This window comes from Ranitomeya imitator, chromosome 4, assembly GCF_032444005.1.
Source record: "Ranitomeya imitator isolate aRanImi1 chromosome 4, aRanImi1.pri, whole genome shotgun sequence".
NCBI classification, from domain to species: Eukaryota; Metazoa; Chordata; class Amphibia; order Anura; family Dendrobatidae; genus Ranitomeya; species Ranitomeya imitator.
The window spans coordinates 359,682,730-359,971,087 of record NC_091285.1 but is presented as its reverse complement, the minus strand read 5'-3'; the positions used below and the strand labels follow the sequence as shown (position 1 = coordinate 359,971,087).

Below are 288,358 nucleotides of genomic sequence, written 5' to 3'. Positions count from 1 at the left end.
CAGGTCGAGGTTGATGTTTCTGAGATTGGAGCAGGGGCTGTTTTGTCGCAAAGAAGTTCTGATGGCTCGGTGATTAAACCATGTGCCTTCTTTTCTAGAAAATTCTCGCCTGCTGAGCGCAATTATGATGTTGGCAATCGAGAGTTGTTGGCCATGAAATGGGCATTCGAGGAGTGGCGACATTGGCTTGAAGGAGCTAAACATCGCGTGGTGGTCTTGACGGATCACAAGAATTTGACTTATCTCGAGTCTGCCAAACGGTTGAATCCTAGACAGGCTCGATGGTCGCTCTTTTTCTCCCGTTTTGATTTTGTGGTTTCATACCTTCCGGGATCTAAGAATGTGAAGGCTGATGCCCTGTCAAGGAGTTTTGTGCCTGACTCTCCGGGTGTTCCGGAGCCGGCGGGTATTCTTAAAGAGGGGGTAATTTTGTCTGCCATCTCCCCTGATTTGCGGCGCGTGCTGCAGAAGTTTCAGGCTGATAGACCTGACCATTGTCCTATGGAGAAATTGTTTGTCCCTGATAGATGGACTAGTAGAGTTATCTCTGAGGTTCATTGTTCGGTGTTGGCTGGTCATCCTGGAATCTTTGGTACCAGAAATTTGGTGGCGAGATCCTTTTGGTGGCCTTCTTTGTCACGGGATGTGCATTCTTTTGTGCAGTCCTGTGGGACATGTGCTCGGGCTAAGCCCTGCTGTTCTCGTGCCAGTGGGTTGCTTTTGCCCTTGCCAGTCCCGAAGAGGCCCTGGATGCATATTTCCATGGATTCTATTTCTGATCTCGCTGTTTCTCAAAGGATGTCGGTCATTTGGGTGGTTTATGATCGCTTCTCTAAGATGGTCCATTTGGTACCCTTGTCTAAATTGCCTTCCTCCTCTGATTTGGTGCCATTGTTTTTCCAGCATGTGGTTCGTTTGCATGGCATTCCGGAGAACATCGTCTCGGACAGGGGTTCCCAGTTTGTTTCAAGGTTTTGGCGGTCCTTTTGTGCTAAGATGGGCATTGATTTGTCTTTTTCTTCGGCTTTCCATCCTCAGACTAATGGCCAAACCGAACAAAACTAATCAGACTTTGGAGACATATCTGAGATGCTTTGTTTCTGCTGATCAGGATGATTGGGTGTCCTTTTTGCCTTTGGCTGAGTTCGCCCTTAATAATCGGGCCAGCTCGGCTACTTTGGTATCTCCTTTTTTCTGCAATTCTGGTTTCCATCCTCGTTTCTCTTCAGGGCAGGTTGAGCCTTCGGACTGTCCTGGTGTGGATACTGTGGTGGACAGGTTGCAGCAGATTTGGACTCATGTGGTGGACAATTTGACATTGTCCCAGGAGAAGGCTCAACGTTTCGCTAACCGCCGGCGCTATGTTGGTCCCCGACTTCGGGTTGGGGATTTGGTTTGGTTGTCATCTCGTCATGTTCCTATGAAGATTTCCTCTCCTAAGTTTAATCCTCGTTTCATTGGGCCATATAAGATTTCTGAAATTCTTAATCCTGTGTCATTTCGTTTGGACCTTCCAGCTTCTTTTACCATCCATAATGTGTTCCATAGGTCGTTGTTGCGGAGATACATGGCGCCTGTTGTGAATTCCGTGGCCAAGCTCCCTCCTGTGGTCGAGAGTGGTACTTCGGCTGGTTCTGTCTATGAGCTTCCTTTGGTGGATGAGAGTGGTACTGCGGCTTCTGAGTTTCCTTCCTCAGGTGATGAGGTTAAGTCGTTAGGTGCTGCTCTGTTTAACTCCACCTGGTGCTTTGATCCTGGCTTCCAGTCAATGTTCTAGTATTGGTCTTGCTTCCTCCTGGATCGTTCCTGTGGCCTGTCTATCCTGCATAAGCTAAGTTTTGCTTGTGTTATTTTTGCTTGCTATTTTTTCTGTCCAGCTTGCTTTATTGGTTTTTCTTGCTTGCTGGAAGCTCTGAGACGCAGAGGGAGCACCTCCGTACCGTTAGTCGGTGCGGAGGGTCTTTTTGCCCCTCTGCATGGTTGTTTGTAGGTTTTGTGTTGACCGCAAAGCTATCTTTCCTATCCTCGGTCTATTCAGTAAGTCGGGCCTCACTTTGCTAAATCTATTTCATCTCTGTGTTTGTATTTTCATCTTACTCACAGTCATTATATGTGGGGGGCTGCCTTTTCCTTTGGGGAATTTCTCTGAGGCAAGGTAGGCTTATTTTTCTATCTTCAGGGCTAGTTAGTTTCTCAGGCTGTGCCGAGTTGCATAGGGAGCGTTAGGCGCAATCCACGGCTACCTCTAGTGTGGTGTGTTAGGATTAGGGATTGCGGTCAGCAGAGTTCCCACGTCTCAGAGCTCGTCCTTTGTTTTTGGTAATTGTCAGGTCACTTTGTGTGCTCTGAACTTCAATGTCCATTGTGGTTCTGAATTACCTGTTCACAACAGTACTGGAGGCCCAAAGTACTAATGCTTCTCAATAGAGGGAAAAGAGAAGTTCTGAGACCATTTTTTTTTCTTTGCACTGTGTTCTGTCTTTCTTTTCCCCTATACATCAGAGTGGTTCAGAACACAGGTGTGGACATGGACATTCAAGGTCTGTTCTCTTTGATGGATAATCTCACTATAAATGTACAGAATATTCAAGATTTAGTGGTTCAGAATCCTATGTTAGAACCTAAGATTCCTATTCCTGAGTTATTTTCTGGAGATAGAGCAAAGTTTTTGAATTTTAAAAATAATTGTAAACTATTTCTGGCTTTGAAACCCCGCTCCTCTGGTGACCCAGTACAACAAGTTAAGATCATTATTTCTTTATTACGTGGCGACCCTCAAGACTGGGCATTTTCCCTTGCGCCAGGAGATCCTGCATTATGTAATATTGATGCGTTTTTTCTGGCGCTCGGATTGCTGTACGACGAACCTAATTCAGTGGATCAGGCAGAGAAAAATTTGCTGGCTCTGTGTCAGGGTCAGGATGAGATAGACATTTATTGTCAGAAGTTTAGAAAGTGGTCCGTGCTCACTCAATGGAATGAATGTGCGCTGGCAGCTATTTTCAGAAAGGGTCTCTCTGAAGCCCTTAAGGATGTCATGGTGGGATTTCCTATGCCTGCTGGTCTGAATGAGTCTATGTCTTTGGCCATTCAGATCGGTCGACGCTTGCGCGAGCGTAAATCTGTGCACTATTTGGCGGTATTATCTGAGCATGAACCTGAGCCTATGCAGTGCGATAGGACTTTGACCAGAGCTGAAAGGCAAGAACACAGACGTCAGAATGGGCTGTGTTTCTACTGTGGTGATTCCACTCATGCTATCTCCGATTGTCCTAAGCGCACTAAGCGGTTCGCTAGGTCTGCCACCATTGGTATGGTACAGTCGAAATTTCTTTTGTCCGTTACTTTGATCTGCTCTTTGTCTTCCTATTCTGTCATGGCATTTGTGGATTCAGGCGCTGAATTTGATGGACTTGGAGTTTGCTAGGCGCTGTGGGTTTGTCTTGGAGCCCTTGCAGTGTCCTATTCCATTGAGAGGAATTGATGCTACGCCTTTGGCCAAGAATAAGCCTCAGTATTGGACCCAGCTGACCATGTGCATGGCTCCTGCGCACCAGGAGGATATTCGCTTTCTGGTGTTGCATAATCTGCATGATGTGGTCGTGTTGGGGTTGCCATGGCTACAAGTCCATAACCCAGTATTAGATTGGAAATCAATGTCTGTGTCCAGCTGGGGTTGTCAGGGGGTACATGGTGATGTTCCATCTCTGTCTATCTCATCATCCACCCCTTCTGAGGTCCCAGAGTTCTTGTCTGATTACCGGGATGTATTCGATGAGCCCAAGTCCAACGCCCTACCTCCGCATAGGGATTGTGATTGTGCTATCGATTTGATTCCTGGTAGTAAGTATCCTAAGGGTCGACTGTTTAATTTATCTGTACCTGAGCACGCCGCTATGCGGAGTTACGTGAAGGAGTCTTTGGAGAAGGGTCATATTCGCCCGTCATCGTCGCCATTGGGAGCAGGGTTCTTTTTTGTGGCCAAGAAGGATGGTTCGCTGAGACCTTGTATTGATTACCGCCTTCTAAATAAAATTACGGTCAAATTTCAGTACCCCTTGCCGCTGCTGTCTGATTTGTTTGCTCGGATTAAGGGGGCTAGTTGGTTCACCAAGATAGATCTTCGTGGTGCGTATAATCTTGTGCGTATTAAACGGGGCGATGAATGGAAAACAGCATTTAATACGCCCGAAGGCCATTTTGAGTACCTGGTTATGCCATTCGGACTTTCTAATGCCCCATCAGTGTTTCAGTCCTTTATGCATGACATCTTCCGAGAGTACCTGGATAAATTCCTGATTGTATACTTGGATGATATTTTGGTCTTCTCGGATGATTGGGAGTCTCATGTGAAGCAGGTCAGAATGGTGTTCCAGGTCCTGCGTGCTAATTCTTTGTTTGTGAAGGGGTCAAAGTGTCTCTTTGGTGTTCAGAAGATTTCATTTTTGGGGTTCATGTTTTCTCCTTCTACTATCGAGATGGACCCTGTTAAAGTTCAGGCCATTTATGATTGGACTCAGCCAACATCTCTGAAGAGTCTGCAGAAGTTCCTGGGCTTTGCTAATTTTTATCGTCGCTTCATCGCTAATTTTTCTAGCATTGCTAAAACGTTGACTGATTTAACCAAGAAGGGTGCTGATGTGGTCAATTGGTCTTCTGCTGCTGTGGAAGCTTTTCAGGAGTTGAAGCGTTGTTTTTCTTCTGCCCCTGTGTTGTGCCAACCAGATGTTTCGCTTCCGTTCCAGGTCGAGGTTGATGCTTCCGAAATTGGAACAGGGGCTGTTTTGTCGCAGAGAAGTTCTGATTGCTCGGTGATGAAACCATGCGCCTTCTTTTCCAGGAAATTTTCGCCTGCTGAGCGAAATTATGATGTTGGCAATCGAGAGTTGCTAGCCATGAAGTGGGCATTCGAGGAGTGGCGTCATTGGCTTGAAGGAGCTAAGCATCGCGTGGTGGTCTTGACTGATCACAAAAACTTGACTTATCTCGAGTCTGCCAAACGGTTGAATCCTAGACAGGCTCGTTGGTTGCTGTTTTTCTCCCATTTTGACTTTGTGGTTTCGTACCTTCCGGGCTCTAAAAATGTGAAGGCGGATGCCCTGTCTAGGAGTTTTGTGCCCGATTCTCCGGGTTTGTCTGAGCCGGCGGGTATTCTCAAAGAGGGGGTAATTTTGTCTGCCATCTCCCCTGATTTGCGGCGGGTGCTGCAAAAATTTCAGGCTAATAGACCTGACCGTTGCCCAGCGGAGAAACTGTTTGTCCCTGATAGGTGGACGAATAAAGTTATCTCTGAGGTTCATTGTTCGGTGTTGGCTGGTCATCCTGGAATCTTTAGTACTAGAGATTTGGTGGCTAGATCCTTTTGGTGGCCGTCTCTGTCGCGGGATATGCGTTCTTTTGTGCAGTCCTGTGGGATTTGTGCTCGGGCTAAGCCCTGCTGTTCTCGTGCCAGTGGGTTGCTTTTGCTCTTGCCGGTCCCGAAGAGGCCTTGGACACATATCTCTATGGATTTTATTTTGGATCTCCCCGTCTCTCAAAGAATGTCGGTCATTTGGGTGGTTTGTGATCGCTTCTCTAAGATGGTCCATTTGGTGCCCTTGTCTAAATTGCCTTCCTCCTCTGATTTGGTGCCGTTGTTTTTCCAGCATGTGGTTCGTTTACATGGCATTCCAGAGAACATCGTTTCTGACAGAGGTTCCCAGTTTGTTTCGAGGTTTTGGCGAGCCTTTTGTGCTAGGATGGGCATTGATTTGTCTTTTTCCTCGGCTTTCCATCCTCAGACAAATGGCCAGACTGAACGAACCAATCAGACCTTGGAAACATATCTGAGATGTTTTGTTTCTGCTGATCAGGATGATTGGGTGTCCTTTTTACCTTTGGCTGAGTTCACCCTTAATAATCGGGCCAGCTCGGCTACTTTGGTTTAGCTGTTTTTCTGCAATTCTGGGTTCCACCCTCGTTTCTCTTCAGGGCAGGTTGAGTCTTCGGACTGTCCTGGTGTGGATACTGTGGTGGATAGGTTGCAGCAGATTTGGACTCATGTAGTGGACAATCTGACTTTGTCCCAGGAGAAGGCTCAACGTTTCGCTAACCGCAGGCGCTGTGTGGGTCCCCGACTTCGTGTTGGGGATTTGGTTTGGTTGTCATCTCGTTATATTCCTATGAAGGTTTCCTCTCCTAAATTTAAGCCTCGTTTCATTGGTCCATATAGGATTTCTGAGGTTCTTAATCCTGTGTCTTTTCGTTTGACTCTTCCAGCTTCTTTTTCCATCCATAACGTGTTCCATAGGTCATTGTTGCGGAGATACGTGGAACCTGTGGTTCCATCTATTGATCCTCCTGCTCCGGTTTTGGTTGAAGGGGAATTGGAGTATATAGTGGAGAAGATTTTGGATTCTCATGTTTCGAGACAGAAACTCCAGTATCTGGTTAAGTGGAAAGGTTATGGTCAGGAAGATAATTCCTGGGTCTTTGCCTCTGATGTCCATGCTGCCGATCTGGTTCGTGCCTTTCATGTGGCTCATCCTGGTCGGCCTGGGGGCTCTGGTGAGGGTTCGGTGACCCCTCCTCAAGGGGGGGGTACTGTTGTGAATTCTGTGGCCAAGCTCCCTCCTGTGGTCGAGAGTGGTACTTCGGCTGGTTCTGTCTATGAGCTTCCTTTGGTGGATGAGAGTGGTACTGCGGCTTCTGAGTTTCCTTCCTCAGGTGATGAGGTTAAGTCGTTAGGTGCTGCTCTATTTAACTCCACCTGGTGCTTTGATCCTGGCCTCCAGTCAATGTTCTAGTATTGGTCTTGCTTCCTCCTGGATCGTTCCTGTGGCCTGTCTATCCTGCATAAGCTAAGTTTTGCTTGTGTTATTTTTGCTTGCTATTTTTTCTGTCCAGCTTGCTTTATTGGTTTTTCTTGCTTGCTGGAAGCTCTGAGACGCAGAGGGAGCACCTCCGTACCGTTAGTCAGTGCGGAGGGTCTTTTTGCCCCTCTGCGTGGTTGTTTGTAGGTTTTTGTGTTGACCGCAAAGCTATCTTTCCTATCCTCGGTCTATTCAGTAAGTCAGGCCTCACTTTGCTAAATCTATTTCATCTCTGTGTTTGTATTTTCATCTTACTCACAGTCATATGTGGGGGGCTGCCTTTTCCTTTGGGGAATTTCTATGAGGCAAGGTAGGCTTATTTTTCTATCTTCAGGGCTAGTTAGTTTCTCAGGCTGTGCCGAGTTGCATAGGGAGTGTTAGGCGCAATCCACGGCTACCTCTAGTGTGGTGTGTTAGGATTAGGGATTGCGGTCAGCAGAGTTCCCACGTCTCAGAGCTCGTCCTTTGTTTTTGGTAATTGTCAGGTCACTTTGTGTGCTCTGAACTTCAATGTCCATTGTGGTTCTGAATTACCTGTTCACAACAGGCGCCTATGGTTCCCTCCGTTGATCCTCCTGCCCCTGTGTTGGTCGAGGGGGAGTTGGAGTATGTGGTGGAAAAGATCTTGGATTCTCATGTTTCGAGACGGAAACTCCAGTACCTGGTCAAGTGGAAGGGTTATGGTCAGGAGGATAGTTCCTGGGTTTTTGCCTCTGATGTTCATGCTGCCGATCTAGATCGTGCCTTTCATTTGGCTCATCCTGATCGGCCTGGGGGCTCTGGTGAGGGTTCTGTGACCCCTCCTCAAGGGGGGGTACTGTTGTGAATTCTGTTGTCGAGCTCCCTCCTGTGGTCATGAATGGTACTTCGGTGAGTTCGGTCCGTGGGCTCCCTCTGGTGGCTGTGAGTGGAGCTGCTGCTTCTGAGGTTCCTTACACAGGTGACGTGGTTTATCCTTTGGTTGGCTTCTCTATTTAACTCCACTCAGATCGTTTCTCCATGCCAGCTGTCAATGTTTTAGCATTGGTTCAGTTCGCTCCTGGATCTGTCTGGTGTCCTGTCTTCTCCTGCAGAAGCTAAGTTCCTGATTGTTATTGTTGTTCTTGTTTCTTTGTCCAGCTGGTTATCTTGATTTTGTCTTGCTAGCTGGAAGCTCTGGGATGCAGGGTGGCACCCCCGCACCGTGAGTCGGTGCGGAGGACCCTTTTGCACACTCTGCGTGGTCTTTTGTAGGTTTTTGTGCAAAGATTCCTTTCCTATCCTCTGTCTATTTAGTAAGTCGTACCTCCCTTTGCTGAAACCTATCTCATTTCTGCGTTTGTGACTTTCATCTTTACTCACAGTCATTACATGTGGGGGGCTGCCTATTCCTTTGGGGAATTTCTCTGAGGCAAGGTAGGCTTTATTTTCTTCTCTAGGGCTAGCTAGCTCTTAGGCTGTGACGAGGCGCCTAGGGAGTGTCAGGAGCGCTCCACGGCTATTTCTAATGTGTGCGATAGGATTAGGGCTTGCGGTCAGCAGAGCTCCCACATCCCAGAGCTCGTCCTGTAGAGTTTAACTATCAGGTCGGGTGCTCCTAACCACCAGGTCACAACAGACATCACACAATGTCACTGGTCTATAGGGGAGATTGTCGTGAGACACTTGTAATTAATTGGACTATGCTGGAAAGAGAGTATATGGTTGGTTTATTATTTTTAATTTTTTGCAGGCGATCGAGCATGGTAAATATGGTGAAATTAAGAATATTAAAATACTTTTTTTCTGGCTGTTTTTTTTTTATCCCTTTCACTACTATAGGATTAGTAATGGATAGGCATCTTATTAACGCTTCTCCATTATTAACCGGGCTTAATGTCACCTTACATTAGCAAGGTGACATTAACCCCTTATTACTCCATATCCCACCGCTACAGCGGAGTGGGAAGAGAGGGGCTAAGTGCCAGAATTGGCGCCCCATTTCTGGGGCGGCTGCAGGCTGGTATTTGTAGCCGGGGAGCAAATATCCATGGCCCCTCTCTAGGCTATGAATATCAGCCCGCAGTCTGCGTAGCCATTCTGGCTATAAAATATAGGGGGACCCCACGTAATTTTTTTGGGGGGTCCCCTTATTTTAATAGCCAGTAAAGGCTACGTAGACAGCTGCCGGCTGATATTCATAGCCTGGGAAGAAGCCATGGGTATTACCCACTTCCCAGGCTACAAATATTGGCCCCCAGCCGTCAGCTTTCCCCCTCTGGCGCAGAAAATTGGGCGGGAGCCCATGCCATTTTTTTCCTTTTTTTTAATTAAACATGTTCATTAATAAACATCGACCTTGCTATCAGGGCCGTATTTGCCACTAGGCACTTGAGGGCACGTGCCTAGGGTGAGACGATGCGGGGGGCGGCACCTCAGCAAGTTTTTTTTTTTTTTTTTTAAGTACTGGGTCACCTTCCGTCCGAGCCCCCCCACCCCAGCCCCCCACCTCGGCCGCCCGCTTGCCTCCCTGCCTGCCTCCCTCCCTCCTGAGTCCCACCCTCCTTGAAGACATCATACTCACCCTGCTGCTCCAGCGATGACTGGTCTCAGCGCCTGCAGCTCATCCTGAGTGAGCTGTCACGTGGTATCGCTCATTAAAGTCATGAATATGGGCATATTCTTGACCTTAATGAGCGGTACCACATGACCGTTCACGCAGGAAGAAGGTGCTGCGCCGGGAGTCAGGACAGAGCTAGAGGGATGTTCGGCGCTGCCGCGCGGTGTGGGAAAGGTGAGTATGAGGGACAGGGGGATGAAGGAGGACGGGGAGCCGAGCCATGCAAGATGGGAATGGGAGCGGGAGCGGGGGGTTGAGAGATGAGCCATGCATACAGGAGGGGGGGATATGAGCCATGCATATGGGATGGGAGGGAGATGAGCCATGCATACAGGAGAGGATATGAGCCATGCATATGGGATGGGAGGGAGATGAGCCATGCATACAGGGGGGATATGAGCCATGCATATGGGATGGGAGGGAGATGAGCCATGCATACAGGGGGGATATGAGCCATGCATACAGGGGGGGGATATGAGCCATTCATATGGGATGGGAGGGAGATGAGCCATGCATACAGGAGGGGGGATATGAGCCATGCATACAGGGGGGATATGAGCCATGCATACAGGGAGGGATATGAGTCATGCATATGGGATGGGAGGGAGATGAGCCATGCATACAGGAGGGGGGGAATATGAGCCATGCATATGGGATGGGAGGGAGATGAGCCATGCATACGGGGGGGATATGAGCCATGCATATAGGGGAGGGATATGAGCCATGCATATGGGATGGGAGGGAGATGAGCCATGCATACAGGAGGGGGGATATGAGCCATGCATACAGGGAGGGATATGAGCCATGCATATGGGATGGGAGGGAGATGAGCCATGCATACGGGGGGATATGAGCCATGCATATAGGGGGGATATGAGTCATGCATATGGGATGGGAGGGAGATGAGCCATGCATACAGGAGGGGGGGAATATGAGCCATGCATATGGGATGGGGAGGAGATGAGCCATGCATACAGGAGGGGGGGAATATGAGCCATGCATATGGGATGGGAGGGAGATGAGCCATGCATACAGGAGAGGATATGAGCCATGCATATGGGATGGGAGGGAGATGAGCCATGCATACAGGAGGGGGGGAATATGAGCCATGCATATGGGATGGGAGGGAGATGAGCCATGCATACAGGAGAGGATATGAGCCATGCATATGGGATGGGAGGGAGATGAGCCATGCATACAGGGGGGATATGAGCCATGCATATGGGATGGGAGGGAGATGAGCCATGCATACAGGGGGATATGAGCCATGCAAACAGGGGGGATATGAGCCATGCATATGGGATTGGAGGGATATGAGCCATGCATACAGGAGGGGGGATATGAGACATGCATACAGGGGGGATATGAGCCATGCATATGGGATGGGAGGGAGATGAGCCATGCATACAGGAGGGGGGATATGAGCCATGCATACAGGGGGATATGAGCCATGCATATGGGATGGGAGGGAGATGAGCCATGCATACAGGAGGGGGGAATATGAGCCATGCATATGGGATGGGAGGGAGATGAGCCATGCATATGGGATGGGAGGGAGATGAGCCATGCATACAGGAGGGGGATATGAGCCATGCATACAGGGGGGATATGAGCCATGCATATGGGATGGGAGGGAGATGAGCCATGCATACGGGGTGGGGATATGAGCCATGCATATAGGGGGGATATGAGCCATGCATATGGGATGGGAGGGAGATGAGCCATGCATACTGGAGGGGGGAATATGAGCCATGCATATGGGATGGGAGGGAGATGAGCCATGCATACAGGGGGGGAATATGAGCCATGCATATGGGATGGGAGGGAGATGAGTCATGCATACAGGAGGGGGGATATGAGCCATGCATATGGGATGGGAGGGAGATGAGCCATGCATACAGGAGGGGGGATATGAGCCATGCATACAGGGGGGATATGAGCCATGCATATGGGATGGGAGGGAGATGAGCCATGTATACAGGGGGGGATATGAGCCATGCATATGGGATGGGAGGTAAATGAGCCATGCATACAGGATGGAAGGGAGATGAGCCATGCATACAGGAGGGGGATATGAGCCATGCATACAGGATGGGGGAGATGAGCCATGCATACAAGATGGGAGGGGGGCATTATACAGTATTGAGCATCATGTGGGGTTATTATACAGTATGGAGCATCATGGGTGGCCAATATACAGTATGGAGCATCATGTGTGGCCATTATACAGTATTGCGCATCATGTGTGGCCATTATACAGTATTGAGCAACATGTGGGGTCATTATACAGTATGGAATATCATATGTGGCCATTATACAGTATGGAGCATCATGTGTGGCCATTATACAGTATTGAGCATCATGTGTAGCCACTGGCCATTATATAGTATGGAGCATCATGTGTGGCCATTATACAGTATTGAGCATCATGTGTGCCCATTATACAGTATGGAGCATCATGTGTGGCCATTATACAGTATGGAGCATCATATGGACCCATTATACAGTATTGAGCATCATGTGGGGTCATTATACAGTATGGAGCATCATATGTGGCCATTATACAGTATTGAGCATCATGTGGGGTCATTATACAGTATGGAGAACTGTGTGCAGCCGTTATACAGTATTGAGCATCATGTTTGGCCATTATACAGTGTGGAGAACTATGTGTGGCCATTATACAGTATGGAGCATCATGTGTGGCCATCATACAGTATTGAGCATCATGTGTGGCCATTATACAGTATTGAGCACTGTGTGGCTATTTTTTTTGCTTATAATTATTGTTTATGAAACAGTGTGATCAGCAGTGCTGAATGGGTGTGGTTGGGACGTGGATATGGGTGTGACCAGTTGTGAAATGGGTGTGGTCAGAGGCGTGGCCTAAAATTTAACATAGTAACATAGTAACATAGTTAGTAAGGCCGAAAAAATACATTGTCCATTCAGTCCAGCCTATATTCCATCATAATAAAACCCCAGATCTACGTCCTTCTACAGAACCTAATAATTGTATAATACAATATTGTCCTGCTCCAGGAAGACATCCAGGCCTCTCTTGAACCCCTCGACTGAGTTCGCCACCACCACCTCCTCAGGCAAGCAATTCCAGATTCTCACTGCCCTAACAGTAAAGAATCCTCTTCTATGTTGGTGGAAAAACCTTCTCTCCTCCAGACGCAAAGAATGCCCCCTTGTGCCCGTCACCTTCCTTGGTATAAACAGATCCTTAGCGAGATATCTGTATTGTCCCCTTATATACTTATACATGGTTATTAGATCGCCCCTCAGTCGTCTTTTTTCTAGACTAAATAATCCTAATTTCGCTAATCTATCTGGGTATTGTAGTTCTCCCATCCCCTTTATTAATTTTGTTGCCCTCCTTTGTACTCTCTCTAGTTCCATTATATCCTTCCTGAGCACCGGTGCCCAAAACTGGACACAGTACTCCATGTGCGGTCCAACTAGGGATTTGTACAGAGGCAGTATAATGCTCTCATCATGTGTATCCAGACCTCTTTTAATGCACCCCATGATCCTGTTTGCCTTGGCAGCTGCTGTCTGGCACTGGCTGCTCCAGGTAAGTTTATCATTAGCTAGGATCCCCAAATCCTTCTCCCTGTCAGATTTACACAGTGGTTCCCCGTTCAGTGTGTAATGGTGATATTGATTCCTTCTTCCCATGTGTATAACCTTACATTTATCATTGTTAAACCTCATCTGCCACCTTTCAGCCCAAGTTTCCAACTTATCAAGATCCATCTGTAGCAGAATACTATCTTCTCTTGTATTAACTGCTTTACATAGTTTTGTATCATCTGCAAATATCGATATTTTACTGTGTAAACCTTCTACCAGATCATTAATGAATATGTTGAAGAGAACAGGTCCCAATATCGACCCCTGCGGTACCCCACTGGTCACAGCGACCCAGTTAGAGACTATACCATTTATAACCACCCTCTGCTTTCTATCACTAAGCAAGTTACTAACCCATTTACACACATCTTCCCCCAGACCAAGCATTCTCATTTTGTGTACCAACCTCTTGTGCGGCACGGTATCAAACGCTTTGGAAAAATCGAGATATACCACGTCCAATGACTCACCGTGGTCCAGCCTATAGCTTACCTCTTCATAAAAACTGATTAGATTGGTTTGACGGGAGCGATTTCTCATAAACCCATGCTGATATGGAGTTAAACAGTTATTCTCATTGAGATAATCCAGAATAACATCCCTCAGAAACCCTTCAAATATTTTACCAACAATAGAGGTTAGACTTACTGGCCTATAATTTCCAGGTTCACTTTTAGAGCCCTTTTTGAATATTAGCACCACATTTGCTATGCGCCAGTCCTGCGGAACAGACCCCGTCGCTATAGAGTCCCTAAAAATAAGAAACAATGGTTTATCTATTACATTACTTAGTTCTCTTATTACTCGTGGGTGTATGCCATCCGGACCCGGAGATTTATCTATTTTAATCTTATTTAGCCGGTTTCGCACCTCTTCTTGGGTTAGATTGGTGACCCTTAATATAGGGTTTTCATTGTTTCTTGGGATTTCACCTAGCATTTCATTTTCCACCGTGAATACCGTGGAGAAGAAGGTGTTTAATATGTTAGCTTTTTCCTCGTCATCTACAACCATTCTTTCCTCACTATTTTTTAAGGGGCCTACATTTTCAGTTTTTATTCTTTTACTATTGATATAGTTGAAGAACAGTTTGGGACTAGTTTTACTCTCCTTAGCAATGTGCTTCTCTGTTTCCTTTTTGGCAGCTTTAATTAGTTTTTTAGATAAAGTATTTTTCTCCCTATAGTTTTTTAGAGCTTCAACTGTGCCATCCTGCTTTAGTAGTGCAAATGCTTTCTTTTTACTGTTAATTGCATGTCTTACTTATTTGTTTACATTTCAAAAACCTGACCTGCACATCCAAACATAAACTAAGTGTGAACAGGTGCTGAACCTAGAGTCGCCAACTCGTATATAGTTAAATAAATTAGGCAGCACACTGCAGCGCTAGAACATACAAACTTGAAATACGAAATTTGAACTGCATTACTGCACTAGAAATATGAAAAATGAGAGCGTTTAGCGCATAAAAATGGCCAATTCTATGTGTACCTGGTAGCCACTTTACGGCATCCCTCTTATACCAGGTCCTACGCTTGCCCTACCTCGCTGAGAATAAACGTCTCCTTCTGAATGGGTACATGTGAAACCTCTTCCTAGACTAAAATTCTCTCTCTCTATGGAGGGGTATTGGACCTGCTGTAATTAAAACACCTGTGGCTAGAAGGCGGAGTGCACGATCAGAAGGCTAGAGAATACATTTCAAAAACCTGACCTGCACATCCAAACATAGACTAAGTGTGAACAGGTGCTGAACCTAGAGTCGCCAACTCGTATATAGTTAAATAAGGCAGCACACTGCAGCGCTAGAACATACAAACTTGAAATACGAAATTTGAACTGCATTACTGCACTAGAAATATGAAAAATGAGAGCGTTTAGCGCATAAAAATGGCCAATTTTATGTGTACCTGGTAGCCACTTTACGGCATCTCTCTTATACCAGGTCCTATGCTTGCCCTACCTCGCTGAGAATAAACGTCTCCTTCTGAATGGGTACATGTGAAACCTCTTCCTAGACTAAAATTCTCTCTCTCTATGGAGGGGTATTGGACCTTCTGTAATTAAAACACCTGTGGCTAGAAGGTGGCTCAGAAGGCTAGAGAATACATTTCAAAAACCTGACTTGCACATCCAAACATAGACTAAGTGTGAACAGGTGCTGAACCTAGAGTCGCCAACTCATATATAGTTAAATAAATAAGGCAGCACACTGCAGCGCTAGAACATACAAACTTGAAATACGAAATTTGAACTGCATTACTGCACTAGAAATATGACAAATGAGAGCATTTAGCGCCTAAAAATGGCCAATTTTATGTGTACCTGGTAGCCACTTTACGGCATCTCTCTTATACCAGGTCCTACGCTTGCCCTACCTACCTCGTTGAGAATAAACGTCTCCTTCTGAATGGGTACATGTGAAACCTCTTCCTAGACTAAAATTCTCTCTCTCTATGGAGGGGTATTGGACCTGCTGTAATTAAAACACCTGTGGCTAGAAGGCGGAGTGCACGATCAGAAGGCTAGAGAATACATTTCAAAAACCTGACCTGCACATCCAAACATAGACTAAGTGTGAACAGGTGCTGAACCTAGAGTCGCCAACTCGTATATAGTTAAATAAATAAGGCAGCACACTGCAGCGCTAGAACATACAAACTTGAAATACGAAATTTGAACTGCATTACTGCACTAGAAATATGAAGGCAAGCGTAGGACCTGGTATGAGAGAGATGCCGTAAAGGGGCTACCAGGTACACATAAAATTGGCCATTTTTATGCGCTAAACGCTCTCATTTTTCATATTTCTAGTGCAGTAATGCAGTTCAAATTTCGTATTTCAAGTTTGTATGTTCTAGCGCTGCAGTGTGCTGCCTTATTTATTTAACTATATACGAGTTGGCGACTCTAGGTTCAGCACCTGTTCACACTTAGTCTATGTTTGGATGTGCAGGTCAGGTTTTTGAAATGTATTCTCTAGCCTTCTGATCGTGCACTCCGCCTTCTAGCCACAGGTGTTTTAATTACAGCAGGTCCAATACCCCTCCATAGAGAGAGAGAATTTTAGTCTAGGAAGAGGTTTCACATGTACCCATTCAGAAGGAGACGTTTATTCTCAGCGAGGTAGGGCAAGCGTAGGACTTGGTATAAGAGAGATGCCGTAAAGTGGCTACCAGGTACACATAGAATTGGCCATTTTTATGCGCTAAACGCTCTCATTTTTCATATTTCTAGTGCAGTAATGCAGTTCAAATTTCGTATTTAAAGTTTGTATGTTCTAGCGCTGCAGTGTGCTGCCTTATTTATTTAACTATATACGAGTTGGCGACTCTAGGTTCAGCATCTGTTCACACTTAGTCTATGTTTGGATGTGCAGGTCAGGTTTTTGAAATGTATTCTCTAGCCTTCTGATCGTGCACTCCGCCTTCTAGCCACAGGTGTTTTAATTACAGCAGGTCCAATACCCCTCCATAGAGAGAGAGAATTTTAGTCTAGGAAGAGGTTTCACATGTACCCATTCAGAAGGACACGTTTATTCTCAGCGAGGTAGGGCAAGCATAGGACCTGGTATAAGAGAGATGCCGTAAAGTGGCTACCAGGTACACATAAAATTGGCCATTTTTATGCGCTAAACGCTCTCATTTTTCATATTTCTAGTGCAGTAATGCAGTTCAAATTTCGTATTTCAAGTTTGTATGTTCTAGCGCTGCAGTGTGCTGCCTTATTTATTTAACTATATACGAGTTGGCGACTCTAGGTTCAGCACCTGTTCACACTTAGTCTATGTTTGGATGTGCAGGTCAGGTTTTTGAAATGTATTCTCTAGCCTTCTGATCGTGCACTCCGCCTTCTAGCCACAGGTGTTTTAATTACAGCAGGTCCAATACCCCTCCATAGAGAGAGAGAATTTTAGTCTAGGAAGTGGTTTCACATGTACCCATTCAGAAGGAGACGTTTATTCTCAGCGAGGTAGGGCAAGCGTAGGACCTGGTATAAGAGAGATGCCGTAAAGTGGCTACCAGGTACACATAAAATTGGCCATTTTTATGCGCTAAACGCTCTCATTTTTCATATTTCTAGTGCAGTAATGCAGTTCAAATTTCGTATTTCAAGTTTGTATGTTCTAGCGCTGCAGTGTGCTGCCTTATTTATTTACTTATTTGTTTAGCCACATTGGGTTTTTCCTATTTCTAGTCCTTTTATTCCCACAAGGTATAAACTGCTTATAGTGCCTATTTAGGATTTTCTTAAACATTTTCCATTTATTATCTGTATTCTTATTTCTGAGGATATTGTTCCAGTCTACCAGATTAAGGGCATCTCTAAGCTGGTCAAACTTTGCCTTCCTAAAGTTCAGTGTTTTTGTGACTCCCTGACAAGTGCCCCTAGTGAAAGACAGGTGAAACTGAACAATATTGTGGTCGCTATTTCCTAGATGCCCGACCACCTGCAGATTTGTTATTCTGTCAGGTCTATTAGATAGTATTAGGTCTAAAAGTGCTGCTCCTCTGGTTGGATTCTGCACCGATTGTGAAAGATAATTTTTCTTGGTTATTAGCAGAAACCTGTTGCCTTTATGGGTTTCACAGGTTTCTGTTTCCCAGTTAATATCCGGGTAGTTAAAGTCCCCCATAACCAGGACCTCATTATGGGTTGCAGCTTCATCTATCTGCTTTAGAAGTAGACTTTCCATGATTTCTGTTATATTTGGGGGTTTGTAACAGACCCCAATGAGAATTTTGTTACCATTTTTCCCTCCATGAATTTCGACCCATATGGACTCGACATCCTCATTCCCTTCGCTAATATCCTCCCTTAAAGTGGACTTTAGATAAGACTTTACATAGAGACAAACCCCTCCTCCTCTCCGATTTTTACGATCCTTTCTAAACAGACTGTAACCCTGTAAGTTAACTGCCCAGTCATAGCTTTCATCTAACCATGTCTCGGTTATTCCCACTATGTCAAAGTTACCTGTAGATATTTCTGCTTCTAGTTCTTTCATCTTGTTTGTCAGGCTACTGGCGTTTGCGAGCATGCAGTTTAGAGGATTTTGTTTTGTTCCAATCTCCTTGCTGTGGATTGTTTTAGAAATGTTCTTACCTCCCTTCTGAGTATTTTTTCCTGGGTCTTCTTTGTTCGAGTCTAATGTTTTTCTTCCTGTCCCTTCTTCTAGTTTAACGCCCTCCTGATGAGTGTAGCGAGTCTTCTCGCGAATGTGTGTTTCCCAGGTTTGTTGAGGTGTAGTCCGTCTCTGGCGAGGAGTCCATCGTACAAGTAATTCACACCGTGGTCCAGGAATCCGAATCCTTGTTGTCTGCGGCGCACAACGCGCTCCGCAAACTTTATACCTCTTTCCCTTCAAAAGTTTGGCGGTATGGTACCACATTTGCCAGATCACGGCAAGTGCCGCAAATCCCATAGGGAATAAATGAGGCCAAACGCAGTGTTTCTGTAAGTGATCCGTTACGCGGCAGATGCAGAAAAACTGCCCGATCTGCTGCAAAAGGCTACTTTCACATCAGCGATTCTTGCCAAAGTCACTGCCGATAGTGTCATACTCACCAAAGGGGGAGGCAGCACTAAAAGTGCCTAGGGCAGCATAAACTCTAAATACGGCCTTGCTTGCTATTATATATCTAGGATAATCTATGGATATAACTATGGATATATCTATCTATAGATATATTTATAGATAGATATATCTATAGATACATAGATATATCTATCCATATATATATCTGGCTACTTTCACACATCAGGTTTTTGCCGTCAGGCACAATCTGGCAAGTTTTGAAAAAAACGGATCCGTTTTTTTTCCGCCGGATCTGTTTTTTAGCGCCAGTTTTGTATTAGCACCAGTTTGCGCTTGATGGCCACATGTTTCTTCCGTTGATTGCCGTATGTGGAGTCGGGAAGGAATTTTTTTCCCCAAAGTAGAGCTTATTATTTGCCACATGGGTTTGTTTTGCCTTTCTCCGGATCAACATGTTAGGGCATGTTAGGTTAGGCTATGGGTTGAACTAGATGGCCTTAAAGGGGCTCTGTCACCTGAATTTGGAGGGAACAATCTTCAGCCATAGAGGCGGGGTTTTCGGGTGTTTGATTCACCCTTTCCTTACCCGCTGGCTGCATGCTGGCTGCAATATTGGATTGAAGTTCATTCTCTGTCCTCCGTAGTACATGCCTGCACAAAGCAAAGGAGGTCTTGGGAGGACCGGAGATTACGTGAGGGAAGATTTTTGGAGATTAGTGTGGAAATATATGGAGGAGAAAGGTTATGGATGGCTTTGAAGGTCAGTGTTAGTCATTTAAACTGGATACACTGGGAAATTGGGAGCCAGTGAAGGGATTTGCAAAGAGGTGAAGCAGGAGTGTAGCGAGGAGATTAATTAGTCAGGCAGCAGAGTTAAGGATGGACTGGAGGGGTGCGAGAGTGTTAGAAGGTAGGCCAGAGAGGAGTATGTTGCAGTAGTCGAGGCGGGAGATGATTAGGGCATGCACGAGCATTTTGGTAGAGTGTGGGTTCAGGAAAGGACGAATTCTGGAAATATTTTTGAGCTGGAGGCGACAGAAGGTGGCGAGAGCTTGGATGTGCGGTTTGAAGGACAGGGCAGAGTCAAGGGTTACTCCGAGGCAGCGGATTTTGGGGACAGGGGAAAGTGTGATTTCATTTATTTTGATAGATAGATCAGGTAGGGAAGATATGCGTGATGGAGGAAAGATAATGAGTTCAGATTTGTCCACATTGAGCTTGAGGAAGCGAGAGGAGAAGAAGGAGGATATGGCTGATAGACACTCTGGGATTCTGGAGAGCAGAGAGGTGACATTTGGGCCAGAGAGGTAGATCTGAGTGTCATCGGCATATAGATGGTACTGGAAGCCATAGGACCTTATGAGTTGTCCCAGGCCGAGTGTATAGATTGAGAAGAGCCACATGTATGCAATCCTTGAGCAGCCGATCGAGGGTGCATACTGCTGTGCGAGATGTGAGCACGTTGTGCATTTGGAAACCCAGATTCTGAATCTAAATGTGCAGCTGGCAACACTAAGAACCATAGACAATATGGAGAGGAGTCTTCTGCTCACTGAGCAGACGCTCAATGGGATAGATGGGGGGGATGGTAGGATGGAGCTGCAGGACGATGAAGTAGCAAGCTGAGTGACAGTTGGGAAGCGGGGTAGAGGGAAGAGTGCCAGGGAGGCTTGTCCTGATCTGGCACACCCCAATAAGTTTGCTAAGTTGGCAGATGAGGGGGTGCCAGTACAGGGGTAGCACTGCTGCAGCCAGGCATGTCCTCTGAAAGCCGGAGGAGTGACTGCTCCAGTAAGGAGGGAAATAGGAGAGCAGGGCACGCCAGACAGGTGCTGGTAGTAGGGGACTCAATTATTAGGGGAACAGATAGGGCAATCTGTCACAAAGACAGGGATCGTCGAACGGTGTGCTGCCTACCTGGCGCTCGAGTCCGACACATCGCTGATCGGCTGGACAGATTACTGGGAGGGGCTGGTGAGGACCCAGCGGTCATGGTGCACATTGGCACAAATGACAAAGTTAGAGGTAGGTGGAAGGTCCTTAAAGATTATTTCAGGGAATCAGGCTGCAAGCTGAAAGCAAGGACCTCCAACGTGGTATTTTTCGAAATTCTGCCTGTACCACGTGCCATGCCAGAGAGGCAGTGGGAGATTAGGGAGGTTAATAAGTGGCTCAAGAATTGGTGTAGGAAGGAGGGGTTTGGGTTCCTGCAGAACTGGGCCGACTTCTCAGTTGGCTACAGGCTCTATGCTAGGGACGGGCTGCATCTCAATGGGGAAGGTGCAGCTGTGCTGGGGGAGAAAATGGCTGGAAGGTTGGAGGAGTGTTTAAACTAGGAATTGGGGGGAGGGTATTCATTTTATAGGAGGGGAAGATAGTGCAGATAGAGACCTGGGCACAAATAAGGAAGTTGGGGGTGGCGGTGGCATGGGGGGTGGGGTTAGAACAGTTAATAATTTAAGAAATAGAGGTACAGAGAGGAACATCAAGTGCATGTATACTAATGCCAGAAGCTTCGCCAACAAAATGGACGAATTAGAACTAATATTTTTGGAGGATAATTATGACATCGTGGGGATAACTGAAACATGGCTGGATGAGAGCCATGACTGGGCTGTTAACTTGCAGGGCTATAGCCTGTTCAGTAATGACCATACAGATAAGCGAGGGGGTGGGGTGTGTCTATATGTAAAATTGTCCTTAAAAGCCATCCTGTGTGATAATATAGGTGAATTTAATGAAAATGTAGAATCCCTGTGGGTGGAGATAAGGGGAGGGGGAAAAATAATAAATTACTGATAGGGGTTTGTTATAAATCTCCAAAAATAATGGAAGCAATGGAGAATATCCTCGTAAAGCAAATAGATGAAGCTGCGACTCAAGGAGAAGTCATTATTATGGGGGACTTCAACTACCCTGAAATAGATTGGGGAACAGAAACCTGCAGTTCCAGCAAAGGTAATCGGTTTTTGACAACTATGAAAGACAATTAACTTTCCCAACTGGTTCAGGACCCAACAAGAAGGGGGGCACTGCTAGACCTAATATTAACCAACAGACCAGACCGCATAGCAAATATAAGGGTTGGGGGTCACTTGGGAAATAGCGATCACAAAATAATAAGTTTTCATGTATCCTTTAAAAAGATGTGTAATAGAGGGGTTACAAGGACACTAAACGTCAGGAGGGCAAATTTCCAACGGATGAGAGAGGATCTTGGTGCACCCATTTCTTCTGATACATGTTGGCACCAATGACACGGCAAGGAAGGACCTACCGACAATCTGCAAGGACTTTGAAGAGTTGGGGAAGAAAGTAAAGGAACTGGATGCGCAGGTAGTTTTTTCTTCTATCCTTCCAGTAGATGGGCATGGCACCAGGAGATGGAACAGGATCCTTGATGCAAACAACTGGCTAAGACGATGGTGCAGACAACAAGGATTCGGATTCCTGGACCACGGTGTGAATTACTTGTACGATGGACTCCTCGCCAGAGACGGACTACACCTCAACAAACCTGGGAAACACACATTCGCCAGAAGACTCGCTACACTCATCAGGAGGGCGTTAAACTAGAAGAAGAGGGGACGGGAAGAAAAACATTAGACTCGAACAAAGACGACCCAGGAAAACATACTCAGAAGGGAGGTAAGAACATTTCTAAAACAATCCACAGTGAGGAGATTGGAACAAAACAAAATCCTCTAAACTGCATGCTCGCAAACGCCAGAAGCCTGACAAACAAGATGGAAGAACTAGAAGCAGAAATATCTACAGGTAACTTTGACATAGTGGGAATAACCGAGACATGGTTAGATGAAAGCTATGACTGGGCAGTTAACTTACAGGGTTACAGTCTGTTTAGAAAGGATCGTAAAAATCGGAGAGGAGGAGGGGTTTGTCTCTATGTAAAGTCTTGTCTAAAGTCCACTTTAAGGGAGGATATTAGCGAAGGGAATGAGGATGTCGAGTCCATATGGGTTGAAATTCATGGAGGGAAAAATGGTAACAAAATTCTCATTGGGGTCTGTTACAAACCCCCAAATATAACAGAAAGCATGGAAAGTCTACTTCTAAAGCAGATAGATGAAGCTGCAACCCATAATGAGGTCCTGGTTATGGGGGACTTTAACTACCCGGATATTAACTGGGAAACAGAAACCTGTGAAACCCATAAAGGCAACAGGTTTCTGCTAATAACCAAGAAAAATTATCTTTCACAATTGGTGCAGAATCCAACCAGAGGAGCAGCACTTTTAGACCTAATACTATCTAATAGACCTGACAGAATAACAAATCTGCAGGTGGTTGGGCATTTAGGAAATAGCGACCACAATATTGTGCAGTTTCACCTGTCTTTCACTAGGGGGACTTGTCAGGGAGTCACAAAAACATTGAACTTTAGGAAGGCAAAGTTTGAACAGCTTAGAGATGCCCTTAATCTGGTAGACTGGGACAATATCCTCAGAAATGAGAATACAGATAATAAATGGGAAATGTTTAAGAACATCCTAAATAGGCAGTGTAAGCGGTTTATACCTTGTGGGAATAAAAGGACTAGAAATAGGAAAAACCCAATGTGGCTAAACAAAGAAGTAAGGCAGGCAATTAACAGTAAAAAGAAAGCATTTGCACTACTAAAGCAGGATGGCACCATTGAAGCTCTAAAAAACTATAGGGAGAAAAATACTTTATCTAAAAAACTAATTAAAGCTGCCAAAAAGGAAACAGAGAAGCACATTGCTAAGGAGAGTAAAACTAATCCCAAACTGTTCTTCAACTATATCAATAGTAAAAGAATAAAAACTGAAAATGTAGGCCCCTTAAAAAATAGTGAGGAAAGAATGGTTGTAGATGACGAGGAAAAAGCTAACATATTAAGCACCTTCTTCTCCACGGTATTCACGGTGGAAAATGAAATGCTAGGTGAAATCCCAAGAAACAATGAAAACCCTATATTAAGGGTCACCAATCTAACCCAAGAAGAGGTGCGAAACCGGCTAAATAAGATTAAAATAGATAAATCTCCGGGTCCGGATGGCATACACCCACGAGTACTAAGAGAACTAAGTAATGTAATAGATAAACCATTATTTCTTATTTTTAGGGACTCTATAGCGACAGGGTCTGTTCCGCAGGATTGGCGCATAGCAAATGTGGTGCCAATATTCAAAAAGGGCTCTAAAAGTGAACCTGGAAATTATAGGCCAGTAAGTCTAACCTCTATTGTTGGTAAAATATTTGAAGGGTTTCTGAGGGATGTTATTCTGGATTATCTCAATGAGAATAACTGTTTAACTCCATATCAGCATGGGTTTATGAGAAATCGCTCCTGTCAAACCAATCTAATCAGTTTTTATGAAGAGGTAAGCTATAGACTGGACCACGGTGAGTCATTGGACGTGGTATATCTCGATTTTTCCAAAGCGTTTGATACCGTGCCGCACAAGAGGTTGGTACACAAAATGAGAATGCTTGGTTTGGGGGAAAATGTGTGTAAATGGGTTAGTAACTGGCTTAGTGATAGAAAGCAGAGGGTGGTTATAAATGGTATAGTCTCTAACTGGGTCGCTGTGACCAGTGGGGTACCGCAGGGGTCGGTATTGGGACCTGTTCTCTTCAACATATTCATTAATGATCTGGTAGAAGGTTTACACAGTAAAATATCGATATTTGCAGATGATACAAAACTATGTAAAGCAGTTAATACAAGAGAAGATAGTATTCTGCTACAGATGGATCTGGATAAGTTGGAAACTTGGGCTGAAAGGTGGCAGATGAGGTTTAACAATGATAAATGTAAGGTTATACACATGGGAAGAGGGAATCAATATCACCATTACACACTGAACGGGAAACCACTGGGTAAATCTGACAGGGAGAAGGACTTGGGGATCCTAGTTAATGATAAACTTACCTGGAGCAGCCAGTGCCAGGCAGCAGCTGCCAAGGCAAACAGGATCATGGGGTGCATTAAAAGAGGTCTGGATACACATGATGAGAGCATTATACTGCCTCTGTACAAATCCCTAGTTAGACCGCACATGGAGTACTGTGTCCAGTTTTGGGCACCGGTGCTCAGGAAGGATATAATGGAACTAGAGAGAGTACAAAGGAGGGCAACAAAATTAATAAAGGGGATGGGAGAACTACAATACCCAGATAGATTAGCGAAATTAGGATTATTTAGTCTAGAAAAAAGACGACTGAGGGGCGATCTAATAACCATGTATAAGTATATAAGGGGACAATACAAATATCTCGCTGAGGATCTGTTTATACCAAGGAAGGTGACGGGCACAAGGGGGCATTCTTTGCGTCTGGAGGAGAGAAGGTTTTTCCACCAACATAGAAGAGGATTCTTTACTGTTAGGGCAGTGAGAATCTGGAATTGCTTGCCTGAGGAGGTGGTGATGGCGAACTCAGTCGAGGGGTTCAAGAGAGGCCTGGATGTCTTCCTGGAGCAGAACAATATTGTATCATACAATTATTAGGTTCTGTAGAAGGACGTAGATCTGGGGATTTATTATGATGGAATATAGGCTGAACTGGATGGACAAATGTCTTTTTTCGGCCTTACTAACTATGTTACTATGTTACTATGTAATTAACTGGGACGATATCCTGAGACACAAAAATACACAAAGAAAATGGGAGATGTTTATTAGCATCCTGGATAGGACCTGTGCACAGTATATACCGTATGGGAATAAACATACTAGAAACAGGAGGAATCCAATATGGCTAAATAGAGCTGTAAGGGGCGCAATAAGTGACAAAAAGAAAGCATTTAGAGAATTAAAGGAAGTAGGTAGTGATGAGGCATTAAATAAATACAAAAAATTAAATAAATTCTGTAAAAAGCAAATCAAGGCAGCAAAGATTGAGACAGAGAGACTCATTGCCAGAGAGAGTAAAAATAATCCCAAAATATTCTTTAACTTCGTAAATAGTAGGAAACTAAAAAATGATAGTGTTGGCCCCCTTAAAAATAGTCTGGGTGAAATGGTGGAAGAGGATGAGCAAAAAGCCAATATGCTAAATCACTTTTTTTCATCAGTATTTACAAAAGAAAATCCCATGGCAGACAAAATGACTAGTGATAAAAATTCCCAATTAAATGTCACCTTCTTAACCCAGCAGGAAGTGCGGCGGCGTCTAAAAATCACTAAAATTGACAAATCTCCGGGCCCGGATGGGCTACATCCTCGAGTACTGCAGGAATTAAGTACAGTCATTGATAGACCATTATTTTTAATCTTTAAAGACTCCATAATAACAGGGTATGTACCACAGGACTGGCATATAGCAAATGTGGTGCCAATATTCAAAAAGGGGACAAAAACTGAACTCGGAAATTATAGGCCAGAAAGCTTAACCTCTACTGTGGGTAACATCCTGGAGGGCATTCTAAGGGATGCTATACTGGAGTATCTGAAGAGGAATAACCTCATGACCCAGTATCAGCACGGGTTTACTAGGGACCGTTCACGTCAGACTAATTTGATCAGTTTCTATGAAGAGGTAACTTCCGGACTGGACCAAGGGAACCCAGTGGATGTAGTGTATATGGACTTTTCAAAAGCTTTTGATACGGTGCCACACAAAAGGTTGATACATAAAATGAGAATAATGGGGATAGGGGAAAATATGTGTAAGTGGGTTGAGAGCTGGCTCAGGGATAGGAAACAAAGGGTGGTTATTAATGGAGCACACTCGGACTGGGTAGCGGTTAGCAGTGGGGTACCACAGGGGTCAGTATTGGGCCTTCTTTTTATCATATTTATTAACCCCTTCATGACCTTGGGATTTTTCGTTTTTCCGTGTTCGTTTTTCACTCCCCTCCTTCCCAGAGCCATAACTTTTTTATTTTTCTGTCAATTTGGCCATGTGAGGGCTTATTTTTTGCGGGACGAGCTGTACTTTTGAACGACATCATTGATTTTAGCATGTCGTGTACTAGAAAACGGGAAAAAAATTCCAAGTGCGGTGAATTGCAAAAAAAGTGCAATCCCACACTTGTTTTTTGTTTGGCTTTTTTGCTAGGTTCACTAAATGCTAAAACTGACCTGATATTATGATTCTCCAGGTCAGTATGAGTTCATAGACACCTAACATGACTAGGTTATTTTTTATCTAAGTGGTGAAAAGAAATTCCAAACTTTGCTAAAAAAATAAAAAATTGTGCCATTTTCCGATACTCGTAGCGTCTCCATTTTTCATGATCTGGGGTCAGTTGAGGGCTTATTTTTTGCGTGCCGAGGTGACGTTTTTAATGATAGCATTTTGGTGCAGATACGTTCTTTTGATCGCCTGTTATTGCATTTTAATGCAATGTTGCGGCGACCAAATAAACATAATTCTGGCGTTTCCAATTTTTTTCTCGCTATGCTGTTTAGCGATCAGGTTACTGCTTTTTTTTAATTGATAGATCGGGCGATTCTGAGCGTGACAATACCAAATATGTGTAGATTTGATTTTTTTTTATTGATTTATTTTGATTGGAGCGAAATGGGGGTGATTTAAACTTTTATATTTTTTTTATTTTTTTCACATTTTTTTTAACTTTTTTTTAACTTTTGCCATGCTTCAATAGCCTCCATGGGAGGCTAGAAGCAGGCACAGCACGATCGCCTCTGCTACATAGCAGCGATCTGCTGTTCGCTGCTATGTAGCAGAATTGCAGGTGTGCTATGAGCGCCGACCACAGGGTGGCGCTCACAGCTACCGGCGATCAGTAACCATAGAGGTCTCAAGGACCTCTATGGTTACTATTCAGAAGCATCGCCGACCTCCGATCATGTGACGGGGGTCGGCGATGACGTCATTTCCGGCCGCCCGGCCGGATGCGGTAGTTAAATGCCGCTGTCTGCATTTGACAGCGGCATTTATCTAGTTAATAGGCGCGGGCAGATCGCGATTCTGCTCGCGCCTATTACGGGCACATGTCAGCTGTTCAAAACAGCTGAGATGTCCCGGCTTTGGTGCGGGCTCACCGCCGGAGCCCGCATCAAAGCAGGGGATCTGACCTCGGACGTACTATCCCGTCCGAGGTCAGAAAGGGGTTAATGACCTGGTGGGGGCATTCAGAGTAGAATTTCAATATTTGCAGATGACACTAAACTCTACAGGGTAATCAATACAGGCGAGGACAATTTTATATTACAGGATGATTTATGTAAACTAGAAGCTTGGGCTGATAAATGGCAAATGAGCTTTAATAAATGTAAGGTTATGCACTTGGGTAGAAGTAATAAGGTGTATAATTATGTGCTTAATTCTAAAACTCTGGGCAAAACCGTCAATGAAAAAGACCTGGGAGTATGGGTGGATGAGAAACTCATATTCAGTGGCCAGTGTCAGGCAGCTGCTACAAAGGCAAATAAAATAATGGGATGCATTAAAAGAGGCATAGATGCTCATGAGGATAACATAATTTTACCTCTATACAAGTCACTAGTTCGACCACACTTAGAATACAGTGCACAGTTCTGGTCTCCAGTGTATAAGAAAGACATAGCTGAACTGGAGTGGGTGCAGAGAAGAGCGACCAAGGTTATTAGAGGACTGGGGGGTCTGCAATACCAAGATAGGTTATTACACTTGGGGCTATTTAGTTTGGAAAAACGAAGACTAAGGGGTGATCTTATTTTAATGTATAAATATATGAGGGGACAGTACAAAGACCTTTCTGATGATCTTTTTAATCATAGACCTGAAACCGGGACAAGGGGGCATCCTCTGCGTTTGGAGGAAAAAAGGTTTAAGCATAATAACAGACGCGGATTCTTTACTGTAAGAGCAGTGAGACTATGGAACTCTCTGCCATGAGTGTAATGAGTTGTAATGAGTGATTCATTACTTAAATTTAAGAGGGGACTGGATACCTTTCTGGAAAAGTATAATGTTACAGGGTATATACACTAGATTCCTTGATAGGGCGTTGATCCAGGGAACTAGTCTGATTGCCGTATGTGGAGTCAGGAAGGAATTTTTTTCCCCAAGGTGGAGCTTACTCTTTGCCACATGTTTTTTTTTTGCCTTCCTCTGGATCAACATGTTAAGGCATGTTAGGTTAGGCTATGGGTTGAACTAGATGGACTTATAGTCTTCCTTCAACCTTAATAACTATGTAACTATGTAAGAGTAAGGGTCCTAGGACAGAGCCTTGGGGAACTCCAACAAAGAGGGGGCGAGATGAAGAGGTAGTATGGGAGTAGGAAACGCTAAATGTGCGGTTGGCAAGGTATGAGGAGATCTAAGATAGGGCAAGGTCTTTGACCCCAAAGGAAGAGAGGATCTGAAGTAGGAGGCAGTGGTCAACTGTGTCGAAGGCAGAGGACAGGTCTAGGAGGGAGGAGTATAGAGAATTGTCTGTTAGCTTTGGCTGTAAGTCATTAGTAATTTTGGTCAGGGCAGTCTCAGTGGAATGGTGGGGACGGAAGCCAGATTGTAGGTTGTCGAAGACAGAGTTAGATACAAAGTGAGAGGAATGTTCAGCATGGACGTGCTGCTCAAGGAGTTTGGAAGCAAATGGGAGCAAAAATATGGGGCGATAGCTGGACATAGCGCTTGGGTCAAGGGATGGCTTCTTGAGGATAGGTGTGATTGTGGCATGTTTGAAGGCAGAGGGGAAGGTACCAGAAGTTAGTGAAAGGTTGAAGAGATGGGTTAGGGATGGGATTAGTGTGGTGGTGAGGTTGGGGAGGAGGTGGGATGGGGTCAAGTGGTGAGGTGTGATTTGGAGAGAAGATGAGCAAGCTTCCCTTCAGAGATATTGGAGAGTGAAGTTATGGGGTTTGGGCATTGGTCTCTCATACGAAGAGGTTGTGGTGGTTGGACAACAAAGACTTGCCTTGTTTGATCTATCTTATTTTTGAAGTGCGTGGCAAAGTCCTCGGCAACGATTACGGAACTTGGAGGGACAGTGGTGGGCGGAGGAGGGAGTTAAAAGTATTGAACAACTCTTTGGGGTTGTGGGATAAGGAAGATACGAGGGTTGTGAAGTAGGCCTGTTTAGCAGAGGTGAGAGCTGATTTGAATGCCAGTGTTGCTTATTTGAGTGCAGTGAAATCATCTTGCGAATGCGTTTTCTTCCATCGCCGTTCTGCAATTCTGGATACTTGCCGAAGCTTTTTATTGATGTTATTGTCCCAGAGTTGTCTATTGGTTTGTCGCACTCTGCTATGCATGACAGGGGCAACCGTGTCAATAGCTGATGCAAGAGTGGCATTGTAGAAAGCAGTGGCAGTGTCTGTGTCATGGAGTGAGGATATAGAGGACAGGGGTAGGATAGAGTCAGAGAGTGTGTGGGTGTCTAGGTGTGCGATGTTCCTGCGTGGGTGCGCATGGTGCTGGAAATGGGTGACAGGTGAGGAGGACAGGGATGAGAAAGTGAGTAGATGGTGGTCAGATAGAGGGAGAGGGGAGGTTGTGAAGTTAGATAGAGAGCATAAACGGGTGAAGACCAGGTCTAATGTGATGAAGTAAGGGACAGGAGTTTGGAGGCTGCTGACTGGTGGGTGTCAATGGGGATGTTGAAGTCACCCATGATGATGGTAGGAATGTCAGCAGACAGAAAGTGAAGGAGCGATGTGGAGAACTGCTCAATAAAGACGGTGGTCGGGCCCGGAGGTCGGTATATGATGGCCAATTGGAGGTTGTAGGGGGAGTAGATGCGGACAGAGTGGACTTCAAAAGAGGGAGGGTAGAGGTGGGATTGGGTTAAAGGTACAGTTGGAAGAAAGGAGAATGCCCACTCCTCCACCGTGTTTGTTGCCAGGGCGAGGAGTGTAGTTGAAGTGGAGGCCACCGTAACATAGTGCAGCAGGGGAGGCTGTGTCAGAGGGTGTCAGCCATGTTTTGGTGATGCCCAGAAAGAAAAGATTACGAGAGGTAAAGAGGTCATGATTTACGTAGAGTTTATTGCAGATGGAGCGGGCATTCCATAGTGATCCAGAGAGAGGGTGCAGGGGGGGTGGGCGTCATGGGCACGGATTTGAGGTGGGCAAGATTTCGGGTGTTTATATTGGGTTGGGAATGATAGGAGGGGGTAGTAATAGGAGGTATGAGCTGTGGGGGCCCAGGGTTGGGAGATATGTGTCCAGCAGTGAGGAGAAGCAGAGAGAGACAGAGCAGGTGGGAGAAGGAGAGTGGGCGGCTTGTTTTGTGTTTTATTAGGAGAGATCTGAGGTTGAGATGCAGGTCAGCAGAGGAGGTCAGGTGGGGAGGCTAGAGGGAAGGAGAGATTATTACTTGGTTAGGGGGTGCTGGAGTTTGAGGATAGCGAAGGAGAGTGAGGAGTAAGGGAGCCAAAACTGTTAGAGCGTATGTCAGCATGATGAGAATAAGTGTTGCAGAAAGGGAATGAAATTTAGTAGTTATTAACCCCTTTCTGACATGACGTACTATCCCGTCGAGGTGGGGTGGGCCCGTATGACCACCGACGGGATAGTACGTCATATGCGATCGGCTGCGCTCACGGGGGCAGCACGGCCGATCGCGGCCGGGTGTCAGCTGCCTATCGTAGCTGACATCCAGCACTATGTGCCAGGAGCGGTCACGGACCACCCCCGGCACATTAACCCCCGGCACACCGCGATCAAACATGATCGCGGTGTGCCGGCGGTATAGGGAAGCATCGCACAGGGAGAGGGCTCCCTGCAGGCTTCCCTCAGACCCCCGCAGCAACGCGATGTGATCGCGTTGCTCCGAGGGTTTCCTACCTCCTTCCTCGCTGCAGGCCCGGATCCAAAATGGCCGCGGCATCCAGGTCCTGCAGGGAGGGAGGTGGCTTACCAAGTGCCTGCTCAGAGCAGGCGCTTGGTAAGCCTGCAGCGCTGTAAATCAGATCGCTGATCTGACAGAGTGCTGTGCATTATTCCCATAAATACATTTCTTTATCGAAATAAAAAAAAACAAACAATAAAAGTACACATATTTAGTATCGCCGCGTTCGTAACGACCCAACCTATAAAACTGCCCCACTAGTTAACCCCTTCAGTAAACACCGTAAGAAAAAAAAAACGAAGCAAAAAACAACGCTTTATTATCATACCGCCGAATAAAAAGTGGAATAACACGCGATCAAAAAGACAGATATAAATAACCATGGTACCGATGAAAAGTCATCTTGTCCCACAAAAAAACGAGCCACCATACAGCATCATCAGCAAAAAAATAAAAAAGTTATAGTCCTGAGAATAAAACGATGCCAAAATAATTATTTTTTCTATAAAATAGTTTTTATCGTATAAAAGCGCCAAAACATAAAAAATGATATAAATGAGGTATCGCTGTAATCGTACTGACCCGAAGAATAAAACTGCTTTATCAATTTTACCAAATGCGGAACGGTATAAACGCCTCCCCCAAAAGAAATTCATGAATAGCTGGTTTTTGATCATTCTGCCTCACAAAAATCGGAATAAAAAGCGATCAAAAAATGTCACATGCCCGAAAATGTTACCAATAAAACGTCAACTCATCCCGCAAAAAACAAGACCTCATATGACTCTGTGGACTCAAATATGGAAAAATTATAGCTCTCACAATGTGGTAACGCAAAAAATATTTTTTGCAATAAAAAGCGTCTTTCAGTGTGTGACGGCTGCCAATCATAACAATCCGCTAAATAACCTGCTATAAAATTAAATCAAACCCCTCTTCATCACTCCCTTAGTTAGGGAAAAATTAAAAAAATGTATTTATTTCCATTTTCCCATTAGGGTTAGGGCTAGGGTTAGGGTTAGGGCTAGGGTTAGGGCTAGGGTTGGGTCTAGGGTTAAGGCTACAGTTAGGGTTGGGGCTAAAGTTAGGGTTTGGATTACATTTACGGTTGGGAATAGGGTTGGGATTAGGGTTAGGGGTGTGTCTGGGTTAGAGGTGTGGTTAGGGTTACCGTTGGGATTAGAGTTAGGGGTGTGTTTGGATTAGGGTTTCAGTTATAATTGGGGAGTTTCCACTGTTTAGGCACATCAGGGGCTCTGCAAACGCGACATGGCGTCCGATCTCAATTCCAGCCAATTCTGCGTTTGAAAAAGTAAAACGGTGCTCCTTCCCTTCCGAGCTCTCCCGTGTGCCCAAACAGGGGTTTACCCCAACATATGGGGTATCAGCGTACTCAGGACAAATTGGACAACAACTTTTGGGGTCCAATTTCTCCTGTTACCCTTGGGAAAAAACAAAACTGGGGGCTAAAGAATAATTTTTGTGGGAAAAAAATATTTTTTATTTTCACGGCTCTGCATTATAAACTTCTGTGAAGCCCTTGGTGGGTCAAAGTGCTCACCATACCTCTAGATAAGTCCCTTAGGGGGTCTACTTTCTAAAATGGTGTCACTTGTAGGGGGTTTCAATGTTTAGGCACATCAGTGGCTTTCCAAATGCAAAATGGCATCCCATCTCAATTCCTGTCAATTTTGCATTGAAAAGTCAAACGGCGCTCCTTCCCTTCCGAGCTCTCCCATGCGCCCAAACAGTGGTTTACCCCCACATATGGGGTATCAGCGTACTCAGGACAAATTGGACAACAACTTTTGGGGTCCATTTTCTCCTGTTACCCTTGGTAAAATAAAACAAATTGGAGCTGAAGTAATTTTTTTGTGAAAAAAGGTTAAATGTTCATTTTTATTTAATCATTCCAAAAATTCCTGTGAAACACCTGAAAGGTTAATAAACTTCTTGAATGTGGTTTTGAGCACCTTGAGGGGTGCAGTTTTTAGAATGGTGTCACACTTGGGTATTTTCTATCATATAGACCCATCAAAATGACTTCAAATGAGATGTGGTCCCTAAAAAAAATTGGTGTTGTAAAAATGAGAAATTGCTGGTCAACTTTTAACCCTTATGACTCCCTAACAAAAAAAAAATTTTGGTTACAAAATTGTGCTGATGTAAAGTAGACATGTGAGAAATGTTACTTATGAAGTATTTTGTGTGACATATCTATGTGATTTAATTGCATAATAACTCAAAGAAGGAAAGTTGCGAAATTATCAAAATTTTCGCCAAATTTCCAATTTTTTCACAAATAAACACAGGTAGTATCAAAGAAATTTTACCACTATCATGAAGTACAATATGTCACGAGAAAACAATGACAGAATCACCAGGATCTGTTGAAGCGTTCCAGAGTTATAACCTCATAAATGGACAGTGGTCAGAATTGTAAAAATTGGCCTGGTCATTAACGTGCAAACCACCCTTGGGGGTAAAGGGGTTAACAGTGGTTAGTCTTACCTTCTGTTCATTTCTGGCATATTTCTGCTATCATATTTGCTGTTATCCTTTTGGAGACATCCTTCTAGAGACAGACCAAGGTCCAAACAGACCTGTGTCTCTGAATTTATAACAGGCTAAGTGCTCATGAATTAGGCCAGGTGTGATCAGGAGGGAGGGGCAGCAGGAAGACTGGTCACAGACACAGGAGGGGATTAATTAGAAGTCAGAAGGGAAAATGCAAGGGGAAATAGATCCAAATGGAAAGATAAAGCCAAACTGTGTATTGGCATCAAGGAATTAAAATGAGAAAACATGCAGGGGAAAAAAAAAATCATAGCAGCAAGCAGACATACCAGGAAGGAATAGCAGGGTAAGGAAGATCAGGAAAGTTGGGTGATGATGATGGGATTGGGGTGGCAGCCAGCGGACATTCCAGGAAGGAATAGCAGGTGAAATATATAAACCACTTTGTATTTCAAACAAACTACACCTATAAATGTATAGATAGTCTCAAAATAATACCATTAAGGGTTTGTGAAGATGAATAGAAGAATACTATACGTGGATTAATGGTTCAAAGTATCATAACAAATCTGTATATATCATCAGCTGCTAGAAATATATATAAAAAGTGCCAACAGTGCAAAGAATGTAAACTCCAAATAAATGCTACCATCTACTATATAATTGTCTAAGGGTCACTTTCGTCTTTCTGTCCTTCTGTCTGTCTGTCACGGATATTCATTGGTCGCGGCCTCTGTATGTCAAGGAAATCCAAGTCGCTGATTGGTCGCGGCAAAACAACCACGACCAATCAGCGACGGGCACAGTCCGGAAGAAAATGGCCGCTCCTTACTCCCCGCAGTCACTGCCCGGCGCCTGCATACTCCCCTCCAGCCACCGCTAACACAGGGTTAATGCCGGCGGTAACGGACCGCGTTATGCCACGGGTAACGCACTCCGTTACCGCCGCTATTAACCCTGTGTGTCCCCAACTTTTTACTACTGATGCTGCCTATGCGGCATCAATAGTAAAAAATTTAATGTTAAAAATAATAAAAAAACAAAAAATCTCCTATACGTTGTCCGCAGAGCCGGCCGCCATCTTCCGTTCCCGGCAATGCATTGCGAAATTACCCAGAAGACTTAGCGGCCTCGCGAGACGGCTAAGTCATCTGGGTAATTTCGCAATGCATCCTGGGAACAGAAGATGGCGGCAGCCGCGTGCTGCAAGGGGCCCTCGGATCCGAAGGTGAGTATGTTACAACTACAAGGGGCCCTCGGATCCGAAGGTGAGTATGTTAGAACTACAAGGGGCCCTCAGATCGGAAGGTATGTTTATTTTTTAACCTATGGCATACATGGCTGGGCAATATACTACGTAGCTGGGCAATATACTACGTGACTGGGCAATATACTATATACTACGTCACTGGGCAATATACTACGTGGCTGGGCAATATACTACGTGGCTCTGTGCTGTATACTACATCGCTGTGCAATATACTATGTCACTGGGCAGTATACTACGTAGCTGGGCAATATACTACGTGCAGGGCCGCCATCAGGGCATTACAGGCATCACTGCCGTATGGGGCCCGGTGATGAGGAGCAAAAAGGGGGGCCCGAGTGAGCACGCTGGCAGCCGGTCCGGTCCGCGCTCTGTTCGGGCCCCCCCTGACATTTTTATTGCGGCTGCCAGTGCCACTGTGCTGTGCCTGCTGTCCCTAAATGTGCCTTGTACCTTTAAGGCGGCAGGGCCCGCGGTGCATCATGGGCCCGCCCGCCGCAAGTTAGTGACGTCACACGCTGCCCTGCTCCACTTCCGGGACCAGAGCAGAGCAGCGTGCGGCGGTGTGACACCACGTGGACGGCGGAGGGAGCAGAGAAGAGGCAGCGGGGGACCACCGGACGGCGAGGGACCCGGCGGAGGAGAAGAGGCAGGCGGCTGCAGCGGGGGACCGGCAGAGGAGAGGGCAGAGGCAAGCGCCGGCCCGGCGGCAGCGGGGCCCGGGGCCAGAAGAGGCAAGCACCGGCGGGCGGCGGCAGCGGGGGACCAGTCAGACGGCGGAGGAGAAGAGGCAGGCGGGGGAGGAGACCACCGGACGACGAGGGACCCGGCGGAGGAGCAGACGGCAGGGGGGGACTAGAATGCTGGCCACACAGGGGCAGAAATGCTGGACACAGTGAGGCAGAATGGTGGACACAGTGGGGCAGAATGCTGGACACAGTGGGGCAGAAATGCTGGACACAGTGGGGCAGAATGCTGGACACAGTGGGGCAGAATGCTGGACACACAGGGGCAGAAATGCTGGACACAGTGGGGCAGAATGCTGGACACACAGGGGCAGAAATGCTGGACACAGTGGGGCAGAAATGCTGGACACAGTGGGGCAGAATGGTGGACACAGGGGCAGAAATGCTGGACACAGTGGGACAGAATGGTAGACACACAGGGGCAGAAATGCTGGACACAGTGGGGCAGAATGCTGGACACAGTGGGGCAGAATGCTGGACACACAGGGGCAGAAATGCTGGACACAGTGGGGCAGAATGCTGGACACACAGGGGCAGAAATGCTGGACACAGTGGGGCAGAAATGCTGGACACAGTGGGGCAGAATGGTGGACACACAGGGGCAGAAATGCTGGACACAGTGGGGCAGAATGCTGGACACACACAGGGGCAGAAATGCTGGACACAGTGGGACAGAATGGTGGACACACAGTGGGGCAGAATGCTGGACACAGTGGGGCAGAATGCTGGACACAGTGGGGCAGAAATGCTGGACACAGTGGGACAGAATGCTGGACACACAGGGGCAGAAATGCTGGACACAGTGGGACAGAATGGTGGACACAGTGGGGCAGAAATGCTGGACACAGTGGGGCAGAATGGTGGACACACAGGGGCAGAAATGCTGGACTCAGTGGGACAGAATGGTGGACACACAGGGGCAGAAATGCTGGACACAGTGGGGCAGAATGCTAGACACAGTGGGGCAGAAAGCTGGACACAGTGGGGCAGAATGGTGGACACACAGGGGCAGAAATGCTGGACACAGTGGGGCAGAATGGTGGACACAGTGGGGCAGAATGGTGGACACAGTGGGGTAGAAATGCTGGACACAGTGGGGCAGAATGCTGGACACAGTGGGGCAGAATGCTGGACACACAGGGGCAGAAATGCTGGACACAGTGGGGCAGAATGCTGGACACACAGGAGCAGAAATGCTGGACACAGTGGGGCAGAATGGTGGACACAGTGGGGCAGAATGCTGGACACAGTGGGGCAGAATGCTGGACACAGTGGGGCAGAATGGTGGACACACAGGGGCAGAAATGCTGGACACAGTGGGGCAGAATGATGGACACAGTGGGGCAGAATGGTGGACACACAGGGCCAGAAATGCTGGACACAGTGGGGCAGAATGATGGACACAGTGGGGCAGAATGGTGGACACACAGGGGCAGAAATGCTGGACACAGTGGGGCAGAATGCTGGACACAGTGGGGCAGAATGCTGGACACACAGGGGCAGAAATGCTGGACACAGTGGGGCAGAATGCTGGACACACAGGGGCAGAAATGCTGGACACAGTGGGGCAGAAATGCTGGACACAGTGGGGCAGAATGCTGGACACACAGGGGCAGAAATGCTGGACACAGTGGGGCAGAAATGCTGGACACAGTGGGGCAGAATGGTGGACACACAGGGGCAGAAATGCTGGACACAGTGGGACAGAATGGTGGACACAGTGGGGCAGAATGCTGGACACAGTGGGGCAGAAATGCTGGACACAGTGGGGCAGAATGGTGGACACACAGGGGCAGAAATGCTGGACACAGTGGGACAGAATGGTGGACACAGTGGGGCAGAATGCTGGACACAGAGGGGCAGAAATGCTGGACACAGTGGGGCAGAATGGTGGACACACAGGGGCAGAAATGCTGGACACAGTGGGACAGAATGGTGGTCACACAGGGGCAGAAATGCTGGACACAGTGGGGCAGAATGCTGGACACAGTGGGGCAGAATGCTGGACACAGTGGGGCAGAATGCTGGACACAGTGGGGCAGAATGTTGGACACAGTGGGGCAGAATGTTGGAGACAGTGGGGCAGAATGCTGGAGACAGTGGGGCAGAATGCTGGACACAGTGGGGCAGAAATGCTGGACACAGTGGGACAGAATGCTGAACACACAGGGGCAGAAATGCTGGACACAGTGGGACAGAATGGTGGACACAGTGGGGCAGAAATGCTGGACACAGTGGGGCAGAATGGTGGACACACAGGGGCAGAAATGCTGGACTCAGTGGGACAGAATGGTGGACACACAGGGGCAGAAATGCTGGACACAGTGGGGCAGAATGCTGGACACAGTGGGGCAGAATGCTGGACACAGTGGGGCAGAATGGTGGACACACAGGGGCAGAAATGCTGGACACACTGGGGCAGAATGGTGGACACAGTGGGGCAGAATGGTGGACACAGTGGGGTAGAAATGCTGGACACAGTGGGGCAGAATGCTGGACACAGTGGGGCATAATGCTGGACACACAGGGGCAGAAATGCTGGACACAGTGGGGCAGAATGCTGGACACACAGGGGCAGAAATGCTGGACACAGTGGGGCAGAATGCTGGACACAGTGGGGCAGAATGCTGGACACAGTGGGGCAGAATGGTGGACACACAGGGGCAGAAATGCTGGACACAGTGGGGCAGAATGATGGACACAGTGGGGCAGAATGGTGGACACACAGGGGCAGAAATGCTGGACACAGTGGGGCAGAATGATGGACACAGTGGGGCAGAATGGTGGACACACAGGGGCAGAAATGCTGGACACAGTGGGGCAGAATGCTGGACACAGTGGGGCAGAATGCTGGACACAGTGGGGCAGAATGCTGGACACACAGGGGCAGAAATGCTGGACACAGTGGGGCAGAATGCTGGACACACAGGGGCAGAAATGCTGGACACAGTGGGGCAGAAATGCTGGACACAGTGGGGCAGAATGCTGGACACACAGGGGCAGAAATGCTGGACACAGTGGGACAGAATGGTGGACACAGTGGGGCAGAATGCTGGACACAGTGGGGCAGAAATGCTGGACACAGTGGGGCAGAATGGTGGACACACAGGGGCAGAAATGCTGGACACAGTGGGGCAGAATGGTGGACACACAGGGGCAGAAATGCTGGACACAGTGGGACAGAATGGTGGTCACACAGGGGCAAAAATGCTGGACACAGTGGGGCAGAATGCTGGACACAGTGGGGCAGAATGCTGGACACAGTGGGGCAGAATGCTGGACACAGTGGGGCAGAATGTTGGAGACAGTGGGGCAGAATGCTGGAGACAGTGGGGCAGAATGCTGGACACAGTGGGGCAGAAATGCTGGACACAGTGACAGGGGCAGAAATGCTGGACACAGTGACAGGGGCAGAATGCTGGACACAGTGACAGGGGCAGAATGCTGGACACAGGGGCAGACTGTGAGACCCAGGGGCAGAATGCTGGACATTGGGGCAGAATGGAGATACGGGGCATGATTGGAGACACGGGGCAGGATGAAAGACATGGGGGCATGACTGGAGACAGATGGGGCAGGATTGGAGACAGATGGGGCAGAATGGAGACACAGGGGGCATGATTGGAGACAAGTGTCAGGATTGCAGACATGGGGGCATGGTTGGAGACATAGGGGGCAGAATGGAGACATGGGGCATGATTAAAGACACTGGGGGCAGAATTGGAGACAGATCGTGCAGGATCATGGGGCAGGATGGATATGATGGAGACAGATGGGGCAGGATGGAGAGATCACATGGGGCGATCATATGGGGCAGGATGGGGAGATCATATGGGGCAGAATGGATACTCATGAGGGCAGGATGGGAGAACATCTGGCTGACGCCAGGAATGAGACACACGGGGCCAGGCTGGGGGATATTATTAATACCATAGGGGCTAATTTAGGGATATTATTACTGCAGTGATGTATTTATTTTATTTTTTGAGTATACTGTTTTAAATGGGGGGCGGTCCTGTTACTGTATAGAGTGATACTATGTCGCCTTCTTCATGTGGTGTAATGTAGAAGTTGTGAAAACTTAAGTAATGTGTTCTGCAAGCGGAGCTCGAGATAACTGTGTTATTTCCTGCAGAGAGAAGTCCTGGCTGGATGAAATGATGGCGGTCTGTGCTGGATGAAAGATGAAGGACTTCACCTAGAGACATCACTGGTGAGTCAGTGTGTTACCTATACACTGACACTATACACTGTATACAGAGCTCCTGTGTATAATTTCACTAGTGATCACTATATTATCTGTACACAGACACTGCATACTAAGTACAGATCTCCTGTGTATAATGGCACTTATGGTGATAGTATGGTGCTTTTTTTTAAATTACTGATCAGAATTGTAGTATTCAGTCACTATGTGGTGGTAGTATGTGATCTGGTCATGGTGTTGTGGTATTTGTTCCTTCTATGTGATATTATTGGGCATTTTAAAAATTGAAAAATAAATAAAAATATACCTAAATTGTATTGCATATTTTAACAAATATTTAATAGGTTACAGTAGAGTAGGGCCCGGCCAAAAGTGTCTACCGTGTTATGGTGGTGGCTTAAAAAATCTTTTGGCCAAAACAGAAGCTGCCTGCTATGTATGTGATCTGGTGATGGGAACTGTCAATGTGTGATTGGTGAGAAGTGGAGTTTTTCCAAGAGAGAGCGGTGGGACTGTGGACAGTTCGAGGGGTGGAGCCCGGAGGCGGGGCTGGGGTGGAGCCTGGGCGGAGTCTCAAGGGGGCCCCGAAAATTTTGCCAGTATGGGGCCCCGAAATTTCTAGTGGCAGCCCTGACTACGTGGCTGGGCAATATACGTCACTGGGTAATATACTACGTCACTGGGCAATATACTACGTGGCTGGGCAATATACTACGTGGCTCTGTGCTGTATACTACGTCGCTGTGCAATATACTACGTCACTGGGCAATATACTACGTGGCTGGGCAATATACTACGTGGCTCTGTGCTGTATACTACGTCGCTGTGCAATATACTACGTCACTGGGCAATATACTACGTCACTGGGCAATATACTATGTGGCTGGGCAATATACTACGTCACTGGGCAATATACTACGTGACTGGGCAATATACTACGTGGCTGGGTAATATACTACGTGGCTGGGCAATCTCACTACGTCACTAGGCAATATACTACGTGACTGGGCAATATACTACGTCACTGGGCAATATACTACGTGGCTGGGCAATATACTACGTGGCTCTGTGCTGTATACTACGTCGCTGTGCAATATACTACGTCACTGGGCAATATACTACGTCACTGGGCAATATACTACGTGGCTGGGCAATATACTACGTGGCTGGGCAATATACTACGTGACTGGGCAATATACTACATGGCTGGGCAATATACTACGTGTCTGGGCAATATATTACGTGGCTGGGCAATATACTACGTGTCTGGGCAATATACTACGTGTCTGGGCAATATACTACGTGGCTGGGCAATATACTACGTGGCTGGGCAATATACTACGTGACTGGGCAATATACTACGTGACTGGGCAATATACTACGTGACTGGACAATATACTACGTGGCTGGGCAATATACTACGTGGCTGGGCAATATACTACGTGACTGGGCAATATACTACGTGGCTGGGCAATATACTACGTGGACATGCATATTCTTGAATACCCGATGCGTTAGAATCGGGCCACCATCTAGTATACAATATCAATGTCAATATCTCACTAGAGGCACACAATGCAGAATTAAATATATAAAGGCTCACAGATATCCAGAGGTCAAAAAATTATTTACCAAGTCATATTAATAGTATATATACTGGTTGAACAGTATACCTCTAAAAGGTTATAGCTAAATAACAGATCCTTAGTGTACAAAGTGCCAGTAGTGCAATGTACACAGTCCAGATAAACGCTACAATGGCGATTGCACTCTATCAACACCTCATTAGGGGCGCATAATGTAAAATACCGTTACCATATATTAGGAGCATGTAATAACTCTAATCAACATATCAAATGTGCCATGTGGCAGAGGCGTAGCTAGGGGTTCAGCTCTTGGACATCTGAGTGGGCCTCTAACCCCTGATTACAACTACGGTGTGGCACTGTAATTGTGTGTATAAGAACCTCAGCCAATGATCCTCCTGTAACTAAATAAAATGTCCGCAAAGACCAAGACTAATATTACCGCCATATTGTGACCATACAGTGGTAGATACCAGTCCTACAGAACATAGATCACTGCACAATTACAGATAATGACTTACCACTGACGTTCTTTCTGATGGAGTCGTCACTTTTACCGTCTTTTCCATCTGGCCCAGACCGACATGACAACTTCTTCCAGCAACGACTTGGCTGCAGAGAATACAACAAAGACACATTTCACTTCTAATATTCCAGCCCCATCACCATTTATTCCCAACCTGCACAAACTCCTCATCCTGCTGATACCACAATACCGAGCCTCAGCTGCCGTATGTGTCCCTATTACTGCACTTGATACCCCAAAACTGAGCCGCTGCTGCCGTATGTGTCCCTATTACTGCACCTGATACCCCAATAATGAACCGCTGCTGCCATATGTGTCCCTATTACTGCACCTGATACCCCAATACTGAGCCGCTGCTGCCATATGTGTCCCTATTACTGCACCTGATACCCCAATACTGAGCCGCTGCTGCCATATGTGTCCCTATTACTGCACCTGATACCCCAATACTGAGCCGCCGCTGCCATATGTGTCCCTATTACTGCACCTGATACCCCAATACTGAGCCGCTGCTGCCGTATGTGTCCCTATTACTGCACCTGATACCCCAATACCAAGCCGCTGCTGCCATGTGTCCCTATTACTGCCCCTGATACCCCAATACTGAGCCGCTGCTGCCGTATGTGTCCCTATTACTGCCCCTGATACCCCAATACTGAGCCGCTGCTGCCATATGTGTCCCTATTACTGCCCCTGATACCCCAATACTGAGCCGCTGCTGCCATGTGTCCCTATTACTGCACCTGCTGTGTGGTACAAAAGCATTGTTCCTCATACTGCTTCACATAGTAATGCCACCATTTTGCCCTTACATAGTAAAATGTCTATATGCCTTCACAGTAGCCCCAAACTCTTTACAGCCCCCACAGTGGTCCCAACACTGTATAATGACCCCCACAGTAGCTCCCACACTGTATATACGCCCCTACACTGTATGATCGCCCGACAGCAGCCTCCAAACTGTATAACGGCCCTTGCATTATCTCTCACACAGTATAATGACCGCCGCGGTAGCTCCCATGCTGTATAATGGAACTTGCAATAGCTCCCACTCCTTAGAATCTGGTCACTGTCTGTCCCTGTCTGTGGGCTGCTACTTGTACAGCCCTGATATACTTAATGCAGCGCCCCAGAGACCTGGTCGTTGCAGTATGGCGCTCTGCCGCTAAGGGGAGCAGCGGTACGTCTGATGGCACTAAGGAGTTCTCCTGACCAGGTATCACCAGAACACATTACACTTCACACTCCGGCCACTAGGGGGAGAAAAAGGCTTTATTTATTGGGCCACTCCTTACACTGGTAAAACTAGGGGCTGGGGAGAAAGTTAGTCAGAAGCTGACTGGGTTGGAACCAGGCAACATCCCGTGGCAGGGGGTGTTGCAGGGAGAAGGCACAGGGGGGCCCCTGTCGGGCGTGGGAACTTGGCAGGTGCCTAGCGAACAGAACAGAACGTAACAGAACCGCGCCTGCACACCCTGCGGCGGTATGCTAAGAAAGAGACATGAAGGGAAGGATATTGTGGAACCGTGTAAACGAGATCAAGCACAAAGGAGAGCCAGTAAGAGTCGTGCTGAGAGAGAGGCAACATCTTACTGAGGCGCGTAGTCGGTGGCCGGAACACCGTAGGAGTAACTGACTTCAGGCCTTACTTCAAACTCCGCTGGACAGTTAATCATAGGTTGGCTGTCTACCTTTCTACACCTACGAAGACATAGGGGGCAACATTGGGAGAGGGGCGTCTCTAGGGTCCCGGAAGACCTCCAAGCCTTCCCGTCATACGGGTGGCATCCTAGCCATAACATACCTGGGGGACGTTAGAAACTAACATCTGGAACCAAAGAACGAGAGAGAGCTGTAGAGAACGAACGAACGAGAACAGAAGTTGTGAGGACTATTCCGAATGCTCAGCAGAGTAGGACTACAACACACAGGCGCTAGTGGTAGGCAACGATTTCCATCTGCGAAGGAAACTCTGGATGTGCCCATCGGTCCGGCCGGTCTCTGAGAGCCCTGTTAAACGTACTCTGGATTGAGGATCCTGAAGCCTTCAGTAAAGAGGTAAAGAGAGTGCAACCTTGTGTCCTCAATATTGTCTGCACCTCTCATCATCACCCTCCACCTAACTGGGAAGCCCTGGGGACATACTTCACCTGTGGGAAGGTATACCATCCAGCTGCCATTCCATCACCCCAGTGGACCCAATAGCAGCGTCGGTCACCCTGACCGAACACCACAGGTGGCGTCACGAACTCCTGACAGACTGTACCACCATCTTCATTGGACGCCCCTTAGCAGGGTCGCGGACCGGGTCTAGCCACCGTGACAACCTCAGAACCGAACCAGAGAGGCCCGGTACCGAAACGCGTGGCCCTGTGTCTGGGGGAGATCCATTAACAAAGAGCTAAATAGAAGAAAATAGAAACAGCCAGTGGGTACGTATAGAGGCCAGTGTATGGTATAGCTCCCTGAATGTATCCAGGTAACCCTAAAAAAAACTCTTGTCTGGACAAGACCCCAAAGAAGGAAAAGGAAAGGAGGCGACCAGAAGAAAGAGGGGGAGGTAGAATATTACCAATCTAAAGAAGAAAGTACACCCCCTGACTCGTCGGCTGCTCTCTTTTTCCCTTCTCCCCCTTTGGGGTCTTGTTGTCTAAACTGAGTATATGTTCAGGGGCCCGCAACCATATGTGATTTTCTATACACACTTACTTATGATGCTTTTTTCGACTGGATATTTATCATACTGTATAAACTCACCCATAACTTTTTTTTTAATAAAAGGTTTTATAATGGGGGTTTTGTGTTTATGGATCGCCCCCAGTAGGGCTGTCAAGGTGAAAGTATATTTTCTTTATACTCTTTTGTACTTTTATGTATTCTTATGCTGTGAAACAATAAGTTTTTCCCTTTATGCTTGCTAATGCAAATTTAACTGTATTTAATATGGCTGCCAGTATTCACCTTTGCCCTAGTTTTTGTTCTTGCCAAAAAGCTACTTTCGTTTCTGAAGCTAAAGTATCGTTTCTGGTGAAATGGAAACTTAAAGTGACGTGGAGGAAGGAGGATCCATCAGATGACGTCAGACCAACCAGAAAGACTGAATACTAGATACATTGCTTAAACCCCGCCTAACCCCGCCCTCTGCACACCTTCCCCCAATAGATCATATAATGTTGTGTATTAGGAAATAAAGTCAGTTGCTGTGACGTTGCTACATTTTGTAGACATACGAGCAGGCACTGAGTTTGAACCAGCCTTTGTCTGACTCATTCTTCACTCCGGTACCACTGCTCTTATTCTGATTTGGAATGACTGGTGAAGGAAGGATATTGTCGTGACGACCCCGACAGGGCTATGGGGTACTCGGTATCGGGTCCTTCGGTTCTCAGTGGGGATGTCACGGTGGCTGACCCGGTGTTGTGAATTCCGCTCTTGGGCTCCCTCCGGTGGTTGTAAGTGGCACTTTTGTGAGTTCTGCTCTTGGGCTCCCTCTTGTGGTTTCAAGTGGTATGGCTGCTCCTTGGAGTTAGCTGTCATCAGCTGCCTCCACTTATCGTCTCTTCTGCTCGGCTATTTAGGCCTGGCTGTTCCTTCAGCCAGTGCCACTTGTAAATGGTTCCTGGTTGGATTCACATCTCTTTGGATTTCCCTGTTATCCTGACCAGTTCAGCAAAGCTAAGTTTTTGCTTGCGCTTTTCTGTTCACAGATTGTGCACTTATCCGTTCAGTGCTTTTTATGTTTGTCCAGCATTATCAGTATGAATTAATTCTGTCTTGCTGGAAGCTCTGGGAAGCAGATTTACCCTCCACACCTTTAGTCAGGTGTGGAGATTTTTTGTAATCTCTGCGTGGATTTGTGTAGTGTTTTATACTGACCGCACAGTATTCCATCCTGTCCTATCAAGCTAGACTGGCCTCCTGTGCTCATCCTGGTTCATTCTGTGTATGTCTTTTTCCTCTCCACTCACAGTCATTATTTGTGGGGGGCTAATCTATCCTTTGGGGATTTTCTCTGAGGCAAGATAGTTTTCCTGCTTCTGTCTTTAGGGGTAGTTAGCTCTTAGGCTGTGACGAGATGCCTAGGGAGAGTTAGGAGCATTCCACGGCTACTTCTAGTGTTGTGTTGAGCTTAGGGACTGCGGTCAGTACAGTTACCAATTCCTTCAGAGCTCGTTCCATGTTGCTCCTAGACCACCGCATCATAACAGTACAAGTGGCCAAAAATGAATTAAATGCATCTCAAAAGAAGGAAAAGAAAGTTCTGAACCATTTTTTTTCTGTGCTCTGGTTTGTCTTTATTTTCCTCTTGATATCTGGGTGGTTCAGGATATATGCTTTGGCATGGATGTTCAGGGTTTGTTTTCTCGTGTGGATCAACTTGCTGCAAGAGTACAGAGTATCCAGGACTATGTTGTCCAGACTCTGGCTTTAGAGCCTAGAATTCCTACTCCTGATTTGTTTTTTGGGGACAGATCCAAGTTTTTGAACTTTAAAAATAACTGCAGATTGTTTTTTGCTTTGAAACCCCGTTCTTCTGGTGATCCCATTCAGCAAGTAAAAATCATCATATCCTTGCTGCGTGGTGACCCTCAAGACTGGGCTTTTTCTCTTGAAACAGGGGATCCGGCATTATTGAATGTTGATGCATTTTTTCAAGCGCTCGGATTATTGTATGATGAACCAAATTCTGTGGATCATACAGAAAAAACCCTGTTGGCCTTGTGTCAAGGTCAGGATGCGGCAGAGTTATACTGCCAGAAATTTAGAAAATGGTCTGTGCTCACTAAATGGAATGAAGAGGCTCTGGCTGCTATTTTCAGAAAAGGTCTTTCTGAAGCCCTTAAAGATGTAATGGTGGGCTTTCCTACGCCTGCTGGTTTGACCAAATCTATGTCTCTAGCCATTCAGATCGATCGGCGTCTGCGCGAGCGCAAAGCTATGCACCATATGGCAGTATCCTCTGAGCAGAGTCCAGAACCTATGCAATGTGATAGGATTTTGACTAGAACAGAACGGCAGGAATTCAGACGTCAGAATAGGCTGTGTTTTTACTGTGGTGATTCTGCTCATGTTATCTCTGATTGCCCTAAGCGTACTAAGAGAGTCGCTAGGTCTGTTACCATTAGTACTATACAGCCTAAATTTCTCTTATCTGTGACCCTGATTTGCTCATTGTCGTCCTTTTCTGTCATGGCACTTGTGGATTCAGGCGCTGCCCTGAACTTAATGGACTTAGAATTTGCCAGACGCTGTGGTTTTTCCTTGCAGCCTTTGCAGAGCCCTATTCCTTTGAGGGGAATTGATGCTACAGTACTGGACACAGATGACTATGTACATGGCTCCAGCACATCAGGAAGATTGCCGTTTTCTGGTGTTGCATAACCTGCATGATGTTGTTGTACTGGGTTTTCCATGGTTACAGGAACATAATCCGGTGCTGGATTGGAAAACTATGTCGGTGACTAGTTGGGGTTGTCAAGGGGTACATATGACGTTCCTTTGATGTCAATTTCCTCTTCCCCCTCTTCTGAGGTCCCTGAGTTTTTGTCGGATTTCCAGGATGTATTTGATGAGCCCAAGTCCAGTTCCCTTCCTCCGCACAGGGACTGAGATTGTGCTATTAACTTGATTCCTGGTTGCAAGTTCCCTAAGGGCCGACTTTTCAATCTGTCTGTGCCAGAGCATGCCGCCATGCGGAGTTATGTTAAGGAGTCTTTGGAGAAGGGGCATATTCGGCCCTCTTCGTCACCATTGGGAGCGGGTTTCTTTTTTGTTGCTAAGAAGGATGGCTCCTTGAGACCCTGTATTGATTATCGTCTTCTTAATAAGATCACGGTCAAATTCCAATACCCCTTGCCTTTGCTTACTGATTTGTTTGCTCAGATTAAGGGGGCTAGTTGGTTTACTAAGATTGACCTCCGAGGGGCATATAATCTTGTTCGTATTAAACAGGGTGGCGAATAGAAAACTGCATTTAATACGCCCGAAGGCCATTTTGAATATCTTGTGATGCCATTTGGGCTCTCTAATGCTCCATCTGTGTTCCAGTCTTTCATGCATGATATTTTCCGCAATTATCTTGATAAATTCATGGTCGTATATTTGGATGATATTTTGATTTTTTCCGATGATTGGGAGTCTCATGTGAAGCAGGTCAGGATGGTGTTCCAGATCCTTCGTGATAATGCTTTGTTTGTGAAGGGGTCTAAGTGCCTATTCGGAGTTCAGAAGGTCTCTTTTTTGGGTTTTATTTTTTCTCCCTCGTCTATAGAAATGGATCCTGTTAAGGTCCAAGCTATTCATGACTGGATCCAACCCACATCTGTGAAGGGCCTTCAAAAATTTTTGGGCTTTGCTAATTTCTATCGCCGTTTCATTGCCAACTTTTCCAGTGTGGTTAAGCCCCTTACTGATTTGACGAAGAAAGGCGCTGATGTGACGAATTGGTCCTCTGAAGCTGTTGAGGCCTTTCAGGAGCTTAAACGCCGATTTACTTCTGCCCCTGTGTTGCATCAGCCAGATGTTTCTCTTCCTTTTCAGGTTGAGGTCGACGCTTCTGAGATTGGGGCAGGGGCCGTTTTGTCTCAGAGGGAGTCTGATGGTTCTTTGATGAAACCGTGTGCTTTTTTTCCCAGAAAGTTTTCGCCTGTGGAACGCAATTATGATGTTGGCAATCGGGAGTTGTTGGCTATGAAGTGGGCGTTTGAGGAGTGGCGACATTGGCTTGAGGGAGCTAAACACCGCGTTGTGGTCCTGATCGATCATAAGAATCTGATTTACCTCGAGTCGGCCAAGCGGCTGAATCCTAGACAGGCTCGATGGTCCCTGTTTTTCTCCCGTTTTGATTTTGTGGTCTCGTATCTTCCGGGATCTAAGAATGTTAAGGCTGATGCCCTCTCTAGGAGTTTTTCGCCTGATTCTCCTGGAGTCCTTGAGCCGGTTGGCATTCTTAAGGAGGGGGTGATTCCTTCTGCTATCTCCCCTGATTTGCGGCGGGTGCTTCAGGAATTTCAGGCTGATAGGCCTGACCGCTGTCCAGTGGGGTAGCTGTTTGTTCCTGATAGATGGACAAGTAAGGTTATTTCTGAGGTTCATTGCTCAGTGTTGGCTGGTCATCCTGGGATTTTTGGTACCAGAGATTTGGTTGCTAGGTCCTTTTGGTGGCCTTCCTTGTCGCGCGATGTGCGTGCTTTTGTGCAGTCCTGTGGGACTTGCGCCCGGGCCAAGCCTTGCTGTTCCCGCGCTAGTGGGTTGCTTTTGCCCTTGCCGGTCCCTGAGAGGCCCTGGACGCATATTTCCATGGATTTTATTTCAGATCTTCCTGTTTCCCAGAAGATGTCTGTTATCTGGGTTGCTTGTGACCGGTTCTCTAAAATGGTCCATCTGGTACCTTTGCCTAAGTTGCCTTCCTCCTCAGATCTGGTTCCATTATTTTTTCAGCATGTGGTTCGTTTGCATGGCATTCTGGAGAATATTGTCTCTGACAGAGGTTCTCAGTTTGTCTCTAGATTTTGGCGGGCCTTTTGTGCTAGGATGGGCATTGATTTGTCGTTTTCTTCGGCGTTTCATCCTCAGACTAATGGCCAAACTGAGCGAACTAATCAGACCTTGGAGACCTATTTGAGATGCTTTGTGTCTGCTGATCAGGATGATTGGGTGTCTTTCTTGCCGTTGCTCGTTGGCCGAGTTTGCCCTTAATAATCGGGCTAGTTCGGCTACTTTGGTTTCACCAAAGGGGATTTGGTTTGGTTGTCTTCTCGTCATGTTCCTATGAAGGTTTCTTCCCCTAAGTTTAAGCCTCGGTTTATTGGTCCTTATAAAATTTCTGAAATTATTAATCCGGTGTCTTTTCGTTTGGCTCTTCCAGCCTCTTTTGCCATTCATAATGCTTTCCATAGATCTTTGTTGCGGAGATATGTGGTGCCCGTTGTTCCCTCGGTTGACCCTCCTGCCCCGGTGTTGGTTGAGGGAGAGTTGGAATATGAGGTTGAGAAGATTTTGGATTCTCGTTTTTCGAGGCGGAGGCTTCAGTATCTTGTCAAGTGGAAGGGTTATGGCCAGGAGGATAATTCTTGGGTTGTTGCCTCCGATGTCCATGCCACCGATTTGGTTCGTGCTTTTCATTTGGCTCGTCCTGATCGGCCTGGGGGCTCTGGTGAGGGTTCGGTGACCCCTCCTCAAGGGGGGGGTACTGTTGTGAATTCCGCTCTTGGGCTCTCTCCGGTGGTTGTAAGTGGCACTTTTGTGAGTTCTGCTCTTGGGCTCCCTCTTGTGGTTTCAAGTGGTATGGCTGCTCCTTGGAGTTAGCTGTCATCAGCTGCCTCCACTTATCGTCTCTTCTGCTCGGCTATTTAGGCCTGGCTGTTCCTTCAGCCAGTGCCACTTGTAAATGATTCCTGGTTGGATTCACATCTCTTTGGATTTCCCTGTTATCCTGACCAGTTCAGCAAAGCTAAGTTTTTGCTTGCGCTTTTCTGTTCACAGATTGTGGACTTATCCGTTCAGTGCTTTCTATGTTTTAGTGTTTTATACTGACCGCACAGTATTCCATCCTGTCCTATCTATCAAGCTAGACTGGCCTCCTGTGCTCATCCTGGTTTCATTCTGTGTATGTCTTTTTCCTCTCCACTCACAGTCATTATTTGTGGGGGGCTCATCTATCCTTTGGGGATTTTCTCTGAGGCAAGATAGTTTTCCTGCTTCTGTCTTTAGGGGTAGTTAGCTCTTAGGCTGTGACGAGATGCCTAGGGAGAGTTAGGAGCATTCTAAGGCTACTTCTAGTGTTGTGTTGAGCTTAGGGACTGCGGTCAGTACAGTTACCACTTCCTTCAGAGCTTGTTCCATGTTGCTCCTAGACCACCGCATCATAACACCCGGTCCGTGGCCCTAGGGGAACATCCGTTGTAAATTGGGGGAAAGGTCTTTAAAGGGATAGTGTTCGTGACGCCACCTGTGGTGTTATGACCTGGTGGTTAGGAGCACCCGACCTGATAGTTAAACTCACACAGGACGAGCTCTGGGATGTGGGATCTCTGCTGACTGCAAGCCCTAATCCTATCGCACACACTAGAAATAGCCGTGGAGCGCTCCTGACGCTCCCTAGGCGCCTCGACACAGCCTAAGAGCTAGCTAGCCCTAGAGAAGAAAATAAAGCCTACCTTGCCTCAGAGAAATTCCCCAAAGGAATAGGCAGCCCCCCACATGTAATGACTGTGAGTAAAGATGAAAGTCACAAACGCAGAAATGAAATAGGTTTCAGCAAAGGGAGGCACGACTTACTAAATAGACAGAGGATAGGAAAGGAATCTTTGCGGTCAGCACAAAAACCTACAAAAGACCACGCAGAGTGTGCAAAAGGGTCCTCCGCACCGACTCACGGTGCGGGGGTGCCACCCTGCATCCCAGAGCTTCCAGCTAGCAAGACAAAATCAAGATAACCAGCTGGACAAAGAAACAAGAACAATGATAACAATCAGGAACTTAGCTTCTGCAGGAGAAGACAGGACACCAGACAGATCCAGGAGCGAACTGAACCAATGCTAAAACATTGACAGCTGGCATGGAGAAACGATCTGAGTGGAGTTAAATAGAGAAGCCAACCAAAGGATAAACCACGTCACCTGTGTAAGGAACCTCAGAAGCAGCAGCTCCACTCACAGCCACCAGAGGGAGCCCACGGACCGAACTCACCGAAGTACCATTCACGACCACAGGAGGGAGCTCGACAACAGAATTCACAACACTGTGGTATCCGGTCAGGGTGACCAAAGCTGCTTAGGGGTCCGCTGGGGTGATGTTATGGCAGCTAGATGGTATACCTTCCCACAGGTGAAGTGTTTCCCCAGGGCTTCCCAGAGTGTAGATAGAGAATGGCGGATGATGTAAGGCGCAGTGAATAACGAGGACATAAGGTTGCAGTCTCTTTACCTTTACTGAAGGCTTCAGCTTCCACAGTCCAGGGTAGGGACCACAGGGTAGGCAGAGTCTGGACGGTCTGAAGGCAAATCCAGAGTCCCCTTATCCAGGTGGAATTCAATAGCCTTCCTCTAGCGCCTGAGTGTTGTAGTACCTCCCTGCTGAGCTTCCCGGTGAGGTCCTCACAACTATCGTAGGTGTTAAGTCTCTTTCTCTCTGTCCCCCTGACGGATAGGACAAACCAATATGACTGATGGCCTGAGGCTTTTTATAGGGACCCTAGAGACGTCCCGGCCCCCACAAGTTGCCACCGTGCCTCCTGGGTTTATGGTCGGGCAGCCAACGTGGAATCAACTGTCCTGCTAGTCTCTGAAGTAAAGCATAGAGATCCTTACTCCCTCGGTGTTATGGCTACCGGTTACTGCGCTTCAGAAGGAGGCAGCCTGCTTCTAGCTGGTCTCCCCCTGATGATCCTCTCCTTTTGCTATGACTTCGTTTCTCACTCACTGCAACACAATTCTTTTCAATGTCTCTTTCTTTGGATGCTGCCGCATGTGGGGCAGGTGCAGCTCCGTGAACCCTCGTTCTCCCACAGACCTCCGTCTGCTCTCCTCTCCTCCTTCTAACTTTCTGCCCAGACTACCAGTTTTACCTAATTGAGAGGAGTGCCCTAATAGATAGAAGCATGGCTCCCCCTGGCGGCTTGGAGTGTGAAGTGTGTATTGTGGTTGTGATACCTGGACAGAAGAACTCCTTCATTGCCCTCAGATGTAACATCACTCCCCTTGGTGGAAGAATAACATTACTGCAACGACTTACGGATTTACTAATATGAGATCATACAGACATTGGACTAATAGGATCCTGACCCCGGCTATAGGACTGCATCACATTATAAATATATATCCTATAGCTGGGGTCAGGATCCTACCAGTCCAATGTCTGTATGATCTCATATCAGTAAATCCAAGGTATATATACTGACAAGGCTGGTCAGTAATGTGCACTGATAGACGTGACCCCGGCTGCAGGACCCCACAGATGAGGATATATGTTTCTTTCCTATATATAAAAAGGAAACGTATATCCTCATCTGTGGGGTCCTGCAGCCAGGGTCACGTCTATCAGTGCACGTTACTGACCAGCCTTGTCAGTATATATACCTTGGATTTACTGATATGAGATCATACAGATATTGGACTGGTAGGATCCTGACCCCAGCTACAGGACTGCATCACATTATAAATATATATCCTATAGCCGGGGTCAGGATCCTACCAGTCCCCTGTCCTGCTCCTCTCTGGAGGGAAGACCCAGCGCCATGGTCCTGACTTCTCTGCCGCAGACACGTTTACTAAGCGTGCAATGTGGGCGTGTCTACTGGATACATTTACAGTGTCAGCACTGGGGGGGGAGGGGGCATAGCTTCACTGCCTCTCTCCAGCCCCTGCCTGAGGTAGAGCAGGGAGATCGTATCTCCCTGCTCTACCACAGAGCTAATTGTAGTGTAGCTCCGGGTGGGCCCCTGTGAGCTGTGGGCCTGGGGCGGCCGCACCCTCTGCCCCCCGGGTAGCTACGCTACTGCCATATGGGCTAGCAGATGTGGCATATTGGAATCATTCAACAAAACGGCAAAAAAAAGAGAAAAAGTCCCATAGTCAAAAAGAGGAAAAAGTGACCGATACGATAATTGAACCAACCTGCTTCTGAACCTGGAATGAAAAAACCCCAACGCACGTTTCGCACTTCTAGCTTCCTCGGGGGGTGTCCGAGCACACACAGTGACCTCGAGCGTAGTGACCTCCTGAGCACACACAGTGACCTCCTGAGTGCAGTGACCTCCTGAGCGCAAGGTGACCTCCTGAGTACAGTGACCTCCTGAGCACAGTGACTTACTGAGCCCGCAGTAACCTCCTGACGGCAGTGACCTCCTGAGTGCAGTGACCTCCTGAGCACAGCGACCTCCTAAACGCAGTGACCTCCTGAGTGCACAGTGACCGCCTGAGCGCAGTGACCTCCTGAATGCAGTGACCTCACGAGTGCAGTGACCTCCTGAGCGCACAGTGACCTCCTGAGCGCACGGTGACCTCCTCAGCGCACAGTGACCTCCTGAGTGCACACAGTGACTTCCTGAGCGCAGTGATCTCCTGAGCGGTGACTTCCTTGAGCACAGTGACCTCCTGAACGCAGTGACCTCCTGAATGCACAGTGACCTCCTGGGCGCAGTGACTGCCTGAGCGCACAGTGACCTCCTGAGCGAAGTGGCCTCCTGAGCAGTGACCTCCAGAACGCACAGTGACTTCCTGAGCACACAATGACCTCCTGAGCGCAGTGACCTCCTGAGCACACACAGTGTCCTCCGAGTGCAGTGACCTCCCGAGCGCAGTGACCTGAGTGCAGTGACCTCCTGAGCACACAGTGGCCTCCTGAGTGCAGTGACCTCCTGAGTACACATAGTGACCTCCTGAGTGCAGTGACCTCCTGAGCGCAGTGACTTACTGAGCACGCATTGACCCCCTGAGCGCAAAGTGACCTCCTGAGCATAGTGACCTCCTGAGCGCAGTGACCTCCTGAGTACAGTGACCTCCTGAGCGCAGTGACCTCCTGAACGCACACAGTGACCTCCTGAGCACACACAGTGACCTCCTGAGTGCAGTGACCTCCTGAGCGCAAGGTGACCTCCTGAGCACAGTGACCTCCTGAGTGCAGTGACCTCCTGACCAGTGACCTCCTGAACGCACACAGTGACCTCATGAGAGCACAGTGACCTCCAAAGCGCAAGGTGACCTCCTGAGCACACAGTGACCTCCTGAGTGCACAGTGACCTCCAGAGCGCAGTGACTTCCTTGAGCACACAGTGACCTCCTGAACGCACACAATGATCTCCTGAACGTAGTGACCTCCTGAGCGCACAGTAACCTCCTGAGCGCACAGTGACCTCCTGAGCGCACAGTGACCTCCTGAGCGCACAGTGACCTCCTGAGCGCACAGTGACCTCCTGAGCGCAGTGACCTCCTGAGCGCACAGTGACCTCCTGAGCACAGTCACCTCCTGAGCACAGTCACCTCCTGAGCACAGTGACCTCCTGAGTGCACAGTGAGCTCCTGAGTGTGCCGTGCAGTGACCTCCTGAGTGCACGGTGACCTCCTGAGCGCACACAGTGGTCCCTGGCTCTCGAGATAGTAAAACAGCAAGATGGCAACTACCCCTCTGCGACTGTATTGTATCAATGAGTGGCGGGCAGGTCTGTGACGGTGCCAATATGCCATCCTGACTGGCTGCATGTTTTGCCACAGACAATAACTGTGTGGCACACTGCTATATTTAGCGGCAGCCCCTGTTTTCACCTCACACTTCCCGCGCCCCCTCGTCACCAGCACGTGCCTTGGACTCGCTCACGCGCGGCACCGATGAGGGGGGATGCGGAGGGATGTCATGTGCACACCGTGATTGGTACCCTCCTGTCATCTCTGCCCAGACATCCAGCATACGTTACTGCGTTGGCCGCTCCCCTCCCAGCTCCTGTGGTACCGTCTGCTCCTGACACATTGGGATGCAGCTCTGCAGCAGGTCGCAGTGACCGTGCCCGGTGTGTGCAGGAGAGGACCCTCCATGACGCGCTGTGTCGCGGAGCAGCAGCCTCCCTCCATGCCGCCGCTGACGCTGCTGTGATTTGTCTCCTCGGTTGCAGCGTCCCCTTCCCTGGGAGTCCAGGATGCCAGACCCAAGCTTAGCGATGCTGTCCCCGCAGGAGGCGGCCAAGATCTACCATGCCAATTACATCCGCAACTCGCGGGCCATCGGGGTGCTGTGGGCGATCTTCACCATCTGCTTCGCCATCGTCAACATCGTGTGCTTCATCCAGCCCTACTGGATAGGAGACGGCGTGGACACCCCCCAGGCCGGCTATTTCGGACTGTTCCACTATTGTATCGGTAGCGGCTTCTCCAAAGAGCTCACATGCACCGGCAGCTTCACCGATTTCTCCTCCATTCCCTCCGGAGCCTTTAAAGCCGCCTCCTTCTTCATCGGCCTGTCCATGACGCTCATCATCGGCTGCATCGTGTCCTTCGTCCTGTTCTTCTTCTGTAACACAGCCACGGTGTACAAGATCTGCGCCTGGATGCAGCTGTCATCAGGTGAGTGCGACCTGTGCCCACATGGGGGGCTCTGCCCACATGGGGGGCTCTGCCTGTTCTCCTTACCCTCAGGAGGCTAGAGGACTTTTACAGGTGTAGTCTCAAGCTCATGAATGGGTAAACATTGAAATGGGCTTGCAAAACAAGCAATCTGTGATTTACACCATATTAAAAATCTGCTCTGTTATGAAGAACCAAGAGATTTTTCATTTGATAGTGTACAGCTCGTTACCTAGGTTACCGGCCACCCTGCAGTCTCAGAGTGTCAGGTTACCTAGGTACAGAGTATGCAGGGCAGGCCGACTCTATGCCTTAGGGCCTGTACACTCCACTCTGAAGCTAGCGGATCATTCCATATAGCTTCTGTCCTGTACTTCTCTGGTGCTGCAGGGGCCAAGCTGTTACCTAGGTTACCGACCACCCTGCAGTCTCAGAGTGTCAGATTACATAGGTGCAGAGTGTGCAGGGCAGGCCGACTCTGTGCCTTAGAGCCTGTACACTCCACTCTGAAGCTAGCGGATCCTTCGATCTAGCCTCTGTCCTGTACTTCTCTGGTGCTGCAGGGGGCCAAGCTGTTACCTAGGTTACCGACCACCCTGCGGTCTCAGAGTGTCAGGTTACCTAGGTATAGAGTGTGAAGGGCAGGCCGACTCTGTGCCTTAGAGCCTGTACACTCCACTCTGAAGCTAGCGGATCCTTCGATCTAGCCTCTGTCCTGTACTTCTCTGGTGCTGCAGGGGGCCAAGCTGTTACCTAGGTTACCGACCACCCTGCAGTCTCAGAGTGGCAGATTACCTAGGTACAGAGTGTGCAGGGCAGGCCGACTCTGTGCCTTAGAGCCTGTACACTCCACTCTGAAGCTAGCGGATCCTTCGATCTAGCCTCTGTCCTGTACTTCTCTGGTGCTGCAGGGGGCCAAGCTGTTACCTAGGTTACCGACCACCCTGCAGTCTCAGAGTGTCAGGTTACCTAGGTATAGAGTGTGCAGGGCAGGCCGACTCTGTGCCTTAGGGCCTGTACACTCCACTCTGAAGCTAGCGGATCCTTTGATCTAGCCTCTGTCCTGTACTTCTCTGGTGCTGCAAGGGGCCAAGCTGTTACCTAGGTTACCGACCACCCTGCAGTCTCAGAGTGTCAGGTTACCTAGGTATAGAGTGTGCAGGGCAGGCCAACTCTGTGCCTTAGGGCCTGTACACTCCACTCTGAAGCTAGCGGATCCTTCGATCTAGCCTCTGTCCTGTACTTCTCTGGTGCTGCAGGGGGCCAAGCTGTTACCTAGGTTACCGACCACCCTGCAGTCTCAGAGTGTCAGGTTACCTAGGTACAGAGTGTGCAGGGCAGCTCGACTCTGTGCCTTAGGGCCTGTACACTCCACTCTGAAGCTAGCGGATCCTTCGATCTAGCCTCTGTCCTGTACTTCTCTGGTGCTGCAGGGGGCCAAGCTGTTACCTAGGTTACCGACCACCCTGCAGTCTCAGAGTGGCAGATTACCTAGGTACAGAGTGTGCAGGGCAGGCCGACACTGTGCCTTAGGGCCTGTACACCCCACTCTGAAGCTAGCGGATCCTTCGATCTAGCCTCTGTCCTGTACTTCTCTGGTGCTGCAGGGGGCCAAGCTGTTACCTAGGTTACCGACCACCCTGCAGTCTCAGAGTGGCAGATTACCTAGGTACAGAGTGTGCAGGGCAGCCCAACTCTATGCCTTAGGGCCTGTTCACTCCACTCTGAAGCTAGCGGATCATTCCATATAGCTTCTGTCCTGTACTTCTCTGGTGCTGCAGGGCCAAACTGTTACCTAGGTTACCGGCCACCCTGCAGTCTCAGAGTGGCAGATTACATAGGTGCAGAGTGTGCAGGGCAGCCCGACTCTATGCCTTAGAGCCTGTACACTCCACTCTGAAGCTAGCGGATCATTCCATATAGCTTCTGTCCTTTACTTCTCTGGTGCTGCAGGGGCCAAGCTGTTACCTAGGTTACCGGCCACCCTGCAGTCTCAGAGTGGCAGATTACATAGGTGCAGAGTGTGCAGGGCAGCCCGACTCTATGCCTTAGAGCCTGTACACTCCACTCTGAAGCTAGCGGATCATTCCATATAGCTTCTGTCCTGTACTTCTCTGGTGCTGCAGGGGCCAAGCTGTTACCTAGGTTACCGGCCACCCTGCAGTTTCAGAGTGGCAGATTACATAGGTACAGAGTGTGCAGGGCAGCCCGACTCTATGCCTTAGAGCCTGTACACTCCACTCTGAAGCTAGCGGATCATTCCATATAGCTTCTGTCCTGTACTTCTCTGGTGCTGCAGGGGCCAAGCTGTTACCTAGGTTACCGGCCACCCTGCAGTCTCAGAGTGGCAGATTACCTAGTTACAGAGTGTGCAGGGCAGGCCGACTCTATGCCTTAGCGCCTGTACACTCCACTCTGAAGCTAGCGGATCCTTCGATCTAGCCTCTGTCCTGTACTTCTCTGGTGCTGCAGGGGGCCAAGCTGTTACCTAGGTTACCGGCCACCCTGCAGTCCCAGAGTGGCAGGTTACCTAGGTACAGAGTGTGCAGGGCAGGCCGATTCTGTGCCTTAGGGCCTGTTCACTCCACTCTGAAGCTAGCGGATCATTCGATCTAGCCTCTGTCCTGCACTTCTCTGGTGCTGCAGGGGCCAAGCTGTTACCTAGGTTACCGACCACCCTGCAGTCTCAGAGTGGCAGATTACCTAGTTACAGAGTGTGCAGGGCAGGCCGACTCTATGCCTTAGCGCCTGTACACTCCACTCTGAAGCTAGCGGATCCTTCGATCTAGCCTCTGTCCTGTACTTCTCTGGTGCTGCAGGGGGCCAAGCTGTTACCTAGGTTACCGGCCACCCTGCAGTCCCAGAGTGGCAGGTTACCTAGGTACAGAGTGTGCAGGGCAGGCCGATTCTGTGCCTTAGGGCCTGTTCACTCCACTCTGAAGCTAGCGGATCATTCGATCTAGCCTCTGTCCTGCACTTCTCTGGTGCTGCAGGGGCCAAGCTGTTACCTAGGTTACCGGCCACCCTGCAGTCTCAGAGTGGCAGATTACCCAGGCACAGAGTGTGCAGGGCAGGCCGACACTGTGCCTTAGAGCCTGTACACTCCACTCTGAAGCTAACGGATCCTTCGATCTAGCCTCTGTCCTGTACTTCTCTGGTGCTGCAGGGGGCCAAGCTGTTACCTAGGTTACCGACCACCCTGCAGTCTCAGAGTGTCAGGTTACCTAGGTATAGAGTGTGCAGGGCAGGCCGACTCTGTGCCTTAGGGCCTGTACACTCCACTCTGAAGCTAGCGGATCCTTCGATCTAGCCTCTGTCCTGTACTTCTCTGGTGCTGCAGGGGGCCAAGCTGTTACCTAGGTTACCGACCACCCTGCAGTCTCAGAGTGTCAGGTTACCTAGGTACAGAGTGTGCAGGGCAGGCCGACTCTGTGTCTTAGGGCCTGTACACTCCACTCTGAAGCTAGCGAATCCTTCGATCTAGCCTCTGTCCTGTACTTCTCTGGTGCTGCAGGGGGCCAAGCTGTTACCTAGGTTACCGACCACCCTGCAGTCTCAGAGTGGCAGATTACCTAGGTACAGAGTGTGCAGGGCAGGCCGACACTGTGCCTTAGGGCCTGTACACCCCACTCTGAAGCTAGCGGATCCTTCGATCTAGCCTCTGTCCTGTACTTCTCTGGTGCTGCAGGGGGCCAAGCTGTTACCTAGGTTACCGACCACCCTGCAGTCTCAGAGTGGCATATTACCTACGTACAGAGTGTGCAGGGCAGCCCGACTCTGTGCCTTAGAGCCTGTACACCCCACTCTGAAGCTAGCGGATCATTCCATATAGCTTCTGTCCTGTACTTCTCTGGTGCTGCAGGGCCAAACTGTTACCTAGGTTACCGACCACCCTGCAGTCTCAGAGTGGCAGATTACATAGGTGCAGAGTGTGCAGGGCAGCCCGACTCTATGCCTTAGAGCCTGTACACTCCACTCTGAAGCTAGCGGATCATTCCATATAGCTTCTGTCCTGTACTTCTCTGGTGCTGCAGGGGCCAAGCTGTTACTTAGGTTACCGGCCACCCTGCAGTCTCAGAGTGGCAGATTACATAGGTACAGAGTGTGCAGGGCAGCCCGACTCTATGCCTTAGAGCCTGTACACTCCACTCTGAAGCTAGCGGATCATTCCATATAGCTTCTGTCCTGTACTTCTCTGGTGCTGCAGGGGCCAAGCTGTTACCTAGGTTACCGGCCACCCTGCAGTCTCAGAGTGGCAGATTACCTAGTTACAGAGTGTGCAGGACAGGCCGACTCTATGCCTTAGCGCCTGTACACTCCACTCTGAAGCTAGCGGATCCTTCGATCTAGCCTCTGTCCTGTACTTCTCTGGTGCTGCAGGGGGCCAAGCTGTTACCTAGGTTACCGGCTACCCTGCAGTCCCAGAGTGGCAGGTTACCTAGGTACAGAGTGTGCAGGGCAGGCCGATTCTGTGCCTTAGGGCCTGTTCACTCCACTCTGAAGCTAGCGGATCATTCGATCTAGCCTCTGTCCTGCACTTCTCTGGTGCTGCAGGGGCCAAGCTGTTACCTAGGTTACCGGCCACCCTGCAGTCTCAGAGTGCCAGATTACCCAGGCACAGAGTGTGCAGGGCAGGCCGACACTGTGCCTTAGGGCCTGTACACTCCACTCTGAAGCTAGCGGATCATTCGATCTAGCCTCAGTCCCCGCACTGCTCTGGTGCAGTAGAGGCCAAGCTCTCTGCTCGCAGCCTAAGAGAGGACAGTAATGACCAGCAGTGCGACCATGCACTAGCCTGAATTGTCAGTCTTCAGGAGTGCACCACCCCCAGCAAAGCAGGAATACTGTGGCAACTAGACATCCCGTTGATCTTGACCCAGGGCTGTGGAGTTGGTAATCCTAACCACCAACTTATCAATTCCCTGACCCCACAGCCCTGGTCACTACTGAGCATGTGCATAAAGTGCAGCACAGATTCACTTCCACTACTGAGCATGTACATAAAGTGCCGCATAGATTCATCTCAGCTAACAGCCCAGATCCTTAGATCAGGAACAGAACAGACGTTTATAGGACATTTCATAACTTTCCCAAATTCTTATGAAAACATCTACAGCACATACTGTACTACTGTACCCAATTCATTATATATTCTAGGAGTCTGAGTCTGTCCATTTTATACCGACTCCACAGTCCTGCTTGACACAACCCTTTAATTAACATAATCCATAATTATAAGGATGTAGCCATTGTTTATTTTTACATTTTGTTTTTCGTTTCCTCTTCCAGGAGCCATAAATTTTCTTTTATATGAAATGGCTGTATGAGAGTTTTTTCAATGGGAAGAGTTGTAGTTTTGAAAGACACCATTCACTTCACCATATAATGTACTGAAAAGCATAAAGCAAAATTCAAAGTGAGATTAAATCGGCAGGGAAAAAACACAATTCCACCATCGTTTTTTGGGGTGTAGTTTTTCGGATTTTATTGAATGGCGAAAAAGACCTGGCAACACGATTCTTCAGGCCAGTACGATTACAGCTATATCAACCCTGTATATGTATATATATATATATATATATATATATATATATATATATATATACAGTACAGACCAAAAGTTTGGACACACCTTCTCATTTAAAGATTTTTCTGTATTTTCATGACTATGAAAATTGTACATTCATACTGAAGAAATCAAAATTATGAATTAACACATGTGGAATTATATACTTAACAAAAAAGTGTGAAACAACTGAAATTATGTTACTTTATATTTTGATTGGAATTTTAATAACACAGCGATATTAATTATGTGTGTTTAAAATAAATATGTAATTGTTTTATTTTTAATGGGCAAAAAGGGGTTGATTTGAACTTTTATGCTTTTTTATTTTTTTCAGATTTTTAAAACTTTTTTTTTTGTTTAATTTTTACTGTATTTATTAGTCACCTTAGGGGATTTGAAGCTGCGATCATCCAGTCGCTTGTGTTATACATAGTAACATATCATGACTATCACAGGAGTATCGTAATGACAGGTACTTGGTCTTCAGCAGACTCCCGGTTGCCATGGCAACCCATCGGTACCCCGTGATCACGTCACGGGCGCACCGATGGGAGCATGGAACGACGCATGCCTCATGGCGCGTGTAAAATGTTGCTGTCCGAGATTGTTACTATGTAACAGCTGCGGTTGGCGCTTCAATCCACCCGTGGTTGTTGGCGTCACATGATTACTCATTAAATCAGCCATCATGTAAAAGGAAACAGCCCTCTTCAAAGTCAGGGAGCCGGCATATGACGTACCAATATGTCAAATATTGCTAAGGGGTTAAAAAAAAATTGAAATTTTCTAGAAAAATTTTTTTTTAGTTTGTGTTAATATGTTCCGAGACCCATATTTTTTTATTTTATCGATGGAGAGAGTGAAGAATTGTTTGAGTACCGAGCGGTCAGTTTTAATAGTTAAATTTGGGGGTATATACGACACTTTAATCGCTTTTAATTGAGTTTTGGGGGGAAGGTGCAGAAACAAAAAAACAAAGCAATTTTGTAGTTTTGATTGTTTTTTTCTTAAAAACGTTTACTGTATGGTTTAAATTATATTTTATTTTCATAGATCAGACTTTAATGTGGCACTATCTATTTTGCGTATTTTATATTTTTAATTTTAGCTGGGAAAGTGCGGTCATTAGGATTGTTATTTATTATTTTTTTTTTTTTATTTCACTCCATTTTTTAGTCTACATAGGGGACTTAAACCCACGATCCTTAGGTCACTTGTTCTATTTACTGTAATACTTCGGCACTAAAGCATGTAGGAATGTCAATCTTTTATGAAGCCCAGCCTGTATCATGGCTTCAAGGGAGTGCCAACATGGGAACGACAGAAACCTTCAATAATAAATCAGCACCTTACTAATCATGTTGCAGAGAGTGTGAGGGGAGGGCGATGGGTGCCCAAACAGGTACAACACCTGGATGAAGTGACTTAATCTGTTACCCCCCTGGACACTTTTAAGCTATTACTATGGGCATACAGGTAATAGAAGTGTTAAAATAGTCCTACCTGTATGCGTCATAGCTGCGTCTAGTTGTGGAGAAATAAAGTTTTAATGTTTTATGTTAATGATTTTTTCTAGGCTATGGGGCAAGCGGTGTCTGGAAAAAATCTCGGCCTATTGACTTCATTATAATACCACCCCCCATCCAGAACTGCACGAGTGCAGGGAGCAGGTGCGAGATTACGGCGCTACAACTGCACATCACAGGACAATGTGACACGCATGGGAGGAGGGTAGTATTATAGTGAAATCAAGAGGCTGAGATTTCTTACAGACACCGCACACCCCGGAACCTAGAAGAAATTATTAACATAAAACATTAAAACTCTGTTTCTCCACAACTACACTGCAGCTATGAGGCATACAGGTAAGACTATTTTAACCAGTCTAGTAACTGTATGCCCATAGTAATAGCTTAAAATTGTCCAGGGGGGTGACAGATTCCCTTTAAATGCGGCTGTTTGATTGACACCAACATCTAAGGGGGGAAAACGTATGCTATAGGAACTAACTCTGCTTACTGCTTGGAAGCAGATGCTGGCTCTTTAACACAGCCGACACCTACTCTGTGTGTGCGTCATTGGACGATAAGGGGTTAAGCGGATAATAATTCTTAATGACATTGGCTGTATGTTTGGGGTCATTGTTCTGTTGCAGAATAAATATGGAGCCAATCTGATGGTATTGCACAATGGATATGTATTTGCCTGTATTTCTCATAATTGAGGATAACATTAATTGTGACAAAATCCCCAAATCAAATTGAAGAAATTCGCCTCTAAACTTGCAAGGAGCCTCCGTCATGCTTCACTGTTGCCTGCAGATGCTCATTATTGTAGCGCTCTCCAGCAAAGAACCTGCTTTTTCTTTAGTAGCAGCTTATTCCCCTCCTCACATAAATGCTTGATTTTTGGATTTGTTCTACCTACCTATCTAGTGTTTTGGAAACCCCTTTCCAGGGACAGAGAATTTGGGGTGAGATTCAAGGGATCTCCAGATCTGAGGTCGCTGGTCAAATTAAGGAGCAAAGTATCAGCAACTAGAGCATACACAGAAGTCTCAGTCAGTCTACAAAGCCCTTCTATTCTGTACACAAAAGCAAGGTTTTTTATTTTACTCAAACAAAAAGGGAAGTTTCAGTACCTTACCAAAAAAGGACTTGTAAGTTCACAGTATAAAAGGGAATCGGTCTGCAGGTTTTTGCTATGTAACCTGAAGACAGCATGCAGTAGGGGTTAAAACACAGATTTCAGCTATGCCTTTTATCAATCTCTGTGGTTTTGTTTGCCTGCAATTATTGTTTTAGCGACAGTAGATTATCATTGCTGTGGCTCAGTAGTGCGAGCCTCCTGGCACGACTCCGCCCCTCCTATCATCAGCAGCTCACTGTCTATGGACATTAACACAAGAAGACGGAGTAGAAACGTCCACAACAACATAATTGAATAAAAATATGTCGAATTTTATTAAATATATCTATATAACAAATATCAATACAAAAATATCACAAATCTGCATAGAAGTGCTGTATGCACTATGCACTCATCAGAGAAAAATAAGGAGGAGACATGACGGAAACCAGATTGAGGGGGGAACATAACAGTACATCCTTATGGCATAAGCATGAGCCAATATCACATCAGTAGGAAAACCCATAGATTCTCAGTACAGTGAGTTAGTAATCCGGCATAGCCATATATATAGGATATCACAGTTCCACAGGCACATGCTTACCCATTTGAGATCGTCAAGGGATCGCCCCCACCTCTCACGGCACCCCCAGACGCGCGTTTCGCGTTCTAGCTTTTTCAACAGGAGGGTGAGTATATGATGATGTTTTATTTTTTTTATTATTTTTAACATTAAAATATACCAATAACACACCTGCGCTTATGGAGTAGTACTGAATAGTGCATGCAACGCCTACTACAAAGAAAACAGAGTCGAGTGCACTCTGTTTAGTGTAATGGGTTCAATAAACAGGCTGTGCCTAAGAACTGTATATATGCTGGCACACTCCTGATTCCAGCGGGATGGCGGTCTATCCGCTAAGAGCTGATAAGCGGATAGACCGCCATCCCGCTGGAATCAGGAGTGTGTCAGCGTATATACACACATACCGTATTTTTTTATGTTAAATGGGGGTCTGTTTTATAATGCCAGTGTCTTACATATCATATATATGTCTCTCATACTGGTATCTATATAACCCCCATCCTGGCACATGTGCCAGGTACATTGCCCCCCTGTACTGGCACATTGCCCCCTGTGCTGCTGGCACATTGCCCACCTGTGCTGCTGGCAGACTGCCCCCTTGTGCTGGCACATTGCCCCCTCTGACACATGGCCCCCTTGTGCTGGTACATTGCCCTCCTGTGCTGGTACATTGCCCCCCTGTGCTGCTGGTACATTGGCACATGCCCACTTGTGCTGGCACATAGCCCCCCATCCCATCCTGGATATGCCCCTCCCCCGGCCACTATATGACCCCCTTCTGGCATGCACATGGCCCCCGGTCACGATATGGCCCCCCCTCTCTCTATATGCCCCCTGCTGGCATGCACATGATAAAATAACAAACCCTTAACTCACCTTCCGATGATTGCTCCGTGATCCCAGCTCCTCAGTTGTGATGCCTGGTTCCTGGGCATCTGATCATGTGACCTGGGCACACAGTGATGACGTCACTGTACTGTGCCGATCGGGTGTTGGCACATACAGGAAGAGCCATGGGGGAGCGGGGAGCATGGAGCCATCATCGGAATGTGAGTACTTCATATTAAACGGTGCAGATTCAGTTGAGAGGAGAGCTCTTGGAAGCTTCCCAGATTTCTGCACAACACAACTGATGGTCTCAACCCCATTTATAAGGCAAGAAATCCCACTTATTAACCCCTTCATGACCCAGCCTATTTTGACCTTAAAGACCTTGCCGTTTTTTGCAATTCTGACCAGTGTCCCTTTATGAGGTAATAACTCAGGAACACTTCAACGGATCCTAGCGGTTCTGAGATTGTTTTTTTGTGAGATATTGGGCTTCATGTTAGTGGTAAATTTAGGTCAATAAATTCTGCGTTTATTTGTGATAAAAACAGAAATTTGGCGAAAATTTTGAAAATTTTGCAATTTTCACATTTTGAATTTTTATTCTGTTAAACCAGAGAGTTATGTGACACAAAATAGTTAATAAATAACATTACCCACATGTCTACTTTACATCAGCACAATTTTGGAAACAAAATTTTTTTTTGCTAGGAAGTTGTAAGGGTTAAAATTTGACCAGCGATTTCTCATTTTTACAACGAAATTTACAAAACCATTTTTTTTAGGGACCACCTCACATTTGAAGTCAGTTTGAAGGGTCTATATGGCTGAAAATACCCAAAAGTGACACCATTCTAAAAAATGCACCCCTCAAGGTACTCAAAACCACATTCAAGAAGTTTATTAACCCTTCAGGTACTTCACAGCAGCAGAAGCAACATGGAAGGAAAAAATGAACATTTAACTTTTTAGTCACAAAAATTATCTTTTAGCAACACTTTTTTTATTTTCCCAATGGTAAAAGGAGAAACTGAAACACGAAAGTTGTTGTCCAATTTGTCCTGAGTACGCTGATACCTCATATGTGGGGGTAAACCACTGTTTGGGCGCACGGCAGGGCTTGGAAAGGAAGGAGCGCCATTTGACTTTTTGAATGAAAAATTGGCTCCACTCTTTAGCGGACACCATGTCACGTTTGGAGAGCCCCCGTGTGCCTAAAAATTGGAGCTCCCCCACAAGTGGCCCCATTTTGGAAACTAGACGCCACAAGGAACTTATCTAGATGCATAGTGAGCACTTTGAACCCCCAGGTGCTTCACAAATTGATCCGTAAAAATGAAAAAGTACTTTTTTTTTTCACAAAAAAATTCTTTTAGCCTCAATATTTTCATTTTCACATGGGCAACAGGATAAAATGGATCCTAAAATTTGTTGGGCAATTTCTCCTGAGTACACCGATACCTCACATGTGGGGGTAAACCACTGTTTGGGCACATGGTAAGGCTCGGAAGGGAAGGAGCGCCATTTGACTTTTTGAATGGAAAATTAGCTCCAATTGTTAGCGGACACCATGTCGCGTTTGGAGAGCCCCTGTGTGCCTAAACATTGGAGCTCCCCCACAAGTGACCCCATTTTGGAAACTAGACCCCCCAAGGAACTTATCTAGATGCATATTGAGCACTTTAAACCCCCAGGTGCTTCACAGAAGTTTATAACGCAGAGCCATGAAAATAAAAAATAATTTTTCTTTCCTCAAAAATGATTTTTTAGCCTGGAATTTCCTATTTTGCCAAGGGTAATAGGAGAAATTGGACCCCAAATGTTGTTGTCCAGTTTGTCCTGAGTACGCTGATACCCCATATGTGGGGGTAAACCACTGTTTGGGCGCACGGCAGGGCTCGGAAGGGAAGGCACAGCATTTGGCTTTTTAAATGGAAAATTAGCTCCAATCATTAGCGGACACCATGTCACGTTTGGAGAGCCCCTGTGTGCCTAAACATTGGAGATCCCCCACAAATGACCCAATTTTGGAAACTAGACCCCACAAGGAACTAATCTAGATGTGTGGTGAGGACTTTGAACCCCCAAGTGCTTCACAGAAGTTTATAACGCAGAGCCATGAAAATAAAATAAAAAATTTATTTTCTCAAAAATGATCTTTTAGCCTGCAATTTTTTATTTTCCCAAGGGTAACAGGAGAAATTTGACCCCAAAAGTTGTTTTCCAGTTTCTCCTGAGTACGCTGATACCCCATATGTGGGGGTAAACCACTGTTTGGGCACATGCTGGGGCTCGGAAGTGAAGTAGTGACGTTTTGAAATGCAGACTTTGATGGAATGCTCTGCGGGCGTCACGTTGCGTTTGCAGAGCCCCTGATGTGGCTAAAGAGAAACCCCCCACAAGTGACCCCATTTTAGAAACTAGACCCCCCAAGGAACTTATCTAGATATGTGGTGAGCACTTTGAACCCCCAAGTGCTTCACAGACGTTTACAACGCAGAGCCGTGAAAATAAAAAATCATTTTTCTTTCCTCAAAAATGATGTTTTAGCAAGCATTTTTTTATTTTCACAAGGGTAAGAGGAGAAATTGGACCCCAGTAATTGTTGCGCAGTTTGTCCTGAGTACACTGATACCCCATATGAGGGGGTAAACCACTGTTTGGGCGCACGTCGGGGCTCGGAAGTGAGGGAGCACCATTTGATGTTTTGAATACAAGATTGGCTGGAATCAATGGTGGCGCCATGTTGTGTTTGGAGACCCCTGATGTGCCTAAACAGTGGAAACCCCTCAATTCTACCTCCAACACTAACCCCAGCACACCCCTAACCCTAATCCCAACTGTAGCCGTAACCCTAATCACAACCCTAACCACAACCCTAACTCCAACCCTAACCCTAAGGCTATGTGCCCACGTTGCGTATTTGTGTGAGATTTTTCAGCACCATTTTTGAAAAATCCGCGGGTAAAAGGCACTGCGTTTTACCTGCGGATTTACCGCGGATTTCCAGCGTTTTTTGTGCGGATTTCACCTGTGGATTCCTATTGAGTAACAGGTGTAAAACGCTGCGGAATCCGCACAAAGAATTGACATGCTGCGGCAAATACAACGCAGCGTTTCCGCGCTGTATTTTCTTCACCATGGGCACAGCGGATTTAGTTTTCCATAGGTTTACATGGTACTGTAAACCTGATGGAACACTGCTGCGAATCCGCAGCGGCCAATCCGCTGCGGATCCGCAGCCAAATCCGCACCGTGTGCACATAGCCTAATTCTAAAGGTATGTGCACACACTGCGGAAAACGCTGCGGATCCGCAGCAGTTTCCCATGACTTTACAGTTCAATGTAAACCTATGGGAACCAATAATCGCTGTACACATGCTGCAGAAAAACTGCACGGAAACGCAGCGGTTTACATTCTGCAGCATGTCACTTGTTTCTGCGGATTCCGCAGCAGTTTTACAACTGCTCCAATAGTAAATCGCAGATGTAAAACCGCAGTGAAATGCGCAGAAAAACCGCGGTAAATCCGCCATAAATCCGCAGCGGTTTAGCACTGCGGATTTATCAAATCCGCAGCGGAAAAATCCGCAGAGGAACAGAGTACGTGTGCACATACCCAAACCCTAACCCTAACCCTATTCTAACCTTAGTGGAAAAAAAAAAATTCTTTATTTTTTTATTGTCCCTACCTATGGGGGTGACAAAGGTGGGGGGGGTCATTTATTATTTTTTTTATTTTGATCACTGTGATAGATTATATCTCAGTGATCAAAATGCACTTTGGAACGAATCTGCCGGCCGGCAGATTCGGCGGGCGCACTGCGCATGCGCCCGCCATTTTGGAAGATGGCGGCGCCCAGGGAAAAGACGGACGGACCCCGGCAGGATCGGTAAGTATGATGGGGTGGGGGGGAGCATGGGGGGGCGGATCGGAGCATGGGGGGGCGATCGGAGCGTGGGGGGGTGGAACGGATCACGGGGGGGGTGGATCGGAGCACGGGGGGGTGGATGATGCACGGGGGGGTGGATCGGAGTGCAGGGGGGTTGGATCGGAGCACGGGGGGGTGATTGGAGCACGGGGGGAGCGGACAAGAGCACGGGGGGAGCGGAGCACAGGACGGAGGGAAGCCGGAGCAGTGTACCGGACAGATCGGTGGCTTGGGGGGGCGATCGGTGGGGTGGGGACACATTAGTGTTTCCAGTCATGGCCGATGATATTGCAGCATCGGCCATGGATTGTAATATTTCACCAGTTTTAATAGGTGAAATATTACAAATCGCTCTGATTGGCAGTTTCACTTTCAACAGCCAATCAGAGCGATCGTAGCCACAGGGGGGGTGAAGCCACCCCCCCTGGGCTAAACTACCACTCCCCCTGTCCCTGCAGATCGGGTGAAATGGGAGTTAACCCTTTCACCCGATCTGCAGGGACGCGATCTTTCCATGACGCCACATAGGCGTCATGGGTCGGATTGGCACCGACTTTCATGACGCCTACGTGGCGTCATGGGTCGGGAAGGGGTTAAACCTGACAGGGCACACCTGTGAAGTGAAAACCATTCCCGGTGACTACCTCTTCAAACTCATCAAGAGAATGCCAAGAGTGTGAAATGCAGTCCTCAAAGCAAAAAGTGGCTACTTTGAAGAACCTAGAATATAAGACATAATTTCAGTTGTTTCACACTTTTTTGTTAAGTATATAATTCCACATGTGTTAATTCATAGTTTTGATGCCTTCAGTGTGAATGTACAATTTTCATAGTCATGAAAATACAGAAAAATCTTTAAATGAGAAGGTGTGTCGAAACTTTTGGTCTATACTGTGTGTGTGTATATATATATATATATATATACAGTATATATATACACACATATACAGGGTTGATATAGCTGTAATCGTACTGGCCTGAAGAATTGTGTTGCCAGGTCTTTTTTGCCATTCAATAAAATCCGAAAAACTACACCCCAAAAAATGATGGTGGAATTGTGTTTTTTCCCTGCCGATTTAATCTCACTTTGAATTTTGCTTTATGCTTTTCAGTACATTATATTGTGAAGTGAATGGTGTCTTTCAAAACTACAACTCTTCCCATTGAAAAAACTCTCATACAGCTATTTCATATAAAAGAAAAGTTATGGTTCCTGGAAGAGGAAACGAAAAACAAAATATAAAAATAAACAATGGCTACATCCATCCACACACACACACACACACACACACACACACACACACACACACACACACACACACACACACACACACACACACACATAATTTTCTTGGAAAAATATGAATAAATGACAGAGAATTGCTCTATGTAAAACCTCATGTTAAAATTGCATTGCAATCGCATAGCATTCGGATGTCATTCGGATGCCAAGTGTAAAAAATTGGATTATATTCACATGAAAATCACGTGGCACTTGCATGACACTAGTCCTAGTTTTCTGGACTAAAATCAGAATGTCTTTTTTGACAGTGATGGGTACGAGCCAATAAAGTGACATTGGTCAGAATTGTAAAATTTCCATGGTCATGAAGGTGCAAACAGGCTTGTGGGCTAAAGGGGTTAATTTAGGTATAATTATGTAGTAGCATTTGCTTGTGTTTCATCCTGTCTTGAAATGGTGATAGTAAAGAACATAAGGAGATATGGAATCTTTAAAATACATAATATTTGTTTTACTTATTGTATCTTGCTACCCGCTAAATTATTGATTTTAATTGGAGAGGGGTTAACCTTTAAGTTAATTATTCTTAAATTGATCAGCATGTTAAAAAAGCAAGACATCTGTTACAAGGGAACTAGCAGCCTATTTACAAGCATGAACATTTGAGATCTATTCATTTTTATTAGTTTTATATTTTCTCTTGGCCTTCATCTTTGTGAACAGATTGTCATCATTCAGAATGTTTTTTCCAGATTCATGGATGCTAGCCTTTATTAGTGGGCTGTGCTTTAAATTTACACAAGAGGTTTGTGACTGAAATAAGACAAAAAGTATTATTCTACAATTTTTTAAAATAAATGTATATAGTCTAGAAAACAAGGGAAAGTCCCAGTAAGCAATTGAAAAAATCCCCACTGTGTTTTTGAGTCAACGTGCTGACAAAACAATAATGTGCTATCATTGTCTGAGAGGCTCATTAAATGGTTGGGAAAAATGTCCCACTAAAAACTGACAGTATCCCTTCTTTGCTGACCTCATCCCCCAAAACCATTTAAAACTGCCTTTGGCGCACACCCCCTAATATGTCCAGGACTGCTTCAGTTTTCATGTTCTGTTACTTATTTCATTCTGCCATTGCTAATGGTGTCACAGTTTGACAGTAGACAGGAGAGCAGGAGCAGAGAGACACAGTCCTGTCCCTGCTTCCTGTAATCTATCTAGGTTTTTGTGCTGCTAGAGACGTATTACACTTGACTAGAGTGACAGCCTGCTACTCCAGGCTGAGATTTAGTTACTCATGTTATAATAGAATTTCTTTCTTTCATCTTGTGAGAAATAGAACACATTCACTATAAGTTCCTTTGGGTTTCTACAAGGGTGTCCACCGTTTTACAGGACAAAATAGCACAGTATGCATAACTGTTTCATGGAGCACGCCGGAGGTCACTTTACAATACATTTCTGTCACGACTCCCGGGTATTACTGCTGCGGGGAGAACTGTGCGCCGCAGCAAGGGAGCTGAGAGCAGAGCGGTGAGGAGTTCACCGAGTAGCAAACAGGAGCTGAGCCACGTGACAGGGTAGGAGGTGGTCGAGGGTGGCGCCAGACGCTGGGGTGTAACGAGGTAACAGAGGGGTGAGGTGGAGACATAACCAGAAAGGGAGCCAAAGGTCAGAAAACCAACAGAACAAACAATCAGAGTAAAGCACGGAGAGCAAAACAAGCAAATGCAAACCGAGCGCACACTCAAGGGGTCAGACACACAGACTAAACGAAAGTATAGCTGACAGGTAATCCTAGTCTGGAGTATGTATAAATACCCCTCCCAGATCCAAAGAGAGGCGAGCAATATTAACCCTGAGAGAGCAGGACATGAACCATGTCCTATACCATGACAATCTCTTTGAGAGCCTCGTTCTAGCTCTCATAGAGTTGCATTGAGCTCTTGTGACGTAACTTCTGACCTCTAGCCAGTCAGGAGTTACGGGCACAAGATAGTGCCGTGGGACAGGAATGGCACCTGTAATAGCTGAGTATAAGAACTGAGGCAGAGGGTTTATATTTAAAGTGCTGAAGTAAAAAGAAAAGCACTAGAATGGTGCTTTAAGTATAAACTTATCTATCAGCAGGGAAGCTGGTACAGATTACAGGAGGCAACGAGGGAGGGTGAAGCTATGGTTACCCATGCATTAGGAGGAGCACTTAGATCTTGTAAAACAAAAAGGAAGGGAAAACTTTTCATCAGCACATGAGGGATTCCAAAATATTCAGGATGCTCTGCATGGATGAACACCAAGCCGATTTGTGGGCAATTAGAAAGGCAGTAGAGAGACGGTAATACAGTATTCTCAATAATAGTGGATCTTGTACTTCTCTTTTTTTAATGCCCCGTAGAGTTCCTGTTAATTAAGTCGTTTCTTCTATGTTTTAGACAATAAGATAAGTTAGTATAAGCAAGGAGGCGATGTAGCTTTTGTCGTAGAGCAGGGGTGGAGGCCCTCGGAAGAAGCTGTCTGCGAAACGCGCGTTGGGGTGAGGTGGGACGCTGTGCTGCAGGTAGATATAAATATAAGTTCTGGTTGTATGTACACTTGTATTCCCTGTATTATAGGCATGCTTAGGCAGCCAGTAGGGCGCCGGACAATACAGTATAGGATTATGAAGTTACTACTCTGCATTTGACACTATTTCGTTATGTATATTACTGAGCCTCCCATCCCTTGTTAGGGTGCTCGGGCATTTATGCATTTTTATATATTTTCCAATAAAAGCTTTAGTTCACTTTATTCTGGATCTCCTTGTTTCGGCTGCTTTTGAGTTCAGACCGTTTTTGTGTATATTTGGTCAAACATGTAATTACATCACACCTATTGTGATGGTTGGAGCTGCTTCTCTTTGGTGAGGCTATGATGTTAGGTGGTATTGATTATGTTGATACACGCAACTGCTTTTCCAGATTTGCGTCGGTTTGGAGCGCAGTTGACTCTTTGCGATTACAGTATATGTTTTGTAAAGAATGGCTTGCAGCAGTAAGTTACCGTATTCTGAAAACACAGATGCATATTACACTGCATGTCTCCTCAAAGAATGAAATTCGTCACTGCTTACTCAAGCAGTGGAAGGTCTAAAGTCTACATCACATAGGATACACTCACCCTGCTGTATATAGATCACATACGAGACACTGAGATTGCTGTGTTTATATCATATAGGAGACATTTAGGCTGATGTATATACATCACTAACTCACATGGTATGAGTATTGATAGTGACTAGTATATGAAATATGTAGGCATTCACAGAAAATATTAAACCATTAAAAACTGATTATTTGTTTAGATATGCAGTAAAAGTATTATTGTTAAAGTTTCATAGTTATAAGGTTGAAGGTAGACCTAAGCCTGACATAGAAAACTTATAAAGATATAGGAGCACTGGCCAAGGGTAATTAAAAGTTTTTCTGTATTACACAAATATCAAGACAAGAAATCTAAAATATTTAAAAGAAGAATGTCAGACATAAGCAATAACCATACACGAAGCTTCCAAATATAGAGCTAAAAATGGGGCACACAAGAATGTATCCCGAAATTAAGTTAATAATCTAATAAGTGATTCATATCAGATCAAAATGATGAGTATATATTGTAACGTGGCTAAAGGTTGGATAGTTGACGGGAGGTATGTATCACAGAGAAGGCTTGTCGCTGTGATGTGACCCGGAGTGTTTTCTGTAATGCACATAAAGCAATAAGAAATTGTTTAGGATATTTGGGTCCAGGTTACGGGTAGCTATGAGAGATGGGAGGGTCTGGCTACCCATATACCTCACCCCTGGGTAAGGGGCATAACCGTGCCTATCTATGTTTGTTTCAGGACCTGTGGTGATGTCAGAACCACATGTCTAATCATGTGATGGGTTCCTGGGTGTGGTTACACCTATGTAAAGAGGTGTGTGTAGCCCATGTGGTGAGTGTGTCCTGGCTGGACACTGCAGAGTGGCCTGTGTGTTGGACGGTTCCAAGTGGGGACAGATGTCCTGAACAGCACACAGAGACCATATTTAGGCAGGAGAGCCTACGTGCTGGACATGGCACAGCCTGTATGCCTACAGGTCTGAGAGAGAGCGGAGCTCTAATATGGACATTGAGGATTCAACTGTCTCAAGTAAGACTGTTTACCTGTTGTTCATGTTGCTATGTGGTTTATGGAGCAATAAACCTGTGAACTTTTAATGAAACGTGCCTCCAGAGTGTCATCCGCTGCACCTGAGCGAGTACAATCCCTACAATTGGTGTTTCGAATACGGGCAGCGATCCAAGGAGCACATGTTGCAGCGATGGCTGGTCTGAGCCAGAAGAGTGGACGGTCTTGACAACCGTTAGTAAATACTGATCGGGATCAGTGAGAACTGCTGTTTTGGGATACCTCTGTGGAGAAGAGGGATCCGGGAACCTGTGTGGCAGCCATCAACAGGTAACGGATGGAGATCCGTGTTATGCTGATTGGGATCAGTGAGAAAATGTGTTTGGGCTGTAAAGCTGAGAACGGATGGAGATCCGTGTTGTGCTGACCGGGGTCAGTGTGAAACAAAGAAAGAGACATTGTGTCTGGGGCACCTCTGAGGCCAAGAGGTGTCCAGGAACCCGTGCAGGTTGCCAGCGGGTAACGGTCTGAAAACCGTGTATTGTGCTGATTGGGATCAGTGATTTTTTTGTAACAGACCGTAGTCTGTGCTATGCTGACCAGAGGTCACTGAGAGACTGTTTTTTTTTTTTTTCTATAAGCACATGTGCAAGTGCTTGCTGTGGACCGGCGAGTCCATGTATTTCTTTTTTTCTTCTGTGATTGACTTGCTGTGGCTCGGCGGGGCCACGAAGACTGAAGGCGTCTGGCGGTCAGGCTACTTTCACACTAGCGTTTTTTTAAATCCGTCACAATGCGTCGTTTTGCAGAAAAAACGCATCCTGCAAAAGTGCTTGCAGGATGCGTTTTTTCCCCATACACTTCTATTGACGACGCATTTGCGACGGATTTGCACACTTCGCATCCGTCTTGCGACAAATGCGTCGTGCTTTGGCGGACCGTCGGGAGAAAAAAACCCTACATGTAACGTTTTTTTCTCCCGACGGACCGCTTTTTCCGACCGCGCATGCGCGGCCGGAACTCCGCCCCCACCTCCCCGCACCTTACAATGGGGCAGCGGATGCGCCGGAAAAATGCATCCGCTGCCTCCATTGTGCAATGCAGCAAACGCTAGCGTCGGAATCTCCCCGTCGCAATGCGTCGGGGAGATTCCGACGCTAGTGTGAAAGAAGCCTTACTCGGCGGGGTTACGAAGTTTTGCTGTGGATCGGCGGGTCCACGAAGTCCACGGTGCAGAGCCTTGTGAAGTGCAGTTGCAGCAAAAGAAAAAAAAAAAAGACATTGCTGGTTTAGAGTGTGCAGACTCTTAAAGGGCCCGAGTCACATTGGTGTGCTGTGCGAACTGGGGCCTGAGAGTACTGTGGGAAGTCCACAGGGTGTACGCCAGAGTGGGGTGGTGTCCCTAAAAAGTGGGTGGAGTCCCAAAAACGGAGCGGTGCCCAAATAATTATGGTTGGCCAAAAAGGGGCTGCGTCTCAAAAGGGGGTAGTTGCCCAAAAGGGGGTGGAGTCCCTAAAAGGGGTGGTGGCCCTAAAGGAGAAAATGGTCCACAAGGGGGCGGTAACCCAAAAGGGGGTGGAGTCCCTAAAAGGGGCGATGGCCCTAAAGGAGAAAATGGTCCACAAGGGGGCGGTAACCCAAAAGGGGGTGGAGTCCAAAAAGGGGGCGGCGACCCAAATAGGGGTGGTGGCCCAAAAAGGGGTGGCGGTGAATGCACTGATGGACTGTTGCCGGGTTCAGTGTTCGAACAGCACATGTTCAGAATATTGTACTGACTTTTCATCTGGCAAGATGACACAGAGCTGTTCTGTAGAAGTCAATGGAGTGTGCGTGACTGGATCTCTGGACTCGGGGAGCCTGGTGACGCTGGTGAGCGCCACACTCCCTGTCTATCTGATTCCCGGAAGGAAGATGGAAGTCCACTGCGTTCATGGGGTCGCTAGGGATTATCCGGTGTCCAGGGTAATCATTGAAACGCCCACGGTTATTGCCAGCCATGATGTACCTGTAGTCCTAGACTTGCCATTCCCTGTTGTAATAGGCCAGGACTTTGAAAGGTTTTGGGACTTGTGGGAGGTAAGGGGAGTGTCTGATTGCTCAGAACGGAGTCGGAATGACTCTAAGGGAGCCCCACCACAACAAGCGGCTGTAGTGATTCTGGATTGTGTGATGTGTGAGAAGGAGATAGCGACATCTAAGGTTAATAGTCCAGAGTTACGGGTGACTGGAAGAAAGTGTGGGTCTGACACCTGTTTAAGTGGGGACTTGCTGTTCCAGGATGACAGAGGGAGAGGGGGTGACTCCTATTCAGACTGTGACTCGAGCGCAAAGGGAAAAGAGTGCAGTAAGGAGGAGCCGAGTAAAAATCACAGATCTTCATCTCGTCGCGGGGGACGCAAAAAGGCGGGACAAGTTACACCCTCTGAGAAGAAAGATGATGAGGAAGAGACAGGGTCAGGTGCAGATAACATTATTGTCCTTGATGAGGAGGTCACTTTATCTCTGACAAACCCTAGCACTGAGGTAGTTAGTGTCGGGCTGGGGTTAGAACAGATCTGTAGTAGACCCACGTCTGCAATGCCCGGAAAGACTGAACTGGCTCCGTATGATGAAGTACCTGATGCTGAAGAGATGGAGAACTCTGAAATTACCAAGAGTCCTGTTATGTTTGCTAATGACAGGTGTTATGAAGGCAATCCAGAAACACAGTGTGCTTAGCGATCAGAGCGCACACAGTGATCTGACAAATACCCAAAAATACAAGAACGAGCTCTGAGACGTGGAAACTCTGTAGACTGCACACCTGATCCTATCCTAAACACAACTAAAAGCGGCTGTGGATTGCGCCTAACAACTACCTAGGCAACTCGGCACAGCCTAAGAAACTAGCTAGCCTGAAGATAGAAAAATAGGCCTGACTTGCCCCAGAGAAATTCCCCAAAGGAAAAGGCAGCCCCCCACATATAATGACTGTGAGTAAGATGAAAAGACAAAACGTAGGGATGAAATAGATTCAGCAAAGTGGGGCCCGATATTCTAGGACAGAGCGAGGACAGTAAAGCGAACTTTGCAGTCTACAAAAAACCCTAAAGCAAAACCACGCAAAGGGGGCAAAAAAAACCCACCGTGCCGAACTAACGGCACGGCGGTACACCCTTTGCGTCTCAGAGCTTCCAGCAAAACAAAAGACAAGCTGGACAGAAAAAAAAGCAACAAAAAAAACAAAAAGCACTTAGCTATACAGAGCAGCAGGTCACAGGAACAATCAGGAGAAGCTCAGATCCAACACTGAAACATTGACAAGGAGCAAGGATAGCAGCATCAGGCGGAGTTAAGTAATGAAGCAGTTAACGAGCTCACCAGAACACCTGAGGGAGGAAGCTCAGAAGCTGCAGTACCACTTGTGACCACAGGAGTGAATTCAGCCACAGAATTCACAACAGTACCCCCCCCTTGAGGAGGGGTCACCGAACCCTCACCAGAGCCCCCAGGCCGACCAGGATGAGCCGCATGAAAGGCACGAACAAGATCGGAAGCATGAACATCAGAGGCATAACCCTTCCATTTAACCAGATACTGGAGTTTCCGTCTAGAAACACGAGCCTATGATGGAATATAGGCTGAACTGGATGGACAAATGTCTTTTTTCGGCCTTACTAACTATGTTACTATGTTACTATGAGAATCCAAAATCTTCTCCACAATATACTCCAATTCCCCCTCCACCAAAACCGGGGCAGGAGGCTCAACAGATGGAACCATAGGTGCCACGTATCTCCGCAACAACGACCTATGGAATACATTATGTATGGAAAAGGAGTCTGGGAGGGTCAAACGAAAAGACACAGGATTGAGAACCTCAGAAATCCTATACGGACCAATAAAACGAGGTTTAAATTTAGGAGAGGAAACCTTCATAGGAATATGACGAGAAGATAACCAAACCAGATCCCCAACACGAAGTCGGGGACCCACACGGCGTCTGCGATTAGCGAAAAGTTGAGCTTTCTCCTGGGACAAGATCAAATTGTCCACTACCTGAGTCCAGATCTGCTGCAACCTATCCACCACAGAATCCACACCAGGACAGTCCGAAGACTCAACCTGTCCTGAAGAGAAACGAGGATGGAACCCAGAATTGCAAAAAAATGGAGAAACCAAGGTAGCCGAGCTGGCCCGATTATTAAGGGCGAACTCAGCCAACGGCAAAAAGGACACCCAATCATCCTGGTCTGCAGAAACAAAACATCTCAGATATGTTTCCAAGGTCTGATTGGTTCGTTCGGTCTGGCCATTAGTCTGAGGATGGAAAGCCGAGGAAAAGGATAGGTCAATGCCCATCCTACCACAAAAGGCTCGCCAAAACCTTGAAACAAACTGGGAACCTCTGTCAGAAACAATATTCTCAGGAATGCCATGCAACCGAACCACATGCTGAAAGAACAAAGGTACCAAATCAGAGGAGGAAGGCAATTTAGCCAAGGGCACCAGATGGACCATTTTAGAAAAGCGATCACAGACCACCCAAATGACTGACATCTTTTGAGAAACGGGAAGGTCAGAAATGAAATCCATCGAAATATGTGTCCAAGGCCTCTTTGGGACCGGCAAGGGCAAAAGCAACCCACTGGCACGAGAACAGCAGGGCTTAGCCCTAGCACAAATCCCACAGGACTGCACAAAAGTACGTACATCCCGTGACAGAGATGGCCACCAGAAGGATCTAGCCACTAACTCTCTGGTACCAAAGATTCCAGGATGACCAGCCAACACCGAACAATGAAGTTCAGAGATAAGTTTATTAGTCCACCTATCAGGGACGAACAGTTTCTCTGCTGGACAACGATCAGGTTTATTCGCCTGAAATTTTTGCAGCACCCGCCGCAAATCAGGGGAGATGGCAGACACAATGACTCCTTCCTTGAGGATACCCGCTGGCTCAGATAAACCCGGAGAGTCGGGCACAAAACTCCTAGACAGAGCATCCGCCTTCACATTTTTAGAGCCCGGAAGGTACGAAATCACAAAGTCGAAGCGGGCAAAAAATAACGACCAACGGGCCTGTCTAGGATTCAAGCGCTTGGCAGACTCGAGATAAGTCAAGTTCTTATGATCAGTCAATACCACCACGCGATGCTTAGCTCCTTCAAGCCAATGACGCCACTCCTCGAATGCCCACTTCATGGCCAGCAACTCTCGATTGCCCACATCATAATTACGCTCAGCGGGCGAAAACTTCCTGGAAAAGAAAGCACATGGTTTCATCACTGAGCAATCAGAACCTCTCTGTGACAAAACCGCCCCTGCTCCAATCTCAGAAGCATCAACCTCGACCTGGAACGGAAGAGAAACATCTGGCTGACACAACACAGGGGCAGAACAAAAACGACGCTTCAACTCCTGAAAAGCTTCCACAGCAGCAGAAGACCAATTAACCAAATCAGCACCCTTCTTGGTCAAATCGGTCAATGGTTTGGCAATGCTAGAAAAATTACAGATGAAGCGACGATAAAAATTAGCAAAGCCCAGGAACTTTTGCAGACTTTTCAGAGATGTCGGCTGAATCCAATCCTGGATGGCTTGGACCTTAACTGGATCCATCTCGATAGTAGAAGGGGTAAAGATGAACCCCAAAAATGAAACTTTCTGCACACCGAAGAGACACTTTGATCCCTTCACAAACAAAGAGTTAGCACGCAGGACCTGAAAAACCATTCTGACCTGCTTCACATGAGACTCCCAATCATCTGAGAAGATCAAAATGTCATCCAAGTAAACAATCAGGAATTTATCCAGATACTCACGGAAGATGTCATGCATAAAAGACTGAAACACAGATGGAGCATTGGCAAGTCCGAACGGCATCACTAGATACTCAAAATGACCCTCGGGCGTATTGAATGCAGTTTTCCATTCATCTCCTTGCCTAATTCTCACCAGATTATACGCACCACGAAGATCTATCTTAGTGAACCAACTAGCCCCCTTAATCCGAGCAAACAAGTCAGATAACAATGGCAAGGGATACTGAAATTTAACAGTGATCTTATTAAGAAGGCGGTAATCAATACACGGTCTCAGCGAACCATCCTTCTTGGCTACAAAGAAGAACCCTGCTCCCAGTGGTGATGACGATGGGCGAATATGTCCCTTCTCCAGGGATTCCTTCACATAACTGCGCATAGGGGCGTGTTCGGGCACGGATAAATTAAATAATCGACCTTTAGGGAATTTACTACCAGGAATCAAATTGATAGCACAATCACAATCCCTATGCGGAGGTAGAGCATCGGACTTGGGCTCTTCAAATACATCCTGATAATCAGACAAGAACTCTGGGACCTCAGAAGGGGTGGATGACGAAATCGACAAAAATGGAACATCACCATGTACCCCCTGACAACCCCAGCTGGATACCGACATGGAATTCCAATCCAATACTGGATTATGGGTTTGTAGCCATGGCAACCCCAACACGACCACATCATGCAGATTATGCAACACCAGAAAGCGAATAACTTCCTGATGTGCAGGAGCCATGCACATGGTCAGCTGGGCCCAGTATTGAGGTTTATTCTTGGCCAAAGGTGTAGCATCAATTCCTCTCAATGGAATAGGACACCGCAAAGGCTCCAAGAAAAACCCACAACGTTTAGCATAATCCAAATCCATCAGATTCAGGGCAGCGCCCGAATCCACAAACGCCATGACAGAAAACGACGACAAAGAGCATATCAAGGTAATGGACAGAAGGAATTTGGACTGTACAGTACCAATGACGGCAGACCTAGCGGACCGCTTAGTGCGCTTAGGACAATCAGAAATAGCATGAGTGGAATCACCACAGTAGAAACACAGACCATTCAGACGTCTGTATTCCTGCCGTTCAACTCTAGTCATAGTCCTATCGCACTGCATAGGCTCAGGTTTAACCTCAGGCAGTACCGCCAAATGGTGCACAGATTTACGCTCGCGCAAGCGTCGACCGATCTGAATGGCCAAAGACAAAGACTCATTCAAACCAGCAGGCATAGGAAATCCCACCATGACATCCTTAAGAGCCTCAGAGAGACCCTTTCTGAACAAAGCTGCCAGCGCAGATTCATTCCACTGAGTGAGTACTGACCATTTCCTAAATTTCTGACAATATACTTCTATATCATCCTGACCCTGGCACAAAGCCAGCAAATTTTTCTCAGCATGATCCACTGAATTAGGCTCATCGTACAGCAATCCGAGCGCCAGGAAAAACGCATCGACACTACTCAATGCAGGGTCTCCTGGCGCAAGAGAAAATGCCCAGTCTTGAGGGTCGCCGCGCAAAAAAGAAATAATAATCAAAACCTGTTGAATAGGATTACCAGAAGAATGAGGTTTCAAGGCCAGAAATAGCTTACAATTATTTTTGAAACTTAGAAACTTAGTTCTATCTCCAAAAAACAAATCAGGAATAGGAATTCTTGGTTCTAACATAGATTTCTGATCAATAGTATCTTGAATTTTTTGTACATTTATAACGAGATTATCCATTGAAGAGCACAGACCCTGAATATCCATGTCCACACCTGTGTCTAGAATCACCCAAATGTCTAGGGGAAAAAAAAAAGTGAACACAGAGCTGAGAAAAAAAAAAAAAAAATGATGTCAGAACTTTTTCTTTCCCTCAATTGAGAATCATTAGTTGGCTCCTTGTACTGTTATGTTTGCTAATGACAGGTGTTATGAAGGCAATCCAGAAACACAGTGTGCTTAGCGATCAGAGCGCACACAGTGATCTGACAAATACCCAAAAATACAAGAACGAGCTCTGAGACGTGGAAACTCTGTAGACTGCACACCTGATCCTATCCTAAACACAACTAAAAGCGGCTGTGGATTGCGCCTAACAACTACCTAGGCAACTCGGCACAGCCTAAGAAACTAGCTAGCCTGAAGATAGAAAAATAGGCCTGACTTGCCCCAGAGAAATTCCCCAAAGGAAAAGGCAGCCCCCCACATATAATGACTGTGAGTAAGATGAAAAGACAAAACGTAGGGATGAAATAGATTCAGCAAAGTGGGGCCCGATATTCTAGGACAGAGCGAGGACAGTAAAGCGAACTTTGCAGTCTACAAAAAACCCTAAAGCAAAACCACGCAAAGGGGGCAAAAAAAACCCACCGTGCCGAACTAACGGCACGGCGGTACACCCTTTGCGTCTCAGAGCTTCCAGCAAAACAAAAGACAAGCTGGACAGAAAAAAAAGCAACAAAAAAAACAAAAAGCACTTAGCTATACAGAGCAGCAGGTCACAGGAACAATCAGGAGAAGCTCAGATCCAACACTGAAACATTGACAAGGAGCAAGGATAGCAGCATGAGGCGGAGTTAAGTAATGAAGCAGTTAACGAGCTCACCAGAACACCTGAGGGAGGAAGCTCAGAAGCTGCAGTACCACTTGTGACCACAGGAGTGAATTCAGCCACAGAATTCACAACAGAGTCCAGAGGTACCTAAGAGTAAACAGACAGAGAGCCCAGGAGAGACCATAGAGGTGGATGCAAAAACAGGTGGAACTCTGAAGAGGCAGAGTGTGGGTGGACAAGAGCCCCCGTTTGAAAGTTTAATTAAAGAACTGGTGGTGCGACATGTGCTGGCCAAAAGAGAGCAGGACCATAACATAGAGCTGCTTAAAGAAACTTGAACAAGAAAGGGTCCTGAGGCAAGCAATTGAGCACAAAGTGGGTGACCTAGAGAAGGAGGTCGTTGAACTCAGAGGTCACCTATCAGCGTGTCAGGCCATGAATAGGGCCATATTAAAAGATATGGAGGTGCTCAGAGAGGCCCAAGAGAAGAATCAGCAGGAGCTTCTCCAGAGAGAGGATGAGCATCGCTGCTTGGTAGAAGAGCAAGATAAAGTTCTCCAAGAGCTCAAGACAAAGGAGACTAATCAACAGCTCCAGAAATCCACAGATGACCGGAAAATCGGACTGTTGCGCTCTCCCGATTTGATCGCGGTGAATGAGAATAAGCTGGAGAGGCTGACCAAAGAAGGGGCCTCCATGGAGGAAGAAATCCAGCAAGTGAAGTGCCCCGCAGATGGCCGAACAAAGGACATCGAGGTCTTGAAAAACTGCGCTGATGCTGTGGACGATTAGGTCCAATGATATGACCAAGAAGGTGAGACTTCGATCTTCAAGTGCGTAATAGACGTACCCAAAGACATGCAAGAAGCGTGTGCCAGTGAGGAGGTGCATGAAGTGTTTAAAAAGGCGGTCGACGCGTGTAGGGTGCACTGGGCACCTGAGACCCATCAACTGGTCATACTGTCAACTAAGGAAGTCACAGTGAAGCGGGTGGCTGTCCTGAGAGAGATGCATCTACAATGCCTCCGCACAAAACAAATGATCATGTTGAAGAATAAGGAAGCCACTCGACGTCTGGAGCTAGCAAGAGAAGCTCAAAATCGGTTGGGTATTGTAGAAGATGTTGTGCAAGTGCCCAGAGGTCTGGTGGGGAAAGTCATCGGAAGATTTGGCAAGGTGATGCAAGAGATGGTGAATAGGTCCGGTGTTATGAGAGTGAGCATTCCGGCTGATGATGAAGCCCAGGTTGTGGGTGAAGATGGGATGGTTCCATTCCTTGTCGTTGGATCCATGGAGAGCCTTGGGAATATCCAAATGCTCCTGGGGTATCGTGTGGCATACCTGAAACAGAGCAGCTAAGACGTGAGAGGGAGCAGATCAATATAGAGCTGCAAGGATTGGCAAACAGGTTGCCACCACCTTCAACTCATGGTCTAGAGAGGCGAAGAGGTTCTCTAAAGACTGCAAGTCCTCAAGCTGAAGTTAACAGAGGATATAGAGGTAAAGGGAAGAGCTGCTCTCCGAAGAAAGACAATAGGAGAGATCAAGAACCGAGAGAGAACCGAAGGTGGTCAGATGGAAGAGTTACAAGTAGTGACTCCTCAGTTAGTTCAGGGCTCAGAGGCCTAAGCGGGAGATCCTGTAGCAGACGAGATGACAAGGGGTCATCATTATCAAAGGATGTGACGGAAAGGGATGACGAATGCCGACGAAAGGGTTCAATAACAGGCTCTGACTTAAAGAGACGGTTTGACTGTCAGGGACGACTGAGAGGGGTCTCTTGTCGGTTTAGGACAAGTGCCAAGCCCCACGGCTTTAGGCAGAGGGGGGAGGTATGTAACGTGGCTAAAGGTTGGATAGTTGACGGGAGGTATGTATCACAGAGAAGGCTTGTCGCTGTGATGTGACCCGGAGTGTTTTCTGTAATGCACATAAAGCAATAAGAAATTGTTTAGGATATTTGGGTCCAGGTTACGGGTAGCTATGAGAGATGGGAGGGTCTGGCTATCCATATATCTCACCCCTGGGTAAGGGGCATAACCGTGCCTATCTATGTTTGTTTCAGGACCTGTGGTGATGTCAGAACCACATGTCTAATCATGTGATGGGTTCCTGGGTGTGGTTACACCTATGTAAAGAGGTGTGTGTAGCCCATGTGGTGAGTGTGTTTGGGAGTCTGCAAGAGTGGACAGACTTCCATGTGTCCTGGCTAGACACTGCAGAGTGGCCTGTGTGTTGGACGGTTCCAAGTGGGGACAGACGTCCTGAACAGCACAGAGAGACCATATTTAGGCTGGAGAGCCTACGTGCTGGACATGGCGCAGCCTGTATGCCTACAGGTCTGAGAGAGAGCGGAGCTCTAATATGGACATTGAGGATTCAACTGTCTCAAGTAAGACTGTTTACCTGTTGTTCCTGTTGCTATGTGGTTTATGGAGCAATAAACCTGTGAACTTTTAATGAAACGTGCCTCCAGAGTGTCATCCGCTGCACCTGAGCGAGTACAATCCCTACAATATATATATTGTGGAATAAAAGTCCTACATATAAACTATAAACCTCTTGATAATTATCAAAGCATATATAGACAGGTATCAATCAATAGAAAAATGTGTGCAGCATACTCCAGGGAAGTGGATAAAAAGATGTGTAATTCAGTAAACAAGTGTACAGTCATTGTCCCAGAAAGACGGTGGGGTCGGGGGAGCTGGGGAGCAGCGGGACACAGAGGCAGGAGCTGCGGCTCAGGCCTGTGCCAGCTGCTAAAGAAAAATGAATATTCACTGCGCTGGCCGCTACGGGTTGGATGCTGTGGATGTACCTAGCATCCAACCCGCAGCGTTTGCTGACTGTGGGAACATACCCTCAGAAATCTGCGTGATATGCAATATCTGTATATTTTTCAAAAAACATTTTTTTTTTGAATTGTGTGGGATCCCTTATAATTTTAATAACCAGCAGAGAGAAAGCGATGGCTGAGAGCTGATGTTAATATTCTGGGAAGGAGGCAATAGCCATAAAGGTTCCCAGGCTATTAATATCAGCTCACAGCTGTTTGATTAGCCTTTACTGGCTAGTTTACAGGGGAACCCACCAAAAAATTGACATGGGGTTCCCGTATAAAATCAAACCAGCAAAGGCTAGGCAAACAGCTGCGGGCTGATATTAATAGCCTGGGAAGGGGCCATGGATATTGGCACCCACCTAGGCTAAAAACATCAGCCCCTCAGCCGCCCCAGAAAAGGCACATCTCTAAGCTGAACCAATTCTGCCACAAAGCCTCACTCTTCCCACTTGCCCTGTAGTGGTGACAAGTGGGGTGATAATTGGATAATGGATAATGGAGAAGCGTCTATAAGATACCTATCCATTACTAATCCTATAGTTACATGGTAAATAAAGACACAGCCAGAATAAGTCCTTTATTTGAAATAATCATACAGACCTTTTTTGAATTTTAATTAACCATACTTACTGAATGCCTAATCCCCGACACCCTCATCTCCTGCAAGAAAAATAAAATAATAAACCAACATATAATACTCCCTCTCTGCCGTAGTCCAGACGGGAGATGTGACCACTCTGCCCGGCCTCCGGCGATACACTGACAGGAGGTAATCCCTCACGCAGTGTATCACTGAGCCGCAGTGAGAGTTCACTGGAGTTCATCAGCTGATCAGCTCCGTTGCTCTCACTTACGGTACCGCTGCGTGGGAAAGTTCTAACACAGCGATAGTGGCGTAAGTGACAGCGGAGCTTAATGACTAATACACTGCGGGAGATATATATTGTCAATGTATCACCGGAGGCCGGGTAGAGCGGTCACATCTCCCGATGTGACTGTTCTAATCTTGAGATCGCCGTGGGACACTCGGATTACCTGGACTACGGCGGACAGGGAGTATATGTTGGTTTATTATTTTACATTATTTCTAGGAGACGAGGGTGTCGGGGATTTGGTGTGAGGTGAGTATAATGGGTTTTTATTTTTATGTGAATATGTATATAATTTTACTCTTTTGTTTTAACTGTGAGCACAGGCGCTGGCAGATGATACTACTTTCCCATCAGCTGCACATCAGACATAGCCGGATGGGAGCAGTAGTCTCATCTTCCCACGCCTGTTTTTTTACTGCAGGTCACCGCTGCAGGTCATAGTCAGCTGCGGAATCACGCTGACATCTGCCAGCATGATCCCGCAGCGCTGTGACCGATGGTACCGGCGGTAGCGTTATCGCACACATCTGCACACGCACGCAGATATCTGCACACACACACAGACACCCGCACACACACAGACAGACACGCACATATTTTCCGCCCACACACATATTCTCCACCCACACGCTCTTCCTCCTTTTGACATCATATCCTTTTCTGCAGCGTTTTTGCCAGCACATCTGCAGCAAATTCGCGGATTTGACTGACTCAATGGAAGTCAATGGGTACAGAAACGCTGCAGATCTGCTAGAAGAATTTACATGCTGTGGAAAATAAAATGCTGTGAATAAGGTCGGAAATTTCCGCAGCATGTGCACAACAATTCAGGAATGCCATTGATTAACATTGCTTTAATAATGCTGATTTATAGCATTTCCGCGCAGAAAAAACGCTGCAGAAACACAACAAATCCGCAATGTGTGCACATAGCCTAAACACTCCTCCAACCTTCTAGCCATTTTTTTCCCCAGCACAGCTTCACCCTCCCCATTCCATTGCAGTACATCCCTAGCATGGAGAAGATAGCCAAGAAGTCAGCCCAGTTCTTCAGAAACCCCAAACGCTTCTTCTTGCACCAATTCCTGAGCCATTAAAGGGAGTCTGTCACCCCAAAAATCATACTTGAGCTAAGGCCACCAGCATCAGGGGCTTATCTACAGTATTCTGTAATGCTGTAGATAAGCCCCCGATGTATCCTGAAAGGAAAGAAAAACGGGGTATATTATACTCGCCCAGGGTCGGTCCCGCTGCGTTTCGGTCCACAGCATGCTGTAGATAAGCCCCTGATGCCGGTGGCCTTAGCTCATATATGATTTTTTGGGGTGACAGATTCCCTTTAATCAAACAACATAAAAGTGTACTGGAGGCTGAGCAGCCAGTCTTAAATAGAAAAACTTAACACACCAAAAGAACAAAAAATCTAGGGTTCAAAAGAATACCCCTGTTAGATTCCCTAGCTGTCAGCAGAGTTTGGCACCCTAGAAGACACAATGACGTCCGTGCTGAACGAGAACTGTCCCTGGCAATCCCTAATGGACCAATCATCTAAACAAAAGGGCAGGTGAACAAGATTGTTATAACAACCATATAATAAAAGTAACAATATGTAGCTGTATTATGACGACAACCATATGAAGTCTTGTACAGTTCAAAGGTAGCTTACTTGTAGTGCGCAAATCCTAGTGCCTACGAAAGCAAAATTCCATGTGGCATTTAGACCCTTACCTGTGCACACACACCGCAGGCCTTGATACGGCTGGACACTGGATGTCCCGGCTTGGGGAAAGCCCACCTTACACCGTGGTTCTCTTTCATCTTTATGCAGTGAACATAGCCCTACATCTGATGAAGGGTTTTCACTGTAATCATTGTGTAATACTGTACTTACCACGGTATAACCATTGGATATGAAATACTGACAATAAATCCTGTGTGAAGCATCTTCAAGTGGCTTTTAGGCTTCTTCACTCTTTCTACAGCTAGATTTTATTAATATGACTTATTTTTGGTACCTACAAAATTTTGACTGCTTGTTGTATTTTTTTGCGTAGAAGTGCGATGACCAAAAATGGCAATTCTGGAATTTAGATTTAATTTATTTTTTAATTGAAAAAGGGTAGTGATTTACACTTTCATTTTCTTTTCTATTTTTGAAAATATTTTTTCCCTCTAATGTCTATCTTTTTGTGTTCTCCAAAGGGTACTTGACCATTTGATCATCTGTACTTTATACTGCAATGCTACAGTATTGCAATATATAGTGAATTTGACCTTCTCCTATAAAGGCCAGCTTTAGACTGGGATTCATAGGAGGGCCAAGATGTCAGCAGCAGGATCCTTCAATATGTCACTGTCTGCTGTGGCAACTGAACGGCACCCCACAAACACTTCAAGGTGGAACTGGGTATTGGTGCACTTGTGCGTCGGTCCACACATGACTTAGCAACTAGATCATTTAAATACCTGTCAATTATTGAAACTGGCATCTAAATAGTTAAGCAACAGCAATCGTTGCTTGCTGTTGTCACCATTATTAGATGTGGAGTGTGCTCAGTGCCTGAATGTGACATACAGTTGTGCAAAGGTCTTAAAAATTTCTTTTTTATGGGTCTTATGTATCTTTATGGTAATAGATATTAAACAAAACCCTGCTTGTCTGTCCATGAATCCATGAGGGCTGTGAAGTCTGTAAGCCAAACCTCCGACTCCTCCATTTCCCTGACTCCTGACTCCACAGCCCTGGTCACTACTGAGCATGTCCATAAAGTGCAGCACAGATTCATCCCAGCTAAAAGCCCAAATCCTTAGATCAGGAACAGAACAGACATTTATAGGACATTTCATAACTTTCCCAAATTCTTATGAACACATTTACAGCCCATCCTCCATTGTACTACTGTGCCCAATTTATTGTATATTTTAGGAGTTGGAGTCGTTCCATTTTATACCGACTCAGACGCCACCAAAATGGACACCGACTTCACTACTCCACAGCCCTGAAATCCATACCCTTTTCCTCCTGTTCTCTTCTATCATAAAGAAGGGGTTAAAACTACACTGGAAGCAAACATTAAATGGTGCAGCATAAGAATTGAAAGATGAGCTTTAACTGGTTGTAATGGGCAGCAAAGCCAGTTTTACAATTAGACTAGGTTTAAAACACATTTTTGGCATACTTTGTAACAAAAAACGAGGTGTGAATGTTGACAGGTTATCAGTCTTCTGATCCCAAAAAATTTTCTTAATAAATCCGTTTTTAGCATAGTCTGCCTTTTATTGTCCTCCTTATGGAGGTGAAGATTGCAGATCTGGGGGCTTTTCTAAGGCCAACCCATAGGTATCCCACATGTATTGTGGGTCTCCGTTGGTCCTCTGGCAAACAACTTAGTGATCACATCGGATAGGTTAAACTGGGTGGCTTGGAGCAGGAACTTAGCCGTGCACTACCTGCCGAGTGCGGGCTTATTGGCAGTGAACAGGCGATCAGAGCCCCACAACAGTATGGCACGCGTCCTCTGACTCCTCCCTGTATCGTACTATGAGGCATGGGTTATCAAGGGGTGAATAACTGAAAATAGACTTTCTCTTATTAATTCACCTGTTGCTGTTGAAGGCTTGCCCTGCTTCAGTTTATCGGACAGGAGGTATCTTTCTTTTAACGCTGTCGGTCATGTTTATTTTTCTATCTAATAATTTTTTTGTGTCACAGAGACATGGGATAAGCGGATACAGATCGGTAAGGCTATGTGCCCACATTGCAGATTTTTAAGCGTTTTTGCAGCGGTTTTCCGCTACGGAAATGCTTAAAAAACGCTTACATAAAGCATCCCATTCTTTTAATGCATTCCGCAGTTTTTGTGCCCATGCTGCGTTTTTTTCCGCAGCGGAAAAGCATTGCGGAAAAAAACGCAGCATGTTCGTTAATTTTGTAGAAAATCGACGGTTTCGCCGCTATAGAATTGTATTTGGACCATTGGGAAAAAAAAACTAAAAATCTGCAAAAAAAAATTTGAAAAAAACATGTCAAATACGCAATAAAAACGCAAAAAAACGCAAGCGGATTTCCTGCCAAGGGAGTCCGGATTTGATCAGAAAAATCCTGCAATCTTTCTGCAACGTGGCCACATAGCCTAAGGGTATGTGCACACGTTGCAGATTTGCCTGCGGATTTTTCTGCACTAAATCCGCAGCTCTTGGCAGAAAACGCAGATGCATTTTTTGCACCGTTTTGATGCGTTTTTTGCGCGGTTTTGATGCATTTTTTGATGCGGTTTTGTATGCGTTTTTGAAAGCTAAATAAAGATGTATTATTGAACAAACAAAAAAGATTTGTGATGTCATGTCTTGTCCAACCTCCTCTTTTACATTTGTCCAACCCACACTCCATTACATAGATAGATAGATAGATAGATAGATAGATAGATAGATGGAATGAGATAGATAGATGTAGGTAGATATATGGATAGTTAGGCTACTTTCACACATCAGGTTTTTGCCGTCGAGCATAATCTGTCGAGTTTCGCCGGATCCGTTTTTTTCTCATAGAGTTGTATTAGCGCTGGATTGAGCCTGATGGCCTCAGGTTTCATCCGTTTTTTGCCAGATCCGTCAAAAGAAACTGTTTCCAGCGGACGGAGAAAGCGTAAAGAGGAAAGTTTTTTCTGTCCGGTGAAAAAACGCACAGCGACCGATCCGGCGAAAAACGTATGAAACTGAGATGTGAAATGATGAATCCGGTTTTTCATGCATTTTTTCCATTGTAATCATGCACATCTTCCGTTCCGTTTTTCTGTACGTTTTCTCCGTCCGCTGGAAACAGCTGTTCTGACAGATCCGGAAAAAAACGGATGAGTCGCAATCCGGTGCTAATACAACTCTATGAGAAAAAAACTGATCCGGCGGAAAAAAATCACGGATCCGTTTTTTCAAAACTCGTCGGATTGTGCCTGATGGCAAAAACCTGATGTGTGAAAGTAACCAGATAAATATATGGATAGATATATCTATGTATCTATAGATATATCTATCTATAAATATATCTATAGATCGATATAGCCATAGATATATCTATAGATATATCTATACATATATCCATAGATATCCATGTATAGATATATAGATTTATCTATGGATATAGCTATAGATATATCCATAGATGTATAATAGCAAGGCCTATGTTTCTTACTGAACGTTTAATTTAAAAAAAAAAAAAATGACGTGGGCTCCCGCGCAATTTTCTGCGCCAGAGGGGGAAAGCCGACGGCCGGGGGCCAATATTTGTTGCCTCGTAAGGGGGTAATACCCATGGCTCCTCCCAGGCAATGAATATCAGCCCGCAGCTATCTGCGTAGCCTTTACTGGCTATTAACCCCTTCCCGACCCATGACGCCACGTAGGCGTCATGAAAGTCGGTGCCAATCCGACCCATGATGCCTATGTGGCGTCATGGAAAGATCGCGTCCCTGCAGGCCGGGTGAAAGGGTTAACTCCCATTTCACCCGATCTGCAGGGACAGGGGGAGTGGTAGTTTAGCCCAGGGGGGGTGGCTTCACCCCCTCGTGGCTACGATCGCTCTGATTGGCTGTTGAAAGTGAAACTGCCAATCAGAGCGATTTGTAATATTTCACCTATTATAACTGGTGAAATATTACAATCCAGCCATGGCCGATGCTGCAATATCATCGGCCATGGCTGGAAATACTAATGTGCCCCCACCCCACCCCTCCGATCGCCCCCCCAGCCCCCCGATCTGGCCGGTACACTGCTCCGGCTCCCCTCCGTCCAGTGCTCCGCTCCCCCCGTGCTCTTGTCCGCTCCCCCCGTGCTCCAATCACCCCCCCGTGCTCCAATCACCCCCCCTGCACTCCGATCCACCCCCCGTGCTCCGTTCCAGCCCCCCCCGTGCTCCGTTCCAGCCCCCCGTGCTCCGTTCCATGCCCCCCGTGCTCCGTTCCACGCCTGCCGCGCTCCGATTCCCCCCCCCCCCGTGCTCCGATCCCCCCCCTGTGGTCCCCCCCCCACCCCATCATACTTATCGATCCTGCCGGGGTCCCGTCCGTCTTCTCCCTGGGCGCCGCCATCTTCCAAAATGGCGGGCGCATGCGCAGTGCGCCCGCCGAATCTGCCGGCCGGCAGATTCGTTCCAAAGTGCATTTTGATCACTGAGATAGATTATATCTCAGTGATCAAAATAAAAAAAATAATAAATGACCCCCCCCCCCCCTTTGTCACCCCCATAGGTAGGGACAATAAAAAAATAAAGAAAAATTTTTTTTTTCCACTAATGTTAGAATAGGGGTAGGGTTAGGGGTAGGGTTAGGGTTAGGGGTAGGGTTAGGGGTAGGGTTAGGGGTAGGGTTAGGGGTAGGGTTAGGGTTTCGGTATGTGCACACGTATTCTGTTCCTCTGCGGATTTTTACTTTGCGGATTTGATAAATCCGCAGTGCTAAACCGCTGGGGATTTATGGCAGATTTACCGCGTTTTTTTTCTGCGCATTTCACTGCGGTTTTACAATTGCGATTTTCTATTGGAGCAGTTGTAAAACCGCTGCGGAATCCGCAGAAAGAAGTGACATGCTGCGGAATGTAAACCGCTGCGTTTCCGTGCAGTTTTTCCGCAGCATGTGTACAGCGATTTTTGTTTCCCGTAGGTTTACATTGAACTGTAAACTCATGGGAAACTGCTGCGGATCCGCAGCGTTTTCTGCAGCGTGTGCACATACCTTTAGAGTTAGGCTATGTGCACACGGTGCAGATTTGGCTGCGGATTGGCCGCTGCGGATTCGCAGCAGTGTTCCATCAGGTTTACAGTACCATGTAAACATATGAAAAACCAAATCCGCTGTGCCCATGGTGCGGAAAATACCGCGCGGAAACGCTGCGTTGTATTTTCCGCAGCATGTCAATTCTTTGTGCGGATTCCGCAGCATTTTACACCTGTTCCTCAATAGGAATCCGCAGGTGAAATCCGCACAAAAAATGCTGTAAATCCGCAGGTAAAACGCAGTGTCTTTTACCCGCGGATTTTTCAAAAATGGTGCGGAAATATCTCACACGAATCCGCAACGTGGGCACATAGCCTTAGGGTTAGGGTTGGAATTAGGGTTGTGGTTAGGGTTGTGATTAGGGTTATGGCTACAGTTGGGATTAGGGTTAGGGGTGTGTTGGGGTTAGTGTTGGAGGTAGAATTGAGGGGTTACCACTGTTTGGGCACATCAGGGGTCTCCAAACGCAACATGGCACCACCATTGATTCCAGCCAATCTCGTATTCAAAAAGTCAAATGGTGCTCCCTCACTTCCGAGCCCTGACGTGTGCCCAAACAGTGGTTTACCCCCACATATGGGGTACCAGCATACTCAGGATAAACTGCGCAACAATTACTGGGGTCCAATTTCTCCTGTTACCCTTGTGAATCTAAAAAAATGCTTGCTAAAACATCATTTTTGAGGAAAGAAAAATGATTTCTTATTTTCACGGCTCTGCGTTGTAAACGTCTGTGAAGCACTTGGGGGTTCAAAGTGCTCACCTTACATCTAGATAAGTTCCTTGGGGGGTCTAGCTTCCAAAATGGGGTCACTTGTGGGGGGTTTCTACTGTTTAGGCACACCAGGGGCTCTGCAAACGCAATGTGACGCCCGCAGACCATTCCATCAAAGTCTGCATTTCAAAAGTCACTACTTCCCTTCTGAGCCCCGACGTGTGCCCAAACAGTGGTTTACCCCCACACATGGGGTATCAGAGTACTCAGGAGAAACTGGACAACAACTCTTGGGGTCCAATTTCTCCCGTAACCCTTGGGAAAATAAAATATTCTGGGCTAAATAATTATTTTTGAGGAAAGAAAACATATTTATTATTTTCACGGCTCTGCATTATAAACTTCTATGAAGCACTTGGGGGTTCAAAGTGCTCACCACACATCTAGATAAGTTCCTTTCGGGGTCTAGTTTCCAAAATGGGGTCACTTGTGGGGGGTTTCTACTGTTTAGGCACATCAGGGGCTCTGCAAACGCAACGTGACGCCCGCAGAGCATTCCATCAAAGTCTGCATTTCAAAACGTCACTACTTCAATTCCGAGCCCCAGCATGTGCCCAAACAGTAGTTTACCCCCACATATGGGGTATCACCGTACTCAGGAGAAACTGGACAACAAATATTGGGGTCAAATTTCTCCTGTTACCCTTGGGAAAATTAAAAAATTCTGGGCTAAATAATTATTTTTGAGGAACGAAAACGTATTTATTATTTTCACGGCTCTGCATTATAAACTTCTATGAAGCACTTGGGGGTTCAAAGTGCTCACCACACATCTAGATAAGTTCCTTTCGGGGTCTAGTTTCCAAAATGGGGTCACTTGTGGGGGGTTTCTACTGTTAAGCCACATCAGGGGCTCTGCAAACGCAACGTGACGCCCACAAAGCATTCCATCAAAGTCTGCATTTCAAAACGTCACTACTTCACTTCCGAGCCTCGGCATGTGCCCAAACAGTGGTTTACCCCCACATATGGGGTATCAGCGTACTCAGGAGAAACTGGACAACAACTTTTGGGGTCAAATTTCTCCTTTTACCCTTGGGAAAATAAAAAATTGCAGGCTAAAAGATCATTTTTGAGAAAATAATTTTTTTTTTTTATTTTCATGGCTCTGCGTTATAAACTTCTGTGAAGCACTTGGGGGTTCAAAGTCCTCACCACACATCTAGATTAGTTCCTTTGGGGGTCTAGTTTCCAAAATGGGGTCATTTCTGGGGGATCTCCAATGTTTAGGCACACAGGGGCTCTCCAAACGTGACATGGTGTCCGCTAATGATTGGAGCTAATTTTCCATTTAAAAAGCCAAATGGCGTGCCATCCCTTCCGAGCCCTGCCGTGCGCCCAAACAGTGGTTTACCCCCACATATGGGGTATCAGCGTACTCAGGACAAACTGGACAACAATATTTGGGGTCCAATTTCTCCTATTATCCCTGGCAAAATAGGAAATTCCAGGCTAAAAAATCATTTTTGAGGAAAGACAAATTATTTTTTATTTTCCTGGCTCTGCGTTATAAACTTCTGTGAAGCACCTGGGGGTTTAAAGTGCTCAATATGCATCTAGATAAGTTCCTTGGGGGGTCTAGTTTCCAAAATGGGGTCACTTGTGGGGGAGCTCCAATGTTTAGGCACACAGGGGCTCTCCAAACGCGACATGGTGTCCGCTAACAATTGGAGCTAATTTTCCATTCAAAAAGTCAAATGGCGCGCCTTCCCTTCCGAGCCCTGCCGAGTGCCAAACAGTGGTTTACCCCCACATATGAGGTATCGGCCTACTCAGGAGAAATTGCCCAACAAATTTTATGATCCATTTTATCCTACTGCTCATGTGAAAATGAAAAAATTGAGGCGAAAAGAATTGTTTTGTGAAAAAAAAGTACTTTTTCATTTTTACAGATCAATTTGTGAAGCACCTGAGGGTTTAAAGTGCTCACTAGGCATCTAAATAAGTTCCTTGGGGGTCTAGTTTCCAAAATGGGGTCATTTGTGGGGGAGCGCCAATGTTTAGGCACACAGGAGCTATCCAAACGCGACATGGTGTCCGCTAACGATGGAAATAATTTTTCATTCAAAAAGTCAAATGGCGCTCCTTCCCTTCCGAGCCTTACCATGTGCCCAAACAGTGGTTTACCCCCACATGTGAGGTATTGGTGTACTCAGGAGAAATTGCCCAACACATTTTAGGATCCATTTTATCCTGTTGCCCATGTGAAAATGAAAAAATTGAGGCTAAAATAATTTTTTTGTGAAAAAAAAAGTACTTTTTCATTTTTACGGAACAATTTGTGAAGCACCTGGGGGTTCAAAGTGCTCACTATGCATCTAGATAAGTTCCTTGGGGCGTCTAGTTTCCAAAATGGGGTCACTTGTGGGGGAGCTCCAATTTTTAGGCACACGGGGGCTCTCCAAACGTGACATGGTTTCCGCTAATGAGTGGAGCCAATTTTTGATTCAAAAAGTCAAATGGCGCTCCTTCCCTTCCAAGCCCTGCCGTGCACCCAAACAGTGGTTTACCCCCACATATGAGGTATCAGCGTACTCAGGACAAATTGGACAACAACTTTCGTGGTTCAGTTTCTCCTTTTACCATTGGGAAAATAAAAAAATTGTTGCTAAAATATAATTTTTGTGACTAAAAAGTTAAATGTTCATTTTTTCCTTCCATGTTGTTTCTGCTGCTGTGAAGCACCTGAAGGGTTAATAAACTTCTTGAATGTGGTTTTGAGTACCTTGAGGGGTGCAGTTTTTAGAATGGTGTCACTTTTGGGTATTTTCAGCCATATAGACCCCTCAAACTGACTTCAAATGTGAGGTGGTCCCTAAAAAAATGGTTTTGTAAATTTCGTTGTAAAAATGAGAAATCGCTGGTCAAATTTTAACCCTTATTATAACTTCCTAACAAAAAAAAATTTTGTTTCCAAAATTGTGCTGATGTAAAGTAAACATGTGGGAAATGTTATTTATTAACTATTTTGTGTCACATATCTCTCTGGTTTAACAGAATAAAAATTCAATATGTGAAAATTGCGAAATTTTCAAAATTTTCGCCAAATTTCCGTTTTTATCACAAATAAACGCAGAATTTATTGACCTAAATTTACCACTAACATGAAGCCCAATATGTCACGAAAATACAATCTCAGAACCGCTAGGATCCGTTGAAGCTTTCCTGAGTTATTACCTCATAAAGGGACACTGGTCAGAATTGCAAAAAACGGCAAGGTCTTTAAGGTCAAAACAGGCTGGGTCATGAAGGGGTTAAAATAGGGGGAACTCCAAAAAAATGACGTGGGGTCTCCCTATATTTTATAGCCAGAAAGGCTACGCAGACAGCTGTGGGCTAATATTCATAGCCTAGAGAGGGGCCATGGATATTGCCCACCCCCCCACCCCCCCCCAGCTACAAATACCAGCCCCCAGCAACCCCAGAAATGGTGCATCTGTAAGATGAGCCAATTCCAGCACTTAGCCCCTCTCTTCCCACTCCTGAGTAGCTGTGGGATATGGGGTAATAAGCGGTTAATGTCACCTTGATATTGTAAGGTGACATTAAGCCGGGTTAATAATGGAGAGGTGTCAATAAGACGCCTATCCATTATTAATCCTAGAGTAGTGATAGAGTAAACAAAAATAAAGACACAGCCAGAAAAAAGTATTTTAATATTCTTAATTGAACCATACTTACCATACTCGATCGCCTGTAAAAAATTAAAAATAATAAACCAACAGTATACTACCTGTCCGACGCAGTCCAATTAATAACGAGTGTCCCACAACGATCTCCCCTATAGAACAGTGACATCGGGTGATGTCACTGCTCTATAGACCTTCAGTGACACACTGACAGGAGACAATGGCTCCTACAGTGCATCACTGAAGAGGTTGCCTTAGTTCAGGGTCTCACTTTATGGCATTGCTGCATGGGAACTTTCTCACACACCAGTGCCACAAGTAAGACTAGGGACTATTTTTTACAGTGGCGGAGGAATACAGTGCGGAAGGATACCTTCCGTCATTGTATTCCTGGAGCCCCTGGAGAGCGGGCGCATCATCTGATGCTGCTGCTCTCCACGGGAGATCGTCGTGGGACACTCGTTTTAATTGGATTTCTGCAGATCAGGGAGTATAGTGTTTGTTTATTATTTTAATATTTTTTACAGGTGACACTGGTTTCGGGGATCAAAGTGACAAGTGATGGTGAGTATGTACTCTATGTTGTATGTACTGTATGTCTATATGTTGTATGTAATATGTTGTATGTATGTAGTATGTTGTATGTATGTAGTATGTTGAATGTATGTTGTATGTAGTATGTTGTATGTATGTAGTATGTTGTATGTATGTAGTATGTTGTTTGTATGTTGTATGTATGTTGCATGTTGTATGTATGTTGCATGTTGTATGTATGTAGTATGTTGCATGTTGTATGTATGTTGCATGTTATATTTATGTAGTATGTTGTATGTATGTAGTATGTTGTATGTATGTAGTATGTATGTATGTTGTATGTTGGATGTATGTAGTATGTTGGATGTATGTAATATGTTGGATGTATGTAGTATGTTGGATGTATGTAGTATGCACGTTGGATGTATGTAGTATGCATGTTGGATGTATGTAGTATGCATGTTGGATGTATGTAGTATGCATGTTGGATGTAATATGTATGTTTGTGTTTTTTTTATACATTCAACACATTAGCCGGATGATGGGACTACTACTGTCCCATCATTGGCTAATGTGTCACTCACTGTCACTGTAGCAGGCATAGCCCGATGGGACTTGTAGTCCCATTGGACGATGCCTGCACACACACACACATGCACACACACACACACACACACAGTGCCACACACACCCGAACAGCCAGCAGACCCCCCGGACAGACCACCCGGACAGCCCGCAGACCCAGCACGGAGAGACGGCAGACCCCCGGACAGCCCGCAGACCACCCGGACAGCCTGCAGCCCCGGAACGGAGAGCTCGCAGACCCCGCCCGCACACACACACGCACACAGTCACCGCCCACACTCCGCCCACACTCTTCCCCCCTCCCAAACTGCAGCGTTTCCTCCTCAGCTAAACCGCAGATCTTTTTTACATCTGCGGTTTTGCTGCGGATGTGCCCGACTCAATGCAAGTCAATGGTTGCAGAAAGGCTGCAGTTCCGCACAAGGAGTTCCGCGCGTTTTTTTCCGCAGCATGTGCACAGCCGGTTTGGTTTTCCATAGGTTTACATGGTACTGTAGACCGCATGGAAAACTGCTGCAGATCCGCAGCGTCAAAAAGTCTGCGGATCTGCGGTAAAAACTGCAACGTGTGAACATGGCCTAAGAGTTACACAATTTTTAGCAGATAAAAATGTAATCTGTCCTTCCTTTGCTGCCAGGAGAACACTGGACAGACAGTAGAGACAATACATTTTTGGTAGGTCTTTGTAGAAATATGTCTAAAAATGAACCATACGGCGCTGCTTAGTTGCTCCAGGTGAATAAGCAGCAAATATATGGACGAAATCACTCCCAATCGTCCCAGAAGTGGTTAATCAAAGAAAACTGTATGTGATATTTGCGCTAAGTTCACCTATATGAAGCCATAAATAGTTAAAATACTGGGAAATGTCATAAACAAGGTTCTCCATACAGGACTGTGATTAACAGTCAGCTGGTCACGTGTACACATCACGTGACTGTGACGTCACACAAGGTCCTGCACCTTGTCGGCTTCAGCTCTATACACGCGGCCGCCACTGCCTGTGCACGGCAGTTACCAAGCTCTGGGGGAGCACGCTAGTCACCGGCTGGGACAGCGTCTCCTATACTACTATTTGCTCTGCAACATATTGGATATTTTTGGAACAGAGATTCAGAGAAGGCTTCAGATACCAACCTTTCAGCGCATGAGTGAAGGACCTTTCCGCATGTCAGATTTCCTTTTCTTTGATATTAAGGTAAACACATCTTGTTAATCACAGTCCTGTATGGAGAACCTTGTTTATGACATTTCCCAGTATTTTAACTATTTATGGCTTCATATAAGTGAACTTAGCGCAAATATCACATACAATTTTCTTTGTAGAAATATGCTTGGGTTTAAATAGAAATTAATTTAGCTGTTGGGCTGGGACATATCTAGAGGAAAAATGAATCGTCAAATGTAGGTGTTTCATTAGGTAACGTTCACACTAGCGTTATGCTAGTTTGCGTCGGGTGACGCAGCGGCGACGCGTGCGTCATGCGCCCCTATATTTAACATGGGGGACGCATGCGTTTTTTTTTGTTGCGTTGTGCGACGCATGCGTCTTTTTTGCCGCTAGCGTTGGACCAAGAAAACGCAACAAGTTGCATTTTTCTTGCGTCCAAATTTCGGCAAAACCCGACGCATGTGTCGCAAAACGCAGCGTTTTTGCGTGCGTTTTGCTGCGTTTTTGCGTGCGTTGTGCGTTGCGTCGCCGACGCAGCGGTGCACAACGCTAGTGTGAACGTAGCCTTATACATCATAAGACATGTAACTTGAGCAGATTTTTTTCAAACTTTTTTTTTTTACATAGCCGGAAAAAGACTTGACCGTCTGTGTCTTTGAGCTGATGAAAGAATTTATAAATGTTTTATATTTGTACATTAATGCAGTATAACGGGAGGTTTAATCAGTGCTCATGAGCTTATTCTTTGAGGCATTTTCACGAACAGCACATTTGTCCCGTTTGCTAGGTCCCCATTTCTTCTGTTTATCATTCCAATCGAGTTTGCTGTAAAATGCTGATAATACACACATTCCATGAGGCGGTAAATCTCAATCTTTCAGTGGCTTGCAGAATGAATCCAATTACCTTTTTAAAGTTAAGCTGTTGGTTTAAAATGCAATCAAATTCAAACCATGAATGATAATTTGAGAGCAAGGACTTTGTTAGATGAGGATTGTTGAAAAATAGTCCAATAAATTTTAACTGTATCCAGATCATATTACTTCATGATCATCCTACATCTAATTTTTCAATCCAGAAAAGGCTGACTCTTAGCAAACAAGTAGGGCTACGTTCACACTATGGTTTGGAGTTCCATTTTAACAGAAAAACAGCTAATGAAAGAAAATGTTTATGTCCCATGATGGAAATAAGAGGCTCTAGTCTAAATGGTCTCCATTGACTATAATGGGGTCCGTATTGTTCCCATTAATGTGCCCTTCACTTAAACAGCATGCAGTGTTTTTTTTTCTTCCAGTAAAAATGGCAGAACTAATTAAGGCCAGCTCAAGTGTGAACCTAACTTAAATTGTAAAGTAAATAGTGGAAAATCACAAATTTACTCCTCATTAAGACTTCAGAGATTTTCTGCAGTGCAAAAAATGTTTTGTATTTCATTAGTATTTTTGATCCAATTTTCATCACTGTTTTGTCAGTTTTTCATTTTTTAGCTTAAGCGATTTTCTAATATGAAAAAAAGAAATCAATTGCAATGGTTCTCCTATGCATTACAATGTTTAAAACAGAAAAAAAAAAATTGAGCTTAACTTGAGTTAGTACACATGCAGAAGTCAAACGCATTTTAACATTGGCCACAAAACACATAAAACCTACAAGAGAAAAAGTGAGCAAAAAAACCTTGCTGTAACAAAGTAAAAAAGCAAAAGTGCATTTAAATAACACAGGGGTTTTAGTAATACTGTTTTTTGATCAAAAAATAGCTCAAAAGCCATTCCACCACGTCAAGGTAACTCTGATCGGGATAGTCCTACACTGTCTAATATTAAAACCTTACCATGTGTCAATGTTGACCTCAGTGTGAATAAGGGCAGACAAAAGGACTGGGACTATAATGCTGTAGATAAGCCCCCGATCTGACCTGAAAGATAAGAAAAATAAGTTTCATTATACTCACCCAGGGGGCGCGGTCCGGTCCGATGGGTTCGGGTCCGGCGCCACCCATCTTCTTATGATCTCTGCCCTCCTGTTGCTTCATCACTCCCTGACATCGCGCTCCTGCGCAGGCGTACTTATCTACCCTGATGAGGGCAGAGCAAAGTATGCTGTGCGCAGGCGCTGGGCCTCTCTGACCTTTCCCGACCCCTGGGCACTGCAGTACTTTGCCCTTCCCTCAACAGGATAGATAAGTACGCCTGTGCAGGAGCGCGATGTCAGGGAGCCATAAGCAAGCAGGTGGGCGGCATCGCAAGAAGATGGTAGGCGCCGGACCCGGACCTGCAACACCTATTGGACTGGACCGCCCCCTGGTGAGTAAAATAAAACTTATTTTTCTTATCTTTCATGTTGGATCGGGGGCTTATCTACAGAATTATAGAATGCTGTAGATAAGCCCTTAAAGGCAGTGGCCGTATCTTAATGCGGCCAAGCCTGGTGACGGGATCGCTTTAATAAGTTTCATTAACACTTTTCTTTTGGTTAAAGCTCATTGCCAAGGAGATAGAAGATGGCCAAGATTTAGGCTGGGGTCACACTTGCGTGTGCAATGCGGGACACTCGCATTAATACCCTGGACTGCCGCAGACACTCGGGACCGGAGCGTGCGGCTGCATGTATTTCTAAGCAGCTGAATTCTCCGGTCCGAACTGCAGGCAGCAGTGCCAGGAATTGATGCTAGAGACTCAAGCGAGTTTCTCACATTGTACACGCAAGTGTGACCCCGGCCTTAGTGCTTCAGTGATTCCGGACAGCTTCAAAGCAGTGCTTACAGGATCAATAGAAAAGAGTATGAAGATGGGAAAAACTCTTTAAATGTTAAAATTGTAAAATTTTAACGACATGAGTATTTTTTCTCGTGTTGCAATGCCTTAATAATGTCATTATTTCTTTTGTTTCCAGCTGCTTGCCTTGTACTTGGTTGTATGATATTTCCTGATGGTTGGGATGCAGATGAAGTCAGGCGTATGTGTGGTGAAAAGACCGATAAGTACTCCCTTGGTGCATGTTCAGTGCGCTGGGCATACATTTTGGCTATCATTGGAATTTTGGACGCTCTCATCTTATCATTTCTGGCCTTTGTGCTCGGTAACAGATTAGACACCTTAATGGCTGAGCAGCTTAAACTTGAAACAAAAGGTAAGTGTCATTTCATTATACAAAATAGGAACATCTAACATGTACCAAGAGACAATGCAACACAGTGCAGTTGGTTATTTTCCACACCAGAATATATTTTTTTCAATTGTGAATGAAATTCTATGATAGCCTTACAGTTATTTCGCGAAGTACAGCTCAGCTGAACTAAATTGCATAAGTGATGTATTTTTGGAATCAATAATGCAACAGAGTATATTGTAAAAGTGCATGAAAGATTTTCTGTGACTGCTCTAGGTATTAGATGAGTTTATTTGCTTTGGACAAAATCTAAGGTATCAAAAAGGACGTCACCACCAGGTGAAAAGTGGCCAGCTTTAGCTTTAAGGCTACTTTCACACTAGCGTTATTTGCTGTACGTCGCAATGCGTCGTTTTGGAGAAAAAACGCATCCTGCAAATGTGCTTGCAGGATGCGTTTTTTCTCCATAGACTTGCATTAGCTACGCATTGCGACGTATGGCCACATGTCGCATCCGTCGTGCGATGGATGCGTCGTGTTTTGGCGGACCGTCGGCACAAAAAAAGTTACATGTAATGTTTTTTTTGTGCGTCGAGTCCGCCATTTCCGACCGCGCATGTTCGGCCGGAACGCCGCCCCCTCCTCTCCGGACCTTACAATGGGGCAGCGGATGCGTTGTAAAACTGCATCCGCTTCCCCCGTTGTTCATTATTTTCGCAGTTTGCGTCGGTACGTCGGGCCGACGCATGGCGACGGCCCCGTACCGACGCTAGTGTGAAAATAGCCTTACTAATTTCCACAGCTCCCCTGACTGTACTAATTTTTGTTTGTTTTTATGTTTGTTTTTAAATCCATCATAGAGTTCCAGAGATGCGGCCCTTTTTATTTAGTTACATTTGGGTGCTACTGATGAGATTCTTTTAGGTTGTGTTATTAGGCTGCTTTTTACTATTATCCTGTGAGTAACGCCCCCCCTAGTAAAGTCCGTATAAATTAGCACTAAGTAAAAAGGCCTATATCTCTGAAACTGTATGACAGATTTAAAAAAACAAAAAACAAAACCTAACATTTGTCCGAGTAATATTTAATCCATAGTATTAAAATTCAACAATAAAAAAAAACAATAACAAAAACATGTTTGGAGTCCGTTTCCAACCCTAGCTCCTGGGTTATTATTATTATTTATTTATATAGCACCATTAATTCCATGGTGCTGTACATGAGGAAGGGGTTACCTACAGGGTTATAGATATCGTTTACAGTAAACAGGTTTACAGTGACAGACTGGTACAGAGGGGAGAGGACCCTGTCCTTGCGGACTTACATTCTATGGGTTCTTAGTCATAACTCATTATTACTAATAAGTGTAATATCTGCATTGGCATTACCCAAATTATAGCTGCATTGGCACTACCCAAATTTAGAGCTGCTCCCTATAGGTACTTTATACTCTAGGAAATAAAATGGGAAAAGACAACATTTCTCATAAAAATGAATGGAACAAAAATTGAATGGAAGTTACTTAAAATATACATTTTTTTATTAATTTTTTTTTTAGATTATATCAAGTGCAAGTGTGTTGTTACATTGTGATGATTTGCAGTTCAAAGAAAGAAAACTACTGAACTCCCAAATCCTGCTCATGTGGGGTGTGCATATTAAAGTGCAACCGTCTTTATAATTATTATTTCATAAATCAGTAGTATTTGCAGCAAAAGTATTAGTAACAAAAATTTCTGAAGCAAAAACACATGGCAGGAAAATGCTATGTAAAATGCGCACTTATTTGACACTTTTTTGTGCATGCAATTTTTAGTAGTTTTTTCCCCTCTTTATTTGAATGAGTGAAAATCACTGCAAAAACCCTGAAAGAATTGACATGAGGCAAATTTGAAACTGCTTCCAATCTGCAAGGAAAAAATAAGCAGCATGTGCATGAGATTTCAGAAATCTTATTCTTTTTGCTGCTACTTTAAAGTTCAGCTTGGTGCAGCAGTTTTGGTGCAGAAATCTCTGCTGCAAATACTTCACATGTGCACATTCCCTATTTGTAGGGCACAAAAAAGAGAGAAAAAGCAAAATACATCTTCCTTCAACAAGGTTAATTTGACCCTTTATCCATCTGTTCCATAACTTGTGAAATTTCCATAAGCTGTGAAAACTCTCCTTTTTTTTATAAACTCAGTCGACAAACAAAACCTTAGCTAAAGTACAGGGGATACTACTGTAGATAACCAATGCTCTTGCTATGGCCACTTATTATCTCTTTTTAAATAAGAAAAAGTTCCCACTACACTCATCGTGAGGGTATGTGCACACGTTCCGGATTTTGCTGTGGATCCGCAGCGGTTTTGACGCTGCGGATTCACAGCTGTTTTCCATGCGTTTACAGTACCATGTAAACCTATGGAAAACAAAATCCACAGTGCACATGCTGCAGAAAATACAGCGCGGAAACGCTGCGTAGTTTATTCCGCAGCATGTTCATTATTTGTGTGGATTCCGCAGTGGTTTACACCTGCTCCATAATAGGAATCCACAGGTGTAAAACCGCAGGTGGAATCCGCACAAAAAATGCATAAAATCCGCAGTAAATCCGCAGGTAAAACGCAGTGCTTTTTACCTGCGGATTTCTCAAAACAGGTGCAGAAAAATCCGCAGAGGTTACTTCTACGTGTGCACATACCCTAAGAGCTCATACAGATGACCGCTTTCTCAGTCCAAGTGTCATCTTACAAAACATCGGATCACACTTGGACCAATTTTATTTTATGAGGCTGTGCACATGTCCGTTTTTTTTCCTTGGACCGAGTCTATACGAAGAACAAATTGCAGCATGCACGATTTACATCCATAAATCAGATCACACTCGGCCATGATGCAAACCAATGGACCCATCAAACAAATCAGAACGCACTTTGATGAAATCTGAATGCTATCTGATTTTCACGGACTGACAGAGTGTAGAAGATGGAGACTTTTTTTCCATCTCTGCATCCGAGAAAATCGGATCACGCTATGTTCAAATTCTGATCAGAGTTCGATCAAAGTGTAATTATCATAATCAGCCTGATTATCTTGGATGAGAAAATTTGTAGTTGTGTTACCCTTTCCTAATGCTGAATCTAAGGCTTTTATGACAATGTTGTAAGAACAATTTGACACTTAAATAAGAAGCTTTTACACAATTTGCAAAATAAAACTGAGGCACTATTTATGAAGGATCAGGCAAAATATGTGATATTAATCCGAAAATGTCCTTAGTGATAGCTCCTACATCTTCATTTCATCTGTTGTTACATTTACATTTATTTTTTTTCTGACCATTTAACCATTATTCATTTGTGAGCAAATTATTTTGATTTACTAGGAAGATTCCGTTTGCAATTAATAAGTAAAACTAGTTTGCACTTTCCAGTCTATTGACTATTCTAGCACATGTATGTATTTTATATAGCTATTTATTTACATAAATGCACAATTTCTGCAGAAACAAATTAGATTCATGAACTAAGCAACGGTTCTTCCATAAGTATAAAACTACTCGACCTCATGGAAATAGTATACATCTAGGTGGAATTGTTTTTGTTATACAGTGAAAATGTATCAGTTAAAAGGTTATTTGACTTGTGAACTTTTACGTGTTTCTAAACTTCGTAGCTGCCAATTAGGGATGAGCGAATTTGCTCGGGTTCCCTCTTATTCGGCAAGCTGCAGAGGGAACCCGGCTTCCTGGATCGTGCTGGCCAGTCAGCTGATCGGCGCCGCAGCTGCATGTGTCGCGGCTGTGTCAGTCACAACACATGCATGGATAGCCTGTTTGTTGGGCTCTCCATGCAATGGTATAAAATTCTGTGAGACACCTGTGGTGTTAGTATGATCACTGCACCCCTAGATGAATTCATTGGGGGAGTATAGTTTGTAAAATGGGGTCACTTAGGGGGGCTTCTGCTGTTCTGGCTCCTCAGGGGCTCTCCCAATGTGTCATGGCACCCTCAAACCAGTGCAGCAAAATCTGCACTATAATACGGCGCTCCTTTCTTTCTGAGCTTTGCACTGTGCCTCAAAAGTAGTTTTCAACCACATATGGGGTATCGGTGAACTCAGAAGAAATTTCAGAACAAATTTTGAGGTCCTTTTTCTCCTGTTACCCTTATGAAAATGCAAAATTTGTAGCTAAAAAACATTTTTGTGGGAAAAATGTGTTTGTTTTTTTTTTTTTATTTTCAAGGCTCATCGTTATAAACTTGTTTATCACCTGGCGTTCAAGGTGCTTGTAAACATCTAGATAAGTTCTGCTAGGGGTCTTGTTTCCAAAATGGTATCACTTGTGGTGGGCTTCCACTGTTTAGGCACATCATGGGCTCTCGACATGGCGTCCGCTAATTATTCCAGCAAATTTTACATTAAAAAGGCAAATGGCGCGCCTTCAATTCCGAGCTCTGTCATGCTCCTAAACAGTGGTTTTCCTCCACTTATGGTATATTGGCATGGTCAGGAGAAATTGCACAACAAATTGTGTGATCCATTTTCTCCTGTTACCATTGTGAAAGTGGAAAAATTTTGAGAAAAAAAGTTAAATGTTTATTTTTTCCTTCCACATTCCATTAATTGCTGTGAAGCACCTGAAGGGAATGTGATTTTCAGTATCTTGAGGGGTGCAGTTTTTAGAATGGTGTCACTTTTGAGTATTTTCTTTCATATAGATCCCTCAAAGACACTTCAGATGTGATGTGGTCCCTAAAAAAATGGTTTTGTACATTTTGAATAAATGAGAAATATCTAGTCAACTTTTAACCCTTATACAGGTGCTTCTCGCAAAATTAGAATATCATCAAGATGTTAATTTATTTCATTTCTTCAATACAAAAAGTGAAACTCGTATATTACACTAGTGGCCAAAATTGTGGCTGCACTTCAAATTTTTGTCATTTTTGAAAGTTTTAAGCATGCAATCATGCAAAGTGTTTATAGCAGTAATGCCGCAAGTAGTCTAAGGTAGATTAGAACACCTCTACATAGAAAAAAGGTTACCATAACACAAAATATCTCATTACTTCTGTAAGAATGGTGGAATGGCCGAAACAAAATATCACGTCCTAATATGTTAATTTCATTCTATCCCTATTTGTTTTTTGTTTAGTAGCGTGTAGGGCAGAGGTCTGAAACTGCATTCCCCAAGGGCCGCAAACAGGTCATGTTTTCAGGATTTCCTTGTACTGCACAGGTGATAATTTAATCACCTGCACAGAATGATTCCAGCACCTTGTGCAATGCGAAGGAAATATTGAAAACACGCATGGTCTGCGGCCCTCGAGGAATGCAGTTTGAGGCCCCTGGTGTAGGGTATCCTTTAGCATTGGTAACAGCTTTGCATCTCCTTGGCATTGATTCAACAAGACCTCTCAGGTTCTCTGTGGTTATAACATGGTACCAGGAACTGATAACAGCTGCAATCAATGCCTGTTTGTTGCTCGGTTGCTTACTAGAAACCAATGACAAAACTGCCTGGCCCATCCAGACTAGTATGAATAGGTGCATAGGTGCATACCAGGAGGCACTACCTCCATATACAATATATTAAAAAGGTTGCACTCTATTTTGTAGTCAAGATTAAAGCGATTGGTTTCTAGTAAGTTATATACAAAAAAAGGTTGCACGCTATCATGATAAAGCATGTCAATGTGAAATACATGAAATATGAATAGCAATACGGCTTTTGACTATTAGGAAGAAAAAATGGAACGCTTAGCATAGAATTTGGCCATATTATATCTGCCCATCAACCGTCGTCAAGGTGGTCTCAAAGACTAATGGGTCCCTATGTGTGTGAATACCTCTCTTATGCTATTCATATTTCATATATTTCACATTGACATGCTTTGGCACGATAGAGTGCAACCTTTTTTTGTATATTCTATATGGAGGTAGCTCCTCCTGGTATGCACCTATTCACACTAGTCTGGATGGGCCAGTCATTTTTTTTTTAGCTTACTGACCGAGCACTCCGCCCTTCAACATGTGGTGATTTTAATTATAGTAGGTTCCTACTTACCAATAAATGCAGGCATTGCTGACAGAGGTGTCCACATTCACCCAGGAATTCAGACATCAGCCTAAGAGAGGTATTAACAAATGTAGTGACTAGTGATGAGCGAGTATACTCATTGCTCGGGTTTTCCTGAGCACTCTTGAGTGGTCTCCGAGTATTTGTGAGTGCTCGGAGATTTAGTTTTTGTTGACGCAGCTGCATGATTTGCAGCTTTTAGACAGCTTGAATACATGTGGCGATTCCCTAGCAACCACGCAACCCTCACATGTACTAAGGCTGGGTAGCAGCCGTAAAACATGCAGCTACGTGGACAAAAACTAAATCTCCGAGCACTCACATATACTCGGAGACCACCCGAGCAACGAGTATACTCGCTCCTCACTAGTAGGGACCCATCAGTCTTTGAGACCACCTTGAAGGTGGTTGATGGGCAGATATAATTTGGCCAAATTCTATCCTAAGCGTCCCATTTTTTTCCTAATTTTCAAATCTGTATTGCTATTCATATTTCATATATTTCACATTGACATGCTTTAACATGATTAGTGAAAGCTTTTTTGTATATAGCTTACTAGAAACCAATCGATTTAATGTTGACCACAGATTTTCGATAGGGTTCAGATCAGAACTGTTTCCTGGCCATGAAAGCACAGAAAGTTGTTTGCTTTCAAACTATTTTAGACATTGCCTTGCAGTGTGACATGGTGCTCCATCCTGTTGAAAAATAATTTCGATCTGTTCCTTGCCAAGGTCACGAATGAATGGGATGGGTTTTGGTTCAAGGACATCATGAATATATTTCAAAGCATTTACAGTTCCCTCAAGGACCTGTATTCTCCCAATTCCAATTCCATGCCAGGACATACAGCCCCATATCATAACACTCTCAGGATGTTTCTTGTAGCTGTCATACACTCTGAAAGACAGTCTTCCTTTGACTTTCTCTGAACATAACGCACTCCGTCACTACCAAAAATTGATATTCTTGTTTTATCGCTCCAGATTACTTTCTTCCAATCTTCAGTTGTCCAGCTAAGATGTTCTTTGGCCCAGTAAATTCTCTTACTTCCCTGTTTAAGATTTAGGAATGGCTTTTTCCTTGGTGTTTGTGCTTTCAGGCCGGCATTAAGTAATCGGCGTCGTACTGTTCAATCCGACACCGAAACTCCTCCATCGTGAAAGAACTGGTTGAGTTCCTTGGCTAATGCTCTTCTGTTTTGCAAGGCTAACCTACAATTCTTCTGTCTGTTTTTGGAGTTATTGCCTTTTTCCTTCCTCTTCCACTCTTAGTTTTGATGCTGCAACTATCAGCAAAACGTGAACACAGCTTTTGCACTCCAGAAGCAGTGACTCCACCACCCATCTTCCTAGCAATTTATCTGAATCTCTATCCCTCAGGCTTCCTCAAAACAGTAGCCGTAGCTCTCTTTTTGGGAGACCAATCAGACCTCTTTGTGGCTGGCATGATTCAAATCTAAAAAGAACATTCATTCAGGAGTTTGTGAGCTCAAAATAGACATTTATGATTATTCAGTTAAAAAATTAAATTTAAATATTAATAAAATACAAGAAACAAAAATTCTCAATAGTTTGTAAAGAAATTAAATCCTGTAGGACCTATACTGAAAGGATTTTTAATTTAATGCGGACATAAAGAAAAGTTAACATACAGTTATATGAAAAAGTTTGGGCATCCCTATTAATCTTAAGCTTAATGTTTTATAAAAATTGTTTTTTTTGCAACAGCTATTTCAGTTTCATATACAGTATCTAATAACTGTTGGACACAGTAATGTTTCTGCCTTGAAATGAGGTTTATTGTACTAACAGAAAATGTGCAATCTGCATTCAAACAAAATTTGACAGGTGCATAAGTATGGGCACCCCACCAGAAAAGTGACATTAATATTTAGTAGATCCTCCTTTTGCAAAAGTAACAGCCTCTAGTTGCTTCCTGTAGCTTTTAATGAGTTCCTGGATGAAGGTATTTTTGACCATTCCTCTTTACAAAACAATTCCAGTTCAGTTAAGTTTGATGGTCGCCGAGCATGGAAAGCCCTCTTCAAATGATCCCACAGATGTTCAATGATATTCAGGTCTGGGGACTGGGATAGCCATTCCAGAACAGTGTAATTGTTCCTCTGCATGAATGGCTGAGTAGATTTGGAGCGGTGTTTTGGATCATTGTCTTGCTGAAAGATCCATCAACTGCGTAACTTCAACTTTGTCACTGATTCATGAACATTATTGTCAAGAATCTGCTGATACTGAGAGGAATCCATGCGTCCCTCAACTTTAACAAGATTCCCGATGCCGGCATTGGCCACACAGCCCCAAAGCATGATGGAACCTCCACCAAATTTTACTGTGGGTAGCAAGTGTTTTTCTTGGAATGCTGTGTTTTTTGGCCGCCATGCATAACACCTTTTTGTATGACCAAACAACTCAATCTTGGTTTCATCAGTCCACAGGACCTTTTTTCAAAAAGAAATTAGCTGCTCCAAATGTGCTTTTGCATACCTCAGCCGACTGTTTGTGGCGTGCTTGCAGAAACTGCTTCTTTCGCATCACTCTCCCATACAGCTTCTCCTTGTGCAAAGTGCGTTGTATATTTGACCGATGCACAGTGACACCATCTGCAGCAAGTTGATGCTGCAGCTCTCTGGAGGTGGTCTGAGGATTGTCCTTGACTGATCTCACCATTCTTCTTCTCTGCCTTTCTGATGTTTTTCTTGGCCTGCCACTTCTGGCCTTAACAAGATCTGTACCTGTGTTCTTCCATTTCCTTACTATGTTCCTCACAGTGGAAATTGACAGGTTAAATCTCTGTGACAGCATTTTGTATCCTTCTCCTGAACAACTATGTTGAATAATCTTTGTTTTCAGATCATTAGACAGTTGTTTTGAGGAGCCCATGATGCCACTCTTCAGAGGAGATTCAAACAGGAGAACATCTTGCAAGTGGCCACTTTAAGTAGCTTTTCTCATGATTGCATACACCTGCCTATGAAGTTCAAAGCTCAATAAGGTTAGAAAACCAAAAAAGTGCTTTAGTAAGTCAGTAAAAAGTAGGTAGGAGTATTTAAAACAAGAAAATGATAAGGGTGTCCATACTTATGCACCTGTCAAATTTTGTTTGAATGCAAATTGCACATTTTCTGTTAGTACAATAAACCTAATTTCAAGGCAGAAACATTACTGTGTCCAACAGTTATTAGATATATGAAACTGAAATAGCTGTTGCAAAAAAAAAAAACAATTTTTATAAACATTAAGCTTAAGATTAATAGGGGTGCCCAAACTTTTTCATATAACTGTATAACTAAAAATGTATGAATTTTACTCACAGAGAACGAAGTCCAGTATTTCTTGTCAAAATTATAAAAACTACAGACAAAATATCAAAAACAAGTCAGATTGCATGCCTGGGCTATAAATATAATTATGTAATCAGCAAGTAAGATCGTTGATAGTTCAGGAGCCTCGAAAATTATTAAAAACTTCAAGTGTATCCACAATTTTGGTCACTAGTGTATATAGAGTCATTATAGAGTGATCTATTTCAAGTGTGTATTTCTGTTAATGTTGATGATTATGGCTTACAGCCAATGAAAACCCCAAAGTCATTATTTCAGTACGGTAAATTAGAATACTTTATAACACCAGCTTGAAAAATTATTTTAAAATCCGAAATGTTGTCCTACTAAAATGTATGTTCAGTAAATGCACTCAATACTTGGTCGGGGCTCTTTTTGCATCAATTACTGCTTCAATGCGGCGTGGCATTAAGGTGATCAGCCTGTGGCACTGCTGAGGTGTTATGGAAGCCCAGGTTGCTTTGATAGCAGCCTTCAGCTCGTCTGCATTGTTGGGTCTGGTGTCTCTCATTTTCCTCTTGACAATACCCCATAGATTCTCTATGGGGTTAAGGTTAGGCACGTTTGCTGGCCAATCAAGCACAGTGATACTGTTGTTTTTAAACCGTGTATTGGTACTTTTGGCAGTGTGGACAGGTGCCAAGTCCTGCTGGAGAATGAAATTTCCATCTCCAAAAAGCTTGTCAGCAGAGGGAAGCATGAAGTGCTCTAAAATTTCCTGGTAGACAGCTGCTCTGAGTTTGGTCTTGATAAAACATAGTGGACCTACACCAGCAGATGACATGGCTCCCCAAATCATCACTAATTATGAAAACCTCATGCAGCTTGGATTGTGGCCTCTTCGCTCTTCTTCCAGACTCTGGGACCTTGATTTCCAAATTAAATGCAACATTTATTTTCATCTGAAACAACACCTTGAACCAATGAGCAACAGTCCAGTTCTTTTTCTCCTTGGCCCAGGTAAGATGCTTCTGGCGTTGTCTATTGGTCATGAGTGGCTTGACACAAGAAATGCGACACTTGTAGCCCATGTCCTAGATACCTCTCTCTGTGTGTGGTGGCTCTTGAAGCAATGACTCCAGTGGACTGCTGTCCACTCCTTGTGATTCTCCCCCAAATTTTTGAATGGCCTTTTCTTAACAATCTTTTCAAGGCTGTGGTTATCCCGATTGCAAGGCTGCGGTTATCCCGATTGTTTATGCACCTTTGTCTACCACACTTTTCCTTCCACTCAACTTTCCATTAATATGCTTGGATACATCACTTTGTGAACAGACAGCTTCTTTAACAATGACCTTTTGTGGGTTACCCTCCTTGTGCAGTGTGTCAATGACTGCCTTCTGGACATCAGTCAAGTCAGCAGTCTTCCCCATGATTGTGGAGCATACTAAAACAGACTATGAGACCTTTTTAAACGCTTAGGAAGCCTTTGCAGGTGTTTTTTTGTTAATTATTCTAATTTACTGAGATAAAGACTTTTGGATTATCATTTGCTGTAAACCATAATCAATAACATTAACAGAAATAAACACTTGAAGTAGATCACTCTGTTTGTAATGCCTCTATGTAATATATGAGTTTCACTTTTTGTGTTGAAGAACTGAAATAAATTAACTTTTTGATAATATTCTAATTTTTGTGAGAAGCACCTGTAAGATCGTAATAAAAAAATTGTTATAAAAATTGTGCTGATGTAAAGTAGGCATGTGGGAAATGTTATTTTTAAACAATTTTGTGTGACATGGCTCTCTGATTTAAGGGCATAACAAATTAAATTTTTGAAAATTGTTGCCAAATTTCCAATTTTTTCACAAATAAACGTGAATAATAGCAAAGAAATTATACCATTATCATGAAGTATATGTTGCAAAAACAATCTCAAAATCAGTGGGATCCATTTAAGCATTCCAGAGTTATGACCTCCAATATAAAGATTTAGATAATTTATACAGGGTTTCCAAAAGCAAAAATCATGTAAATAACCGCATATTCTTTATTATTAAAATCAAAGGCAAATCATGCCACCAACCGTGACCAACCAAAAAAACAAGTGTTCAACCCAATTAAAAACTATGGGTGATACTAGTAATCCCTGGATAGGAGCCTAGATACGCCCTACCTGCCAGCGGAGGTTGGCACCCTAGGGGGGAACGTTTTGGCGCCCCCGCTCCACGATGACTAGCCCTAGGGGCCCTGATAAACCCTGCAGGCACTAATGAGACCCTCTACCCACAGACTATAGGACCTCTACCGCTAGACAAGAGAATACTAACCTAGGGAACAACTAGCACCCAGAATAAACATAAAAACAATATGAACACATAACGGGCAATATCCGGTGTCGTGGATGGTAGCTCTCAGCAGAACATGGTAACCACTCAAGTAGCTGGTATCAAATATAAATTCTCACTATGTACGGGGTTAAATACATCCCCAAAGATTTTATCTCTTGTGCCTTGGACCCTTACAATCAGGGGTCTATTTGGACTTTCAAGAAGACACACTTCATAATTCAGACACTGGGTATACGGAGCATTACAGGTAGTGATACCAGGGTGGAGACCATACCCGTATAACACGAGTTTGATATATAGGTCAAACACCTACCACAGTTTGTTTCACTGCAAGTACACCCGATACTCCATCTGTCTATACACACCGGTGATAATACCTCATATCCTTAAAGCATAAATCGTGGAAACCATTGATACTCATCTGCATTTCAAGGAGTACTTCACACCATCTGCCCTTCTACTGTTAGCGCCTCAACGCGTTTCGCCTACTCAGGCTCATCAGGAGGCCTGATGTAATGATAATTTGTGACACAAATATTGTGACACAAATTATCATTACATCAGGCCTCCTGATGAGCCTGAGTAGGCGAAACGCGTTGAGGCGCTAACAGTAGAAGGGCAGATGGTGTGAAGTACTCCTTGAAATGCAGATGAGTATCAATGGTTTCCACGATTTATGCTTTAAGGATATGAGGTATTATCACCGATGTGTATAGACAGATGGAGTATCGGGTGTACTTGCAGTGAAACAAACTGTGGTAGGTGTTTGACCTATATATCAAACTCGTGTTATACGGGTATGGTCTCTACCCTGGTATCACTACCTGTAATGCTCCGTATACCCGGTGTCTGAATTATGAAGTGTGTCTTCTTGAAAGTCCAAATAGACCCCTGATTGTAAGGGTCCAAGGCACAAGAGATAAAATCCTTGGGGATGTATTTAACCCCGTACATAGCGAGAATTTATATTTGATACCAGCTACTTGAGTGGTTACCATGTTCTGCTGAGAGCTACCATCCACAACACCGGATATTGCCCGTTATGTGTTCATATTGTTTTTATGTTTATTCTGGGTGCTAGTTGTTCCCTAGGTTAGTATTCTCTTGTCTAGCGGTAGAGGTCCTATAGTCTGTGGGTAGAGGGTCTCATTAGTGCCTGCAGGGTTTATCAGGGCCCCTAGGGCTAGTCATCGTGGAGCGGGGGCGCCAAAACGTTCCCCCCTAGGGTGCCAACCTCCGCTGGCAGGTAGGGCGTATCTAGGCTCCTATCCAGGGATTACTAGTATCACCCATAGTTTTTAATTGGGTTGAACACTTGTTTTTGTTTTTTTGGTTGGTCACGGTTGGTGGCATGATTTGCCTCCAGAGTTATGACCTCATACAATGACAGTGGTCAGAATTTAAAAAATTGTCCTGGTCAGGAAAGTGAAAACATACTTTGCGGTGAAAATTTCTGTTTCATATAGTATTTATGTATTATGTTCATGACCAGCAATAAAATGTCCACTCATCCAAATAATCCAAATCCCAATTTTAATTAAAGCTATAACTATGTAACAAAGGGTGAAAAGGGAGAGGAAGAAAGAAAGGTTTGAACCAGTGGCAATCCCTCCACCCCTAAAAATTCAGGGACCAAGATGCACCTCCAATCACAGAATTGAGAAGTGTAGAGAAAGAAAGAAAAAAGGAGCGGGAGGGAAAAAGGGTATAGCTATATTCTACACTTGATCTGCAGTGTGTAAATCACATAGAAGGAGGCAGGCTTTATATAGAGGACTGACCCCCCCCCCTCCAGACCAACAGCCAATCCCTAGCCTTAATTTAAGATAAAGAAAAAAACACATTTGAGTATATTATCTATATGAGTTTACTAACAGCAGTATTGTAACCAGAACTTCCACTGATGTACAACTCTAGGGTGACAGTAAGTCAGCATCCCTAAATAAATTAATCAGTTTTACAGACTGATAAAATGAACAGTGAGGAAAAAAAGGGAGAAAAAAGTTCAGCCCTGGGGAGGAGGAGCAGAATCTCTGTCACTCCATCTTCTGAATTCTCCTCTGGATTTACACCTTGTTCTCCTTGTGGTTCCTGGGTGTTATCTAATTTAGGACCTGCAGGAAGGTCTAACCAGTCAATTGATTAGATGAAAATAGGAGGGATCCCTATTTCCGAGGTGAAGGCTGCTATGTCTCTAGAGTAACGAAAGACATGCAATGATCCAGAGTGACGAACTTGGACACAAAACAGAAATATCCAGGAGTATAGGATGTTGCATTGTCTTATCACCTCTAGAAGTGGTCTCAGAACCTTCTGTTATTATAGCATGTGACACGTTAGAGCTGGCATAAACTGGACATGAGACTCCTGGTAGAGTATAGTGTTTGGCTATGTGCCCACGTTGCAGAAATGCTGCAGAAATGTCCGCAGCATTTCCACAACTCCTTGCCATGGGTAAAACGCATGCCAAATTCGCATGTGTTTTCCCGCAAAACACAAGCCTTTTGCAACCGTTTTTAGCTTGCAGAATGCTTGCGTTTTCCCAGCGATTTGAAGCATCGCTTGGAAAAGTGATTGACAGGTTGGTCACACTTGTCAAGCAGAGTGCTTGACAAGTGTGACCAACTTTTTACTATTGATGCTGCCTATGCACCATCAATGGTAAAACATAGAATGTTCAAAATAATAACAAAATAAAAAATATGGTTCTTCTCACTTTCTGACGGCCCCCGATCTCCACAGTGGTGTTCCCACTGCGTTCCGTTCCCAGGGATGCTTTGCGCAAAGGACCTTTGTGACTTCACGGTCGCGTGACCCCGACGTCATCCTAGGTCCTTCGCGCAATGCATCCCTGGGAATGGAAGCCGCCGCGTGCACCGCTGAGAGGAGGAAGGACTCCAGGGGCCATCAGAAGGTAAGTATATCCATATTTTTTAGTTTAATTATTTTTTTTACAGAAATATGGTTCCCAAGGACCTGGAGGAGAGTCTACTCTCCTCCAAACCCTGGGTACCATCCGCACATGAAGCGCTCACTTTACGTATGGTGGGCATAGCCACATCTCTAAAGTGAGTGTTTCAGTACAATCCTATGGCTGCGGAATCACTGCGATTCCACAGAAATAATGATACAGGAAAGATATATATCTTGGTACCGTGTTAGCCAGTAGATAGAAAAATATTTAGAATTGAGAGTCCTCAGTGGTTGATACCTTTTAATGGCTAACTGAAAAGATGGTAACAAATTGCAAGCTTTCGAGACTACACAGGTCTCTTCATCAGGCAAAGACTAAAACAAATTCTGAAGAATCACATATTTATGCACAACATAGCACAGAGAAAAAAAAAGGGGGGAAAACCATGGATAAGACAGGTGACATGAAGCAGAATTACCATGAGTGATAAACAGTTATGTCCATAAATATTGGGCCACCTCTTAGATAAGAAATGTTTTATTGTCCTCTGATTAGGGTCTCTGTTGTGATGACCCCTCATAGTCTGAGGGGCAAGTTCCTTAGTTGATGTAAAAAGACATAAATCCATGTGACACATTCATTCCTCCACTAAGACTGTCAAAGGTCGTCATCAGTTTATATTCCCAGACTCTTCTGTCTTTCTGAGATTTGAAGCTACCTTTTAAAATAATGAAATTAAAGAAATAATGAACATGCTGCAGATTTTACCGCTATGCGATTCCGCAGCGGAAAAATCTGCAGCATGGGCACAGCAACTGCGGAATCCCATAGGATTGCATGGGAATGCGGTTTTTATGCGTTTCCACTGCAGCAGAAACACATAAAAAACGCAACGTGGGCACACAGCCTTCATGTTTGTATCTGTGAACTGGCATATTACGGTATGTCATGAACAAACATGAGCATGCAATTGTTGGGCTGTAGCAGCTGTGTGAGTTTCAGTAGAAGTTACCCTCTGTTAATTGTTGCATCTCCACTCTTATGGAAGCAGATTTAGCCTTATATGAGAATTCAGGAGACATAGTTCTCCATGTCTTCCCTGGATGGGATAGCTTGTATGCGGTCTCTGAGATCCACCTACACTTTCTTACACTCTAGGGTCTCTTCTTGTAAACTCCCCTCTGAGTGCCCAGGGGAAGAAGGGCGCAGTACTGCAGAGAAAGATCCCCTTTCTGGAGAGCTGAGAGTGTCTGCAGGTGGCTCAAACGCCAGCTTATGCAGGGAAAGGGGAGTGATACCTGAGCCGGATCAACAGAGCACTGGGACCCGTCCTAATCACAGGAGACACATCTCGGGGATGTGTGTTTTATGTCCGCCATCTTAGGAGGAGGAAGACTGTCCTGTGCAGCCAGTGAGGTACCTGGGGTATCGGGAGCCCCAACATCTAGGCGTTTGTTCTTCCCCAGAGGAGACAGTACCTGACCTGCAGGATGTAAAGGAAAAAAGTGATGCTCCCATCGTTGGTCGTCCGGATGAGCGAGTCCTGGATAGGAAGAGCAAAGGCCATTTTGGATCTCTCTGGAGTAGGAGGCGAAGCAGCTGAACCACTGAAAAAGCTGGTAATACTCACTGTAGAGGGGCAGAAATTAGTTTGCAATGAATCTTTCCTCTGCAGGCATTGGCAATGATTTGGCCAGTTTTGATGAGCCATACAGGATTTGGAGCCTGTCCAGAGATGGGAACAGAGAGACGTGTGACTCTACTCCTCCATATCCAGGCTATGCCCCCCCCCTTCCCAAACTTTTCTTTTATTACCAATTTATGTATTATTCTTCACATGTGTCCCTTTAGTCCAGCAATATGTCTCACATTGCCCGCATCCTTTATGGTCTTATCTGTGTTTAGTATATATGGACAGCATGGTAGCTCAGTGGTTATAACTGTTGCCTTAGGTTCAAATCCCATGAAGGACAACATCTGCAAGGAGTTTGTATGTTCGCCCCATGTTTGCGTGGGTTAAAAAAGGTGCAGATTCTGACCTGCGTTTTCTGCCAAGAAATTCAGAATCTGCACAGGAAATTCCACAGGCAAATCTGCAACGTGCGCTCATACGTACACAATGTACTCCGGCTTCTTGCCACACGCCATAGACATACTGATAGGGAATTTAGATTGTAAGCTCCAATAGAGACAGCAATGATAATGTATGTAAAGTGCTGTGGAATATGATGGATATAAGCAAAGCATAATAATATAAAAAAAAATTATTGTGTTTTTGTCTGTACTTGAACCCCTTGAATTATTAAGTGCTATGGAGTATGTTGCGCAATATGATGGTTATCATTGTCACAGAAAGTGAAATAAACAGGGCAGGAGAGATAAGTAGCATTTATCCTGTTTTTACCTGCAATAGCAATTCAATTTTTCATGTATTTGATTTTTGGTTTTAATAATTAGAAGTAAAGCTGTAGAATAGAAATAATGTGTTAATTCTCTTTTCGTTTATGCTGTTCTGAGGGCAGCCATTTTCGAGATAGATACATACTTTTTTCCTGTGCAGACAATACAGCAGAGTGTGTACATTTTATGGCAGCTGAAATGAATAGAAGTCATATGATAGAGAAATGTGTGTATATATATATATATATATATATATATATATATATATATATATATATATTATTTCAGTCTCCAGGAATAGATTGCATAATAGAGTATAGCCGCCTCCACCAGATGCTAAGGGTACCGTCACACTATACGATTTACCTACGATCACGACCAGCGATATGACCTGGCCGTGATCGTAGGTAAATCGTAGTGTGGTCGCTGGGGAGCTGTCACACAGACAGCTCTCCAGCGACCAACGATGCCGAGGTCCCCGGGTAACCAGGGTAAACATCGGGTAACTAAGCACAGGACCGCGCTTAGTTACCCAATGTTTACCCTGGTTACAAGTGTAAAACTAAAAAAAAACAAACAGCACATACTTACATCTGGTGTCCGTCACGTCCCTTGCAGTCTCTGCTTCCCGCACTGTGACTGCCGGCCGTAAAGTGAAAGTGAAAGCACAGCCGCTGTGCTCTGCTTTCACTTTACGGCCGGCAGTCACAGTGCTGGAAGCAGAGACGGCAAGGGACCTGACGGACACCAGAATGTAAGTATGTGCTGTTTGTTTTTTTTTAGTTTAACGCTTGTAACCAGGGTAAACATCGGGCAACTAAGCGCGGTCCTGCGCTTAGTTACCCGATGTTTACCCTGGTTACAAGCGAACGCATCGCTGGATCGCATCGCTAGATCGCTAGATCGGTGTCACACACACCGATCTAGCGATGACAGCGGGAGATCCAGCGATGAAAGAAAGTTCTAAACGATCTGCTACGACGTACGATTCTCAGCAGGATCCCTGATCGCTGCTGCGTGTCAGACACAGCGATATCGTAACGATATCGCTGGAACGTCACGAATCGTACCGTCGTAGCGATCGAAATGTTATAGTGTGACGGTACCCTAAGAAGTGACAGGGGACATGCACGCATGGCCTTATCTATGTGCAGGGTTGACATTCTGCTTTATCTAGGCTTCCAGCAGTACAGGTCCTTCTCAAAAAATTAGCATATAGTGTTAAATTTCATTATTTACCATAATGTAATGATTACAATTAAACTTTCATATATTATAGATTCATTATCCACCAACTGAAATTTGTCAGGTCTTTTATTGTTTTAATACTGATGATTTTGGCATACAACTCCTGATAACCCAAAAAACCTGTCTCAATAAATTAGCATATCAAGAAAAGGTTCTCTAAACGACCTATTACCCTAATCTTCTGAATCAACTAATTAACTCTAAACACATGCAAAAGATACCTGAGGCTTTTATAAACTCCCTGCCTGGTTCATTACTCAAAACCCCCATCATGGGTAAGACTAGCGACCTGACAGATGTCAAGAAGGCCATCATTGACACCCTCAAGCAAGAGGGTAAGACCCAGAAAGAAATTTCTCAACAAATAGGCTGTTCCCAGAGTGCTGTATCAAGGCACCTCAATGGTAAGTCTGTTGGAAGGAAACAATGTGGCAGAAAACGCTGTACAACGAGAAGAGGAGACCGGACCCTGAGGAAGATTGTGGAGAAGGACCGATTCCAGACCTTGGGGAACCTGAGGAAGCAGTGGACTGAGTCTGGTGTGGAAACATCCAGAGCCACCGTGCACAGGCGTGTGCAGGAAATGGGCTACAGGTGCCGCATTCCCCAGGTAAAGCCACTTTTGAACCATAAACAGCGGCAGAGGCGCCTGACCTGGGCTACAGAGAAGCAGCACTGGACTGTTGCTAAGTGGTCCCAAGTACTTTTTTCTGATGAAAGCAAATTTTGCATGTCATTCGGAAATCAAGGTGCCAGAGTCTGGAGGAAGACTGGGGAGAAGGAAATGCCAAAATGCCTGAAGTCCAGTGTCAAGTACCAACAGTCAGTGATGGTGTGGGGTGCCATGTCAGCTGCTGGTGTTGGTCCACTGTGTTTCATCAAGGGCAGGGTCAATGCAGCTAGCTATTAGGAGATTTTGGAGCACTTCATGCTTCCATCGGCTGAAATGCTTTATGGAGATGAAGATTTCATTTTTCAGCACGACCTGGCACCTGCTCACAGTGCCAAAACCACTGGTAAATGGTTTACTGACCATGGTATTACTGTGCTCAATTGGCCTGCCAACTCTCCTGACCTGAACCCCATAGAGAATCTGTGGGATATTGTGAAGAGAAAGTTGAGAGACGCAAGACCCAACGCTCTGGATGAGCTTAAGGCCGCTATTGAAGCATCCTGGGCCTCCATAACATCTCAGCAGTGTCACAGACTGATTGCCTCCATGCCACGCCGCATTGAAGCAGTCATTTCTGCCAAAGGATTCCCGACCAAGTATTGAGTGCATACCTGAACATTATTATTTGATGGTTTTTTTGTTTGTTATTAAAAAACACTTTTATTTGATTGGATGGGTGAAATATGCTAATTTATTGAGACAGGTTTTTTGGGTTATCAGGAGTTGTATGCCAAAATCATCAGTATTAAAACAATAAAAGACCTGACAAATTTCAGTTGGTAGATAATGAATCTATAATATATGAAAGTTTAATTGTAATCATTACATTATGGTAAATAATGAAATTTAACACTATATGCTAATTTTTTGAGAAGGACCTGTATAACAGAGCTGTTGAAAAATGATTTTAGTTGTGAATTCACTTGGGAAATTCTCAAGAGAATCTTAAAATATTGGTAGGTGTTCTTTATTTAATAGAAAAGTTCACATTTTCATATCTAGATATCTTTGTTACTTATACATGTTCTGTGGAATCAAATACTGTACATAATTGCACAGTAACTATACATACAAAATCTCTACTTTCACAAAATCCATTTTCCAATCATTTGGTTTGCTAACAGAGTTACTCCCTAACAAGCATATTTTCCCTTCTTCACAGATGATGGAAATGCCTAAAATTTCTGAGGTATGTACAACATGCGGATATTTAATGTCCAAGCATGGCACATGCTGTGAAATGTTTCTATGTGCTTCTGCTTCTATATTTGCATGGCTTGCTGTTGAAATCCTGTGGTTTGACAGTGTTAGCTAATTTGTACATTTTAGGTGTCACAGCTTTTATAAACTCCTGGCCCTAATAGAAAGTATTAATATATCGTTATAAAGGAAATTACTTTAAAGCTTTCTGATGAACCCTTTTCAATATGCCCTTTGAAGAAATGGGGTTGAAGGCTTGGAACTCCCGTTCCCGTCCAATAAGCCACAGTAAAAAGGTCTTGGAAAGAGTAGCTCTAGGATGCTCATTTAACTACACTCCTAAACATTGAAATTGCAATTCCAAACGGAAAATTCATGGAATAATGAATATCACAGAATCGATAAAGATGTTAATGATCCACAATTGATGAAAAGATGGAAACAGAATTTTTAAAACATCTCGATATATTCAGTGTAGAATACAAGCACCATGCACAGAAATACAGGCACTTACAAGCCATGGCATGCTATTTATTAGTGAGGTTGTTAATTGTTGTCTGAGGAATGTTTTACCAAGATCAATGCACTTGAGCACACAAATGATCAAGGTTTGCTGGCAGTTCATTCATTTTGCCATCGCTGACCAATAACAACCCAGATGTGCTCGATGGGAGACAAGTCCGGAAATGCTGCAGGCCATGGCAGCAAGGTTAGGCCACGCAGGCTGTTCACAGTAGCATGAACAATATGCAGCTTGGTGTTGTGTTGAAAAATGGCTCCTGAGACGCTTTAAAGAAATGGCCATACCACTGTAACTTCAAGCTATTAGTGTACCTGAAATGAAGACTATAGGAGACCAGCTATCATGCAGTATGCCCCTCATCAGTTATTCCAGCAGATTGAACGATGTTGCGTTCTCTTGTGAAGGCCTCTTCATTGAAGTGCCCAAATGGTCCTATCAAATTCAAAGAATGGCCCGTGGTGATCCATTCTGTACCTAAAGTGAAATTAGATGTCACATACCGAGCTTAATGAGTCAAACAATGTGTACAGAAACCATCAGAAGGCATTTGCACAACATCTTGAGATAGACATCCAGCTACAGGTGTACCATTGACTTCACACCATACCTTTAAGGCTATATGCACACGTTGCGGTTTTTACCGCGGAACCGCGGCGATTTTGATGCTGCGGGTCCGCAGTAGTTTGCATTGCGTTTACAGTAAACATGTAAACCAATGGCAAACCGCTGTGCACATGCTGCGGGAAAAAACGCGCAGAAACGCAGCGGTTTACAACCCGCAGCATGTCACTTCTTTGTGCAGAATCGCAGCGATTCTGCACACATAGAAATGCATTGATCCGCTTACTTCCCGCATGGGGCTGTGCCCACCATGCGGGAAGTAAGGGGATAATGTGCGGTTGCTACCCGGGGTGGAGGAGAGGAGACTCTCCTCCAGGCCCCGAGAACCATATTTGTGGTAAAAAAAAAAAAAAGAATTAAAAAAAAAAATAATGATATACTCACCTCTCAGCGCTGCACGCGGCTGTTCGGTCTCAGGTTTGCTATGCGAGCAGGACCTGCGGTGACGTCGCGGTCACATGACCGTGACGTCACGAAGGTCCTTCTCGCACAGCATCTTTGGAACCGGACCGCTGCCTGCAGCACCGAGGAGATCGGGACGTCAGAGGGTGAGTATAACAAATTTTTTTTGTATTTTTAACATTACTATTGATGCTGCATATGCAGGATCAATATTAAAACCAGTGCAGGAGTAAATCCCTCAGTGGAAACCGCAAGACAAAACGTGATAAATCTGCAGGGATAACCGCAGCGGTTTTGCCCTGCAGATTTATCAAATCCGCTGCGGGAGAACCCGCAGGGACCCGAACCCACGTGTGCACATAGCCTAAAGGACTATCATGGTGCAGAGCAGAACAGCATTAAAGGCTGAAATGGAGAGCTATCGTCTTCAGCGATGAGTCATGCGTTTGTCTTCAATGTATTGATAGCCAGACGTTGCTCTGCAGACCACGGGAGAAATGCCATTAAGAGGCCACATATTGTTGTTGTTTCTGTGAGCATCCTGCTTGGCCTAAATGTTCTACCATGACCTACAACATCTCTAGACTTGTCTTCCATCTAGCACATCTGGAAAATCACTGGTCAACGATTGCAAAGAGAGCTGCAAGCGGCAGATCTTGATGATTTGTGTGCCCAAGTTTATTCTGCTTCGCAAAACATTCCACAGAAAACCATTAATAACCTCATTGATAGTATATGCCAAGGCGTGTAAGTGCATGTATTTTTGCTTATGGCACTCATACAGAATAATGAATAAATTGAGAAGTTTTGAAATAATGTTTTATTCATTTGGATACCATTAACATGTCTATTAATCCTTTGATTTCCATATTTCTAAGACTTTTCTTTCTTGGTGTTGCAGTTTCAATGTTGAGGAGTGTATTTAATACATGCATTGCTCAGTAGTGCTGCATTTCCACTGCACCAGATTGGCTGTTAAACACTGTGGGGTCGTTTAGCATCAATGTTTGATGTCATAAATGCATTGGCACCAATTCACACAGGCACATTACAAAATATGGGTTCCCATCTCCGTATTACAATTATCATTATTAAATGATGGTCAGGAATGTGGAGGTTGATAAGAAGTGGTCCACAATGTTTTGGTCCTGCAGTCACAGACTGCTGACTTGACAGCATCACTAGGGTCCTGTGAATCTTTGTGCTCGACTTTAGCTTCCATGCACTTTTCGCGACATACAGGTCCTTCTCAAAAAATTAGCATATAGTGTTAAATTTCATTATTTACCATAATGTAATGATTACAATTAAACTTTCATATATTATAGATTCATTATCCACCAACTGAAATTTGTCAGGTCTTTTATTGTTTTAATACTAATGATTTTGGCATACAACTCCTGATAACCCAAAAAACCTGTCTCAATAAATTAGCATATTTCACCCATCCAATCAAATAAAAGTGTTTTTTAATAACAAACAAAAAAACCAACAAATAATAATGTTCAGTTATGCACTCAATACTTGGTCGGGAATCCTTTGGCAGAAATGACTGCTTCAATGCGGCGTGGCATGGAGGCAATCAGCCTGTGACACTGCTGAGATGTTATGGAGGCCCAGGATGCTTCAATAGCGGCCTTAAGCTCATCCAGAGTGTTGGGTCTTGCGTCTCTCAACTTTCTCTTCACAATATCCCACAGATTCTCTATGGGGTTCAGGTCAGGAGAGTTGGCAGGCCAATTGAGCACAGTAATACCATGGTCAGTAAACCATTTACCAGTGGTTTTGGCACTGTGAGCAGGTGCCAGGTCGTGCTGAAAAATGAAATCTTCATCTCCATAAAGCATTTCAGCCGATGGAAGCATGAAGTGCTCCAAAATCTCCTGATAGCTAGCTGCATTGACCCTGCCCTTGATGAAACACAGTGGACCAACACCAGCAGCTGACATGGCACCCCACACCATCACTGACTGTGGGTACTTGACACTGGACTTCAGGCATTTTGGCATTTCCTTCTCCCCAGTCTTCCTCCAGACTCTGGCACCTTGATTTCCGAATGACATGCAAAATTTGCTTTCATCAGAAAAAAGTACTTGGGACCACTTAGCAACAGTCCAGTTTATGGTTCAAAAGTGGCTTTACCTGGGGAATGCGGCACCTGTAGCCCATTTCCTGCACACGCCTGTGCACGGTGGCTCTGGATGTTTCCACACCAGACTCAGTCCACTGCTTCCTCAGGTTCCCCAAGGTCTGGAATCGGTCCTTCTCCACAATCTTCCTCAGGGTCCGGTCTCCTCTTCTCGTTGTACAGCGTTTTCTGCCACATTGTTTCCTTCCAACAGACTTACCATTGAGGTGCCTTGATAAAGCACTCTGGGAACAGCCTATTTGTTGAGAAATTTCTTTCTGGGTCTTACCCTCTTGCTTGAGGGTGTCAATGATGGCCTTCTTGACATCTGTCAGGTCGCTAGTCTTACCCATGATGGGGGTTTTGAGTAATGAACCAGGCAGGGAGTTTATAAAAGCCTCAGGTATCTTTTGCATGTGTTTAGAGTTAATTAGTTGATTCAGAAGATTAGGGTAATAGGTCGTTTAGAGAACCTTTTCTTGATATGCTAATTTATTGAGACAGGTTTTTTGGGTTATCAGGAGTTGTATGCCAAAATCATCAGTATTAAAACAATAAAAGACCTGACAAATTTCAGTTGGTGGATAATGAATCTATAATATATGAAAGTTTAATTGTAATCATTACATTATGGTAAATAATGAAATTTAACACTATATGCTAATTTTTTGAGAAGGACCTGTAGTGTATTAAGTATTGAAAAATGATATTGAAGATGTGAATACCCCATTATATTTTGCTAAAATAAAAAAAAATATTACACTGGCAAAATTACACTGCTCAAAAAAATAAAGTGAACAGGTAACTTCAAGTCAATCACACTACTGTGAAATAAACCTGTCCAGTTATGATGCAACACTGATTGTGAATCAATTTCTGCTGTTGTGCAATTCTAACAGAAAACAGGTAGAAATTATAGGCAATTAGCAAGACAACCCCTATTGCAGCGTTGGTTCTGCTGGTGGTGACGATAGACCATTTCTCTGTTCTCATCCTTTTTGGTTGCTGTTTTGGTCTCTTTTGCATTTTTTTTATCACGGCGACCAACAGCTGATTATCGGGAGCTCTGCAGGTACCCAGGTTACCAATGCAGCTATTCGGTAAGTACTATAGCTATTCGGATAAGCACTTATCCGAAGCTATTTGAGCGACCCTATTTTTACCCCCTTAATGACCGCCGATACGCCTTTTAACGGTGGCAGTTAAGGGTACTTATTCCTCAGCGCAGGCTTTTTAACGTCGCTGAGAAATAAGGGTATAGTCCCCCCCCCCAGTGTCGGAAAATCTCTGGGGTCTCGGCTACCTGGGGAGCTGAGACTCTGGAGAATGGGACCGATTTGTACGGTCCCCTGTCACGTGATCACCGTTATTCACCGTGTAACGGCGATCACAAAAAAGTCCGATTTACAATTCATTTCTCCTGTGATATGATCTAGCATATCATAGAAGAGCAACTTTGTCCCTTGATCACCCCCGGCAACCTCTACCATCCCCGGGCCCTCCTGCTCCGTCCCCCGGCCCTCCACATCATCTTCCTGCAAAAAAATGACAAGCGCATGTTTAGTGCGCTTACCGAGATCTGCCTGCCGGTACCCGGCAACAATAGGACATTTTTCCTATTGGTTAATTTTGGTCACTGTGATAGACCTTATCGCAGTGATCAAAATAAAAAAAAAAATAGTATAACAAACCCCTCTTTGTCATCCCCTTAGTTACGAGGGGCGTTCATTAAATATTTCTCCTGACCCACTTCCTGTGGACTGAGAGCAATGAAACTTGGCACAGTTATATGTCCTTTCTCTACATAGGAGCCACCTAGGGACACACACTTCTCACATCTCTTTAAGCAACTGTAAACACCTCGCTTGTAGAAGTCGACAGGTTGCTCTACAAGCCACATTGCGACTTCAGAAATCAAAGTCTCATCATCTGGAAAATGCTTGCCCTTCAAAAATAACGTCATTGTTGGAAAGAGGTAGAAGTCCGATGGTGCAAGGTCGGGTGAATAATGGGGATGCTTTAGAATTTCAAAGCCACAGGAGCATGCTTCCATTTGGCCAACATATGAGTTGTGAACTGGTGCATTGTCTTGCAAAAGGTGGACACCTTTGGTGAGCATGCCATGTCTCTTGGTTTTGGTGGCCTCCGGTAATTTCCACAGCAGTGAAGCATAGTATGCTCCAGTGATCTTGGTACCCTTTGCTAGGAAATCCATCAAAACTACTCTGTGCTAGGGTTGAGCGAAACGGGTCGTTCATTTTCAAAAGTCGCCGACTTTTGTCAAAGTCGGGTTTCATGAAACCCGATCCGACCCCTGTGCGGGGTCGGCCATGCGGTACGCGACTTTCGCGCCAAAGTCGCGTTTCAATGACGCGAAAAGCGCCATTTCTCAGCCAATGAAGGTAAACGCAGAGTGTGGGCAGCGTGATGACATAGGTCCTGGTCCCCACCATCTTAGAGAAGGGCATTGCAGTGATTGGCTTGCTGTCTGCGGCGTCACAGGGGCTATAAAGGGGCGTTCCCGCCGACCGCCATGTTACTGCTGCTGATCTGAGCTTAGGGAGAGGTTGCTGCCGCTTCGTCAGAAGCAGGGATAGCGTTAGGCAGGGTCCATTAACCACCAAACCGCTTGTGCTGTAGCGATTTCCACTGCCCAACACCACCTTCGGTGTGCAGGGACAGTGGAAGCTACATTTTTTTTTTTTTTTCCCTCAGCGCTGTAGCTCATTGGGCTGCCCTAGAAGGCTCCCTGATAGCTGCATTGCTGTGTGTACGCCGCTGTGCAAACCAACTGCTTTTTTCAAAGCACAAATCCTCTTGTTCCTTCCTTTCTGCACAGCTATCTTTTTTGTTTGTCCACACTTTTTATTTAATTTGTGCATCAGTCCACTCCTTATTGCTGCCTGCCATACCTGGCTGAGATTACTGCAGGGAGATAGTAATTGTTGGACACTCCCTGTTTTTTTTTTTTTTTTTTTGTGGGAGATTAAGATTGACATTTCTGCTAGAGTGCCATCCCTGTGTGTGCCATCTCTCACTCAGTGGGCCATAGAAAGCCTATTTATTTTTTTGCTTGATTTGGGTTATAAAATCTACCTGAAAAAATTACTACATCAATCAGTGGGAGAAAAATATTGGCCTCAGGGCTTGTGTGCCACTCTTGACTCCTGTGTGTGCCATCTCTCAGTCAGTGGGCCATAGAAAGCCTATTTATTTTTTTGCTTGATTTGGGTTCTAAAATCTACCTGAAAAAATCACTACATCAATCAGTGGGAGAAAAATATTGGCCTCAGGGCTTGTGTGCCACTCCTGACTCCTGTGTGCATCATCACTCACTCAGTGGGCCATAGAAAGCCCTTTTTTTTTTTTTTTGCTTTATTTGGGTTCTAAATTCAACCTGAAAAAATCAATAAATCAATCAGTGCGAGATTAATATTGGCCTTTGGGCTTGTGTGCCAGTCCTAAGCGTGCCATCTCTCTCTCTCAGATAGTGGGCCATAGAAAGCCTATTTATTATTTTTTTTATTGGGTTTATAAATTTTCCCTGGAACAAAAAAAAAAAAAGTGGGAGATTAATATTGGCCTCTGGGCTTGTGTGCCAGTCCTGAGCGTGCCATCTCTCTCACAAATAGTGGGCCATAGAAAGCCTATTTATTTATTTTTTTTTGGTTTTATAAATTCTCCCTGAAAAAAAAAAGGGAGATTAATATTGGCCTTTGGGCTTGTGTGCCAGTCCTAAGCGTGCCATCTCTCTCTCTCAGATAGTGGGCCATAGAAAGCCTATTTATTTTTTTTTTTATTGGGTTTATAAATTTTCCCTGAAAAAAAATAAAAAGTGGGAGATTAATATTGGCCTCTGGGCTTGTGTGCCAGTCCTGAGAGTGCCATCTCTCTCACAAATAGTGGGCCATAGAAAGCCTATTTATGTTTTTGGTTGATTTGGGTTCTAAATTCTACCTGAAAAAATCAATAAATCAATCAGTGGGAGATAAATATTGGCCTCTGGGCTTGTGTGCCACTCCTGACTCCTGTGTGCGTCATCTCTCACTCAGTGGGCCATAGAAAGCCTTTTTTTGTTTTATTTGTTTTCTAAATTCTCCCTGAAAAAATCATTTTATTTTATTTGGTTTCTAAATTCTTCCTGAAAAAATCATTTTATTCTATTATTTTTTTTCCTAAAGTCTCCCTGAAAAAAAAAAAAAAAAAAAAATCAGTGGGAGATTAATATTGCCCTTTCTGCTTGTGTGCCAGTCTTGACTCCTGGGTGTGCCATCTCTCTCTCTCTCTCTCTCCAATTGTGGGCCATAGAAAGCCTATTATTTTTTTAGCTTGATTTGGGTTCCAAAATCTACCTGAAAAAATCACTACATCAATCAGTGGGAGATAAATATTGGCCTCTGGGCTTGTGTGCCACTCCTGACTCCTGTGTGCGTCATCTCTCACTCAGTGGGCCATAGAAAGCCTTTTTTTGTTTTATTTGTTTTCTAAATTCTCCCTGAAAAAATCATTTTATTTTATTTGGTTTCTAAATTCTTCCTGAAAAAATCATTTTATTCTATTATTTTTTTTTCCTAACGTCTCCCTGAAAAAAAAAAAAAATCAAATCAGTGGGAGATTAATATTTACATTTGTGCTTCAGTGACAGTCCTGCGTGTGTGGCATCTCTCTCATTTGTTGCCACCAACAACAGAGTGTGTAACATTGTGCCTGATTTTCGTTGTGGTCTCACTCACCTGTAAAGGGGTAGCTAAATCATACTGAAGTTATAGCTCACTGTGTAAGTTGTGTGACAGCAACAAATACCGTTAGTTTGTTTACGTTTTTAAAACAATGAGGAAGTCTGGTGGAAGAGGTCGTGGCCGGGGGCGTTCATTGTCAGCTGGTAATGAGGGTAGTGGTAGTGGTGGAGCATCAGCTGGTCGTGGGAAAAAAAATATTGCACCTAAGTCTGGAGCTGTGGAGCCAGGTTCGTCGTCTGGCTACAAAAGGCCTCAAACGCTCCCTTTTCTGGGAGTAGGAAAACCGCTTTTAAAGCCGGAGCAGCAAGAGCAAGTTTTGGCTTATCTTGCTGACTCAGCCTCTAGCTCTTTTGCCTCCTCTCGTGAAACTGGTAAATGTCAAAGCAGCGCGTCGTTAGTGGATGTTCACGGTCAGGGACAAGTCGCTTCCTTGTTCTCTTCAGCAAAAACAACAACAGAGAAGAATGCAGCAGGCGACACAACGGGTTACTCCATGGAGCTCTTTACACATACCGTCCCTGGCTTAGAAAGTGAAGAAGTTAACAGTCCATGCCCATTACAAGTTGAATCTGACATGGAGTGCACTGATGCACAGCCACAGCCAGACTACTATGCTGGTCCTTTGACTCAGACCACAACATTGCCCTCGCAGGGTAATGATCAAGAATCAGACCCTGATGAGACTATGTTGCCCCATCACGAACGCTATACCACCGACCGACACGGTGACACAGACGAAGTTGCACACGAGCTACAAGAAGAGGTAATAGATGACCCAGTTCTTGACCCCGATTGGCAGCCATTGGGGGAACAGGGTGCAGGCGGCAGCAGTTCTGAAGCGGAGGAGGAGGGGCCGCAGCAGGCATCAACATCGCAACAGGTTCCATCTGCCGGGCCCGTATCTTGCCCAAAACGCGTGGCAAAGCCAAAACCTGTTGGAGGACAGCGTGGCCATCCGGTTAAAGCTCAGTCTGCAATGCCTGAAAAGGTATCCGATGCTAGAAAGAGTGCAGTCTGGCATTTTTTTAAACAACATCCAATTGATTAGCGCAAAGTCATCTGTCAAAAATGTTCAACTACCTTAACCCCTTTACCCCCAAGGGTGGTTTGCACGTTAATGACCGGGCCAATTTTTACAATTCTGACCACTGTCCCTTTATGAGGTTATAACTCTGGAACGCTTCAATGGATCCTGGTGATTCTGACGTTGTTTTCTCGTGACATATTGTACTTCATGACAATGGTAAAAATTATTTGATAGTACCTGCGTTTATTTGTGAAAAAAACGGAAATTTGGCGAAAATTATGAAAGTTTCGCAATTTTCCAACTTTGAATTTTTATGCAATTAAATCACAGAGATATGTCACACAAAATACTTAATAAGCAACATTTCCCACATGTCTACTTTACATCAGCACAATTTTGGAACCAAAATTTTTTTTTGTTAGGGAGTTATAAGGGTTAAAAGTTGACCAGCAATTTCTCATTTCTACAACACCATTTTATTTTAGGGACCACATCTCATTTGAAGTCATTTTGAGGGGTCTATATGATAGAAAATACCCAAGTGTGACACCATTCTAAAAACTACACCCCTCAAGGTGCTCAAAACCATATTCAAGAAGTTTATTAAACCTTCTGGTGCTTCACAGGAATTTTTTGAATGTTTAAATAAAAATGAACATTTAACTTTTTTTTCACAAAAAATTTAATTCAGCTCCAATTTGTTTTATTTTACCAAGGGTAATAGGAGAAAATGGACCCCAAACATTGTTGTACAATTTGTCCTGAGTATGCCAATAACCCACATGTGGGGGTAAACCACTGTTTGGGCGCATGGCAGAGCTCGGAAGCGAAGGAGTGCCATTTGACTTTTCAATGCAAAATTGACTGGAATTGAGATGGGACGCCATGTTTCGTTTGGAGAGCCCCTGATGTGGCTAAACATTGAAATCCCCCACAAGTGACACCATTTTGGAAAGTAGACCCCCTAAGGAACTTATCTAGAGGTGTGGTGAGCACTTTGACCCAACAAGTGCTTCACAGAAGTTTATAATGTAGAACCGTAAAAATAAAAAATCATATTTTTTCACAAAAATTATCTTTTTGCCCCCAATTTTTTATTTTCCCAAGGGTAAGAGAAGAAATTGGACCCCAAAATTTGTTGTACAATTTGTCCTGAGTACGCTGATACCCCATATGTGGGGGTAAACCACTGTTTGGGTGCATGGGAGAGCTCGGAAGGGAAGGAGCGCCATTTGACTTTTCAAAGCAAAATTGACAGGAATTGAGATGGGACGCCATGTTGCGTTTGAAGAGCCACTGATGTGCCTAAACATTGAAACCCCCCACAAATGACACCATTTTGGAAAGTAGACCCCCTAAGGAACTTATCTAGAGGTGTGGTGAGCACTTTGACCCACCAAGTGCTTCACAGAAGTTTATAATGCAGAGCCGTAAAAATAAAACAACATTTTTTTCCCACAAAAATTATTTTTTTAGCCCCCAGTTTTGTATTTTCCTGAGGGTAACAGGAGAAATTGGACCCCAAAATTTGTTGCCCAATTTGTCCTGAGTGCGATGATACACCATATGTGGGGGAAACCACTGTTTGGGCACATGGGAGGGCTCAGAAGGGAAGGAGTGCCATTTGAATGCAGACTTAGATGGAACGGTCTGCAGGTGTCACATTGCGTTTGCAGAGCCCCTAATGTACCTAAACAGTAGAAACCCCCCACAAGTGACACCATTTTGGAAAGTAGACCCCCTTAGGAACTTATCTAGATGTGTGCTGAGCGCTTTGACCCACCAAGGGCTTCACAGAAGTTTATAATGGAGAGCCGTAAAAATAAAACAAAAATTTTTTCCCACAAATTATTTTTTAGCCCCCAGTTTTGTATTTTCCCGAGGGTAACAGGAGAAATTCGACCCCACAATTTGTTGTCCAATTTGTCCTGAGTGCGCTGATACCCCATATGTGGGGGGCAACCACTGTTTGGGCGCATGGGAGGGCTCGGAAGGGAAGGAGCTCCATTTGGAATGAGGACTTAGATGGAATGGTCTGCAGGTGTCACATTGCATTTGCAGAGCCCCTAATGTACCTAAACAGTAGAAACCGCCCACAAGTGACACCATTTTGGAAACTAGACCCCCTAAGGAACTCATCTAGATGTGTTGTGATAGCTTTGAACCCCCAAGTGTTTCACTACAGTTTGTAACGCAGAGCTGTGAAAATTAAAAAAAAAAATCTTTCCCCCCAAAATTATTTTTTAGCCCCCAGTTTTGTATTTTCCCGAGGGTAAGAGGAGAAATTCGACCCCAAAAGTTGTTGTCCAATTTGTCCTGAGTACGCTGATACCCCGTATGTTGGGGGAAACCACCGTTTGAGCGCATGGCAGAGCTCGGAAGGGAAGGAGCGCCATTTGGAATGCAGACTTAGATGGAATGGTCTGCAGACGTCACATTGCGTTTGCAGAACCCCTAATGTACCTAAACAGTAGAAACCCCCCACAAGTGACCCCATATTGGAAACTAGACCCCCCAGGGAACTAATCTAGATGTGTTGTGAGAACTTTGAACCCCCAAGTGTTTCACTACAGTTTATAACGCAGAGCCATGAAAATAAAAAATCTTTTTTTTTCCCACAAAAAATATGTTTTAGCCCCGAGTTTTGTATTTTCCCAAGGGTAGCAGGAGAAATTGGACCCCAAAAGTTGTTGTCCTATTTGTCCTGAGTACGCTGATACCCCATATGTTGGGGTAAACCCCTGTTTGGGCACACGGGAGAGCTCGGAAGGGAAGAAGCACTGTTTTACATTTTCAACGCAGAATTGGCTGGAATTGAGATCGGACGCCATGTCGCGTTTGGAGAGCCCCTGATGTGCCTAAACAGTGGAAACCCCCCAATTGTAACTGAAACCCTAATCCTAATCCCAACAGTAACCCTAACCACACCTCTAACCCTAATCCCAACCCTATTCCCAACCGTAAATGTAATCTAAACCCTAACTGTAACTTTAGCCCCAACCCAAACTGTAACCCTAGCCCTAACCCTAATCCTAACCCTAACCCTAGCCCTAACCCTAACCCTAGCCCTAACCCTAGCCCTAACCCTAACCCTAACCCTAGCCCTAACCCTAGCCCTAACCCTAGCCCTAACTCTAACCCTAGCCCTAATGGGAAAATGGAAATAAATACATTTTTTTAATTTTTCCCTAACTAAGGGGGTGATGAAGGGGGGTTTGATTTACTTTTATAGCGGGTTTTTTAGCGGATTTTTATGATTGGCAGCCGTCACACACTGAAAGACGCTTTTTATTGCAAAAAATATTTTTTGCGTTACCACATTTTGAGAGCTATAATTTTTCTATATTTTGGTCCACAGAGTCATGTGAGGTCTTGTTTTTTGCGGGACGAGTTGATGTTTTTATTGGTAACATTTTCGGGCACGTGACATTTTTTGATCGCTTTTTATTCCGATTTTTGTGAGGCAGAATGACCAAAAACCAGCTATTCATGAATTTCTTTTGGGGGAGGCGTTTATACCGTTCCGCGTTTGGTAAAATTGATGAAGCAGTTTTATTCTTCGGGTCAGTACAATTACAGCGACACCTCATTTATATCATTTTTTTATGTTTTGGCGCTTTTATACGATAAAAACTATTTTATAGAAAAAATAATTATTTTTGCATCGCTTTATTCTCAGGACTATAACTTTTTTATTTTTTTAATGATGGTGCTGTATGGCGGCTCGTTTTTTGCGGGATAAGATGACGTTTTCAGCGGTACCATGGTTAGTTATATCTGTCTTTTTGATCGCGTGTTATTCCACTTTTTGTTCGGCGGTATGATAATAAAGCGTTGTTTTTTGCCTCGTTTTTTTTTTTTTTTTCTTACGGTGTTTACTGAAGGGGTTAACTAGTGGGCCAGTTTTATAGGTCGGGCCGTTACGGACGCGGCGATACTAAATATGTGTACTTTTATTGTTTTTTTTTTTATTTAGATAAAGAAATGTATTTATCCATGCACTCAGGCAATCTGTGAGCACAAAGGTGCACCTGACAACAGATGCATGGACCAGTAGGCATGGCCAGGGACGTTACGTGTCCATCACGGCACACTGGGTGAATGTTGTGGATGCAGGGTCCACAGGGGACAGCAAGTTTGGGACAGTTCTGCCTAGCCCACGGTCTAGGAAACAGTTGGCTGTAGCCGTTCGCACCCCCTCCTCCTCCTCTTCGTCCTCCTGCAGAAGCGAGAGCTCGTCCACAGACCGCAGTCGCACAACCACTCCATCCGCAGCTGGCACTGTTGCACACCAGGTCTCCCATTATGGGGCAGCTACTGGCAACCGTCAGCAGGCTGTATTGGCTATGAAGTGTTTGGGTGACAACAGACACACCGCGGAAGTTCTGTCCGAGTTCTTGCAGAAAGAAACGCAGTCGTGGCTGGGCACTGTAGATCTTGAGGCAGGCAAGGTAGTGAGTGATAACGGAAGGAATTTCATGGCTGCCATCTCCCTTTCCCAACTGAAACACATTCCTTGCCTGGCTCACACCTTAAACCTGGTGGTGCAGTGCTTCCTGAAAAGTTATCCGGGGTTATCCGACCTGCTCCTCAAAGTGCGTGGACTTTGCTCACATATCCGCCGTTCGCCCGTACACTCCAGCCGTATGCAGACCTATCAGCGTTCTTTGAACCTTCCCCAGCATCGCCTAATCATAGACGTTGCAACAAGGTGGAACTCAACACTGCACATGCTTCAGAGACTGTGTGAACAGAGGCGGGCTGTTATGTTTTTGTGGGAGGATACACATACACGGGCAGGCAGTAGGATGGCAGACATGGAGTTGTCAGGTGTGCAGTGGTCGAAGATTCAAGACATGTGTCAAGTCCTTCAGTGTTTTGAGGAATGCACACGGCTGGTTAGTACAGACAACGCCATAATAAGCATGAGCATCTCCCTAATGCGTCTGCTGATGCAAAGTTTGACGCACATAAAGGATCAGGCGTCTGCAGCTGAGGAAGAGGAAAGCCTTGATGACAGTCAGCCATTGTCTGGCCAGGGCAGTGTACAGGACGAGTTAGCGGGCGAAGAGGAGGAGGAGGACGAGGAGGATGATGGGGATGATTATATTTTTAATGAGGAAGCTTTTCCGGGGCCACTGGAAATTGGTGGCGCGGCAAGGCCGGGTTCTGGTTTTTGGAGGGACACAAGTGACGTGGATTTGCCTGAAACTGCCCCTCAACCAAGCACAACCGCAGATTTGAGAACTGGAACTTTGGCCCACATGGCGGATTATGCCTTACGTATCCTCAAAAGGGACACACGCATAACTAAAATGATGAACGATGACGATTACTGGTTGGCCTGCCTCCTTGATCCTCGCTATAAAGGCAAATTGCAAAATATAATGCCACATGAGAACTTGGAACTAATATTAGCAACCAAACAATCAACTCTTGTTGACCGTTTGCTTCTGGCATTCCCTGCACACAGCGCCCGTGATCGTTCTCACACGAGCTGCAGGGGCCAGCAGACCAGAGGAGTTAGAGGGGCAGAAATCAGAAGTGGCGTTGGCCAGAGGGGTTTTCTGACCAGGTTGTGGAGTGATTTTGCTATGACCGCAGACAGGACAGGTACTGCAGCATCAATTCAAAGTGACAGGAGACAACATTTGTCCAGTATGGTTACAAACTATTTTTCATCCCTTATCGATGTTCTCCCTCAACCGTCATTCCCATTTGATTACTGGGCATCAAAATTAGACACCTGGCCAGAATTGGCAGAATATGCATTGCAGGAGCTTGCTTGCCCGGCAGCTAGTGTCCTATCAGAAAGAGTATTCAGTGCTGCAGGTTCAATACTAACAGAAAAAAGGACTCGTCTGGCTACCCAAAATGTAGATGATCTAACCTTCATTAAAATGAATCACAACTGGATTTCGAAATCTTTTGCCCCACCTTGCCCGGCTGACACCTAGCTTTCCTATGAAAAGGTCTTGCCTGTGGACTATTCTGAATGCCTTTTTCCAATCTCGTAATTTTCTGCACCTGATTGTCCAGCATACGACATGTTTACACCTCACTAAATGGCCAAACTCCCCACACGGGGCCGTGGTATCGACACTTGGCGACAGCACCCGTGAGAGTGCTGTTTGTCTGAAGAGGTGGGTGTGCCCGCTTTTGGTCGACGGCACTGCCACTGGGTCCCTCCTAGTACAATAAAGTGTCTCTGGCGGTGGTGGTGCGCACCCAACGTCAGACACACCGTTGTAATATGAGGGGCCCTGGGCCTGTACCGCCGGCCACAAGACAGTTCCCCCCCCCCCAGCTCAAACAGTGCTCTACCACTTGCAAAATTATCTCACAGCTCCACCAATGTTTAGTCTATGCGCTGACATCCTTCAATGCCTGCCACTGACAATACCATTGTATTGACATTTTTGTTATGTTAGGCCTTCGAAGCCTGTCAGCGGTCACTCCTTCCACTATGCCTCCACTGACCACACCACTGCTGCCCGTGTACCCCTGGAACCAATTTAAAATTGCCTATAGCCAGCCCAATTTTTTTATTTTAGGCCTTCGATGCCTGTCTGCGGTCACTCCTTCCACTAGGCCTCCACTGACCACACCACTGCTGCCCGTGTACCCCTGGAACCAATTTAAAATTGCCTACAGCCAGCCCAATTTTTTTATTTTAGGCCTTCGATGCCTGTCTGCGGTCACTCCTTCCACTAGGCCTCCACTGACCACACCACTGCTGCCCGTGTACCCCTGGAACCAATTTAAAATTGCCTACAGCCATGTGTTATTATTTTAGGCCTTCGATGCCTGTCTGCGGTCACTCCTTCCACTAGGCCTCCACTGACCACACCACTGCTGCCCGTGTACCCCTGGAACCAATTTAAAATTGCCTACAGCCATGTGTTATTATTTTAGGCCTTCGATGCCTGTCTGCGGTCACTCCTTCCACTAGGCCTCCACTGACCACACCACTGCTGCCCGTGTACCCCTGGAACCAATTTAAAATTGCCTACAGCCATGTGTTATTATTTTAGGCCTTCGATGCCTGTCTGCGATCACTCCTTACAATATGCCTCCACTGACCACACCACTGCTGCCCGTGTACCCCTGGAACCAATTTAAAATTGCCTACAGCCAGCCCAATTTTTTTATTTTAGGCCTTCGATGCCTGTCTGCGGTCACTCCTTCCACTAGGCCTCCACTGACCACACCACTGCTGCCCGTGTACCCCTGGAACCAATTTTACAGTGTCTACAGCCTAATTTTGTTATGTTAGGCCTACTACGCCTGTCTGCGGTCCCTCCTTCCAATACTCGTCCACTGACCACACCACTGCTGCCCGTGGACCCCTGGAACCTATTTTTAATTGCATAGAGCATCCTTTTTTTAATAGTAGGCGTACAAAGTCTGTCTGCGGTCCACTATTGAAATTGTCCTCCACTGCCCAGAGCACTGCTACTTGTGTACCCCTGTAACTTTTTTAAGCTGCAGTGAGCCACATTTTTGGGTTAAGTCCTACTACCTGTGTCTGTCTGCGCCACTCAATTCAGCTGTGTTCCTTTGAAAAAAGCTGAGCGTCAATAGTCTTGTTTTCAGCCTCTAGGAATTTTAAAACTGCATTGGGGGTACAACTTTGGTAGGGCCTACTAACGGTGTCTGCCTCCCCAAGGTGTGCCCCAGGTTTCCTCGCCATTGCTTCGATCTTAATGCTCTCGTTTAGTAGTTGTTGGAAACTACACTGCATTAGGCCTACAAATTGGGTATGGGGTGTAGAGAGATGGTGTGTTCCACTCCAAGGTGTTCTCCAGGTTGCCTTTCCTGAGCTTCGATCTTCCGGCTCTCGTTTAGTAGTTGTTTGGAAACTACGCTGCATTAGGCCTACAAATTGGGTATGGGGTGTAGAGAGATGGTGTGTTCCACTCCAAGGTGTTCTCCAGGTTGCCTTTCCTGAGCTTCGATCTTCCGGCTCTCGTTTAGTAGTTGTTGGAAACTACGCTGCATTAGGCCAACAAATTGGGTATGGGGTGTAGAGAGATGGTGTGTTCCACTCCAAGGTGTTCCCCAGGTTTCCTCGCCAATGCTTCGATCTTCATGCTCTCGTTTAGTAGTTGTTGGAAACTACACTGCATTAGGCCTACAAATTGGGTATGGGGTGTAGAGAGATGGTGTGTTCCACTCCAAGGTGTTCTCCAGGTTGCCTTTCCTGAGCTTCGATCTTCCGGCTCTCGTTTAGTAGTTGTTGGAAACTACGCTGCATTAGGCCTACAAATTGGGTATGGGGTGTAGAGAGATGGTGTGTTCCACTCCAAGGTGTTCCCCAGGTTTCCTCGCCAATGCTTCGATCTTCATGCTCTCGTTTAGTAGTTGTTGGAAACTACACTGCATTAGGCCTACAAATTGGGTATGGGGTGTAGAGAGATGGTGTGTTCCACTCCAAGGTGTTCTCCAGGTTGCCTTTCCTGAGCTTCGATCTTCCGGCTCTCGTTTAGTAGTTGTTGGAAACTACACTGCATTAGGCCTACAAATTGGGTATGGGGTGTAGAGAGATGGTGTGTTCCACTCCAAGGTATTCTCCAGGTTGCCTTTCCTGAGCTTCGATCTTCCGGCTCTCGTTTAGTAGTTGTTGGAAACTACGCTGCATTAGGCCTACAAATTGGGTATGGGGTGTAGAGAGATGGTGTGTTACACTCCAAGGTGTTCTCCAGGTTGCCTTTCCTGAACTTCTATCTTCAGGCTCTCATTAAATTGTGGTTAAACGGAACAACTGCATTTGGCGTACTAGTTGGTTTGGGGCCTACTATCGGTGTCTGCCACTCCTTGCTGTTCTCCTGGTTTCCTGTCCTGAAATTCCATTTTCAGGCTCTCGTTAAGTAGTTGTTAATGTTAGACTGCATTTGGCCTACTAGTTGGGTTGGGGCCTACTATCGGTGTCTGCCACTCCTTGCTGTTCTCCTCCACTGAACAAAGCTGTGCCGCCTGTTTACTACGGTTGCCAATTTTGAACTGCATTTCGACTACTTACTGATTTGGGCCTACTCTCTGTGTCAGCCTCTCATTCCAGTTGTCCTCCACTGCAATGCCCCCTGGTTAGTCCTGTGTTACCAATTTTGAACTGCATTTAGCCAACTTTATTCTTTGGGCCTATATCTGTGTTTCCTCCTCATCCTGCCCATTGCCCAGCCAGTGATAGATGAGTCTGCTGGTACATTGACCCATAACGCAAAATTCCCCGTGCACGCTACACAGCAAGATTGTGACCCTGCTGAAAGTCAGGTTCTTCTTCCCGCATACCATACCACCTTACACGGGGACAAAGAGGAAGGTGCAGATGAAAGTGCAGGTTCCTCTCCTAGTGTTTCATCACCCATCCCCTGCAGACTGTGAGCCCTCGCGGGCAGGGTCCTCCCTCCTTATGTACTCGTGTGCCTTGTTATCTGCTCATGTTTAATGTATTTGTCTATATTTGCCCCGTATTCACATGTAAAGCGCCATGGAATAAATGGCGCTATAAAAATGTATAATAATAATAATAATAATCAGGTGGGGGGAGGAATACTAGTTGGCGACGTCACTGGCACAGGGCCTCTCATAGTACGCAAAAGTGTTGCTGCCGGTGGGAGGCGCCCCCGCCATGCAAACACACCGCTGTACTTTGAGGGGCCCTGTGCCAGTGCCAATGCCAACGAGTGGGCCCCCCCTGCTTGCTCAGGATCACAGCACTTGCAAAGTTGAAATACTTACCTCTCCCTGCTCCACTGCCGTGACGTGGTCCAGATTTACTGGGCCCACTAATTACTTGAACCAGCCCTACCCCCCACAACTTTAGCCAAATGACCCCCAATTTCAAATGCCTTCCAATTATTATAAGATAAATTACGATTGACAAGCTTCTTTAACAAGAATGGATGTTTTTGCCATTAAAATGGGCAGTGTAGGTGTTTTCCTGGCCTCCACTCACTGCCGACTATGCTCCCCCATTGACTTGCATTGGGTTTCGTGTTTCGGGCGATACCCGACTTTTCGCGATAATCGGCCGATTCCACTCGACTCGACTTCTAAGATAGTCGGGTTTCGCGAAACACGGCTCGACTCTAAAAAGGTCAAGGTCGCTCAACCCTACTCTGTGCTGGTCCCAAAATACTGTGAGTATGACCTTGCCTGCTGAGTGTTGGGCACGTGCCTTCTTTGGAGAAGGTGAGTCATGATGCTTCCGTCGCATCGACTGGACTTAAGTCTCAGGATCATAGTGATGGACCCAGCTTTCAACCTGTGTGATCAGTCTGTTGAAAAATTCCTCCTGGTTTCCATGGCACATTGTCAATAGAGCCTCAGAGCATTCGACTCATTCCTGCTTCTGGAAAGGTGTGAGCAGCCAGAGAACCCATCAAGCAGATACCTTATGCGTGTGAAGATGGTCTTGGGTGATTTTTTCCATGGACTCCACACTAATCTTGACATTTTTGGCTAGGTGGTGAATGGTTACGTGGCGATTTTCCAAAAAGGTGACCTCCAGTTGCTGGATGGTGTGTTCATCAATAGCACAGTGGGGTCGGCCCAGAATTGGAGCTGTTTGTACCGAAGTCTGACCACATTTAAATTGAAAATGCCAGTTCTTAACTACATCATATGATGGGGAATCGTCACCATTAACCTCTTTCATCGAAGGTCTCCTTTGGTGTGTGGCCTTTTGAGTAAAGGAGCTTGGAACACTTTGCCATTATCAAACCTCACACCACTTCAACACCTGTAAAATTAAGACCGTTATCAGTTCTGAGTTGCAAATTGGCATGTAACCTATAGAGACTTATATCATTACACATGTGCAGTTTCAGCGTCCTGTGATAAATAGAAGTGGGTCAGGAGAAATCTTTAATGAACGTACCTCAAACATAAAAATGATAAAATAAAAAAACTGAAATTTTTTCCGTTCTTTGCGGTTGGGGTTAGGGCAGTGGTTAGGGTTGTGTTAGGGTTTGAGTTTGAATTGGGTTTTTTTCAAAAGTAAAGACAAATAAGTGATGACGATATGATGTCTAGTGTTGAGTGCAAGTGTTTGCTACTAGAGTTTGCATCAGGTGCTCTGGTATGCACCGAGTATTGCAAATCCCCGCATGGGGCAGGGACTCGAGCATGTCACTCGAGCACCCACGATATTTGATGCATACCTAAGTGTAGCGAGGACTCGCGCTCAACACTAATGACAACATATTCAATATGATGAACCTAATGTTATCAAATTCTGTGACGTACCTGTGGGTTCAAAATACTCATTATGCCCCTGGATAAAAATGGGGTCACTTGTGGAGGGGTTTCCACTGTTTAGGCATATCAGGGGCTCTCCAAATGAAACATGGTGCCAGCTATCAATTCTACGTAATTTTGCTTTCAAAAAGTCAAACAGTGCTCCTTCCCTTTCGAGCTCCCGTGTGCACAAATAGTAGTATTCCCCCACATATGGGGTAATAATAAATAATAATAATAATAATTTTATTTATATAGCGCCAACATATTCCGCAGCGCTTTACAAATTATAGAGGGGACTTGTACAGACAATAGACATTACAGCATAACAGAAATACAGTTCAAAACAGATACCAGGAGGAGTGAGGGCCCTGCTCGCAAGCTTACAAACTATGGGGAAAAGGGGTATTGGCGTAATCAGGAGAAATTGCACAACAAATTTTGTGGTCAATTTTCTTCTGTTACCCTTGTGAAAATAAAAATAGTTTGGGTCTAAAATAATTTTTTTGTGAAAAAAGTTAAATGATGTTTTTTTTTAGAATGTTGTCACTTTTGGGTATTTTCTGTCATATAGACCCCTCAAAGTCACTTCAAATGTGATGCAGTCAATAAAAATATGTAAATTTTGTTGCCCGATTCCAGACTTCCTGAAGCATCCCCAGATCAACACCGATCCTCCACCAAATTTCACAGTGGGTGCAAAACACTGTGGCGTGTACACCTCTCCAGGTCTCTGTCTAACCATTAGACGATCAGGTGTTGATCTGGGGATGCTTCAGCAAGGCTCACATTGGACAGGTTAATCTTTGCGAAGGACATATGAATCAAGCCGCATGCAAGGTTATCCTGGAAAAACAGTTGATTACTTCTGCTCAGGCAATGTTCCCCAACTCTGATGACTGGTTTTTCCAGCAGGACAATGCGCCATACTGCACAGCTAGGTCAATCAGGGTTTGGATGAAGGTCCACCACATCAAATTCCTGTCATGGCCAGCCCAATCTCCAGACCTGAACCCCATTGAAAACCTTTGGAATATAATCAAGAGGAAGATGGATAGTCACAAGCCATCAGGCAAGAAGAACTGCTTAAAGTTTTGTACCAGGAGTGACATAAGGTCACCCAAAAGCAGTGTCAAAGACTGGTGGAAAGCATGCCAAGACGCATGAAAGCTGTGATTAAAAATCATGGTTATTCCACAAAATATTGATTTCTGAACTCTTCCTGAGTTAAAACATTAGTATTGTTGTTTCTAAATGATTATGAACTTGATTTTTTTTTTTGCATTATTTGAGGTCTGCAAGCACTGCATTTTTTTGTTATTTTGGCCATTTCTCATTTTCAGAAAATAAATACTAAAATGTATTGCTTGGAACTTTGGAGACATGTTGTCAGTAGTTTATAGCATAAAAGGGCAATTTACATTTTACTCAAAAATATACTTATAAAGAGAAAAATCAGACAAACTGAAAATTTTGCAGTGGTCTCTTAATTTTTGCCAGAGCTGTGTATATGTCAGCCAGCTACCATGTTCAAATATAATGTTTACACACACAAAACAAATGTAAGTGAATATTATATACTAGATTGTGGCCCGATTCTAACGCATCAGGTATTCTAGAATATGCATGTCCCCGTAGTATATGGACAATGATGATTCCAGAATTCGCGGCAGACTGTGCCCGTCGCTGATTGGTCGAGGCAACCTTTATGACATCATCGTCGCCATGGCAACCATTATGACATCTACGTCGATACTGTGCCCGTCGCTGAATCAGAGACGCGGGATATCTACGTCCTTTATGACATCATCGTCAAGTGTCAGGAGAACTGATCAATATAGAAGTGTCAGGAGGACTGATCAATATAGAAGTGTCAGGAGGACTGATCAATATAGAAGTGTCAGGAGGACTGATCAATATAGAAGTGTCAGGAGGACTGATCAATATAGAAGTGTCAGGAGGACTGATCAATATAGAAGTGTCAATCAGACTGGCGGCCTCGACCAATCAGAGACGCGGGATTTCTACGTCGATGCTGTGCCGGTCTCTGATTGGTCGAGGCCTGGCGGCCTCGACCAATCAGAGAGCCGGGATTTCCAGGACAGACAGACAGACAGACGGAAAAACCCTTAGACAATTATATATATAGATATATATATATATATATATACTAGATTGTGGCCCGATTCTAACGCATCGGGTATTCTAGAATATGCATGTCCCCGTAGTATATGGACAATGATGATTCCAGAATTCGCGGCACACTGTGCCCGTCGCTTATTGGTCGAGGCAACCTTTATGACATCATCGTCGCCATGGCAACCTTTATGACATCATCGTCGCTGTGCCCGTTGCTGATTGGTCAAGGCCTGGCGGCCTCGACCAATCAGACGCGGGATTTCTACGTCCTTTATGACATCATCGTTACTGTGCCCGTTGCTGATTGGTCGAGGCCTGGCGGCCTCGACCAATCAGAGACGCGGGATTTCTACGTCGATGCTGTGCCGGTCTCTGATTGGTCGAGGCCTGACGGCCTCGACCAATCAGAGAGCCGGGATTTCCAGGACAGACAGACAGACAGACAGACGGAAAAACCCTTAGACAATTATATATATAGATATATATATATATATACAAATATATATATTTATATATACTGTATATATGTATGTATGTGTCAGCCAAATACCCTCATCAATAAAATGGTACATAAAAAGTTAAATGAAAGACCCACACACGAAATTGGCGTGAAATGCAATATCTGTTTAGTTTTCAAAAAAAATTTAAAAAAATATTGTGTAGGCTCCCTCGTAATTTCCATAACCAGCAGAGGGAAAGCCGATGGCTGAGAGCTGATGTTAATATTCTGGGTAGGAGCCAATATACAAGGCCCCTTCCCAGGTTATTAATGTAAGCTCACAGATGTTGGCTTAGCCTTTACTGGCTAGTTTACAGTGGAACCCAAAAAAAATTGACATGGGTCCCCCAATAAAATTGAACCATAAAAATTTTCTTGGTCCAATATGGACCCCATTGCTGCTTTAGCTGGACAATTGCAGCAACTCAGTCTAGAGGCGGCTGATCTCCACTTGGCGGTTGTATAGTGCACTCCAGTGGCCACTGCAGGAGTTGCTACACCTCCACAAGCTTCGCTGGAGCCTAAAATTGCATTACCTGACAGGTTCTCTGGGGGGCGCGACAAATTTTTTACATTCAGGGAGGCCTGTAAATTATACTTTAGGTTGCGTCCTCACACTTCAGGTTCAGAGGAGCAGAGGGTTGGAATTGTAGTATCGCTCCTACAGGGTGATCCCCAGGCCTGGGCTTTTTCACTTTCCGCTGGCGCTTTGCCGTTACGGACTGTGGAGGAGTTTTTTCAAGCCTTAGGTCAAGTGTATGATGATCCTGACTGTGTCTACCTCGCTGAGTCAACAATACGCCACCTTATACAGAGAGACCGGCCAGTAGAGGAGTACTGATCTGAGTTTCGGAGATTGGCTACTGACACAAAGTGGAATGACCCTGCACTCCGCAGTCAATTTTATCAGGGACTATCTGATAAGATAAAAGATGCCTTCGCCCTACAGGAGACACCAACCACACTGGAGGCAGCTATGTCTCTTGCGATCCGTGTGGACCGCCGCCTGCGCCAGAGACTTAATGAATTACCGCTATTCAAGGGTAACTCAGATTTGGGCTCACCAGAACCTTAGTCTCTAGGAGAACCTATGCAGTTGGGTGGCACTTCTCGTTCTATGGGGGCTGCAGTAGTACGGCGTAAGGGAGGTGCATGTTTTTTTGTGGCAGAAGGGGTCATTTTGTGAATGTGTGTCTTGCTAGAAAACAACCGCTGGAAAACTATTGAGCCCGGGTTGGGGGGAGGTTGGCAACTCGGGTGTACTAGTTTCCTCCATAGGTAAACCACAATTTTTCTTACCAGCTGAGATTCGTCTTGGTGAAAGTAGGCTCAATATCTCTGCCTTCCTGGACTCTGGGGCAGGGTTTAATTAAATTGATGCTGGGTTTGTTCAGGCACAGGGGTTTAAAACTCAAGAGTAGTCTAGACCCATACCTATAATTGCTATTTATTCTGCACCTTTGAGCCAGGGGACTTTCACTCAGATCGTCTGTGGGGTGAGCCTACAAATAGGGGCGTTGCACTCCGAGTCAATAGATTGTTATGTGTTGGGGGGTTTGCCGTCGCCTGTAGTTCTCGGTTTACCATGGCTCACGTTACACAACCCGGTGTTAGACTGGCAGACTCGGGAGGTTACTAGATGGAGTGAGTTTTGTCAGGAACATTGCCTGGGTACTCGGCTGGCCGGGTTGAGTTCTCAGGTTCTGCCAGAGTTCATCTCAGATTTTGAGGATGTATTCTCTGAGGAGGGGAGTCAAGAGCTACCTCCACACCATCCTTATGATTGCGCCATACGTCTCATTCCTGGTGCTAAACTGCCTAAGAGTAGGTTATACAACATCTCTGCCCCAGAGAGACAGGCCATGAAGGACTATATCACGGAGAGTCTGGCCAAGGGTCATATTAGACCTTCGTCATCACCCATTGCTGCTGGGTTCTTCTTTGTAAAGAAGAAGGACGGGGGTTTACGCCCATGCTTAGACTTCCGTGAATTAACCCAAATTACAGTCTGGGATTCTTTCCCGCTCCCTCTTATTCCGGACCTCTTTAATCAAATTGTGGGGGCTAAATGGTTCTCCAAATTAGATCTCAGGGGGGCATACAGTATAATCTCATGCGGATGAAGGAGGGGGATGAATGGAAGATGGCGTTTAATACTCCAGAGGGACATTACGAGAACATGGTTATGCCTTTTGGGTTATGTAATGCTCCTGCTGTGTTTCAACATTTTGTCAATGATATACTTAGTCACCTGATAGGTAGGTTTGTGGTGGTATATCTCGATGACATCTTAATTTATTCCCCTGACCTCGAGTCCCATCAGGTTCATGTCCGGCAGGTCCTTCAGGTACTCAGGGACAATAAACTATTTGCCAAACTTGAGAAATGCATGTTCGCGGTCAAAGAGATTCCGTTCTTGGGTAATTTCTTATCCTACACAGGATTTCGTATGGATCCGGCTAAGGTCAAGGCGGTCTTGGAGTGGGAGCGTCCTGAGGACCTTAAGCCTTACAGAGGTTTTTAGGTTTTGCAAACTACTATCGCTAATTTATTAAAGACTTTTCAGTAGAAGCCAAACCTTTAACAGACATGACCAAGAGAGGCACGGACTTCTCCGTCTGGTCCAGTACGGCCTGCCAGGCTTTCGAGACTTTGAAGAAGTGTTTTTCCACTGCACCCATACTAATACAGCCTGACATCACGCAGCCATTTGTGGTAGAGGTGGATGCCTGTGAGGTGGGGGTGGGAGCTGTATTGTCACAGGGGATTTCTCAGAGTAAGTGGCATCCATGTGCTTTTTTCTCGAAAAAATTATCTCCTACTGAGAGGAATTATGATATTGGTAACAGGGAGCTCTTGGCAATTAAATGGGCATTTGAAGAATGGCGCCATTTTTTGGAGGGAGCACTTCACCCAGTCATGGTGATCACAGATCACAAAAATCTGTTGTATTTAGAATCTGCGAAGCGTCTCACACCTAGGCAAGCTAGGTGGTCTGTTTTTCGCCAGGCTCAATTTCTACATTACGTATAGACCAGGAAGCAAGAATGTCAAGGCTGATGCGTTATCCCGTTGTTTTCCAGGGGGTGGGGATAATTGTGAGCCAGGTCCTATACTTCAGAAGGGTGTAATTGTCACTGCAATTAATTTGGATCTTGAGAGAGAGGTGCTAGAGGCGCAGGGGGATGCCCCAGCAGCCTGTCCTTTAGGTAAACTTTATGTTCCTGCTAATCTTCGTCTTAGGGTCATTAATGAACATCATGATTCGGTTCTGGCTGGACACCCTGGAAGTAAAGTTACCACGGACCTTCTCACTCAGCATTTTTGGTGGTCTGGGGTAAATCATGATGTACAGGAATATGTCGCTGTCTGCTGTGTGTGTGCGCGTTCCAAGACCCCTCGTACTCGTCCGTCTGGGTCTCTCCAACCTCTGGAGATTCCCAATAGACCTTGGACCCATTTGTCAATAGACTTCATTGCCGACTTACCGGTTTCTGAGGGTAATACAGTTATTTTAGTCGTAGTTGGCAGATTTAGCAAGATGTCACATTTTATTGCCCTTCCCGCGTTACCTAATGCCAAGACTCTGACACAGATCTTTATCAAGGAGGTTGTGAGATTACATGGTGTTCCTTCAGATATTGTGTCAGACCGTGGGGTGCAGTTTATTTCTAAGTTTTGGAGGGCTTTTTGCAGCCGGCTGGGGATTCATGTGTCGTTTTCTTCAGCTTTTCATCCTCAATCCAATGGTCAAACAGAACGTGTAAATCAAAATCTTGAAACTTATCTCAGGTGTTTCATTTCAGAAAATCAGGAGGACTGGTTTAAGTACTTACCGTTGGCAGAGTTTGCAATAAACAACCGTACTCGTGAGTCCACTGGTAAGGCCCCGTTTTTCAGGGCATATGGTTTTCATCCTCAATTCAGTTCTTTTAATAGGAAGGATTCCTCAGGGGTGCCTGAAGAGGAGAGGTTTTCTTCGTCCATCACGTCCGTGTGGCAAGGGGTTCTTGATAAGTTAAAGAGGATGAGTTCCAGATATAAGAATGTGGCTGATCGGAGACATATGAAAGGTCCGGACCTATGTGTGGGTGATTGGGTTTGGTTATCCTCAAAGAATATTAAAATGAGAGTTCCGTCGTGGAAATTGGGCCCTAGGTTTATTGGTCCTTATAGGATTGTGGCCATTGTCAATCCTGTTGCATTTCGGCTGGCTTTACCTCAGTCGTTTAGGATCCATAATGTTTTTCATTGCTCCTTACTCAAGAGGTTTGTGGCGTCACCTAATCCATCACCTTTACCTCCCTCTCCGGTCCTTGTGGATGGAAATCTCGAGTTCCAGATAGCCAGGGTCATGGATTCTCGATTTGTTCGCCGGTCTCTACAGTATCTAATACATTGGAAAGGGTACGGTCCTGAGGAGAGGATGTGGATACCTGCAGCCGATGTCCATGCAGTTAGGTTAGTCCAGGCATTTCGGCATTTCATACAGCTCATCCTGAGAAACCTGGTCCTGAGGTTCTGGAGGTCCCTCGTAGAAGGGGGGTACTGTCACAGGGCTACCGCGACAGAGAGGTTCCAGAGAACCGCAGCGCTCTGGGCCTCGTTCACACACGATGAACAGAAGCTCTTCTCCTGAATTCTGACCTGGCTGTCTTGTGCTAGCAGGGCAGGAGTTAAACCTTATTACTGAAGTTACTGAGAGCTTGGTCTCTCAGCTGATTTGGTTTTTGTAATCTCTGCTCCTATATAGACTCAGCTTTGACTACAACTGTTGTCAGTGATCAGTTCTGCTGCCTGGCTTGAAGTAGGAAGGAGCATGGTATTAGGAGCTTGGAGGTTTATTTACAGAGATTGGTGTCTGCTGTTTTGGTTGCATGTTAAACCTGTTTTCCTTCTTAGTTTTTTCCTTCTCTTCCCTTCTTTGTGTTTCCTCTGTGGTTGTGTGAGCATTTGGTGAGTTTGAGATTTTAGTTACCTTGTCTGCATACCCTGTTTAATTGTCGTATTTATACACTGGTGCAGTCCACCTCCCTTGGGGGGGGAGAGGGGGCCACTGACAGGGCCTGCACAGGAGACAGGGATACGCTGGCGTCTCAGGCCTCCTAACCATTATAGGTACCCCTGAGATAAGGGAAAGTCAGGGCCCCATTATAGTGGCAGTGACAGGTGCGGGTCCCAGTACGCTGTCCTGCCCCTTTATCGCCGTTAACTGCGTGACACCGTAATTTACTCATTGACCAGGCCTCGCTGGTCCCTGCATGTTGCATGCCGTGATGTCATGGACGTGCAATGCGCAATAACCTCTGAGGCCTGTTCTCGACTGGAAGTCCCAACATAAATTTAACAGGCCACAGCTATGATGGCAAAAAAAGAGACCTGAAGACCAAACAGCGCTGCTTATAAAAATAATAATCTTTATATAGCGCCAATATATTCCACAGCGCTTTACACTTTTGCACACATTATCATCGTTGTCCCCAATGGGGCTCACAATTACCTATCAGTATGTCTTTGCAATGTGGGAGGAAACCCACGCAACCACGGGGAGAACATACAAACTCCTTGCAGATGTTGTCCTTGGTGGGATTTGAACCCAGGACTCCAGCGCTGTAAGGCTGCAGTGCTAACCGCTGAGTCACCGTGCTGCCCTGCTTGCCATCCGGTTCTCTTCTTTCCGCTATTGCATCTTTGATCGTTTCACTTTAGGTCAGGGCTTATGGCTGTGACCAGCCCTCAGAAGTCACTGCACTGCCCATTGAACATTTGTGTCATTGTATCATCCAAGTGTGTGACAAACTGTGACCTCCTAGGCCTAGTCATGGACGGAAGTAACAGCCTAGCGGGAACAGGCCGGGAAATGTACCTGACTCTGGAGAAAAGAAGAGGCAGCTCTGAGGATTGGACACTACCGCTCAGTGTATAGAGAGTGGCGGATGTAACTTCACCCCTTACATGGACTGACAACTGGCTCATCGTTAGGGCCAGCTGTGAATCAGTGAAGGGGGCACGGTTACAGCTGTCACTCTATACACTGAGCGGTGACTGAAACTGTGCGGGTGCCTCGTACATGACAGAAAATAAAGAATAAATGGGTTAAAAAAGAATAAATAGAATAAAGTTAATTTCCTCCTGGCTCTAAGTGCGGGCGCCAGGCAGGTTCAGAATGCTATTACCCTGCAGATTAACCACATATCTGCAGATTAATAGCGTTTTTTTCATGTGACAGGTTCCCTTTAAAATAATGATGAATTGTTGTTTCTCTTAGATGGTTATTGCCTTATTTTGGCTTTGAACAGTTGTAAACTAGTGCTCAGCATTGTATGGAACTGTGTTCCAACACCGCCTCTGCAAAACACAGCTGATGGCCACAAACACTTTCTGAAGGCAGGCGATTCCACAAATTAACTATTGACCGGCATTAGTAGTGATGAGCGCGTGTACTCGTTGCTCGGGTTTTCGCGAGCACACTCTGGTGATATCCGAGTATTTGTTAGTGTTCGGCGATTACGTTTTCATAACCGCAGCTGAATGCTTTACAACTATTAGCCAGGCTGAGTACATGTGGGGGTTCCCTAGCAACCAGGCAACCCCCACATGTACTCAGGCTGGGTAGTAGCTGTAAATCATTCAGCTGAGGCGATGAAAATTTAATCTCCGAACACTGACAAATACTCGGAGATCACCTGAGCAGCGAGTACACTCGCTCATCACTAACCGGCATACCTGTGTATTGAAAGCCATTCCAGGTGACTTATTGAAGCAGCTGCTTGATAGAATATCACGGAGATGTAAAGTAGTCATCAGAGTAGATCAGCCACTGAAGAGGCTATAACGTTTGGGCTTGTAAATCAGTGTTGATGCTTATGAGTTATGGAAAGAGTTCAACAAGCAGCGCTGTAGAAATGCTATATCTGTTAATGATGGCATTACTCTTTTATGACTTTATGCCAAAAGCCGCTAGTAAGTATCTTGTTGAAAACCGTGCTCAGCTTATTATATTGTCATATAGTGACTTTTATACAGCTATTGTGTTTTCCATTTTTGTTTTGTGTGATCATTTATGCTGATTATTAAACAGGAAAGAAATATGTATTAGAGATGGTGGCTGCAGCGGCTTAACTCCCTAGAGAACAAAGGATTAGTCTTGATAAAATCCTACATACTCGATCCTGTGTTCCCCAGACATCTGCCATCCAGGGGAAATGTGAGGACATAGATGTATAGACTTTGTAAGAATCCGCTGACAAAACTTCTGACAATTTACAAAGTTGCATACAGTAGAATGACTCTTTTCTTCTCTATGTTAGGGCTTATTCAGCAAATAAAATCATATGTTCTAACTGAAGTACAACTCCTCAAGTTGCATACTTTTCCCTAGTTGAGTCACAGTACACAAGAAGTCATACTATAGGGGTGTCTCAATTGCTATTGTCCGACTGTTGTTTAATGCTGTAGTCTCCTGAGTTGCACCATTATTCATTTATGTTTACCACTATTTATTTGTCTCATAAAGGGGTTTTCCCATGAACTGAAGTTCATTTTAATCAATAGATCTTGGAATGATAATAATTTCCACAATTGGATATGTTTAACCCCTTAACCCCCAAGGGTGGTTTGCACGTTAATGACCGGGCCAATTTTTACAATTCTGACCACTGTCCCTTTATGAGGTTATAACTCTGGAACGCTTCAACGGATCTTGGCGATTCTGACATTGTTTTCTCGTGACATATTGTACTTCATGATAGTGGTAAAATGTCTTTATTACCTGCGTTTATTTGTGAAAAAAGCGAAAATTTGGAACATTTTGCAATTTTCCAACTTTAATTTTTATGCCCTTAAATCACAGAGATATGTCATACAAAATACTTAATAAGTAACATTTCCCATATGTCTACTTTACATCAGCACAATTTTGTATCCAAATTTTTTTTTTTTTGTTAGGGAGTTATAAGGGTTAAAAGTTGACCAGCAATTTCTCATTTTTACAACACCATTTTTGTTTTTAGGGACTACATCACATTAGAAGTCACTTTGAGGGGTCTATATGATAGAAAATACCGAAGTGTGATACCATTATAAACACTGCACCCCTCAAGGTGCTCAAAACCACATTCAAGAAGTTTATTAACCCTTCAGGTATTTCACAGGAATTTTTGAAATGTTTAAAAAAAAATGAACATTTAACTTTTTTTCACAAAAAATTTACTTCAGCTCCAATTTCTTTTATTTTACCAAGGGTAACAGGAGAAATTGGACCCCAAAAGTTGGTGTCCAATTTGTCCTGAGTACGCTGATACCCCATATGTGGGGGGAACCACCGTTTGGGCGCATGGCAGAGCTCGGAAGCGAAGGAGCGCCATTTGGAATGTAGACTTAGATGGAATGGTCTGCAGGCGTCACATTTCGTTTGCAGAGCCCCTGATGTACCTAAACAGTAGAAACCCCCCACAAGTGACCCCATATTGGAAACTAGACCCCCCAAGGAACTTATCTAGATGTATTGTGAGAACCTTGAACCTCCAAGTGTTTCACTACAGTTTATAACGCAGAGCAGTGAAAATAAAAATTCTTTTTTTCCACAAAAATTATTTTTTAGCCCCCAGTTTTGTATTTTCCCAAGGATAACAGGAGAAATTGGACCTCAAAGGTTGTTGTCCAATTTGTCCTGAGTACGCTGATACCCCATATGTGGGGGGAACCACTGTTTGGGCGCATGGCAGAGCTCGGAAGGGAAGGAGCACAGTTTTACTTTTTCAACGCAGAATTGGCTGGAATTGAGATCGGACGCCATGTCGCGTTTGGAGAGCCCCTGATGTGCCTAAACAGTGGAAACCCCCCAATTGTAAATGAAACCCTAACCCAAACACACCCCTAACCCTAATCCCAACCATAACCCAAACATGCCCCTAACCCTAATCCCAACCACACCTCTAACACCAACACTCTTCTAACCCTAATTCCAACCATAACCCTAACCACACCCCTAATCCAACAGTAAATGTAATCCTAACCCTAACTTTAGCCCCAACCCTAACCCTAACTTTAGCCCCAACCATAACGGTAAGCCCCAACCATAACTGTAACCCTAACTTTAGCCCCAACCCTAACCCTAACTTTATCCCCAACCCTAACTTTAGCCCCAACCCTAACCCTAACTTTAGCCCAACCCTAACTTTAGCTCCAACCCTAACCCTAACTTTAGCCCCAACCCCAGCCCTAACTGTAGCCCCAGCCCTAACTGTAGCCCTAACCCTAACTTTAGCCCCAACCCTAACTTCAGCCCTAACCCTAACTTTAGCCCCAGTCCTAACCCTACCCCTAATGGGAAAATAGAAATAAATACATTTTTTAAATTTTATTATTTTTCCCTAACTAAAGGGGCGATGAAGGGGGGTTTGATTTACTTTTATAGCGGGTTTTTAGCGGATTTTTATGATTGGCAGCTGTCACACACTAAAAGACGCTTTTTATTGCAAAAAATAGTTTTTTTGAGAGCTATAATTTTTCTATATTTTGGTCCACAGAGTCATGTGAGGTCTTGTTTTTTGCTGGACGAGTTGACGTTTTTATTGGTACCATTTTCGGGCACGTGACATTTTTTGATCACTTTTTATTCTGATTTTTGTGAGGCAGAATGATCAAAAACCAGCTATTCATGAATTTCTTTGGGGGGGGGGGTTATACCGTTACACGTTTGATAAAATTGATAAAGCAGTTTTATTCTTCGGGTCAGTACGACTACAGCGATAGCTCATTTATATCAATTTTTTTAAGTTTTGGCATTTTATATGATAAAAAGGTATTTTAGATAAAAAATAATTATTTTTGCATCGCTTTATTCTGAGGACTATAACTTTTTTTATTTTTTCCCTGATGATTCTGTATGGCGGCTCGTTTTTTGCGGGACAAGATGACGTTTTCAGCGGTACCATGGTTATTTATATCCGTCTTTTTGATCGTGTGTTATTTTACTTTTTGTTCGGCGGTTGTCATGCCGTTCTGTCTGTTTCTGGTTTTCGGCATGACAATGCATATGTTTGCTTTAACCCTTTACTCTTTTCCCCCTAAATCGAGCTAGGATACTGTTGGCTGTTACCTTAATGGAGCCTTCTCAGTTCCCTGCTCTGCTGCGCAGTCGTACCTGGGCATTTAGGTATTTGACCTGCTGCATACCTTCCTCATATGCGGTCCCTGGTTGCTGCTGTGAAGCTGTCCGCGGGTTGTGAGGTCATTTGCAGCTGGTGCATGACTTTCCACGTGGCTCAGTGCATGCAGTTTCAGTCAGGTGCCCTGAGCCTCAGAACCTGCACTGTTGGTGCTGTAATGGTTTCTGTGTGTGCTTAGGGCGTGCGCGGCCACACCTCCCCTGCTTTTATCAGGGTAAGGGTGTGTACTTCAAATGCTGTCCCCAGCCAATTGCTGAGGGGCAACTCGTATATAAAGCTCCCCTGCCCTATGGGCAGGGCCTGAGCTACACTCACAAAGCTCTTGAACTTTGCTATGTGTGTTTGTGTTCCTGCACCTCTCCTGTCTATGTTTTGGTACCAAAGTCTTTGCCTTGATTCCTGTTTTATCCTGTTCTGGCGCCTGTCCTGGAGGAGGTATATCCAGGCCCGAATCCTTGATCCTGTACCTGTCCTGTACCTGAACCTGTCTGAACTGTGTCTTGATGACCTCATGGACCCTGATGTCCTGTCTGTACCCTGATGCCCTGCCTGTGTCCTGATGTCCTGAGGTCTTTCCTGAGTCCAGATGTCCTGATGTCCTGTTTGTATGCTGATGTCTTGGCTGTACCCTGATGTCCTCATGTACCCTGATGTCCTGCCTGGTCCTGATGTCCCGCCTATCTGTGCCTCGGTGATCCGTTGGTGCCTTGGGGTCCACTGGATGGTACCGTTCTGAGATGTGGAATCGGGAGCTTGACATCGTCATGTTTTGTTTATGTACTGTGTGACTTTACTTTAGTAAACTTTACTTTCTCTATATCTTAAGTATCGGTGTAATCCAGTCCTACATGTCTCTTTCCTTGTCCACATGCTCAGCTGCCACAGAACCCCGGTCACTGCCCTCCCCTAGTTCGGGTAGGCCCGGGTCCCCCTCTGCCGTTTAAAGGGTCCGTATTGCATCCCCGGGGGATGCGCGCCCCATGCCATCTAAGGTTGGTCGGCTTGGGGGCGTCTATGAGCTGGGCTGCATCTGCGGCTGCAGCTGATCGTGACAGCGGTATGATAATAAAGCGCTGTTTTTTGCCTCTTTTTTTTTTACGGTGTTCACTGAAGGGGTTAACTAGTGGGACAGTTTTATAGGTCGGTCTGTTACGGACGCGGCGATACTAAATATGTGTACATTTATTGTTTTTTCTATTTAGATAAAGAAATGTATTTATTGGAACAATATTTTTTTTTATTATTTAGGAATTTTTTTTTTTTGCACCTGTAAAAAAATTTTTTTTTTCAACATTTTTACTTTGTCCCAGTGTGGGACATCACAGTATAGTGTCAGATCTCTGATCTGACACTTTGCAAAGCACTGTGTCAGATCAGCGATCTGACAGGCAGTGCTCCAGGCTTGCCGGCGCCTGCTCTGAGCAGGTGCTTGCAAGCCACCTCCCTGCAGGACCCAGAAGGAGCCCCGCGGCCATTTTGGATCCGGGGCCTGCAGGGAGGAGGACGTAGGAGACCCTCTGAACAACGCGATCACATCGCCTTGTTCCAAGGGTCTCAGGGAAGCATGCAGGGAGCCCCCTCCCTGCGCGATGCTTCCCTATGCCGCCGTAACGCTGCGATCATGCTTGATTGCAGTGTTTCGGGGGTTAATGTGCCGGGAGGGGTCCGTGACTGTAATAATCAGCTGACACCTGGCGCCGATTGGCTGCGCTCCCCCCGTGAGCGCGGCCGACCGCCTATGATGTACTATCCCGTCCCTGGGAATTAAGTCCCAGGTCACCTCGGCGGGATAGTACGTCATATGGGATTAAGGGGTTAAATAAAATGTTCCTGTGCTGAGATAATCTTATAAATGTGCCCCTGCTGTGTACTGTGTAATGGCTGTGTCTGACCGTATAATTATATAGGTCAGAGCAACAAAATTATTCAAAATCAAATATAAACCATGACAGAAACTCCCAACATCATGTAGAATTAGAACAATGGAGTCAAAACTACTGTCTTTTTGATGATAAAAATGTAATATTTATTCAATAACAAAATGAAATATTAAAGTCACCATGTACAACAATGTAAAAAGCGTATAATTATTTCAGGGTAACTACAAAAACAAAGGACACAGGTAGCACTCCACACTAATATCAGAAAATCCGACCCGAGGTACCAGGTTCTTAAAGTGTATAGGCCGTATAGTAACAGGCACTATAAGTCCCAACAGACATCTAATCACACACATACGTATAAGACTGATCCTCACCCGTCGTGGTCATAGTGTGGAAGTGAAATACCAGCCCTACGCGCGTTTCGCGTAGGCTTCTTCGGGGGGCCGCCCCGAATTTTAAAGATAAAATTTTGTTTGGATACTTAATACAAGACATCACAGCGTTACATTCTATCCATTATGTTGCATTAACTATTGATTTTTAATATATTACGCCTTGATGTGTAACCATCTCAGTATTCATCATAGATATTCATTTAGGTTTACATTTGTTGAATATGAGAACACCATTGGAAATCAAAAGCAGGAAATCGCGAACAAGATGTACCCTATTCTGTAAACAATTAGGCAGTAAATGCCAAATTTACGTGACTCAGTCAAATACAAGCTTGTTTTTTTATTCAAATTGTGGACTCAGAAAATAAAATTTAAGGTCACATTTAGACAGATATGTTGCAATTTTTTTGTTTTTGTGCATTGAGCATGTGAGGTTTTACAAAGTTATTGGCATGTCTTTTATGTGCATTGATTTATAAAACTCTGCAACATAATCCTCATGGAACACATGCAAAACATTTGCAGTAAAAATTTTTGCAGTCAAATGTTGCTATGTGTGACAGCAGCCTAAGACTATACACATGCTCATGAGTTGGACCATCATCACCAAACCTATTGTATATTTGCTTCTAGAGACGGGAATAGATTCGCATGACTCTGTTCCATATGTCAGGTCAGTAATCTGTGACCGCTGGATGGGAACTGGCTCTTCATTTGATTAGCTGGGCTGGTTAGACGTCATCATCATGACGTGACGCACTCGACATTGTGCCAGTTGGGCTAATCCAAAGAAGAGCCAGGAATGTTGGGAGGTAATCAGATTTGCAGGCCTCCTGTCCAGCAGTCACGGGTTACTTACCTGGCTGATGGACTGGAGTCTTGCAAATTGATTCTCCCATCTCTATTTGCTTCTATTCTTATTGAGTAAAAAGTAAACATAGAGGGGAAGATTTGCTGTCTAATATTTAAGAAAGGGTGGTATCCTTTATACAGTGCCTTGCGAAAGTATTCGGCCCCCTGGAACTTTTCAACCTTTTCCCACATATCATGCTTCAAACATAAAGATACCAAATGTACATTTTTGGTGAAGAATCAACAACAAGTGGAACACAATTGTGACGTTGAACGAAATTTATTGGTTAGTTTAAATTTTTGTGGAAATTCAAAAACTGAAAAGTGGGGTGTGCAATATTATTCGGCCAAGAGAATAAGAATGCCAAGAGTGTGCAAAGCAGTCATCAAAGCAAAAGGTGGCTACTTTGAAGAACCTAGAATATAAGATATATTTTCTGTTGTTTCACACTTTTTTGTTAAGTATATAATTCCACATGTGTTAATTAATAGTTTTGATGCCTTCAGTGTAAATTTACAATTTTCATAGTTATGAAAATATAGAAAAATCTTTTAATGAGAAGGTGTGTCCAAACTTTTGGTCTGTACTGTATGTCGGGCTGTATAACAGAGCATTGCACCCAGTGTTTTGTGCTCTTGGAGAAATGTCTTCTTGTCATCCTCCTTCCTGCTTCCCTCACTTTGCTCATTATGATACTGAGTTCTCTCTATATAAGCAAAACAAAAAGCCCTATGATCAGTAGAACTGCACTGAATCATGCTGCCCATAGTGAAAGTAGTTTTTTTTTTAAAGTACAGCCTACAATCTGAAAGATATACTAAGGCTAATTTGAATTTAAAGGGAATTTGTCACCAGGTTTTTTTTTCACTCTACAGCAGAATTATGTAGGGGCACAGGCCCTGAATCCAGCATTGTATCACTTTACTGGGTGCTGGAGTTTTGATTAAAAACTGTTTTTTCTATTACAGATCAACAGTTCTATGAATGCTCTGTATTAGGCCGGAGTCACACATGCGAGAAACATGTCCGTATCTCGCATGTGAAAACCAAGCTCTGGCGCCGGCACTTGGGAGCGGAGCGTGCAGCTCCATGTGTTGCTATGCAGCCGCACGCTCCGCTCTGGAGTTGCTGGCGCCAGAGCTTGGTTTTCACATGCGAGACACAGACGTGATTCTCGCATGTGTGACTCCGGCCTTACTCTGCTCATACCACTGATTGGAAGCATTCTTTCTTCTATAAAAATGGACCAAATCCGACTCCTAAAATATATAATAAATTGGGTACAGTAGTTCAATGCAGTTTGTGGGGAATATTTTTTTCATAAGAATTTGGGAAAATTATGAAATGTCCTATAAATGTCTGTCCTATTCCTGATCTAAGGTCTAGACTTTTAGCTGAGATAAATCTGTGCTGCAGTTTATGCATATGATAAGTAGTAAAGCTCCCCCTCTATGGATAAGGGGAAAAAATTTGCAGACACACAGAAAAGGAATGCCTGCATTCGTCTCAGAACTTCTGGAGTGAACAGGAAAGCAAGATTAAAGTAAGTACTTCTTAATGCATATCTCATCTTTCAATAAACTGTGCATAAATCAATAGTCCAGTATATGTTGTCTCTGTATGCTTGATGTTTTAGTTTGTTTTTCCTCTTAGCTCATGTTTGGAGAAATTAGCTGCTCTGATGACTTATATACGCTATACAGAGAATAAAAGGCGAAAAACTGTTTTCTACCATCTGAAATTCGGAAATACAGTAACAGGATCGATGTGGACTTATATATTTTTGTGTGTCTGTGTTCCGGAATATGATTCAGTACAAACATGCTCCCTCCTCCCTCTTCATAGACTGTGGAGAAATATGATGTGAAGCATTTAGTGAGCTGTACCCTGAGACAAGCCTGACGTTGAAAGTTCAGAGTAAAGCTATCTAAAAACATGTTTTACAAACTTTATACTTATCATCTGTCCTATTGATTTATGCAAAGATTGTTTTATTTCTATCCTAAATTATACAGTGCATAATTCCCTATTCTTGCAAGAATTGCAATGTACCTTATTTTTTTACAGGACAAAATTATTTTGAGAGCGAATTTACATAATTACAAAATGTCTAAGAAGCATCTTATGAAGTCAGCTGTATTTGAGCATTTCACAGTGACTCAAGATAAAAAAAAAACATTTTGTGTGTCAGTGTATAAGTGACCCAGATGAAAACAAATGCTGTGATGCCAAAATCAGTGCATAATCAGGCAGTGATAAAAATGTTCCTTCAAGAGCTTCCAATCTAAAAAATACATTTATAGCGCTGCCACCCTGAAGTTTACAAAGCTGTGATTGAAAAAGATCACAGCAGCACCAAGAAACCAGAGACCAGCACTTCCCGCCTGGCAAAGGAGGAAGAAAGAACATCTCAGACATCAGTTACAAGATATTTTGTAAGTGGCAAAGTTACTGTAACAATGACAGCAGATGTGTTTAAAAGACAGCTCATCAAGCTTGTTGTGAATGACAGTGTACGATTATCATTATTTACACGACCAGTTTTTACAGCTCTTAATGGAGAAATGGCCTGCAAACTTGGTGTTTATCTGGAAAGAGAAAGTGTTTGAAAATTAGTGATTGATGAAGCTCTTCACCAAAAGGAAGATTTTAAAAAGACTCTCAAGACACTTTGTCTTTCTTAAAATGGATGCTACTTTTGTTTGGATTGTTACTAAGACGCTGGCAGTAAAAGATACTAAAGCTCATCACAGCAGCCAGTTTCTCCAGACCTGCAAAAGTTCTGCAAGATTATGAACTCAAAAAAGAACAGGTCCTTGTTATTTTATCTGATAATGCTTCAAACATGATAAGTACAATTAAACTTCCATCCCCAGTGCGCCCCCCCGCTTGACACCCAGCTCCAGCGATGTCTCCTCTCAGCAACGGCAGCAGGCCCTGTGTGAGCGGTCACGTGGTCCCCCTCATTACGGTGAGGAATATGCGCATATTCCTCACTGTAATGAGCGGGACCACGTGACCGCTCACACAGCACAGGCTGCCGGTCCTGAGAGGAGTCATCGCTGGAGCAGGGTGTCAGTGAGTATTTCCTGGCAAGCGGGGGGGCGCACAGGTGATTGGAGGCGGGAGGGGACGCACAAACTTTATTTTTAAGGGGAAAGAAAAAAAAAAGATTATTCATTCCTTCTTTCCAGCGAATGCTGCTGGGAAGAAGAGATGAATAGCGGCTTCAGCACCGCATGCAGGGAACAGCGCTTAACTGTAGCGCTGTCTCCTGCACGGTCCGTGTGGTCCTTAGTCGGCACACGGGCGGCACACGGCTGCCGCATGTGTGCCACACTGATGTGCTACGTAAGCACACGGACACTGATAATTCCGGTACCGGAATTATCTGGACGTGTGGGACAGGCCTAAGAGATAGTTTTCAAGAGGAACATGCTGGAACTCTGACTAGCAAAGTGAGGAAATTGGCTATTGCTGCCAGAACCCTTAAAATTGATTCTATCTTGAAGAGACGTGCTGGAAAAAGGGCAATTTTGGATCAAGCCACTCCATTGGGCAGCACCTTTTTTTATTGATTATTTGATTTTATAAATAATTACATACATTATACAATATTGTACAAACACAGTAAACTTAATAAACAAGTTTAACCCTTAAAGTTTATATAGTCCTATACCTGCCAAGGAATTCCATGCCAAACAAAGTTATCAATTTTGTCCAAATGAAGATTTTCCCAAAGACTGGTGACACGTTATTGAATACAGGGATTATACCAAAGCTAGTATTGGTTGTATGATCACTAACAACAAGTGTACGAACAGAAAATAATTGGTATCAATATGTCCTCAACATACAATATTTAAAAAGCCGAAATAGCCAACCTGTCTAGTACAGTTATTCTGAGTAGGTCCACAGATGCCACCCCAGGGGTGACCAGCCGCCTATATATTTATAAACGTTTTTATTGAGTTCCTTTTAATGTAAGTACATCTCTCCAGGCATGTGGGATTATTAATTTTAGCTTTCAATTCCTCCAATGTTGGGGGATTATGGTCTAACCAGTGCAATGTTAACTATTTCCCGGCCAGAAACAGTATTCTCTAGTCACAGCAGATCTTAAATCTACCCCCACTCCCAGAAGGCACACCCTAGGATCAAGTTGTATGTGTATGCCAAATACTTGTTTAATCAGGGAGGTCGCTCCCACCTAGTAATGGCCTATATCAACACATTCCCATAGCATATGCATCAGATGGGCCCCAGTCGTACCGCATCTCGGACATGAGTCTTCAGTCCAAGCCGCAATTTTAAACAATATATTAGGTGTCTTATATACCCTGTTGATAAAATTTGGGACATTCGGGCAGCACCTATTTAATGATTGAGCGATTGCATGAGCTGAAATGCTTCCTTGTAGATATGGCCAACCCTCAGGTAACACTACATGAAGGTCAATGGACACAGGTGGCTGAATTGAAGGAATTTCTTCATCACCCATTTACAGTGACTATAAAGTTCCAAGCTGAGTATTTAACTCCTGGCATTTTTATAAAGGAGTGGAAGAACTTGTTGTTTTGCCTGTCCCAAAGAGGAAGTTTAATCGCAGTTGGCATTGCTGCTTCAATGAAATGGAGAGAGACACTGCTTTTAGAAAATAAAATTTTTCTGGCAGCTGTTTATGTGGACCCGAGTCATCGTATATTGCTGGGTGATCAACAGCTTAATAAAGGAAAGGAAGCTCTGATTGAGGTAGCAGTTAGGATGAGAGGGCTACAGGATGGCCAAGAGCAAGAGGACTCGGGTCCTGCCAGTGCTGCTTCTGCTGTTTCTTCATCCTCGTCAAATGAGGAGCTTAATTTCGAAAAGTATTTGGACGACTTGGAGCAGGCAAAGAGTTGCCGCAGGGAAAAAGATTCCACTTCCATAGAAAACAAATATTTCACTTGCTCTCAAAGAAGTAGAAGAGTTCAATCGTTCATCAAAACTGTGCACGAGGCAATTCCTTTATACCCTGAAATTGTTAGAGATGTTGCCCATGTGGTTACTGCTTTGCCACCAACCCAAGTTAGTGTAGAGAGGTTGTTCTCTAACCTTAAAATAATTAGGTCAGATTTGAGGTCATCTATGAAGGAGGATCTGATGGAGGCTATGCGATTTCTCAGAACAAATTCATAGACTGCACAAGTGTTATTTAGTACCTTTTTGTTGAAAACTTTTTTTTTCCACTTACTGCATAGAGTATGATAAATTGTAAATATGCAAACTTTTTTTGTTCTAAAGTTGTATTCCAATAAATATATTTTATGTTCTAATTGGCTTGATTATTGTATCATAATAAAGATTAAAAGCCTGATGTTACCATTTTACTACAGTAAATTTATAACTTAAACATGAGCCATGTATGAGGGATTCGGAGTCCGTGTCATAGAAATTGAGGAGTTGGAGATTTGGCTTACCAATTCCACAGCCCTGGATAGCGTGTTCACTTTTTATTAATAACAAATGAAGTAATACAAAACGAAGAAGAAAAGTACTGGATGGCACTCTAGAGTATAACGCTGCACAGATTATGGACTTCACAACTTCCGACAACTAGGCGTCACGTAAGCTATGGGTATATTGGTGCTCTGCATAATAATATAATAATAATAATTTTTATTTATATAGCGCCAACATATTCCGCAGCGCTTTACAAATTATAGAGGGGACTTGTACATACAATAGACACTACAGCATAACAGAAATACAGTTCAAAACAGATACCAAGAGGAGTGAGGGCCCTGCTCGTAAGCTTACAAACTATGAGGAAAAGGGGAGACACGAGAGGTGGATGGTAACAATTGCTATAGTTATTCGGACCAGCCATAGTGTAAGGCTTGGGTGTTCATGTAAAGCTGCATGAACCAGTTAATTAATTTTTTTTTTTTTTTTTTTTTTTTTTTAATATAGGCCATTGCATAAAAAGCAATGAAATATATAATCCAAGGAAGCAGGAAAATATGCGGCACTCACCCAGTAGAAGCTGTATTAACGTGCTCTTTATTGGAAAAAGAATGTTCATACATCCATTTAGGACATCAGGTGGAGCGGAGGGTGCGGTGATGGAGGCTGGACGACGGCCGTTTCGCAACTAAATGTGCTTCAACGGGTCCACATACCAGGTTACCAACGTCATATCCTTTTATAGGTTTTCTGACATATATAGTAACATAAATTCACGGTGCTACTGTGAAACATAACTATAACAATGAACGTGCATAAAAATAACATTTGTAACCACTTTACAGATTGTAACAGAGTGTTATAACAAAATATTGAATTAGCACTATGTCAAAAGACTTCTAATATTCACTATAGGAACACTGACATATCTAATTTGTCATTTAATCCAATTGGACCCTGTGCGTTAGCTTTTAAAATCCATTTGGCTTCTTTTTGTAAGAGTAACCTATTCTGATCTCCTCCCGAGACTGGGTATTTAACTATTTCTAAGCCAGCAAAATTTAATAGATTTGGATTTGCGTTATGGACTTCTCTCATATGCTGGATTAATCTCAGACAACCTTTGCCCGTTGAAATAGAGTTATAATGCTCTTTAAACCTTACTGTTAACGGTCTTATTTGTTTTACCGATATAAAAATATCGGCATGGGCACAGCAAAATATATACGACAAACTTGCTTTTACAAGAAATAAAATCTTTGATACTATGGGTGATTGAACCTATTTGAATAGGGTTATGAGTGATGTGCAAATGGCAAAACCGACAATTGCCGCATCTATGATTCCCTATGGGCGCGTTTTTAGTTAGCCAACAATTTCTCGATGTTAGAATTTTATTATGGACAATCAGATCTGATAGATTATGAGCTCGCCTATAGGCAAATTTAGGAGGATTAAAATGTATCGAAGCCAGATCTTTATCGGATTGAAGCACATGCCAATTTTTACGAATAGAAGTATGTATAATATTATCCATATTGCTATGCTTGAAACAAAAACTGAAACTATCTATATCTTGTTTAGATGACCCATTTTTAATTTGTCTTTTTCTTCTCAAATAATCATTTTGAGAGCATTTATTAATGCGATTTTCAGCTTCTCTTAGAATATTATACGGATAACATCTTTTTGTGAAGCGTGTTTTAAGTTCACTAATCTGCTCATTGAATACGGTATTATTATTATTTATTTTTCGTAGTCTAACCATTTGGCTAAATGGTAGCCCTCTTTTTGTGTGACTTGGGTGACGGCTATCAAAATGTAGCAAATTATTGGTCGCGGTTTCCTTTCTAAACACCTTAGTTATTATTTCACCTTCAATGATTTCTATTTTTACATCCAGATATTCGAGACTATTAACTCCAAAAATAGATGTAAACTTCATATTCTCTGTATTCGAAACATTAAGATATTCTACAAAGGAGTTAAATTCATCCTCATTTCCATCCCAAATCAACATCATATAATCCACGAATCTCGTGAAGAAACGGATATGTTTCAAGAACGGGTTATTGATGTTATTAGTATATGTATCTTCAAATACTGCTAAGAACAGATTTGCGTACGTGCAAGAAGTGGGCGTACCCATGGCAGTACCGATCAATTGATTATACCACTTATCCATAAATTTAAAGGAATTATTAGAGAGGATTAAATCCAAACTCTCAATAATGAAAGAAATAATGTCTGTATCCAAATTTCTTTTAGAAAGGATTTTACTGATCGCTTGTATACCTTTCTCTTTTGGAATTCGGGTATATAAGTTTACTACGTCAATTGATGTTATACGAAAAAGTGGGTTGCCAATCTACTTCTTTAAGCGCTAGTATTAAATCACCCGAGTCCTTAATGTATGAAGGGATAGAATATAACAAGGGTTTTAATAGCCAGTCAATATACTGAGATAGTGGTTCTGTGACTGAATTTATCCCGGAAATTATAGGACGTCCTGGGGGTTCCTTCATACATTTATGGACTTTAGGAATACTATACCAATATGGAAATTGTGGATATTCGGGAAATAAACTTTCAGCACGCTTTTTCGGTAGTACTCCTTTTTCAACATATCGTCTCAATAATGTTCTCAATTTAGACTTATAATTTTGTGTAGGATTATTGGGTAACTGACAGTACGTAGTGTTAGGGTTGGCGGAACGCACCAAATATATTGTTTATTAAAAGGAATTGGTGCGTTCGCAACCCGGGATCCACCGTGCAGGAAAGTACCTGCTGCTAAATAATGGCGGCTCTATATGGCGGTATATACTAACTCTGTTAGCTTCACAGAGTAACCGCGAGAGGTGAGCTCTGTGCCCTGTTAGACTTTCACAGAGGCACAGGCCAACTACCCAGATGTGAGCAGTGAGTGGTCATGCATGCATACTCAATCTCCTCGCCGGAGGAGCCAGCATTCTAGGGGCTTATTTCAGCCGGGTCCCTGAACACACTTATACACAATCTCCTCGCCGGAGGTGCCAGCATTCTAGGGGCTTATTTCAGCCAGGTCCCTGAACACATACAAACACATGACCACATTGGCGCAAAGCATATAGCAACGGACGATACTAGCGCATGGCCGTGCGGTCATGCGCAGTTTATATAGTTGCAGCACAGGAAGCTGCTACTGAAGTTTTTGCCCTTTCAGGACCTTCCAGAAGGACCAATGGAAAGTGCTGCAGTACCTGAGCATGTTTTGCCCTTTCAGGACCTTCCAGAAGGACCAATGGAATGTACTGCAGCACCTGAGCATGTGACTGAACATGTGGCCCTCGACCTCCAATGGGAGACCCTGCCCTGGGCATGCTCAGTGTGAGTAAACAAGGACTTAGTCCCAAAGAGGCTCGCTCGCCGCAGATCAGTGCAGGGTACCATAGGAAAGCCAGAAAAGGCAGTAGTGACCCTATGCACAGAATCAGCCCCAGCGAGACGCTGGGAGCGACGTCTCTGCTGAGCAGAGCCCACTGCGGCCGATACCGAATGGGAGACCGCAGCAGACACGGATCGAGATTCCCCCTGTGCAGCAGAGGAAACTCAACTCCTAACACGTAGTTTTGTCATTTAATTGGGAGAGGGCTTCCTTTACATAATAGTCTCGATCTAGAATCACAATATTGCCTCCTTTATCCGCTCTCCTGATAACAGTGTCGTCCCATTTCTGTAAATCTCTTAATGCTAGAGATTCACTACTGCTCAAATTTTTAACAGGAGTTTGATATATAATGGCCTCTATGTCTTTGATTACTAGACCATGGAAGAGATCGACAGCGTTACCAGGAGAGACGGGGGGCATAAAACGTGAAGGGATACCACCTTTAAATGGTTTTCTCTGAGAGTCGGATATAGTGTCCATACTAGACTGTTGACAAATAGATGGGTCATTCAAACTCAAAAGTAATCTAGATTCCTCTGTGTCGTTTTCATCTTGGGTGACTTGTGTCATAAATCCCAAGGGACCAATCTTACTTTGTGACTCAGAAACAACCTCTTGCTCTACATTAGAGGCACCAAAATTTACTTTTTTATCTTTCTGAAAAAAACTTATGGAGGTGCAATTTTCTAACACTTTTAAAGAGGTCAATCTTGAAGTTTGTAAGATCAAAAGTCTCTGGCAGGCAATAATTCAAACCTTTCGATAACAAGGAAATATGATCAGCATTTAAAGTTCTCTTAGATAAGTTCAGAATTTGCAAATCATCTTTTTCCGTATTTATTTCTTCCAAGACACTTGCTTGCGCTTTTTCCGACTGCTTGCGTTTTCTTCCCCCTCGTCTGATTTTCTTTCTAAAGGGATGGCGAGGGTGGACTTCTCTGGAGTAGAACAAGTAGCTTCACCTGAATCTTCAGCTGCACTCGAATCTGAATCTGTGATCCAGCCGTCTTGCTTCTTTTTCTTATGACTCCTATTACCTCTATAATTACAGTTTTTATTATTATTAAAAGATTTAAATTGTCTTTTATTTTTATTCCATGTAAAAACTTGTTTCATATCAAAGTCATTTTTATCTCTCAAAAACTTTTCTTTCTTTTGTTGTTTAATTTCTATTTGTAATAAAGTTAATTTTCTTTCTAATTTGTTCGTAAAATTTTTATTTTGATTTTCTGACAATCTTGTGGAGAGTTCTATTTTCGCTTTCTCCAAATCTTGACACAACAAAGAATATTCTTTTTCATTTTGTGCTGTTACAAGCAACAGTAAGTTATGAGAGCATTGTAAATGTATCTTTTCCCACTCTTCTTGGAAGGACTCATCATGCTGGAATTGCGAAATTTCTTTAAATACCCGTAAACCTCTGGGAACTCTATCACAGTCTATATATGACTTTAGGGACTTAATAGTCCAAAATAAACGCATCTCCTTTTCGGCAAGCGTCTGGATTTTAATCTCAAGGGTCTTAGTGCTAATAATTTGAAGTTCCTCTTTAAGGTTACAATCTGCAAAAAACTCCACCGTACCCTCTCGACCTGCTAAAATTCCTTATTGTTCCAAACCTGTGTTGTCTATTGCGTCCATTTTCTCATCCATTTAACAGGAAAGTCGGAGAAATAATCCCAAAAATATAATACTGTGTTTATCGTTTTCACTCTGTGCTCTATCCCAGATAATATAGACAAATACAAAACGAAGAAGAAAAGTACTGGATGGCACTCTAGAGTATAACGCTGCACAGATTATGGACTTCACAACTTCCGACAACTAGGCGTCACGTAAGCTATGGGTATATTGGTGCTCTGCATAAAAAGCAATTAAATATATAATCCAAGGAAGCAGGAAAATATGCGGCACTCACCCAGTAGAAGCTGTATTAACGTGCTCTTTATTGGAAAAAGAATGTTCATACATCCATTTAGGACATCAGGTGGAGCGGAGGGTGCGGTGATGGAGGCTGGACGACGGCCGTTTCGCAACTAAATGTGCTTCAACGGGTCCACATACCAGGTTACCAACGTCATATCCTTTTATAGGTTTTCTGACATATATAGTAACATAAATTCACGGTGCTACTGTGAAACATTATTATTATATGACAAATTAGATATGTCAGTGTTCCTATAGTGAATATTAGAAGTCTTTTGACATAGTGCTAATTCAATATTTTGTTATAACACTCTTACAATCTGTAAAGTGGTTACAAATGTTATTTTTATGCACCTTCATTGTTATAGTTATGTTTCACAGTAGCACCGTGAATTTATTTACAATGCTCTCGTAACTTACTGTTGCTTGTAACAGCACAATATGAAAAAGAATATTCTTTGTTGTGTCAAGATTTGGAGAAAGCGAAAATAGAACTCTCCACAAGATTGTCAGAAAATCAAAATAAAAATTTTACGAAGAAATTAGAAAGAAAATTAATTTTATTACAAATAGAAATTAAACAACAAAAGAAAGAAAAGTTTTTGAGAGATAAAAATGACTTTGATATGAAACAAGTTTTTACATGGAATAAAAATAAAAGACAATTTAAATCTTTTAATAATAATAATAAAAACCGTAATTATAGAGGTAATAGGAGTTATAAGAAAAAGAAGCAAGACGGCTGGATCACAGATTCAGATTCGAGTGCAGCTGAAGATTCAGGTGAAGCTACTTGTTCTACTCCAGAGAAGTCCACCCCCGCCATCCCTTTAGAAAGAAAATCAGACGAGGGGGAAGAAAACGCAAGCAGTCGGAAAAAGCGCAAGCAAGTGTCTTAGAAGAAATAAATACGGAAAAAGATGATTTGCAAATTCTGAACTTATCTAAGAGAACTTTAAATGCTGATCATATTTCCTTGTTATCGAAAGGTTTGAATTATTGCCTGCCAGAGACTTTTGATCTTACAAACTTCAAGATTGACCTCTTTAAAAGTGTTAGAAAATTGCACCTCCATAAGTTTTTTCAGAAAGATAAAAAAGTAAATTTTGGTGCCTCTAATGTAGAGCAAGAGGTTGTTTCTGAGTCACAAACTAAGATTGGTCCCTTGGGATTTATGACACAAGTCACCCAAGATGAAAACGACACAGAGGAATCTAGATTACTTTTGAGTTTGAATGACCCATCTATTTGTCAACAGTCTAGTATGGACACTATATCCGACTCTCAGAGAAAACCATTTAAAGGTGGTATCCCTTCACGTTTTATGCCCCCCGTCTCTCCTGGTAACGCTGTCGATCTCTTCCATGATCTAGTAATCAAAGACATAGAGGCTATTATATATCAAACTCCTGTTAAAAATTTGAGCAGTAGTGAATCTCTAGCATTAAGAGATTTACAGAAATGGGACGACATTGTTATCAGGAGAGCGGATAAAGGAGGAAATATTGTGATTCTAGATCGAGACTATTATGTAAAGGAAGCCCTCTCCCAATTAAATGACAAAACTACGTACTGTCAGTTACCCAATAATCCTACACAAAATTATAAGTCTAAATTGAGAACATTATTGAGACGATATGTTGAAAAAGGAGTACTACCGAAAAAGCGTGCTGAAAGTTTATTTCCCGAATATCCACAATTTCCATATTGATATAGTATTCTAAAGTCCATAAATGTATGAAGGAACCCCCAGGACGTCCTATAATTTCCGGGATAAATTCAGTCACAGAACCACTATCTCAGTATATTGACTGGCTATTAAAACCCTTGTTATATTCTATCCCTTCATTAAGGACTCGGGTGATATAATACTAGCGCTTAAAGAAGTAGATTGGCAACCCACTTTTTCTTTAACATCAATTGACGTAGTAAACTTATATACCCGAATTCCAAAAGAGAAAGGTATACAAGCGATCAGTAAAATCCTTTCTAAAAGAAATTTGGATACAGACATTATTTCTTTCATTATTGAGAGTTTGGATTTTATCCTCTCTAATAATTCCTTTAAATTTATGGATAAGTGGTATAATCAATTGATCGGTACTGCCATGGGTACGCCCACTTCTTGCACGTACGCAAATCTGTTCTTAGCAGTATTTGAAGATACATATATTAATAACATCAATAACCTGTTCTTGAAACATATCCGTTTCTTCACGAGATTCGTGGATGATATGATGTTGATTTGGGATGGAAATGAGGATGAATTTAACTCCTTTGTAGAATATCTTAATGTGTCGAATACAGAGAATATGAAGTTTACATCTATTTTTGGAGTTAATAGTCTCGAATATCTGGATGTAAAAATAGAAATCATTGAAGGTGAAAGAATAACTAAGGTGTTTAGAAAGGAAACCGCGACCAATAATTTGCTACATTTTGATAGCTGTCACCCAAGTCACACAAAAAGAGGGCTACCATTTAGCCAAATGGTTAGACTACGAAAAATATATAATAATACCGTATTCAATGAGCAGATTAGTGAACTTAAAACACGCTTCACAAAAAGAGGTTATCCGTATAATATTCTAAGAGAAGCTGAAAATCGCATTAATAAATGCTCTCAAAATGATTATTTGAGAAGAAAAAGACAAATTAAAAATGGGTCATCTAAACAAGATATAGATAGTTTCAGTTTTTGTTTCAAGCATAGCAATATGGATAATATACATACTTCTATTCGTAAAAATTGGCATGTGCTTCAATCCGATTAAGATCTGGCTTCGATACATTTTAATCCTCCTAAATTTGCCTATAGGCGAGCTCATAATCTATCAGATCTGATTGTCCATAATAAAATTCTAACATCGAGAAATTGTTGGCTAACTAAAAACGCGCCTATAGGGAATCATAGATGCGGCAATTGTCGGTTTTGCCATTTGCACATCACTCATAACCCTATTCAAATAGGTTCAATCACCCATAGTATCAAAGATTTTATTTCTTGTAAAAGCAAGTTTGTCGTATATATTTTGCTGTGCCCATGCCGATATTTTTATATCGGCAAAACAATAAGACCGTTAACAGTAAGGTTTAAAGAGCATTATAACTCTATTTCAACGGGCAAAGGTTGTCTGAGATTAATCCAGCATATGAGAGAAGTCCATAACGCAAATCCAAATCTATTAAATTTTGCTGGCTTAGAAATAGTTAAAGGGACTCTGTCACCTGAATTTGGCGGGACTGGTTTTGGGTCATATGGGCGGAGTTTTCGGGTGTTTGATTCACCCTTTCCTTACCTGCTGGCTGCATGCTGGCTGCAATATTGGATTGAAGTTCATTCTCTGTCCTCCGTAGTACACGCCTGCGCAAGGCAAGATTGCTTTGCGCAGGCGTGTACTATGGAGGACAGAGAATGAACTTCAATCCAATATTGCAGCCAGCATGCAGCCAGCAGGTAAGGAAAGGGTGAATCAAACACCCGAAAACTCCGCCCATATGACCCAAAACCAGTCCCGCCAAATTCAGGTGACAGGTTCCCTTGAAATACCCAGTCTCGGGAGGAGATCAGAATAGGTTACTCTTACAAAAAGAAGCCAAATGGATTTTAAAAGCTAACGCACAGGGTCCAATTGGATTAAATGACAAATTAGATATGTCAGTGTTCCTATAGTGAATATTAGAAGTCTTTTGACATAGTGCTAATTCAATATTTTGTTATAATACTCTGTTACAATCTGTAAAGTGGTTACAAATGTTATTTTTATGCACGTTCATTGTTATAGTTATGTTTCACAGTAGCACCGTGAATTTATGTTACTATATGTGTCAGAAAACCTATAAAAGGATATGACGTTGGTAACCTGGTATGTGGACCCGTTGAAGCACATTTAGTTGCGAAACGGCCGTCGTCCAGCCTCCATCACCGCACCCTCCGCTCCACCTGATGTCCTAAATGGATGTATGAACATTCTTTTTCCAATAAAGAGCACGTTAATACAGCTTCTACTGGGTGAGTGCCGCATATTTTCCTGCTTCCTTGGATTACAAATGAAGTAATGTTTAGGAGAAAAACATTCATAAAAGCTAATGAACATTGATTAAACCCCTCCTGAGGGAAGAGAAATTAGAAGGTGTTACCAATGATCAATATGATAAGTCATAATCTACATAAGGATGTACCTTTTCCTGAATAAATAAGATTTTCTGCTTGTGACTGTGTGGTCAATCACAAATGGGTTTTCTCCGTGTGCACATAAATATCTCTGATACGCAATTTGGCAACAGGCAATTAAGATGATCACACAGCTTTAGTGTGACTCTAACACACCTCTTTTCACATGTAAAGCGCTATGGAATAAATGGCGCTATAATAATGGTGCACCGTGCATAAAAAGAATGCTGCCATCAGTCATGGTGGAGGGTAATGGATGTCCAGGAATTAAAAATTCCTTTATTGGAAAATCCACCACAGTAAGAGCTAACATTTGTTAGCACCTCTCCTGCTGTATAATAAAAGGCTATATCTGATTTTCAATATAGAGAAAAGTGAATTGTTATGAATATTAGGCAAAAGTTGGCATATCACGAAGAAAAAAAACATTCAGATGACGTGTTTTTTTTAATATATATCTTAATACTACAGTACACTTTCTGTTCGAGCACATTATTTACAGCACATTTTCATATTTAAAGAGCTTGGAATTCTAAAAATTGTAGCTCTGCTCTAAAGGAATAACCATATTTGATTATAAAATGTGTAAAGGAGTAAAATATTTTCCGGCATATAAGACGACCTTTTAACCCCTAAAAATTGTCCCAAAAGTCGGGGGTCGTCTTATACGCCGGGTATGGGTTCACGGAGCGATCCTGGATGGTTCCCAGGGTCTGAAGGAGAGCAGACTCTCCTTGAGGCCCTGGGATCCATATTCATGTAAAAAATAAAAATAATAAATATGGATATACTCACCCCTCTGACGGACCCTGGCTCTCAGCGGTGCAAGCATCTGCCTCCGTTCCTAAGGCTACTTTCACACTAGCGTCGGATTCAGCCTATCGCAATGCGTTGGGCCGAGATTCAGACGCTTGCGTTTGATGCGCTGCACAACGGAGGCAGCGGATGTATTTCTCCGGCGCATCCGCTGCCCCATTGTGAGGTGCGGGGAGGTGGGGGCGGAGTTCCGGCCGTGCATGCGCGGTCGGAAAAAGCGGTCCGTCGGGAGCAAAAAATGTTACATTTAACGTTTTTTGCTCTCGGCGGTCCGCCAAAACACGGCGCAACCGTCGCACGACGGTTGCGACGTGTCAATACGTCGCAATGCGTCGGTAATGTTACTCTATGGGGCAAAAACGCATCCTGCAAACAACTTTGCAGGATGCGTTTTTTCCCCTAAAGGACGCATTGCGACGTATTGAAAACAACGCTAGTGTGAAAGTAGCCTAAGAATACAGTGAGTGAAGGACCTTCGATGACGTCGCGGTCACGTGACCACTCAAGTGACCGCGATGGCATCGAATGTCCTTCACTCACTGCATTCTTAGGAACGGAGGCAGACGCTTGCAGCGTGGTGAGTCAGGGTCCGTCGGAGGGGTGAGTATATCCATATTTTTTATTTTTATTCTTTATTTTTTACATGAATATGGATCCCAGGGCCTGAAGGAGAGTCTCCTCTCCTCCAGACCCTGGGAACCACACGCCGTATAAGATGACTGGGCGTATAAGATGACCAGTCTTATACGGCGGGTATATACCAAATTCCATATTTTATATGGAAAAGTTGGGGGTCGTCTTATACGCCCAGTCGTCTTATACACCAGAAAATACGGTAGATTGCTGTCTAAATAACATACTGTAGCTGGAACCTTCTCGCATAATGAGTAAGCCATGACCATGGGTATTTTAGCCTAATATTTTTGTTGTTAATTAGAAGGTAAACATGTTTTCAGTCCTTAATCAAGTCATAAGCGTACCATAATAATATGCAAATAAACTAATCTGCAATGTCTTTAATTCTACTTTTAATTGGTAATTTATTATCTATGGGGTTATATGCATCAGTGACAAGTTCAGATGTATAATTGCACTTCAATTTATTAACTTGTTCAAAGCCTGTTTGGAATAATAAATGTATGATACCTATATATGAGGCAAATCATCTAGGCATTTTTTAATCCTGACATACTTAACCATAATAGACCATGACTTCCCCTGAGAGAAGGATACCATATAAGTCAATTGTAGATAATAGAGGCATAGCTAGTGGTTCAGCATGGGGAAGGGAGAGGGGTTGGAACACATTTGAATGGGCCCCCAACTCTTGTTTTCTTCACTGTATATGGCTGAAGATTGGCCGTGTGTGACTTTTCTTTGCATACTGTAGGTTTTGGTGGCGGGGTTGGATTACATGACAGCAGGTTTGCTAGTCCCCTAGTGACAATATTCTGCTGATAAAACAATAATTTTATAAAAACTACAGCAAGCAACCCAGTAAGTGACACATCGCTTGAATCAGGGTGTAACAACCCTGCTGGCATCACTGCATGGCCTTCCATCCCCCACGTGCCTGATACATCTACTCACCCTGAGCCATGCTGTAAATTCTGTCTGCTGCCGACTCCATGCGGTGTGCCTCATGGCTGCTTGCTCAGTGTACACTTCCTGCCTTGCGCATAGGGGGGCGGCGCTGGCAAATCCAGATTCTTATTGAGACTGTGTGCACCTCCCTAAGGTGTCCCTGGCCAATTGCCTAGAGGCCTCTGATACTTAAGGCATCCCCACCCATTAGAGGATGCCTGAGCAAACTATCAGCATCTTGCTACTGAGGTGCCAGGTCCCGTCTCTGTCCTCTGTGTCTGCCACCCAGTGGGGCGTCATACCCTGCTCTGAATCTGTGTTCCGTTACTTCAGTGTCTGACTCTGAGGCCTGCAATCCACAGGCCTATATCCGTGTCCAGTACTAGTATCTGTGTCTGTTCCTGTGTGAACTCCGGTCTATGTCCGTTCCTGTTCCTTCTTTGTTTGTTTGCCATTCCCACTCTGCTGTGTTGATTTCTGTGTTCCCTCTCTGCTCTGCTTGCCACTACCAGTGGTTCTGCACCTCTCTGCTCTGCTCACCACAACCTGTGGCTCTGCACCTCTCTGCTCTGCTTGCCACAACCCATGGCTCTGTGCTTCTCTGCTCCGCTCGCCACACCCGTGGCTCTGTGCTTCTCTGCTCCACTCGCCACAACCCGTGGCTCTGTGCTTCTCTGCTCTGCTCATCACAACCTGTGGCTCTGCGCCTTCTGGCTCTTGGCTCCACCTTCAGTGGCTCCATTCTAGGTTCCGCCTCCAGAGGGTCCACTCTTTGCTCCGCGTCCAGCTGATCACCTCTTGGCTCCTCCTCCTCTTCTGCTCTTGGCTCCAGCTCCTCCTTCTCTGCTCTTAGCTCCACCTCCTTCTCTGCTCTTGGCTCTGCCTCCTACATTTCTATTTTTGGCTCCACCTCTTGTGGTTCTGCTTTGCATCCGCTCTTGTGGTCTTGCTCTACCTCCGTTCTGCAACTTGCCGTACAGGTCTCTACGTGTTCCCATATACCCTCCAGTCTGAACAGGTTCTTGCCTGTTTCCACACACCCACCTGTATACCAGTTCCTACCTGTCCTACCAGAGTATCAGCCCTGTCCGCCTGTTCTGCCAGAGTGTCAGCCGTGCCCCCCAGCCTGCCAGTGTCTCTGCCGTGCCCGTCTGTCTGCCAGCCGTGCCCGCCTGCCTGCCAGTGTCTCAATCGTGCCCGTCTCTCCACCAGTGTCTCTGCCGTACCCATCCGCCTGCCAGTGTCACAGCCGTGCCTGCCTGTGTCACAGCAGCCACAGCCAGACACCACCCTGGAGTCGTACCTGGCCGCTACCTGCCACACAAGCCTGACCTCACCATCAGAGGCTCCAGCGAACACCTAGGAAGCTACTTAGTTACACCCCTTCCTGCCCGCGCCAACCAGTCTGGGCGTGAGCATTACACAGGGTCTCTGTCCCTACATTATGCTGTTCACAAATAAGGTAGAAAAAAACCTGGTGACAGATTTCTTTGAAATGTAATCTGTCAGTAGGATCAACCCTTCTAAGCAGTCTATATGGGCCCGTAGGTCATAGGTGGAGTTAGCAGTGTTAGATATGTAGAGCAAGAAGGAAGACTGTCAATCATTATATGTCTCACACTTGCATTCAAAATAATCTCTGGAGGCAGATTCTCAGGGAGATCTGTGTCCTGCCCATAGATCTTAACAGCTTATTTACAGATTAATAAAAATGTGGATTTTTCTGGAGTAATACATTGGATTGCAGATATTAAGATATCATTTTATTCAGCTTTCTATGACCTACATGCCCATATAAACATCTTAGGTGGATTGATCCTACTGACCAGGGGCGTAACTACCACGGTCGTAGCAGTCGCCACAGCGACCATTCCCGGGGGAGTCAGGGGCCCGGCGGGTCAGATGCACGCCGACGCCAGCAAAAAAGTTAAAAACAGTTGCCGTGCAGGTGATTTCTCCCGCACTACAACAGACAGACCTGCCCTCCACCTGACTTGCCGGGCGCACACATCAGATCAGCAGCCGACACCTGAACTGTTAGGAAGGGCTGAAGGGCCTGTGGTGATGTCATCATTATCATAGGTCCTTCACCATTTATCAGCTCCGCGTCCTGATCACATGACGATGACATCACCACAGGTCCTTCAGCTCTCAGCAGCAGCTCAGTCCTGGTTGTGTGCAGCTCGTGTTCTCTGGTATCAGCCAGCAGCAGATTTCCGGTTCCTGCTGTTCCGGTGAGATGTGGAGTCAGATGGGGCAGAATGTGGAGTCAGATGAAGCAGAATGTGCAGTCAGATGGGGCAGAATGTGGAGACAGATGGGGCAGAATGTGACTTCAGATGGGGCAGAATGTGGAGTCAGATGGGGCAGAATGTGGAGTCAGATGGGCAGAATGTGGAGTCAGATGGGGCAAATTGTGGAGTCAGATGGTGCAGAATGTGTATGCAGATGGGGCAGGATGTGTATTCAGATGGGGCAGAATGTGGAGTCAGATGAAGCAGAATGTGGAGTCAGATGGGGCAGAATGTGGATTCAGATGGGGCAGAATGTGGCTTCAGATGGGCAGAATGTGTAGTCAGATGAGGCAGAATGTTGAGTCAGATGGGGCAGAATGTGGAGTCAGATGGGACAGAATGAGGAGTGAGATGGGGCAGAATGTGGAGTCAGATGGGACAGAATGTGGAGTCAGATGGGGCAGAATGTGGAGTCAGATGGGGCAGAATGTGGAGTCAGATGGGGCAGAATGTGGAGTCAGATGGTGCAGAATGTGTATTCAGATGGGGCAGAATGTGGAGTCAGATGAAACAGAATGTGGAGTCAGATGGGGCAGAATGTGGAGTCGTATGGGGCAGAATGTGGAGACAGATGGGGCAGAATGTGGAGTCAGATGGGGCAGGATCATGGGCAGGATGTGGATTTGGGTGGAAAATATTTTGGTGGGGTGGGTCCATTTGAAAGTTCGCATCGGGGCCCATAACTTGGTAGTTACGCCACTGCTACTGACAGATTCCCTTTAGATATCAAATATGAATCATGGTCATGTGATTGATAACTAATCCATGACATAAACGAAAAAATAATTCTTTCCTTCTGCATTACCTATGTTTAACCTATTTTACCTTGCTGCCTAATACCATCTCAGTATTCATTTATGTTTACTTTTCTTTCTTTCTGCAGGTCTCCTGAGTTAATATGTTCACTGACAAGCACAAGTGAAAACCCGTGAAAATGATTCCGTATGCCATCGTTATGTGAGAAGAGATTTCAGTGTACAAGGAGGTTTCAGACGTTACTTTTCCAAAATAGAAGTTGAAGAATATTCTTCCCTGTATATCATTCTCATCTCTACATTTCTGAATAACTGTCCAAAAAGTACTGATCTATAACTGTACTACATGACAGTGTGTAGGCAGTGTGCAACATACACAGGTAGCAAGTCCTATAAAATTTGCATACATTTGTATACCCCAGATTATACATTTCCTACTAAAAAAAATCTATTGCACATCAAGGCCTGGAAGTATCAATTACTACATGTAAAAAGTGCAGATTTTATATACAGGTGAAAACTGTTTAAGAATGTCCTGATTGAGACATAAGTCTTTGTTGGCAGATATTTTAGGACTTATTAGATAAAGTACATTATGTGCCAATTAAAACATGTTTGCACTCAGTATATCACATCATCTTCAAAATTACATCAGTTCTGTGCCACCATTTTAAAAGGATTGTATTAGTTGTAACCAGTTAGCCTCATTACTGATGTAAGAACTATGGACTCAAAGGAAATATATGTAACACTTTCTACTGCCAATAATAATACTGAATAGAACAATATATCTCTCCAATTAAAATATAATTTAGCATACCGTACAGCAAATATCATATTACAGGACAAGCTGTACCCCTCCGCACATATGAATATCTGTGCGGAAAGTTTGAGCCATGTGAACATAAGGCAATTTAGAACTAGAGCCAGAAATTACTTTGCTTATCTAACAGAAGTGGAAAAGTTGTACAAAATGTATTTGACCAAGTGAGTAGCTCTTCACTTATGAAACCTGCATCCTTAATTATTACCTAGTCATTGGGAATTGATTGAATGTTTCTGTTCATAAGGAAACTTGCCTTGTTCTTAACCAATGAACAACTTGGCAGTATGTGTTAGCGCATTAGTTGTCAGGTTATTTGAATGTTACTCTAGTCTAAATGTGAAGACATGGATTTACCAAGATTAACCAATAGGAGCATATATTAAATCACTGTCTCTAAGATTGTTACATGTAACTATTAACCATCGAATTCTGAACAGTTTTTTGGTTGTGTTCAATATTTTATTGTGCGTGTGTATGTATATAATATATATTATATATACATATATGTATACAGGATATTTTAAAAAACTGTGCAAACGTTTTAGGCAGGTGTGGGGAAAAAAAGGCTGCAAGGACAGAATGTGATCTAAAATAAAAGTCTTAATAGTTTATTTTTTCAATTAACAAAATTGAACTGAATGAACAAAAGAGAAATCTAGGTCAAATCAATATTTGGCGTGTCCACTGTTTACCCTCAAAACAGCATCAATTCTTCTAGGTACATGTCCACATAGTCTTATAGGAAGTTGGCATAGGAGGTTGTTCCAAACATCTTGGCGAACCAAACAGCAATTTTCTCCGGATATAGCCTTGTGCAAATCCTCTTTCTTCATGTAATCCCATACTGAGGGTATGTTGAGATCAGGGCTCTGTGGGGCTATATCATCACATCCAGGACTTCTTGTTCTTCTTTACACTGAAGATACTTCCAAATTATATTGACTGTATGTTTGGGTCATTGTCCTGCTGCTGAATAAATTTGAAGCCAGTCAAACACCTTCATGATGGTATTGCATGATGGATAAGTATCTACTTATATTAGTCAGCATTATGGACACCCTTAACCCTGACAAAATCCCCCAACTCCATTTGCTGAAATGCAGCCCCAAATTTGCAAAGAGCCTCTCCACCAAGTCTCACTGTCTCCTGCACACACTCTTGTATGCTTCTCCTGGTTGGTCTTCAGCAAAAAAAAAAACTTTATTCTGATACAGACAAATATTTCAAATTTTGACTCATCAGTCCAGAGCACCTTCTGCCATTTTTCTGCACCCCAGTTCTCATGTCGTTGTGCATCATTGAGTCACTTTGGCTAGTTTTTATGTCTAAGGTATAACTTTTGGACACAATTCTTCAAGGAAGACCACTTTGGGCCAGACTTCTCTGAATAGTAAATGGGTGTAGGTAGGTCCCACTTGTCGCTGCTAGTGCTGAGCTGATAGCACTGCTGACATTTTCCAGCTTGGAAGAGCAGTTAGCGTAATTTGTTTTTTATTTGCTGCACTAAATTTCCTAGGTCATACACGGATTCTACAGTTCACTATGTTGCCCATTTATTGGTGCTTATTCCAAAGAGTTTGAACAGCTCATCTTGAAACCTCAGTCTTAGACGTCTTTGCCTGGGAGAGATCTTGCTGATGCAGTATAAGTACCTTGTGTCTTTTTGCTATGCTCTTACAATGCTGTATGACTGAGTGTGGATATTCCTCACCTAGTTTTAAGCCTTTTTCACAGCTAATTCCAGTGGACTGTGTTTCAACTTACATATGAAAGTGATAATCATTATCACCTTGTTTGGTATAATTCGTTACTGTTACTCCTGACTATAATTCTACAAAATCTATGACTTCATGAAAGTGTACCTAGGAAAACTGATGCTGTTTAAATGCTAAGGGTGGTCACACCAAATTTCTCTTTGCACTTTGTAAATAGTTAGGATTCCCTTACCCCCATTAACCTTGGCCTTTCCTCCCCTGTGAACATAATCCCACTTTTTCTCATTTCCCTTCTTCAAACTCTAACTGGTTTACTGTTATCTTTAAATTATGGATTTTTCTCTATATTTTCAAAAATAAAGAATTACGGTGTGTATATATATATATATATATATATATATATATATTTTTTTTTTAAGACTTCTATTTTTGGAAGCATTCTTCCTTTGCAGCATTTTTTTTCACACTTGCCCAAAACTTTTAAAACTTTTGCCCGGTATTGTGTATATATACACACACACACGTCCTTTTGGTAACTTTATCATTGAAATAAACATTTCTGAAATGATATATTGTGTAATAGCAACTCTACTTTTTAGACACTTTGCAGACATTTTGAAAAAAGGCTCTTTTAAATATCCAAATTCTAACAATTGTTGAACTCTCACTTAAGGAGCCTTAATTGTATATGGTGATGTTCCGTGTTCTTAGATACTCAAAGTAGTAATGTAAATAGTTTTTAACAAAAAGAGGTAACGTTTGTACTGTTTCAATAGCCTGTAAATTATATTGTCATATTCGTTGAATAGTGATGCTATCACAAGAAGAGGTTAATGAAATAACTTGTATTTTACCATCCCCTCAATACAGTGGCATGTAAAATTTTGTGTACCTCTTGTCAAAACAACTGTTATTATGAACAGTTAAGCAAATTGAAGATGAAACGATCTCTAAAAGGCCTAAAATTAGAGGTGACAGACTTCCTTTGTATTTTAGGCAAAAAAAAAAAATTATATATATATAATTTTTTTTTTACATCTTAAAAATTAAAGGAAGGAAAATGGGCTGATGCAAAAGTACCACAGCTTGTAAACACTTTTTGTAGCCAGCCAAGAGTCTTTCAATTCTTGTTTTAGGAATTTTCAGACATTCTTCGTTGGAAAATTCTTCCACTTCAGTGAGATTCCTTAGTCATCTGGAATGCACTGCTATTTTGAGGTCAGCTACTGATTTTCAATGATGTTCAGATCAGGGGACTGTGAGGGTCATTGTAAAACCTCTAACTTGCGCCATTTGAGGTAGTCTATTGTAAGTTTTGACTTGTGTTTAGGATCATTATCCATTTGTAGAAGCCATTCTGTTTTCAATTTCAGCTTTTTTTTTTTTACAGATGGTGTTATGTTCAGTATGCAAAAAAACATCTAAACCACCCTGAGGCATTTTGGAAACAAGTCCTGTGAACCTTTGAAGTTAAAATAGAACTCTTTGGCCACATTGATCAAAGCTATGTTTGGAGAAAAAGGGCACAGAAAGGGCAAAAATGTCGCCATCATTAAGCAAGGGGGTGGATCAATCATGCTTCGAGGTTGTGTTACAGCCAATGGCATGAGGATCATTTCACAGGTAGAGGAAAGAATGGATTCAGTGAAATTTCAACAAATTCCTGATGCAAGCATAGCACTATCTTTAAAAAAGCAGAGGTTGAAAAGAGGATGGCTTCTACAAATATATAATGATCCTAAACACACATTAAAACCCATAAAAGACTACCTTAAAAGGCGCAAGCTGAAGCTTTTACAATGGTCCTAACAGTCTCCTGATGTGAACATCATTGAAAATCTGTGGCTAGTCCTCAGAATAGCAGAGCATGCAAAACAACCCAGGAATCTCACAGAACTGGAAGAATTTTCCTAGGAAGAGTGGATGAATATCCCTCTTGCAGGCTACAAAAAGCGTTTACAAGCTGTGATACTTTTGAAAGGGTGTGCTACTAGGTACTAACTAGACATGAGCGAATATGTTCGGAAAACGATCGCCAAACATAAATTTGGTACGAATATGGTATATTCTGATTCGTGATCGGTAACACGAGCATTTTTCTTAAAACCGGAAAAAGTCGGTAACATTCAGTAAAACTGCAGGACGATAATTGCGTTGCCACTAAAGTATTTTAAAGTAGAGGATAGATACAGTAAGTAGAATAAAAGTCGGCAATTCATGTGCTGCATACAGTAAAATCACAGCGTGACAGGTTAGAATAGAATAGATATTTACACATAGAATACATATATAGATGTCAGGGACACACACATATAAATGAACCGTATATACTCATATAAGCTGAGATTTTCAGCCCATTTTTTTGGCTGAAAATGCCCCTCTCGGCTTATACTCGAGTCACCCCTAGAAGGTCTGTCTCCCATCAACCCCACCTGTCTGTCTCTCCTCTCCCCCTGTCCATCTCTCTTCCCTGGGGGTGTTTCTTACCCCCTCCTTCACAGCAGCAGCAGCGGCATAGCAGCGCGATTCTGGCATGTATTGAGTCCCTGAGGTAGCTGCACGCAACCTCCACCTGCCGTACGGCTACCGCTGGCTTCATACATAGTAACATAGTAACATAGTTAGTAAGGCCGAAAAAAGACATTTGTCCATCCAGTTCAGCCTATATTCCATCATAATAAATCCCCAGATCTACGTCCTTCTACAGAACCTAATTGTATGATACAATATTGTTCTGCTCCAGGAAGACATCCAGGCCTCTCTTGAACCCCTCGACTGAGTTCGCCATCACCACCTCCTCAGGCAAGCAATTCCAGATTCTCACTGCCCTAACAGTAAAGAATCCTCTTCTATGTTGGTGGAAAAACCTTCTCTCCTCCAGACGCAAAGAATGCCCCCTTGTGCCCTTCACCTTCCTTGGTATAAACAGATCCTCAGCGAGATATTTGTATTGTCCCCTTATATACTTATACATGGTTATTAGATCGCCACTCAGTCGTCTTTTTTCTAGACTAAATAATCCTAATTTCGCTAATCTATCTGGGTATTGTTGTTCTCCCATCCCCTTTATTAATTTTGTTGCCCTCCTTTGTACTCTCTCTAGTTCCATTATATCCTTCCTGAGCACCGGTGCCCAAAACTGGACACAGTACTCCATGTGCGGTCTAACTAGGGATTTGTACAGAGGCAGTATAATGCTCTCATCATGTGTATCCAGACCTCTTTTAATGCACCCCATGATCCTGTTTGCCTTGGCAGCTGCTGCCTGGCACTGGCTGCTCCAGGTAAGTTTATCATTAACTAGGATCCCCAAGTCCTTCTCCCTGTCAGATTTACCCAGTGGTTTCCCGTTCAGTGTGTAATGGTGATATTGATTCCTTCTTCCCATGTGTATAACCTTACATTTATCATTGTTAAACCTCATCTGCCACCTCTCGGCCCAAGTTTCCAACTTATCCAGATCCATCTGTAGCAGAATACTATCTTCTCTTGTATTAACTGCTTTACATAGTTTTGTATCATCTGCAAATATCGATATTTTACTGTGTAAACCTTCTACCAGATCATTAATGAGTATGTTGAAGAGAACAGGTCCCAATACTGACCCCTGCGGTACCCCACTGGTCACAGCGACCCAGTTAGAGACTATACCATTTATAACCACCCTCTGCTTTCTATCACTAAGCCAGTTACTAACCCATTTACACACATTTTCCCCCAGACCAAGCATTCTCATTTTGTGTAACAACCTCTTGTGCGGCACGGTATCAAACGCTTTGGAAAAATCGAGATATACCATGTCCAATGACTCACCGTGGTCCAGCCTATAGCTTACCTCTTCATAAAAACTGATTAGATTGGTTTGACAGGAGCGATTTCTCATAAACCCATGCTGATATGGAGTTAAACAGTTATTCTCATTGAGATAATCCAGAATAACATCCCTCATAAACCCTTCAAATATTTTACCAACAATAGAGGTTAGACTTACTGGCCTATAATTTCCAGGTTCACTTTTAGAGCCCTTTTTGAATATTGGCACCACATTTGCTATGCGCCAATCCTGCGGAACAGACCCTGTCGCTATAGAGTCCCTAAAAATAAGAAATAATGGTTTATCTATTACATTACTTAGTTCTCTTAGTACTCGTGGGTGTATGCCATCCGGACCCGGAGATTTATCTATTTTAATCTTATTTAGCCGGTTTCGCACCTCTTCTTGGGTTAGATTGGTGACCCTTAATATAGGGTTTTCATTGTTTCTTGGGATTTCACCTAGCATTTCATTTTCCACCGTGAATACCGTGGAGAAGGTGTTTAATATGTTAGCTTTTTCCTCGTCATTTACAACCATTCTTTCCTCACTATTTTTTAAGGGGCCTACATTTTCAGTTTTTATTCTTCTACTATTGATATAGTTGAAGAACAGTTTGGGATTAGTTTTACTCTCCTTAGCAATGTGCTTCTCTGTTTCCTTTTTGGCAGCTTTAATTAGTTTTTTAGATAAAGTATTTTTCTCCCTATAGTTTTTTAGAGCTTCAATGCTGCCATCCTGCTTTAGTAGTGCAAATGCTTTCTTTTTACTGTTAATTGCCTGTCTTACTTCTTTGTTTAGCCACATTGGGTTTTTCCTATTTCTAGTCCTTTTATTCCCACAAGGTATAAACCGCTTACACTGCCTATTTAGGATGTTCTTAAACATTTCCCAATTATTATCTGTATTCTTATTTCTGAGGATATTGTCCCAGTCTACCAGATTAAGGGCATCTCTAAGCTGGTCAAACTTTGCCTTCCTAAAGTTCAGTGTTTTTGTGACTCCCTGACAAGTCCCCCTAGTGAAAGACAGGTGAAACTGTACAATATTGTGGTCGCTATTTCCTAGATGCCCGACCACCTGCAGATTTGTTATTCTGTCAGGTCTATTAGATAGTATTAGGTCTAAAAGTGCTGCTCCTCTGGTTGGATTCTGCACCAATTGTGAAAGATAATTTTTCTTGGTTATTAGCAGAAACCTGTTGCCTTTATGGGTTTCACAGGTTTCTGTTTCCCAGTTAATATCCGGGTAGTTAAAGTCCCCCATAACCAGGACCTCATTATGGGTTGCAGCTTCATCTATCTGCTTTAGAAGTAGACTTTCCATGGTTTCTGTTATATTTGGGGGTTTGTAACAGACCCCAATGAGAATTTTGTTACCATTTTTCCCTCCATGAATTTCAACCCATATGGACTCGACATCCTCATTCCCTTCGCTAATATCCTCCATGACTGCTACTGCTGCTCCATACATTACTGGCACGCGACTACCTCCGGAACTCCATACATGACAGGATGGCACTGCTCCGCCGCCGCTGCTGTGTAGAAGTGGGTAAGAAACACCCCTGTGGGAGACTCGCGGACCGACAGGGAGAGGGGAGACTCGCCGCTGCTGTGTAGAAGTGGGTGAGAAAAACCCCCGTGGGAGACTCGTGGACCGATGGGGAGAGGGGAGACTCGCGGGGACAGGGGAGATTCGCGGAGTGAGGGGAGATGTTGTGAATTCAGCTTTTGGGCTCCCTCCGGTGGTTGTAGAGGGTAATGCAGTTGTGCCTGGACTGCAGGAGTGGACAGGTGTATCTACTAATTGCAAAACTGACTGGGGTATATAGCTTTGCAGAATCCTTTAGTCAGTGCCAGTTGTCCATTGTTTTGGAATGATTCACTTCCCTGCTGGTCTACAAAGATAAGTCCTGGCTTTGTTTTTGCTGTCCAGCTGCAGTGGACCTTATAGTTCTGTGCTTTTTCATGTTTTTGTCTTGTCCAGCTTAGTCTGTGAAGGATTTTTTGCAGCCTAGCTATTTCTCTGGAGATGCAGATATACCCCCCATGTCTTTAATCAGATGTGGTGATCTGTATTTTCTGCGGTGGATATTTTCTAGTGTTTTTATACTGACCGCATAGTACTCTGTTCTATTCTTTCTTTTTAGCTAGTATGGCCTCCTATGCTAAAATCTGATTTCATATCTGCGTATGTTATTTCCCTCTCCTCTCACAGTCAATATTTGTGGGGGCTATCTATCCTTTGGGGATTTTCTCTGAGGCAAGATAGGTTTCCTGTTTCTGCTTTAGGGGTAGTTAGATCTTAGGCTGTGCCGAGGGGTCTAGGGAGTGTTAGGTACCCCCCACGGCTACTTCTAGTTGCCCTGCTAAGTTCAGGGTTTGCGGTCAGTACAGGGACCACCTTCTCCAGAGTCCGTCTCATGCTGCTCCTAGGCCATCAGATCATAACAGTACAACTGGCCACAATGAGTTAATTGCATCTCAGAAGAAGGGCGGGAAGCTTTTGAGCCATTTTTTTTTCCTTAGCCTGTTTGGGATTTTCCTCCCTATTTACCTCTGGGTGGCTACGGAGTCTAGTATTAACATGAATGTTCAGGAGTTAGTTTCTCGGGTGGATCAGCTTGCTGCTAGGGTACAGGGTATTTCAGATTTCATTGTTCAAACTCCTGCCTTAGAACCTAAGATTCCCACTCCTGATTTATTCTTTGGTGACAGATCCAAATTTTTGAGTTTCAAAAATAACTGTAAACTGTTTTTTGCATTAAGACCCCGGTCTTCTGGTGATCCTATTCAGCAGGTTAAAATAATCATATCTCTGCTGCGTGGTGACCCACAGGATTGGGCATTTTCCCTGGAATCTGGCAATCCTGCTTTGCTTAATGTTGATTCGTTCTTTCAGGCATTGGGGTTGTTGTATGATGAGCCTAATTCTATGGATTTTATTTCCGATCTTCCTGTTTCCCAAAGAATGTCGGTTATCTGGGTTGTCTGTGACCGATTTTCTAAGATGGTTCATTTGGTGCCTTTGCCTAAATTGCCTTCTTCTTCTGATTTGGTTCCGTTGTTTTTTCAGCACGTGGTGCGTTTGCATGGTATTCCGGAGAATATTGTGTCCGACAGAGGTTCCCAGTTTGTTTCCAGGTTTTGGCGGGCCTTTTGTGCCAAGCTGGGCATTGATTTGTCTTTTTCCTCTGCATTTCATCCTCAGACAAATGGCCAGACTGAGCGAACTAATCAGACCTTGGAGACCTATTTGAGATGCTTTGTGTCTGCTGATCAGGATGATTGGGTGGCTTTTTTGCCACTAGCCGAGTTTGCCCTTAATAATCGGGCTAGTTCGGCTACTTTGGTTTCGCCTTTTTTTTGTAATTTTGGTTTTCATCCTCGTTTTTCTTCTGGGCAGGTTGAGCCTTCTGACCTTCCTGGTGTGGATTCTGTGGTCGACAGGTTGCAGCAGATTTGGGCTTATGTGGTGGACAATTTGGTGCTGTCTCAGGAGGAGGCTCAGCGTTTTGCTAACCGTCGTCGGTGTGTTGGTTCCCGGCTTCGGGTTGGTGATCTGGTTTGGTTATCTTCCCGTCATGTTCCTATGAAGGTTTCTTCCCCTAAGTTTAAGCCTCGATTTATTGGTCCTTATAGGATTTCTGAGATTATTAATCCGGTGTCCTTTCGCCTGGCGCTTCCGGCCTCTTTTGCTATTCATAATGTCTTCCATAGATCTTTGTTGCGGAAATATGTGGAGCCCGTTGTTCCCTCTGTTGATCCTCCGGCCCCTGTATTGGTCGATGGGGAGTTGGAATATGTTGTTGAGAAGATTTTGGATTCCCGTTTTTCGAGGCGGAAGCTTCAGTACCTTGTCAAGTGGAAGGGTTATGGCCAGGAGGATAATTCTTGGGTTTCTGCCTCTGATGTCCATGCTGTTGATTTGGTTCGTGCCTTTCATCGGGCTCATCCTGATCGGCCTGGGGGCTCTGGTGAGGGTTCGGTGACCCCTCCTCAAGGGGGGGTACTGTTGTGAATTCAGCTTTTGGGCTCCCTCCGGTGGTTGTAGAGGGTAATGCAGTTGTGCCTGGACTGCAGGAGTGGACAGGTGTATCTACTAATTGCAAAACTGACTGGGGTATATAGCTTTGCAGGATCCTTTAGTCAGTGCCAGTTGTCCATTGTTCTGGAAGGATTCACTTCCCTGCTGGTCTCTCCAGTTTGCTGTGCTTTTCTACAAAGATAAGTCCTGGCTTTGTTTTTGCTGTCCAGCTGCAGTGGACCTTATAGTTCTGTGCTTTTTCATGTTTTTGTCTTGTCCAGCTTAGTCTGTGAAGGATTTTTTGCAGCCTAGCTATTTCTCTGGAGATGCAGATATACCCCCCATGTCTTAAGTCAGATATGGTGATCCGTATTTTCTGCGGTGGATATTTTCTAGTGTTTTTATACTGACCGCATAGTACTCTGTTCTATTCTTTCTTTTTAGCTGGTATGGCCTCCTATGCTAAAATCTGATTTCATATCTGCATATGTTATTTCCCTCTCCTCTCACAGTCAATATTTGTGGGGGCTATCTATCCTTTGGGGATTTTCTCTGAGGCAAGATAAGTTTCCTGTTTCTGTCTTTAGGGGTAGTTAGATCTTAGGCTGTGCCGAGGGGTCTAGGGAGTGTTAGATACCCCCCACGGCTACTTCTAGTTGCGCTGCTAGGTTCAGGGTTTGCGGTCAGTACAGGGACCACCTTCTCCAGAGTCCGTCTCATGCTGCTCCTAGGCCACCAGATCATAACAGGGAGACTTACGGACCCAGTAGCTGCTGCATCTCCCCCCTCGGTGTATACTCGAGTCAATAAGTTTTCCCATTTTTTAGGTAAAATTAGGTACCTCGGCTTATACTCGGGTCGGCTTATACTTGAGTATATACGGTATATATATTACATAGATAGAAGAAAAGCCCCAATTCAGCAGCCGCGTAGTGTAAAATGACAGCAGGAGCCAACAGGATAGAAGAGATGGATTACATAAATGCAGTAAATACAAATAGAATATGTAGATATACAGATGTCAGTGACAAATGCAGTTAGTGCAGTATGTGTGCAGCTTATTGTACATGTATTTAATTAATAAAAGATTATTTTTCTGAATAAAATGGCATGGGTTCCCTTGTAATTTTCCTAACTAGCAGAGGGAAAGCCGACGGCTGGGGACCGATGTTTATAGCCTGGGATGGGGGTAATACCCATGGAGCTTCCCAGGCTAATAATATCAGCTCACAGCTATACACATAGCCTTTACTGGCTATTAAAATGGGCGACAGCTGCGGGCTGATATTAATAGCCTAGGAAGGAGCCATGGATACTGCCCCCCCAGGCTTAAAGCATCTGCTCTCAGCCGCCCCAGATAAGGCACATCTCTAAGATGCGCCAATTCTGGCTCTTAGCCTCGCTCTTCCCACTTGCCCTGTAGCGGTGGTAAGTGGGGTGATAGTTGGGGGGTTGATGTCACCTTTGTATTGTCAGGTGACATCAAACCCCGAGGTTAGTAATGGAGAGGCGTCAATAAGACCCCCACATTACTAACCCCATAGTCGCATTGTATGAAAACACAGACACCCAGAAAGAAGTCTTTTAATTGAAAGAAAGACACAGACTTCTTTAATAATCTTAAGTAAACCATACTTATGACCTCGCCCATCCCCCGATGCCCTCATTATCTGCAAAAGAGGTAAAAAAAACAAATAACAATAATCCTCACCGTTCCGCAAAGATGCTTTTAATCCATTTGTCCCACAACAGGTCTAGCTCTGCTGCATCTAGATGGCAGTCTGCATGATACGACCATGCAGTCTGTCATCTAGTAGACACTGAGCACCTATTGACAGGCAGCGTGAGAACGTTCTCTTGCTCGCAGTGCTGTCAGACAGGTCCTGCGAGTTCACAGTTAGTGAACTCACTCCACCTTTCTGACATCAGCATAAGCACTGTGGAAATGCGCTTGCAGCAGCTAATTCACCAATGGTTCTCATCCTGGACGGTCGCATCTTGGCACTCTCCAGGTTGAAAACTATTAATCTCCTAGACATGCATTACAGCGTGGGACAGAACGATGGACAGGTGAGGGATATTGTTGTATTTTTATTTTAGTTTTATTACAGGAGAGCGAGGGCTTCGATGGAATAGGCATTAGGTGGGTATAACCGTGTTTGTTATTTTTAAATAAAATGGAAAACTGTGTTTAGTCTTATTTCTAATACATTTCTTTATTCTGGCTGTGTCTTTATTTACCATATAACTATAGAATTAGTAATGGATAGGTCTCTTATAGACGCCTCTCCATCAGTAATCCTTGGACTTAATGTCACCTGATATGAACCCCACTTGCCACCGCTACAGGGCAAGTGGGAAGAGCCAGGCAAAGCGCCAGCATTGGCGTATTTAATAGATGTGCCTTTTCTTGGCAGCTGTGGGCTGCTATTTTTAGGCTCGGGGGCCTATATCCATGGCCCCTTACCAGCCTGAGAATACCTGCCTCCAGCTGTCTGCTTTAGCAAGGCTGGTTGTCAAAAAGGGGGGGGACCCCACGCCGCTTTTTAAAAATGATTTATTTAAATAATTAAAAATAAGGCGTGGGGACCCCTCTATTCTTAATAACCAGCCTTGCTGATAGCTGAGGGTTGCAGCCCCCAGCTGTGAGTTCTGCCTAGTTGGTTATCAAAAATACAGAGGAACCCTGCAGGTTTTATTTTTTTAATTTATTTACAGCGCAGGAGCGGCTGATAAATACTCCCATCCTCTTCTCCTGCTCTCAGTGTTATTAGCGGCAGCAGGTGTCAGCTGATGGGAGCTGTAGTCCCATCAGCTGACGCCCGTGACCGGCTCTCTGACCAGCAGGGATGATTTCACCACCGATCAAAAGCACTACACTGGTCTTTCCCATGCTGTCACACAGCGGCTTTTGTGGTGTGTATGTTCAGCTATATTCGGCGATTAAATCAGCAAATATTGCAAATTCGGTGATCGTGAGCCAAACCGAATATTCAAATATTCGCTCATCTCTAGTACTAACCATGCAGGGTGCCCAAACTTTTGCTTTGGCCAATTTTCCTTTTTGTACTTTTTAAAATGTAAAAGATGAAAATATATTTTGTTTTTGCCTAAAATACAAAGGAAATGTGTCATCTTCAACTTTAAGCCTTTTAGAGATCATTTCATCTTCAACTTAACTGTTCACAATAACAGTAATTTTGACAGGGGGTGCCCAAACTTTTACTTGCCACTGTATATAATGGATATTATATATCACTTTGGAGTTGATGACTGGCACATTTATCTAGGATTCCGATTTTGTTCTTATTTTGTCAAGTAAAGCAGAGGTTAAATATCTTAAATATTAATATGCAAGACTAAGAAATTTAGCGTAAAATCTAAGCAGGGGGTAGACAGCAACTTAAATTCGCATGCATCATGTACTAAAATCTCATTTGCATGGTAGTACTATTATTCTCTACAGGAAATAAATCAATCTGATTTGCTATTATCATGAATAGACAGTACATGATGGTAATTTCTTAAATAATTACAAATTATATCAGATTTTTCTTGCCAAGAAAAATGAAAATTGATTAGATACATTTTCATAGTAAGTCCTATAGAAAGGCTACGCAAATAAAAGATTTCTATTTTTGTAACTAAAAACTTAAGAATATTTCTTGTATTACGTACGGTTTGACCATGTATGGGATAAATTTGACAAAGAAAATAATAGTTGTCTATGGTCTAGATCGATTTATGGTCCTAACAAAATGTAATGGATAAACCAACCTTGCAGGGGTGCAGATGTCTCTAATATATGTTTACCACAGCAGTCTTAACTTCTTTTTTTTAAGCATAAAGTTACTACATTTTTAATGGCAAATACAGAGTTTAAGAAATAAAGAGAAGGAATGGATTAATATGTATACATAGAAAGTGTGCCAATCAATGCTTGGTATGTCTACTGAATTAGTGTATATATCTAAAAATGCCATCTTGATAGTAAATATTAAAATTGCTTTCAATGAAATTTTCTTTTAAATAAAATTAATTTGGTCTCCGTGACTCCTCATTTCTATTGTGGCTTAGAGCATTGTGTCACTGAAATCAAATATGCTTAAAAGTGTTCTGATACATATATGAAACAGAAATATTTTGTGTAACCTTCACATTTTGGGTTCCCATTCAGTTGCCCTTTTGATTTATGTAAAAGAAAAAATCCTGTAACGTTAGGTATACTTAGCAAAATCCTGCTGACAGGTTCACTTTAAGTAAACTACAGACACTGTCAGGTTGGCGCCATTATACTTATTAAAATAATGCCTGGGTTGATGAAATCCATCATGTGGTTTTTTAATCTGTATTTGCAGTTTTCAGTTAATGAGATTCTCGTGCTTCGGGGTGACCTCTGGCGGAGCTTTATTTTGTGCTCTGTTTTCATATTCATCCTTATGGGTTTATGACAGGTCACTGATCCTTCAGTGACCTGCCTCATGTTTTACATACTGCACATATGCATGGTGTCTTTGAAAAAAAAATTTAAGTAGAGCAAAATAGCGGCGGCCCATGTGCAGTAGCATCTATTGCTTTCTGATAAATGATACTGTGCAAACGCCGCCATTTTGCTGCAGTCAAATTTTTTTTTTGCCTCCAGCAAAATTATGCCATCGGCGGCGCTTGCACAGTATCATTTATCAGCAAGCAATAGATGCTACTTTGCATGCGCTGCCGCTGGCAAGCAATAGATACTACTGCTCAAGCTGCACTGGCGGCACCATGTTGCTGGAGGTAAAAACATTTGGTTGCAGCAAATTGGCGACGGCGATTGCCCTTGCGCAGTAGTATCTATCATCAAGCAATAAATGCTACTGTGCTTGCGCCGGTGCAATTTTTCTGTAGTTTTTTTTTTTTTAGTTTCAATATGTTTATTTGAAATTTTTAACATAACATAACATAACAGTACATATATATTCCTCCATGTAGAAGAGATAAGTAAATTATTGGTAAGTGCAATACTTATTGAATGGAAGAGTCAATTTAACACAGAGTAGGTCAAACATAAAGACATGGGAAATACAACACAAATACAGACAAAGGAAAGAAACAACAGGGCTAAGAACTTCATTGCTGTGAGCATAGTTATATGTATAGCACGGAAGGGAGTAGAATATTATAATACAACACTCAGACGCGCTCGGGTTTTAATCAAACAGGAATATGCAAGATTATGTGGATTATAAACAAATAGGGGATCACCCCTAGATCCCCCGAAGATCCACTTTACTATATAGGTACCGAAACTAACATACGGCTCATACATTTGTGATTATTTACGGGGATAGTGTGAGGGCCTGAGCCAGATGAGCGCCGGAGTCAAGGTCAAGCCAGGGGTTCCAGGTCTTAAAAAAAACATTCCATTCGTCATTCCTGGTAGCTTGAATTCGTTCATATAGTAGGATCTCATTCACCCTATCTTTAACCAGTGAGATAGACAACGATGGAGTTCTCCATTTGGCGGCTATGTGAATTTTGGTCGCCATACATATGGTGGTCACCAATTTCTGCAGGCTCTTTGAAAACCCGGGGTGCTTCTTACCCAGCAAGAATACTGTAGGATCCGTGGGAATCATTTTTACCAAAGATCTGGTCAATAATCAATTTGACCTCACGCCATAAAGCCTCTGCGACTGGGCACTTCCACCAAATATGTAGTATATCGCCTGGAACATTACAGCCTCTAAAGCAATTTTCTGAAATGTGAGGGTATATGGCATGAAGTCTTGTTGGAACGTGACATGCTCTATGTAGTACTTTAAGTGATGTTTCAGCCAACGATGTCTGATGACTGCCTTTAGATAGTATGTCGCAACAAATATGCCATGTCTCTATGGGAGTGGTAAGTCCCAGATCCGCTTCCCACTGTAACATATATTTTAATTTCCCTGCAGTGTGCGGTATGTTAAACATATAGTATAGCAAGGATATCATCCCGTTCCCCATTGGGTCATTTATGCACCTCTGTTCAAAGCTAGTTGGACAGAATGGGATCCCGTGGGGTGAGTTCTGCCTAGCAAAATGAAGGACCTGGTTTATGCGTAAGACTTCTCTAGGCGGTGGCTCATATCGTTGAACAAATTCTTGTCTGGTGAGTAATAAGTTAAACGGTGAACAAAGATGTCTCAACATGGTAATCCCCTTTAGAATCCACCAGGAATAGTGTGCCGATTCCAACCCCGGCAGGAACATGGGATTATGAAACAGGGAAATGAGGGGGAAAACTTGGACTGCAATCCATACTTAAATCTCTCCTTCCTCCATAGGATTAGGGAGAGGGCCGAAAAAGGGGCTATAGCTAAAATATTTTGGGGGAGTTTTTCAGTAGACCATAAAAGGCCACGAAGTGAATGTGGTCATAGGAAATGAGATTCTAATTGTACCCACCTGGGACTATGGCAATTGGAATTAAGTTTGGCCATTTGGGCGGACTTAAAGTATAGCGCAAAATTGGGTAGCGATAGGCCACCTATCTTTCTATGGAGAAACATAACATTTTGTTTGATGTGGGGTCTCTTACCGTTCCAGATAAACCTAGATATAGTTGACTGGATATCCCGGAGGCTTTTTGATGGTACCATAACAGGGAGTGACCTAAATAGATATAAAAATCTTGGGAGGGAGATCATCTCTATTGTATGCAGCCGGCCGAACCAAGATAGTGTCATACGTGACCACTTGGTTATATCAGCTTGAAAATTTCTGATTAAGGGGGAGTAGTTCCATTTAAAAAGAGATGATTTGTGGGTTGTAAGGTTAATTCCCATGTAAGTTAGAAAATGTTCCTTCTTTGTAAATCCGAATTGTGAAACTAAATTATCTTGGTCTTCTTTGGGGGTGTTGATAAACAAAGCCTCCGATTTATCCACATTAATTTTGAGGCCAGATATTTTTTCAAATGTGCGAAGGAGAGAGAATAGATTAGGTAGAGTGGAGTAAGGGCTGGTTAGTGTCGGGAGGAGGTCGTCCGCGAAAAGACTAACCTTATATTGTTCGCCAAGACCTGAAGGGCCTAGAATGTTAGGGTTATTTCTTATAGCTGCGGCTAACGGCTCCATGGCTAATGCAAATAGCGCAGGGGATAATGGGTATCCCTGTCGTGTGCCTCGTTGTATAGCTATAGGGGTAGGCTTGGTCGAGGGGAGTTTGAGGTAGGCAGTCGGTTTGTCATATATTAGCTGGAGGCATGAGATTAATTTTTTGGGGAAGCCAAATTTAGCTAACACTGTAAAGAGGTAGGGCCATGTAACTCACTATCCACTAACTATCACTATCGAAGCTACCGCCTCACCAACAACGGAGCTCCTGCAACCCTCAACCTACGGTCTCCTTCCCCATAATCCTGTAGAATGTAAGCCCGCAAGGGCAGGGTCCTCGCCCCTCTGTATCAGTCCGTCATTGTTAGTTTGTTTACTGTATGTGATATCTGTAATTCGTATGTAACCCCTTCTCATGTACAGCACCATGTAATCAATGGTGCTATATATATAAATAAATAATAATAATAGTAACTGTGTCAAAAGCTTTTTCAATATCTAAAGCTAAAACCATGAGCGGTTTTTGGGAACTATTTGCTGAATGGATGACGTTAAGGTTTCTTCGTATATTATCAGGGCCCTGCCTCATGGGAATAAAGCCTACTTGATCTTGATGAATTAGCGAAGGGAGAATTTTATTAAGTCTATCAGTGATGATTGATGTAAATATTTTTAGGTCAGCGTTTAGTAAAGAGATGGGCCGGAAATTTTAAACTAATAAGTGGTCTCGTTTTGGCTTGGGTATAACCGTTACATGTGCGACATAGAACTCGGGAGGCATTTGGGAACTTGTGAGTAGGGTGTTACAAAAATTTTTTAATATGGGGCATAAGGAGGTTTCCAAATTTTTTATAGTAGAGAGCTGAAAGGCCATCCGGTCCCGGTGCTTTTCCTGCTTTTAGATTTTTAATTATCAGATTAATTTCCTCAGGTAAAATTTCTGACTGGAGCTGCTGTGCCATAGGTTCCGTAATTTTGGGGAGATTTATGTCCTGTAAGAAAGAATCTTTGTGGGAGGTGCCTGGAGAGAGGAGTATAGTTTCTGGTAGTAGTCTTGAAAGACTCTGTAGATGGTCTCGGGATGAGCTGATATATGCCCTGAATTATCCTTGATGGAGGGGATAGTATTTATAAATTCTCTCGCTCACAATTGACGTGCTAGCATTCTGGAGGGTTTGTTCGCCTGCTTATAGAAGGTGGCTCTGGTCCATGCCAGGGCCTTTTCCGTTCTACTAGTGAGGATAGCATCCAACTGCCTTTTAACGTCGTGAATTTGTTTTAGGCTATATTCACACTTTGCGGATTTTGCTGCGGATCCGCAGCGGATTTGACCGCTGCGGATCCGCAGCAGTTTCCCATGAGTTTACATTTCAATGTAAACCTATGGGAAACAAAAAACGCTGTGCACATGCTGCAGAAAAATCCGCGCGGAAACGCTGCGGATTACATTCCGCAGCATGTCACTTCTTTTCTGCGGATTTTCAGCTGCTCCAATAGAAAACTGCAGTTGAAAATCCGCAGAAGAAAACGCAGTAAAAACCGCGATAAATCCGCAGTAAAAACCGCGATGGGTTTTCACTGCGGATTTTGCAATTCCGCTGCGGAAAAATCCGCAGTGGAATCTGCAAAGTGTGCACATAGCCTTATTAGGTAACGGGACGTAGATAATTGATTCGCCTGCTCAAGCTTAAATAGTTTGGTTTCTAGTCTATTTTGGAGATCAGTTCTGCTTTTTTTACGAAAAGAGGCTATTTTGATTAAAGAGCCAGTGATAAACTTTTTATGGGCCATCCAAATATTCCCGGGGGTGGTTTCACTGGTTGCATTAGTTTGGAAGAAAAGTTTTAGTTCCTCTGCGATTTGAGATGATATTGAAGGATCTATGATTAGGGATTCATTTAATCTCCATTTAAAAAGGTTGGACGTAGTGATGTCAAATTTAAAGACAGATAGGACGAGGTCGTGATCCGACCATGTCGATGGAACATGGCACGAGTACAAGACCGTCGTGAGTGAACTCGCTGTCGTTATTTGTAGGTCAATTCGTGAATACGATTTATGGACTGGTGAGAAGAATGTGTAGCCCTTCATAGGCCCATTTACCTCCCTCCATATGTCCACCAACCTATTCTCGTTCATCATACGTAGAATTTTTTTCCTGTCAGTCTTGGTGATGTCAGATCTGCGTACTGAACTGCTATCCAGGCTCGGGTTCAAGGCTAAATTGAAATCTCCACACCAAACTAGGTAATGGTATGAGATTAGGGATAGTTTTGATAGTATCATTTTAAATACCGACAGTTGGGTAGTAGCGGGGAGATAACTATTTACAATACACAAGTTTTTACCCTGCAATGTCCCTTGTAAGATTATGAACCTACCCTCTGGGTCCGAATATGAGTCGGTTAAATGAAAGGGAAAGGTGTTTTTGAGGAACATGGCCACACCCCTAGTTTTGCGGTCCCAGGAAGCTAGATAGAAGCGGGAGTAACCAGAATCAAAGTATTTAGGTGAAGAAGTAGTGGAAAAATGAGTTTCTTGTAAGCACAAAATACCAGGTTTGTGCTTATGGTAGTCCAAAAAGGCTTTTTTCCGTTTAATAGGTGAGTTCAGCCCTCTCACATTGTGGGAGATAACTCTACTCATGCTTAGTCAAGTATTTACTGCTTGTAGACCAGGAGACCCAGGCGCCTATTCAACTCAGCCAAAGGAATCGCCTCCGTTGAAAGTAGCGAAATGGACAGCAATGAGCAAATCTGAGGGGAAACAATAGGGAGGGTACAATACAGGGGAGGACAAACACATAAAACATTGTGAAAGAGTGAATTTGAGCTCTAGGCCCAAAACGTATGGTGACCTGGAGAGCCATAATAGAAAGCAGTCCAGGCATCACCAAAGTTAGGCAACATGAGGTGAACCCGAGGTCCAACCCGTTGTAACACAAAGCCCTTCTAAGTTATAATAATGAAAGGGGGTTAGGTAAAAAGGAAGAGAAGAAAGAGGGAGAGGAAAAAAAAGGGGGTGGGGGAGAGGGGAGGATGGGAGGGTATGTGGTGGTTAGGGTTTAGGTAAATTCGGGCTTATCTAAATAAACACGGAACCGGAAGAATATTCAATAATATAACTGTGTGGAACAGTAAAACCAGTAGAACTTGGCATAGCCAGCAGTAGGTTGCGATAGAGCCGCAAAACTAAATCAAGTTACAAATTAGCCTTTAAGAACCAGTCAAATGACTCGTGTGCGTTGGCCCCTAGTTTTAGGAGCAGGCTGCCAATCTCTGGTCGGACATGGCCTTCTTTGCGGTTGTGGTGGCGGGGAATCAGTGAATGGTAGTCCAGCTTGTTCGAGGGCCTTTTTACCCTCCTCCAACGAACGGCATATGTGTAGTTCATTCCCATATGTGAAGGATAGAGAGAATGGAAAGCCCCAGCGGTATTTAACTTGTGTTGCTTGCAGGGCTGTAGTGACTGGCTTTAGGGCTCTCCTGCGAAACAGCGTAGCTGGTGCAATGTCTGAAAAAAGACGCACAGTCTGGAAGGCCAGGTAGTGTAGCCAGCGGCCTTGCAGCATTCAGGATGAGGTCCCTGGATTCCTCATATTGCATTTTAAGGACTACGTCTCTGGGGATGTCTGAGGATCTCGGCTTACCCAGAGATCTATGGATCCTAGTGATATGCAGTAGGGAAGGGTCTGCAGCCGGTAAAAGTGTTGTGAGCAACGTGGTAATCGTCTCTTTTAATGCTACATAAGATTCTGGCAGTCCACGTACCCTGATGTTTCCTCTGCGGGACCTGTTTTCCAAGTCCTCACTCCTTAACTCAAGGTCCATTATGCGGTCCACATGGTGCTTGAGGGTCTCTTGGTCCTCTAACGCCTCCGCAGTGGCGTCCATCTTTTCCTCCAGACTTGTTGTGCGCTGAATAATATCCTGCAGCTGGGCGGTAATGGCCTGCATAGCAGTGGTGAGTTCCGTGCAAAAGGTCTCCTGGAGGGTTTTGGTTAACGCTGCTGTGGAGATAACAGTGTCCCCTCTATTGTCTAAGTCCTCGTCACCTGCTCCTGCACTGAGCTGTGAGGACGGGGCGGGAGTGGAGATAGGCGCGGCGGCCATTTTACCTGGGCCGCTGCCCGCCAGGAGCTCACCGGCTGGCCAGCTCCCCCCTTCTTGGGCATTATAAGCCACTGGGCTCAGGCAAGAGGAGAATCCGTTCGCTATAAAATCTCCCCGGTTCCCGTGCTTGGTGGGGGTATATTTGGACGTCGGGATGCGGAGCTCAGCAGAGCACGTCCGGCCCCATCTAAGTCCGCGCATGCGCCAGTTTTTTTGTTTTTTTTAAACTCACACAGGTGCTACTCACCTGTATCATCAAAAAGTTAGTTCATTTCAGTTCTTCAATGCGAAAAAATGAAACTCATATTATACAAAATCATTGTGTTAATGTTGATGATTATGGCTTACAGCCAATGAAAGCCCAAAAGTGATTATCTCAGTAAATTAGAATAATTAGCAAAAACACCTGCAAAGTCTTCATAAGTGTTTAAAAAGGTCCCTTAGTCTGTTTCAGTAGGCTCTACAATCATGGGGAAGACTGCTGACTTGACTGATGTCCAGAAGGCAGTCATTGATGCATTCCACAAGGAGGGTAAGCCACAAAAAGGTCATTGCTAAAGAAGCTGGCTGTTTGCAGAGCGCTGTATCCAAGCATATTAATGGAAAGTTGAGTGGAAGGAAAAAGTGTGGTAGAAAAAGGTGCACAAGCAACCGGGATAACCGCAACCTTGAAAGGATTGTTAAGAAATTCAAAAATTTGGGGGAGATTCACAAGGGAGTGGACTGCTGCTGGAGTCATTGCTTCAAGAGCCACCACACACAGACATATCCAGGACATAGGCTACAAGTGTCGCATTCCTTGTGTCAAGCCACTCATGACCAATAGACAATGCCAGAAGCGTCTTACCTGGGCCAAGGAGAAAAAGAACTTGACTGTTGCTCAGTGGTCCAGGGTGTTGTTTTCAGATTAAGGTAAATTTTGCATTTCATTTGGAAATCAAGGTTCCACAGTCTGGAGGAAGAGTGGAGAGGCACACAATCCAAGCTGTTTGAGGTATAGTGTGAAGTTTCCACAATCAGTGATGGTTTGGTGAGCCATGTCATCTGCTGGTGTAGGTCCACTGTGTTTTATCAAGACAGTCTACCAGGAAATTTTAGAGCACTTCATGCTTTCCTCTGCCAACAAGCTTTTTGGAGATGGACATTTCATTCTACAGCAGGACTTGGCACCTGTCCACACTGCCAAAAGTACCAATACACGGTGTAAAAACAACAGTATCACTGTGCTTGATTGGCCAGCAAACGTGCCTAACCTTAACCCCATAGGGAATCTATGGGGTATTGTCAAGAGGAAGATGAGAGACACCAGACCCAACAATGCAGACGAGCTGAAGGCTGCTATCAAAGCAACCGGGGATTCCATAACACCTCAGCAGTGCCACAGGCTGATCGCCTCCATGTCACACCGCATTGAAGCAGTAATTGATGCAAAAGGAGCCCCGACCAAGTATTGAGTGCATTTACTGAACATACATTTCAGTAGGCCAACATTTTGGATTTTAAAATAATTTTTCAAGCCTGTATAAGTACAGTATTATAATTTACTGAGATAATGACTTTTTGGTTTTCATTGGCTGTACGCCACAATCGTAAACATGTATTCAATGACGGTTTGTAGTGACTATATAATATAGGAGTTTCACGTTTTGTATTGAAGAACTGAAATAAATTAACTTTTTGATGATATTCTAATTTTGGTAGAAGCACCTGTATATTATACTACTGTGCAAATGTTTTAAGCAAGTGTGGAAAAAATGCTGCAAAGTAAGAATGATTGTAAAAATAAGTGTTAATAGTTTATTTTTTATAGGTTTACAAACAGAAAAGTGAAATAACAGTTATGAGCAAGCATACTTGGATAGGGTGTTATCCGAGCATGCTCGAATGCTAATAGAGCATTTTTGGCATGCTCTTATACAACCCCTGGCAAAAATTATGGAATCACCGGCCTTGGAGGATGTTTATTCAGTTGTTTAATTTTGTAGAAAAAAAGCAGATCACAGACATGGCACAAAACTAAAGTCATTTCAAATGGCAACTTTCTGGCTTTAAAAAACACTAAAAGAAATCAAGAACAAAAAATGTGGTAGTCAGTTATGGTTACTTTTTTTTTAACAAAGCATAGGGGAAAAATTATGGAATCACTCAATTTTGAGAAAAAAAATTTGGAATCGCCCTGTAAATTTTCTTACCCAAAGCTAACACATGCATCAAATTAGATCTGCTCATTAGTCTGTATCTAAAAAGGAGTGGTCACACCTTGGAGACCTGTTGCAGGAAGTAGACTGATATGAATCATGGCTCCATCACAAGGTATGTCAAATGAAACAAAGGAGAGGATTATCAAACTCTTAAAAGAGGATAAATCATCATGCAATGTTGCAAAAGATGTTGGTTGCTAAGAGTCAGCTGTGTCTAAAATCTGGAACAAATACAAGCAACATGGGAAGGTTGTAAAGGCAAACATACTGGTAGACCAAGGAAGACATGAATGCATCAATACTGGAAACTTAAAGCAATATGTTTCCAAAACAGGAAATGCACAACAAAACAAATGAGGAGCGAATGGGTGGAAAGTGGAGTCAATGCCTGTGACTGAACTGTAAGAAACTGCCTAAAGGAAATGCGATTTACATATAGAAAAGCTAAATGAAACCCATCATTAACACCTAAACAGAAAAAAACAAGGTTACAATGGGCTAAGGAAAAGCAATCGTGGACTGTGGATTACTGGCTGAAAGTCATATTCAGTGATGAATCATGAATCTGCATTGGGAAGGTGATGATGCTGGAACTTTTATTTGATTTAGAACGATGACTGCCTGAAGAGAAAATGCAAATTTCCACAGTCATTGATGATATGGGGCTGCATGTCAGGTAAAGGCACTGGGGAGATGGCTGTCATTACATCTTCAATAAATGCACAAGTTTATGTTGATATTTTGGACACTTTTCTTATCCCATCAATTGAAAGGATGTTTGGGGATGATGAAATCATTTTTCAAGATGATAATGCATCCTGCCATAGAGCAAAAACATTCCTTGAAAAAAGACATAAGGTCAATGTCATGGCCTGCAAATAGTCCGGATCTCAATCCGATTGAAAATCTTTGGTGGAAGTTAAAGAAAATGGTCCATGACAAGGCTCCAACCTGCAAAGCTGATCTGGCAACAGCAATCAGAGAAAGTTGGAGCCAGATTGATGAAGAGTACTGTTTGACACTCATTAAGTCCATGCCTCAGAGACTGCAAGCTGTTATAAAAGCCAACGGTGGTGCAACAAAATACTAGTGATGTGTTGGAGTGTTTTTTTGTTTGCTTTTCATGACTAAATAATTTCTTCCTCAGAATTGAGTGATTCCATATTTTTTTCCCTATGCTTGGTTAAAAAAGGAACCATTACTGACTACCACATTTTTTGTACTTGATTTCTTTTAGTGTTTCTTAAAGCCAGAAAGTTGCCTTTTGAAATGACTTTAGTTTTGTGCCATGTCTGCGATCTGCTTTTTTTCTACAGAATTAAACAATTGAATGAACATCCTCCAAGGCCGGCGATTCCATGATTTTTGCCAGGGGTTGTACTATGTTCCTGTGGCTGCACGTCTCGCAGTTGTTTGACAGTCGCAACACATGCAGGGATTGCCTGTTTGGACATTCTTGCATGTGTTGCGGCTGTCTAACAACTGCGAGATATGCAGCCCCAGTGCCTGGAATATAGTATAAGAGCACGCCAAAGATGCTCTAATAGCACTCGAGCATGCTCGGATAGCACTTTATACGAGCATGCTCACTCATCGCTAAGAATTAACAAAAGAGTAAACCACCCTTTTACCTCAAAACAGCATCAATTCTTCAAGATACACCTGCACACAATTTTTCTACACCTGCCTATAAATTTTGCACAGTGAATCGCATGTTGGTTCCTGTTGCATTGTTTGCAGTGGGCTCAGAAGATGACCTCCCTCTTCAGATGTTCACACGTTCAACATTTGGTCAGTAGGAGTAAAACTAGGAGTGTGAGTGAGAAATGCAGAAGTGGTGATGTGTTTCTAAGATACCATTCCTCTGATTGTTCCACTCCCGACTTTGGCTTACAAATACAGATGTCAAATACTGACCAAATAGTGAATGAGTGAACGTGACCTAACAGCTCAGGTCAGATCTAGCTCTGATTTCTGCTGCTTAATCCCTTAAATGGTGCTGCCAGCTGACAATTGCATTTAAAGCATTGGATATGGGGAAGGGACAATATGACTGGTCAAATAAAGCACAGCACTTTGTAGTGGACATAGTCGTAATCAGGGTCAGACTGGCCTGGTGGGGTATTGGGGAAATCCCCAGTGGGCCCTTGGGTGTGGGAAGGAGAGACAAAAAAAAAGTCTGCATTTTTAGGGGAGCGGGCCCTTTAAAAGCGCAGACAGAATATGTGCAGGGACACGCGCACGCAGCGTTCATTACCTGAACCACGTCTTGATCAATACTGAAGAGTGTGCGTCTGTTGTCACCAGCGTATGACATCAGTGTCATGCGACGGGCGCACACATTCACCACCGGCCTTTGCTAGGTCGGCAGCCATGTTACTATGAGCGCTCTGGACCTGCAGAGGAAGAGGACGTCGCTGGGTGCACAGGAAGGTAAGAGGAATTTTTTTTCCTCCTCTCTCTCTGCATAAAGCCAGGACAAGGGGCCAGGATGTCACATGGGGGCAGGATGTATACACATGGGGCCTGGATGTATACACATGGGGGGCCAGGATGGATACAAATGGGCCAGGATGGATACAAATGGGGGATAGGTCAAGGAGCCAGGATGGATACATATTGGGGGCCAGGATGGATATATGGGGGTGGCAGGACAAGGGACCAGGATGGATATATGGGGGTCCACAATGCACATATAAATGGGGGAGCCAGGATGCAGATATATGGGAGGCCAAGATGGATTTATGGGGGTGGCAGGACAAGGGACCAGGGTCCATATATATGGGGGGCCAAGATACATATAGATGGTAGAGCCAAGACGCATATATATAGGGGTCCGGGATAGATTTATTGAGTGGGTTAGATCAGGACAGGGGGCCAGGATGCATATATGGGGAGAGGCCAGGATGGATATATGTGGGGGGGGGGGGGGGGGGGTCAGGATATATACAGTACAGACCAAAAGTTTGGACACACCTCATTTAAAGATTTTTCTGTATTTTCTTGACTATGAAAATTGTACATTCACACTGAAGGCATCAAAACTATGAATTAACATGTGGAATTATATACTTAACAGAAAAGTGTGAAACAACTGAGATGTCTTATATTCTAGGTTCTTCAAAAGTAGCCACCTTTTGCTTTGATGACTGCTTTGCACACTCTTGGCATTCTATTGATGAGCTTCAAGAGGTAGTCACCGGGAATGGTCTTCCAACAATCTTGAAGGAGTTCCCAGAGATGCTAGGCACTTGTTGGCCCTTTTGCCTTCACTCTGTGGTCCAGCTCACCCCAAACCATCTCAATTGGGTTCAGGTCTGGTGACTGTGGAGGCCAGGTCATCTGGCGTAGCACCCCATCACTCTCCTTGGTCAAATAGACACATCTCCAGGCTGTGTAAGGGCTGGGGTCATTTTCCTGTTGAAAAATAAATGATTGTCCAACTAAACGCAAAGAGGATGGAATAGCATGCCGCTGCAAGATGCTGTAGTAGCCATGCTGGTTCAGTATGCCTTCAATTTTGAATAAATCCCAATGTCACCAGCAAAGCACCCCCACACCATCACACCTCCTCCTCCATGCTTCACAGTGGGAACCAGGCATGTATAGTTCATCTGTTCACCTTTTCTGCGTCACACAAAGACACGGTGGTTGGAACCAAAGATCTCAAATTTGGACTCATCAGACCAAAGCACAGATTTCCACTGGTCTAATGTCCATTTCTTGTGTTCTTTAGCCCAAACAAGTCTCTTCTGCTTGTTGCCTGTCCTTAGCAGTGGTTTCCTAGCAGCTGTTTTACCATGAAGGCCTGCTGCACAAAGTCTCTTAACAGTTGTTGTAGAGATTTGTCTGCTGCTAGAGCTCTGTGTGGCATTGACCTGGTCTCTAATCTGAGCTGCTGTTAACCTGCGATTTCTGAGGCTGGTGAGTCGGATAAACTTCCTCAGAGGCAGAGGTGACTCTTGGTCTTCCTTTCTTGGGGAGGTCCTCATGTGAGCCAGTTTCTTTGTAGCGCTTGATGGTTTTTGCCACTGCCCTTGGGGACACTTTCAAAGTTTGCCCAATTTTTCAGACTGACTGACCTTAATTTCTTAAAGTAATGATGGCCACTCGTTTTTCTTTACTTAGCTGCTTTTTTCTTGCCAAAATACAAATTCTAAGTCTCTTCAGTAGGACTATCAGCTGTGTATCCACCAGACTTCTGCACAACACAACTGATGGTCCCAACACCATTCATAAGGCAAGAATAAATCGCAGTGTCACCATTGTGTAGCATCTTCTATATTTACAACAGTCCGAACATGTCTTGAGAAGTGAGGAGACCAATTGTTGGAGTACCCAAAAAGAAAAAATGGTCAAATTATGAATGGTCTTCCAAACAAATATAATACCCAAAAAGAAAATGGAAGCAGAAGTGTCTAAATAAAATATAATAAATCTTTATTGAAAATCAATAATAATTAAAATCCATAGAGTGGATTATTCATAAGGAGAAAGTGATTACAAGTGCCACAACACTCAAGGTAGCATACCGAATAACATTTTAAATATATAAAAATAGAAAAATCAACATGAGACCAAGACTTGAAAAAGACCCTTGAGGTTGAAACGTCGCATTTATGGCATAATAAAGAAGATTTTTTTCACCTTGACTGGATGCTGTCCTTCACCTCAACCTATGGTACATACTCCTCTCCATCTCCCATGGATAAATTTGTGAACCATGGTAGCTCTAAATTAAAAACAGAGCTCAGATTGCCAAATCTCCTAAAACACTGGACTCTAATACCGCCATGTCTGAGGAATCTCTGCAAGCCTTTTCCGCTTCTATTACGATGAAACTCATGCCAGCGATTGACCCCAGACTTCAGTCTTTCCAATGTTTGCTGGAAACAATCACATCCCAGTTGACTGAACACTCCAGTAAAATCTTGCAGCAGAGCAGTGGATTTCTGATTTGGAGGATACTATACAATCTTACGCTACTCAAGTAAAGGACAGAGACCATGCAATAGAGCAGCTCCAGGAAAAATTTGATGACTTGGAGAATCAGAGTTGTCGAAACAATCATCTCCGGATCATTGGCGTCCCTAAGTCAGTGAAAGACCTTCATCACTTTATTTCCTCCTGACTCTCGCGGGCACTCAATTGCCTGACCTACCTGGCTCCATGGTAGTGGAACGAGCCCACAGGACTGGACCTGAGCGTTCTGATCCAAAAGCCCACCCACACCGTTATTTTTAAGTTGCTCAACTACCAGGACAAAATGCAGCTGCTCCAGCGAGGAGGCGGCTCGAAATGCCCAAAGTATGAGGGTCACTCCTCATGTTTCAGGACTTCTCTGCTTTGGTGGCAGTCAAGAGCCGTGCTTTCTCATCAGTTTGTATGTAGACTTACATGACCTCCAGGTGGTACTTCACCAAAAGCCGGTGTTTCTTGATGATCCTGATAAAGCCTTGGAGGAAATGGAGCATTCCACTCAGGCATCCTCTCTGGTTACTTGACTTTGATTTGTGGTCATATGTTCTATTATATTTGAGTATTGGGATCTGGGTGTTGATGTAGTTTTATTGCACGATATTACCTAGGCTTTTTTTTTAGTATTGCACAATATTTGTTCTTGTAAATTTCCCTTCTAAGGGATGCTGTTAGTTGGGATAATATAAACCACAATACTGAACATCAGGTTAAATGTTGTTTTTCAGTTCGTTTGGGGGTGGAGGGTGGGTTTCCCTTCCTTGGGCATACTATATTCAATCTTTTTGGTTCATTTGGGTATTAAGGTTTGCTCTCTGGGACGGACCTTTGCCCATTTGTCCTTTTTTTCACTATTTCTACTTTTTGGCCTCCACCTGGGATAGGCTAATATGGCTACCTTCGATGATATAGCTTCTCATATTAATATAGACTCTCTCAAACTTTTATCCTGGAATGTAGCTGGTCTTAATTCGCCGCTAAAATGCAGAAAGATATTAGACCATATTGCTCGTCTTTTTACAAGAAACTCACTGGCTTTGCAGAGGTCACCCAACGCTCCGTAATAGACATTATTTGGAGTGCTTGGAGGCTTCCTTTTCACGGAAGAAGCTTGGGGTGGCCATTTTGTTTCATAAGGACCTTGAATACTCTATACAAGATGTAGTGAGAGATAAGTCAGGACGATACTTACTTGTCAGAGTCCTTATCGAACAGCGGGAATATTGTCTCATTAATGTTTATGCGCCCAACACTGCCAATCTTTCCTTTTTTACTAGACTCTTGGAAGTTGTTCATGGGTGGCATCCCACTAATATGGAGAATTAAATACCCTTCATGACATCTTCCTTGATAGATCTACACCTCTGCCTGCATCTCATTCTTCAACTGGAGCAATTTCTACCCTATTAGATAGGCTTGATCTAGTTGATGCTTGGAGATGCTGCCACTCTACGGAGAGAAAACACCTTTTATTCTAGAGTTCATGACATTCATACTCATATTGATTACTGGTTAATCTCAGAGTACATGACATACCTGTATTGGTTAATCTCTGACCCTCTTCTTTCCTTCTTAAAAACAGTTGATATCCTCCCATCAGTTATTTCGGACCACTCTCCGGTTTCACTTACTTTGGAACTCCCCACTAGTAGAACTGTATCTTTTCTTTGGCGTTTTCCCTCATATCTTTACACTTTGGATGACTTCAAAAGCTATAAGACTGGTTGGTGGGAGACTTTCATGGAGGATAACCTGGACGATATCAACCTATTCTGGGCCACTGCTAAGACAGTGCTTAGAGGACATATCTCCTTTGTGTCCCAGAAAAAAAAAAACGGTAATTTTACCGGTAATTATATTTCCAGGAATCCTTCCTGACAGCACCATGGAGGACGTCCTTCTTATCCCTAGTGGGACAGGAAACCACGAGAGTTTAAAAGGACCCTCCCCCTTCCACCCTTCAGTGATTTTCCAAAGTAACACCTCTGGATGGATGCAAAAAGAGAATTTTATTTTGAACATAATTTTAATACAAATGTTACTTCACATAAGTATACCACATCTTTGAACTAGGGAGGGAACTAACCGTGCTGTCAGGATGGATTCCTGGAAATATAAATTACCGGTAAGATTAATTACCGTTTTCCAGGTCACCACCTGACAGCACCATGGAGAAGTACCAAAGGAGACTTTTTGGTCCTAGGGTGGGACTACTGTCTGAAGCACCTTCCTGCCAAATGCTAGCTGAGAAGAGACTACATCTAGTTTGTAATGTTTAGAAAAGGTGTTAATACTAGACCAAGATGCAGCTCTGCAAATCTGATCTACCGAGGCCCCCCCTTTTTCTGCCCATGAGGTGGCCATAGCCCTAGATGAATGAGCTCTAAGGCTATCTGTGGGATCCTTTCCCTGTGCCTGATAAGCTAGGCTAATAGTGGATCGAATCCATCTCGCGATGGTGGATTTTGATGCTTTCTTCCCCTTATTAGGACCTCCGTAAAGGACAAAGATTACTATCCAGTCTCCAGGCCCTAGTCATGTCCAAGTATTTAAGTATCGTTTCCCTGACGTCTAAGTTATGGAAGAACATCTCTTTTTGGTTTCTAGGGAACTGGCAAAATGATGGGAGCACCACTTCCTGATTTATATTTGAAACCGAGACCACCTTAGGAAGGAAACCTGGATCAAGTCTTAAGACTAACCTATCATCGAATACTTGTAGATAGGGGTTTTGGATGGACAGGGCCTGAAGTTCCCCCAGTCTTTTGGCTGATGTAATGGCCACTAAAAAAACTGTTTTGAGGGAAAGATTAGCAATGTTTATATCCTTTCCTATATCAAACGGCTCCTTACATAATTCATTAAGGACTAGGTTAAGGTCCCAAGGTGGGACAGTCTTCCTGATTAGGGGTCTCAGCCTCAGAACTGCTCTAGAAAACTGAACAATCCAAGGGTGGGCAGCAAGATAAGAATCATAGAACACGCTGAGGGCTGCTATCTGGACCCTCAAACTACTTGGTTTAAGTCCTTTCTTGAATCCCTGCTGCAAGAATTCAAGAATTCTTGGTATGTTAGGGTGATCAACATCGATGGTTGTGTCTCCACAAAAACTGCAGAACTGAATGATACTCGACCTCTTGAAAATTGACGAATTCTTTTTATCAGGTCGGACAGCCTCTTGTCCAGAAGAAATGACTTTCTGACCTTCGAATCTAGTATGACACCTAGAAACTGTATCTTTGATTTTGGAGTCAGGTGTGACTTTGACCAGTTCAACACCCAGCCTAATTTCTGCAGTATGGAGATCACCAACCGACAATCGATTTTGAGCTGCCCCACAGAGTCTGCCACTAACAGGAAATCGTCCAGATAGGGTATTATGGTGACGTCTCGTTTTCTTAGATAAGACATAATTTTTCTATGATGAGTTTTGTAAAAACTCTGGGTGCTGATGCCAGTCCAAATGGAAGGCTACGAAATTGGTAATGGAAGATTGACCCTTCTTTTTCTACCGCAAACCTCAGGTATTTTTGATGATCTGGAAAAATTGGTACGTGATAATATGCACTTTGTAAGTCCAAAGTACACATTACCAGGTATTTTCCCAATAGGGGAATTGTGGAGCGTATAGACTCCATTTTGAACCTTTTGTACTGTAGCCACTTGTTTAGGGGCTTGAGGTTTATTATGGTTCGGGATTCTCCTGAAGGTTTCTTTATAGAGAAGAGACCTGAGTAATGACCTCTTTCTATTTGGTGAGGAGGGACGGGAGATATTGCCTCCATCTGGAGGAGATCCTGTATGTCTGACCACATTGGGGAGACCGAAGAGAGACGGGCGTTGGAAACAATATTTTTCTGGGGGAAGGGAGTCGAATTCTATCCTGTACCCCTGGGAGATAATCTGGAGGACCCAAGGACTTGTGGTAATCTTTTCCCACTCCCCCAGGTAGCTCAGCAACCGCCCCCCTATCCTGGTGGCGTCATTTTCTTCGGAACTCTGACCTAGAGTTTGAGGAACCTGAATCCCTATTTCGGTTCCTATTCCCCCCCCCCCTTTCTGGTAGCTCCATCTCCCCTGTTTTCCCTTACCCCTATAGTCTGATCTCTGACCGTAATAGGGTCTGCGAAAGGGCTGGAATTTTTTCTGTTTTTCCTCTGGAAACCCCTTTTCATCAGAAGCTTTCTCCAGAATATCGTCTAATATGGGGCCAAAGACCCTGCCCCCCGAGAAGGGAATGGAACACAACTTATTTTTCGAATGAACGTCTCCCGACCAGCTCTTTAACCATATAGCCCTTCAGGCTGCGTTTGATAAAGATTGGCCTCTAACTGTGAATTTAACCGATTCTGCAGTAGCATCTGCAAGAAAACCGGTTGCTAGTTTGAGTAGAGGGATAGCTTTTATAATAGAATCTCTAGCGGTTCTGGCTGACAACTGATCTTTTAAGTCATCTACCCACAAATGCATTGCCCTCGCCACAGATGTTGCCGCTATATTTGTGAGGATCACTGCATCAGAGCTTTCCCATGCTCTTTTTAGGAGTCCATCCGCCTTTCTGTCCATAGGCTCCTTTAAGTTCGAGGAGTCCTCAAATGGTATGGCACTTCTTATAGACACCTTTGCAAGTGGGATGTCAATTTTAGGTATAGCTTCCCAATCTTTGACCTCCTCATGGTCAAAGGGAAGATGAAGTCTAAACTCTCTAGGAATGGATATCCTTTTTTCTGCCTCTTCCCACTCTTCTAAAATCAATGAACAAATGTGGGCATTTACAGGGAAGACTTTTGATGTTTGCGAACGTAGCCCCCCAAACATCTCATCCTGAACTGATTGAATGGTTGAGGTTTCCTCAACCTGCATAGTCTGTCTGACCGCTCCCAGAAGCTCATCTATATCATTAGACGAGAACAAATATTTTCTCCCTTTTTGAGGAGGGTCCCTACTCAATTCCTCCTCTTCCATATCAGATTCAAAAGAGCTGTCCTCAGATGACAGATCCGACTCCCTCTGTCTTTTCCTGGACCTGGGAGGATCCTGGGGGTCAGGCTGGACAGACTGGGAAAACGACAAGTTAGAAATCGAAGCCTGAACTTCTTCTCTAACAATGGCTCTCATGCTCGTCATCAGGGAGGCCTGTTCCTCTCCCACAATACGATTAGTGCAAGACTCGCAGAGCGACTTCTGCCAAGAGTCCTTCAGTTTTACGGCACAAATAGGGCACTTCCTAAAGTACCTTCACACATAACGATTTTGTTAACGATATCGTTGCAACGTCACGCTTTTTTTGGTCACTGATCACCCCGCTGTCATCGCTAGATCGGCGTGTGTGACGCCGATCTAGCAATGTGTTCACCTGTAACCAGGGTAATCATCGGGTTACTAAGTGCAGGGCCGCGCTTAGTAACCCGATATTTACCCTGGTTACCATTGTAAAAGTAAAAAAAAAAAAAAAAAAAGAAACAGTACATACTCACATTCCGATGTCTGTCACGTCCCCCGCACTGACTGTCAGTGCCGGCCGTAAAGCAGAGCACAGCGGTGACGTCACCGCTGTGCTCTGCTTTACGGCCGGCACTGACACAGTCAGTGCGGGAAGCCGACGGCGGGGGACGTGACAGATATCGGAATGTGAGTATGTACTGTTTGTTTTTTTACTTTTACAATGGTAACCAGGGTAGATATCGGGTTACTAAGCGCGGCCCTGCACTTAGTAACCCGATGTTTACCCTGGTTACCCGGGGACTTCGGCATCGTTGAAGACAGTTTCAACAATGCCGAAGTCTTTCCCCGGATCGCTGGTCGCTGGAGAGAGCTGTCTGTGTGACAGCTCCCCAGTGACCACACAACGACTTACCAACGATCACAGCCAGTTCGTATCGCTGGTCGTGATCGTTGGTAAGTCGTTTAGTGTAACGGTACCTTTAGTCTTGCTGGTCTTCTTACCCCCCCCCCCCCGATGAGGGAAGCCCCTAAAATAAATAACATAAAGATCGCTGATGGTATCTTTATTGGAGGCTATAGGGAGCATACACCTAAGTGGGAACTCACATGTGCCTGGGTGTCCTGCAGTGCGTCAGATTTTGCCTCCTCCATACTACTGCTGCTGCTGGCTAGGCTGGAAACCTAATGCGCACCCCCCATAGCCCACACATACCTCTTTATCCCGGACTGTCGGCGCCACCTGTACCGGAGCTCCTATCCCGAGCGTAGGAGTGAAGAGGATGCCGCCCCCTGCTGCCGGCCATGACCCGGAAGTGATGCGCGCGGCAGTGGCGAACCGGAAGTGACTCGCCGCACTGAGCTCCACAGACCCCGGCATTCCCGGTCGGCATCCTGAGATGCCTGCACACCCTATGTCACCGGATTCGCTTGCGAAGGGAGCGCCCTTGCAGGAGCGAAAGAAAGGCAGGTACATCTGGGGTTTCATCCCGGGTCGAGAGCCCCCCCAGGGGGAAGCGACCCTTTCTACCAGGAGCAGCGCTGCACTGGTGCTGCTGAGGGACCCTATTACTCGGGTGTCAGCTACGCAGAGTCCATATAGTGGGAAGGAAGAGGCTGAGCCCCCCCGATCCTCACTCTGCACGGGACAGACGGAACTCTCGTCGTTCCCATCCACAGTGGGACAGGAAAAACACTGAAGGGTGGAAGGGGGAGGTCCTTTTAAACTCTCGTGGTTTCCTGTCCCATTATGGATAAGAAGGACGTCCTCCATGGAGCTGTCAGGTGGTGACCTGGAAAAATTGTCCTCCCTGCGGCCTCAGACTGGCTTATGCAATCATATAGAGATTTTAAATTACAAATACTCCCTCCTTCAGAGAGGCTTACCTTACAGCTAAACAAAAAACGAAAACATCAGATTGCATGAACAGGCACACAATCAGTTAGCTCATCAGCGCATTCAATATTTTTGGTGGGGCAATAAACCAGACCGTCTTTTGGCATCCCTAATGAAGCCATTCAAAGTGCCTACTAGAGTCTCTAATATTGTATTACCCGATGGCTCTATCACCCATGACCTGACTCAAATTTGTGCGTTTAGAGATTTTTACGCAGATCTTTATGGCCCATCCCTAGACTCCCGGGAGGATGGATACAAATTTTTACATAAGGTTGATCCATCAAAACTTTCCGCTTCCCAAAGGAAAATTTTAAATCAGCCGTTCTCTCCTGGGGAGGTGGGATCAGTCATCAAGTCTTCAAAGTTGCTTAAGGCACCTGGCCCGGACAGGTTTTCGGTTGAATTCTATAAAATGCTACAACCTTTACTCACTCCCCACCTTACTTCTCTTTTTAATCATAATATTCACTCAGGTTCTATGTCTGACCGATTCAACAAAGCTGGTTTATCTTTGTTGCTGAAAGCCAGGCAAGGACCCGCTTCTTCCTGCCTTGTACCGTCTGATCTCCCTCCTAAACATTGATTTTAAATTGCTTACCAAACTCATGGCTAATATACTTCAGTCTATACTTCCTGATATTCTCACCTCATCTCAAATGGGTTTTGTCCATGGTCAGTCTATCACTTATATTAGGACGGCATTGGCTGCCATTAGACCTAGTTACCAGGCTAAAGCCAAGCTGCATATACTGGTCAGCCTTGATGCTGATAAAGCCTTTGATCGAGTGTCTTGGTCTCACCTCATTCAAACCCTTAAGTATCGATTGTTTGGCTTTACCTTTTTCAACTTTGTAAGGACAATTTATACCAACCTCCAATCTTCAATTTGGCTTAATGGTATTCAATCAACCACTTTTTCCATCTTCGGGGGGTACGAGGCAGGGATGTCCCCTGTTACCTCTCTTATTTAATATTGCCCTGGACCCTTTGCTTAGATATCTGGAGATGATCCCTTCCTTTCGGGGCATTGGGATCAGTCACTATACGCTTAAAACATTGGCATTTGCTGATGATATTTTACTCATGATAGCCAACCCTAAGGAATCCATTACCTTCTATAATGGATGCCTTTAACGAGTTTGGAGCAGTTTCAGGATTTCGCATACATTACGACAAATCTCATGCTTTTGCGGTCTTCAAAACTGCTTAGAAACAGTGGCCGTTCCCTTTCAGTGGAGAGGGACTGCGCTATCTTGGGGTCTAACTACCCTCAAACCCCCCATGATATTTCTAAACTGAATGTTCAACACCTCAATTCTGCAGTTGTACAGGAAATACAATTCTGGAAATCCCTTAGGCCGGTTTCACACGTCAGTGGCTCCGGTACATGAGGTGACAGTTTCCTCACGTACCGGAGACACTGACTCACGTAGACACATTAAAATCAATGTGTCTCTGCACATGTCAGCGTGTTTTCACGGACCGTGTGTCCGTTTGAAAAACACGGAAACATGTCACTGTTCGTGGGAGTGTACGGATTACACAGACCCATTAAAGTCAATGGGTCCGTGTAAAACACGTACCGCACACGGACGTTGTCCGTGTGCCGTGCAGGAGACAGCGCTACAGTAAGCGCTGTCCTCCCCACGTGGTGCTGAAGCCGCCATTCATATCTTTTCTGCAGCAGTGTTTGCTGTAGAGAAGATATGAATAATCCTTTTTTTTTTGTTTGTTTCTCGTGTTTAAAATAAAGATCCCTGTCCCCACCCCCCGTGCGCCCACCCGCTGTTATTAAAATACTCACCCGGCTCCCTCGCTGGCGCTGCTTCCTGTCCTGGCCGCACCTTCTACTGTATGAGCGGTCACGTGGGGCCGCCCATTACAGAAATGAATATGCGGCTCCACCTCCCATAGGGGTGGAGCCGCATATTCATTTCTGTAATGGGCGGCCCCACGTGACCGCTCATACAGTAGAAGGTGCGGCCAGGACAGGAAGCAGCGCCAGCGAGGGAGCCGGGTGAGTATTTTAATAACAGCGGGCGGGCGCACAGGGGGTGGGAGGGGGTGGGGACATGGATCTTTATTTTAAACACGAGAAACAAAAAAGGGATTATTCATATCTTCTCTACAGCAAACGCTGCTGCAGAGAAGATATGAATGGCAGCTTCAGCACCAGATGCAGGGGACAGCGCTTATCTCTAGCGCTGTCTCCTGTACGGTGCGTGTGGTACCCAGTCGGCACACGGGCGGCACACGTGTGCCACACTGATGTGCCACAGAAACGCACGGGCACACGGACACAGATAATTCCGATACCGATTTTTCCGGTACCGGAATTATCTGGACATGTGAGACTGGCCTCAAACTGTCTTTTGCGGGCAAGGCCCATCTGAGTAAAATGATCTCTTTCCCTAAAATACTTTTTCCCTTACAGACACTGCCGGTTCTATTATCTAAAGCTGATATCAGGTTTTTAACAAAAGTCTTCCATCAATTTATTTGGGGCTTTAGAATTAGTATTTTTAAGCTGCAACAAACTAAATCCTTAGGTGGCCTTAATCTCACTAATATAAGTCTATACAGTATAGCTAGCGGATGTCTTTTGCCACTCCTTGGACTGGATCTATGCCTTCACCCACTTCACTGATACTCCAATAGATGAGGTGATGTGTAGACCTTTTAGTCTCCCGGCTCTGCTCCACCTACAACAAATTGAGGTCCCAGTGGAGGTTACGGATAACCCCCTACTGTGGTGAGTAATCTTGGGATGGTGCCATGCTAGACGAATTAGTGGACTTGACCCCCTTATTTCGGTGTTTCTTCCCTTCTGGGACAATCCCTCCTATCTACAGCGCAGGCCACATCCCATCTATCGTGTGCTTGGGAATAATGGATGTAGACTGGTTTATGACATGTTGACGGACAATCAATGTCCTCTTACTTTGGAAGACATGGTCTTTAAATACTTAATCCTGGCAGGAGATAACTTTACTATTACTCAAGTTAGACATTATGTAGGCTCGGTACTGCGCGATATATTGGACGACGTTAGAGTGCACTCTCTAAACGTAATCTCCATTAGCTTCTTGATCCTCGAGGGTGGTTTGCACCTTAATGACCAGACCAATTTTTACAATTCTGACCACTGTCCCTTTATGAGGTAATAACTCTGGAATGCTTCCATGGATCTCGGTGATTCTGGAACAGTTTTCTCGTGACAATCACAGAGATATTTCACACAAAATACTTAACATTTCCCACATGTTTGCTTTACATCACAATTTTTGAACCAAAATTTTTTTTTTGTTAGGAAGTTATAAGGGTTAAAAGTTGACCAGCAATTTCTCATTTATACAACACCATTTTTTTTTTTAGGGACTACATCACATTTGAAGTCACTTTGAGGGGTCTATATGACTGAAAATACCCAAAAGTGACACCATTCTAAAACCTGCACCCCTCAAGGTGCTCAAAACCACATTCAAGAAGTTTATTAACCCTTCGGATGCTTCACAGGATTTTTTGGAATGTTTAAAAAAAAATGAACATTTAAATTTTTTCACAAAAAAAATTACTTCAGATGCAATTTTATTATTTTACTAAGGGTAACAGAAGAAATTGGACACCAAAAGTTGTTGTGCATTTTGTCCTGATACCCCATATGTGAGGGTAAACCACTGTTTGAGCGCACGGCAGAGCTCGGAAGGGAAGGAGCGCAGTTTGACTTTTTGAACGCAAAATTGGCTGGAATTAAGATTGGACACCATGTTTGCATTTGGTGAACCCCTGATGTGCCTAAACAATGGAAACCCCCACACAAGTGACATTTTGGAAACTAGACCCCCTAAGGAACTTATCTAGATGTGTGGTGAGCACCTTGAACCCCCAAGTGCTTCACAGAAGTTTATAACGTAGAGCCGTTAAAAAAAAATCATATAAATTATCTTTTTACCCCCAATTTTTTATTTTCCCAAGGGTAACAGTAGAAATTGAACCATATGAGTTGTTGTGCAATTTGTCCTGAGTATGCAGATACCCCATATGTGCAGGTAAACCACTGTTTGGGCGCATGGCAGATCTCGGAAGAAAAGGAGCACCGCTTGACTTTTTCAACGCAAAATTGGCTGGAATTAAGATCCGACACCATGTCGCATTCGGAGGTCCCCTGATGTGCCTAAACAGTGGAAAACCCCCACAAGTGACACAATTTTGGAAACTAGACGCCCAAGGAACTTACCTAGCTTATCTAGATGTGTGGTGAGCACTTTGAATCCCCAAGGGCTTCACAGAAGTTTATAATGTAGAGCCATAAAATTAAAGTCATATTTTTTCCACAAAAATGATCTTTTCACCCCTAATTTTTATTTTCCCAAGGGTAACAGGACCCCAAACGTTATTGTCCAATTTGTCCTGAGTACGCTGATACCCCCTATGTGGTGGTAAACCACTGTTTCTGTGCATAGCAGAGCTCGGAAGGGAAGCAGCGCAGTTTGACTTTTTCAATGCAAAATTGGCTGTAATTGGGATTGGATGCAATGTTGCGTTTGGAGAGCCCCTGATGTGCCTAAACAGTGCAAACACCCCACAAGTGACCCCATTTTGGAAACTAAACCCCCTAAGGAACTTATCTAGATGTGTGGTGAGTACTTTGAACCACCAAGTGCTTCACAGAAGTTTATAATGTAGAGTCGTAAAAATAAAAAATCATATTTTTTCACAACAATATTTTTGCCCCCATTTTTTTTATTTTTCCAAGGGTAACAGGAGAAATTGGACCCCAAAAGTTATTGTCCAATTTGTCCTGAGTATGCTGATTCCCCATATGTGGGGGTAAACCACTGTTTGAACAACTACAAGCAAAGAGACAAACCATAAACTGGGGAACACCCTCAATACAAAGTGTATTATTACATAGAAAAATTTATTGGAGTCCAAAAAACACACAGCAAAAATACATTAAAAACAATAACAAACAACCCCATAGAGAGGTAGAGCCCCCTGGGAAGCGGACACAGAAATAAAGTGCCAATGATTGTGGTATTGCAATCTACTATATAATTGTTTAAGGGTCACTTCCATCTGTCTGTCTGTCTTTGTCATGGATATTCATTGGTCGCGGCCTCTGTCATGGAAATCCAAGTCGGTGATTGGTCATGGCAAAACGCCCATGACCATTTCCACGACCAATCAGCGACGGGCACAGTCCGGTGGCAACATGGCCGCTTCTTCCTCCTCGCAGTCAGTGCCCGCTCCATACTCCCCTCCAGTCAGCACTCACACAGGGTTAATGGCAGCGCTAACGGACTGCGTTATGCTACAATTTAACGCACTCCATTAACGCTGCTATTAACCCTGTGTGATCAACTTTTTACTATTGATGCTGCCTATGCAGCATCAATAGTAAAAAGATCTAATGTTAAAAATAAAAAATCGTTATATGCTCACCGTCTGTTGGCCCCTCGGATCCAGAACAGGCCTTTCCCGCTCCTCGCGACGCTCCGGTGACCGCACCATGCATTGCGATTTCGCGAGATGATGACGTATCGGTCTTGCGAGACTGCTACGTCATCATCTCGCAAGACCGCAATGCACTCTTGAGACCGAAACGCGTGAGGAGCGTCGGTAAACGCTTCCTGGATCCGGGGGCCAACGGAAGGTGAGCATATAACTATTTTTATTTTTTTTTTTTAACAGGGATATGATGCCCACATTGCTATATACTACGCGTGCTGGGCAATGTACTACGCGTGCTGGGCAATGTACTACGCGCGCTGGGCAATGTACTACGTGGGCTGTGCTATATACTGCAAGGGCTGTGCTATACACTACGTGGCCTGTGTTATATACGGCGTGCATGGGCTGTTATATACTACGTGAGCTGTGTTATATGAAGACACAAAAGAGAATAGTAAAACCAAAAACACTCAGTTTGAAAAAATGTTGCAGTAATCCGCAAGTGCTAGTAAAAGATGTAAAAAACAGGGTATTTGGTTGATACGTTTTTTGCAAAAAATGTATACTAAGCTGCTCTACCAATCTTCACGGTATACCCTTATCAGAGCAGTCCTAACTAATGTATGCAATCCCTATCTGATGTATTTAAAAACCTGATCATCTGTATATAACCTGTGTGAACAGGGTTCAGAGAGGAAAAATCCATGTGTGCATACAGGGTAGAACAGCTTTTGTGCAGATAGCCCAAGAGGAGTGGTGGAACTCCCCAGTCTTGTAGACACAAGAGAACAATTATGGAAACAGGAACACATGGGCTACTTGCACAGTGAACAAGTCTGTATGATCATGTTCACACACCACCAAGAAACCTGAAGACACAAAAGAGAATAGTAAAACCAAAAACACTCAGTTTGAAAAAATGTTGCAGTAATCCGCAAGTGCTAGTAAAAGATGTAAAAAACAGGGTATTTGGTTGATACGTTTTTTGCAAAAAATGTATACTAAGCTGCTCTACCAATCTTCACGGACCGCTGACTTAGTGCCGGGTGTCAGCTGTGAGAATTAGCCGACGCCCGGCCCTGCACCACACGTGTGCGTGGCCGATCTGCTATGGTCAGGCGGGCCCAGTGCACATGAACGGGATAGTACGTATACTGTCGGAAAGGGGTTAAGGCAATATTCACTGCATTCCACTCCCATAGGCGTGGAATGCAATGACTATTCCTACCCTTTAGTAGCTGCAGAAGTGGAAGCCTGGCAGCTGCAGGAACTCGGCGGCTGCAGCTGATACTGTGCTGGCTAAAGAGCAATGAATCCTCACTGCACTCCAAGCACACAGTACTGTTGTGGAGAACAGTGAGTATTCCGGCAGCTGTCCTCGGCGGCTTGTAAGCAGCGCATGACATCTTCTGCTGGCACCAGAGCAGGACACTGTGAGGGCGTGCAGGTCAGCACCCGGCGCATATATTATATTTGGAGCAATATATGGGGGCCCATATATGGAGCATTATATGGGGCTAATTCTATATGGAGCATCTTATGGGGCCAATAATATAAGGAGCATCTTATGAAGCCAATTCTATAGGGAGCATTATATGGGGCCAATTTAATATGGAGCATCTTATTGGGCCAATTCAATATGGAGCAGTATATAGGGCCAATTCAATATGGAGCAGTATATGGGGCCAATAATATATGAAGCATTTTATGGGACTAATTATATATGGAGATTTTTATATGGCCAATTATATATGGAGCATTATATGGGGCCCATTATACATGGAGCATTACATGGGACCCATTCTGTAAGGAGTTTTATATGGGGCCCATTCTGTATGGAGCAATATATGGGACTCAGTATACTGTATGGGGCCGATCATATATTGTATGGAGCATTATATGAGGCCCATTATATATGGAGCAATAGATGGGGCCCATCATATACTGTATGGAGAATTATATGTGGCTCACTATACTGTATGGAGCATTATATGGGGTCAATTCCGTATGGAGCAATATATGTGGCTCATTCTGTATGGAGCACTCTGTGGTGCCCATTGTACTGTATGGAGCATTATATGAGGCTCATTATTCTGTTTGGAGCAATATATGGGGCTCATTATTCTGTATAGAGGATTATGTCGTGCGAATTATACTGTATGGAGCACTATATGGGGCCATTATACTGTATGGGGAAATATATGGGGCTTATTATTCTGTTTGGAGCAATATATGGGGCTCATTCTGTATAGAGGACTATACTGTCTGGTTTCTGAGCTAATGTAGAATGTACAATAGATATCACTCATAATGTAAGAAGTGAAATCTTTGGCATTGTACTATACCTTTATTTCTCTGCCGTATCGGTGCATTATGAATTGTGGTATGTGTTAAAGGGGTTAACTGGGACTCTTTCGCCCAGGGCCCATGAAAACCTGGAGCCGGCCCTGCGTGCAGGGAAGGTAATAATTTTTTTTTCTGCTGGGGCCATGCATAACATGATGGGGAAGGGGGCCAATCAAACCTGGATAAGGATGGGGCCATGCATACCAGGATGAAGATTGGGGCTCTGCATACCACGATAGGGATTGTAGTCAATCATACCAGGATAAGGATGGGACCATGCATACCAGAATAATGTTGGGGCCAATCATAACAGGATAATGATAAGGACAATCATACCAAGATAAGGATGGGGCCATGCATACCACGATAGGGATTGTGGCCAATCATACCAGGATAAGGATGGCGCCATGCATACCAGAATAAGGATGGGGCCATGCATACAAGGATAGGGATTGGGGCCATGCATACCATGATAAGGTTGGGGCCATGCATACCAGGATGGAGATGGGGTCCCTACATACTAGGGGGCCAATCATACCAAGATAAAGATGGCGCCATGCATACCATGATAATGTTGGGGTTAATCATAACAGGATAAGGACAATCATACCAAGATAAGGATGGGGACATGCATACCAGTATAGGGATTGGGGCCATGCATACCATGATAAGGATGGGGCCATGCATACCAGGATAAGGTTGGGCCATGCATACCAGGATAAGGATGGGGCCATGCATACCAGGATGGAGATGGGGTCCCTGCATACCAGGATAGGGATGAAGGCCATGCATACCAAGATAATGATGGTGCCATGCATACCAGAATAAGGATGAGGCCATGGATACCACGATAAGGATGGTGCCAAGCATACCAGGATGGAAATGGGGTCCCTGCACTTCTTACATTACTAAAGGGGAATATGTAATAAAAGAAGGGATATGAGATGGTTTACTGTATGTAAACCATGTCTCATATCCTGTCGGGTTTGTGAAGGAGATAGGAAAAGCCGGCAATTGAATTACCGGCCTTTCTGCTATCTAGTGCTGAAATATATATATATATATATATATATATATATATATATATATATATATATATATATATATATATATATATATATATATATATATATATATATATATACACACACACACACACACATATACATATATACATACACACACAGACTGTATATATGTTTAAGAATATTTGAGTCGATGGATCCATGATATGTCCATTTTGCAAGCCTGCGAGAAAAAAAAAATAAATCGCCGTACGGAAGCCATACGGATAAATTTGTGCATGAAAATCGCATCCTCGCATTGAATACGGAACAGTGTTTTGGGACAATTACTGCGTATTACGGCTGTAAAAACGGACCGTATTTACTTACGCCTAGTGTGACGCCGGCCTTTCCCACATATCATACTTCAAACAAAAGATACCAAATATAAATTTTTGGTGAAGAATCAACAAGTGGAACACAATTGTGAAGTTGAACGAAATTTATTGGTTATTTAAAATTTTTGTGAAAAATCAAAAACTGAAAAGTGGGGCGTGCACTATTATTCGGCCCCTTTAATACTTTGTTGCGCCACCTTTTGCTGCGATTAAAGCTGCAAGTCGCTTGGGGTATGTCTCTATCAGTTTTGTACATCGAAAGACTGAAATTCTTGCCCTTCCTTGGCAAACAGCTCGAGCTCAGTGAGATTTGATGGAGATCATATGTAAACAGCTGTTTTCAGCTCTTTCCACAGATTCTCGATTGAAGTCTGGACTTTGACTTGGCCATTCTAACACCCAAACATAAATCAAAATCTACAATGGAATGGTTCACAAATAAACATATCCAGGTGTTAGAGAATCATGAGGTCAAAGGAACTGGCCAAGGAGACAGAATTATGGCAAGGCACAGATCTGGCCAAGGTTACAAAATAATTTCTGCAGTACACAAGGATACAAAGAGCACAGTGGCCTCCATACTCCATAATCCTTAAATGAAAGAAGTTTGGGACCACCAGAAGTCTTCCTAGACATGGCCGTCCAGCCAAACTGTGCAATTGTGGGAGAAGAGCCTTGGTGAGATGTAATGAAGAACCCCAAGATCACGGTGGCTGAGCTCCAGAGATGTAGTAGGGAGATGGGAGAAAGTTTCACAAAGTCAACTATCACTGCAGCCCTCCACCAGTCAGGCCTTTATGACAGAATGGCCCGACAGAAGCCTCTCCTCAGTGCAAGACATATGAAAGCCCGCATACAGTTTGATAAAAAACTAAATGAAGGACTATGAGAAATAATAAGATTCTTTGGTCTGATGAGGCAAAGATAGACCTTTTTAGCAAACATTCTAAGTGGTATGTGGGGAGAAAACCAGGCACTGCTCATCACCTGCCCAATACAATCCCAACAGTGAAACATGGTGGTGGCAGCATCATGCTATGGGGGTGTTTTTCAGCTGCAGGGACAGGATGACTGGCTGCCATTGAAGAAAACATGAATGCGGCCAAGTACAGAGATATCCTGGATGAAAACCTCTTCCAGAGTGCTCTGGACCTCAGACTTGGCCGAAGGTTCACCTTCTATCAAGACAATATAACATAGTAACATAGTAACATAGTTAGTAAGGCCGAAAAAAGACATTTGTCCATCCAGTTCAGCCTATATTCCATCATAATAAATCCCCAGATCTACGTCCTTCTACAGAACCTAATAATTGTATGATACAATATTGTTCTGCTCCAGGAAGACATCCAGGCCTCTCTTGAACCCCTCGACTGAGTTCGCCATCACCACCTCCTCAGGCAAGCAATTCCAGATTCTCACTGCCCTAACAGTAAAGAATCCTCTTCTATGTTGGTGGAAAAACCTTCTCTCCTCCAGACGCAAAGAATACCCCCTTGTGCCCGTCACCTTCCTTGGTATAAACAGATCCTCAGCGAGATATTTGTATTGTCCCCTTATATACTTATACATGGTTATTAGATCGCCCCTCAGTCGTCTTTTTTCTAGACTAAATAATCCTAATTTCGCTAATCTATCTGGGTAAAACGCGATCTCTTTTTAATTTCTCTGTCCTCCGATGTGATCGCACATCGGAGGACAGAGAAAAGGGGTCCCAGGTGGCCCCCCAATACTCACCTAGCTCCCCCTGTGCTCCTGGTGGGCGCCGCCATCTTCAAAATGGCGGGCGCATGCGCAGTGCGCCCGCTGGCCGGCCCCGCGAGAATCTTTGGGGTCTCGGCTGCCGGGGGTAGCCGAGACCCCAAAGAGCATGATCGGGGTCGGTTTTAGCGACCCCTGTTTTGCGATCGCCGGTAATTAACTGTTTACCGGCGACCGCAAAAAAAAAAAAAGTAAAGTGTAATTCTCTTTCCTCTGATGTGATCGCACATCAGAGGACAGAGAAATAGGGGGATTCGGGGTGTGATAGAAATATTTATATCATGTAGATCTCACTTGCATGTATACGCCTTTAAATCATATATATATATATATTCCTATAAATCACATATACTTACACAAAGCAAATATATATATCTATCTACTCAGCTACTTTATAATCAGTTGCTTAAAATGGCTGACATAAACTAATATAAGCCAGACAGACTGTTCGGTGTTTTCCACCCAAAAAGCAGAAGAACTCCAGATGTATTAAGTGCTGATGAGTTGTCTCAACTTTGTCCCAGATGCAGAGAACTTCATTTTAGTTGCATAATCAGCGATCATATGAGCATTAATCACAATATTCCATATGTATCAGATAACCAATAACTGAATTGTATGTTAATTAACTAACCGCCCAAACCACACCTTTCTATATGCTATTATAAAACCTATGTATCAGGAAATAAATCTCCAGTCTTTGATTGAATGTCAAGCTGTCATCACGTGTCAGACTCATTCATTCTTTAAGGGCTCAGAAATAATTGGGAGCGGCCGCAGCACACACGGGTAGATTTATCCAACCCAAATTTCCATATCAAATGGCGCCCAACGGCTCGGACGAAGATATCACAGGAGGGGATCCGGCTGACCGTACAGACGAGGGTGCGGGCCACGGCCTTGGCCCACGGGACGGAGACTGCAGCTCCATCAGAGTAAGGTAAGAAAATTCTATCATCTTACCTGAATGTCCCCTGTGCCCAGTCCGGGTCTGTACCTTTAGCCGGTCAGGTGTGGTCACCACCGCATTCCCAGGTAGTGTAAAAAGTCCGAGCCTGAACCTAAACCCTGGGATATAAGTCGAGGTGTCTGCTGTGTGCCGTGTATATGTTCTATGTTTGTGTAACATCCGGGAGAAGAAAGGAACAGTGACTGTTTGTGGTTGCTGGGTAACAGACCGCAGGAGGTCAAATCGCTCGATAAGTTATTGCAGGATTCCCGTGCATAGGAGGGATAGTTAATCCCGGGGTAGTTGACCCCAGGCTCCAGGCACGTGGTAGTGGTAACTTAGAGGGCTACTGCAGATTCCCGTAGTGCCGACTATCTAGTTAGATAGCTTGGACCGGGGTGGTAGAAATCCCACCTGTTGTGTTTTTCACTCAGGTGGCCCGGGCATAGGTGTGCCCAGTGCGATTGGCAGTAGTCTGTTTACCCAGCGCTTCTTGCATGTGTCACAAAATAATAAAGAGGGTGTCGAATCTCCTGGATGTCAATGTTCTTTGTCTGTTAATGTCATGTATTGTTGCTTGACTACATAGAATTAAAAAATAAGTTTTTTTTCTTCTCTCTCCCCGTCTGTTCTCTATTTAGAACTTCCCCTCCTCCATGCAGTTTGGAGAAATATATGCATTGTAAATCACACAGTCACAACCGTTTTTTTTTTGTTGTTGTTTTTTTTTCATATTCTTTTTCTTGCTAAGTTTCCTGTTTTTGCATATGTATGACATTTATTTGAAGAGGTGAAACTAAATGATATCTATCATTTTTGATGTGACATACATGATTTTTGGTATAACAGCAGCTGCTGATAAAAAGGGGAAGTGTGTCTCTGACTGCATTTGAGCGCAGCGTACAAAAAAAAAAAAAAAAAAAAAAAGGGAGGGGGGAGAGGAGAAGCCGTTTTAATTTTATTTTATTTTCTGTTTTTTGTTGCTTTTTTGAAGTCTTTAGACCTTTTTTTAAGTTTTTCAAAGTTTCTTTATTTTTCTGCCTCCTCACTTTTTTGTTGTTTAAAAGGGGTCTTATTTATTTATTTTTCTTCCTTCTCTGTGAAGATCCTGAGTTTTGGATCGTGTACCCAGTTTTTTATGGTTCTTTTATGTTTTGATTTCAACATCTTGCATCAATTTTTTGAAAGCTCCCTTTTTTCTTCTACTTTTCGTGTCTTTATATACTTACCTACTTGAGATTTTTTATTGTTGTGTTTTTTATTTCTTTTTTTTGCAATGGGGAATAATTTGGGCAAGCAACAGGAGAGCCTCTTGCTTCCTGATGAGAAAACGGCTCCTCAAATAGTAGCGGAGCATGAAGGTGTCAGATATGTGAAGAATTACAGGCAGCTCATGAAAGTATGTGAAATCCATAAGGGAGGCAGACTCAGAGCTGCAGAGTGGCATGATGTCTTAAAAAGAAAGAAAGGAAAGCTAGTTGATACTAACTTGCTGCCCATTGCAACAGCATGGTATAAGGTGGCTACAGACTTACAACGCTTGGGGAGCACTGAAAGATATGTGAAGGAGTCAGGAAGTGATTTTTATGTGTACAAAGTAGGGAAAGGTGTTAAACCATCAGCACCTCCCCCATATGGGGATAAAAAATATTGGGTGTGTGCAGTCTGCACCCAGCAGAATCCATTGTACAGGGAGACTTGCTCAGCATGTGGTGCGCCCCGCCCAAACTTGGTACAGGGAGATGGCACTGTTACTCTGACAATGCCGGCACGGGCTGCATCAAAGAAGAAGGAATTCTCTTCTTGTCTTTCTCCTCCATCTTTTTCCTCTCCGTCTTCTGCACTGCTCTCTCCTCCTCCTCTTTCATCTCCACCTCTTTCTCCTCCTCTTTCTCTTCCTCACCCTTCTCATTATTCCGCACCTCCTCCTACACCACATCCTCCTTCTTCTTCACCTCCTCCTCCTACACCACACCCACCTCCTTCACACTTTTCATCTCCTCCTCTCTCTCTCTCTCTGAAGCACTCTCCCCCTCCTCTGAATCACCCATCTTTTCCTCACTCAGTTGCTCCCTCCCACCTTTCATCTCCGCTTTCTGGGCCACACTCGCCTTCTCCTGATCTGCTGCCTGTCGGGCAGGTGCCGAGTCCAGGCAGTGTGGTGTCTCTGTATCCAGTGCTCACAGCACAAGGCACATTCTATGTTCCCAATACAGCCCAGCCTCTGACAGTCATGGTATCGGGGGAGGAGGGTGGAGATCCCCCAGTAGAAGGCACCCCCCAAGCCGCAGCAGGCTTCCCCCAGGCAAACCCAGCAGCAGGCAACTCAGGTCCGGGGACAGGGGGGGAGAGACAGGCATCAGATGTTGATCAGTATCCCCGGTCAGAGCAGCCAACATTCACACCACAATGGAACTATAATCCTCCACAGCCTCAGCAGGGTGGGAACACACCCTCTCACAAAAAGACAATATCCAAGACCGCTTATCAGCCACTGCATGACCCCAGTGCACCCTATCACAACTATTCCTCTGATGAGGATGAAGAGGGGACTTCATACATGCTACCCAGTACTAGAAAGAAAAACCCACGGGCACCTAGGAGACAGGGTCAGATAGAAGCACCACCATTACACTATGTGCATTTCACCCCAAGTCAGGTGACCAGCATCCTCAACAATCTTCCAGATCCAGAGATGCACCCCATGCCATTCTACAGAAGAATGCAGCAGAACCAGCGCACATATGCAGCCACCTGGAATGATCTGTGGGCAGTGATGGAGATAAAGGCAGGTGATGCCTTCTGGCCAATCATGAAAGAACACTTCAAGCTTTCAGCAGATTTAGACGTACATGCCTGGGAGTCAGGGCCGAAGCTGATTGAACAACTCAGAGAATGGGCCAAAGGCAGGCTGGCTGGACAGGCCCTCAGCTTACATGACATGAGTCAGGAGAAGACAGAGACTGTGGAGAAGTTTCATGGCAGAGTAACGCAGGTTTTCCAGGACCTGGGCTTCACCATTCATGATCAGATACACAGGCAGATGTTGGCACAGGCCTTTGTGCATGGACTCAGAGAACCAATCAAGAAGCCACTGATAGTAGCTAGACCCGAGTACAGGTCAATAGCAATGGACACCCTGCTCACCGTAGCCAAAGGGATCGAGTCCCAACCAGGAGTGCGGAAGACAACACCCCTTATGGCGGCCATAGACTCTGAAGAGCCACCGCAATACCGAGACAGAAGGAACGTCAGATGTTTCAACTGCGGCAAATTGGGTCATTACCAGAGCCGGTGCAGAGCTCCATCACAACCCAAGACCCTGCCCAGAGGAGCAAGCCGAGGAGCAGACAAGGTGGACAGTGAAGCGCCCCATCCATAGGACAGGGGCAAGCCAGGTCCGCAAGACACCACGCTCCTGACATGCAAAACTCCTTCAGCAGGACCAACCCCTCAAATTACCCTGAAAGTGGATGGCGTTGTCAGGTCTTTTCTTGTGGACACTGGTGCAGCCAGAAGTGTGATGAGACATGTGGAACTCCCTGACCCTACCTGCCTATCAGAATCCTCTGTGTCTTGCGTAGGCATCGACGGTCAAGTCAGAAATTCTCAGCTTACAAAGCCTCTGAGCGTGTGCACTCAGCCAGGACACTCTATCCTGTCCCAGTTTGTGGTGTCAAGAACCTGCCCACTCAACCTACTGGGGGCAGACCTTCTACAGAAACTAAAAGCAACCATAGTGTTCCAGGAAGATGGGACCGTGACCCTTTCTTCACCTCTGACCCAGGAAGAGTCAGTCATGCTGGCAGCCTTACAGGAACCTCAAACAACCCATGAAGGCCTACCCAAGGAGGTACTGGACGTAGTACCAGAAAGTCTATGGTCTAAGGGACCCCAAGATGTGGGAAAACTTCAGGTTGCCCCGGTGCGGGTATCACTCAAGCCAGGTACTCCATATCCTCGTAAGGCCCAGTATCCCTTGTCCATCGCACAAAGTCAAGCCGTCTCCGACCAATTGAAGGTGTTCCTGGAAATAGGGGTCGTTGTCCCCTGCACCTCTCCTTGCAATACCCCGCTTTTCCCTGTCAAGAAAAAGACTGTAAAAGGAGAGCCAGCCAAGTTCAGAATGGTACATGACCTAAGAGCGGTAAATGACGCTACAGTATTTGAAACTCCAATTGTGCCGAATCCACACACCCTGCTCTCAAATGTGCCTTCCACAGCAACAGTGTTCACGGTGATCGACCTGGCAAATGCTTTCTTCAGTGTTCCCCTCCATCCAGATGACCAGTTCCTGTTTGCCTTCACGCATCAGGGGGCACAGTACACATGGGCGGTGATGCCCCAGGGGGCCCAGAACAGCCCCTCGCAATTCACCAAAGCAATGTCCACAGTTCTCGCCAACTGGATCACAGAACATGCAGAAGTGACCCTGCTACAATACGTGGACGATCTACTCCTTTGTGCAGTTGACTTTGACACGTGTAAAGCACATTCCGTGTCTCTCCTACTCTACCTGGCGAAACAACACTGCAAGGTCTCAAAGAACAAAGTCCAGTGGTGTCTGAAGCGAGTTACATTCCTTGGGCACTGCATTGCTCACCAGACTAAACACCTGACAGATGACCGGAAGACCACAGTGGAGAGGATGGCTCCCCCAACATCTCCAAAGGCACTACAAGCTTTTCTTGGTCTAGTTTCGTATTGCAGAGCCTGGATCCCTGATGCTTCAGTCCTAATGCAACCTCTGTATGACTGCGTTAACGTAACCCCGTTCCTGCTAACAGATGTGGCCTTCAGTTCGTTCAAGAAGCTAAAAGACTCAGTAGTCTCAGCGCCAGCACTAGGCCTACCTGACTACGAGAAGCCATTCCGTCTCTACCTGATGGAGAAAGAAGGCCATGCTACTGGAGTCCTGACACAGACTCACGGGGGAAGACAGAGACCTCTAGGCTATTTTTCAGCTCGCCTGGATCCAGTTGCAAGGGGAGCCCCCTCCTGCATGAGAGCAGTATTTGCAGCACACGCCCTCCTGGACAAAACAGCTGACATCATTCTTGGACATCCACTGGAAATCCTGGCTCCACATGACATCTCAGCAATTCTCAACCAAACACAGCCAAAACATCTCTCCACAGCAAGACATCTTCGTCTACAGTGCTCGCTACTACTGCCTGAAAACGTCACCATCTCCAGATGTACAGTCCTCAACCCAGCCACTCTACTCCCACTCCCAAGGGGGGATACAGATATGGACCCTCCAGATCAAAATCTGCATGATACCTTCCACAAGGATCTGGATTTGCTCCGACCAGATGATCATGATTGCTTCAGCATCATGCAACAGGAAACAGCAGGACTACCCAATGTGGCAGAAGAGCCACTGGCCAACCCAGAGTTGATCCTCTATGTAGATGGCTCCAGATTTGCAGATGATGAAGGAAGATTTCACACGGGATGTGCAGTGACCAGCAATCAAGAAATCCTGTGGTCCAGGAGTCTGCCACCTAGCCTGTCAGCCCAAGAAGCAGAACTGATAGCGCTGACGAAGGCTTGCCAGATTGCAGAAGGCAAAACTGCGAACATTTACACCGATTCAAGGTATTCGCATGGCATAGCACACGACTTAGGACCCATCTGGGCTGCAAGAGACTTCATCACAGCAAGCGGAACAACCGTAAAGCATCATGGAGCTATTAAAGACCTACTGAGCGCACTACAACTCCCAAAAATGGTGGCAGTACTGAAGGTCAAAGCACATGGAAAACTGAACACAGTAGAGGCACGGGGCAACAACATGGCAGATATGGCAGCCAAAGAAGCCGCCAAAGGAAGACAGTATGGAGAAATGGGAGAGGTCGTAGAGCCGGACGGCTACTACGTGGCAACTGAGGACAAGACACCAGATGAGATGACGTCTTGGGATCTATTCAAGAAGTTGCAAGAACAAGCCCCAAAGGAGGAAAAGGAGAATTGGATGCGGAAGGGTGCAACACATCAAGAAGGAAGGGTATACTCAATGGACTACAAACCCTGTTTACCCCGAAGCATGTACCCTATGGTGGTCCAGTGGGCACATGGGCCCACGCACAGATCAAAGACACGGATGAATGATCTGATTGGTGCTTACTGGTTCGCTCCAGGGATCTCCACCCTAACAGCCAAGTTCACTAGCAGCTGTCTGACCTGCGGCAAATGCAACCCTGGAAGAATGGAGAAAGTTCCCACACATCATCTTGCCAGACCGCTGTACCCCTTCCAGAGGATCCAGATAGACCACATCCAGATGCCGCCAAGTAGAGGATTCGAATATGCCCTTGTGGTCGTCGACGTGTTTTCAGGATGGCCAGAAGCTTTCCCAGTGAGGAATCAGTCAGCAAAGACTACTGCAAAGAAGCTACTCTCAGAGATCGTGTGCAGATACGGGGTCCCAGAAGTGATAGAGAGTGATCAGGGGCCCGCATTCACAGCAAACCTCACAAGGGAGATCTGGTCAGCATTAGGGTCAGGCTTAGGCCTACACACTCCCTACCACCCCCAGAGTAGCGGGAAAGTAGAAAGACTGAATGGGACACTCAAAAACAGGATGTTAAAAGTTGCCCAAGAGACACGCAAACCATGGCATGAAACACTCCCCATCGCACTGTTTAGTGTCAGGCACACTCCCCGGGGCCCAGAAAAGCTGTCACCTCATGAGATTCTGTTTGGGTCCAGCCCTCGGTTAGGGGTATTTTTCCCCCAGCAGTTGACAATGCAATATGATACTTTGTCTGCTTATGTAATTGAACTCACCAAGAAACTTGCTAACATCCATTCTCGAGTTTTTTCTTCATTACCAGATCCAGGATCGGTACCCGGTTCGCACTCCCTGAAACCAGGAGACTGGGTGTTGGTGAAGAAGTTTGTGAGGAGAACGCTCGACCCCAGATTTGACGGTCCCTTCCAAGTGCTGCTGACGACACCAACCTCTGTGAAACTAGAGGGAAGGCCCACTTGGATCCACGCATCGCACTGCAAGAAGGCTCCCGTACCAGAAGATACGCCTAAGCCAGAATGATCCTGATGATGGAAAAGACAGTCAAGGACGCAACAAACCTGATGCCGCATCTTCTCCTGGACGAACCTATCCGAATTCAGATTCACCCACCTGATCGCTCCTCCAATCCTGATGACGACGAATATGTGGAACTGATTGAACAGAGTCGCCAATATGAGACCATGCATGTTTCTACCCCCGTTTAGGGACAGATCTCCTGATCGCTCATTGCGAAAGACTGTACGGTGTAGGGCGTAGACACTAGGTTTGCGTCGGATCGCCGGCAGCACAAAAGAGTTGCAGCGCTTTGGGACAGGAGGCTAGGCTTAGGGCAAGTGATATCTAAGGGGGGCTTGTGATAGAAATATTTATATCATGTAGATCTCACTTGCATGTATACGCCTTTAAATCATATATATATATATATTCCTATAAATCACATATACTTACACAAAGCAAATATATATATCTATCTACTCAGCTACTTTATAATCAGTTGCTTAAAATGGCTGACATAAACTAATATAAGCCAGACAGACTGTTCGGTGTTTTCCACCCAAAAAGCAGAAGAACTCCAGATGTATTAAGTGCTGATGAGTTGTCTCAACTTTGTCCCAGATGCAGAGAACTTCATTTTAGTTGCATAATCAGCGATCATATGAGCATTAATCACAATATTCCATATGTATCAGATAACCAATAACTGAATTGTATGTTAATTAACTAACCGCCCAAACCACACCTTTCTATATGCTATTATAAAACCTATGTATCAGGAAATAAATCTCCAGTCTTTGATTGAATGTCAAGCTGTCATCACGTGTCAGACTCATTCATTCTTTAAGGGCTCAGAAATAATTGGGAGCGGCCGCAGCACACACGGGTAGATTTATCCAACCCAAATTTCCATATCAGGGGACCCTACAATACTCACCTGTGTCCCTGGATCCTCTTGTTGCTCCTCCTGGCCGCCGGCAGAAGAGAATGGTGGGCGCATGCGCAGTGCGCCCGCCATCTGTCTCCATCTGCCGGCCGGCAGCAGAACAGCAGTTGGGGCTAAAATTAGGGTTAGGGGTAGGGTTAGGGCTAGGGGTAGGGTTAGGGGTAGGGTTAGGGGTAGGGTTAGGGGTAGGGATAGGGATAGGGCTAGGGTTAGGGGTAGGGTTAGGGGTAGGGCTAGGGGTAGGGATAGGGCTAGGGTTAGGGCTAGGGTTAGGGCTAGGGTTGGGGCTAAATTTAGGGTTAGGGTTGGGGCTAAATTTAGGGTTAGGGTTGGGGCTAAATTTAGGGTTAGGGTTGGGGCTAAATTTAGGGTTAGGCTTTTTTCACACTTACGTCGGTACGGGACCGTCGCAATGCGTCGGCCCGACATACCGACGCATGTTGTGAAAATTGTGCACAACGTGGGCAGCAGCTGTAGTTTTTCAACGCATCCGCTGCCAAATCTATGTCCTGGGGAGGAGGGGGCGGAGTTACAGCCACGCATGCGCGGTCAGAAATGGCGGATGCGACGTACAAAAAAACGTTTCATTGAACTTTTTTTGTGCCGACGGTCCGCCAAAACACAACTGATCCAGTGCACGACGGACGCGACGTGTGGCCATCCGTCACGATCCGTCGGCAATGTAAGCCTATGGGCAAAAAACGCATCCTGCGGGCACATTTGCAGGATCCGTTTCTTGTCCAAAACGACGGATTGCGACGGAATGCCAAACGACGCAAGTGTGAAAGTAGCCTTAGGGCTAGGGTTAGGGTTTGGGCTAAAGTTAGGGCTAGGGTTGGGGCTAAAGTTAGGGTTAGATTTGGGATTAGGGTTAGGGTTTGGATTAGAGTTGGTATTAGGGTTAGGGTTGGCATTAGGGTTACGCTTGGGATTAGGGTTAGGTTTGGGATTAGGGTTAAGGTTAGGGTTGTGATTAGGGGTGTATTGGGATTAGGGTTAGGTTTGAGGTTAGGGTTGAGATTAGGATTAGGGGTGTGTTGGATTTAGGGTTTTGATTAGGGTTATGGTTAGGGTTGACATTAGGGTTGTTTTGGGGTAAGGGTTGTGATTATGGTTAGGGTTAGTGATTAGGATTATGGATCAGGTTGGGATTAGGGTTAGGGGTGTGTTGGGGTTAGGGTTGGAGCTAGAATTGGGGGGTTTCTACTGTCTAGGTACATCAGGGGGTCTCCAAACACGACAGCCAATTTTGCGCTCAAAAAGTCAAATGGTGCTCCCTCCCTTCTGAGCTCTGCCGTGCGCCCAAACAGTGGGTTACCCCCACATATGGGGCATCAGCGTACTCGGGATAAATTGGACAACAACTTCTGGGGTCCAATTTCTCTTGTTACCCTTGTGAAAATAAAAACTTGGGGGCTACAGCGGCACCGGCGCGCAGACTCCCCTTGATCCATTCTGGTCTGAGAGAAGAAATGGCAGTTGGGCTAAGGAGCTGAAAGTGAGAGGTCATACAGTTGAATCTCTAACAGCCCTGTGACTGTTACCAGGCCTAAATCACCGGCCTGAGGAGAAGAGGGATAGAGAAAAAGGACATTGTGAGAACCGGGTAGCATTAATCACTACCCAGAACAGGCGCAAAGACGGATACCGGATCCGTGGCTGTATTCATTATATATAATACAGCAACCGGAAAAACGTGAGGTGATATCAGCTTCACTAGGGCCGGACGCAGCAACAGACACAGAGTTCAGCGGTACTCCCAGAGGGGGTAAACCGATAAAAGGACTCGGGTTGCCCGTCGAACCAGGACCCGGAGGGGACAGATTGGGCCGGCAGCCAATTCAATACAGCAGCAGGGCCACACAGAAATTGCGCACAATAAGAGGCGAAGACCCCGGCAGGGTCAAAGTAACTCAGAGTTCCCATACAGACTCCGGTGACAGGACTGGTTGTAAATCCTTTTATGTTAAAGTAAACTGGTTAAACGTTTCAGTGCCTCAGTCTTTCATTTGGACAATAGCCATCTATCCAGGATCGGGATCATCACCGCTGGGAGAATCTGCTGCTGATCAAGTAAGTGCCTGTCCCCATTGGCACAGCGACGATGATGTCATAAAGGACGTAGAAATCCCGCGTCTGATTGGTCGAGGCCGCCAGGCCTCGACCAATCAGCAACGGGCACAGCGTCGATGATGTCATAAAGGACGTAGACATCTCACGTTTCTGATTCAGCGACGGGCCCTCCCCAAGGGCCTCCCCAAGCCTAGATTGTGGCCCGATTTTAACGCATCGGGTATTCTAGAATATGCATGTCCCCGTAGTATATGGACAATGATGATTCCAGAATTCGCGGCAGACTCTGTCCGTCGCTGATTGGTCGAGGCAACCTTTATGACATCATCGTCGCCATGGCAACCATTATGACATCTACGTCGATACTGTGCCCGTCGCTGAATCAGAGACGCGGGATGTCTACGTCCTTTATGACATCATCGTCGCTGTGCCCGTCGCTGATTGGTCAAGGCTCGACCAATCAGTGACGGGCACAGTCTGCCACGAATTCTGGAATCATCATTGTCCATATACTACGGGGACATGCATATTCTAGAATACCCAATGCGATGCGATGCGTTAGAATCAGCGACGGGCACAGTATCGACGTAGACATCCCGCGTCTCTGATTCAGCGACGGGCACAGTATCGACATAGATGTCATAATGGTTGCCATGGCAATGATCATGGCATAAAGGTTGCCTCGACCAATCAGCGACGGGCACAGTCTGCCGTGAATTCTGGAATCATCATTGTCTATATACTACGGGGACATGCATATTCTAGACGGTGCCAAGGCAGGGACGGTGCATGTCCCTGTAATATATGGACAATGATGATTCCAGAATTCGCGGCAGACTGTGCCCGTCGCTGATTGGTCGAGGCAACCTTTATGACATCATCGTCGCCATGGCAACCATTATGACATCATCGTCGCTGTGCCCGTTGCTGATTCAGAGAGCCGGGATTTCCAGGACAGACAGACAGACAGACAGACGGAAAAACCCTTAGGCAATTATATATATAGATAGAGATATATATATATATATATATATATATATATATATATATATATATATATATATATATATATATATATATATATATATATGACTCTGCATTATATACTTCTGTGAAGCACTTGGGCATTCAAAGTTCTCACCACACATCTATATAAGTTCCTTGGGTGGTCTAGTTTCCAAAATGGGGTCACTTGTGGGGGGTTACTACAGTTTAGGTACATCAGGGGCTCTGCAATCGCAACATAATGCCCACAGACCATTCTATCAAAGTCTGCATTCCAAAAAGGCGCTCCTTCCCTTCCGAGCTCTGCCGTGCGCCCAAACAGTGGTTTACCCCCACATATGGCGCATCAGCGTACTCGGGATAAATTGGACAACAACTATTGCAGTCCAATTTCTCCTGTTACCCTTGTGAAAATAAAAACTTGGGGGCTACAATATCTTTTTTGTGGAAAAAAAAAATATTTTTTATTTTCACGACTCTGCATTATAAACTTCTGTGAAGCACTTGGGCATTCAAGGTTCTCACCACACATCTAGATAAGTTCCATGGGGGTCTAGTTTCCAAAATGGGGTCACTTGTGGGGGATTTCTACTGTTTAGGCACATCAGGGGCTCTCCAAACGCGACATGGCGTCCGATCTCAATTCCAGCCAATTCTACATTGAAAAAGTAAAACGGCACTCTTTCTCTTCCAAGCTCTGCGGTGCGCCCAAACAGTGGTTTACCCCCACATATTGGGTATCGACGTACTCAGGAGAAATTGCACAACAACTATAGTGGTCTAATTTCTCCTGTTACCCTTGTGAAAATAAGAATTTGTGGGCGAAAAGATCATTTTTGTGTAAACAAAAGCGATTTTTTATTTTCACGGCTCTACGTTATAAACTACTGTGAAGCACATGGGGGTTCAAAGTGCTCGCCACACATCTAGATAAGTTCCTTAAGGGGTCTAGTTTCCAAAATGGTGTCACTTGTGGGGGGTTTCCACTGTTTAGGCACATCAGGGGCTCTCCAAACGCGACATGGCGTCCAATCTCAATTCCAGCCAATTCTACATTGAAAAAGTAAAACGGCACTCCTTCTCTTCCAAGCTCTGCGGTGCGCCCTAACAGTGGTTTACCCCCACATATTGGGTATCAGCGTACTCAGGAGAAATTGCACAACAAAATTTATGGTTACATTTCTGTTTTTACACTTGTGAAAATAAAAAAATGGTTCTGAATTAAGATGTTTGCAAAAAAAAGTTAAATGTTCATTTTTTCCTTCCACATTGTTTCAGTTCCTGTGAAGCACGTAAAGGGTTAATAAACTTCTTGAATGTGGTTTTGAGAACCTTGAGGGGTGTAGTTTTTAGAATGGTGTCACACTTCATTATTTTCTATCATATAGACCCCTCAAAATGACTTCAAATGTGATGTGGTCCCTAAAAAAAAATGGTGTTGTAAAAATGAGAAATTGCTGGTCAACTTTTAACCCTTATAACTCCCTAACAAAAAAAATTTTGTTTCCAAAATTGTGCTGATGTAAAGTAGACATGTGGGAAATGTTATTTATTAACTATTTTTCATGACATATCTCTCTGATTTAAGGGCATAAAAATACAAAGTTTGAAAATTGCAAAATTTTAAAAATTTTCGCCATATTTCCGCTTTTTTCATAAATAATCGCAAGTAATATCGAAGAAACGTTACCACTAACATGAAGTACAATATGTCACGAAAAAACAGTCTCAGAATCAGCGGGATCCGTTGAAGCGTTCCAGAGTTATAACCTCATAAAGTGACAGTGGTCAGAATTGCAAAAATTGGCCTGGTCATTAAGTACCAAATTGGCTCTGTCACTAAGGGGTTAAACAGTTATTCTCATTGAGATAATCCAGAATAACATCCCTCAGAAACCCTTCAAATATTTTACCAACAATAGAGGTTAGACTTACTGGCCTATAATTTCCAGGTTCACTTTTAGAGCCCTTTTTGAATATTGGCACCACATTTGCTAGGCGCCAGTCCTGCGGAACAGACCCCGTCGCTATAGAGTCCCTAAAAATAAGAAATAATGGTTTATCTATTACATTACTTAGTTCTCTTAGTACTCATGGGTGTATGCCATCCGGACCCGGAGATTTATCTATTTTAATCTTATTTAGCCGGTTTCGCACCTCTTCTTGGTTTAGATTGGTGACCCTTAATATAGGGTTTTCATTGTTTCTTGGGATTTCACCTAGCATTTCGTTTTCCACCGTGAATACCGTGGAGAAGAAGGTGTTTAATATGTTAGCTTTTTCCTCGTCATCTACAACCATTCTTTCCTCACTATTTTTTTAAGGGGCCTACATTTTCAGTTTTTATTCTTTTACTATTGATATAGTTGAAGAACAGTTTGGGATTAGTTTTACTCTCCTTAGCAATGTGCTTCTCGGTTTCCTTTTTGGCAGCTTTAATTAGTTTTTTAGATAAAGTATTTTTCTCCCTATAGTTTTTTAGAGCTTCAATGCTGCCATCCTGCTTTAGTAGTGCAAATGCTTTCTTTTTACTGTTAATTGCCTGTCTTACTTCTTTGTTTAGCCACATTGGGTTTTTCCTATTTCTAGTCCTTTTATTCCCACAAGGTATAAACCGCTTACACTGCCTATTTAGGATGTTCTTAAACATTTTCCATTTATTATCTGTATTCTTATTTCTGAGGATATTGTCCCAGTCTACCAGATTAAGGGCATCTCTAAGCTGGTCAAACTTTGCCTTCCTAACGTTCAGTGTTTTTGTGACTCCCTGACAAGTCCCCCTAGTGAAAGACAGGTGAAACTGTACAATATTGTGGTCGCTATTTCCTAGATGCCCGACCACCTGCAGATTTGTTATTCTGTCAGGTCTATTAGATAGTATTAGGTCTAAAAGTGCTGCTCCTCTGGTTGGATTCTGCACCAATTGTGAAAGATAATTTTTCTTGGTTATTAGCAGAAACCTGTTGCCTTTATGGGTTTCACAGGTTTCTGTTTCCCAGTTAATATCCGGGTAGTTAAAGTCCCCCATAACCAGGACCTCATTATGGGTTGCAGCTTCATCTATCTGCTTTAGAAGTAGACTTTCCATGGTTTCTGTTATATTTGGGGGTTTGTAACAGACCCCAATGAGAATTTTGTTACCATTTTTCCCTCCATGAATTTCGACCCATATGGACTCGACATCCTCGTTCCCTTCGCTAATATCCTCCCTTAAAGTGGACTTTAGACAAGACTTTACATAGAGACAAACCCCTCCTCCTCTCCGATTTTTACGATCCTTTCTAAACAGACTGTAACCCTGTAAGTTAACTGCCCAGTCATAGCTATCATCTAACCATGTCTCGGTTATTCCCACTATGTCAAAGTTACCTGTAGATATTTCTGCTTCTAGTTCTTCCATCTTGTTTGTCAGGCTTCTGGCGTTTGACCCTAAGCAAACAGCTAAAATAACAAAGGAGTGACTTCAGAACAACTCTGTGACCATTCTTGACTGGCCCAGCCAGAGCCCTGACCTAAACCCAATTGGGCATCTCTGGAGAGAACGGAAAATGGCTGTCCACCAAAGTTCATCATCCAACCTGATGGAACTAGGAGGATCTGCAAGGAAGAATGGCAGAGGATAACCAAATCCAGGTGTGAAGAACTTATTGCCTCATTCCCAAGAAGACTCATGGCTGTATTTGCGCAAAAGGGTGCTTCTACTCAATACTGAGCAAAGAGTCTGAATACTTATGACCATGTGATATTTCAGTTTTTCTTTATTAAATTTGCAAAAATTTCTAGCTTTCTATTTTTTTTCAGTCAAGATGCGGTGCAGACTGTACATTGAGAAAAAGAATAGAATTAGACTTACCGGTAATTCAATTTCTAGGTACCTTCCACGGCAGCATAGGAGGTTGTCTCCACACCCTAATGGGGGACAGGAAGCACAAGAGTTTAAAAGCCCCTCCCACCTCCAACTCTCCAGTGACTTATAAAGTACCATAGCACTGGTTACCTTTAAGCTCCCCGGAACGCTCCAAGGAACATAGGGAGGGAATTAGTGCTGTCGTGGAAAGTTCCTAGAAACCGAATTACCGGTAAGTCTAATTCTATTTTCTCTAGTCACCTTCAATGACAGCATAGGAGGAATACCAACTAATACAGCACTAAGGGGGGACCACGCCCTGGAGTACTTTCCGGCCAAAGACTAGATCCCTATTAAACAATAAGTCCAATCTATAGTGTTCTGTGAAGGTATGCAGTGAAGACCATGTGGAAGCACCTGCTCTTTCTATCCAGGAGACAGATGTGGATCTTGTAGAGTGGGCCCTGACCCCGGTCGGGGGGTGTCATGTCCTGGGCCAGGTACGTTTCGGACATGGCTTTTTTGATCCAACTCAAGATGGTGCTTCTTGACACCTTCCCTTTATTCCGACCTGATGGATGTACAAACAGGTTCTGATCAATTTTCCAAGGACTGGTTTGTTCTAGTTAGAATAGGATGGTACGTCAATCATCGAGGGTATGGAATTCGTCCTCTTTTGGATTGCCTGAATACTGGCAGAAGGAGGGAAGGACGATCTATTGAGAACGGTGAAAATCAGACACAACCTTAGGGAGGAAGGATGGATCAAGATGAAGGACTAGAGAGTCATCTCTTATTATTAAATAAGGCTCTCTTACTGAAAGTCGGTAATTCTACACACCTTGCCGTGGTGATGGCGACAAGAAAGGCAGCTTTGTATGCCAGAAATTGAGGAGTGCAGGAAGACAGCGGTTCAAGTGGACGTCTTGTAAGCCCTTTGAGGACTATATTTAAATCCCAAGGAGGGACAACAGTCTGCCTTCTGGGATGTGATCTGAGGGCTGAAGATATGAATCTCTTAATCCAACGGTGGTTGGCCAAATCCTGATCGAACATAGAGCTTAGGGCAGAAACCTGAACTTTCAGAGTACTAGGTTTAAGGCCAATTTCTAGCCCTTTTTGTAATAAGTCCAACACCTGTGGAATATTTGGATGGAATGGATCAGGTAGATTCAGGAGACAGAAGGATGAAAATTTCTTCCATACCTTATTATATATAGCATTTGTAACTGGTTTCCTAGATCTCTGCAGGGTAGCAATTACCGTGTCTGAAAGTCCTCTAGCTCTCAGCACCTGGGCCTGAGTATCCAGGCAGCTAGATTAAATTTTTGAGGTTCGGGATGAAGAAGGGGTCCTTGAATGAGAAGATTGGCCTCCTCTGGTAGGGGAACTAGGCCGTTTATATGCAGCTCTACAATGAGGTTGAACCAACTTCTCTTCGGCCACACTGGAGCCACCAGAATGGTTTGGACCCCATCTTCTTGTATCTTCTGAAGAGTCTTTGCCAACATTGGGATTGGCAGAAAGGCGTAGGCCAACCAAAAGCTCAATTTTTGAGCAAAAGTATCCACTGCCCTGCCTCTGGGATTCAGGGAGAAAAAGGCCTCAACGTGGGTGTTTCGACCTGAAGCAAGTAGGTCGATTTTGGGTAGGCCCCATCTGTTTACCAACATCCTGAAGACTTTCTTGTTCAGGCTCCATTCCCCTGGCTGTATGTCCTGATGGCTCAGGAAATCCGCCTGGCAATGGGAGGATCCCTTCCGATTAACTGCTATCAGGGGCAGGTGTTTTTCGGCCCAGCAAAATATTCGACCTGAAATGCCCTTTAAGCTGTTGAACCTTGAACTCCCCTGATGTTTAAGGTGGGCTACAGTAGTCATGTTGTCCGAATAAATTCTGACATGACAGCCGGACACTAGGTTGGTTGCCACCAGGAGAGCTTCCTCCACTGCTTTCAGTTCCCGGAAGTTGGAGGATTTGCTCTTTGTTCTCTGATCCCAGAGACCCTGAAAAGAAGCGCGAGACACTATGGCACCCCAGCCTCATTTGCTGGCATCGGATGTCACAGTAACTAGGGGGGATTGTGACCAATTTACCCCTCTGCAGAGGTTTCTGGGGCTCAACCACCAGGAAAGAGAGGCTCTTACATGTCCTGGAGTGTGAACTCTCTTGTTCAGAGAGCTGGGACTCCCATTCCACGACTTTAGGATGTGGGCTTGGAGAACTCTGGAGTGGGCCTGTGACCAGGACACAGACTAGTACTGACATGGCTTCCCAAAGAGTGGGGATCTTTGTTTCCTGAAAACTATGACTTTGGTCATCAAAATCTGGAGATGGTCTTCTGGAAGAAACAACATCTGCTTTCCAGAATCTAACAGAACCCCCAGAAACGTCCTCATTTTGGAGGGCTGAAGCTGGGATTTTTTTCAGATTGGGCAGCCATTTCAGAGATCACAGGATGTCGAGAGTTTTTGACACGTAGTTCCTGAGAATCTGAGCAGAAGAACCTACAGCTAGAAAATCGTCCTTTTAAGGAACTATGCAGACTCCTTGTGTCCGGATATAAGAAACTGCCTCTTCCATAATTTTGGAAAAAACTCTCGGCGCCTAAGAGATGTTAAAGGGGAGCACGTTGAACTGGAAGTGCTTCACCTGCTGATTTTGCTGTACCGCAAACCTTAGGTACTTACTGTGTCATGGATGGACTGGATCATGGAAGTAGGCATCCTTGAGATCTATGGTCATCATGAAGAAGTCTGGGCCTATCAGCGGAATGGCCGATTTTACTGATTCCATCTTGAATCTGTGATAGAAGAGGTGTTGGTTGAGATTTTTTAGGTTTATAATTATGCACGCCTCCCCTGAAGGTTTCTTTACTAAGAAAAGACAGGAATAGTGGCCTATTCCCCATTGCTCTGGAGGTACTGGGGAGATAGTGTTTGACTTTAGGAGATCCAGAAGGCCTGACATTAGAATTAGCTGGGCTCCCAGAGATGGAAGGGAGGTGATTCTCAGCCCCCGAGAAGAGGACTCAAATTCTATCAGCAGGCCCTCCTTTATGATATTGAGGACCCACTGGGAGTTGGAAATGGCCCGCCAATGGGGAAAAAAAATTGCGAAACTCCCTCCCCCCACTGGGTCGGAGTCTATGCTTATCTTGCTGGGGCTGTTGCTGGAGAACCAGGATGTTTTTACCATTCCCCTTCGCATAAGTCCATCTTCCAGTTTTACCCTTTCCCCTTTTCTGGGGGTCTGGGACTGTGGGGCACGAAAAAAAAATGAAGATTTTGAGAAGCTTTTGTTCATGAAGGGCTTTTTTCTTGTCAGTGGCCCTCTCTAAGAATTCATCCAGAGCAGGGACAAAAACGTATTCGCCCTTAAAGGGGATTGAGCACAATTTAACTTTCGAGGTGACATCCCCGATCCACATTTTGAGCCATAGGGCCCTTCTGGCTGAATTAGATTGGACTAGGGACCTGGAGGCAATCCTGATTGATTCCATAGATGCATCCACCAGAAAGCCTGAAGCTCTTTAGAGAATAGGAAGGGAATCCAGTAGTTCACCCCTTGATGTACCCTGCGATATATGATTTTCTAATTCTTCAAGCCATCTGTAGAGAGCTCTAGCTACACAGGTGAAGGCGATATTAGATCTTAACGCAGAGGTGGACGTCTCCCAGGATTTTTTCAGCAGACTCGCTATTTTTCTATCTATAGGATCCTTCAATTGTGAAGAATCCTAAAAGGGGAGTGTGTTTTTTTTTGCCACTCTAGCCACCTGAATGTCCACCTTAGGAATCTCTCAAGCAGGGGAATTATCATCCAGGGGAAACCTATGTTTCAACTCAGAGGGTGGATAGGAGTTTTCCTGGAAGTTCCCATTCCTGAGCCATCAGGTCCAGAATGTTTTTATGAACTGGAAAGCCCATAAGTTTCCCTGCTTTCAAGCCCCCAAACATTTCATCCTGAATTGACTGCAGGACTGACTCCTCCTCCAACCCCATAGTAGCATGCACTGCGCCTACCAACTCTTCTACATATTCTAAGGAGAAAAAGTATTTTCTAGCCTCCAAAACTCTGGGGGACGCAGATTGTTCCCATTTTTTCAGAGGATGAGGGATAAGATTGTTCGGACTTGTAGTCAGAGTCCACTTTCTCAATCTTTCGTTTTTTAGAGGCAGATGACCCTGGAAAGAATGGTGGTGGAGGAGGGGTAAAGGCAGCTAAGGAGGACTGCACCTCCTGCTTGAGCCGCGAACGGATCAACTCTATGAGAGAGGGCTGTTCCGCCCTGACTACTTTGTCTCTGCATGCCTGACAGAGCTTCTTTTCCCGTAACGAAAGAAGCTTCTTATTGCAGATAGCACATTTTGGAGGCTTTTTGGCAGGGGTACTATGGGCAGACTTGTCTCCCTACAAAAAGAGGGAGAGCAGTATAAGTAGAGGGACCTTAAACTACCAAGCCCCTAGTCTAGGACCCACCCCATATCCGACTTACAGGAGCAGGGGCAGCGCTGGGCTCTGCAGACGCAGGGCAGGAAGCACCATCCATACTGGGTATCAGTTTTACCTGGAAGGTGTCTTTGGCCAGGTTTAAATAGTTGTAAACCCTGCCCCCAATGTGTTAGGCATTTCCCCTTCTTCCCCCTGGGGTCAAGAGCAGGCTTTGGTGAACCTTTGCGTGCTCAGCACGCTATTCAGCAGTTACGGACACAGAAGTGCATGCATTCCACCGTGGAACGCAAGGCCCGGAAGTGACGCACCTCTCATAGCGACGTCACTTCCGGGACGCCGAACTGCGTGTAAAGGAGGAAGAAAGACCGGAAAGCTGCGGGGACACAGGTGGGCCGGGAAGGTCCCAAGGCTGACTGGCAATGGAAGGAGAACGGAGGAGGAGGGATGAACCCATGACCACCACTGCCCAGTTTGAAAAAAGATAAGGTACGCTGCAGTCACCGTCCCCTACAGCATACGATAACCTCTCCATGCCCCATGGGGGACAGAAAAGATACAGGAGACTTGAAGGTGGGAGGGGCTTTTAACCTCTTGTGCTTCCTGTCCCCCATTAGGGTATGCTGTCGTGGAAGGTGACTAGAGAAAAATGAACTTTTTTGAATTTACCAAATGGCTGCAATGAGAGTAAAAAAGGGTCTGAATGCTTTCCATAGTGTGTGTGTGTGTGTGTGTGTGTGTGTGTGTGTGTGTGTGTGTGTGTGTGTGTGTGTGTGTGTGTGTGTGTGTGTGTGTGTGTGTGTGTGTCATTTTGATCAGGGCCATTTGGATGTTTTGGGTTGTCATTGTGATGTAAAGAGAGAAAACACAATAGTCTGACAAATGGCTTCACCCCACCAATAACCATGAGTGGAGAGAAAGTTTTGGTGCTACCATTCATATTCTCTGAAAAAAATCCAAGAAAGCAAAAATTCTGCAGGGGTATGTAAACTTTTGAGCACATCTGTATATTAGATAGAAAAGCCAGCAATTCATGTGCCACATACGATAATATCACAGCGTAACAGGTTAGAATAGAATACACAGATATATAATGTCTGTGAACACATGTTAGGGCATGTTAGGTTAGGCTATGGGTTGAACTTCAACCTTAATATGTTAAAACTATGTTACTATGATTTCATGCATATGACAGCATATCAACCATTGTATTGTCGGGCCCCCCCTTTCAAGTGAATGGGTTTCGGATCCGCTTTGCTGGATGACAGGCTGTATGGACGCATCATGCAGCCTGCTATCTAGATGCAGTGGAGCTGACTGATGTCACATCCTGCTTTCCTTGACTTTTTTTCATCATATATGCTGCAAAAAAAGTCAACCTGTGTATTTCCAGCATTTTTTTCATCGGCCATTCAAGTCAATGGGTGAAAAATGCTGAAAGAAGTGACATGCTCTGTCAAAAAAAAAAAGCTGCAAAGCACAAATTCCTGATGACAAAAAAAAAAAAAAAAACAATGTGTGTGCATGAGATTTCTGAAATCTCAGGCTTTGCTGGTACTGTAAAAAGCAGCTGAAAATTTGCATAAAACAGCAGCAAAAATGCCCAGTGTGAACATACCCTTAGAGCTCTGTTAAAGTTGCATGACACCTTTACTAAACTTCCATATGTCTTTCATTGGTTGTCCACAAATTAACCTTGGAATGGCAGTTTAAACATTTACTATTAATCTTTCAGCATCTCCATAAAATATCTTGTCCCCGAACGTAATAATGGCATATAAACTACTACTAGAATATATACAGCTCAATTTCCATCTATTCATATCTGTTTAAAAGTAATCTGATTGCTCAGTTATTAATCCATTAGCATAGTTTCTGATAGCTTAAAGTTGTGGTCCAGGATTATTAAGAAATGGCAATCGAATGCTATACTGTCTGTGGCTCAGTATGGCATCAGAATTTTTTTCCTCCTGACAGCACCATTAGGAGGTCCTTGATAGGGACAGGAACACACAAGAGGCTAAAAGTCCCCTCCCTTCACACCAAGGGCAGACGCATCGGAGGTGCGCTCGCAGGGCAGAATAATCTGGTCAGTGGAGCAGATGCTCCTGACAGCCGGACGCAGGAAGATCGGGGAGGTTCTCGCATCTGTCTCCTCACACCAAAGTCGAAAGGCCCACACCCCACTGAACAAGGGGTCCATTAGTCTGGCCAGCTCGTGGAATGAGCCGCTTCCCCCTCAGGGAAAGGTGTGGCTCTGGGAAAACACCCTCCATCACTGTGCGTGTGGCTGGAGTGTACGCCGAATACACTGGCATGCTGGACATCTCTGATTTACAGAGGGTATAACCAGGGCCGGCGTCAGCACCCGGCACAGCGGGCAAATGCCGGGGCCCTGGGGAGAGAGGGGGGCCCACTCAGGCTGTCATAGATACAGCTGGGAGAGCAGAGCAGGAGATAACATGCTCTCTCCGCCCACAAAGTCACCGCTGGCTGCGTTCTCTTAACCCCTATGTGCCAGCTCTGACACAAGCATCTTATCACTCAGTGAGTGCAGCCAGGCAGGCACACATAGGGGTTAAGAGAAGGCAGCCAGTGTGACATTGTTTGTGGGGGGAGAGAGCAGTTCTCTGCTCTGATCTCCGCCCCTGGCTGGCTGCTGTGCTGCTGAAGTTATGAGGCAGATTCAGGAGGAGCTCCTAGTCCTACCAGTGCATGAGTGAGTGGTGCTGCTATATACTACGTGGGCTGCGCTGCTATATACTACGTGGGCTGCGCTGCTATATACTACGTGGGCTGCTATATACTACGTGGGCTGTGCTATATACTACATGGGCTGCTATATGCTACGTGGGCTGCTATATGCTACGTGGGCTGCTATATACTACGTGGGCTGCTATATACTACATGGGCTGCTATATACTATGTGGGCAGTGTTATATACTACATGGCTGTGTTTATATGCGATCATGAATCGGGGTATGTGTTAAAGGGGGGGCCCACTGAGAATCTTTCGCCCGGGGCCCTCAAAAACCTGGAGCCGGCCCTGGGTATAACGCATGGCTTCTAGTACCCGATGTGCAATCCAGCATATACCGCACTTTCGGGATTTGGATGGGGGGGAAAAAGTGCCAAATCCTAATTAAAGTGGATACCTTTTTTGGCTATTCAGATGCAAGACAGGTGAGACAGTACTATTTATTTTACTACCAGGGGGAAGCTGAGTTACCAGTGCATGTAGACCACCAGCAATGGAAGGACAACACACTGGTCATTCTGATACCCCTACTGAATCCCTGGTACAAGTAAGTGCTATGATAGTTTCACTCTTCCTAGGGCTTATCCCACCTAACACCGATATGCTGTCCGCATGCACATTACATAGTAACATAGTTAGGAAGGCCGAAAAAAGACATTTGTCCATCCAGTTTAGCCTATATTCCATCATAATAAATCCCCAGATCTACATCCTTCTACAGAACCTAATAATTGTATGATACAATATTGTTCTGCTCCAGGAAGACATCCAGGCCTCTCTTGAACCCCTTGACTGAGTTCGCCATCACCACCTCCTCAGGCAAGCAATTCCAGATTCTCACTGCCCTAACAGTAAAGAATCCTCTTCTATGTTGGTGGAAAAACCTTCTCTCCTCCAGACGCAAAGAATGCCCCCTTGTGCCCGTCACCTTCCTTGGTATAAACAGATCCTCAGCGAGATATTTGTATTGTCCCCTTATATACTTATACATGGTTATTAGATCACCCCTCAGTCGTCTTTTTTCTAGACTAAATAATCCTAATTTCGCTAATCTATCTGGGTATTGTAGATCTCCCATCCCCTTTATTAATTTGTTGCCCTCCTTTGTACTCTCTCTAGTTCCATTATATCCTTCCTGAGCACCGGTGCCCAAAACTGGACACAGTACTCCATGTGCGGTCTAACTAGGGATTTGTACAGAGGCAGTATAATGCTCTCATCATGTGTATCCAGACCTCTTTTAATGCAACACATGATCCTGTTTGCCTTGGCATCCGCAGCCTGGCACTGGCTGCTCCAGGTAAGTTTATCATTAACTAGGATCCCCAAGTCCTTCTCCCTGTCAGATTTACCCAGTGGTTTCCCGTTCAGTGTGTAATGGTGATATTGATTCCTTCTTCCCATGTGTATAACCTTACATTTATCAATGTTAAACCTCATCTGCCACCTTTCAGCCCAAGTTTCCAACTTATACAGATCCATCTGTAGCAGAATACCATCTTCTCTTGTATTAACTGCTTTACATAGTTTTGTATCATCTGCAAATATCGATATTTTACTGTGTAAACCTTCTACCAGATCATTAATGAATATGTTGAAGAGAACAGGTCCCAATACCGACCCCTGCGGTACCCCACTGGTCACAGCGACCAAGAGTTTGTAAGGCTACTTTCACACTAGGGTTAACTGCAATCCGCCGCAATGCGTCGTTTTGCAGAAAAAACGCATCCTGCAAAAGTGCTTGCAGGATGCGTTTTTTCCCCATAGACTTGTATTGATGACGCATTGCGACGGATTTCCACACGTCGCATCCGTCGTGCGACGGATGCGTCGTGCTTCTGCGAACCGTCGGGAGCAAAAAACGCTACATGTAACGTTTTTTGCTCCTGACGGACCGCTTTTCCGAACCGCGCATGCTCAGCCGGAACTCCGCCCCCACCTCCCCGCACCTTACAATGGGGCAGCGGATGCGCCGGAGAAATGCATCCGCTGTCTCCATTGTGCAATGCGTTAAACGCTAGCGTCGGAATCTCTCCCCGACGCATTGCGACGGGGAGATTCCGACGCTAGTGTGAAAGTAGCTTTAGGCTTCAGTGAGAGTCGAACTCATGACCCCTGGTTTACGAGACCAGTGCTCTAACCTCTGAGCTATGAAGCCATTAGCGCGGTGTGGAATGAGATATGTAGCTAAACCCCTTCTTTTACAAAAAAGAGGTTGTAAAGTTGTAGCCTTTTATTGATTGTAGATGTGACAGAAGAGGGTGAAACTATAAGAAGCAATAACAGGAGTATTTCAAAATATAACTGTACAGTGTATAAAATACAGATAGTTTGAAATACACAGTAACATGAGGTAATATAGAAGGTAATGTAACATTAGCTGTATACAGTTTAAAGGTGATCATGTTGAATAAAATAGTATTACTTTCAAAACCTATTTTTCTTTTGTAAGGTAGGCCCCATATATAGCAACAACCGATCATATACAAGAAATTCTTCATTAATGTAACAATGTAAGTAATATGAAGATCAGTCACTAGATGGCACCAGAAATCAATTTGCAGAAACAGAATGTGATTTTATTGTAAAGGCACTAGATGGCACAAGAGGAAAGGAAAAAAAAAATACTTGTCTAGATTTAAGATGTACAATAACAAATTGTATTGTGGTACCGTAGTGTTAGCCAGAAAAATCAATGTGAATATTTTTCTGCCCAATGATGACAGAAGTATTCTAGGAGTGATACCTTTATTGGCTAACCAGAAAATAATATGTAGTTTGCAAGCTTTCAGAGCACAGTGGCTCCTTCTTCAGGCAAGTCTAGATTTAACAAACTTGTAAACATCTCAGAATGCAAAGATAAAGCAATGCATTTACTTGTCTAAGGCTGGCGTCACACTGGCAATTAAAACGGATAAGTGCAATGCGATGAAAAAAATAAATTAAAAAAAAAAAAAAAAAAAAAAAAAAAAAATCGCATTGCACTCGGACCAATGTTACACTATGGGGCAGCTCCCAGCAGCCAATTTTTTGTCGGCCGTTTTCCTCGGTCCAAGACAATCGCAGTATGCTGACTCCGACTCTAGGCTCACTCACACCCATATAAGCCTATGGGTGCGAGTGAGATGGATGTCATCCGAGTGCTGCTCGCTAAACGTGGACCCGGCAATGGATGAGATGGAGAAATTTGTTTCTCCGCCTCCTCCGCAGCTGTGCTCCGATCCACTCTGTGCAAGAGAATCGGAGCACAGACGCACAGATGCTCCTGCATCGGATGCAATATGCTAGTGTGATGCCGGCCTAAATTCTCACATCTACAGTCCATTTCACCCCTTGGCACCACATTGCAGACAATGAGGCCAATTTACTAAAGCAGTCCAGCTTGACACTGCAGATATATACTATGCAAATTGCCTCCAGAGAAAAAGAAGACTTGAACTCTATAGCGCCACCTGTTGGAAGTAGCGATCCTACAAGTCACAATCAACTCTTTAACGAGTCTTGCAATATGACTTAGGATAAAAGCCAAATCAGTATCTCAATTTGCAGACACGGTGTTTCGGGCTGATATATACTAGACAGTCTTGCAATGCACTAGATTTATCAGAATGGTCCATGCCCTAATTTACAGATTCACAATTTCGGCATTGTCCACTTTTGCATGACACAATTATAAAATAAGCTAAAGCATATAAATGTGTGCAAATATAAAGCTTTTCTCTTGTCACCCTCCACGACAGCACCACAGGAAAAAATTTCTCCTGCAGTGCTTGTTCACATACCTCTAGGCCAGCAGCTGAGGAAAATCGCCCCAGTCTTCCCCCTCCAATAGCTCCTCCTGTCTCCCCTGGGACACAGGACTTCACTGTTCTTCCTGCACCTTTGGGTAAAGCAGAGCAGTATAAACTGGGGCCTTCCTGAGCTCCCTGACTCTCCTCTCATTATGCTCCAGCGTGCACAAACCGGAAGTGTTGCCAGACGCGGTTGCAACTCCTTCAGCATTGCTTCCGGTTGCGTACCACAGGGCAGCGCACTGCTGAATTACAGCGCATACATGGAGAAAAAGGAGTAAATTTCTAAGAGGTGTCTGAAAGACCTTGCTTGGTTTTGCTGAGGCAAGAGTGGGGGGAGAACCATACAATAGGATGCTGCACTAGAGTCCCAGCACCTAAATAAAAGGAGCCCAGACTGAAGACACCACAAGGTATGACCTTTCCATGATGGAGGGTGGTCGTTCTTCCCGCTGCATCTGCAGAACCTAGCAAGTACCAGGCTTTGATAGGTCTCTTTGGAGCAGCATTTTTTTTCTTTTTAAAGGAATTCTACTCATCGGCCCTTCCTCTCATCTTTCAGGGAGACAAGGATCCCTCTCCATAAAGCAAAGAAAAATTGTTCCGTAAATTTGCCATCTGTTTAACCCCTTTCTGCCACCGGACGTACTTGTGACCTGTGACTTAATTCCCATGGACGGGATAGTACGTCATACGCGATCATCCATGCTCACGGGGGGAGTGCGGCCGAATATCAACTGATTATCACAGCTGACAACCGGCACTATGTGCCAGGAGCCGTCACGGACTGCTCCCCGCAGTTTAACCCCCGGAACACTGCGATCAAACAAAATGGCAGCGTTCCGGTGGCATAGGGAAGCATCGCGCAGGGAGGGGGCTCCCTGCGTGCTTCCCTGAGACCCTCAGAACAAAGCGATGTGATCGCCTTGTTCCGAGGGTATTCTCCATGCAGGCCACCGGATCCAAGATGGCTGTGGGGTCCTTCTGGTTCCTGCAGGGAGGTGGCTTGTCAGTGCCTGCTGAGAGCAGGAACCAGCATGCCTCCTGCACTGCCTGTCAGATCGCTGATCTAACACAGTGCTCTGTTCAGTGTCATATCAGCAATCTGACTTTATATAGGGATGTCCATCCTGGAATAATGTAAAAAAAAAAAAAAGTTTAAAAAAAATATTAATGTGTAAAAATATTTGTTTAAAAATTTCAAAATAGAGAAAAAAAAAATAGTTTCCCCCCCAAAATACATTTCTTTATGCAAATCAAAATAATAAAAAGTGCACATATTTAGTATCGCCAAGTCCGTAACGACCCGAGCTATAAAACTGTCCCCCTAGTTAACCCCTTCAGTGAACACCGTAAAAAAAAAAATCTAAATCGAGGCAAAAAACAATGTTTTATTATCATACCGCCGAACAAAAAGTGGAATAACACGCGATCAAAAGACGGATATAAATAAACATGGTACCGCTGAAAACAACATCTTGTCTCGCAAAAAAGGAGCTGCCATACAGCATCATCAGCAAAAAAATGTAAAAGTTATAGCCCTCAGAATAAAGCGATGAAAAATAATTAAAAAAAAAAGTTTTTATTGTATAAAAGCGCCAAAACAAATAAAATAGAATTATTCTTACCGTTAATTCGGTTTCTAGGAGCCTTCCACGACAGCCACAGGAGGTTGTCTCCATACCCTAATGGGGGACAGGAAGCACAATAGGTTAAAAACCCCTCCCACCTCCCATTAACCAGTGACTTACAACTGAACCCATAGCACCGGTTACCTTTAGGTTCTCAGACTAAATATCCAAGATAATCGGGAGGGAATTAATGCTGTCGTGGAAGGCTCCTAGAAACCGAATTAACGGTAAGAATAATTCTATTTTCTCTAGCAGCCTTCCACGACAGCCACAGGAGGAATGCTAACCAATTCTGTATTTAGGGAGGGACCACAGCCTGAAGAACCTTTTGGCCAAAAGCAAGATCCCGATTGGACCAGAAGTCCAATCTATAATGCTTAGTAAATGTGTGTAGAGAAGACCATGTTGCAGCCCTGCAAATCTGCTCTGTTGAAGTGCCAGCCCTTTCAGCCCAAGAGACGGAAGTAGATCTGGTGGATTGAGCCTTTAGGCCCGCAGGAATTGCAAAATTATTCTGATCTAGGTATGCTTCAGTAATGGCCTTTATCCAGTTGGCAATGGTACTCTTCGCTACCTTTTTGCCCTTGTTTCGGCCAGATAGATGAACGAAGAGATTTTTGTCAATTCTGAAGGATTTGGTTTGTTCCAGGTAGTATAACACTATACGTCGTACTTCTAATGTATGAAATCTGTGTTCCTCCGGGTTTGAAGGATTGTGACAGAACGATGGAAGGACTATATCCTGTGATCGATGAAATTCTGACACTACCTTCGGAAGGAAACATGGATCTGGTCGGAATACAATGGAATCATCTCTTATAATAAGATAAGGCTCTCTAATTGAAAGGGCCTGTATTTCCCCCACTCGTCTTGCAGTAGAAATTGCAACTAAGAAGGCAGTCTTGCAGGACAGAAGCTGTGAGGAACAAGATGATAGTGGCTCAAATGGAGGAGCCGTAAGGCCCTTTAGAACTACGTTTAAGTCCCATGATGGCACAAAGATTTGTTTTCTTGGACAATGCCTTGATGCTGCGACCATAAACCTTTTTATCCAACGATGTCCTGCAAGGTCTTGGTCGAAGACAGAACTCAAAGCTGACACTTGGACCTTTAAGGTACTTGGCTTCACCCCCAACTCCAATCCTTTTTGTAGAAAATCTAATATTTGTGAGATATTAGGATGGAAAGGGTCAGGATTATGAGGATGAATCTCTTCCAAATTTTGCTATATATAGAATTGGTGACAGGTTTTCTAGATTTCTGTAAAGTAGAGATTACGGACTCCGAAAGACCTTTAGCTCTTAGTACCTGGGCTTCAATAGCCAGGCTGCCAGCTTGAACTTTTGCGGCTCTGGATGATAAAAGGGGCCCTGGCAGAGTAGATCCTCTGATGTTTGGAGAAAGACCGGACCATCCACCTTCATTTCTCTGATGAGGTGATACCAGCTTCTTTGGCCATGCCGGAGCTACTAGAATCAATCTGGACTTGATCGTCTCAGATCTTACGGAGGGTCTTTGCAAGCAACGGTATTGGAGGAAACACGTACGCTAGATGGAATCTCCATGAATGAGCAAAGGCGTCTACTCCCTGAGACCTGTCCCTGGGGTCTAAAGAGAAGTAGTTCTCGACCTGTGCATTCTGACCTGATGCTAGGAGATCTATGTCGGGAAGTCCCCATCTGTCAGTCAACATTCTGAAAACATCCGCCTTCAGACTCCATTCTCCTGGATGCAAGTCGCGACGACTCAGGAGATCTGCATGAGTATTTACGGATCCCTTGAGGTGTATTGCTGATAGGGAGAGGAGATGTTTCTCTGCCCAGTAAAAAATTCTGTTTGATATGGTCTTCAAATGATTGAACTTCGAGCTCCCCTGGTGCTTTAGATGCGCTACAGTCATCATATTGTCTGAGTAAACTCTGACATGTTGACCTAAAATAAGACTGCTGGAGGCCAGAAGGGCCCTCTCCACTGCCATCAATTCTCTGAAGTTGGAGGACCTGGAGCTTTCTTTCCGATTCCAGAGACCTTGGAACGGGATATGCGAGATAACTGCTCCCCAACCTCTTTGACTGGCGTCTGTTTTCACTGTCACCAGTGGATCTTGTATCCAGTCTACTCCCTTTAGCAGGTTTGATTGGATCGCCCACCAGGTTAACGAGGCTTTTACCTTCCCTGGAGTGTACACTCTTCTGTTCAAGGAATTTGGATTTCCGTTCCAGTTTCCTAGGATGTGTGTCTGCAGAACTCTGGAGTGGCTTTGAGCCCACTGGACTGATTGTATACAGGCCGTCATCGACCACTGAAGAGACATTGCAGTCTGCAGAGTCGGAGACCGTTGTTTCTTGAAGTCTTAGACCTTGGATATCAGGTTCCTCTGGTGTTCCTCTGGTAGGAAAGATTTTTGATTTTCCGAGTCCAAAAGGACTCCGAGAAATTTTAATGACCTTTGATGGTAATAGTTGGGACTTGCTTAGATTGGGTATCCAACCCAAAAGTTGTAAGATATCCAAAGTTTTGGAAATCCTCTGAGAATTTCGGCTGAAGGACCAATTATTAAAAGGTCGTCCAAGTACGGCACTATAGCGACGTCTTGGTTCCTGATGTGAGCTACAGTTTCCGCCATGACTCTGGAGAAAACCCTTGGGGTCGAGGAGATTCCGAAGGGAAGAACATTGTATTGGAAGTGCAGGACCTTTTGATTGATTTGGACCGCAAATCTTAGGTATTTCCTGTGGCGAGGATGCATTGGAATATGGAAATGGGCATCTTTGAGATCTATTGTTGCCATATAGGAATGAGGAGCTATCAGAGGGATGGCTGTTTTTACTGACTCCATTTTGAATTTGAAATTGACGTTATGTCGTGTTTGGAGAGCCCCTGATGTGCTTAAAGGGACACTGTCACCTGGATTTGGAGGGAACAATCTTCAGCCATGGAGGCGGGGTTTGGGGGTTTTTGATTCACCCTTTCCTTACCCGCTGGCTGCATGCTGGCTGCAATATTGGATTGACGTTCATTCTCTGTCTTCCGTAGTACACGCCTGCACAAGGCAATCTTGCCTTGCGCAGGCGTGTACTACGGAGGACAGAAAATGAACTTCAATCCAATATTGCAGCCAGCATGCAGCCAGCGGGTAAGGAAAGGGTGAATCAAAAACCCCCAAACCCCGCCTCCATGGCTGAAGATTGTTCCCTCCAAATCCAGGTGACAGTGTCCCTTTAAGCACATCAGGGGCTCTCCAAACACTACATAGCGTCAATTTTGCATTGAAAAGTCAAACGGTGCTCCTTCCCTTCCAAGCTCTGCCAAGCACCCAGTGGTTTACCCCCACATATGGGGTATCAGCGTACTCCGGACAAATTGCACAACAACTTTTGGGGTCCAATTTCTCCTGTTACCCTTGGTAAAATTAATAAATTTGTTTTATTAAAAAATTAAAATTTTTTGTGAAAAAAAGTTAAATATTTTTTTTTTTTTTTAACATTCCAAAAATTACTGTGAAGCACCTGAAGTTAAGAAAAACTTGAATGTGGTTTTGAGCACCTTGAGTGGTGCAGATTTTAGAATGGTGTCACTTCTAAGTGACTTCAAATGTGATGTGGTCCCTAAAAAAAATATGGTGTTGTAAAAATGAGAAATCACTGGTCAACTTTTAACCCTTATAAACTTTCTAACAAAAAAAATGTAACCAAAATGATGCTGATATAAAGTAGGAACATAAACCAGCTCACCCGTGATGCAAGAACCAAACCTCGGGAGCACGGCCCCGCTGTGTCCAGGCGTACAAGGTCCAAAAAAAGAAAGGAATGTCCAGCTTCACCGAGTCATGATTAAGGGAGCTTAGTCTCCAGAAACGCATTGAGATTCTTACCCATATGGTTGTGCTGAAGTCTGTATCCTCCATGTTTAAAGTTTGTGAATGATGTAAAGTAGACATGAGGGAAATCTTACTTATTAAGTATTTTGTGTGACATATCTCTGCGATTTAAGAGCATGAAAATTCAAAGTTGGAAAATTGTGAAATTTTCAGAATTTTTGCCAAATTTCCATTTTTTTTTCCCACAAATTAATGCAAGTAATATCGAGGAAATTTTACCACTAATATGAAGTACAATATGTCATGAGAAAACAGAGTCAGAATAACCGGGATCCATGCAAGCATTCCAGAGTTACAACCTCATGAAGGGACAGTGGTCAGAATTGTAAAAATTGGCTCAGTCATTAACATGCAAACCACCCTTGGGGGTTAAGGGGTTAAAAAAACCTGCCATCTTCCCATAAACACGTGTCAAAGTTGCACAGATAAAATCATTAAAGGAGTTTTGCCTTCCTTCATAGAATAGCTAAAATGAATGGTCTACCATGAAATCCAATCATCCCTAGTTTCATTTTTCCAGTCCTTTTCGTTAACACCATCAGGGGCCAAAAAGAGGAAAATATGTATGAAGGAGCAATCTATTTCGGATTCGCAGGAAGGTCAAAGATACTTTGCTAGCCAGTGGTGGGGAAGAAAGTGAGTCTACCTTAGTATTTTTTCTCTTCCCTGGGTCTGATCAGTACCTACTTCTCATCAGAGGACATGGAGGAATTTCTTATGGCAGGGAGAACTACCATGAATGTGGAGGAGGAGGAAGAAACTACCCACACGGTTCAGGACAAGATGTTTGGGGAGGTTTCAGGACACAACAGAAAATTGTATTCCCAGTAAATGAGAACATACAAAATCTGATATTTGACAAATGGGAGCTTCCAGAGAAAAGCTTGGGGATACTAGCAGAACTGAAGGAAATGCTCCTCTATAGTAAAGAATATCTAAATGTTGGTTGGAAATACCAAAAGTAGATATTCAAGTAGCTAAAGTGGCAAAAAAAAACCACAGCATAGTCCTTTGAAGACTCCTCACAACCAGGGCCGCCATCAGGGCATTACAGCCGTGACTGGCGTAAGGGGCCCGGTGAGCAGAGGGGGCCCGCATCGGGCCCCCTCTTACCTGCTCACCGGGCCCCTACCGGCAGCCGCAGGCTGAACCGGGCCCTTAGCGGCGGGCGCGGCCGGCGCTGCAGCTGTACGCTATTGACATGCGGGCCCGCGCCCGCACGTCAATAGTTAACAGCCGCCAGCCGCAGCGTGCAGGTCGCCGGCGTCTGACGTCATTGTCAGTCGCCGGCGAGTGCACAGTGCAGCTGCGTGGAGAGAGGAGCGCGGCAGGTAAGTAGAACTTTTTTTTTTTTCTATTAACCCCTCTGTGACCTTAGACGTACTATCCCGTCGAGGTGCCCTGGGCTTATCTGACCCTGGACGGGATAGTACGTCATAGCGATCGGCAGCGCTCACGGGGGGAGCGCCGCCGATCGCGGCCGGGTGTCAGCTGCTTATCGCAGCTGACATCCGGCACTATGTGCCAGGAGCGGTCACGGACCGCCCCCGGCACATTAACCCCTGGCACACCGCGATCAAAGATGATCGCGATGTGCCGGCGGTGCAGGGAAGCACCGCGCAGGGAGGGGGCTCCCTGCGGGCTTCCCTGAGCCCCCCGCAGCAACGCGATGTGATCGCGTTGCTGCGAGGGTCTCCTCACCTCCCTCCCTGCTCGAGCCCCGGATCCAAGATGGCCGCGGATCCGGGTCCTGCAGGGAGGGAGGTGTCTTCACAGAAGCCTGCTCAGAGCAGGCACTGTGAAGCAGCCTGCACTCCTATCAGATCAGTGATCTGACAGAGTGCTGTGCAAACTGTCAGATCACTGATCTGTGATGTCCCCCCGAGTGCTGTGCAAACTGTCAGATCACTGATCTGTGATGTCCCCCCCTGGGACAAAGTAAAAAAGTAAAAAAAAAAATTTTCCAAATGTGTAAAAGAAATAAAAAAAAATATTCCAAAATAATGAAAAAAAAAAAAAAAATATTATTCCCATAAATACATTTCTTCATCTAAATAAAAAAAAAAAAACAATAAAAGTACACATATTTAGTATCGCCGCGTCCGTAACGACCCGACCTATAAAACTGTCCCACTAGTTAACCCCTTCAGTAAACACCGTAAGAAAAAAAAAAAAAAAAACGAGGCAAAAAACAACGCTTTATTATCATACCGCCGAACAAAAAGTGGAATAGCACGCGATCAAAAGGACAGATATAAATAACCATGGTACCGCTGAAAGCGTCATATTGTCCCGCAAAAAAAGAGCCGCCATACAGCATCATCAGCAAAAAAATAAAAAAGTTATAGTCCTGAGAATAAAGCGATGCAAAAATAATTATTTTTTCTGTAAAATAGTTTTTATCGTGTAAAAGCACCAAACCATAAAAAAATGATATAAATGAGGTATCGCTGTAATCGTACTGACCCGAAGAATAAAACTGATTTATCAATTTTACCAAACGCGGAACGGTATAAACGCCTCCCCCAATAGAAATTCATGAATAGCTGGCTTTTGGTCATTCTTCCTCACAAAAATCGGAATAAAAAGCGATAAAAAAATGTCACGTGCCCAAAAATGTTTTCAATAAAAACGTCAACTCGTCCCGCAAAAAACAAGACCTCACATGACTCTGTGGACCAAAATATGGAAAAATTATAGCTCTCAAAATGTGGTATTGCAAAAAATATTTTTTGCAATAAAAAGGGTCTTTCAGTGTGTGACGGCTGCCAATCATAAAAATCCGCTAAAAAACCCGCTATAAAAGTAAATCAAACCCCCCTTCATCACCCCCTTAGTTAGGGAAAAATAAAAAAAAATGTATTTATTTCCATTTTCCCATTAGGGCTAGGGTTAGGGCTAGGATTAGGGTTAGGGTTAGGGCTAGGGTTAGGGCTAGGGTTAGGGTTAGGGTTAGGGCTAGGGCTAGGGCTAGGGTTAGGGCTAGGGCTAGGGTTAGGGCTAGGGTTAGGGCTAGGGTTAGGGCTAGGGTTAGGGTTAGGGTTGGGGCTACAGTTAGGGTTGGGGCTAAAGTTAGGGTTAGGGTTTAGATTACATTTACAGTTGGGAATAGGGTTGGGATTAGGGTTAGTGGTGTGTCAGGGTTAGAGGTGTGGTTAGGGTTACCGTTGGAATTAGGGTTAGGGGTGTGTTTAGATTAGGGTTTCAGTTATAATTCCCACTGTTTCGGCACATCAGGGGCTCTCCAAACACGACATGGCGTCCGATCTCAATTCCAGCCAATTCTGCGTTGAAAAAGTAAAACAGTGCTCCTTCCCTTCCGAGCTCTCCTGTGTGCCCAAACAGGGGTTTACCCCAACATATGGGGTATCAGCGTACTCAGGACAAATTGGACAACAACTTTTGTGGACCAATTTCTCCTGTTACCCTTGGGAAAATACAAAACTGGGGGCTAAAAAATAACTTTTGTGGGAAAACAAAAAGATTTTTTATTTTCACGGCTCTGCGTTATAAACTGTAGTGAAACACTTGGGGGTTCAAAGTTCTCACAACACATCTAGATAAGTTCATTGAGGGGTCTAGTTTCCAATATGGGGTCACTTGTGGGGGGTTTCTACTGTTTAGGTACATTAGGGGCTCTGCAAACGCAATGTGACGCCTGCAGACCATTCCATCTAAGTCTGCATTCCAAATGGCGCTCCTTCCCTTCCGAACCCTCCCATGCGCCCAAACGGTGGTTCCCCCCCACATATGGGGTATCAGCGTACTCAGGACAAATTGGACAACAACTTTTGGGGTCCAATTTCTCCTGTTACCCTAGGGAAAATACAAAACTGGGGGCTAAAAAACAATTTTTGTGGGAAAAAAATTTTGTTTTATTTTTATGGCTCTGCATTATAAACTTCTGTGAAGCCCTTGGTGGGTCAAAGTGCTCACCACACCTCTAGATAAGTTCCTTAGGGGGTCTACTTTCCAAAATGGTGTCACTTGTGGGGGGTTTCAATGTTTAGGCACATCAGTGGCTCTCCAAACGCAACATGGCGTCCCATCTCAATTCCTGTCAATTTTGCATTGAAAAGTCAAACGGCGCTCCTTCCCTTCCGAGCTCTCCCATGCGCCCAAACAGTGGTTTACTGCCACATATGGGGTATCAGCGTACTCGGGACAAATTGGACAACAACTTTTGAGGTCCAATTTCTTCTCTTACCCTTGGAAAAATAAAAAATTGGGGGCAAAAATATTATTTTTGTGAAAAAATATGATTTTTTATTTTTACGGTTCTGCATTATAAACTTCTGTGAAGCACTTGGTGGGTCAAAGTGCTCACCACACCTCTAGATAAGTTCCTTAGGGGGTCTACTTTCCAAAATGGTGTCACTTGTGGGGGGTTTCAATGTTTAGGCACATCAGTGGCTCTCCAAACGCAACATGGCGTCCCATCTCAATTCCTGTCAATTTTGCATTGAAAAGTCAAATAGCGCTCCTTCCCTTCCGAGCTCTCCCATGCGCCCAAACAGTGGTTTACTGCCACATATGGGGTATCAGCGTACTCAGGACAAATTGGACAACAACTTTTTGGGTCCAATTTCTCCTGTTACCCTTGGTAAAATAAAACAAATTGGAGCTGAAGTAAATTTTTTGTGTAAAAAAGTTAAATGTTCATTTTTATTTAAACATTCCAAAAATTCCTATTAAACACCTGAAGGGTTAATAAACTTCTTGAATGTGGTTTTGAGCACCTTGAGGGGTGCAGTTTTTAGAATGGTGTCACACTTGGGCATTTTCTATCATATAGACCCCTCAAAATGACTTCAAATGAGACGTGGTCCCTAAAAAAAAATGGTGTTGTAAAAATGAGAAATTGCTGGTCAACTTTTAACCCTTATAACTCCCTAACAAAAAAAAAAATTGGTTCCAAAATTATGCTGATGTAAAGGAGACATGTGGGAAATGTTACTTATTAAGTATTTTGTGTGACATATCTCTGTGATTTAATTGCATAAAAATTCAAAGTTTGAAAATTGCGAAATTTTCAAAATTTTCGCCAAATTTCCGTTTTTTTCACAAATAAACGCAGGTACTATCAAAGAAATTTTACCACTATCATGAAGTACAATATGTCACGAGAAAACAATGTCAGAATCACCAGGATCCGTTGAAGCGTTTCGGAGTTATAACCTCATAAAGGGACAGTGGTCAGAATTGTAAAAATTGGCCTGGTCATTAACGTGCAAACCACCCTTGGGGGTAAAGGGGTTAAGAGCGGAGAGCGGCGATCGGGGGGGGGGGGGGTTTGGGCAGAAGGCTGGACACAGAGGGGGCAGAAGGCCGCTGGACACAGAGGGGGCAGAAGGCCGCTGGACACAGGGGGGCAGAAGGCCGCTGGACACAGGGGGGCAGAAGGCAGCTGGACACAGGGGGGCAGAAGGCAGCTGGACACAGGGGGGCAGAAGGCCGCTGGACACAGAGGGGGCAGAAGGCCGCTGGACACAGGGGGGCAGAAGGCAGCTGGACACAGGGGGGCAGAAGGCAGCTGGACACAGGGGGGCAGAAGGCAGCTGGACACAGAGGGGGCAGAAGGCAGCTGGACACGGGGGCAGAAGGCAGCTGGACACAGGGGGGCAGTAAAGCTGGACACAGGGGGGCAGAAGGCAGCTGGACACAGAGGGGGCAGAAGGCAGCTGGACACAGAGGGGGCAGAAGGCCGCTGGACACGGGGGCAGTAAAGCTGGACACGGGGGGGGGGGGGGGGAAAGGCCGCTGGACACAGAAGGGCAGTAAAGCTGGACACGGGGGGCAGAAGGCTGGACACAGGGGGGCAGTAAAGCTGGACACAGGGGGGGCAGTAAATCTGGACACAGAGGGGGCAGTAAATCTGGACACAGAGGGGGCAGTAAATCTGGACACGGGGCAGTAAATCTGGACACGGGGCAGTAAATCTGGACACAGGGGGCAGTAAAGCTGGACACAGAGGGGGCAGTAAAGCTGGACACGGGGGGGCAGAAAGCTGGACACGGGGGGGGCAGAAAGCTGGACACGGGGGGGCAGAAAGCTGGACACGGGGGGGGCAGAAAGCTGGACACGGGGGGGGGCAGAAAGCTGGACACGGGGGGGCAGAAAGCTGGACACGGGGGGGGCAGAAAGCTGGACACAGGGGGGGGCAGAAAGCTGGACACGGGGTGGGGCAGAAAGCTGGACACGGGGGACGGGGCAGAAAGCTGGACACGGGGGGGGGCAGAAAGCTGGACACATGGGGGGCAGAAAGCTGGACACATGGGGGGCAGAAAGCTGGACACGGGGCAGAGTGCTGGACAGAGATGGGGCAGAGTGCTGGACAGAGATCGGGCAGAGTGCTGGACAGAGATCGGGCAGAGTGCTGGACAGAGATGGGGCAGAGTGCTGGACAGAGATGGGGCAGAGTGCTGGACAGAGATGGGGCAGAGTGCTGGGCAGAGTGCTGGACAGAGATGGGGCAGAGTGCTGGACAGAGATGGGGCAGAGTGCTGGACAGAGATGGGGCAGAGTGCTGGACAGAGATGGGGCAGAGTGCTGGACAGAGATGGGGCAGAGTGCTGGACAGAGATGGTGCAGGATTGGAAACAGATGGGGCAGGATGGATACGATGGAGACAGATGGGGCAGGATGGGGAGATCATATGGGGTAGAATGGATACTCATGAGGGCAGGATGAGAGAACATATGGCTGGAGCCTGAAATGAGACACACGGTGGCCAGGATGGCGAATATTACCATAGGGGCTAATTAAGGGATATTATTATTGCAGTGATGTATTTATTTTATTTTTTGAGTATACTGTTTTAAATGGGGGGGGCGGTCCTGTTACTGTGTAGAGTGATACTATGTTGCCTTCTTCATGTGGTGTAATGTAGAAGTTGGGAAAATTAAGTAATGTGTTCTACAAGCGGAACTCGAGATAACTGTTTTATTTCCTGCAGAGACGAGTCCTGGCTGGATAAAGTGATGGCGGTCTGTGCTGGATGAAAGATGAAGGACTTCACCTAGAGACGTCACTGGTGAGTCAGTGTTACCTATACACTTACACTATACACTGTATACTATATACAGAGGTCCTGTGTACAATGTCACCAGTGATCACTGTATTATCTATACATTATATACAGAGCTCCTGTGTGTAATGTCACCAGTGATCACTGTATTACCTGTACACAGACACTGCTTACTAATTACAGATCTCCTGTGCATAATGGCACTGATGGTGATAGTATTGTGGGTTTTTTGTATTACTGATCAGTATTGTAGTATTCAGTCATTGTTGGTAATATGTGGTCTGGTCATGATGTGGAGGTAATATGTGGTCTGGTCATGGTGTAGCGGTATTTGTTCCTTGTATTTTATATTATTCGATCACTGTGGTGGTAATATGTCATCTGGTCATAGTGTTGTGGTATTTGTTCCTTGTATGTAGTATTATAGGTCATTTTAAAAATTGAAAAATAAATAAAAATATACCTAAATTGTATTGCATATTTTAACAAATATTTAGTAGGTTACAGTAGAGTAGGGCCCGGCCAAAAGTGTCTACCTTGTTGTGGTGGCGGCTTAAAAAATCTTTTGGCCAAAACAAAAGCTGCCGGCTATATGTGTGATCTGGTGATGGGAACTGTCAATGTGTGATAGGTGAGAAGTGGAGATTTTCCAAGAGAGAGTGGTGGGACTGTGGACAGTTCGTGGGGTGGAGCCTGGAGGCGGGGCTGGGGTGGAGCCTGGGCGGAGTTTCAAGGGGGCCCCGAAAATTTTGCCAGTATGGGGCCCCGAAATTTCTAGTGGCAGCCCTGCTCACAACTAAGACACCCAATAGATCGTAAAATGGACACCCTGTTAAAGAAATCATGGGAGATTTCCACATCGCTGTTGAACACAAATGTTTTATCTACTTGTATAACAAGATCCATGTTTCGGTGGCTAAATCAGGTGGAAGAACATCTCAGCATGGGAACCTCAAGAGAAGCACTATTGGGGCCTTTTCTGCAAAAGGCCACAGGATTCTTAGCTGATGCTTCTGCTGAATCAGTAAGAACAGCAGCCAGATCTTCGGTCCTGTTGAACTCAACTAGACGTGCACTGTGGCTAAAATGATACAGCTGGGACATCGCTTCAAAAATTAAGCTCTGGCCTAGCAGATCTTCATAAGATATTTCCCTCTGTCTCCAATAAATGCTGGAGATGTGAAGCATAGTGCTTACCGCATTTTCATATCTGCTGGGAATGCCCTCAAATAAGTAGCCTCTGGAGCAGTCTGTGATATTCACAAACACATTAGGCTGGGTCCACATTGCGTTAGGGCGATCTGTTTAACGGATCCTTTACATAGCGGAACTAACGCAATGTAACGGATCCCTTAAAGGGAACCTGTCACCCCGTTTTTTAAAGATTAGATAAAAATAGTGTGAAATAGGGGCAGAGCTGGGCTTTACATTAGTGCCTTTTTGGTGCCTTTATTCCCCCTTTTTAGTTCCCACAAAAGTATCGGAACTCGGTATCGGAATTCCGATACCGCAAGTATCGGCCGATACCCGATCGGAATGCTCAACACTAGTTACGACCCGCGCATGCGCAGTGATGTAAATTATGCTATGCCCACAGTTGGGCAAAGCATAATACGCAGGCGCCAAATTAGACGTTACTGCGCAGGCGCTAAACACAACGCCAACGGCGGGACTAAATTGCGCAGGGAAACGCAAGAGGTGGGGGAGGAACCGCTATTTGACCACGCCCATCCGACCTGACCAACTTGAGTGACAGGACAAAACGGCCAGTTCACAAAGGTATTTCGGCAGCCTAACGGGGGAATAAAGGCACCAAAAAGGCACTAATGTAAAGCCCAGCTCTGCCCCTATTTCACACTATTTTTATCTAATCTTTAAAAAACGGGGTGACAGGTTCCCTTTAATGCGCCCATAGACTTACATTATCGTAATGCATCCCAACGCATGTCAAAATCGGCATGCGCTAGCGATGATGCGTTACTTTGTGACGCACCCTCGAACGCAGTTTACCGTGTTTTCAGGTACATTAGGTCTAACGCACAGCGAATGGACGCATTTGCTGTGCATACACCTCTATTGCTAACGCATGCCAACGCAATGGTACCATGCGTTAGTGCGATTGTAGCAAAGAAACAATTTTGGGCATCACAGTTAGTGCCATCTGTTTAACAGATCCATTGAACGGATGCGCTAACGCGATGTGAACTTAGCCTTACAGGCGATTCATCATCTAGAACTCCCCAGATCAGATTTCTTTCTAAACCACGGTCTTTTAGATGTATCAAAAGAGGATTGCTGAGACACTGTTTATCCGCCACTAGAATAGTCATTCCCAGAACCACTCCATCTATCCAAGAATGGTCTCTTGCAATGGATTTTTTTGTAGAATGGAAAGACTCTCTGTTCAAAATAACATTAGCTCAGACAATTTATTCGGTACGTGGCAAGGATGGATTTTATTCAGAGATTCCCCAAAGTACTCCTCAATGCTTATGTCGTGATGAAGACACCATATATTGTAATTGTACATACCGGAATATGGGTGGATTCATAAATCTTGCTCATCTCCTCCTCTCCCCTTAGGATCTCTTCTTGACTTTTCTATTGTTATAATTTTCTACTAAAAGTTCTTTTCCTTCCTTTGTCAGGCTTGAGAAAGCCCAACTTGATTGCAAGAAGTTAATGAACAAGTTGTTAATAAGTCATACTTTTCTTTAAAAAAAAAAAAAAAAGGGGTATTCTGATATGTGATTTGACGTTAATATATCTTGATATTTGACAATTTTTGACAGTATCACTATGGTCTGTAGTACTATAATGAAAACAACTTCTTTGGTTGTATTTAAAAATGTTGCAACTATTTGCTGCTCTCAATTAAAGGGAACCTGTCACCCCTCCCCATTCCCCCCTCCGGCTTTTTTTTTTTGTTGCTCTTTTTTTTGGGGGTTCCTTCCAGCACTGCAATATCACTTTTCATAATTTGCCAGCCATACCTTTAGTCTGTCCGGGGGGCACGTCTTTCCCCCCTGGACGCAAACGTCTCCCAGCCATCACTAGGCCCCTCCGTTCACCACCTCCTGTGCCTTCATTATTGTCCCCGGTGCCTGCGCTGTAAGTTCCCATCATGTGATGTGAGTCAAAGGGCAGCACAATCTGCGCATGCCCTAAAAAGGAACTTACAGAGCAGGCGTCGGGGGCGTTAATGACGTAGCTAGGAGGTAGACCTGTTTGCTACCAGTCAGAACGTGAAAGCAGACAAATACTTCTCCCTAAACCCAAACGACACCTGCTTAGCAGTCAATGCTCTCTCACACCCCTGGGACTTCAAACTGGCATATGCCTTCTTCCTCCCATTCCTATCCTACAAAGAACATTACAGAAAATCAGGAGACAAAACTAAGGCAATCCTGGTGGCACCTCTCTGGCCAAGAAAAAGCTGGTTCAGGGCTCTGAATATTCTAAAAATAGAAGGTCGCCTGGTTCTTGCATCAATTAGCAACCTTCTCCACCAAAGGCAGATTTATCACCCAGATCCTCAAGCCTTACAGCTTGGCTTCTCAATCCGTAATCCTGACTTATAGGTCTCTCGGACAAAGTGGTAAATATGAATTAGAAAAGCAGGAAGCCTATGACAAATTAACCCCTTAACGACCAGTATATTTTTGGTTTTGCATTTTCATTTTTATGCTCCCCTTCTTCCCAGAGCCATAACTTTTTTATTTCTTCGTCAAAATAGCCATGTGAAGGCTTGTTTTTTTTCGGGACAAGTTGTAATTTTGAACGACACCGTTGGTTTTACCATGTCTTGTAATAGAATAGGGGAAAAACATTCCAAGTGCGGTGAAATTGCAAAAAAAAAAAAAAAGTGCAATCCCACACTTGTTTTTCTTTTTTCCTAGGTTCACTAAATGCTACAACTGACCTGCCAATATGATTCTCCAGTTCATTACAAGATCATAGACACCAAACATGTCTAGGTTCTTTTTTATCTAAGTGGTGGAAAAAAAATTCCATTTTATTTTTACATTTTTTTTTTTTTTTTTTAAGTTTCCATTTTTCGAAAGCCGTAGCATCTTCATTTTTCAGGATCTGGGGCCGGGTGAGGGCTTATTTTTTGCATGCCGATCTGACGTTTTAAATGATACCATTTTGTGTTGATATGATTTTTTGATCATCAGTTATTGCATTTTATTGAATGTTGCAGAGACCAAAAAAACAAACAAACCATAATTATGGAGTTTCATTTTTTTATTTTTTTTTTTCATGCCGGTTACTGATCAGATTCTCTTTATATATTGATAGATCAGGCGATTCTGAATGTGGGGATACCAAATGTGTATATTTGATTTATTTTTTTTTTTAACTTTGAAGGGGGGAGAAACGAGGGTGATTTGAACTTTTATATATTTTTTTAAATATTTTTTAAAACTTTTACCTGCTGCAATAGTCTCCATGGGAGACTAGAAGCTGCAGTTGTCCGATCGCCTCTGCTACAGCCCTGCTCTATGTAGCAAATATGCTCACTTGCTATCACTGCCGACCACCAGGCTCATAGCTATCCAGCAGTGACAACCACAGGGGTCTCCTGCTGACCCCGGGTTGTCATGCCAACCCATCGGCGACCCGCGGTCATGTGACATGGGTGCCGACGCGCCTCCTGTGCGTGCATGTTAAATGCCGCTGTCAGCATTTGACAGTTGCATTTAACATGTTAACAGCCACGGGTGAATCGTGATTCCACCCACGGCTGTTACGGGCATGCCGGCTGATGAGATCAGCTGTCATGTGTCGTAAAATGTGCGGGCTTATAGCCGGGGCCCCCACCAAACGGGGAGGTGTCCAATGACTGACAGTCAGTCATTGTACTTTAAAGGGAACCTGTCACCCCGTTTTTTCAGTAGGAGATAAAAATACCGTTAAATAGGGCCTGAGCTGTGCTTTACAATAGGGTATTTTTTGTCCCGATTCCCTACCTATGCTTCCGAAATACCTTACAAAAGTGGCCTTTTTCGCCTGTCAATCAGGCTGGTCAGGTCAGATGGGCGTGGTCACAGCGCTGTTTCTTCCCCCACATCTTGCTTATGTTCCCGTTGGTGGCGTAGTGCTTCTCGCATGCACAAGTGCCGAATGCACTGCGCAGCTGTAGAAAAAGAGCACACTCGCCGCTATTCAGCGGTTTCTCGGTGGGGGCGGCCATCTTCCTGAGGCCACGCGTGCGCAGATGGAGTCTCCTGCTTCCCGGGGCTTCAGGAAAATGGCCGCGGGATGCCGCGCGTGTGCAGATGGACATCGCGGCGGCCATTTTCCTGAAGCCGAGATTCGAACTTTATGTGGATCTTTATTTTAAACACGAGAAACCAAAAAAAAAAGTGGAATATTCATATCTTCTCTACAGCAAACGCTGCTGCAGAGAAGATATCAGTGGCGGCTTCAGCACCAGATGCAGGGGACAGCGCTAAACTTTAGCACTGTCTCCTGCACGGTGCGTGTGGTACCCAGTGGGCACACGGGTGGCGCACGTGTGCCACACTGATGTGCCACAGAAACGCACGGGCACGGATAATTCCGGTACCGGAATTATCTGGACGTGTGGGACTGCCCTTAGGGTGGGAATACTGCCTGGAGTACCTTCCTGCCAAACCCCAATTGTGTTGACATTACATCTAGTTTATGTTTGGAAAAAGTACCAAGATTAGTCCAGGAAGCAGCATTACAAATTTGAAGTGCTGAAGCCCCCCCTTTTTCTGCCCATGAGGCTGCCATTGATCTAGACGAGTGTGCTTTGATACACCCCGGTGGATTTTTCCCCTGAGCTTTATAGGCCGAAATTATTGTGGATCTAATCCATCTCGCGATCGTGGATTTAGATGCCTTTCTACCCTTGTTTGGGCCTCTAAACTGAACAAAAAGAATATCATCTATCCTCCAGGGTGCCGTAACCTCTAGATATTTAAGAACCGTTTCTCTAACGTCTAGGTTATGGTAGAGAGTTTACATAGTTAATTAAGAACTAAATTTAAGTCCCATGGTGGGACAGTTTTCCTTATTAACGGTTTTAACCTTGCAACTGCCCTGGAAAACCGACTAATCCAGGGGTGGGCCGATAAAGTACAGTCATAAAAGACACTAAGGGCCGCCACTTGTACCCTTAAAGTACTGGATCTAAGACCTGCTTTAAAACCAGATTGTAAAAAAAAAAAAAAAAAAAAAAAAAATCAAGGATTTTAGGTACATTAGGGTGGTCAGTATCGACTGTCGTCTCTCCACAATAGCTGCAGAATTTTTTCCAAACTTTGGTATAGATGGAAGAGGTTACTGGCTTCCTACTTGCTTTCAATGTGGAAATTACTTCATCCGATAAACCCTTTGCTCTTAGAACTTGCCGTTCAGGATCCAGGCCGACAATCGAAGACTTTCTGGACTCTGGTAGAGAATGGGACCTTGAAAGAGTAGATCTGTTCTTTGTGGAAGAAAAACTGGTTTTTCCCCTGACATTCTCTTCAGTAAGGAAAACCAACTTCTGTTTGGCCAGAACGGTACTACAAGTAGGACTTTGGCTCTGTCTTCCGCAATTTTCCTGAGAGTCCTTGGTATTAACGCAAGCGGAGGGAATGCATACAACAGGCCTCTGTTCCACGATTGGGAGAAGGCATAGACTCCGGTCGGGTTCTCCTGAGGGTTCAGTAAGTAAAAGACGCTAACCTTTGCATTCTGTCTGGTTGCAAAGAGGTCCACCTCTGGATTCCCCCAACGATAGCATAAGTCTTTGAATACCTCGTTGTTTAACTCCCATTCTGTTGATAGAACTGTCCTCCTGCTCAGGAAATCCGCCACTTGGTTTCTGGAACCTTCCAAATGTACCGCTGAGACCGAGAGTACGGTCCCTTCTGCCCATCTGAAGATTCGTTCTGCCATCTGCTGCAGAGCCTTATGTCTCGGACCACCTTGATGTCGAAGGAAAGCAACTGCTGTTGTGTTGTCCGAGAGCATTTTCACGTTTGTTCCTTATCAAAGCCTGTGCTGAAGATAGAATCTTCCAGACTGCGAGCAATTCTCTGAAATTTGAGGATTGTCTGCTGTTCTTCTGGGTCCACTGACCCTGGTAATACCTTTCCTGGATGTGACCTCCCCTCTTGTGAATTCTGTTGTCAAGCTCCCTCCTGTGGTCGTGAATGGTACTTCGGCGAGTTCTGTCCATGGACTCCCTCTGGTGGCTGTGAGTGAAGCTGCTGCTTCTGAGGTTCCTTACACAGGTGACGTGGTTTATCCTTTGGTTGGCTGCTCTATTTAACTCCACTCAGATCGTTACTCCATGCCAGCTGTCAATGTTCCTGCATTGGTTCAGTTCGCTCTTGGATCTTTCTGGTGACCTGTCTTCTCCAGCAGAAGCAAAGTTCCTGATAGTTATTATTTGTTCATTGTTTCCTTGTCCAGCTGGTTATCATGATTTTGTCTTGCTAGCTGGAAGCTCTGGGATGCAGAGTGGCATCTCCGCACCGTTAGTCGGTGCGGAGGTCTTTTTGCACAGTCTGCGTGGTCTTTTGTAGTTTTTTGTGCTGACCGCAAAGATACCTTTCCTATCCTCTGTCTGTTTAGTAAGTCTGGCCTCCCTTTGCTGAAACCTGTTTCATTTCTGTGTTTGTGACTTTCATCTTTACTCACAGTCAATATATGTGGGAGGCTGCCTTTTCCTTTGGGGAATTTCTCTGAGGCAAGGTAGGCTTTATTTTCTATCTCTAGGGCTAGCTAGCTCTTAGGCTGTGAAGAGGCGTCTAGGGAGTGTCAGGAACGCTCCACGGCTATTTCTAGCTGTTGTGATAGGATTAGGGCCTGCGGTCAGCAGAGCTCCCACATCCCAGAGCTTGTCCTGTGTGAGTTTAACTATCAGGTCGTGCCGGGTGCTCCTAATCACCAGGTCATAACACTCCCCAGCCTTGTTGACTTGCGTCCGTGGTAATTATGACTTCGGGAGCATGAATACAGGCCACTCCGTTCCTCAGATTTTTGGGATCTGTCCACCAACGCAACGAAGTCTTCACTTGGGCTGGTAGCTATATTACTTTGTCTAACGACCCCTGTCTTCTGTCCCAGGATGAGAGAATCGCCCGCTGAAGCCGTCGGGAATGAAATTGACTCCAATTTACGCAGGCCGTCATCAGCCCCAGGACCTTCATGGCTTCTCTGATGGAAACTGTTCTTTGTGAATAGACGAATCCTGTTTACTATGCCGCACAGTTTTTCTTCCGGCAGAAAGGACATTCTCACTCTTGGTCTAGTATGACCCCAAGAAACTTTATTCTTTGCTTGGGTACTAGATCGGATTTTGCCCAATTTACAATCCACCCGAAATTCTGCAGTGTGGAAATTAAAAACAGACATTCGGTTCTGAGTTGATTTACCGTGTCTGCTACCACTAAAAAGTCATCCAGATACGGTACGACCATATCTTGATTTCTTAGGTAGGCTACCACCTCTATCATAATCTTCGTAAAGATTCTTGGAGCTGAGGCTAGGCCAAACGGAAGGCAGCGAAACTGGTAATGGAAGACCCTGCCTTCTTTTTCTACTGCAAACCTGAGATATTTTTGGTGGTTTAGGTAAATCGGGACGTGGTAATACGCACTCTTCAAATCTAGAGTGCACATCACCACCCCTTTGTCTAGAAGGGGAATCGTAGATTTTATAGATTCCATTTTGAATCGTTTGTATACTACCCATGAATTTAGGTGCTTGAGATTTATAATAGTTCTTGATTCCCCCGAGGGCTTCATTATGGAAAATAGGCTTGAATAAAACCGTTGTCCTATTTCTTGGGGAGGCACTGGGACTATCGCAGCTGATTTTAGTAAGTCCTGAATATCTACCCACATGGGAGAGGTCGAGACAAGGTGGGAGCTGGAGATTAGGAATTTTTGTGGGGGAGGCGAAGATAATTCTATCTTGTAACCCTGAGCAATCAGTTGTAAAACCCACGGGCTCGTAGTGATTTTTTGCCAGCCCCCCAGAAACCGGTGGCATCATTTTCTGTGGTAACCTGATGCTGAACCTGAAAAAGTGGACTCTTTACCCTTGGTTCTAGCCTCCCCACCTTTTGGGTAGCTCCACCTCCCTTGTTTCCCTTTCCCTCTATAGTCAGTTCTCTGATTAAAATGGGACCTACGAAAGGGCTGAAACTTTTTGCGTTTCTCTTCCGGAAACCTTTTTTATCATCTGACGCCTTCTCTAAGATGTCATCCAGCACTGGCCCAAATACCCTTCCACCTGAAAATGGGATAGCACAAAGCTTATTCTTTGAATGTGCCGCATTTGACAGGGATTGACTTCTTGCCGTAAACCTTACCGATTCTGCTGATGCGTCCGCTAGAAAATCTGTTCCCATTTTTAGAAGGGGTAGGGATTTTAATATAGTTTCTCTAGGGGTTTTAGATGAAAGTTGATCTACCAGATCATCTACCCATAAGTGCATAGACCGTGCTATTGCTGTCATCGCTATGTTCGCACGCATTACAGCTGCTGAACTCTCCCAGGCTCTTTTTAAGAGACTGTCTGCTTTCCTATCCATAGGCTCCTTTAGGTTAGAGGAGTCTTCTAAGAGTATGGCGGTTCTTTTGGAGACTCTAGCTAAAGGGATGTCTATTTTGGGAATGTCCTCCCAATCCTTGACCTCCTCTGGATCAAACGGGAGACAAAGTTTAAAGTCTTTTGGATTAATCAGACGTTTCTCCGCCTCCTCCCACTCTTCTAGAATCATACCGCGTATATGAGAATTTACAGGGAAAACTTTTGAAGTCTGAGCCCGTAACCTGCCAAACATCTCATCCTGTATTGAACAAGATGTTGGCGGTTCTTCACTTTGCATGGTGCGTCTCACTGCACCTAGAAGCTCATCCGTGTCCATAGAAAATAAATACTTCTTCCCTCTCTCTGGAGGATCTCTAGTCTTCCTCCAGATCAGACTTGGACAAAGCTCCCTCAGATGTCAGAGTCTGAATCCCTCATTCTTTTCATGTTATCAGGCTGTGAGGGTTGAGGAGTCATTGAGCCAGAGACTGACGCCTGTACCTCCTCCCTGACAACAGCCCTCATGTTAGACATGAGAGGCTTGCTCTTCACCCACAATGCAGTTAGTGCAAGGTTCACAAAGGGGTTTTTGCCACGAATCTTTTAATTTTACGGAGCATATGGGGCACTTCTTATATTTCCCCGTTTTCTTAACCAACTTCTTATCCATGGAGATAGGGGCTCCCTATAAAACAGAAGCAGCCCCGTTTTAGAAGGATGCACACTATGAATGGGTGGTAGGGATTTAGTGGCTACCCTCTTTAGGGGACTCACGTGTGCCTGGCTTTCTGTCTCCATCCTGGCGGTATCCTCCATGTCGGATTATGCCCAGGTTTGGAGACGTCCCTACCACCTTTGCCTTATATCCTCATGCTTGCTTGCTGCGTTGGAGCGCTCGCCGACATGCCCCGGAAATGATCCCATCTTCCCTCAGCTGCAACGGAGACGCCGCCCCGCCCACCGCAACCCAGAAGTGACTACGCCGGGCTGCAGCATGCCGGTGATGGCTGCTGGTGCACTCCGGGACCGCATGAAGAGATGCCCGCTTACAGAGGAGGACCCGGACCAGAGAAGGCTTGGGCAGCGTGCTCGGTCGAGAGCCCCCACAGGAGGAAGCGACCGGCCATCCCAGGAGCAGCACTGCACTGGGTAAGCTGAGGGACCCTGTGTCGGGTTTCAGCACACGGAGGTCTTGAAGTGGGAAGGGTATTAAGGGCCTAAACCCCCCGATCCACCCCCCCCCCCGAACAGAGCCGGTCGGTGTTCCTCGTAGTTCCTATCCACAGAGGGATAGGAAAAACACTGACGGTTGGTAGGGGGAGGGTCCTTTTATACTCGTGGTTTCCTGTCCCACTGTGGATAAGAAGACAACCTCCAGGGTGCTGTCAGGTGGATGACCTGGAAAGCACAATTGTGAATTGCATCAAGAAGGCAATATGTGAAGCAAATGAAAACCAAAAATTGGTACCAAAGTTCAAGGCACACTCCAGGGCTGTATCTGCCTCATAGGTTGAAAAGGCAAGCACCTCAAATCGAGCACATCTGCAGAACCGCTACTTGGTCAATACCTTTTCAAAACACTATAGGCTTGATCCAATATCTGTTACGGATTTGGCCTTTGGAAGGAAAGTTCTCCAGGCCATTGTCCCTCCCTAAAAAGTTATTCTTTGGCATTTCTCCTGTGGTGATGTCGGAGGGTGACTAGAGAAAATATTATTAGACTAGCCAGTAATTCAGTTTCTAGGAACCCTCCACAACAGCACGACATCCCACCCTACTATTTTCATCGCATCATTTGTTTTGTGTAAATAAATATTGAAGAATTCATACCAGTGTGGTCCTTTATAAGAACACTGGAGGAAGTTGGGTGTGCCATTTGACCTCTTTGTGTTTCCTGCCTCTATTAGGGCGGGGCGCATCCTCATGTGGTGCGGTCATGGAGGGTTTCTTGAAATCAAATTACCAATGTCTAATTCTATTTTCTGCAGAAAACATCTTGTACATTTGTTTTAGCAAATTGGCTTTATTGTTAAGATGCCAGGGTCAGCATTAGAACGTTATCTGTAGTAGGGTTCATGAGTGAAGAGAATGGCAAGTTGCATGAAAATAGAATAGTGTTTCTGGATTGGGTGAATTTCTATACGAGGTCTTCATTAGTTTGGGTTTAGTCCGACAATGTGGAATGTGAAAGCAAGCCATGTGAGATCCAGATACTTGTAGACTTGAAAGCACTGGGTGCTATTAACCTCTCCAATTAGGCTGCCGTCACACTAGCAGTATTTGGTCAGTATTTTACATCAGTATTTGTAAGCCAAAACCAGGAGTGGGTGATAAATGCAGAAGTGGTGCATATTTTTCTATTATACTTTTCCCCTAATTCCACTCCTGGCTTTGGCTTACAAATACTGATGTAAAATACTGACCAAATACTGCTAGTGTGACGGCAGCCTCAAAGTGAGTGACACCAGAAAAACCCCTTAACGAGTCTGTATTTCTTTAAAATGGTCTTTCTAAACTTTACAGCCTGTACGTTGGAGTGTGTTGAAGGGTGTCATACACAGCGCTCCGGATTCAAATGCCACAGGATCAGCTTATGTGGGTAGGGAAGTTTATAGAAATGTGTGGGACTAAAAGTAGTGCTATAAAGTTTTGTTGCTTTTTTTTAGAAACTTTGCAATGTCCAATATAACAAAAAAATGGCAGAAGCTGGATGTGCAGTGATCAGCTGCTTACCAAAGTAAACATTTTAGGATAACCTCTCTCCTTTGCTGCTTGGAATCATTAGTTTTATCTTTTCCCTCCATGAACTACAAATTGTTGTTAGTGTTTAATACCTTTCCAACATACACATCCTAAGGCAGGCGAGTGTAAGAAGCGGCAGATGATGGCTATATCACACATTCAGCATCCGCAGCAACCATTATTTAACCACTTATTTAAATACTAGATGGTGGCCCGATTCTAACGCATCAGGTATTCTAGAATATGCATGTCCACGTAGTATACAGCACAGAGCCACGCAGTATATTGCCCAGCTACGTCATATATTGCCCAGTGAGGTAGTATCTTGCACAGCGACGTAGTATACAGCACAGAGCCACGTAGTATATTGCCCAGTGACGTAGTATACAGCACAGAGCCACATAGTATATTGCCCAGCTACAAAGTATATTGCCTAGCCACGCATGTCACAGGTTAAAAAATAAAAATACTCACCTTCGGATCCGAGGGCCCCTTGTAGCGCACGGCTGCCGCCATCTTCCGTTCCCAGGATGCTGTCTCGCGAGGCAGCTAAGTCTTCTGGGTAATTTTGCAATGCATCGCCGGGAACAGAAGATGGCGGCCGGCTCTGCAGACAACGGAGGGTGAGTATAGCAGGTTTTTTAAAATTATTTTTAACATTACATTTTTTACTATTGATGCCGCATAGGCAGCATCAATAGTAAAAAGTTGGGGACACACAGGGTTAATAGCGGCGGTAACGGAGTGCGTTACCTGCGGCATAACGCAGTCCGTTACTGCCGGCATTAACCGTTAGCAGTGGCTGGAGGGGAGTATGCGGGCGCCGGGCAGTGACTGCGGGGAGTAAGGAGCGGCCATTTTCTTCCAGACTGTGCCCGTCGCTGAATGGTCGTGGCTGTTTTGCCGCGACTTGGATTTCCTTGACAGACATAGGCTGCAACCAATGAATATCCGTGACAGAAAGAAGGAAAGACGGAAGTGACCCTTAGACAATTATATAGTAGATGTAGCCATAGCAAACATGAATCAACTCCCATAGACGTTCCAAAAGATTGTCTAACAAACCCCCCACCTTTACTACTTTTGCCATTCACTGAAGCAAAGCCAAGTTGTCCATATACTGCAATACTGTAGAATTCCAGTATATCCAGTAAGTGATCAGTCCTTGTTTATATGGGTAAATGAGATTTTTATGTTAGACTGTATTCTTTTACAAAAATATATATATTTTTAGATTGTGAGCTCAAATTGGGACAGTGCTGATGTCTGTAAAGGGCTGTGCAATTAATAGCGCTTATACAAATAAAATATATAGTGGCATATATATATATATATAAAAAAAAAATGTCCTTTCACTGTTGGGAGTACAAATTTCTCATCTTAATATATACTTACTGTGTAATGTCTTCACATCTTGTTCCGTCCAGATGGGCCTGGAACCCAGAATTCCAAGCGGCGGAAGTTCACCGTACTCCATATTGGGACACCCAAGTGATGGGTGTCTCAATATGGAAACTGCTGGTGGTACCAGCCACTTGCGTGGTACCACCATTGCTGATCCCGGCAGCAGAAGCACGTGTCTACAGGCAGAGGAAGCCGGTAACGGTAAAGGGGTTTTCCCACAAACAAGAGTTCATTTTTAAAATTGTCTGTGTCTGACCGTATACGGAGCAAACCACATCTCCTGGGCAGGAGAGGAAGCAAAAGAAAATACTGACATTACAGCAGGGGATCACAGAGGATTTCTTTTGTCAAGTAAAATATTTAACAGTTTTTAAATAATATTTTACCTTACAAAATGTATCCTCTGCGATCTACTGCTATAGGCCAGTCACACTACAGCGAGATATGGCAGAGTCTCGCAGGTTAAAAACAAGCTCCACGTATTGCTATGCGGCTGCATGCTCCGCTCTGGAGTGCCGGAGCTTGTTTTTAACCTGCGAGACTCGGCCATATCTCGCTGTGTGCGATCCTGGCCGTAATGTCAGTATTGTGTGAGAGGTGAACACAGCATAGGAAGGAGAGAGACAGCAGACAAGGGGGATAGCACATGGGGTAGACAGGTCAAAGAAGAGAGCACAGACCGAAGTCAGCACATGGGGAGTGGATAGGTGGGTGAGCAGTTGGGGGGGGATAAGAGATTCTCCACGCTGCAAAGCCTGCCCCCATCGTGACATTACCGCCTTCCCAATGCAATAGCATCAGGCCTCCATCTAGTTTATTACAATCACCTTACCTGCGGCCTTCACTAGCCTCATACACTCAAGTGTTCCAATCCTACAGCTTCCAAGATGGCGGAATCAATTGCCTCAGGAGTGCAGTGGAATGTTTATATCACGTCACCCATTGCCTTTCATACACCACACATAAGAAAGATGTGCAGAGGCAAATGTAGATCATTATGTACCCATCTACAAATTCACCCCAGACAGCTAAGTATTGTAGTTCAACATCCTCAATGCTACTGCTTCTCTGAGGAAGCGCAGGATACAAGTCAATAGAGCCAGTGTTATTCCTAATGTTTGTATGCACACACACCAGCTTATTCTAGAAAGTTATTTGAAATTATAGCTACCCTTTGAATGTAGTAGCATTGGGTGTAGTTTAGATCAGTGTCAATTTATACTGCAAACTTTTCATTTGGCAATAGGACGGGTGAAACAGGTGCAGGACTGCAGCATTACTATGGTTTGGTCACAACAGAAATTTCCCATGGGAACATGTATTTTTGGTAACCTGCCTTAAAGGCAAACACAAAAGGCCCCTTTTATTGCTAGCAAAGTTAGACCAACACTTTCCAGACCCTGTCCCAGAAACACATGATTGAAGCTACATCTGATCAGCTACCCGATGGCGCTCCGGTATGATCCAAGCCCTGTACTTAGAGCTGTGATCTAAATGCAATTATTTTTTTTTTATAAAGCATGTGTATTGCTGCTCCATTTTATATGGGTTCTACAGAACTTAAAGCCCCTTTCTATGCACCCAACAATCAGCAAGTTATCACCTATCTTATGGAAATTAATCCTTTAATAGCCCATTTAAAAAAAAAATTACAAAAAAAATGATTTTTTTTGTTTACTGCAGGAGGAACTAACATCTGTTAGTACATTGTCTTATACACAACTAGTACATTTAACAGGTAGCACAGTGTCAGTCGGAGCCTTCCTGCAGCTGCCGGTGGTCACGTGTGCCGCTAATTAAGAGAAATGAATATTCACCGCATTCCAATCCTATGGGTGTGGAACGCAGTATATATTCATTCCCTTTATGCTTTTATTTTTACTCACTTATGTAGTACACAATCCACAGCTCTTAACAGACATAACTATCCTCTTTGGGTCTAAATTCTCTATCAGTAAATTGGGGAGAAACCCACATAAACACAGGGAAAACATACAAATTCCTTGCAGATGTTTTCCTTGTTGGGATTTGTCCCCAATGTTGCAAGGTTACAGTACTGAGCCACTGTACTGCCCATCTCGAATCAACCCTTCGATCCTCCGGCAGCCAAGACAATTTTCACACTTGACATGTAGAGATATAATCTAAATTACAAAATAGAAGATGGGGATATTAAATGCTCAATACCTATATAGTTTTAGAATTTGGCCATCTGTTAAAATGACACCCAGTACTTGACACATTAACACACCTTCACGCAAAGTTGTATCAGTAAAGTTTTATTAAAACAAACACACACAAATCAAAAGTGATCGTACCTAGAGTGACAAACAGAAAATTATCCAAACCAAAAATACAAGATCATGTGCAGAGTGCATACAGCTTCGGCTTAGGTCAACATTTTATATATACCGGTACTTAGACATATCTCATTGTCACAAGTTATGCTACATTCATGCATTTCCCAAACTGAAATCAACAGCCGATACATGAAGCTGTCAAGTTCTGGTCAGCGGCCAAGCCCGCTGATGCGTGAAAGAAGCACGCGTGAACACACACGTGTGCGCTCTCTCTAACGCTGTCATGTTGATTCCGATTTTAAAAGGATGTATCGCATACATCTATGGCTACCAAGTTACCACTCAAAGAAAAAAAAATATATATGCGAAGGTCAATATTAAATCAAAGATATAAAATTTATTAAAATTCAATAGACAACTGGTGAGGGGGAAATGGATGTACAAGAAATGTCGCACACATGTGCTGTGAAACTGGATGCGCAAAAACCTGGACTCATAGCAATTCGGAATATACTTTATCTTTGAGTAAATATGAGATTGCCCATGGGTAAGATAAGGTATATTCCCTCCTCTGGCGCCGGCACTCCGGAGCGGAGCGTGCAGCAGCACATGGAGCTGCATGCTCCGCTCCCAAGCGCCGGCGCCAGAGGAGGGATTTCACCTGCGAGACTCAACCGTATCTCGCGTATGTGTGATCCCGGCCTTAGGCTAGGTTCACATTTGCAGTGGAGTACGCAGCGTATTGTCCGCAACCGCATGATAACAGATTTTTTTATTCACATCAGCTTACGCATGATGGCAAAACCCCACCCCCCAAAAAAAGTGTTTGCATGCGTTTTTACAAGCGTTTGATATTTCCAGGAGGGCGTGTCTAAATCAGTTCCTGGACACGCGCATAGAACGCAGACATGCGGACGCATGCATTCCGATAGACAGTAATGCATTTTTTAATGCATTCATCCGTATGCCTGCGCATATTTGTAGCCTCAAAAATTCCAACATGGTGCGTTAGCCACGCCCAGCGAGCAAACGCATGCACCTGCGTCTACAATGTTTAAAGATAGGAAATCAAGACACATGCAGATGTATGCGTCAAACGCTGCTGACACAACCGCAAATTTGAAACCAACCTTAGTAGCCTCGATTTTTTTTTCTTCATATAAACAAGTGTGGTTTTAATAAAATTTAATTGTTCTTGTTCATGCCTGGTGATCATATGGATCTTTGTTATATGGGAGCACCCAGTACCTGAATTTCATACTACATACAGACGCAGGTGGGGAGAAACCAGGAACCCACATTTCCTACTAGTTTCCCAAGCAACTTAGTCCCTGGCAGCTATGAAACACAGCAGAATTTCACAGTTCACACGTATGGATGAACTCATGCTGCCCTTGGATCAGGCAGCACATATATGTTCCCTTTAAGGGGATCAGCCAAAACTTCCACATGCAATTAATAGGGAGTAAACAGCTGACAAGACATCTGGTGACCGCTTATTTCGAGGGAGGTTCTAGTGCACAATTTAGCTGAGTTTTCTCAAATGTGTATGAAGCGGCATTTAGGTTTTGTACCTACAACTTTATGGTTCAATTAAAAATTTTAACAGCGCATCTGAGTTCACACTTTTTTTTAGATTCAACTAATCAACCAATAAAGGGGTTGTGCATTACTTGGACATCCCTTCCTAAATCCTATATTCCCCAGAGTAAAAAAAAAAAAAAAAAAAAAAAAAAAAAAAAAAGCATATTCACCTCAGTGGTCTGCGCTCATAGCAAGTATTTCTGCTACATGGAGCACGGCTGCAGCACTTCTAGTATCCCATGGAGACTACCGAATAAAAAAAAATAAAAAAAAAAAAATAAAAAAAATAACGAAATAAAGTTCAAATCACACTCCATTCAAAAAAAAAAAAAAATAAATAAAAATTATAAAAAAAAATTAGGATACACATTTGTTATCGCACTGTTCAAATTCGCCCGATCCATATATAAAAATAATTACCTTGATTGGTAAACTGCCAGAAATCAGTTTGTTCGCTGCAACATTGCAATAATGGATGTTTATTTGTTAAAGTATCAGAAATTTGACAAAAATGTAAAAAAATTTTTTAGCAATTTTCAAACTGAATGATTATCCCTTTAATTCAGATAGTCATGCCACAGAAAAGCATTCATAAATAACATTTCCCACACGTCTGCTTTTCATCAGCACCATTTGTAAAATTTTATTTTGTTAGCATTTTAGGAGGTTTAAGGCTGTGTGCATACGTTCAGGATTTTTCGCGCTTTTTCGCTATAAAAACGCATACATATGCATTCCATCATTTATAATGCATTCCGCAATTTTTGTGCATATGTTGCGTTTTTTTTCCACAAAAAAAACGCATTGTGGTAAAAACTGCAGCATGTTCATTAATTTCGTGGATTTTTTGCGTTTTTAACCGCTATTTAATTGCATTGGGAAAGCTCCGGAATAGCCTAAAAGTGGAGCAGCAGTTTTTCATGGAAATTTTTTGTAAATTTTTTTTTTTTTAGGGACCTATCCAGGTTTGAAGTGACTTTTGGGGTCCCATATATTGGGAAACCCCAAAAAGTGCTGCCAATTTAAAAACACCACCCCCGACATACTGAAAACTGCCATCAGGTAGTTTAACCCTTCAAGTGCTTTTCAGGAATTAATACAAAGTGGCATGACAGGAATGAAAAAGTGCATTTTTTACCATCTAAAGGTCATCGCCTTCTGAACAGGTCGCTATAGCCGGCAGACTCTGGCCGCTATTTGGCAGTGAATTGCCATGGCAATCGGGACTACACAATCATGATCTCAGGGTGCTGATGGGGATAAAGAGAGAATCCCCACAACATTTATATCATGTATTCACTATTGACAGCAGCATCTAAGGGGTTAAATGGCCATGGCCGGTGCCAACACTGATCGTGGCTGATACATAGTTATTAAGGTTGAAGGAAGACTAAAGGTACCTTCACACATAACGATATTGTTAACGATATCGTTGCTATTTGTGACGTAGCAACGATATCGTTAATGAAATCGTTCTGTGTGACAGCGACCAACGATCAGGCCCCTGCTGGGAGATCGTTGGTCGCTGAATAAAGTCCAGAACTTTATTTCATCGCTGGACTCCCTGGAGACATCGCTGGATCGGCGTGTGTGACACCGATCCAGCGATGTCTTCACTGTAACCATGGTAAACATCGGGTAACTAAGCGCAGGGCCGCGCTTAGTAACCCGATGTTTACCCTGGATACCATGCTAAAAGTTAAAAAAAAACAAACACTACATACTTACCTAACGCTGTCTGTCCTCCAGCGCTGTGCTCTGCACTCCTCCTGTACTGTCTGTGAGCCGGAAAGCAGAGCGGTGACGTCACTGCTCTGCTTTCCGGCTCACAGACAGTACAGGAGGAGAGCAGAGAAGCAGAGCGCAGCGCTGGAGGACAGACAGCGGTAGGTAAGTATCTAGTGTTTGTTTTTTTTAACTTTTAGCATGGTATCCAGGGTAAACATCGGGTTACTAAGCGCGGCCCTGCGCTTAGTTACCCGATGTTTACCCTGGTTACCGGCATCGTTGGTCGCTGGAGAGCTGTCTGTGTGACAGCTCTCCAGCGACCAAACAGCGACGCTGCAGCGATCCAGATCGTTGTCGGTATCGCTGCAGCGTCGCTTAATGTGAAGGGGCCTTAAGTCCATCTAGTTCAACCCATAGCCTAACCTAACATGTTGATCCAAGGGAAGGCAAAAAAAAAAAACCCATGTGGCAAAGAGTAAGCTCCACATTGGGGAAAAAAATTCCTTCCCGACTCCACATACGGCAATCAGACTAGTTCCCTGGATCAACGCCCTATCAAGCAATCTAGTGTATATATCCTGTAACATTATACCTTTCCAGAAAGGTATCCAGTCCCTCTCTTAAATTTTAGTAATGAATCACTCATTACAACATCATACGGCAGAGAGTTCCATAGTCTCACTGCTCTTACAGTAAAGAATCCGCGTCTGTTATTATGCTTAAACCTTTTTTCCTCCAAACGCAGAGGATGCCCCCTTGTCCCTGTTTCAGGTCTATGATTAAAAAGATCATCAGAAAGGTCTTTGTACTGTCTCCTCATATTTATACATTAAAATAAGATCACCCCTTAGTCTTTGTTTTTCCAAACTAAATAGCCCCAAGTGTAATAACCTATCTTGGTATTGCAAACCCCCCCCAGTCCTCTAATAACCTTGGTCGCTCTTCTCTGCACCCGCTCTAGATCAGCTATGTCTTTCTTATACACCGGAGACCAGAACTGTGCACAGTATTCTAAGTGTGGTCGAACTAGTGACTTGTATAGAGGTAAAATGATGTTCTCCTCATGAGCATCTATGCCTCTTTTAAATGCATCCCATTATTTTATTTGCCTTTGTAGCAGCTGCCTGACACTGGCCACTGAATGAGTTTGTCATCCACCCATACACGCAGGTCTTTTTCATTGACGGTTTTGCCCAGAGTTTTAGAATTAAGCACATAATTATACACCTTATTACTTCTACCCAAGTGCATGACCTTACATTTATCAGCCCAAGCTTCTAGTTTACATAAATCATCCTGTAATATAAAATTGTCCTCCTCTGTATTGATTACCCTGCGGAGTTTAGTGTCATCTGCAAATATTGAAATTCTACTCTGAATGCCCCCTAAAAGGTCATTAATATGTTAAAAAGAAGAGGGCCCAATACTGACCCCTGTGGTACCCCACTGCTAACCGCTACCCAGTCCGAGTGTGCTCCATTAATAACCACCCTTTGTTTCCTATCCGAGCCAGCTCTCAACCCACTTACACATATTTTCCCCTATCCCCATTATTCTCATTTTATGTATCAACCTTTTGTGTGGCACCGTATCAAAAGCTTTTGAAAAGTCCATACACACTACGTCCACTGGGTTCCCTTGGTCCAGTCCGGAACTTACCTCTTCATAGCAGCTGATCAAATTAGTCTGACATGAACGGTCCCTAGTAAACCCATGCTGATACTGGGTCATGAGGTTATCCCTCTTAAGATACTCCAGTATAGCATCCCTTAGAATGCCCTCGAGGATTTTACCCACAGTAGAGGTTAAGCTTACTGGCCTATAATTTCAGAGTTCAGTTTTTGTCCCCTCTTTGAATATTGGCACCACATTTGCTATACGCCAGTCCTGTGGTACAGACCCTGTTATTATGGAGTCTTTAAAGATTAAAAATAATGGTCTATCAATGACTGTACTTAATTCGTGCAGTACTCGAGGGTGTATCCCATCCAGGCCCGGAGATTTGTCAATTTTAGTGATTTTTAGACGCCGCCGCACTTCCTGCTGGGTTAAGCAGGTGACATTTAATTGGGAATTTTTA

The 288,358-nt window shown here is 44.5% G+C and overlaps 1 protein-coding gene, 1 long non-coding RNA gene and 1 other non-coding gene across 4 annotated transcripts; 1 reads left to right on the top strand and 2 right to left on the bottom strand.

Moving 5' to 3' along the window:
• Positions 1–55,515: 55,515 nt before the first annotated feature.
• On the top strand, positions 55,516–183,026 carry LHFPL3 (LHFPL tetraspan subfamily member 3). Of its 2 annotated transcripts, XM_069765103.1 has the most exons (4): positions 55,516–56,242; positions 103,594–103,830; positions 123,930–123,956; positions 181,142–183,026. In XM_069765103.1, exons 1-3 carry the CDS (start codon positions 55,819–55,821, stop codon positions 123,944–123,946), a joined length of 678 nt encoding a protein of 225 aa, XP_069621204.1. In that variant the 5' UTR covers positions 55,516–55,818; the 3' UTR covers positions 123,947–123,956; positions 181,142–183,026. The 2 variants fall into 2 exon arrangements, with proteins under 2 accessions (XP_069621204.1, XP_069621205.1); XM_069765104.1 differs by lacking the exon at positions 123,930–123,956 and having other exon boundaries at positions 55,541–56,242.
• Positions 183,027–252,715: 69,689 nt separating this feature from the next.
• TRNAT-CGU (transfer RNA threonine (anticodon CGU)) lies at positions 252,716–252,788 on the bottom strand. Its single transcript has one exon. It is a non-coding gene; the product is annotated as a tRNA-Thr (tRNA).
• A 30,141-nt stretch (positions 252,789–282,929) lies between these two features.
• LOC138676137 (uncharacterized) lies at positions 282,930–286,163 on the bottom strand. The gene is made up of 2 exons (XR_011320746.1): positions 283,628–286,163; positions 282,930–283,537 (listed from the first exon to the last, which is right to left on the bottom strand). It is a non-coding gene; the product is annotated as an uncharacterized lncRNA (long non-coding RNA).
• Positions 286,164–288,358: the final 2,195 nt, after the last annotated feature.

Excerpts from the sequence above, each read along its gene's own strand:
- LHFPL3 (XM_069765103.1), top strand. The coding sequence starts at position 55,819 with ATGCCAGACCCAAGCTTAGCGATGCTGTCCCCGCAGGAGGCGGCCAAG. Across the intron at positions 56,243-103,593 it reads CTGGATGCAGCTGTCATCAG|CTGCTTGCCTTGTACTTGGT; the intron begins GTGAGTGCGACC and ends TTTTGTTTCCAG.